A 253645-nucleotide genomic window follows, 5' to 3' on the forward strand; every position below is an offset into this window, starting at 1 on the left:
AACTAGAGGTCAATCCCTCTAGCACTGCAGCTGTGCAATGGGACCTGAATCAAATATTTTTCAGTTCTTTTCTGCTGGTCTTTGTTTAAAAACAACAACTCATTGGTCCTTTTGTGCCAGAGGTTGAGCGACTGTATCTTCCATGGAATTATATAAGTCCTCTGTAAGATGTTGGTGTAAAGATGCATTGGTGTTTCTTAGGCATGATAAAGAAGCTGAAGGAAGGCCCTTTTAACAAGGGAGATCTTCAGGCTTCTCAGAAGGCTGTCACACTAACAGAACTCAGCAATCAGTTTATGATCACAGTAGCCAGGCCAGGAGTTATTGGAATAAAATATCTATCACCTCTTCATCTTCATGTCAGCAGCACTGATTACTATAACAGCTTTCAATATACTTTCATTTTTGTAAACTCTCCTGCTACTTTATTAAACTAGGTATCCTTGTTCTGCTGAATGAGAAGCTGGCTGCAGAGATGCCAGGATTTAATCCACAGACTCCAATATTTAGTACAGATGGGATCACAGAGCTGAGTTACTGAAAGGAACAGGATGAGACTGCTTTGTTTTGGAATGAGCAGCAGCACAGCATTATCCAGTGGTGGAGGTGAAACACTCTTTCCAGCACTACTTGGCTGTGAGGTGGCAGCACTTGGTTTCCTCTAGTTTATTGCGTTGTCTGCAAGTCATAGAAGGCCCTTGGTGTACCTGTGCTATGCAATGGAAGCCTTCAGGCAGGTGCAACAGAAGACACAACAGAAAACTGCACCCTATAGCAAAGTGAAAATAATGTGATCCTGAGGCAATGAAGTTTTCCAGAAAATCTGCAATCCTCAGATTACACCATACCCCCACCCCTTTCTTTTCCCACTCCTTCAGTTGTCATTCTCAGACCATTAATTCCAGAGTTCCTAGAGAAAGCAGAGCCTGTTGCACTTCTACCTGCCTTCATATCGTTGTTAAGTGCAAAGGAGTCCTGAGGAGGGAGGGGGATTTCAGAGCTCTTATTCATCTATTGCATGCATAGCTTGCCTTTCTTTCATGGGACAACTGTGCAGCCCACAGAGGTCTCCCATCCAGGCACTGAGCAGACTTAGCCCGGCTTACTTACAGCCGGGCTCCTGCATCACGTGCTCTGCCCTGGGACCACCGGGCTTTCTCTCGAGTCTAGGGAACGACTCGCTACCGCAGCAACCGGCTGCCTCCGTAGAGAGTTGGTCAGGCTGGCACTTGATTCTTCAATGGCTGCAGCTGTGTGAAACAACGGGACCCGAAGCATGTTTACTTAGAAGTAACAGCCGCCCCCATTACGTTCAGGGGCCCTTGCATTGCTCCCAGTGCCTGGAAAGTGTGTGTTTAGGGCTGCAGCCTCCGACTGTGTTGGGGACACCCCCCTGACCCCAACATTCAACCCAACAACTGGCACGCGCAAACCCTCTGCGCCCCGCAACAGAGTCTCGTTACCACTCGTAGGCTACTCAAGAGTAAAGAAATGGAAGCTTAGATCTGTTCATGCCCACGTAGTGGTCAGCAAATGATGCTGAGCGGCTAGCCACCGATGGCGGAATCCTCTCCTTCCCCCGAGCGCGACTCAGTCAGCCCCCCCCCCCCTTTCCCCTTTCCCCTTTCCCATCCTGAGGCACTTGCGCGAGGGCGGGGGAAGAGGAGGAGGAGGAGGAAGCAGCGGCCGACAAAGCGCGCGCTTAGCTCCTCACAACAGGTGGGCACCGTACAGCGCGCTTATTTCCTCCCGTGGAGGGAGCGCGCGAGACTGAGGCAGATAAGATTGCTTCTCCCGGGCACCTGTTGGAGTTGCTGGGCAAAATAAATAAATAAATCCGAAAAGCAAAGCCTCGCGCTCATTCGCTCTCACCTGTTCGCCGTAGGAACTCGCTTTCTTTCCCAGACGCCAAGCTATAGCACCGCTGGCTGAAGCAAGAGGGCTAGGGGGAGAAGCGCCTTCCTCAGTCCATCTTGTAGTGCAGTTACCTGGGCTTTCTCTGGGAGAACTCCTTGCTACCGCAGCAACAGGCTGCCTCCGAGGAGAGCGAGCCGGGACTTGGCCTTCTTAACGCGCCCGCCCTCTCCAAATGGGAGAGCCAACTTTCGCAGGTGAAGACAGACCAGCAGTTTATGGAGCCCGCTTTGGGGAAAGCCTGTTTGTTATTAGCCGTTTCCAGGGGCTACTGCAAGCAGCTGAGTAGGAGGAGAGTGCCCTGAGGCATTGTAAGGAAGGAAGACACTCTTCTCTCCACCACCGACCCCTTATTTTTTTTTTAACCTGTGACATGGGATCTGACCCGCCCGACTCACTTTCTTCCAAAGTCTAAACTGTGCACTTGATGTTTGGAAAACAAGGAAGCAGGTGTAGGTGAGCTCTTGAGAGAACCCCACCCCCTTTTCTTTTTTCCAGATGTGATTGGCTCTTCTAGAATTAGCAGCTTGACAAGGACTGGCTTGTGAGCAGAAGTAGCAGCAGAACGGTATAACTCAATAGGAAAGGGATCTATAGACAGCAGGGAACTACTTTGTCCTCCACTGCACAACTTGGCTTTCTTCCTTATTTCTGAGCTTTTCCCGTGTAATGTTCTCATGCGGTCTCTCCATCTTTGGAAGTCCTGCTGTCCATGTGACTGTGACACTTACCAGGCAGAGTGGCTAAGGCTATACATTTGTTACTTATTTTGTAGAGTACTTTCAGTTTTGCACCCCCTTTGCCTGACCCTTTGCCCTATGCTGCATTCCTGATAGTAGGTATTCTGTGGTCGCCCAAGGCCCTGCTTCTGTTGTGGCTGTGGTTCTGGTACGCTGATTCAGTGCAGCTGGTTCCCACAAGCAGGGGCATAGCTAGGGGGTAGCCTGTGTTCACCTGTGAGGGAGATAATGTAGTAGAAAATAGGGAGGGATGGAGCTGGGGCCCCTGGGTTCTTTGAAACCATCCACTCAATTATAGCTACACCCCTGTCCACAAGCAACAAATGAAAACTGTGACAATCCTCACAGCAAACGTGGGCAGTTACGTAATCATTTCAAATGGATAGTCTATATTCATTATTACATTTATAAACCACCCCATCCAGAGGCTCTGGGCGATGAGGGGAGGAATTTTGTACACATCCTTAATTACATGGATTCAGGATTTATCTCTAAACTGGTACCCTCTTTCTATGGGTGTTAATGCTAATACTTTCCACCCTGAAATCAGCAAGTTCTGGGTATCTTCTAAATTACATACAGCAACCGTTTCACAATGTGTCGGTTAAGTGCCACTCCACATTTCTCATGTTGTGACATTGCGGTCGCTGTGCTGTCACCAGGGTGCCGTCCAATGCCTTGATTTGGGTTTTACTGATGCGTTTTGGCCCTATAACATTGTAAAAATATTGCAGGAAAGTGCTGTTTTTCTGTTGTACAGAGGCTTGCCCTGTGTTTGATGTGTTGCAGTACAGTGTGGTCTGGATGGTTCACTTGGATTTGCCGATTTGTATAGCCCTTTCCCACCCATTCCTGAAATAATGTTGCCGCTCGTAATTTTTTTTTTAAAAAATTTCAACATGAATTCTTGTGCAAAGGTGCATCTCGTTTCTCATCTGCTTTCGGGTTTTGATTTAAGTTGTTCATGTTTTTCATTAATATTTTTTTGGGGGACACATTCAAACTGTGACTTTGCTTGCTCATTTGGCAGATTGAGGATCTGTTATGTAAAACCACACAATATATTTTTCTTAATTTATTGTTGCCTCTCGGCTTTTCATCTCTACGTTTGGCCTAGGTTTCAGTCACATTTGTTTCTGGCATTTGATATGTGAAGCTGATTTTTCTTTTTCTTTTAAAAAATATATCTAATGTATTTCTGCTCTGTTTCATTTCTGCTTTCATCCTTGGCTTTTGATCCCATTGGTCTCACACCCCAAATGTTTTGCAAAGGAGAAAGTTGTTGCACCTTTACTCAAAAGCACCAAGAAATGTTAAAAAAAAAAAAAGTTTGTTGCATCAGTGGTTCCCCACCCCCTCTGTGACCTTCTTGGCTGGAAATGGAAGAGGGGCGGGAAGTGATTGCAATCCAGGTGGGAATATGGACGCTTGCCTGCTTGCAAAATCTGCTGCAGTGGTAGGAAATATAGATGGCCAAAACCATGCCACGTTGCATTAAAAAATGTATCAAAGCCGCTGTACTCACGGTTTCAAACCACTGCCTAATTCCACTGAACTTTGCAACAGTTTAACCATTGCAAATTTCATTGTCTGGAAAACGCCCTGGTGTAGATATGCTCTAGGACTTCACACGTACATGAAGTTGATGAGACATTTCAGCACAAACTTGCATAAGACTGGCTGTAGGAAACTAGTAGGAGCACTTAAGTGCTTAGAGAAATTCACTGTTAAGAGGAGATTTTAACCCAGGTTTCCCCAGTCCATGTTTGTCCAAGATCTTAAGATATTATTAAATACTAGCTGAACCCACACAGAGTGTCTGTGCGGTAGTACACTGAGCCTGTCGCAGCCCCTGCCTCTCCTCCCACAACTCACTCTACCCCCCCCAACTTGCTCTCTCTGTCTCCCCCCACAACTCTCTCCCCCACAACCCTCTCGCTCATGCTTTCTGCCCCCCACAACCCAGCCCTCATCCTTGGCCTGCTGGCGGCTGCTTTCCTTCAGCCCACCAGTGGCTGCTTCCCTCCCCCCACAACTCTGTCCTCCTCCTCAGCCCGCCGGCACCCACTCTCCCTTTGGCCCACTGGTGGCCACTCCCCCTTAGCCCACCAGCAGGCCTGGCAGCAGCTGCTTCTCCTCGGGCTGGCCTGGCAACAGCCGCCTCCTCAACATGGGCCCACTGCCACCTCCTCCCTCTTGAGGCCAGTGGGACTTCTCCCCCCTCTCTGCCAGGCTGCTTCTCCCCCTGCTGCCACCGTGCCTCTTCCTAAGCCCGCTGGCGGCCTCCTCCGGGGTGGTGGGGCTTTGTCCGCCACCTGGCTCCCTCCCTCCCTGCCAGCCCACCTGCCCATTTTTGGATGGCTGTGCCGCCGCTGCATCGCCTCCTAAGCCTGTTTTCTGTCCCAGTGCTGGGCAGAAGCTCCACCTCCACCTTTTCATTGGTCATGGATGCAGTGGGGGCGGGGCTTGCCAAACATCCACATGCATCCCCACATCTCCACGCAGTTCTCTCCTCAGTCAGCCATAAGAGAATATATAGATGCTATGGAGCAGAATTCCTACAAACTGGACCCCTGCTGTACTATATGTAGCTAAAATTCCATGCAACTCAGATATAGGATGGGGATATTGACCAACATGAGTAGTATGATGTCTGTACTTTTTCATAATGTGGCAGATATTTGGTGGGGGGTTGTTAGAGCAGGAAATGTGTTCCAATCTATATAGCTATCCATGGATGCAACTATAGAAACTTGCATAAAGTACTTTGCACTATAAGGATATAGCCTAAACTAATTTATTTGCATTGCTTCAAAGAAGCAGAGTTGTACAATTGGTACAGAATGCTGAATCTGGATGTAGGAATTTTGAGTCCAAATTCTCTGTTAATCAGGGCTATTGGGTAAGCTTTGGGTAAGTCACTATCTCTATCACATCTATAAAATGAGAATGTTATTAATCTATCCCACAGGAAACTTGTGGGGAATAATAAACATGGAAGCACTTTGAACATTAAGAAAAAGTTATAAGTTATTAGTAGTGGTAAATCATCAGTAGTATACATAATGGGGACATCTGAAAACTTAATAATCTTATAGTGAAAGAATCTCTCATTCAAGAGAAGTTATCATTTACCCCAGAGACTGTTGTATTGCACCAATAATAGTATACTATATTCCACCCCCCCCGCCATCAAACTCCATCCCTGTGGAATTTAAGAACTGTACCTATTTTTTTCTTTAAGCAAGTTCTTTGAAATTCTCTGATGTTTAGGGGGCAGGAAACTTTGCTATGTACTTGTTTGGAAAGAGGTGTCTCTGTGTGTGAGGCACGGAGGTTACATTATAGGTACAAAGAGCACTGGAGCTCTTTCCGAACAAGAATTATTGGTGCATATCAGTCACAAGATTTTACACAGAGTTCAAAAGACTTCTATGAACTTCACTGTTTATATAGTAACAGCTTACTTGGAGGTGAAGACACCATGTCCTATTACTGACCCTTTTCAAAGTCTTGATTCATTTACCTTTAGTCTACACTGCAGGATCATAATGTACTTAGAGTTTGATTGCTGATGCATCAAAGAAGCACAGGAGATGCAATGCTAGGGTCTGTGTCTCAGGATATCAAAGTCTACAACATACCTGGCATAGTCCTATTGCTGTTAAGTTTAAAGAAAGGGAGAAGGCAATGCACTGTTTGTCTCCTTTTGTATTTCATAAACAGAGACTGAATACAATTGTTGGAAGAACATCTACATGCTTGCATGCAGAAGGTTCCAGGTTACCTCCCTGACATTTCCAATATAGGGCTGAGAGATATTACTGCCTTCAACCTTGGAGAAGCTGCTGCCAGTCTGTGTAGACAATACTGACCTAGATGGACCAATGGTCTGACTCAGTATATGGCAGCTTCCTGTGCTATGTACAATGAATCTTGATCTAAAAAAGTTTCTATAAAACAGAACATAAACTCCTGTAATTTAGTTCACCAAAGTTGTATATTTTCTAATCCAGACACTCAAACCTTTGATCATCCAGTTTAACATACCCTGCATCATATAAAGGAGTATTTAAAAGAGAATAAATTTATTGGATGTTGAACTGCTAAAAGATAATAGGTGAATGTAGTATTTAATATCAGGTAACTGGCTACTAACCATGTATCCTCCATCTTGTAACATGAACTCTGTCTGGTTTAAAGTAGGCAGTGGTTACACGAATCCCTATCAGAACACCAGATAATAGTCACTTTGATTTGAACTTATATTGTAATTCATTTTAGTTGTAATGTATTGACATGCAAAGCTTTTTTCTGAGCAATGTTTTGTATATAACTATACAAAATTTGCAAATCTTTAGAAAAATAATAAAGAATTAGAGATGAAAGTGTATAGTTTTGGGTTTTTTGCAGTGAAAATCACAGGCAGGAACTCAACACATTTAATGGATTTTTCTTTCCATTTACACTATCATAAATTACAAAGCATATTTCACTTCACAAAATAAAACCATTTCCATACCATTTTATGACAGAATTTAGTACATAGCCTACAACAATTAAATCTGTACAATTTAGGAGAATCTCTCTAGTATTGTACCAACATATCAGATCTCACGGACATCTGGCCTGCAGCCTGAGTCTGTCTACCTAGCCCTTGGTGACCCATCTAAAGGATACCTCATATACATTATTCCCTGTGCCCCCTTTTGTCCTCCTCTTTTCCATTATCAAAGTTACACACACATTTCCCCCCAATTTGAATAGAAACCTATGCTCTCTGAAATAATTCAGAAAACAGCATAACTGAGTTTTGAAACTTGCGATTCATACAAATAAAGAAAAGAGCTTAATAGAGCTTTTCATATTGAAAATTCAGTTTTGTAATAAACTATACTACCATCCTGTGTCTGAAATAGTTGTACAAAAATCTTGTGACAAGAAAAAAAAAGTAGTATTGGGGAAAAAACTGCATTAGACTGAGGATCAGCCTCTGGAAAAAATAGGGGAAAACCATGAGATTTGGTAATATACCAATTCTCTTGCTCTCCTCTATTAACAGATTTGTAAGAAGACAATGAAGAAAAATGCTCTCATTTAAATAGTTTTATAAACACAGAAGCAAAGTAATGCAACTTGGCTTTAAAAATAATAAAAAAGTAACCCTAAATAAGTGCTAACTTTTCAGTAAGGCCAGAAAATATCCAGGATCCAGAATAACTTATTTCAGACATTACTGTATTCCAAGAACCTGTGTTATATGTAGTAGTTGATGCTAGTGTAAAGAGTGTTTAAAAAACCTTTAAATGCTCCTCTTTTTGGAGGGCAGGATTAAGATAATACTGTACTTGCTCTAATTCTTAGAATATAACACAAACCAAAGAATGTTAAGATACGCAAGAGCAATGAAGTTTCTTTAAAAGCATTTGCAATGAAAGAGGTATGTCACAATAATACTGCACTAGTGGTAAATGAGTTCAATGTACATAGCAATAATGCTGAAGAGGAATATATGGAAAATCATCAATGCACCGCATTGAATTATACTTTGCTAAAATAAAAAGACATTCCTGCAGCTAACTAAAGAAAAAAAATATATTTTTAAATACAGGTTTTGTTTCACTTTAGACATACATAATTATGTCTTACATAGGAAGAAATTGTATATCCCTATACAACTAACACTGACAAACACCCTAAGTTCAACAAGATCAAAAAATTATTTGTGCACAGTGCCTTCCTATACTGTTCTATGAATGGAAATACTCCCTATGCAAATGTAAATTTTAATTGTGCATGCAAGCATTCTCCTGTTCATAGAAGAGAACCAGGACACCCCTGCTTATGTGGAGCTCTACCTGGACACTGGAGGTTCTGGATCATGGCCATTAACTGCAGTCCAGCACTTCAAAATTTAACATTGTTTTCTGCAAGTCGGGAAATGCTCAGTGTGTGTACAGTGAATAACTGAAAAATACGAGAATGTCTAGAGCGCTACATTATGGCCATCATTGTACAAGTTAATACTACTGAGTTGAATGGCACTAGATTTCAGATAATGACCATGATCTAGAGATCCTTGCAAGCAGTAGTGGGTTGTGTGCCTGCAATTCTGTATGAGGAGGATTTCCACCAAACTGATAAGTGAAGCTGCTCAAAAAGTGCTGGTCCAGGAAGGAGGTGCGTGGACCTGGGCCTTGTCCTCCTAAAAACAGATGATCATCAATGTCAGAGGTAAAAACATTGGTAAAATGTATAGAGTGGTACACTCATGGGTACTGGGTACACCCTTCAGACATGACCCTTCTGTATGGGTGGTATCAGATCCAGAAGGATGATGATGATGGTGTGTGTGTGTGTGTGTGTGTGTGTAAGTCAGTTTCCAGACTGGGGTGAACAACTACTGTCCTACAAGTTCCAATGCTGACCCAGTTCTTTACAATAAGAGCTGTGCCAAAGCAGTGCTTTGAAGATCAGGTTGAAAAGTACCTTTTTGCTTCAGTTATCTAAATAAACATACAAGGTTTGTGTCCTTTAATAAGTTAACAGTAGAACAGTCTGTAACCTTTCTACACAGATACACAATGGAAGCAAGGCAAAATACAAGGCAAGAGGATTTTTTTCTGACCTTTGTTCTTTCTTAAATAATAATAATAATTAATAAAAAGAGGTGTATGTCTATGAGACATACCCTTTACTAAATGTTTTGGCATTCATCTGCAACACTGCAGAAAATGAAGTGCTACCCATGTTTTTTTTTCTCCTTCTGGGAACTTTTTTTTTAAACTTATACTTTCATAGCAGATGGCTATGAATTTACAGTGTCATTTGTCTAAAACAAAACATCTTCATTTTCTATTAATATTTGCACAATTAGCTTCTGGTACCGCATGTCATTGAGCGTAGCAAGGGTGCTGTCTTCTGGGGGTCTCATTAAAGTAGGTCCAAACACGATTCCCAAATTTTCAGCATTCATAAAATTATCTTTTTCATTCATGGTAATCCTAAAGTGGAAGAAAAAGGTGAATGAAATCTTCATTAGAATGTGGTTTTGCAATATTAATTTTATCTCTGCTAACTGGGCAAAGAGGCTCCTTTTAAAGTGGTAATTCTCTTATGTTTAAGAAGGAAAAAGCAACTGTTCCTGTCCAACCCCAGCACAGTGTCCCTCCAGTGGCTGTTGCTGGTGTCTACATTGTGTTTCTTTTTAGATTGTGAGTCCTTTGGGGACAGGGACTCATTTTCTTATAACTTGCTATGTAAACTGCTTTGAGAATTTCTTGCTGAAAAGTGGTATATAAATCTTAATAAATAATAATAATAATAATAATAAATAAGGCTATTTTTGCTTCACTGGCAAATGGTTTTATATTTTGTTTTACATTTTTTATATCCCGCTCTTCCTCTAAGGAGCCCAGAGTGCTTTACTACATACTTACGTTTCTCCTCACAACAACCCTGTGAAGTAGGTTAGGCTGAGAGAGAAGTGACTGGCCCAGAGTCACCCAGCAAGTATCATGACTGAATGGGGATCTGAACTTGAGTCTCCCCGGTCGTAGTCCAGCACTCTAACCACTACACCTTAAATTGTAGTAGCAAAGTCTCTGACAAATTTGTTACTGAATAAACCAGTGTATGGGTCACCTCCCAAAAATCATTGTAAAGATTTTCCAAATTGATGGACCTTGGTCTAGAACGCTGTGCTAACTTCAGTGTGAAGATGAGGGTCCTGTGCATGTAGGCTACCCTAATGCATTTCAATTGAAAGATTCAATGGAGATTTTGATTTAATTTCCTAATATGGAAGACGAAAGGAAGTACTTCTTTACACAATGTGTAGATAAACTATGGAATGTGCTGTTGCCAGATGTGATGATGGCAGTGGCAGCTGGTGCGGGTGCTGCCCGGGGGGCGGCAGGAGGTACCTTTAAGTCTAAATTAGTACAATATTACCTCCTGTACCGCTGCACCTGAAAGCTCCTACCAGCAGCAGCATGCCACCCAGCACCTGCTGTGGATTAGCTCTATCACTCTGCTGTAGGAGGCCATTTGTATGGCCAGCAAACGGCCTCCAAGCATGTGGAGGGCAGCTGAGTGGCAGACTGACACAGTGGGTGCTGGCCAGTGCATTGCTGCTGTAATAGTTTCCATCAGAATCAGAGAGGGCATACCCCTGAAAACCAGGTGCTAGGGAACACCAATGGGAGGGGATGGTTACTTCTTTTCCCTGCTTGAGAGTTTCCCAGATGCACTTGGCTGGCCACCATGTGAAGCAAGAAACTGGACTAGATGGGCCTTTGGCCTGATCCAGCAAGGCCTTTCTTATGTTCTTTCTTATGTGAAATGGCCTCAGTAAATTGCTAGATTTGGACAACTGACTATTGCTTTATCAGAATAGTTACAGTAATAAACTAATTCCAAAAATAGTGTGAAGAGCTCATTAGGACAAATCAAAATCTGTAATCTCTACCATGACTGATGTTCCCAACCATCTTTATACATATTTAACAATCAAGTCCATATATCCATGACTTATAGATATGTAGTTTTTTGTATAAAGCTATTCAATGTATGGACAAACTCATGGTGATTCATAAATAAAACATGGATTTAAGCAAAAGTTGCCTCTGCAATGAAAATTTAAACATGTTTTTAGAATGCTTCTGTAAAATATTCTAGAAAATATAAATATGCAAGATTATCAAGTATCATTTTATAAGCAAGTAACTTACTTTTTGAGATGAATCATCAGGTATCTAAGAGTCTCATAGTGTGCAGCAGGGAGTAACATCAACACTTCATGGACAGCTTCTAATCTTTCATCAGGATTGCAGAGCTCTACATAATACACAAGAGTTGTGTAAGCTTCATTGGATGAAAGTTCCAAAGTGTAATTAAAAAATACGTTAAACCCCAAATTCACACTGAAATTGTAGAGAGTTATAAACATGACAAAGAAAACCATTAAAAAGCTATATGTTTATATAAGAAATGGCATGCCTCAGTACTTACTTGCTGCTTCTATAAACTTGGAATAAGTATCATAGGTGATTACAGGAATTGGTAAGTCTCTGAAATACAGTTTCAGTGCACCAGCAATGATGTTTATGTCTGGGTACAAGTTGGCAGACACATCTACCTTGTCACCATCTAGAAAACAATGAGGATAGGTTTAAAGGCTTTCATTTTTTTATTTCAGCAAAATTAGACATAGTATTTATTTCTTAATTTAACATTTCAGACACATCTATACATTGGCTTAAAACCACAGGTGGGGATGTGCATGAACTGAGGTTCTTGCACTGGTTCAGTACTGCAGGGAGGGGTAGGGTAAGCAGGTAAGAAATAGGAGAACAGGTCCTTGCCTGCTCGCCACCGCTGCACGCAGCTTCCCACGGGCCGCTATGAAGATGCTTGCCCCAGGGGCAGAGACACCGTTGGGTGAACGGATTCAAAGAACCTGGACTGCCGCCCCTAGGGGCCATGCCTCATGGCCCCAGACATACACCCTGTGTTTGACATCAGACGTGGGGTGTGTGTGAGTTATTTTGCTCCCAGACGGGGCCAAAATTGGCCTGCGCTATGTTGGCAGTGCGGTTGGAGTGACTCTCCCTGTCCTTTAAAGGCAGGGAGAACTGCTCCTGACCTTGCTGCCAATGCAGTGGGGCCGATCTCCCTCCCAAATGGGGCTGCGCGGCCCCATTTGGGAGGAAGACCACACCCCCGCATCTGATGTCAGATGCGGGGCGGGGCAGGGCCAAGGGCTGCTGCCAGCCTCCCTCCGCCACTGGCTTGCCCCAAGTAACCCCGCACAGCCCCAACACACACCTCATCTGAACCGGTTCGGAGCCGAACCAGTGCACGAACCTCGCTTTGTGCACATTTCTAACCACTGGAAATTAGAGGGAGGGAAGAGTTACCACAACACACTGCTCTAGTAAATTTAGCCTACCATCAGCTTCCTTGTTTGGGACTGTGAAGGAATGACTCCTTCCCTTTTATGTTTTGGAAAAAAATTTCTTGTTCTGTGTCTAAGCTCTGCAAGGGTTAAAAGGTTACAACCTCTGATTGACAGCTGAGTCTGAGGTAAAAAGTTGAGTTGCTATGGATGGAGTTTTGTAGGTAATGTAACTAAGTGTTCTGATTGGTTGACTCCAGGCAGAGACAGAAGGTTCCGGCTGCCTGAGGGGAGAATCTCCCTGATTGGTGTGTGCATAACTCTTCAGGGGATGTGTGGTGTGTGTGTGTAGAATGCAATAAAAGGGCAGAGCTGGACAGCAGTGGAGGGAGAAATGCAGACTACTGTGTGGGCTGCAAGGTTGGAATTGGAAACCTAATTAAGTAGGGTTGGGCTGAAGCTGCTGGGAAGGTGGCAGTGAGGGAGCTGGGCCTACTGGAACCTGCTAGGCTTTAGTCTAGGAAGCTACCAAGCTTGTTTGTTTTATATTTTTAAGTTGTACTCTTGCCTATCTGAATTTATCCCTGTTTGTTCCCGTACTGTTCTTAAATTTTTTTTTGGAAGACTTTATTACAGGAAACTTATTCTTGTTTTTCCACTACTTTACCGGTGTCTCTGTCTGATGTTTTGTTCCTCATGTCTACTTGCCCTATTTATTTACCACACTACTGCATTTTTGATATTTTTTGAGACAGAAGGTGCAGTGACTGGGAGTAGAACAAGTGAAAAATGCTAAAAATCTTATACTGGTGGCATTGGATGTTTGGACTGAGGGCCAGCCGAGGAAAATCCTCACAGGGACCAAAACCCCTCTTTAGTTCTTTTAAGACACTGAAAGATCCCCAGCAGGCTGAATGTTCACTTGAAGCCACCTCCCCTTACTTCTCTTCTCAGTTGCAGTGTCAACATGATGTGGCACCCTCCATGTGTGAGATCCAGGGCAAAATATGCCCATTGCCATCTCTTTAACAAGACTCTTCCCATCCCCTTAACTGGGTTCTCTCTGTTGTTCAGTCCTTGAGATTATGTTGGTGCAGGAACTTAAGGTTTTGTGCAAGCTCTATACAAATCACAGCATTTTAGGACTAATCTGGCACAAAATAAATGAACAAACACTGCTTTGTTGCATTGTAGTGAATCAGAAGATTAGCTCTTTTTTTGTCTATCTGTGCTTTTCTCCAAGCTGGACCTTGTTTAAGACTTAGCCATTCCTCCTGTATATTTTGAAAAGTAGTGATAAACCTGCAGTCTCAGTTGCTATTTTAAAATGAGTCTTGTGAATAGTCACATTGGATTGTATCCAAAAGGTCTCTTCCTCTGGTGGAAGGACTCCTTGCTTTGGAGGAAGTGACCCTTTTGATACAACCCATTAAGTATAGCTACTCCTTACAAAATTGCATTGAAATCAGCTGGACTTATTTCCATTAAAAGAGATTCAGGACTGGGGAGCAAGTAAGCAGCTTAATATCTGATACAGCAAAGTGATCTCTGAACCTATACATTAGCATTTACTCTAATGCATGACCACTTCTCCAGTCACAATGTTTATTTTGTCCAAGCCAGACACATATTTATGCTCAAATACTTGGCATGGTAGCATTAGTATTATAAAACCTTATTTAAACAGTTCTATTTAATCACAGTACAATGAGCACTGAAGTGCTACAATGAAAGCAAATGCTTTGCAAAATACTGTATCTGCCTCCATATACAGTCAGCTTCGTAAAGCAGCATTATGCATCTCTTATCCAGGCTTTCATTGGATAGCAAAGTCACTAGTATACTAAGCGGAAATTACACTTATAGTGCATTTATTTATTATATTTTCTATACTACTCAACGGACTGTGCCCTCAATGTGGTTTACGCTCATAGTGTAGCATAGCACATGATATTACAGCAGAGCTTTAAATGAAATCAGTGAGCCCTTTCTCATGAGCAGAAAAAAAGGCTCTGATGGGACAAGGGGAGGAAGCCTCGGAAAGCTTACTCCCCCACAGATGATCAGGTCCTTGCCTCTGGGCAGGCGATCAAGGCTCAGATGATCAAGGCTCAGATAGTTGCTGCTGGTTGCTCCGAGGGTCGGGGTGTCGGCAGGCGTTGCCCCACCCCCCAGAGCTTCAGTGGGGATCCCTGATCCCTGAGTTTGCTAGCTGTGGCTGCTTGCAGCCATTGCTGACAGATGATCATAAAGGGAGGCTTCATAGGAGGATTTGATGCCGTGGTGCTGCCAGGATCGGCTCAATCCCGGTGGTTCATGCACGCACACACACAAAACCAGGCTTGGCTCCCTTAGCCTGGTTTTGCACGTATGTGTGAATAGCCTCAATATGTATCTCTTGGCCTAAAATTTGCTACAAGCAAAATAAATAAAAAGAAGATACAGAAAGCAGGAGCGTGCATGGTTCATCATTGCACATCAAGGCCAGATTCACACGGAACAGTGGCAACTAAGTACAGAAAAGCTGCTGGTTCCTGCTGGGCATGCACTCCTACTCCTACTGCTGTTTCCATGTTGTCAGAACCTGGAAATTGGTAGAAAGTATCAGGTACCTTCTGCCCAACTATCTCAAGCCAACTTCAAATGTTGGCTGCAAGTGGGTGAATATCGGGCAGAAGAGTGTACCTGACATTCTACATCTAATATTTCCGGATCCTAATGAGATGGAAATGGTGGCAGGATCTTACTAGTAACTGTTAGATATAAACCTGCTCAAATAAGTTTGATGCAAAGATTGCTTAATGTGAATTTAGATTGCTATAAGGATCTCTAGAATATATAGCACCTTTGGATTCTGTTCCTGTTTGTTTTCTTTTTAAAAAAATAAACAATCGAGAAAGCACTTCAGGGGGAAAAATAACATCTATACCCCAAACACAATAGCTTTGCTCTTCTCTCTTAATTGTTGGGTACATAATGTAATAACAAAATGTTGGGTACATAAACAAGAGATGACTTGTTTTGGAAAGTCATGTTCCTGGAGATCATTTTAAAATATTTTTGAAATATTTGAGCATGGGGTAGGCAACTTTGGTTCTCTAATTGCTGTTGAATTACAACTCCCATCATTCTCAGCTACAATAAACTGTGACTGGGAATGTGGGAGTTGTAGTTCAACAACAGCTGAAGAGCCAAGGTTGCCTACCCCTGTTTTGAAGAGTATTGGTAGTGATATAAGAAAGTGCAGAACTTTGGATTCTTTATTACCATTCATTCAGTACTATGTTTTCCCACATATTCCTGTCTTCATCTCCTCCCTGTGTTTGTTTGTTTTGTTTATTTATTTATTCAATTTCTATACCACCCTTCCAAAAATGGCTCAGGGTGGTTTGCCCATTTCAGTGTTGAACTGAAAACCTTGTATTAAATCCAATAACGTGATTTGTTTTTTTTAATCTTAGCATGGTGGTAGTGGGAACTGATGATGAGGAGCTGCTGGAACAAGCCAGCTGAAAGCATATCTTTGAATAGTAAATGCAGCTTATAAATAACATTTTAGAAGAGCTGGGCCTTTCAGGGTACCATTCTTGCAAATCTAGTAACTTTCTATTATCTAGTGACCATTTTAGATGGTGGCTGCTGTGTGCGATAAGCTGTTGATGTGTAAGAGCTCACCATGCAGAATTTTCAAAGTTCATTGTGCTTCACCATATATACCATTAAAAAGGCATGTTGAAAGCCAGGCAAACGTTAGTTTGTAGTAAGAACTCGTACACATCTCAGAGTTCACAGAAGCTGAAATTGTGACTCAAATTAAGTTTAGTGGTCTTATTTTTAACAGCTGACAAGAGAATTTGTATGTTGAGCCATTCACAGGACAAGGATGTACATGGATCTCTGCATAAGGAAATTGCTGGGGGTGGGGGACCCCAAACCCCAACTACCCTCAAAGCAGAAAATATTATTGTGGGAATGTTGTAATTATTATTGCTGTTACCTCCCTTGGTCACAGCATAATGTTTCATGTGAAATGTGGAGTGCCAAGCAAGACAAACAAAAGCTCAAAATGCATTTGTCACAATGAGGACTCTATGAGCAAGCTGTACAATGAATGATTTATATGCCACCAGGAACAGAGTTGGTCAACAATAACAGTACAGTGAGCAACTGTTGCTGTACAGCATCCATATTCATTCAGTGGAAGAATGAACAAACATTATTCCTGTCATTCTAACTAAAGATAGTGGAAATTGCTCACCAATCAACTTGTCTGATTTTCATGCTAAGGTTTATCCGTAAAACACATTTTATACCGTCTTTATTTTACGGATAATGGGGCAGAACCAATATTCAAGTTAGCATATAGTACAGCCATTTCTGGAATGTACCATTTCATATGGGTGGTGGTAGATGGCATGTATAAATACTTTCTCAAATAAATGTAACAAAGTAGTACATCAGGGACAAGGCTGTACCCATAAGTGAGGATACCAGGAGAATACTTCCTGTTTTAAAAATAAACTTCAGTTTCCCCTGGTAATTTATTATGCAACTACAGAAAGCTCATGGTGAAGTGCAGAACTCTTTAATACATTGCTTCCATTTCATATATTTTGAAATATTATGTATCTGTTTTATTCAAAATAGACAAGGTATAAGATACATGCTAAATGCTAACAGAAATCAGTACTAGGAAAGTATATAACCATTGTGGGAGGGAGACAGTCCTTTATTTTTCTATTTATATTATGAAAGAATTACACAAATAGTGTGTAAAAGCCAACAGGATAGTTGGGAGACTTCTAAAAGCTAAAATCTACTATACCTCGATCAAAGGCCATTTTGACATCTTCAATGTGTTCAGTAAACCCTGAGACTCTGTAAATTCCTTCTGACTTCAAACCTGCAAGGCAAAATTTCATTAGCTGCCATTTAAAATAGTTTACTCATTAAACAATTTTACTTATCTTCTTTCAGAAATGAGCTTCTGTTTTCCCAATGCCTACAACAAAAGTACTTATTCATTCAACATACCAACATCTTCTTATAGTACTCTGAAATGTTTCACATACATGCACCTCAGTATGCCAGTTTGACCCCATGATGGGAGGTGTTTTGGGAACCATGGCTTAAAGAATGCATTTTCACAGGTCACATGAGGAGATCAGATGATCAGTTTAGCTAACTATATGGGATGACGAAGTCAGTATGTTGAAAGAGAAGGGGCTTGTTCTCATGACCATATGGGGGGGCGGTGAATGAGTTGGAGGGAAGGCAGGATCCTACCTGCCTCCTCCCTGATGATCAGAGCCTGCTTTGGGCTCTGCTGGAGATCTCCAGTATAGAAATTGGGAGCTGGGTCCTCCAGCTATACTACAATGCATTGCTGAAACAGCAAAGAGGCAGCCGTCAGATTGCAGCAGCTCCGCTCTGTCTGGCCTCTCTTTCCACCCGACTTTATGATAAAGATCGCCACCAGCAGCCTGGAAGCAGTTTAAATCATGCTGGTGTTGTGGACAACCAAAATAAAAAGGTAGTGTAGGCTCACTTCATGTCCTACCTCACTTTTAGACTGGGTAGCAAGTCTGGGCCACCCAGGGACAGAGCTGCTAGGTCAGGAGGACTCTCACTGCTGCAGGCAACCAGATATTCCTGGGTTAACTCTTTTCTGCTTGAGAATCTCTGATTGTGAGAACAGCTCAGAGGTTTTGATATTTAAAGAAAAGAATGCAGCTTCTTTTATACTAATGGAGTGGAACAGGAACACAGGAAGATGCTTTATACCGAGTCAAACTATTGTTCCATCTGGGTTAGTACTGTCTACACTGACTGGCAGTGGCTCTCTAATGTTTCAGGTAGGAGTCTTTCCCAGCCCTAACTGAAGATGCTGGAGATTGAACCTGGGGTCTTCTACATGCAAAGCAGATGCTCTACCAGTGAGCTATGGCCCCATCCCCACAATGTTGTAGAATGAAAAATAGTGCCAGCTTCAAGTCACAAATGTGTCCATGGAAAGCTTTTATTTATTCTAACGAACACATGAAGTTTCCTTATACTGAATTGAAACACTGGTTCACTTAGTCCAGTCTATTTTAACTGGCAGTGACTTGCAAAGTTCCAAAGGTCTTTCCAAGCCCTGCTTTCTAAGGTTATTTAATTGGAGACGCAAAGCATAAGTTCTGTCACTGGACTGTGGCCCTTTTTACCCAATTATAATTTAATTTAACAATTGTGACTGGGGCGGATTAAGCCTTTTGCTGTCCGTAGGAGCCCAAGGATTTGCCACCCCCACCGCCACAATGAGGGTAGGGGTGGCAAGGGGGAAGTCCCCCCCCTTTCTTCCAAAAACTGCAGTGGTGGGATGGGGGCAGGAAAGGCCGCACAGTGGTGGCTGTGTGTGTGTGAGAGGAAAGTCCCCCCCTTTTACTTTAAAATGCTGCTGTGTGGCAGAATGGGGCAGCAGTGGCTACAGCCGGGACAGTGGTGGTGGGGCGAGGGGAAAGTCCCCCCTTTTGCCTTTAAGCAGCACCGCTGCACGGTGGGGTGGTAAGGGAGAGCTCCTTCCAGCTCCCCTCCTTCCTCCCAAATAAGTGCACCCAGTACTGAGAAAGATCCAAAACAGGCTGCAGATGGGGCTGTGCACTCATTTGGGAGGGAGGACAGGAGCTGGAAGGTGCTTTCCCTTGCTGCACTCCAATGCAGCAGCACTGCTTTAAGGAAAAGGGGGAAACTTTCCCCTCGCCCCACCACCACCCTCCCCACTGCCCCATCCCATTCTGCCACACAGTGGTGTTTTAAAGTAAAAGGGAGAAGTTTCTCCTTGCCCCCCACAACCACTGCTGTGCAGCCTTCACTGTCCCCATCCCACCACACAGTGACAGTTTTTAGAAAAAAAGGGGGGACTTTCCCTTCGCCCCTTCCCTCACTACAGCTGCCACCCTCAGACGGGGAAGCAAAATTTGAGGAGTGGCAAAATTTGCCACTCCTTAGTTTTCACCACCATAGGCAAGTGCCTACCACTGACTGTGACCCTCTGAGGTTATTGCCTTCTAACATTCTAATGTCTGTTCTTCAGCTACCAAGACCACAACACGAATAAAGAAATTGGGAGGAGTTTCAAACATACTTGCAAAAATTTAGAGTTCTGACAGTATAAGAGAGCCAGAGCTCTAATTTATTATGGAATGATTTATTCCTGGCCTTTTTATGGGAGTATTCAAAGTGGCTTACAGTTCTAAAAATGGTAAAATAATAACACAAGAATCATTAAGCAATATAGTAAAACCTTTAACCAGATCTTAACAAGGAAAAACACCATAAAATCAATGACAACGAAGATAAAAATACGACAAATATTTGTATAACGCTGTACAACAAAAGTTCTCAAAGCGGTTTACATAGATATAAATAAATTTTAAAAATGACTTCCTGTCTCTAAAGGTCTCACAATCTAAACAAGAAACATAAGATAGACCCCAGCAACCGCCACTGGAGGGATGCTGTGCTGGGGATGGATAGGGCCAGTTACTCTCCCCCTGCTAAATAAAGAGAATCACCACTTTTAAAAGGTGCCTCTTTGCTCGGTTAGCAGGGAACTCCTTGCGGTAGCAGGTAATATTCCAACTAACAACTCTTTGCTAACTTGGCAAAGAGGCACCTTTTAACTTAGTGATTCTCTTTATTTAGCAGGGAGAGAGTAACTGGCCCTATCCACCCCCAGCACAGTACCTCCAGTGACTGTTGCTGGTGTGCATCTCATGTTTCTTTTTAGATTGTGAGCCCTTTGGGGACAGGGATCCATCTTATTTATTTGTTGTTTCTCTGTGTAATCTGCCCTGAGCCATTTTTGAAGGGCGGTATAGAAATTAAATTAACAACAACAACAACAACATTCTTTTTTAAAAAAAAAAAGCCTGCTAGAATAGATTTGTATTTGTTTTTATCTCAGTGCAGACTGCATTGGAGTAAGGTATCCCATTCTTGGGAGTCTATTCCAAATCTTGGGAGCTACAATGCAAAAGCCCATCTTTCACACTCATTTGTTCATCAGGCTTACATCCAATGGTGGAGGGACCCAAAGGAGTGCCTCCAAAGATCACTAGAATTCTTAGGCAGTCTCATATGCAGGAAGGTAATTCTTGAAATATTGTGGTTTCCATCCGTACCTTGAATTGAGCCTGGAAGTAAACTAGTAACTGGTAACCAATGGTTTGCATGATGGGGGGGCTGTTTTTGCTAATCCTGACCTTTCCCTCTGCAGTGCCCCCGCCCCGGCTGCATGCTGTCCTATTCTGAAGAGTCTTGCAACCTTCGGGAACCAATTTACAAGGGGCACAGGCAGAGTGAAGGGGAAATTGTGAAAATCATATGTCTTGTGCAAACAGAAGTTGTCAGGATTTACTTACAATCTTTTTTTAAAAGAAAAAACTATAAGAACCACCAGCTTTGATATATTTATGCACCCTCAAATTTAAACATGTAATTTAAAATTATTCACTTGAGCGTATTGAACGATGTTTGAGAATAGATAATGTTCTGGTAACTAAGAAAGGCATTCTATTTTAACATTTTCAAAAGTCTTAAATACCTCTTGCTTCAATTTCACGAATGCATATGTCCACTACCATGGGTCTCTGTGCATTGTGAGCCTTCACTAGTGTAGTGAGGTCACAGCAGTAGACTCTCTTGATCCTCTTGAGATCTGGCTGGCAGTCATTGGGGACATATTTTGAACACTGTTTGTGTACATTCAATCCACAGTCTGTAAAGAAAGTATTATCATGAGTTTTGAGTTGAAAAGAACAAAAACTTCCATAAAGAAGCATCCCACATATCAACATCTCAGACTCAGTTACACATGCTTTCAAGTATTTTACTCTATGTACATAAATAAAAGAAATAAATAACCACTACCATCTAAATATGCTTAGGGCAGCAGGCAAAACATGTACACAGGAAGAGACTGCAGAGTTCTCTAGGAAGAAGATTCATAAATTAGATACATCTGAGCAACTATTAAGACTAAAGCAAATATTATGGCCAGCATTTAGAGGTTGCTAGAAAGACCATCCTTTTATGTGTTTAAGCTCCACAAAAATATTTGAAACTTACTATACTGTGGCTTACTATATTTTGGTTGTACCAACTGTGTGGACAGTTTGTGTGCTAAATTCCTTGAGTGATTAATGCAGATTCAGAGACCCTCCAAGAAATCTGAACTACTCCATGTGGTAAGCATAATGATCCTAGGTGTAGTTTCTGCCACACAGAAGCATTTTTCGATGACAGTCCAAACATCTCTTTTTCCTTGTGTTGTCAGTTCAACCTTGACAATTGGATTTAGTCTCCACACAGATGTTGGTAAACTAACAGGTTTATTTAGGAGGGTTATATACAGCTCCCCAGCAGGTTCAAACACAGGCTTGCAACGGGGTCTCTTTCAATTCATGGGAAGGGTGGGGAGGAGGCTGGCTAAACATCATTGTGCTTGAACAGAACACATGGCTTGCTTCCATTGTTTTGTTTGATCCAGGCTCAGTCTTGGAATTTGAGTTGAATGCCAATGATTGTGCCCAAGAACATATGGAAGTGATCCTCACGATAGCTGAAGGAGACTACCCCTTTCTGCAGGGAGGAAGCCCTAAAGCGCTTACATCCCCTCGGATGATCACTGTCTGGGTGGCCAGATTGGCCTCCCACACGTCACTGTGGTGTGGAGGCGCGCCACAGCGGCACAATCAACAAAACAGGGTTAACAGAGCACCCGTTAACCTTGTTTAAGGTGAGGGGTTGGTAGGCAGGCTAGTTGCCTGGGAACCACCGGTTTCACCTCGTGTTTCTCACGATGGGGGAAAACTGGGCTGCGCTCCCTTAGCTTGGTTTTTCCCCATCGTGAGAATAGCCTCATGGAGTAATAGTGGAAGAGTGCCTCTTAGTATGCGTAGGATGAAGGATCCTAACAGCAGCATAAATACAGCCTGCCTTATACATCCGGGAACTTCAAAATTTTTAATATAGGCTATAGCTTTCAGGAATATAGTGGGATATAACTTTCAGGAAGGCTTGAGCCCAGCACCTAAATTAAAAATTAACCACTTTTCACCTTTCAAGTACACAATTCAGCTAGATAAACCAATGTTTCTTTCATCCACCTGCAGAAGATGTAACTGATTCATCGCTAAAATTGGCACCAGAACATGGGTGGTTTTTGTCTTTAAAATAAACAAAATTTTCATGCAGTAACAATATAGTACAATTTGAGGATCATAGTAAAATATCAAGTTGGAAAGTGTTTATTATTCATAATACTATTTTGCTTGAAGCGAGATTCTTTCAAGCCAAAGTAATGGGCCCTATTAACCTAAAACAGGTATTGGCTATAACTGCAAATTAATGACTTCACATGTATTCCTTTAACTAAATCTATTTGGTTTATTGGGCTTGTTCAGACAGAAACAGCCGCATAATTCATTATTGTTCAGTGAAATCTAAACAAACCATGCCAGCTGTACTTAAGATACTCCCTTTATTGTTTTTTGAATTCTCACTAAACATTTCCTGTGTAGTTAAAAACTTGTTTGTCTGCTTAGAGTTAAATACTGATAACCTAATGAAGAAGAACCTTAAGCTTTAGACTAAATAAACATACTTTTTCAAAGATTAAATACCTAAAATAATGGGAACAAATCCAGTGATGTGTTAGGTGCATATCCACAGCTCTTACATAATTTGCTACATATCTATGTAGCACACATTTAGTCATTTTTTCCACTGGTTTCTCTCTGCTTTTTCCTTTTGTTGATATGTTGGTGGATGGAGCACAAAGCATTTAATATGGTATATACAGACCCCCCTAGGCACTTTTCAATCTTAATGTCGGTAACGGCTCACAGGGGCTTTGCCCCAGAATCTGTTTCTACAATGGGGTCAAACATTAAAAATTTGTGTTCTGTTTCTGTTCAGGTTCATTCATATTTTTAAACTCTGTGGTTCAATTCTAGTTCAGACACTAACTTTAAAAAGTGGTTCAGTAACTGGTTCAGACACATGTCAGGCAGAGTACTGTCAATGCCATACCATTTAAAGCTATACAAAAATAACTGAAATTAATGTTGCTGCTTTATGTCCCCTTCCCCTATACTGAGGGCCAGCATCAACATGTATCACTGGCAGGCAAAAGCTGAGGTCTCAGCACATCAGGAAGACCCACCTCTGCTGATGCTCCAGTACCACTGGGCACCCTAATTCCTTCCCAGCAATGCTATGCATTGTAGGGAAATTAAAATGGTGGCACCATCTGCACCGGCACTGAGAGGACCACCACCACTGTTTGCCATCAGCGCCAAGTAACTAAGCCCACCAGGTGAGCCTTCATGTGGGTGTGTCCTTTCAGTAGAGGTGCAACTTGAATGGCATTTCTCTCCAATGCCCTGACTTAGTGTAGCTTCAGACCAATACTATGTTGGGTCCTGAACAATTGTGGTAGAATTAAAATGGTACCTCCATCTGAGAGGAGTGCTGCTGCCACTCTTGTTACTGTTTCAGTTGCTCCACAGCAGCAGTCTCTGCCACCTGGAGGGTTTTCAGGCAGCAGATTTTACCGCAAGTTTACTGCAATGCTTTACTTTGAGTTTGAAGTTGCCCCCCCAAACCAACACAAAAAGTAGATTTTTTTAAAACTCTGGATATAAATCAGGCTACATTCTACTGGGCAATGAAAAGCCCAAGTTGTGTGTGAAGTGCTCTCCGATAGCTTGCAAGGACTTTGGGGTAAATCTGACCAATATGTGAATGCACACCCTCCATTCTGGAGGAGATGTGAGCTAAAAGCCCAATGTGAAAATTACCCTGGGAAGTCTACAGGGCCTACCCACATGAGGGGGTCAATGACACAGAAGAGGACCCTAGATCAGCACTTTCCCCAAGGAAACCTGGAGCTGGTCCTGCCTGCACTTAATAGCAGTGGGGCATAATGACAGTTCTGGGAAGGCAAAATTTTAAAACTGTGATTCTTCCCATGGCCTTTAATAACATTATTGAACAATATAGGCAAATAGCTTTTGCATCATGAAACTGAAAACCTAATAACTGAGAATGTAATATAATATTATTCTGTTCTGGGATAAAAGTCAGCAATCAGCCAGAGTGAGAGGATTTTAAGCTCAGCTGCCTACAAAGGACTCAGACTCAAAGGATTCAGCTTCCCCACACAACACACATTTAAACTGAGCTTCTTCTTCCCTTCTACTCAATCTCCCCTTCCCCTAGGTGCTCTATCTTTTCTTTCAAAAGGCCCTACAATTTAGCAAAAAAGAAAATAACTTCTGCTTTTAGGATGAATGCAGAGTGGAAGCAAGTAGGAATTCAGGGGCCAAGGAAGCATAAGATATTTCCAGCCTAAAAATCCTGTATATTTGTTGCTAGACTACTAGAGCAGAGAGAAGCCCTCACCAGCCCTCAAAAGATCCTCTTGAATGCCCAATTATTTTTATTAACGTGCTCATCTATTTTAGAAGATTTAAACAAGTACTTGGAGCCTGCTAACAGGGACCAATTGGATGAACAAGCCACCTCATGAGATAAAGAGACATATTGGGAGGATGTTGGGACATCTGCAGAGAATGTCCTGATGACCACGTTCTCAGTGGTCATCTATTTATAATCATGTGAACCTCCAAACCAGCCTGTGTTCTACTTCAAACTGGGTACTGTGATCACAATGTATTTTCAATTATTATTCTGCCGTTTTTTTGAAGTATACATACATTCTGTAGTCTAGATTAAGATAAAACTGTAGAAAGCTTTAACATTTGAGCAAATTTTGGAGGGCCTTTAACATGTATAATATCCTGCTAAATCACTCCACATGATCCTTTCAAATAATTTTGATTGATTAATTGATTAAGTGCCATCAGGTTGGTGTCAACTCTTAGTGACCACATAGATAGATTCTCTCCAGGATGATTTGTCTTCAACTTGGCCTTTAAGGTCTCTCAGTGGTGCATTCAAAGAATTTTACACATCTATTTTTCAGATAGAAGAGCAGGGCTAATAAGGTTTTTAAGTTTACCTGAACATCTTACTCCCTGAGCAATAAGCCCCCACATGAAGTTGGCACAGTATTCACACCAGTGTGGACCTCGAAATGTGTGGACCTGCAATGCAGAAAGAAAGAAAGAAAGAAAGAAAGAAAGAAAGAAAATCCAGGATCATTAAAAGGCAGATGGCCTGACAGATGGAATATGCAGAAGAAATAAACAACAAAGGGTCATGGTTAAAAGCAAATCTTCCTCATACACAGCCAGCCACATCCCAAATGCTTTGGGCATATAAGCCCCAAATAAATAAAATTGCATTGGGTCTCAGGGTTCTTCCATTTCTCAAGGGACAAAATGAACGGCAAATCACATGGCAGGATACTGAACTCAATCCATTTAACTTGACCTTTAATTAATGGGCTTACTGTTTCATGTATATTAGTGAAATGCAAAATGAAAGTGTCATGGGTTTAATCCTCATACTAAACACATAATGTGAAAGTAATTTTAATTTCCTTGGAACTCAGTGCTAATTTATATGTTTCAGCATGATGTGGATGCCATTTTACATACCTACATATCATTACTGCCTGGTGAAATGCTCACATACATCAGATCACATACGATTCAGGCAATTTTCACCATGCCACTGCAATTTTTCTTTTTCAGTGTTTGTGGTGGTGTGGTGTGAAATGACCTCATCTCTATTAGTAAAAGTTATCTACAGAGCCAGCAGAATGTAGATTGGACTGTACCACTTCATTTTATACATACCATTTTAAAATACGATTTTAAAAATACAATTTTAAAGCATTTCATTAATTTTTTTTGAAAAACCAAGCTAGGATACTAGGGAGGAAGGTTCTAAGCCAACCTATCCTTACCGTGATGTTTCTGAGGAGAGTTTTTCATGTTTTGAAGTTTCAGAGAATTCAAAGTGTGACCCCTCACATGCTGCCTGAGTGATACTGTCCATTCTACTGCCTCAGGAATCTACTGCATCATTACGACATCATTCTGCTGCATATGCAGATCCAGACTACTGGTCTCCACATAGTGGTGACTGTTAACATGCAAATTGGCCCTTACTTTTGTGTAATGGTTGCAACCCAGAGCATCTGTGGTGCTCCATATGAGCAGAGACTGTCCACCTCTTCTTGGAGACCAATTCTGCCCAAATATTTCTTTCTCATGAATGAGAACTGGAAGTCTCTGTGCATGGGACTCTGGACGGCAGCCATTGTGAGTTTCAGATTGTGGTACCAGGCTGCAGATTGGACTGAGAAGTCTTTTAGTACTAGAAACAAATAAACCATTGATTTGCAAGGAACCTTTTGAATGTACTACATTAAAGTCAAAACAAAGGGGCGAGATTCTGAAAGCTATGTACCCTTTCTCACACAAGAATCTGATAGTTTCTAACAGTGCCATCTCTTCATGCCAAACTCACCTCCCAATGACATCAATGGGATTTTTCCTACATTTATGAAAACAGTATTTTGAAAATAATTCAAAATGGTGCAAAGCAATAGTTATGAAATGTTCAAGATGTGTTTTGAACCTCTGAGCATCCTCAGGAAAAGAATGAAGACAGACCTGTTTTCTGGCAGGTCTCAACTCTTAAGAAGTATGGCCAGAGAGCAGATCCATCTTTGTATACACATTAATTATTCTCCTGAGGAACAGCTGAGGCATGAATCCCCAACGGATCCTTTCATAAATATAATCTTAAAACATTATGGATTTTTCTTCCATTTTTGTCATGTTTGTCTATTGGTGCCAGCCTCCTACATTACTTTGCAACAATATTTTGTCATTCATGGATATTTAATATAATTTTGAATATACAGTAGTCTCAGTGAAATGAGATTATGATGTGGCACTATTACATGATTCTTTATATAAACAAACCACGGTCACTCAACAAGAATCAAGGGGAACCTTGTAATCTTGACTCAGAAGGAATAACGAAAGGCTTGTGTAGACATTCCAGGCAATGATTGGGCAAATATCTGATTTTTGCATGTTTGAATCAACTACAGACACAGACAAACTATTTTTTGTCTCCTCCTCCTCCCCAAGTGAAATAAGTAAACTTGTTTTATACAGTCCAAAAAGTTTAAACAGATCCTTATTCAAGAAAAACACAGTAAGTACCATTTTGCTACAAATCTCCATACAAGAACTGATGAGGAACACAGTATGATGAGGACAGATGAAATGTCTATTTTCCAGAAAATACCAGCATGAAAACCTGAATTAACCTAATACTGCAGAGGTCTTTTGCAACTTAGAACATATGCATGATATTCAAAATTAAATATTTTATAATTTGCGTGATACAAAATAAAGTTAACTAACACCAAAAGTAAAAGTGCATAGTAATAAAAGTAAAGTGTAACCTTGCATTTAGACACAGATTTGACTAAGTTTTGGAAAACATAATGCAAACCTATGTAAATTTATTTGGGAGTAAATCCCACTGGGGGGGAGGGAGATTCGGAAACCTGAAGACTTCTGCCTGTCTGCAATAGCCACTGCAATTGACAGATGATTCTGGGTAATTTCCCAATATCACAAAGAAATGTGTGGAATATTGCTCTATTCCAGCAAAGTAGGAGTGGGGGAGAAATGGATTTGAACCATATCAAAATATAAATTAAAGTGGGATCAAACATTCATGAATGTTCAGCACACTATTAAGTGACTAATTAAATGCCTTCCATTAGATCTAATTTGATTTGTTGGGAATGAGGTTCTCTAGATATATCTTTACTGTGGTTTCTATTGGTTTAATGACAATTATTCCTAGAGATAATTGGTTTGGGTTGAGACTAATCTAAAAGGCAATATAATTTAAGGTCAAGCCCTCCAATAAGTGTCTAAAGACGGCTGTGTTTTGCTTGATGGCACAAACCAATGAAAAAACTGTCTTCTTCAGAAGCCTGCCTGAATCTTGTGTTCTTCATTAGAAGATCTCTTCCAGATACTGTGAAGTTAGGTGGTGGTGACTGGTGAGACAGTTGCATCTCAGTTGTGATGCCCTAGATATCCTCCTTAGAGAAGCTTGCCTGGCACCATCTTTGATGCTTTTTCAGCATCAGTGAAGACTTCTTTAAAAATCTGCTCAGCCATTCCAACATATTTTATAGTTTAAATGCTGGTTTGTGGCTTGTGCTAGATTTTAATGACTTTGGTCGTTTCTATTATTGTATTACTTTGTTTAATATAACTTTGTTGTATCTGTTTTTTAAACCAATTGTTTTAAACTGTATACTATTCTGAGAGTGTACACAGTTTAACACATTTACTACATGCATAGGTAAGTAGTTGTTCTAGTAATGCAAATTCAGAAAGAAGAAGTGAAAGGGAACATCCCTGACATATTCCTGTTTCTTAAACACTGCCTAGAGATTTCTATATTAGGTGGCATATAAATTAAATAAATAAATAAATAAAATAAGTGCAAAACTTACTTTAGGGTAATAAACAAGTGGTTTATATGTTTTAATGACAACATTGGGGGTCCTTAGCAGGTTTGGGTGAGAAAACAGCATGGAAGTAAAGAACTAAGTATCCTCTACTGCCATACAAAGGTCCTGATACAGCTAATGGATTGTGTGCCTAGGCACTTATTTTTACTTTAAGTAAACCCAAACTAGGGGGTGACACATTTCAGTGTTTAGTACAGTTTGGCCCAGAATGATGTTCTGTCTAATTTGAATTTTTTTACAACCATTAATTTGTACAACTTTTTATGTTTCTAGATCTACACATTAACCATTAATGTATGCACATTTGTTCTACTAATTTAATTTCTAATTAAGAAATTTCATGGCCAATTTCATGGCTCAGTGTGGATTCCTTTAGTAATAAACCTTATGCCTTGTTTTGCATCAAAGTATTCAAATTTAACATTTGGTATGAGAGTCATTACAAAACTTTATCAAGTGCAAAAGTTGATTACCAAAGTTTATCAAGTGCAAAAATCCAACTGTCCATGTGAATGCACCAAGCTCTGCCTCTGTGCTCTTATCAGGGGTATAGCAAAAGTAGAGTGAGATTGTGTTCAGAACACAAATGCACGCACTCCCCCACTCCCTCAATAACTCAAGCACGCATTTCCCCACTCCCTCCCTCCCTCGAGGAGTGGGCCATGGAGCTGCTCCTCCCACAGGCCAGGGCTACCACTGCTGACAGTGCTGGCCATCTGCAGCTGCCACCAGCCACCTCCATCGGCTACTCACTCCATCCATCCTCCTTCTCCCATCGGCCTGGTTGATGGAAGGAGGATGGGTGCAGTTGGGTGAGTGTGGCTGAAGAAGGCGGCTAGTGACGGCTGCTTGCCCGGCTGCATTCATCTTCCTTCCATCGGATGGGCACCAAGCCAATGGAAGGAGGATGGGTGCATCTGGGCATGTGGCTGATGGAGGCACCTGGCTGTGGCAGTGGCTACTCACCTGGCTGTGGTAGTGGCTACTCACCTGGCTGCGTCCATTGCTCCTTCCATTGGCTTGGTGCCCAGCCAATTTGCTGGTCAAAGACCGAAATAAAGACTATGCTATGCTATGCCAATAAAAGGAAGATGGGTGCAGCTGGGCAGCTGTGACCAAAGGTGGTGGATGGCAGTGGCTGAAGGTACACAGTTTTACCAGCAGTTTGAGTCCCGGCCTGGGGTAGCTCAGTGGATCATCCCAGAGGTTTGGTGGCTCCTGGATGCAGGGCATGATTGGTTATTTGAACCTGTCAGCACTATTACAACTCTGCTCCTGGCTCCTATAACATATACAAAGAGCCTTCCCTATCCACAATGGCTTCTGAGCTTACTAAAACTGAGAAAACATGTTTTCAATGGGCTCCTGAAATTGTCATGAATGGTCTACCTGTGTATGAAACAGACCTATATGTATATCTGAACACTTAAGTATCTCTAGCATCAAAAATTTAACTCCAGCATGTAGCATTAACAAAGCTGCTGATAATAATGACATGTTGCAGTATCAGTTCTAATGCCTAATATCCATGTTACAGTTTGTAGCAAAACTATAAAATGAACTCTAGAGCTTACTTGATAACAGAGCTGATTTCATACTGCATATCATGTGATGCCTCATTGCTCTATGATTTATCACTTGATGATTTTCAGCTGAATATGTGTTCTGTCTCTGCTGGTGTCTATAATGTCAGTATTCAAAAGCTGTATTGGGTGTTTGATCTGCAATATCTCTTTTATATATTCAAGCAAACATCTGATGTTTCAGTGATAAACATGTGTGCCTGAACAGGGGGTGTAGCTCTGTTCACCCCCCCCACCGGTGTTCACTCTCCTCCCTGGCAGCCCCTCGGAGAGAGGGAGATAATGAAGAAAATAGGGAGGGTTGGAGCTGGGGCGGGGCTGGGTTCTTTGAACCCATCCACTCAATTATAGCTGCACCGCTGTAGCCAAATGTTTATAGAAGTTAAATGCATTTGAGTTCATTATTAAGACTGCAGCTTCCTAATCTTCTTAAGCTGTTCTACACTAATCACCGGGGTATTTTGGATCTATTTCTGACATCATATAAAACCAGTAATTTTCTGAAAATCATTTAAACAACTGTGGTTGCTTATTTCCTGCTCCTTTCCTGCATTAAACAATAATTATTATTCTTCATTAAATGCTTAATAATTAGACCTGTAGTCTCAATTCTCACTGACTATGAAAATCTACAAGCTATAGCAGCCATGCAAAATGGTGGATGAATTCAAGAACCTCAGGTTCTGTTTTGTGGGCTGTAGTTTGACAAAATGTGTATTTTGCAACACATAAGCATTTGCAGTGTCAAGCGTTCAGAGTCATTTAAACTACTCAATGTCTAAGGTTTCATATCATTTTAGGACAGTCTTCCCCTTGTTCTCATCACATAATTGCAATGACACTGAATCTGCATGTGCTGAATAAAGGTGGGTTTACACTATTGCTCTATGTGAGTGTGCATGCCACAGGAATCTCTAGTTAATGTATATTAGTTACACCAGGGGCAGGCATTAGGTAGCTTGGGAACTACTGGTAGCTCCCAGGCTTTCTACAAATCTGATTGGTTAGCTGGGTGGGGGTATGGCCATGCCATTTTTAATCTCTCTCTCTCTTTGAGATATCAGGGATGCAATTACTTTCTGTCCTATTAATTTCTGTTCAATTTCTTCTCCCATGAAGGAGACTTTCCTGCTTTCTTGTCCTGTAGCAAATTGCCCCACAATTCAGGGGTTTGATGCTGAAATCTCTTATTCTGTTGACATAAATTTTTGTACAGGTTACCATTTTGTAATTGGCTCTGCCTCCAAGCTGCTATTTTGAGCAGATAGTTCCCAAGGCTCTGGCAAAAAAAAGGGACAGCTCCCAGAAGCCCACCCCTATCCTCACTTGATATTGTCATTTTTGCAGCCATATAGGGATTTATCAAGAATGTGTTATACAGAAATATCTGGCAGGCATATAAAACATAATCTAGGGCTGTGATAATATTCCAGAATAATTAGATGAAAATAAAAGGTCCTAATTAGATCGACATTGTGAGAAATCTCCCATAAACAAATACTGGAAATGGGAGGAATGTCAGGCTTAAACTATTTTGGTTATGAAATTGTGATTCTGCTATTAATCACCCTTAAGCAGAAATGGTATATGTTAAGTCATAACTTATTCACATATGTAGTCTTGAGAACCAACTAAAGTGATTATTTTAATTCATGTTGGCTGACATCCAGACTAACATTTCATGGACCAATAAATGTTCTGTGCGCACAATGGAGGAGTAAATGTACCTATCTCCCCTCCCTCTGCAGGTTTCTGTGCCTCCCAGAAACATGTCCCTGAAGGTTGTGGGATTCATGGGGACATATTCTCGGAGGCACGGCCACTTGCTGAAAGAAGAGGAGATCGGCAAAAGTCACCTCTCTCCATTACACCAACAGAAAGTTTGTCAGCATGTCCACCACTAGTCTGGCTTTTGGCCATTACTAACAATGTGAATCAAGGATTTATTGTTTGGGATGTATTCATTAATATATATATATAAGAGTTGTATTTTGTGGCTCAAACACATACAGGGATTATTAAGGGTAGATATGCATCAGCTGGGAAATCATCAGGCTCTCATGGTTAAAGATCCATTTCTTTTTGACACAAAGACTAAAAAAAAAAATCATTTTTAGGTACATGGAGCCATGCTCATGGTTTGTTTTTCTTTATGCTACAATTTTTATAAGATCCATCAACAAAAATGATTGATTCTCCTGGTATGATGGTAAAGTGCCTTATAGTCTTGTTCTCACAAACAGAAGGTGTGGTAGCAAGCCTATATCTGGACTGTAGCAGTGCAAATTGCAGTTAGTCTCTTCATACCAAAATATTCCCACACATAGGGGTTCTTTGCATTATCAATCTAATGTCAGCTCTGTGGGGATCTTAGAGTTCATGTCCAGAGAGTACCAAAGCTCTTTCTTTTATGACAATGGAAAATGTCTCCTCTGAAAGTAAAGATGAAATAATTCTGTAAAGAGGAATTTTAAAGGTTATATTGTTTAATAAAACTCTTTGCAATAAGTAGTAGGATATGTTGCTATAAATGATGTTCTTATTTATAGAACATTAGTAGGGCAGATTATTTTGCTTAGTCCCCAACTGAGCAATTTGCTACAGGTACAAGCAGGAACAACTGCATTTCTAATATTGCTCCTAAAGAAGAAAATTCAAAGAACAACAACAACAATTTATGTATGGAGCACTCTCTGTGGGTATGGCCTATTGTCAATTACAATTAGCAGTTGTGAAAACAGGAGCTGGAACTCACTATTTCTTCCTAATGTGAAAAAGAGGTTTTGATGTAAGAAATAGCTTCCCAGAAAACTGCAGCTCCCCTAGCTACAGCTTGGCAAGTATTTATTTTATTTTATAATTAAAAGTCCTTTCTGCAAGCAGATGTAGCATGTGAGACATAAAGACTATTTACTTCTAAATTTTCAAAGTTTAGCCTGCAGCAAAATGTTCTATTCAGATGGCTGTAATCATAGTTTGTGACCACAGTGGAATGATCATGAGTCAGAATGGAAGGGTGTTCCATTTGTTTTATTTTTTATTTTAATTTTATTAACACATTTTTATACCGCCCCAAACTTAAGTCTCTGGGCGGTTTACAACAAAATAAAAACAAAGTAAAACATTAGTTTAAACAAACATGAAAAGTTTAAAACATTACAACAATTTAAAACTTAAAAAAAATATTTTAAAACAGCATTAAAACCATTAAAACAAAATTAATTAAAAGCCTGAGTGAACCAGCGTGGTGTAGTGGTTAGAGTGCTGGACTAGGACCGGGGAGACCCGAGTTCAAATCCCCATTCAGCCATAAAACTAGCTGGGTGACTCTGGGCCAGTCACTTCTCTCTCGGCCTAACCTACTTCACAGTGTTGTTGTGAAAGAGAAACTCAAGTATGTAGTATACCGCTCTGGGCTCCTTGGAGGAAGAGCGGGATATAAATGTAAAATAATAATAATAATAAATAATAATAACAGATGCATCTTTAAAGATTTTTTTAAAGCTGTCAGAGATGGGGAGGCTCTTATTTCACTAGGGAGTGCATTCCAAAGCCTCGGGGCAGCAGCGGAGAAGGCCCGTCCCTGAGTGGCTACCAGACGAGCCGATTTACTCACTAGTATAGAGCAACCATATATTTTGTATACAATCTATTTAACATACATGATGGCCAGGATCCAAAGACCAACTTCAGGCATGCCTGAGGGCCTGGGATGCCCAATGGAGTTTTCAGTTTCCCCCTCTCCTTTTATCAGCAGATCCGCCATACCATACCAAACCAAAAGAGGAGAGCTGGTCTTGTGGTAGAAAGCACGACTTGTCCCCTTAACTAAGCAGGGTCCACCCTGGTTGCATATGAATGGGAGACTACATGTGAGCACTGTAAAATATTCCCCTCAGGGGATGGCGCCACTCTGGAAAGAGCAGAAAGTTCCCTGGCATCTCCAAGGTAGGGCTGAGCGAGACTGTCTGCAACCTTGGAGAAGCCGCTGCCAGTCTGGGTAGACAATACTGAGCTAGACGGATCAATGGCCTGACTCAGTATCTGGCTGCTTCCTATGTTCCTACGTTGCTGAAAGTAATTTTAAATTGAAAAGAGGGTTGCTGTGTGGTGTTGTGCTGCTCAATTCAAGAAAGACAAGCTGATGGGTGGTTGGTACTAGTTGTCTTTGGATCCCAAAACTGATTTAATTCTAGAAATGTATATTAAGTTCCAAAATAAAATTATTGCATAGCATTTTAAAGTATTTTGGTTTGATTGTTCAATTTTAAAAATTAAATTTGTCAAAATGGCAATGTTAGCAACCCCTCCCCCTGCCCCTACAACATCATAAATACACTGATAGGGTCTGAGCTGTCAGTGATTGTTCAGGAGAGGGATCTTGGGGTTGTGGTGGACAGCTCATTGAAAATGTTGACTCAATGTGAAGCAGCTGTGGAAAAGGCATGCTTGGAAACATAAGGAAGGGGATTGAAAATAAAACTGCTAATATTATAATGCCCTTATAAAAAACTGCAGTGGGGCCACATTTGGAGTACTGCATACAGTTCTGGACACCATATCTTAAGGAGGACTTGGAAAGGTACAGAAGAGGGCAACGAAGATCATCAGTGATTATGAGGCAAGGCTACAACACCTGGGGCCTTTTAGTTTAGAAAAAAGACGACTGAGGGGGAGACATGACAGAGGTCTATAAAATCATGCATGGCATGGAGAGAATTGATAGAGAGAAATTTTTCTCCCTCTCTCATTGCACTAGAACCATGGGTCATCCCATGAAACTGATTTCCAAAAAATTCAGGACCAACAAAAGGAAGTACTTTTTCATACAACACATAATTAACCTATAGAATTCTCTTCCACAAGATGTGGTGACAGACACATCTTAACGCATGGATGGCTTTAAGAGGGGTTTAGAGAAATTCATGGAGGACAGTTCTATCAATGGCTACTAGTCAGAGGGCTAGATCTGATATTTAGTTATTCCAAAAATTGTGACCTGTTCAGTCACTTCATCACAAGTTGAGATAAAGTTCCAAGCAAATGCTTTTTATTGTGTTTCTTGACACATTCCAACTAGTGTTTACGTTTCTTTTTGTATTTCATTTATTTGTATTCCACCTTTTCAACAATCTTAAGATGGCTGCTAAATGAGCAAAGAGGAAGTGGCTGGAAGTAGCGGGTGTACGTGTGCCCACTGGGCACACATTGCGCTCGCTCACATGCGTGCCCAGCGGGTGAATGCACACCAGCTACTTCCAGCCAAGGAAAAAACAGGGCAGCAGGGAAGTACGCTGCTGCTCTGTAGGTTAAAAATACCGAGCACCAACAAGTGAAAAGTGGAGGGAAGGGTAAGTACTCCCTCCCCCACCTTTAAAGTGGGAAACTCCCCCTTGCCTTCGAACCCCCTCGTGTTCTAACCTGTTCAGAGGCCTGTAAAAGGGCCTCCGAACAGGTTCGTGCACATCCCACTGCACAGTGGGCATGGTCATCTCCACATGGTGCCAGGGGGACTGTGCAGTGTGTATTCAGCTTCAGGTTTACACAGGTCCAAAACAATGGACCTTTAGTCAGAGGGCTAATCAACCTAGGGTTGATGAGGCCTGACACTAGCCCCTGGGCCTTACACATTTGTTCACCCAGGCTTTTAATTAGACTTTTATGTATGTATGTATGTATTTATAAAGTATTTATACCCCGCCAGTACATTACTGTTTGGGTTGGCTCACAACATAATAAAAAGATACAATATAAAATAAGACTAATAAAGTTAACCAAATTTAAGTTTAAAAAGTTAAAAGACCAAGCTAAAAACCACATTTAAAATTACATTTTTTTTAAAAAAATATCAAATTAAAAGTTATTTTAAAAGCTAAAAACAGAACTATAAAAACTAAAGACCTACCAGATGTAAACAGAGATGAAACATTAAAATGCCTCTTTTAAAAGATGTTTTTAATTGTTTTTTAAAAACAGTGAGGAAGGGAGCCTGGCAAAGGTCTTCAGGGAGGGCGTTCCAAAGCCAAGGGGCCACAACTGAAAAGGTGCTGTCTCTAGTCCCTGCCAACTAGATCTCTGTTAGCAGGGCCATGAGCAGGTCCTGAGTTGCTGAATGGAGGGCCCTGGCAGGTTCGAATGGGCAAATGTGGTTCGACAATTAGCCTGGCCCCAAGACGTGCAGAGCTTTAAAGGTCAAGACCCGCACCTGGGTGTGACACTTGTGAAGTGACTTGCGTCTACAAGCATCCTTGCAGCAGCATTCTGGACCATGAAGCTTCCGAACTGTCTTCAAGGGCACCCCCACATAGAGCCTATTTTAATTAGGCTTATAGATTTTAACATTGTTTTAAATTTAAATTATTTTAATGTTTTACTGTTTTAATTTTGTGCTGTCTTATTGTAAACCACACAGAGACAGAAGTTTTGGGTGGTATATAAATATAAACAAACGAACAAATGAATAAACAAACAAACAGAAGAACACTGGCTTAAAGATGCAATAAAAGATTATATAAGGATTTTCAAGGGAGGCATTTTTAAATACCAAACTGCACATAAAGGGCCAGAAAAGGGATTAAAAGAAGCCTTAAACAACAATGTTTTTAGACGACAATGGAAACAGAACACAGAGGAGGCAAGGTGGATCTCACAAGAAAGGGAGTTATAAACTGAGTGCTGCAAAATGTAAAAACTCTCTTCTGTGTGCTTACCAACCATCCCTCTGATAAGGGTGGGACACATAGCTGGGTCTCCCCAGATGAACATAGAGAATGTGCAGGTCCATACAGCGGGAGATGGCCATTCAGGCACTTTGGGCTCAAGCACCTTGAGCTGAGCCAAAACAAATTAAGAGCCACTGCAGTCATAGCAATCCCAGTGGGTCACCATGCAATCTGGCCGCCATATTCTGCAGGAGCTGAAGCTTCCAAATGCTCTACAAGGGCAGCCCATGAGCAATGCATTATGGTAATCCAGTCTGGAGATCACCAAAGCAGGTGTAGTTAGTGCACCAGTCTAAGATGGGTGAAGAGACCTTTTGCTATAGACAGCTGGGTATCCAGAGTCAAACCTAGGCCAAGAAGACACCCCCAAGACTGCAAACCGGAGTTTTCAGAAGGAGTGTCACCACATCCTATATCAACTGTAATCCTATACCCTGATTAGCATCCTTGTTGATCAGGCATATCTCTGCCTTGTTAAGATTAAGTTTCAGCCAGATTAAGTTTATTGGTCCACATCCAGACTGTTACCACCTCCAGGTAGGGCCAGCCCTAGGGTTTTTGGCATCCTTGGCAAAGTTTGATGTTGCCCCCCGCTAAGAGGTTCAGAGCCCTGGCTTTAACTTGCTGAGTCACACAGGCTGCTCATTTATGGGGTCAAATGACCTGTTCGCATGAATGACTAGCCCACGCTGGCTTGAGGATACAGTGGGAGAGAGTTCCCAGCCTATTATGGGGACAAAACTCTTAACATTTCAGAGATGAAAAAATGCTGTGGTTATGAGTCTGAGACCATTTCTTTTTGGAAATCCAGTCTGATACCATTTCTATTTTGAAACGGCACGCATGTGCATCAGCCATTTGCATGGCGACACTGATCCCAGCTGCAAGGAGTTACATTGCAGCCCTTCTGCACCCACTTATTGAAGGAGTGCTGGCAGGAGGAAAGTGGCCGGGTTGGGGGGGGTGGGCTTTCAGGTAGGCAGCGCCTTTCTGCCCCTTAAAGCGGCCTCCCCATCCCCTCTGAACTGGTTCGAATGCCAGTTGCCGGAACCGGCTCAGACCTCCTAGAATGGAGTGCCAAATGGTTCCATGCACATTCCCACTAGGTACCAGTTCAGCACATCTGTCGTATCGCTGGAATGACTAGGAAACCTAGTGATGACATTGAGCACCAAATATCTGGATGATCTGTTAAAGGCCATGGTGTTGAGAAGCCCCCTAGCACCACCTTCTGGGACCTGCCCTCCTGGAAAGTCTAGAACCACAGTGAAATAGTGCCTCCTATCTCCATCCCAGCAAGGGGACCCAAAATGAAACCATAGCTGATGGCACTGAATGACATTGAAAGGTTCAGCAGAACAACAGAAATATACTCCTTGAAAATATAGTAACTCAGGGGAATGGACACTGTTTCTGTGCTGAAACCAGATTGCAAAGAGTCTAGATAATAAGTCCCAGCCAGGAATCACAGGAGCTGGGTCACCAAAATATTCCATTGTTATATTTATTGACATATTACAAGTACATGTGTTTAGAATCTGTTTGTCATGATGGATGCCCTGGCTGAAAGGACTGCATGTGGAACAGCCCAGTGTGTGTGTGTGTGTGTCCAACTCTTTAGAAGAGCTACAGTTCCATCAGTGAGCTGTTTGGCAGCAAATGGAGGTATGAATTCAGCAACTTTGCCCTCTCACATGCAGCCCAACTGTTGAACTGGAGGACTGCATATGCAGGACCCAGTTGCACAGGTAACTCTTAATCCAAAATGCATGTAGAAGCTTTACTTCATGCAGATAGTGACCTTAGCTAGATTAGAGCAAATAGGTTTAAACATCCCACTCCATCTTCAATTTCCATTTTTGAGAAAATTCTCACTGCATGTTAGTATAAGACTGTGCTATTAGACTGTGCTTTTTTCATGACAAATCGGTAGCTCTTGCACAACAAACAACAAACTCTGATACAGTTTTCTTGATCAGTTCACATTTTCAATGTGCTTCTGAAAACCTGTACTGCACTCAGCGTTGGTTTTTTTAAACTTAGTTTTCAAGACATGCATTTGAAATTTGGAAAAAGAATCATATGATTTACCAGCTAAATTATAGCTCTTTTCAAACAGGAAACAAGAGGGTATGCAGAACAGCTAGAGTGAGCAAATAAAAGGTTCTGGGCACACTTCCAGTTTTAAATCAAAGACCAAACAAGGGGAATTTTGAAGAGGAAAGAAAGAATGTATAGGTCAACGTGGAAAATATGCTTCAAGTCATGAGAAAATATTTTTCTGGCTAAAGTGGAACTGCTTTTCATATAAAATGTTGATTATGGGGAACTCTGTATACATGAAAGATGCTTTAAGCAAGACAGAAAGGAGAATCCTTTTTCCCTTTGGGAAAACATTTGTTTTTATTAGGACAAAAAGGTATTTGGGACAATGTTTTAGCATTTATTTCTACATGTTTTTATGCAGCCCAAGAAAAACCCACACCACATTTTAATAAGAATTCAATCCAATAAGGTCAAACCACTGTAGATCAACAAAATGAAAACACATTTGCTCAGTAATTATAAAGAATTCTAATCCTCCCTCGCACATTAGGAGGTGCCAGACTAGTATTACAAAATACTCTCTTTTTTCTGACAATTCCCCGACACTTATGGCTTGTGAAGTCATTACTCTTGTGTGCTGTAGTTAACTCAGCAGTAGCTACCATCTGTCCCCTGCCAGAGGTGGCTAAACCCTAACCCTTCCCCATCTTGCAATGATCTCTGCTTCTCTTTAGCAAATTGAGTGCTAGATAGGTCATTTTAGAGAGTGATAGAAAACACAACCATGATTTCTTGGAAAAGCAAGCATGAGGAGAAAACAAAACATGTGCATGAGCAGGGGCATAGCAAGGGGAGAGGGGGCCCGTGTTCATCCCTCTTTCTGGTGGCCCCCCAGACTGAGGGAGATAATGAAGAAAATAGGGAGGGATGCAGCTGGAGGGCCCTCTGGAGCTGGGGGCCCGTGTTCTTTGAACCCTTTCGTTCAATTATAGCTACGCCCCTGTGCATGAGCCTTATAAATATGAGGGATGTTCATTCATACATTCCTGATAAGCATCAAACAGGAGTTTGGATAGTTTACACTGTGATTGCTGGAGAATGTCTCAGACTGGGACAAATGCATCAGCTGTTCCCGCAAAAGGCACCGAACAAGATGCCTGCAAGCGAAGTTTCTAAGGATGAGTCACTTCCTCTTTGCACACACACCATCCCAAACATTGCCCGAGGTGGAGAAAAGCCTCTTTCTAGATATTCAATAGCAAGGAAGTTTGTGTGTACTTGTGTTGCTAGTGGCTTTAGCTGTTGACGAAGGCAAAGGATTTCTCAAGAGCTCAGTGGAACTCCAAGAGTGTTTCCCTGGCACATGGAGCTCAGACAAAAGATTTTAGACAATGCCATTGCAGCACTGTCGCTCATTGTTAGTAGGTGCTGGGACTGTCACAGCTATTGGCACATACAAAGGACATGAATGATGAACACGGGAGCTACCTTCACAGGCAAGCTTAAGAATTGGACTCAGGCATTTTTTTAATTAATCTCAGCACGTACCTAAAGTTAAAGTAAGAAAGACATATGACTCAAAGAGTTGCACACAGCTGCTGTACTGAGACATGCTTTACAGCCCAGTCCTAGTTGTGGCTACTCAAAAATAAGATCCATTTATTTCAATGACTGTTACTTCTAAGTAAGTATGCTCAGGAGCAGCCCTTTGCATGTTTACTCAGAAGTAAGGCCTCTTGTGTTCAATGGCACTTCCCCCCTGGTGTGTTCAGGTTTGTAGCCTTATGTAGGCATTATGAGGAGCACAACCATAGACAATATCCCTATTTCAGCAAGATCAAGTGGGTTAATCTTTGCATTTGACCATTAGAGCCCTTACTAGCAGCAAAGGTTTATATAATCAATAGTTCTTGGTATAGTATGAAACCAGTTAATATTGTCCCAGAAATGAGATACAAACAAACACACACACACACACCCCGCTCTGACAGGGTAAGAAAAAGCACTGTTTTGTTTTTTTTTTTAAGGTAAAATAATAATATTTAAAGCTGGAAGAGTCCATAAACTTTCTTACCTTAAAATTGTGTGCTTTTTCATAGTTGAAATGGTTGTCATTTTGTGTTAGCGCTGCTCTCCGGACCAAAGAGGTGATCTGTGAATAGGCAAAGAGTTTCAGAGGTTGCCACAAGAGTGCCCCTTTGACTCCCATCTTAACCCCCAATGCCACGGCCAGCAGCTCTTGACGCTTCCTTCCTCGCTTAGATTTGTGAACCATGGCACAGGCTTTCTCATTCTCAAGCCACAGCTCCTCAGCAAACATAGTGCTTGGGTCCCAGATCTTTTCTCTGTCTTCTTCTGAGCCCGGGAGGCTTACTGCTGTCAGGTTTGTCCAACTGCTTCTAACGTTAGACAGCAGATTTGAAGCAGCTGCAGCCCATTCTGCTGAGACCTCTGGCATGTGACTTGAATGGGCCGTCTTGTCTGATAGAAGGAGCTTCTGCATCTGAATAAGGAACGGCCTGCTTTGTGGTACTTCTTTAAGGCAGACGTGTGTCTGAAACAATAGCCTGAATTCATGTACTGAACAGCTCCCCCTTCTCTGCCCTCCCCCCAGCAGTGGTATCCTGCCAGACACGGAAGAAATACAGGCAGCAGGACAGCTTTACAGCTTCACGCCACAACACATTTCAAAAGGATAGATCACTTCTACTTGGGAACATCCCACCCCCCACCCATAAATGACTCTGATGCTGCATCCAATTGCACTCAGAGCTGGAGACTTGTAAGCTATTCCAGTACCAACACCAACAGATTAAGCTTTTAAACCCCAATGATTGTTTAATCTTGCAGAGCTAAAAAATCTCTTCTTTTTTTCATATCCTGTGCAAGTGAAAATGTGGTAGCACTTGGGAGGATTAGTAGCAGTCCTTTGCAATGCATTAAATTAAGCATGTTTTTGGCAGGGCTTCACTTTAAAATGAAGTAATTTGATAATTTCAATTGACGTTACAGCCCCAGTTATCATTTACATAGGAACAGGGCCAACTCCAGGTTTCCGGGTGTCCTTGTCAAACTGCCCTGCATGTGACCCCCCCTCCTACATAGGTGGGCCCTGAGACTGTGGCTTATCCATTAGGGATGTGCACAAACTAGTTTGTGCACTCCCAGGAGGTGGGAGGTTTTTCCTTTAAGGGGCAGGAGGGTGCCCTTACCTGCCCCACCACTTTCCCCCAGCCGGTGCTCTCCCCAGAAATGTTGTTATGGGGCTGCAGTATACCTTCTTGCACCTGGTGAGCGTCATCATGCAAATGGCCGACGCACGTGCGCATGCCATGTATCAGCTATTTGCATGGTGATGTTTATCTGGGCTGCAAGAAGGTACGCTGCAGGCCTGCACCAAGGCTTTTGGGGAGAGCACTGGCGGGGAAAAGCGGTGGGGCAGGTAAGGGCACCCTTCCTGCCCCTTAAAGAAACCCCCCTGCCTCTGAACTGGCTCAAATGCCAGACTTTCAGACCAGTTCGGTGCTCCATAAAATGAGCACCGAACTGGTTCGTGCACATCCCTATTATCCACCAACACCGTATAAAAGCTATGGATGCAGATGTGGCCTCAGGATTCAGCATGGGCCCTTTCGAGGGGCCACAACCCTTGGCAGCTGGCCAATGATGCCAAACTCTGGAACCAGCCCTCCATAGGGAAACACATAGTGGTCTTGTTTTCACAACCAATGCTGGGTACAAGGAGTATCCAGCCAGGCTCCAAGCCACACTAACACATCCGAGAAATGGTTGTGTGTCAGTAAAAATTGAAGTGGGAAGAGAGGGAAGTGATTGTGTGCTGTCCATGGTCTTGGAGGAAAGGCCTCCATCCTTGACACAGTGCTGGGCACACGAGGTGGGTTGGCTGCCGCGCCCCACCCAGATCGCAGCTCGGCCATGATCCTTTCCCCTCATCCTATCTCAATTTTTGCACACACCCAACCCGACCATTTCTTGGGAGCACACACAGGAGCCTGACTGCATGCTTCTCCTACCTGTTGTTGGTCAAGAGAACCAGATTAGTAAGTATTTCATTTAAGATATCAGAGATTCACTAAGAGAGAAGCATTCATGTAGACCAATACAGATTATGAGGCACAATGGTGACTAACGCAGCAGCAATATTATTTCCCTATTTGTCTCCAGTCTCCAGTTTAAATCTTATGGCAACCATGTAGAGGACATTGAAAAAATAGTTCTTTATGATATGACTCCATTCAGAAGGATAATATCATAGGGTTGATGCATATGGAGAACTGCTTGCATACATCAACATTCTGAGCCACCCACTGTCAAGACTGGTAATCTGGAGGCGAGCCAGTAGTGGGAAGCAGGAAGGCAGTCAAGTGGGAAGGCGGAAGTGGGCAACCTAAGAGCTCTGTCTGCTAAGAAGCCTGTTGCTCAGACTTGGAAGGCAGGCGGCAGTCAGCATCTTTAGAAAATCCTTGTATCACCTGAATCCTTGTGAAGAGGTAGCTGTAATACCATCTCTGGCCATCTGCTGTGGCGGCATTATAGGGAACAGGTGAGCAGCTCCCTCCCTTAGCAAGCCACCTAAGTAGCACAGACTATAAATTACTTGAAGCCCTGTGCCAGAATATCTGGTTTGATATTTTTAGTGTCTTACCCAGTGTGAAATCACTGAAGTGCCTTGTGGGAACCTCTCTGTAAGGTTGCCTTTTACATGATAAAATACTACTAATGCACTGTGGTATATTTAAGCTGCTAGTCACATCAGGAGTTTCAAAATGGATATATTTTGCTACATAAGGCAATCCTAAATAGTTTGCAGATATAGAAAAATTACCATTTATTGCAGCGATAAAGCTCTGCTGATTACACACACATCCTTACCTGTGAAAAAACCTTCTTGTACATAACAATTATTACAAACAAAAAAAGCCTGATAGATTTTCCCAGGGAGGGCATTCTAAACTGTGATGCCACCGCAGAAAAGGCCCTGTCCTTGTCACTGGCAAATGAACTTTTGGCATTGGTGGAACAGAGAGGCTGATCTAAATGCCCTGGTAGGTTCATATGAGTACAGGTAATCCTATATTAATGTATCTTTTAGACTATGAGCACCACAGGACAAGGACGTGTCTTTTAATTCTGTATAAAGCACCTTGTGTATGTATGTCACTATATATAAAAAAAGTTAATAATACTGTAGATTCTTTCTTGCGAATCTTCCCACTGATCCCTCAAAAATCTTAGAGGAAAATTAAAGCAAAACAAAAGAAACAAGAAATGCTTCAAGTCTATTGTCTTGGGACAGATGAATGATTTTACCCTGATTTGAATCTTGCCAAGACAGATGGCCAAACTCAGTAAGATCAGGCAGTTCAATTTCCTATAGCAGCTTATGTAGTTGTAGCATTTCACAAGCTCAGTATGATACAAGATCAGGTTTTCCAACATGAGACATGTATATTATTGACTTTATTTATTCCTCCAGGCAAATCATAATGCCTCTCTCTTGCTTTTCCTTCCTCTTCTTTTAATAATTTCTACAAGTTTCATTGCTGGTATAGTCACTGGACCCTGCTGCTAAATAAACCCCCTTTTTCCAGCTGGTAAGACAGCTGACTGCTACTATTAAGCAGAAAGCCTTAAACTTGGTGCACATATACGGATCTCCCCAGGGGCTGATATGTGGTGCTATTCTGTGCATCATCAGCATGCCATTAGGATATCATCTTCTCTGGCAGCTCAGCAATCAGAACAGCAAGCCCCAAACAATCTTCTCTTCCTGCTCTTATGGATCAGCCTTTAATCAGACAGTAAGTGTTTTTGAACAGGCTGTACTATTTGATGGCTCAGCGCGTACACACACACACACACACACACGCACGCACGCACGCACGCACACACACACACACACACACACCCTGTCTTTCAGCATCATGTTGGCACAGAGGGATAGACAGATTCTGTTTTTGTTGACTTCCATAAAGAAAACCAAATCTGTGTTATGTACCCCAGAGGTCCTGAGTTGAATGGATTATCTTGCCCTACACATTTATCCTATTATATTTCATATGGATTTTCTGGATTTTTTTAAGTGCATCAGTCAGGCCAAAAAATACCCAATATAAAGTAAAAAGTGCAGATAGTTCACTAGACACCTGTTTCTTTATGGATTCCAGCCACATACATTTTGCTTTGTAACTGGCATTATTTAGCATTTGTCAGCAGCACTGAACCAAAGCACTGAGAGGTCAATTTCCTAGTAATACTCTGACATTTCTATTAATGTCACTTGAATGATTAAAAATCCTATTATATAAGGCACATCTTATGTAACAGAGCAGATATTATGTTCAAAAGGTTAGGATTATGATGATATGCTGCACATCTTTTTAGAATATTTACTTTGAATCCATTACAGCGTTATCTTACTATGCAGAAAAGAGAGAAAACAGCAGTCTCTTTAGTAGTATGGTTAAAACTGTTTCCCTAGAGAAGGAAAGGAAGACCTCAACTGTATGACTCTGATCTACAGAGGGCAGACTGGCATTTGCTATACAGTCTGAAATGGCACGGATTCTGCTGGATGACTTCCTCAGCCATATTGCATCATCATCAGGTGTTTCTTTTATACGGATTCTTATAAAGAAAGGATGTGCATAGAGGAATACAATAAACTCATTCCCTTAGTGTGCTTAATTATATGAAGGAACAGTAGAATCTTTGCCATGTAAATACTGTACTAATTGATACATACTGGGTCACAGGAATATGACATCTTTCCAGGTCACAAAGTAAAACTTAAGGCAATTAACCTTGTCCTTTATCATTATAAGAACATTTAAACATTTTACGTTCCACTTTTACATAAGCTCACAAAAGTTTACATATTTTCAATATGATTTGAATGAAGTTTGTCCACAACCCAGCAAAGGTGCCACAATGCTAAAGAGGTGGACCCACTTCCATATGCTGTATGTAGCAATGATTATTTCCAAACGGGGATATGTATCTATATCTGCATTAATATCCAGCCACTTCATTGGGGTGCAGATGAACTGGCAGGAGCTGTAAGAGTTAGAATTGGGAGCTGCCATTAGAGCCTCTCCCTGCACCATAATATGAGAATGTCTCTGCCTACTTGGATATGAGGATGTATTTGCCTACTCAGGCTTGCAGAATAGGCAATAAGGCTTCCTGCTGAGGCCACAGTGTTGTGTGGGCAGTGACATTCTCAAATAACAAAATGGAGCTAAAGAGTTCCAAATAATCCTAGTCTTATTGTCCTGGCCAGTTCCTTGAGTTGACTTCTGCCCTGAGAGCTCAGCTCAGCTCTGGCATGAACACTGTGATGCAGATCTATCTCCAGATATATATCTACATCCATGTTGCCTGTGCATATGGAAGCTGATTTTACTCTAGAACCATTTCCACTGACTTCAGGGTAATTTACTTTGAAGTCAGTGGCTGACATCCTGACTAATAAAGCACCAGTGCAATGGGAAGAATACCAGTGTAGCACCAATGTTTCTGAAGAGTTCCAGATGAATACTGTACTAGTGCTAGTATGCATGGGGGCAATTAGAGCAACATCCCCTTCCCCTGGAAGCCTTCTGTGTCACCCAAAAATATTTCCCTGAGTGCTGCACTACCCTCAGGCACATATTTTTGGGTGGCATAAAGTGCTTCCTGGGAAAGGGGAAGTTGTCAAAATTTGACCACACATCTTGAGCCAGCAGTGACACTGAGTTAGAAGTACCAGTGCTTCTCCCATTGTTCCATTCCTCTGTTAGTCAGGATGTCAATCATTGTGCTTAGAATTTCAGCTCACATCAAAGTATCTCAGTTCAGCCAGGTTGTGGATCCAGCTGTAGGTGTGCAAAAGCAATGTACATTGCCTCCTAAGCTTAACATGCCTTTTGCATGACAGTTCAGACTCCTAGCAGCTGAAACTGCTTTTTAAAGCTTGTAACAAATGTCCCAACTCCTAAAAACTGGAAGTCAAAGATAGAATGCTTCTATATTTAGAAAGTATCCACAAGCCTCTTGATTATTTCTTCCATCCATCAGACACACTTTACCATAAATTTCTAATTTGTCATAAAGTAATTGTCATTAAAGACAGGGTCGGATTAAGCTAGTGCGGGGCCTGTAGCATATGTTATAAAGGGGCCCTAAATTTTAAAAATGCACATAAATATTAAAACATAAATTATTTATTTGCAAAGTAAAATAATTCAATTTTTTCATTTGCTATAATAGTCTTTTTTCTTTTTTAAAGCCCACTCCTTGGCTTTTTCATGAGAACCAACCCGACCTAAAACAATTGACTTGAAGTAATGCCTATTTATTTCACTCCAACCTTTCCCAATTTGATGTTTTAGAGACAATAACCTTACCGACTCCAGCCTGGAATCCCCTCCAGACTACTGGTGTCAAGATGGTCATTTCCCCCTCACAAGATAGTATGAGAGTTAGAACCTCTCCCTTCGCCTTGTGGTTTTCTGCAAATCTCCATGAATCTCCTTGTTACGCCACAACCATGTTTGTCCTTATATAGAGAATTCTTGTTGTCCTTTTATAGAGAATTTGGACCAGGGAAGGAACTGCCTGAAAGGATACCTATTGCTAGCATCCCATCCATGACGGTACAAAACTCCCTCCCCACCCCCAGTCTGAGCCAGCCTGCAGAGGCCCCATCATTTATATGCAGCTCGAGCGTGGTGAGCAGCGCTGCTAGAGTTCCTGCGAGCTGCTGCTATTGTCCATACAGTAGCAGATTCAGAACACTGATCTGAATGTTACCAAAGCATGAGTGACTGAGGTCAGGTCTGACAACTCCAAGTAGATTTGCAGCTGGCATACCAGCTGTAGCTGGTAAAAAGCAGCTCTGCAAACCGCCACCACCTGTGCTTCCAAGGACAGCATTGAGTCCAGAAAGACCCGCCAAGCTGCAGACTTTGTCTTTCAGAGGGAGTGTGACCCCATCCAAGACCAGATTTACCTCACAACTTGGATGATCAGTTTTACCAACACAGAGCACCTCCGTCTTATCTGGATTAAATTTCACCTTGTTTGCCCCCATCCAGTCCAGAACAACCTCCAAGCCCCGGTTCAGAGTAGGGATGTGTGAACAGGTTCGAAGTAGAATGTGTTTGACGTCAAACTGGTTCAGTTCAACTGTTCAAGGTCAAACCAAACCACCCCATTTGGTCCTACCCTGGACTGAACCCCAGTGGGGGTTAGTGAATTTTTTAAAATTAGAATTTTAAAATTACACTTACTCCCTCCAGGGGAGTTGTGTGAGGTGGCGGGGGAAGGGGGGTACGCAGAAGTCCCCCCTCCCCTTTCTAGCCTTCTGTATGCCATTTGGCCACTCTTTGGCCTTTCCCCCTCGGTGTGGTGGCCATTTTGGAGGCTGCTGCACCTGCGCAATGGGCCTCTGCCCAGGCCATGCAGAGGCCCATTGCACAGGCACAGCAGCCTCCAAAATGGGCACTGCACCAAGGGGGAAAGGCATAATTATGGCATAAGGGAGGCTGGCAGGGGGAGGGGGAACATCTGCAGGACCACCCCCCCGCCTTGAATAACTCCCCTGGAGGGGATAAGTGAATAAAAAAAATTAATAAAAATCACAACCCCCCAGGACCAGACGGGGGGGGGTTGAGGAGGTGCCGAACCAAACTAGCCTGGTCCAGTTTAGGTCCAGTTTGGAGTAGAACGGAACCGGACCAGTCGGTTCAGTGAACAACCCTAGTTCAGAGCATCAACTGCCTCCTTGGTGTCTGTTGACTTAAAAGACAGATAGCGTTGTGTCATCAGCATCACCAAGAGCCCCTGGTGGTGCAGTGGTAAAACTGCCGCCCTGCAACCAGAAGGTTACAAGTTCGATCCTGACCAGGGGCTCAAGGTTGACTCAGCCTTCCATCCTTCCGAGGTCGGTAAAATGAGTACCCAGAATGTTGGGGGCAATATGCTAAATCATTGTAAACCGCTTAGAGAGCTTCGGCTATAGAGCGGTATATAAATGTAAGTGCTATTGCTATTGCTATATGTTAGCACCACACCTCACACACATGGATGATCTCTCCTAGAGGTTTTATGTAGATGTTAAACAGCATAGGACTGTTTAAATAGCATATTTAATTAATATTACAATATTAATATAATATTTATTGTTTACGAAGCTGGTGTTTGGCAGTGATGAGGGCAGAAGAAAATGAAGGCTGTTACTGGAGGTTTCCTGTTTTCCCACCCCAGTTCATAATTAGCAAGCATGTAGGAACAATGGGGATGTATACACTGGCAGCTGGTACAGGTGGGACTGGGTCAGGGTGGGAAATGAGCCACAGCTGTGGATCTTCTTGCCCCACCTGGGTGCTTTGCTCTCTCTCGCCTCACCCACCACAGCGTTAACCTCAGGTGTGCAGGCTGGTCATTTGCCAAGTTGGGGGTTGCACAGTACTCTACTGTGCAGAGTACTGTGAGCTCAACACAGTTGCCAAACATTCTCAAAGAGCCAACTCTGCATCCTTGCCAAAATACTCTGGGCCTGCTTTGAAAAATCCACAATTTTGATCCCACCCACACACTGGTGTTACTCATATGTGAACCTCTTCACATTTCATGCAGAAGCAGCTATCCCATGGCTGTATGTACATGTGACACCCATACTAATTTCAGTAATCTAATTTCCTAGATTACTTTCCCACAGACGAAATTACGTGTTTCTGAATGTGGCACTGAATGTTAATGTTTCTGTGCATGTTTTTACCAAATTTACATGGTAATTTGGGTCTAAACAGAAGCCACTGCAACCCTCCCCATTAAACGTTGATACTATTCCACTGGTTAGAACTTATGTTTGAGTAAATAAGACTAAACTTCCAAATTGCAATTGTTTTAGCAACTGTTACTAGTGTCTAGAGAGCTTAAGGAACAGATCTCATGAACTTGCATTCCAATCCTATTCATATTTACTTGAAAATCCAGCCCCTTGTGTTCAATGGTACTTACTAGCAAGTAAGTATGCATAGGATCACCACCAGATCCTTAGGCAAATAACTAACTAACTAAACTAACTAACTAAATAAATAAATAAAGATATAAGTAATTTAAACTCTCTTAATAATGCCTCTGAAACCAGATGACTGTACGAGCAAAATTACTAACAATATGAGCAGCAGCAGCAACATTTTGCTCTAACAGTGGGTAACAGACACTCTGTGGGTGTAATTCTGTCTTTGTCATACTAAGCCTTAACATAATATCTGCTGACTGTCTTTTTGATTCATGTTTCTTTGTTCCAAACTCAATACTGCCTTTTCATCAATTCCTGAAAACTATGTCTGGAACAGCTTGGAACCGGTTTACCTGAAAGAATGCCTTGTCCCATATGTCCCTACCCGGATTTTGAGATCCTCTTCAGAGGGCTCCTAGGGAGACAACCTTCTTGGTGGTGGCACCCCATTTCTGGAACAGCCTCTCCAGTGGGCCTCGCCTCATGTTGTAACTTTCTTGTTTTACCTACCAGTTGAAGACCTTTCTGTTCACTCAGATGTTTTAAAATTGGGTTTTTTTTTTTAAAAAAAATTGTATTATATTTTGTGTTTTCTATAATTGTAGCTATTTTCATAGAAGAAAATGTGGATGAATGTTCACAGATTTCAAACTGAACATTTATTTACAGAGCATCTCATTCCATATGTGATGTCTGAGGACAGCCAGACATTCAGATTAGCAGCAGTTTAGAGAAAGCATTATTTCAACAATATTATATTCTTCAGAAGGCATGTGGAGGGAGTGGGGGTTATACAATAAATCTAATTCACAAGGAATTCTACATACTAAATAAAGAGAATTTAAATACATATTTGTATTATAGGATGATCTTTCTTGTCAAAAGAGCCCAAGAAAAAGGCTTGTATGAAAAGTCTTTGGGCACAGAACCAGATCACAAACAAAAGTGTAGGGAAGCTAATGTCATTTCACAAAAGAAAGGGAAAAAAAGGGGGGGGGGAGTGCCATGATATGTACTAATTCAAAATACTAAGGCTGCAATGCAAAATACTGTATAAAGAAGTTGATCTACATCAAAGCTAGCAGGATTTACTTCTGAGTAATTATAACTATGTTATGCATTGACTGTAACTGGCCTGTGTTAGTTGTTATCCACAACACAGCTTAGCTGCCATGTGTAGCAGGCCACCAATGGCTTAATCAATTTATTTTGCAGCTTGCCTTGGGTGGAAAGCCGGCAGACTTCTTCCAGGAATGCCACACGGCATACAACTGACTTGGTGGACCTCAAATATAGTAGGCATGCCATAGTTTTACACTTAAGCCCTATAGAGTGATTTCAACAGAACACACTTCTCTGCTACAGGTGCTTAGGATAGCAGGGTGAGGGCCAAACTAGGGATGTGCACGAAACAGGTTCGGAGGCCCTTATGGGCCTTCGAACCAGTTGGTTCGATGGCGGGTTGTGTGCTGCGCAGGCGTGTCGGAGACTTCCGGTCATATCACGGGAGCAACAGGGAGGTATGCTGCCTCCCCGATGGGCTTGGAAGTAAACAGATGCCGGTGCAGGGGAAGCAGTGGGAGGGGTAAGTGCCCCCTCTCCCACTCTTAAAGCAGCACCCCCGCTGCCTTCAAGCCTCCCCACCATGGTTCTGTGGACATCCCTAGGCCAAGCTACATATTACACAGACTTCCACAACTGGAACTCTGTATGGGTTTTTGTCTTCAAAAAGCAGCCATGAAGGAGACCTTGTTTGGATTACGGCTGAGGCATGAGGGAGAAAAAGAGATTAATCCACCTTAACCCTCAAGCTGCCATCCCAACTTGAATTCTCCCCAGGCTGCTGTTTGGCTGTGATAGGGAAAACTTGTTAACCCCTGCCTTCCCCATGCTTCAGCTTTATCTATATTGAAACTTCCTGTAGATGCTTTTTGAAGAAAATAAAAGAAAATGTTGTGGAGTTCCACTCATAGAAGTCCACTGAATAAGTAGGGTGGTCTGCTACAAGTAAGTAGGAGGGAACTGGAGGCTCCTGGTTAGCATATTCTCTCAATGCAAGCTGCACATTTGGCTCATTTTGTGATATCCAAACTCTCCACGTTGAGTAGAGAATGCGGCATTCTCCCTGCTGCTTGACAATTGCCTGAAACCCATAATAACTGACCTTTGAAGTTGGTCTGAGAATGTCAAGCAAATGTCAGGCAGTGGTAGGAATCTGACATTCTCCATCCAACATGATGGGTTCAGATGGCACAAAATGAGCCCAACTTACAGCTCACATTGGGAGCACATGCTTCCCAGGAACTTCCTCCTACTTATATGTGTGCTGACTGGAAACCTCCCTCCTATTTACTTGCAGCAGGTTGTGTGAACTTGCCTGTAGTTTGGCCCTCAGGCTGAATCCTCTGCATGTTTACTTTGGAGCAAGTCCCACTGAATGTCTAAGTAAACATGCATAGGATTGTGAATGTCCTATTAATGTTGATCATGGGGCATTTTACAGATATAAACAATGAGATGATAAAACCACTATGGCTTTACACTAGATTTGCAGATGTCTTGGTTGTCTCAGTGGACTACATTCCATCACCACAACCATGCCATCTATTCGAACAATTCAAAACTTTTTTTTAATAGAACATTTCATGATGATATGAATAAATCTTCAACATATGAGTCTAGCTCCATACTAAACTTAGCTTTTTAATCTTTTGTTTGTTTGTTTGTTCCTTGTAATTTCAGGGATGTTCCTATAGATCAGGGCTGCTCAGCTTTGGCCCTCCTGCAGATGTTGGCCAACATAATCCCTATTAGCCACTGTGTTTGGGGATAATGGGAGTTGTAGTCCAAAAACAGCTGAAGGGCCTAAATTGAGCAGGCCTGCTATAGATGATCTCACATTGCTACAAACACCCTAATCTTGACCAAACCAGGAAGTTATGATGAAAGTGGTCCATCTTGGCTGGATATGGAAATGTTAAGGTTTGGCCACCTTAGCATTACAAACTTCTGGAATAGGTGTTTTGTGTTAGAATAAGCCAAAAATATTAAGGCCTAGTAGATGCTCAATAATAATCTATCTTAATGTTTTCACACAGCATCTTGAACATATAATTGGTGACTGACATACTGGAAAATGTGCAGAAGTGGGTGAGCAAGATTATCAGGGGCCTGAAGCGCCTTCCTTATAAAGCAAGGCTGCAGCATCTGGGGCTCTTTAGTTGAGAAAAGAGGCGATATGGGAAAAGATGAGAGAGGTGTATAAAATTATGCATGGAGTAGGAAGAGTGGACAGGGAGAAAAATTTCTCCCTCTCTTGCAACACTAGAACCACAGGTCATCCCATGAAATTGAAGGTCAGGAAGTTAAAGTCTGACAAAAGGAAATACTTTTTCATACAGCACATAGTTAATCTATGGAATTCTCTGCCACAAGATGTGGCAGCAATCCTGGATGGCTTTAAAAGGGATTTAGACACATTCATGGAGCACAGTCTATCAATGGCTACTAGTCTGGTGTCTATGGAACCTCTCCAACCTCAGAGGCATGATGTCTCTGAATACGAGTTGCAGGGGAGCAGCAGCAAAAAAGGAAGGCATGCCCTCGCCTCTAGCCTGTAGGCTTTGCAGCAGCTCATGATGGGTGACTGTGTGAAACAGGATGATGGACTAGAAAGGCTTTGGGCCTGATCCAGCTGGGCTGTTCTTATGTAACACATGTTATGTGTACAGTAGAATGTAATGTTTGTGCAGTCGTGCAAGAATACTATTGCACAAGCATAAAAATCGCACAAGTGAAATTGTGCAGCAATGAAGCTGCACAATTTTTGTGCTTATGCAACAGTACTCTTGCAGAATAGCACAGATGTTATTTTCCACCACGGGTGTAATGTTGCATTGTGTATTAGCCACTGTTTGTATTGCTCCTCACCTCACATGATCTCCGTTTAGCTAATTTGTTGAAGTTATCACAGCACAAGTGAGCTCTGAAGAGGGATTGAGATATAATTCTGCTTTCCACAATGAGCTGCTAGCAGTCAGCAGATTAGCATAGTAACAGCAGGTCTAGCCTATTTATTCCTCACATCTCATCTTCTTTCCTCCCACTCTCTGTTTGATCCCCTACAAGTCAACCCAGCAGCCCCACTGTGGTCGTCAGTGACCTTTGTCTGACCAAGGTGATGGAGCTATGTGTTTTCTGTGCATATTTATTGCAACCTGATTCTTTCTACATGGTGAGATACTCCTTCACCTGCATGGGCTTTGGTAATAATGGGTGTTCCTGGCTTTCTCACCCTCTGTTTGAAGTTCTTGAATTTTGCTACTCTGTTATCCTTAATCCATGGAATCCTGTCTTTAACCCTTCCTGCTCTCTTTTTTTCTATACCTTTAAAACTATATCTATGTTATTGCCATACAACCCATGCTTAATCTATCTTTATGACACCCTTGTGTTGCTATTATTACTAGTGTGATGGGTATCTGAAGCAGACACCCAAAACCTTCTGGGAATATCCTTGGAAAAGCAGAAGGTACAATCCAGTGGTGGCCTTCAACCTGAGAGATCTGGTTTCAAATATCTGCTTGATCAAGAGTGGTTTCAGATGTTATAAACCGGGGGAGAAGTGGGAGTGAATTGTGCTTTCTCTTCCCATGTTTGTTTGTAATGTCCATAGCTGAGTCTGCCCATCTCCTCTGCAAAAGGAGACGGTACACCTTGTTCTGTGGGAGTAATATTTCTAACACACAGTAGGGCAGTTCACATGATCAGAAACTGGGTAGGAGACAAGTCCTACCCAGTTTCGGGAGCTGGGCATGTTCCCATTTTGTGACCGTGTGTTAGAGAAGAACAAGGTAGAAAGTGGAGAGTGATCATTTGTCAAGCCTCAGCTGGGTAGGACACATGCGCCTACTCGGATACTGACCCCAGCTTCTGAATGAAGTAGGTGGAAAAATCATTCTATTCACTTGATCAGATGATCAAGCTCTCCACCTCCTACTGTGTTTTTATCTAACAAATAATCTCAAAACAGGAGTGTGCACAGCATCAAAACTGGGCAAGACTTCTCCCCTACCCAGTTTCTAGTCATGTGATCAGCCCTATAATCAGTTCTCAATGGAGGATTGTTGGTTTGTGCACACATAATGTGTAATCAATTCAAAATATAATAGGGTATCACACTCTGGTTGTAGGGGTAGATTTTTAATGTGGGTTCATTTCCTCTTAATATGCTTCAGCTGTATTTCTGTATTCATCATAAGGGTGATAAAGTGGTGGATTTCTTCCTTTGCTTTCACTGCTTGCTAATTGAATTATGTGAATTCTAATTCATATTGGTGATGGCAGGTGAAAAGGTTTGCATTTAAAAGTCACTTGAACTGGAAAGTCCTTGAACAACGTAGATCATTGCTTTTGATCACATCATTCTCACCTAGAATGATGATCAATGCATTAATTAAATCATGCCTACGCTGTACATTAAGTCCTTACAGATTAACTCTCATCATCCAGACTATATTGTTCCACAAAAAGAGAACAAGAATAATAGAATTCATCAGTGGTACCTACCTAATTTGGGAAATAATTAATAAAAGCAGCTGAGATTTATGAATCAAGCAAGCCAAACCACTCACTTCATGGGAAAATTTACAAACAGAAGAAAAACAGGATTCCAGTACAATCTTCCAGAACATGCCTTCCAGAACAAATGACAATCATTTAGGAGCATTTGTACATGATATTAATTATGTGACAATTGCAGTTTTCACTTCATGATCTGAATATATACAACTGTCATGTGGCAAATCTCCACAGATCATGGATATTTCTGGCAAATACCTTCCCACTATGGGAAACAATGATCTTTGACAAAATTGAGCAGAGACAAAACTGTAGCAATTACAATCAGAAACTTCAATGTGTAGACTCAGTCCTTAGATGACTTACCACTGCCAAAATACTCTTCCAACACTCAGCATTCCTCTGCTAGTACCGCAATTTCTGATACCCCAATAAATAGGAACAAAAATCCTAATATTCTTATGAAGATGAAATTAAATGTACATTTCAGAGATACATAGGTGCTGTCGAAAACCTCATTCTAAACCATATTATGATTTCATCAGTAATAAAAACCTGGAATGTAAGTTAATGCATCATTTTAATTGTTTCAAGGCCTGGCTGATCAAACCCATGATTCATGATTCACCCCCAGAGAGACTAAAAGGCACCAGAATAATTTGCCAATCCTCCCCAACTATTTTATAGGTCACAAGCTAATTCTTATTTCTCTTTCCCAAACATCATAATGCCCCAGAGGTTTGTACTTATCACACTGTTACACATGCTTTGAAAAACTGCAGACTACTTCAATTTTAGTTCAACTCAAAACATTTATTTTCTGCCCAGAGATCTAACTATTTGTCTTAGTATCTTCTCACTCTATGCTGACAAATTAGATCTCAGGCCCTGTCTGTGGCCCAACTATGGACAGAGTCAGTTGGCAAGAACTAGAGACAGAACCTTTTCTGTTGTGACCGCCTTGGGTTTGGAGTGCTCTCCCAGAAGAGCTTTGCCATGCTGCCTCTTTCAGGGTTTTTAAAAAACATCTAAAGACCCATCTTTTTATAGAGGCTTTTACATGCTTTTTCTTCAGTGCGTTTTTAACTAACTGGTTTCAACTTTTAAATTTGGTTTTGAGTCTTGTTTTTAGTTAATTCTATTAATTTTATATCTGTTTTATTAATTTTATGAGCTGCCCTGAGCAGTAGTACACTGGAGGGGTGGGCAATTTGGTTAAACAAACAAATATTGTATGGTAAGGGTTAAGCCTCCTTCATGATTAGTCCAAACCAGCCCTCTTTCTACATTCTCCAGACCCTTTTCCAACTCCATGCTGAAGATAATGCTGCTGTTCATGTTGTGAGCACATAAGATCCAGCCTTTGTGGGATTATGACCAAATGAGGAGGGTGTTCGTTTTCAGAGACATTTCCCAGAAATCACAGAGCCAGACATAAATAGCAGTTATGTTCTGAGCCACCAACCGCTCCTTGGCATCTGCTGACCTCTGAAAGTATTGTATAAGCAAATTTGGGCAGAGCTGCTGGAACGGAAAGCCTGTTGTGGCATTCTCTGCAACGAATAACAAATATTGCCAGGAGATTTGTAAGGTGAGTGAACTTTAAGATCATCTGCCAAAGCAAAAGATTAATGTAATATAAACTACTTGCTGAATATAAGTTTGCCATGCAATATAATAAATAAATGTTTGTTACAGAGAGGCTTGGGAAGGATATCATTTGATCCACAAGCCCATGAGATCTTATGTGGCCTGTGGGTACCAGTTTAAATCATGAGAATAAGGACTGTTAAAAAGTTCCTTGTCCCATGGTTTTAAAAAGACTGAGAAAAATAAAGCAGTACTGTAATGTTACCCCTAGGCTGAAAAGAGGGCAAATCTGATCCACAGCTCTACTTGACTATATTTTCAAATCCTGTGATTTCAGCTTTCACCACCATCAATGAATCTGAAATAAAGAGCGTTTTTGAAATGCATAGATAAATGGGAGTTCTTGTTTCCTCTCTGGTAACAAACAAATGAAATTAGCTCTGAATATTCCTTTGGCCTTCGTGCAGAAATCATAGAAATCAGTGTATATCCAAGGGAAGATGTCAGGTGGGCTCCAAGTAGATGAGTCGATACCTTCTTTCATATCATTTCAGGAATACATTTTCTAAGTTACACATGGTGGACTCACTGCAAGTATGGTGGTGCAAACCATTGATGACCATTACATGATGACCATTGGTTCACCACTAGAAGGGATCTCCTACCAAGTGTCCTTTCTCTGGGATCTCCTACCAATTGTCCCTTCCAATTGGTCCCATTGGGAGGGACCATTGCACAATAACCATTGGTTGACCACTGGAACCAAATCATTAGTTCCAGCAAATACAGGATGGATTCAGATGACCCACTACAAGTAAGGCTGGTGCAAACCGTTGGTTCCCACAAGTGCACACTTCAGGAGTGCGCTGTACATTTAGCTCATTTTGTGGCATGTGTACCTGCCAATGTCAGGTTCCTGAGCAGCACTAACCTCCCATCACCAGACATATGTAACCAAGATTACATGAAGTTGGGTGGCTGCTTGGGAACCCGATATTGGCGGTTTGTGCCAGCCATACATGCAGTGGGTTGTCTGAACCCATCCTATATGACATTTACATGCCATATAGATTGCACAGCTGTAAGACAGGAAGCATTCACTTGTTGGGCAAGAGTTGTTCATGTGTGAAAATCTTGAGTTGAAAGAAGATGACCTGGTCATCCAAGGTAATGTTAGTAGGAAGGGGAAAGTGCAAAAGTAGATCTAAGGGCTTGAATGCAGAGTATACGGTGGGAATAAAGTAAGGGAGGCTAAAGCAAAGGGGAAAGGGCATGAGAAACAGGGATCAGAATAAAGGTTGAAGAAAGGTGGAACCCAGAAAAAAAGGCATGGAAAAATCCTCGTGATAATTTCTATTTTTTAAAGTTTATCTTTTGTCTATTTCATCACTGATCCAAGGCAATGCACAGGAACAAGCATATGCATATTTTTATTGTATATGTTTGATGCACTAAGCTGCCTTAGATCAGTGATGAGGACATAAAATCAGCACTTCTGGATCAAGCCCAAAGCCTATCTAGTCCAACATCCTGTTTCACACAGTGGCCTATCCAGTCCAGCATCCTGTTTCACCAGATGCTTCTGAGAAGCCCACAGGCATCCTGGGCATGCCTTCTCTCCTGCTGTTGCTCCCCTGCAACTGGTATTTAGAGGCATCTTGCCTACGAGGCTGGAGGTAGCCTGTAGTCATCAGAGTAGCAGCCATTTATAAACTTGTCCTCTCAGAATTTGTCTAAGCCACTCAAAGCCATTCAGGCTGGTAGCTGTCGCCACATCCTGTGGCAGAGTTCTTGAAGTCATATTTTCAATTGATTCGTAATTACATCTATGTAACTCATTTTAAGCAAAATGTAATTATTAAACAGAAGTCTGACATGATTTATTTGTAATGGGGTACAGGCCACCCTTGTTCTCAGTCGTACCTTGTGGCCAAGATATAAAGCATTTAGAATGATCAAGCATGGTTATAGTTTTAATTTTTAATTGGATCTGTTTTAGTTGATTTATTAATTTTATACTGTCTAGTGTTTTATCTGTTTTACTATTTTGCTTATAATTTTATATTGTCTTGTTTTATCTGTCGGATCGCATTCGCCCAGATGACTCTTCCAGGGCCCTTTGATCATCACCTCAGGCCCTGCTCATGACCCCGCCACTAACAGAGATCTGGTTGGTGGGGACTAGAGACAGGGCCTTTTTGGTTGTGGCCCCTCAGCTTTGGAACACCCTCCCTGAAGAGCTTTGCCATGCTCCCTCCCTGTGTTTTTAAAAAACATCTTAAAACACACCTTTTTAGAGAGACTTTTTAATATCATTATTGTGTTATATCTGGTAGGTTGTTTAGCTTCTATAGCTTTTTATAATTTTCAGTTTTAATTTGAACCTAATAATTGTTTTAATCTGACTTTAAAAATAATAATAATTGTATTACTTGTATCTGTGTCTATGTTATTGTTGTAAGCCGCCCCAAGCAGTATTGCACTGGAGGGGTGGGGTATAAATCTCTCTCTCTCTATCCGTTCAGTCATGTCCGACTCTTGGTCACTCTATGGATCACTGCACTCCATGCTGTCCTATCTCGGACAGCTTCCTTTAAGTCCTCCATGGTCATTCCAGTGTCATTTTTTATAATATCCAGCCACCAAGCACAAGGTGGTGGCTGGATATTTTTAATCATCATCATCATCATCATCATCATCTAGTAAATTGAAAGATATGAAAGACAAGAAGCTGAAGAATGAGAACACCAAACAGTATCTGATCCAAAAATACCACCTAGATTCAAGGAAAATTAGAGAAGTCCTGGAAATAATAAGCAGCAAATAACAGCAGTGTCAAAGAAGATTAGCAGGTACAAAGCCAGAATTACACAACACAGGCAGAATCTCCAATTCCAGTCGAATCAGAGACGTTTCTACCAAAGCATAGAAGGAGAAACTGCAATAAACATAGAAACACCAAATAAAGAAGAATCAGTGCAATTCTGGGGAAAATTATGGGACAATCCAATAAATTATAATAAAAAAGCAGGCTGGGTGAAAGAGGTCGAAAAATGTAACCAACAAATGCAAGATCTAATAACAACACCAGAATTAATAAGTGAAAGAGCAAAGCAAATTAAAAATTGGACTGCAGCAGGCAACAATGAACTGCATGGCTTTTGGCTTAAACACCTAACAAGACTCCATAAACAACTATCAAAACAGTTAATCACATTTTGCAAGGAGGTGATATTGAACAATGGCTAACAACTGGAAAAACTCATCTCATCATGAAAGACCCAGCAAAAGGTGCAATTCCAAATAATTATAGACCGATAACTTGCCTGCCAAACATGTTCAAATTATTAACTGGAATAATAGCAGATGAAGTAATGCAGCACTTATTAACTAACAAACAGCTTCCAGTTGAACAGAAAAGAAATTGCCCGAACACCAGAAGCACAAAAGAACAGCTGCTGATTGACAAAATGATTTTAGAAAATTGCAACAGAAGAAAAACCAATCTAAGTGTTGCATGGATTGACTACAAGAAAGCCTTCGACTCATTGCCTCACACATGAATACTAAAATGTTTAGAAACAACTGGTGTCAGCAAAAACATTCACATATTTATAAAAAAAAGCAATGAGCATGTGGAGTACACAGTGGCGAGACACTTGGACAGGTTAACATTAGAAGAGGCATTTTCCAAGGGGACTCACTATCCCCTCTGTTGTTTATAATCACCATGACTCCACTTTCACAAATACCCTGTTTCCCCAAAAGTAAGACCTAGCAGTAATTTCTGATGTACCGCTAATTGCCCTAGTGCATTTTTTGGGGCTAAAATTAATATAAGACACTGTCTTATTTTCAGGGAAACACGGTTCTAAACAACACAGGCCTCGGATACCAAACATCTAAAACATCAAGTAAAATCAAACATCCGCTGTACATGGACGATCTGAAGTCGTATGGAAAGTCCCAGTCAGAAATTGAATCACTGCTAAACACAGTCTGTATATTCAGTAGCGATATAGCAATGGAGTCTGGACTAGACAAGTGTGCTGCATTAATAATGAACAGAGGGAAAATAACACAAACAGAAGGAATAGAACTACCCAATGGAAGCAAGAACCTGGAAGAGAAAGAACATTACAAATACTTGGGCATGCTCCAGGCTGATAACATTGCACACACTGAAATAAAAAGAAAAACTGGAAGTGAATACATCAGGAGGGTTAGAAAAATCCTAAAGTCCAAACTCAAATGGCGGAAACACCATACAAGCCGTAAACACCTGGGCTATACCAATTATCAGATATAGTGCAGGAATAATAGTCTGGACCCAGGCAATGCTAGAGACGCTAGATCGTAAGACCAGGAAAATCATGACCATCAATCATGCTCTGCACCCCCGCAGTGATGTAGATAGGCTATACCTCCCTTCCAGCTCAGGTGGAAGAGGAATGCTGCAAGTCCATCAAACAGTAGAGGAGGAGAAAAGAGGCCTTGAAGAATATATCAAGGACAGTGAAGAAGATGCACTTCAAATGGTCAAGAACGCAAAACTATTCAACACCAATGAAACAAAGCAGGCCTACAAGAAAGAACAAGTCAAGAACCGAGCAGAACAATGGAAAAATAAGCCACTGCATGGTCAATATTTGCAAAATATAAGTGGAAAATCAGACATCACCAAGACCTGGCAATGGCTTAAGAATGGCAACTTGAAGAAAGAAACAGAGGGTTTAATACTGGCTGCACAAGAACAGGCACTAAGAACAAATGCAATAAGAGCAAAAGTCGAAAAGTCAACAACAAACAGCAAGTGCCGCCTTTGTAAAGAAGCAGATGAAACCGTGGACCACCTAATCAGCTGTTGTAAAAAGATGCACAGACTGACGACAAACAAAGGCATGACAAGGTAGCAGGGATGAGACACTGGAACATCTGCAAAAAATACAAGCTAACTGTAGCCAAAAATTGGTGGGACCATAAAATTGAAAAAGTTGTAGAAAACAGAGATGAAAAAATATTATGGGACTTCCAACTACAAACAGACAAACATCTGCCACACAATACACCAGATATAATTGTAGTCGAGAAGAAAGAAAAACAAGTTAAAATAATCGACATAGCAATACCAGGGGATAGCAGAATAGAAGAAAAAGAAAAAGAAAAAATCACCAAATACAAAGATCTACAAATTGAAATTGAAAGGCTGTGGCAGAAAAAGACCAAAATAATCCCAGTGGTCATTGGCGCCCTGGGTGCAGTTCCAAAAGACCTTGAAGAGCACCTCAACACCATAGGGGCCACAGAAATCACCATCAGCCAATTACAAAAAGGAACTTTACTGGGAACAGCCTATATTCTGCGACTATATCTATAACAACAGCAACAACATTGATAATAAAATTCAGCCATCCCAGGTCCTTGGGAAGGTCTCGATGTCTGGATAAGACATACCAATCAATAACACCTGTTTGTGGGAAGGTCTCAATGTCTGGATAAGACATACCAATCAATAACACCTGTTTGACTGTGTAAACAACAACAACAACAACAACAACAACAACATGAATTGCTCAGAGGGAAGATGACAGCAATAGAAAGTTGACAATCTGTTCACTACTGTAAAGATGATAAAAGGCACAGCATAAACACTAGGTTAAAAAGCAGGATCCTAATGATGAATGGATGGAGCGAAAAGGGGAAAGGGGCATAGGAAGCAGAGAACTGAGGAATGTAAGGTTACGGAAAAAGTGGAACTATGGAAAAACAGCACCCATATCCTCAAGACGGGAAATAGTAGGGCTATTCACACAATTATCAAAATGAAGGTTAGAGGCATGAAGCCGAGGTTTGCAGGCTTGTGAGAACCCATAAAAATCAATCCTACTTAGCTTGCTTAAATATGGGTAGCCAAGCTTCTCTATCTGTTCTTTACTGAGGTAGGAAGGAGAGCTCCCATAGGGGCTGCTAGGAGTAATTGTGCTGTTCTGAATGGAACTCTCTATGGCCCTTTCCTCAAAATGGCTTGAATAGGGTGGTTGGGCCATTCTGTCCCCTCGTGGCAAGTCCAAGGGCAGCTGATGTTGTAATGGTGATCTCCAGTTTCCAGATAATGCAATGAATCCTGGGATAGCTCTTTCAAATTTCAGAGGGTCCAGGTCCTGGATTCTAAAACAGAGACCATATCTGTGCTACTCATTTGTGTGCTGGGTTTGCATAGCCAAGTGGAGGCGCTACTCAAGGATCCAGGCAGGAACACTTTACCCCCACAAACCACCCCCAGATGCTCATGTGAAAAGCCTCATTGTGTTCCATGTAAATAAATGAGTGGCCATGTGCAATGGAACTATGGAAAGCAGGGGACCCTAGGCCAAGGAACTATGAGGGTGTGCAACTCAATTTCACGTTGATTTTAACTAAGCAGCCAGCTCTTGGGCTGCGGGAGTCTAGCTATAATAGAACATTGCTTATATGCCTCATTTTCCTATACTTTATTTGGGGTATCATTGTAACAGAAACTCCACACACATTGTTTAGATAAGGTCCCCTGTTTGAAATTTTTCTGTGTTTATACATATCCAGAGTAACGTTCACCAATAAGTAAGCCTTGGATCTGGTTGCCTGTTAGGATTAACATAAATGGCTGCAGGATACCACAGAGTCTATACTAGTACCAGAATATGTTGCATTGTAAGTAGTGGGTTTCAACTGTACATTGTAAAATATTACATTTCCCCCCCATTTAAAACCCCCCATTATAGACTGATCCTTCATATCTGCTCTGGCATATCTGCTTTTGATAGCAGAATAAGAATGGTAGCAATGTGGAGATGGCTAGTGATGGAGTAATAGGATATTTTAGGAGCTGGGTGTTAGCCTTCCATGGTCCCTTTCTATACTTTCAAATTAAACACTACTTCTATTAAACACTTATGGCTTGTCTGTCGCCCCCCCCCCCCCCCCCCGCCGCCAAGGGTTGATCTTCCTGGCTGAAAAAAGAAATGTACAAAGAGCAACACAGATGCCATATAATCCTAGCTATGTTTCTATGCTGGATAGCATCAGGTGTCAGTTGACCCTGAGCATCCTTACAGCTCCCAGCAGCAACCTCCAGTCTGCTGCTCTCTGGTATGAAGTAGAGCCTTTTGTTACTGATGGCACAACACGCACAGCTGCTTCCACGATTGTTCAAAGAGGGACAGATGGCTGCTCTCAACACAAAAAAGGGATTTAAAGAAAAGGGTGGGGGAGAACTGTGTGAGTGACATCACTACTCTGCCTGGATTTCACTAGATTTATGGAACTATTACTAAAGTTAAAAGACAACATCAGTGCATCCAGAAAAGGTTTGGTTTACAAAGGCATATAAATTCCAAGCCTTTTCTGAACAATTTAACAACAGAACAGCCCTTTTCCAATATATGTTTGTTTTGATAAGGTATTTAATACATCTTCATTTTTAAGTAACTTAAAAATGAAGAGGCTTAACTGTTTCAAGTCCCTGAAATCAAAGGGGCTTAAACAATGTTTAGCTTTCATGGATCATGCCTACAATGAGTCCTACATGGTGAATTACCATATTGTATGGCAACATGTATAAAAGACAATACACGTCAAGTATCCCTTATCCAGATATGCGAAATCTGGAATGCTCCAAAATCCAGACACCATGCCATAATAAAAACACCACCACAAGAACCGCCTCAGCTCTTTTTAAACATGCAGTCAAGCTGCCTTCCTCAGGGCCAGGGCTGTCCCGCCGCTGCCTCCCTCAGGGCCAGGCCAGGCCGTCCCGCCACCACCTGCCCACTCCCACCACCCTGCCTCCTCCGCTCACCTCTTCAGCTCCCCACCTCCTTGCCGCTGCCATTATTTCTCTCCGGTAGAACTCTCTCGCTCTCTCACGAGTGTTCCGCTTTGCATCCCACCCACCCCCCCATCTACCAGAACTATATAAAAGATTCCCAAATCTGGAAAAGTCCAAAATATGGAACACTGCTGGTCCCAAGCAGTCCGGATAAGGGGTACTCGACCTGTATAGCCAAAACAGAGTGTGTGAGCCCTGAACATAGGCAATATTTTGTTGGTAGGATCTGTTCATAAGGTCCTTAAATTCACCAGGATTCACCTTTTAGTGGGTACCAGAGCCCTTACTAACTGGCTATCCTCATATGATATGATAAATCTGCATGACTTCATAACTTAGTTATCCAGGAAGCCCTTTCTCATGGGAACCCTTTCTCAGAAAGGACTCAAAAGGAACGAGGGGAGGAAGCCTTGAAATGCTTACCTTTCCCCGCAGGTGATCTCCCTGGCATTGCTAGGCGGCGGATCACCTGCCCAGATGACTGCCGGCTGCTCCCAGCAGCATGGAGATTTGAGGGTTGGGAGGCTCCCGGAGCTCCCATAATGCACCACACAAATGTACAATACATTATGGAGATCCTCCTAATGCTGACCGTGAGCCCCACAGTCTTCCAGCCCTGACTGCAAGCAGTGGGAGCTGGCAGACAATCAAACAAATGGGGTTAAGAGAGCACTTGCTACCAGGAACTGCACAGCTCCTGGCTGTTCTTATGATCAGCCAAGACTTGGCTTTCCTAGCCTGGTTTTGGCTGACTGTAAGAACAGCCTCAGGGTCTCACTGGTTCCTATATGCCTATCCAGTGAACCTTAACATTACACACCAAGTAGGTTAACTTCAGGATGGAATTAGCATCAGGATCGTGCTGTGGAAATTCAGATTTGAAGCCTAAATCCATAAATGCACATCAATAGGCACAACCAAATATTTATTTTATTTATCATATTTTTATACCGCATGATATGTGCATCTCTAGGCATGACTATACTGAAAATGAAACTACAAAGAAAAGTAAATGGTTTCAAGGACTTTTTGTGAATGTTTTGTTTAAAACTCTACTCTCTCTCTTTCACTTAAGAATGATCTAGTAAAGCAACATATCTGCTCGGATCCCAGGCAGAGGACAGTCAATTGCTGAGTCAGGAAATGGAATCTCCAGTTATCAATTTTTTCCTAAATGGTGTAGTGATTGCACGATTGAATCATCACTGAGAAAACTGTAAATTAATCTGCAGATGATGTCATAACAAATGAAAGGCAAAGTCTTTGAACTGATGGTTGTTGCTTACAAGGATCTGAACTACTGTATTTAACCTTGTGAAAAGGAAGCTTAGACTCTGACTAAGCCCAAATGGAAAAAATAACAATGTTCCATCAGGAGGCATAATTTTAAAATAGAATGGCTGGCAGGCTATGAAGTTTATTAAATTTTATTTGTGCAATTTGTAACCATTACAGTCTGATTCTGTGAGTTGTCACAGCAGTTCATAGAGTGGCTGATGTCAAGCAGATATGTGATGGAAGTGAGGCAAATCCATCTATGTAAACTATTTGTCATCTGAGATTCCATTAGAACAGGATAATAAGCAGGCAGTTTTCCACTAATGTAGTTGCTTCTTTGTGACTTGAAAGCCTTTAAAATGCAATATAGGTAATTAATTTAACTGATTTAATTAATTTATACTGCACTTTTCTATAAAGAGTTTATATTTAAAGTGACATGATTTTAAAAACCATATAAATGACTTCAATCATAAACTAACCAAAACACAGGTGAAAACATCTACAATTATAAATCACATCAGAAATAGATAAAACATGTGCAGAAAACAATAAGCAAACATTGCTTATTAAGCAATTATTATTTAAGGCTTCTTAAAAAGGTGGGCTTTCAAAACATGGAAAGAGAGTGAGTCTGGTGGATCTCTCCAGGAAGGGATTACCCTTGAAAAGATCTCGTTAGTTCTACCTGCCATCAAATGGGAAATGTGTTACTCATGCACAGAGGAGAGGGGTGATCTTCAGTAATTTCCTTTTTCCTCTCCGATCACCTGAAAATATATCCCTGAGGGTCTCACAATCTTCAGATATATATTTTAGGGAGACACAGGGGTCTGCAGAGGGAAGATGGGATCAGTGAAAATCATTCCTTCCTTCCATGCACGCACGAAAGCATTCTCTATATGTATCTCTTTCTCAGCATGTTGTACCATATCTAATAGTGATAGAGAGAACAGGACCTTTGATGATAATGATAGGATGCAGGCAGATGTCACAGGAGAAAAGACGTTTCTTATGTTATCCTGGTCTTAGGCCATTAAGGACTTTAAGGGTTATTATCAGCACCTTAAATGGAACCCAGAATCAAACAGCTAACCGATGAAGATGGTAAAGGAATAAAGTTATATGGTCCATTCACTGAATACCAATCAAAACTCCGGTAGCTGCATTTTGGACCAATTGCAGTTCCTGAACCATCTTTAAAGAAAGTCTCACATCAGAGTAATCCAACATAACATTGGTATGATATGAACTAGAGTATAAATGACTAGATGCATTTTCTCTGCCCTGGGTGCTCAGAGCCATTACATTCATCACAGGAACTGGTATCCATGTGGCTAGTGCCCTCTCATTCATCCCAGCTGCACCATTGAATAGAAATGTAACACATGAATTCTCCTCTTCATGTAATTTGTACCCCTCGCCCCAACAGCCACTGACACAGAGTAAGCATACAGAAGCACACTAAGTTGTGAGCAGAATTCACAAGGTAAGCTTTATAAACAATGTTATGGGATGGAAAATTCATAACTAGCTCAGTTCTCCAACATGAAGCACTTTGAACATTCAAAAAACACAATATAAATGTGTTGATACAATTACTACTACTGCCCAGTTCAGTGTTGGACAAAGGCTCACTACAATGCTGTGGAACAAAACTGGTGGCTGCTACCAGTGTGGCAGCATTGGCCCATACTGCTGCACTGGCATGGTGTCCTGGATTGGTGTGATATGACAGAACAATGCTACAGATGGTGCCATTTTCTGAGTATAGGGCAGCTGTATCCTATTCCAAATTCTTATTTGATGGTGCAATATCTCATATACTTTCCTGAAGGATTTGTTTTCAGATTCTTCTTTCTGCAGAAGAGCATACAAAGTCATATTTGTTGCAGATGCTTACTTAAATTCTGCTAAACTTCAAATGTTAAGAAACCTCAGTCTTGGCCAGATTTGTGCTGCCATTTAAAAAAAATGGCCGCAGCTCTGAAAGCAGGTTTTGGAACAGGATGAAATGCTTATTCTGACTTCCACGCACGATTAAGAACAGTCTCATGTCTTGTGAGGTCTTGTATGAATTACAGCCTTTTGTGGTTTCATTTTTGTTTTTCAATGACTTAGAAAAGACAGACTTAATCTAAACATTACTAGAAACGGGAATCATCAGAGCCATGCCCTGACTGCAGCCTGTGCAAGATATGGGTTCCAGCTGGAGTGTCTTAAACTCTCAGCTGTTGGGGACATCGCATATCACCCTCAGCAGGAGAGACAAAGTTACTGTAGACGGCATTAATGGAGGATTTACACAGCATGAAGCCAACAAAGCAACATTTTGAACTGTGTTTACACAATTGAACCAACAATCCAGAATGCTGATCCACTCACATCAAATGCATTTTAACAATAACCTTACTCTAGATATATTATTTATAAAAGAGCACATTTACTTCCTACAAATTTCACTCATCTACATTTTAAGTGCAATAATGTGAATGCATTTTTGATAATTTAGAGCCTCTATCTTATAAAGACCTTGAGCTGCATTTCCTGTGCAAAGTCTAAATTAGTTAACAACTGAGATTTTACAAGTATATTTACTTCAAACTCTTCAATTTAGAGGTATATTTTCTTCAAACTCCAAAATCTGATTTGCATTAAGAGGCTTGACATGTTGACCTACTGCAGCAGATAATTGATGGAAATCAATTAAGTGAATTGCTATCTATGATATATCATATTCCTGCATTAAATTTAATATAATTTATACAGTACAGCTTTTGAGCACACTTATCTGAGATCAGCAATTCTTTGATAAGAATTTAGAATTGTAAAAAGTATTGTGTCAGCAGCTTCTCTTTACCTGAAATGAGGAAAAGCACTCTCTCGATTTCCCCCCAAATTAGCTGTTATTGTGGTGTTTCCTTGGATTGTGCTAGTGAAATGGGTCTTACATAGCACCCCAGAGCTCAAAAGATCTCAATTGCTTTACACCCAAGAGGGCAGTAAATTTCATCATTCATAGAAAACCTTCCAGATGGAGTGGCATAGCTTCTCACAGCCCAGGTTTTGCAGTCAGACAAGTGCTTAAAAAGCAAATCAGCTCGAAAGAGCCTTAGAGATCAGTCAGGGACAAACAAAGTGATCTGCTCACTCACTTAATATAAAACAATGCCCTGCAAATTTATGTTCCAGGTTGAAAGAATTGCTGAAATTTCCATTGTCAGTGAAGCAGAAAAATATAAATCGATACTTTTTAGGGATCTGTGGCTAACATCCTGACTAAATTACTTGACAGAAGTCTCACTGGAATTAAGTAGTCTTTGAGAGTAATTCCTGAGTACTACTACTGAGTAATTTAGCCAGGATATCAGCCTGGGTTTTTAAAATAATATGTCTGTGACCAATTATATTTATACAAGATGGTTTTTTTAATTTAAAAAAATGTTCTTTGAAATAAAGAATGCAGGAGACATTATCCTGGCACTGTAGTAGAGTTCAGCATCACATTAATTTCTGTCCTATGGGTGTTCTTTCTGCTCAAGGGTTGCACCTGCAACTCATTTCCATGATTAAAAAAGGACCTTGTAACCTCACCACTGCTATTTAGTTAAGGGATTTACTATAATGTGTAGTTTGCCTCTGTAGCTCTCAGGCATACACAGTTTTATGCAAGATTTTACCATGTGTTAGGATGGGCGTCCATTTGCTACCACCTATACTATCTTACTACAGTCAGGTAAACACAGTGAGGACATAATCTGGTTTTTGTTACATCTCTCCTGACAGCTTGCAAGGTGTATGAGTATGCAGAGGATTCTCTCATCCATTCTGCTTTCCCATCTGCTTCATGTGAACAGACGCCAAAAAAGGAGGTTATCAGCTGAAGGCAAAACTCTGGCAATTAGCACAATTGCAAAGAAAGACTTGCATAAACAGGGCCAGCAGATCACTTTTAGTCAGTATAATCTTGAGAAATGTTGAATGATTAATTTTCTTAAGTAATCTCTTAAGAAAAGTTACATATGCAGCAATGCATGGTGGTAAAAAAGGGTTCAATTCAATATAAGTTTGAAATGGGCAACCTATTTTCCATTATCCCTTTGGAAAAATAGTCCATGATGTCATTTGGCTCCAGATAAAACTTTTATGCCTATAAAGGTACTGGGAATCATGCAGAAACATCATACACTGATTCTACTAGCTAACGTGGCCTAGTAGACACTCTGATGGTCCTTGGTTTCCTTGCTTCAGGACTGAGCAGTTATCAGCGTCATCTTTCAACTCCATCAAGATCAGAAGTCAAAGACTATAAAGCACTGAGCACATCATAAATGCCTGGTCAATGATTTCTAACAAAATGTGTATATCTCTAGCACTGAAGAGAACAGGAAGCTTCTGCTTGTATATAACTATGTGCACATATTTCATCCCATATACAGGCAGACCTTGATATCTGTGGATTCATTATCCACAGATTCATTTATCTGTGGTCAGGTAAAAGACACCTGAGCTCAGCATACGCAGGGGGGAATGGGGGGGGGGAACCACACCAACCTCATGTATTCATGGGTCAGGGTGGCCGGAAATAACCGTGGAGGTAATTTCCAGCTGCCATTTTGTGTTTCAGAGTCTCAAAATGGCTCCGTTAAAAAAAAAATCTAGTGTTTTTGGGGCATAGCACAACCCAGGAGAACAGCAAAACTTGGTAGGGGGGAAAGCTTCCTCCCACATCCCCCTCCTCCCCAAATCTGGCCAATTTTCAATCATTTTTGATTATTTTTCTAAGAACTGGGAACCTAACCCACACGATCCCATAGCCCTAATGACTCGATACTTGCAATTTCCATATCTGTGGTTGCAGCTGAAACCCCCCAGCAAATATCAAAGTCTTCTTGTATCTGTTGGATTTTAGAAACAGTGCATAGAGTCAAGTTGAAAAATCCTTGTTCACAGATCTATGCACACTGTTGCACATGAGGGCTACATCATGGATGATTGGCAGCCAGTTGGATCATGCTGATAATCAGTTTGAGTAAAGGAAAGGAGTCACTGGAATCAGTCTGTACCATTCCCCAAAAGAAGAAATGGCACTGTGAAAGCTTGTAGGATCAGCTTGACATGTGGCCCTTTTCTACAGAGAGAAGCCACATGTAGTCCTGGATGCTGGATAGGAGGTTTTTCCAAGGAGGATGATCCAAGCCAATCTACATTCCAAGGCCTCAGTGAACTAGGATAGAGATGAGATGTGGGGACAGACTTCAGGCTTGTATTTTTCATAGACTCTCACTTGGAGAGTAAGTGGTCAGACACTAAGAATCAAGGCACTGAGTGTCTCCAAGCACGTGTTCAGCCTAGCAATTTGCTTTCAGTGCCAGAAGTAAGCTCACACAAAAATCCTCTCCCAGACCGCCATCACCCGAATTTTCTTTATTTCAACAGTGTGTGTGTGCGTATGTGGCACTCCTTTGTTGCTGCTGTTAAACAATTGGAAATTTGAAGCTCTGCTCCACTGCAAATAATCTAGAGATACACCATTAAATCCCAATAAATTTTCTGTGCAACCCTATATTTCTTTTCTGATTTTCTATGCTGATTTCTTTTCGCTCGATAAATTAATCCCACTTCAAATGGAAGCAAAGTACATCTAATTTATAGTGTGCAGCCTTAGCAGTGTAGGTACCTTTTCTTAATATCATTGGTATAAGAAATTATTCATAAAATTAAAGTAAAAATACATAGTAAAGCAAGACATTTTATTTTTGAAAATTTAAAAGCAAGATTTACAAACACTGGAGTGAGAAAAGCATCCAAACTACACCAGAAATGTCTTGGGAATATACCAACAGTGTAAATTAAGGTGTAACATTTCCCAACAAACTTATTATCCCATTACTTTTACAACACTAGAATAAGATGAAGGGAATATAATAATAACTGCCATTATTATTCTGAATGAACATGTTAGCCAAATAATTATCATGTCATTTTAAAAATCTACAATCACTAGCAATGAAGTACAAAAGAAAAACAATGCTGCGATTGAAGATATTCCTTTAATAGTAACCTAAAACATTGATACTTTAAAATCAAAAACCATGGACACTAATCACTGCTAAATATCTAAGTGTTTGTAAACTGCTTCTTGTTTTATGGAAATAGAACTTGTAACTAAGAACGAATATAATATAAAATATAAACACAGCTGAATGCTTATTTTTCCTTTTTGGGAATTGGAGCCACAGTTAATGTTGCTTAGTTTGCTTCAAAGGCTGGTGTTTCCAATGATATTATTGCCATTTGCTTATAAATGGCTTTTAAAGGGCTCCCCTCCTAAAAGTTATGAAAAAAACAGCAAGATTGCTATTTCATGGACATAAATGAAATCTGGCTGTTGTAAAAACTTATTTTTATGTAAATATAGTACTGTATGTGTGGACATCTGTCTACAGAGCTGGTGTGCCTAGGATCCTAAGTGAGGAGAATAGTATTCAATATCAGAGAAGCTCCTTCATGCGCATCCTGCCATTGGCTCAGACTCTTATATTGGAATGGTCTGAGATAGTGCACCAGCAATTCAATTTCCCGTCTAGTATTTCAGCTGACTTGCATACTAAAGTCCTATGAGCTGGGATATTTCAAGTAATTCTCCTTCTCTAAAACAACTTTTTTAGCCTTTATTGCCATCTTCCCTATCTCCCAAAACATACACAAATGAAATAACAATGCAGTGAAGGTCCACTCCCTGCTGTAGCAGTCAGGACAATAGAAGGCTAACCAGTGAAAGAAGAGCTCTATAAAATGGTATGTAAATTCCCCTTCTTTCATGCTTCTAAACAGACATACACGAAAACCTCAATCTGTTGCACAGTCCCCAATCAAAAGGGCCGACCAATACCATTAGATAGCAGATAGCTAGCAAAGTGTCAGCTGAAACCTTCCATAATGGCATATTCTATTCAAACTGGATAGCCTAATGAAAATATCCATGTAACTGAAAGACCACTATTTCTCCCCTCATTTTGACAATGAGGCACCATGACCATGGGGGGTGGGGTGGGCATTATTCAACATTTCAGCACAGACTCTTACCTATGGCCGTGCATAATCTGTGCGCGTATACACACACACACACACACACTCTTGATTATGCTACTGGTAGTAAGACAAGCTGAATTAACAAGAGTCCCATATACTTGCCAATTTATTTCTCTGTATCAAATGGAAGCATGTTGACTAGCCATGCATGTAGCACTGATGCCCACTAGGGACGCAGCCCCCAGCATCATTTGGCTCAGAGTGTCAGAGGAGAGCAGCACTGAACTACACTTTCTTTTGTGCCGTTTAGAACCCGGGAAAGCCTAGGGCACAGCTGTATCATTTTTGAATGAGTGAAGAGGGCCAAGCTGTATAAAATGATAAACATTTGCATGCATTTTCTTGTTCTGTGAAACTTACTCTGCTTTTTCTAGGAACATGGATGGGTAACTGTAGGATGCTAATGTTCTGAACCCTGAACTCAGCTCCCACCCCTCTTCTGGGAATCTTACTTTGCAGCCACAGTTCAGTCAACGTTATACACTTTTAATCCTATTTAGTCCAATGGGAGAGATTTAAATACACACCTTTCCCTCTCATTAAAATCAAATAGGAGTTTAATTTATGTAACTAAGACTGAATTGTGGCCACAATCTGTTGTCTCCAAAGACAGTGATGACAAAGCACCACTGAAATCAATGAGACATTTAGACCTCCAAGGTCCCTTCCATCTGTAAATTTCTATAATTCTAGTTATGACTGCCTTTCGTTGGATACAACCCATATCTATCTAATCCTATCCATCCATCCACCCATCACTGATGAAGACTTAAGCTGAAACTGAAACCAGAATTCCCCCCCATCTAACTATATCTGTTGTCAGTCATCTCCGGCTTTGTTAATAAACAACAGCAATATTGTGAATCTGCCACTTATTGTATGTCAGATCATCCTTTGATGACTTCCTGCAATAAATGAATGATGTCATGATGCTCTATACACTCAACAGAGAAGGGAGAAACATCAAATCTGTCCTTAGTTCCCTTTCCAATTACATTATAGGTTTAGCTTGTATTATAGCCCAGTGATTTTTCATAAGTGAAGTATTGTGCACATATAATAGTTAATATTTCAACACTGTAATAGAATTGATCCCCTAATGCAACATAATGCTTTTCTAACATATCAGGGTTTTAAAACAAATAAATAGAAAATAAATCCAAAAGGTGAATAGACAAAAGGCCTATTTTTTTAAAGCCCTAATTCTACATGCCCAGCTCTGAGCATTTATGGTCCAGTCAGGTCCACTTCATGTTTGCTGTTCCAATTTCTAATTCTGACTACTAAAGACTTCACAGATAGGATATGGGGGGGCAAGGCTCTTGTTCTAGTTCCATTGGCTCCAGCTCTCCCCCTTTTCCTGCTTTTGGTATAATTGTTGGTCTAGTTCAGTGTACTTTGTTGTAAGGCCCAGGGGGCCAGTGGTGGCCCTCACCAACCCTAAGTGTGGCTCCCTAATTGTTTATTGGGCCTGTAGCAAGCTTTGACCAAAGTGGAATACTCTGCACAGTTTTTATGGCACCATGTGGACATGGTCATTCTCACAGTGCAGGGCTGCACTTTGTCCAGTGCTAGGGAGCTCCTTTAAGGGAAAGGAACCGTCTTTAGCCATCTTGGAAGCTGTACATAGAATGCTGGAAAATGCAGTCCTTCTTAGCACTGTCCTCCTAAAGTTTTTAAGAGAGGGTCCCCTCACTTAAAAGCCACCCCCCACCCGCCAGCACTGAGAAACAGCAGTACTGTGAGAAATGGCTCTTAGATTGAAGGGTTTTTTGTTTGTTTGTTTTGCCCAACTGGCCCCTGCTTGAAAAATAGTGAAGCTCACTGGTCTAGTCAGAGGCACTCTTATCCCTGGACTTCCAAGCCAAAGTCCAGGGCATCCACAGTCCCTGGGCCCCCCACAAATCCTCTTTAGTCTGTCCTGGGTGGTGTGGTTGCCTGGCCGAGCATGATGATGCTTAATTGGTGGGGGTGGGGTGGGGGGATGTCCAAAGGCCTTTAGGCCCAGGCTCCAAAATTAGCTAGGTGCACCTCTGGGTCTAGTTAGAACTGGATCCCAGCTACCCCATCCCCAATTTCCCCCAGTCTCTCCCTGTGCTGCTGTCTTTCTCAGCACTATAAAAAGGAACAAAAGCTTTTGAATGGTTCTTGTACCTACAATAGTTCCTTGTTACAGAGTGAGTTCTTTAAACACAGGCATCCAATATTTATTCCCCAGCTAGACAGAGAACAGAACGCCCTTTTAAACAAAAAAGTTCTCAATTTTTCACCGCAAGGTAAAAGGGGGGACTTTCTCCTTGCCTACTCCACCCTTGTTGCAGCCACTGCTATTCACAGAGAGGGGCAGCAAAATTTGAGGAGGGGCAAAATTTGCCACTGCTCAAATATTGCTGCCGTAGGCAAATGCCTACTCTGCCTCTTCATTAATCCACCACTGTTGATACATATGGAAAAAAGGGAAAGGAAGAAGGTTGGAGGAAGACCCCAGTCTAACCATGTCAGTTCTGTGCTGTATTGCCACTGCAACCTTCTCTTTCTCTTGCTGGGGAAAATAAACATTTAAGAGTTTGATGGCACCTAGAGCATACACTTGTCAAGATGGCACCATCCTAGGGAAAACAAACTAACTGCTTAAGGAACTGGCACCATCTCAAATGCTTCCCTGCAACAGGTTAGAGAGGAAGTAGCAGCTCTAGAAGTGATGGAAAAGGAATGCAATCAAGGAAGGTAAAAGGGATCCTCCAGTCCTTTCAAGCCACTACCGCTGGTGGTGGTGAGAAAGGCATGTGGACTGCCTCTTGCTCCCACACCAGTAACTAAAAGGTTTGCTACTTTCACACTTGGTCTTCCATGAAGAATGGAAGCCTTCAAAAGTGAATGAACTGCCTCTCTCTCGACATACGGGCAAGCATGCGCACACACACACACACACTCTCTCTCTCTCTCTCTCAATTCCTCAGCAGAAAATCATCCTGCCCTGAACATTAGAAGAGAGAACTTCTGAATATATAGACACTATCCTGGCTTGAACTTGCCCCTATTAACTTTGGTTTTAATTGTTTTTAATCGTTAGTCTTGCAGTGGATGAAATTTTTCTGAGTACTGTCTCCTTAGAATTCATAGTACTATTGCCTTACATGCTTTGCTATGTAAAAACAATCTCCCTGCAAGTCAAAATCTGGTACAGCAGACAAAAAGGCTTTAGCTTAGCTTGCTTTTTGTTGTGCTAATTTTCTTGCTGAAGGAAGTATGATACTAAGGGAAATATTTAAAAACTAGCTTGGCCGGGCGCAGACCACCTGCGCCTCAGCCAGCCCACTCCCCCCCACTGCAGTTTATGGCTGGCGGGCCAGCCAGAAAGCCAGCCCACCACCTCTTCCTGCCCACCTGCCTGCCAATTCCCGGCAGCCAGACCGGGCCAGCTCACCACCACCTGTTGTTCCCAGCAGCCGGGTGGGTCTGCCACTGCCTGCTCCCGCTGACCGGCATCCCTATTTTCTCCCCATCCCCATCGCTAATCTGCAGCAGCTTGTGAACTCTTGTGAGAGCTGCCATGGGATTAACAACGGGTACACCTAGGATAAATAAATATACAGATGTGATCCCTCACCTGCAGGCTGGTGGTACAATCCAGTGTTCTACCTTCGAATTCTACCAACTCATCCTACAGTGTTTGTGGAACAGGCCTCTGTTCTTGGATGTGCAACTGGTGATGCCACTGTCACAGTGGCAAAATCTGTTACCTCAATACGCTCACAGAAATGAATAAAATCCAGACTAAGTCAGTCATGACTAAATATCATTGAAATTTAATGGGAGTCATGGTTAACTTGTCTCATTGATTTTAATGGTGCTAACTAGTCTGGATGCTACCCAATATCTACACAGGTTTCCAAGGTTCAAGAAAGGTTTTGCATGGCATTCGTTCTAACTATACACTCTGGCTAGGACTCGGTTCAAATGATATATCCCTCCTCTCTCACTTCTCCAGCACACTTCCATGTGTAGGTGTAACATTCCAATTGGATTTATGCATGTAAAATCCAACTCATGTAGACCCAGTTCACTCAAAGAATTCCTAGATTTTATTGGGATATTGATTGTCTTGTGTATTGGATTTTATGTATGTACACATAAAACATGCCCAGAAATTGGCATTGTGGCCTTGGAGATGAGATAGATGAAAAACAGGAAGCATCCAGCCAAATAAAGCAAAATGAGACAAAATATCATGGTGCTATGAAGCATTTATTTGGGCCCTGCCAAATGTTCCATCACACCTTGTGATTTTGTCTCTCATTTTGCTTTCTTGGAAAAGAGAGAGGCAGGCAAGTGGTTGGGGAGAGAAACTGTATTCACTTACCAAGTATGTCTAAGAGGAGATCAGATACACTGAATGAACTGGGCATCAAACTATCTTACATTGATAAAAGGTGCAGAGGACTTTCATACAATCTCTCTGGAAGATCAGATCAGTTCCAGTTTCTGGAAATGATCTTATCTTCGACCCATGCAGTTTTGGTTACGTAAAGCTTATTAATATCCATAAAGGGAAAAAAAGATTATTTAAATTACCCCCAGTCCTACATACTTTCAAGATTATGCTAACAAATAATATATACCTGTTTGTTCCTGTGACGAACATGAACCCTCCCCATCCCGCACCTTAAATTTTGAAAGCATTGCAAATTTTAGCCCAGGGACCCTCATTAACCCCTTTGCTGCGGTTTCTTGTAGTATCTTCTGTGGTGAGGTGGAAAGCAGAGGTTTTCCTTTGAGGTGTTGATGTCTCGTTGGTATCGGATAGATTATCTGAAGTTGAATTTCTGAAGCTGCATAAATTGGGTACAAGCCAAAAGAAAGACCTTCTCTTGTCCTGGGAAGGGAAGAGGTGAAATAGTAAGGAAGCACAAAAGGGGACCAGAGTGGTTCAGTTCCTTTTCATTAGGATTTTGATCATAGCTATGATACCCATTTTATTTGAAGTTACCCACTCAGAAGTGTGAACAAATAGCTGCTTATCCAGACTTCTATACAGATCTAGTCCTCTTTAATCCTGTACAACAGGCATCCCCAAACTGCGGCCCTCCAGATGTTGCTGAACTACAACTCCCAGCATCCCTAGACACAATTTTTTGTGGCTGGGTATGCTGGAAGTTGTAGTTCAGCAACATCTGGAGGGCCGCAGTTTGGGGATGCCTGCTGTACAAGATGTAAATTTCCTCATAACTGCACATTTAATAGTGTTATGCCCTCTTATTAATACTGATCAAATTTCAGGGCATCTTGAAGATGACTGCATCAGATGGATCTGTACCTCTTTTGTTGAATTAAAAACTGAAATGTGTCTGCTTCCAATGGACAGGAGAATATGGTCCTATTTCTTTAATTATTGGTCCAAACTGATATATAGGCAGAAAATAGGATTTGTCTTCATAAACAGCTGCTATTTGATAAACTAAGGCTGCCCACTTCATCTCAAAGAATAGTTCAGCAGGTTCAAAAATAGGATTTTCCTCTGGATTATTTGCTAGGCTCTGATATTTCAGTTGCTAAACTGACACTGAAGATGAGGGTGAGAAAGATACCATTTTTCTTAGTGTGAGCTTCCTATATAGGGCAAATGTTAAAACTGCTTTCTAGTATATAAAATAAATTTCACCATGGGCTGGAAAATTATTAAAATACAGGAGATTTGCACTAAGGAACTCTCTCTCTCTTTTTTTTTTTTACATTGCTTCAGTTAACACACTATTCAATATTAGACGGGTGATATCCTAATGGCCCGTATACAAGGTTTGTGTATTTTGGCAGGGAAATAGCAGATGCTATTCCATATTATCCATTTTGGTGTTTTGATGGCCAGTACCACGCATGCGGTACTGAATTGTCCACATCACCCTGCACAGCATGTGAGCCATTGCTGAAATTTCTTCAAATGGACAGTTGCTGTTGAAAGGCTTGTGGGTGAACTTTTCATTTCCCAGAGTTGCTGTCATCTTTCAGACATGAAGATTGAGACAGAATGTTGTCTCCAGCTTATGTGATTAAAAGCAATAGCTGATATGCTCCACTGCCCTAAAGAGCAGGTAAGCTAGCTGCCCTGAAGGCTTGTGTCACAAGGCAGTGCAGGCATGGGAACAGGGATGCAGTTTTCTTTCCTTTCCTGTCTTACAGCCCTCTGGGACCTATTGCTATAAGCACAGGGCTTACGTAGGGAGGAGAAAGCAGAGAACAGGGGCGTATCTAGGGTATGGCAGGCAGGGCACATGCCCTGGGCGCCACTTGAAGGGGGGGTGCAATTCGTTAAAATTAATTAAATAAATAAATAATGGCCACCAAAACCAAAATGGACACCGCGCATGCTCAAATGGCCTCTGTGAGGCCCTAGGCCATGCCAGGCTTCGCAGAGGCCATTTGAGCATGTGCGGTGGCCATTTTGGTTTCAACAGCCATTTTTAAAAAATGATAATAATAATAATAATAATTTGATTTCTATACCGCCCTTCCAACCACTCAGGGTGGTTTACACAGAGAAATAACAAACAAATAAGATGGAACCCTGTCCCCAAAGGGCTCACATTCTAAAAAGAAACATAAGATAGACCCCAGCAACAGTCACTGGAATGCAAAAACAATTATTTTTTAAAATGGCCACTGCACATGCTCAAATGGTCCCTGTGAGGCCATAGAGTCCTGTGGAGGGAGGGGTAACCTTTGCAGACACCCCCCCCCCACGGCCTATAGGTAGCGCCCTGAAGGGGCTACAGGTAAAAAATATTTTTAAAATTTAATATAATATAAGTCACTGTACACATATTCTGTTTGGCACCATGTACAGAGAATCAGGGCTTGTGAAAACTGAGCTAAAGCTTATGATCTAGGATAGTATTCATTTGTTCTTACTTTGCTTCTTGTGATAAGTGTGTGTGTGTGTGTAAGTATGTATGTATGTGTTTATTTCAGCCCAAGGCCAGCATAAATACAAGAAAAAGAAGGGAAACAACAACAACAACAACAAGAAGTGATAAGTTAGTTAAATGTGATGTTTCAATAATATGGCTACTAATGGTGAGTTTCTCTTTGAATCAGTGTGAAATTCTTAGTATTAAGGCCCACTGGGAGTTTCTTGCTCTCTTTCTCTCATTTTAACTGTCTTTCTGAAATACTAGAATATATTCCAAGCAGTGACACCGTTTACTCTGCATATCCTTTAATTATTTTCAGAGTATCTGGGAAAAGCCAAATTCTCCATTTATTTTTAAAACTTATATAATAGTGATGCTACAATGCATAGAAGAGAATTAGACAGGCACTTCTGTTTAGTTTTCCAAGTACACCTCCACATAGTATTTGGGTATTTCATGAGCCCCAGCTTACTGAAAATTTGTAGTTTTCCAGCATTTTTTGGTCTGGCTATGTCCACTGCTAAATAGTTTTTGAAATTTTAAAAGATTAACGAGCTTGACTTGTATTTTTGAGCTGATATTATAGTAAAGTTATCTGAAAGATGGGTGTCAGATGTTTGGACAGGAGGCGCAATTTAAGTGCTTGCCCTAGGTGCTATTTTCCCTAGATACGCCTCTGGCAGAGAATCAAAAATTGTGTCCCGTGGAAGAGGGCTTTGGTGGACAAACTCTTGACTTATGGGTTTTCTTCAAGCTCCTAGCTATCCTTGGGCTGTGGTCAAGTCAAACTAACTCTTAGACAACATATTTTGGATGTGAAGCACCAAAATGACCTAAGTTTAGTTTTTAAAGGTGAGGAGATCTGGTCTTGTGGTAACAAGCATGACTTGTTCCTTTAGCTAAGCAGGGTCTGCACTGGTTGCATAAGAATGGGAGACTAGAAGTATGAGCACTGTAAAATATTCCCCTCAGGGGATGAAGCTGCTCTGGGAAGAGCAGAAGGTTTCAAGTACCCTCCCTGGCATCTCCAAGATAAGGCTAAGAGAGATTCCTCCTGCAACCTTGGAGAAGCCGCTGCCAGTCTGTGAAGACAATACTGAGCTAGATAGACCAATGGTCTGACTCAGTATATGACAGCTTCCTATGTTCCAATGTAAATGTATCAACCCAGGGAGGGCAACTAACTAATATGTCAGCTAATTATATTACTAAGCTTATCTTCCCAGAGGGTGTTCACTATGGCGTGGTTTGATGTCCTCCCCTCTATAGTGTTAGAGAGTAGATTCCAGAAAATTCCATTTACAAAACATCCATGCCCTTGCTGGCGTCTGTCTTATGTTTCTGTTTGAGAGCCCTTTGGAGACAGGGAGCCATCTTCTTTCTTTCTTTCTTTCTTTCTTCATGTAAACCACTTTGGAAACTTTTGTTGAAAAGCAATATATAAATTGTTGTGGTGGTGGCGGCGGCTCAGGAGCAGTTGACACAATGGGACATGACCTCTTGTACTGTATCTTTTATGGTGATTTTCATAACACTTTTATTTCTCCTTTTTTAATCAAACCTGCTGGGACGATCTGATGAATTTTATATCTCTTACCTTCCTTTTGACCAGAACTCTGTACAGGTGGCCCTCATTCACAGGAGTTCCATTCTTGTCTATAGGTGTGTCTCCATTGCTGCTTCTTTTTATACTGTATGGTTAATTTTATGTATGTATTTTAAAATTGTTTAATTAGATCTGTTTTTATATTTTAGAATAATATTTTAATTGTGTAATTTTTATAGTCCTGTTTTAATTTTTTCTATGTGAACCACCTTGTGATTGTTTTTAATGACAGGTGGTATATAAATTTAAGAATAAATAAATAAAATAAATACAGAAACCGTGAATAATGAAACCTTCAGTCAATGGGAATTGGGAGGTTAGGTTCCTAACCAAAAAAGGGACCCCCCCCCCAAAGCAAGGGGGCATTAAAAAAAGATAGAGAACATTCTCTAGTTCTCTAGCAATGTTCTTCCAGCCTTCTCTCCCAACAGTCAAACAGTCACCATTTTTTCCAAAACACAGAGCCACAAAATGGCTTTCTGCTGGAAAATGGCAGTTGGAAATGACATCGGAAGTTATTCCAGCCCAAACCACGAACAGGTGAATTTTATCTATTTTTCTACCCACGGATAATGAAACTGGGTTTTTAAGACCCAGTTGTGGATATGCGAAACTGTGGATACAGAGTCTGCGGATAACGGGGGACTGCTGTAATCACTTTAGTGTTGCTAAATTTTGTGCTGTGGCATGTGGAGTTCTAGATGAGTTAAACTTATATTTTAATTAATCTTTGATAGTACAGTTTTAGCATTTAGTTTAGCAACCCAATTGTGTTTCTGCTGTGTTATGATACTGCTTACTCTCCAGTTGTGTGTATTGTTTTATGTGCAGCTGGTCAAATTGAAAAATAAAAGTATTGATTGGTTGATTGAAAATTGAGTTCCCATCTTCTCCCCATGCACTGTCCTGTGAGACAAGACTGCAGGGCAGCTAGTTTATCTGTTCTGCTCTCCTAAGGCTGTGGAGCATGTCAGCTGATGACGTCAGTGGGACCTAATCCTTGGTTAGTATGCATAAGATTTCTTGTAAAGTTTTATGAAGCAAAGTGCTTCTTGTTTGGACTATGAAGTTTCAAGAGTCTGCTCAATAAGCAAGCAGCATTGTATTCACTCAAGTGTCTTCAAGAATGCACTTGTATATATTATTTCTTTCTTTATATTGCTGCTTACGACCCTGCAGTAAGTTGGCAGTAAAGGCATTCAAGACTAATGATAGATTAACTAGGCAAATGCCAAGTTCATTAGCTCTGTGCAAAGCAAAGCTCAAAGCAGACTTCCTTGTATACTGAGTAAATCATTTCATGCAGTTAGAAGAAAAGCTATTTGTAGGCAAGTCATCATGTAGCTTAGGTATCTAGAATATATTTAAAACAATTAGATACAAGAAAATGTTACTGGCAGTTAAATGAAGGGGATATTCAGGTTGAATAGCCTTGTTATCTGAATAGCAGGATAAAGTAACCCTTTCTTGCCAGCTTTCCTATAAGATGTACAGGAAGGTTATTTGCAATAAGTTCATCTTTCCTTTACACATATTCTTACAAGGGCCATTATTATAACACTTTATGGCTCAACTGAGATTTCATAGGTTTTTAAAGAAGTGGTGAACAGGAATCTTGTCAGTCTGACATTCATCAGCATTCAAATGAAATGCTAACACCAAGAAAAAAGATCATACAGTATATTACACCATTTCAGCTATTCATAGAGCCAAGAAGGTATCATGTGAAATATTTTCTTCCTTGTCAATAAGGAACCCAATTGGTTGGTGTTTCTTTATCTTCCCAGGATTAGACTTAGGCTAGTTTATATTCTCTCTCGCGTGCGCACACATGAGAAAGTAGGAGACACAAGCTTATTGCTATTTGTGCACACTTTACTAATTCTCCTTCTCTGCTGAGGAAAGTAAAAGGGAGATGTTGCCTAAACTTCTCACTGTTGATACTGTGAAGCAGAACAAAGTTGGAAGAAACCATAGCACAACAGGGATGGAGTATTTTTCTTTAAAAGAAATCAGATAGCACTGAATGCAGACAAATGTAAAATATATTGGGTCAACATAAAAGTGAATAGGATAAACGTCATCAGATGCTTAAGTCACTGGGATTGTTTTGAACTGGTTCCATGTATTCAATTTATATTGCAGAGTTGGAAATTATATATATATATATATATACATATATATATATAGTGATATAAATACACATACATACACACATATGTATGTATGTATGCTGTTTCATATAAACCACAAAGGATTCTCAACACAGGGAAACATTAATTTTCAAATGGCTGAATCTGAACAGCAGTTCTGATCCAGAGGCTATAATTTAAAAACTCTGATTATCCATGTTTGGAAAGCAATTTGGGGGGGGGGGGTTCAAACCTGTTTCCTGAATTCCCTCATTATGTCACCAGAATGTCTCAAGCTTGGCTTAAGGTGAAAAGGAAAAGCTATAAACAGTAAAGTTAAGCTGGAATGAAACAGCCTAAAATGCAGGCTTGAAGAAGGAAAATACAAGTGGAAAGATATACTTAACAGCAGCTTTATGAAGTCATAAGGAAAGTAAGCCAAAAATGAAGAGACGATGAGTACTCTCAAAACACAAGACAGATATCATCATCCACTTTATTACGGCCAACGGCCAAATAAAATAAAACAACTACAGAATAATACAATCAGGTTACAGAGTAAAAGCAGATAATAATACAATAAAACAAAAAGAAAGCAAATACTAATACAGTAAACCTTCACCAAATTTCTGCTACTCAAACCCTGCATCACTCCTTTCGACCCTCTTCTGCTGTAGTTTGCCTGCTATAAAGCAGAACTTTGCAACTCTCAAGGAAACAGAATCGTTCAAATCCGCCAATAAAAAATCTACTTTCACTTGCTCTGAAGCTAACCCAAACTGACTTAATTCAGGGGTAATTAACTCTTTTCTGAGATCCCTATAGAAACTACATTTCAATATATGCTCGGTAGATTCCACTTCTCCTGCCAAACATGGACATAATCTCTGGTTACAGGGAACCTTATGACATCGCCCTTCCATCACTGCCGACTGCAACACATTCAGTCTAGCCGCTGTTAAGGCCCTACGGTGCTCCACATAAGTTATCTTTTGTAAGTATCGTGCCAAACATTGTGTATTTATTTGGGTTCCCATCCATACTCCATACCCCACAAGACAGATATCAAACTGAACTACTTAAGCCTTTGCCAAATTCAAGATAATGTCATACTTGAGACTCTCTGATCTGACAAATTTTCTGTCTACTGTGATAATGTTATACAATGCGTAAGGTAGAGTGAGGTCAAAACACAAGTCATTACGACTTGAATAAATCAGTTTGTCAAAATGTTGCTATTCCTCAACAGAAGCATTACAATCTACTCATCTCACGGGTTAACTAAACTAGAAAAAAGTCTAGGAAGACAACGGTTGCCTATTATACAAGCATAAAAAGCTGCCTTATGTGAGCCCTGTTCAGATGTCATTTGCACGAACAATGAACATGTGTGTGGGAAGGCGTGGTATTGTGGTGGCGGACTCCAACGTACATTGAATTTGCAGACCTGTATCAGCAGAAGGTTCTCTGTGCATTTTGGAACCATGCTTTACCAGAGCCTGCCTCCCCCATGCATTCATTGTACACACGAATAATATGTGGGAAGGTCTAGAATCAGAATATGGGTCCATCTAATCCAGTACTGTGTATTCTGATTTACAGTAGCTCTCCAAGGATAAAGGCAGAAGTACTGCTAGCCCCGATTTCCAAGATTCTTTTAGTGGCATGAGAAATTCAGAGCTGGTCCTTTTATATAAAAAGCATGTGTTCTACCACTGAGCTATAGCTCCTCTCCATTGACAAGCTAAATGCCCATTATTATGATGAGTAAATGGGTGGGGAGTGTCAGAGAAATATCAACCATACTCCAAAGGATGCTGGGTAGGGTGGGGTGGGGGTGGGGAGAGTATTTCTGTGCCATTCATGCAATTTTTTAGAATTATATTTAAAGTCCAATACTACAAAATGTATACACAGAACTCTTCATGCAAGTCAACAAATGTTCTAGATGAACAATAATTAACACTTGCTGCACAGTGGTGGCTGCTTACTAGTCTTTGATGAAAACTTGGTCCATGGGAGTGAGGTGACTGTATACCATAAAATCTCACTAACAGAAAGGTGTTGAGTGGACCTAAGACAGAGGCTCCCAACAGAAACTTCCCAGCAGTTTCCACACCTTAGGTGAGTGGTCTCCAACCTTCAGTCCCCAGATATGTTGGAAGACAACTTTCAACACCTGAAGGACATTGTGGCATCCAACAACTCACATCCTCCCTAGCCACAATAGCTTTCAGATGATAGGAGCTTTCATCCAACAACATATGAGGACCCAAGGATGGAAACCACTGACCTAAGGTAGAGTTCTACTCTGTGAAGAAACTGCTCTCCACCTGAATTGACTCCAGAAAATCCCCTCATTACATTGGATTTATTGGAACCGTGCTTATGACACATTATGTTAGGTGCATACTTTAAATGTGCTGGCTGAAATGACGCTTCCAAAAGCTTCAGACTAATGATGCAGCTGCTAAGCAATAATATTTAACTGCATATAGGCTGAATTGTATGCATACTTCTCTGGAACTATTCAGCATAGTAGTACTTCCACAAAAAGATGCATAGCACTGCACTGTTCGTAATGTACGTTTCCATGAGGTTAGCAAACTCAGTGAATGTCTTCAAAACTCAAGAAGTTTTGTCTTGATCAGAGTGTATGCAGAACTAAAGACCTGACACAAAGCCCACTGAAATTAAAAGAAACCTCTCTCTTGACTTCAATGGACTTTGAACCAAGTTATATTGCTGTCTGGCTTTCAGCTGCTGTATTAAGAAGATAACTGACTTGAGTGACTGCTTTTTGTGAGAACAATTAAGGGAGAAAATCAGTGTGACATATCAATGTGATATAGAGCAACATTCACTAGCAGTAAAATGAACATGTTATATAAATGAACACTATAAGGGCCTTGTTCATTCAGTGGCTCATATTGTATTGCAAAAGAATAAAGTGGTCATGAGGATGAAAATAATAAAACAAAGATTCAGCCTATGGTTATTGTGTGAATTTCTAAACAAGTTTGGGATGCAAATCCTCTCAGACAGGTTCACCTCCCCCACTATTTTTTTTATGCATCAGGACCTAAAGACTTGTCAGCCATTTGGACAGATCCCTCTTCACTTGCCACTTCCACAAAAGCGTTTGTCACCCATTTCCAGCAACTAAATTAAGATGAAGCAAAAAATGAAATCAAAGCCATAGATTGCACCTGAAAGTGCAATGAACTGTGACCTTGCCACAAAAACAAAAGCTAAGCCTGGATTACCCATGATGCATTGCTAATCCAAAATGTTCCATGGTCTCACATAGACTACAATAAAAGTGGTTCAATATTACTTTGCATTTTCCAGTTCAAAATAGTCATTATCTTAACAATGGCTAGAGTAATGACATGTAAACAGCTCATGAAAAGAAAAGCTTTAAAAAAATAATTACTTTCATGACTTTGTTATTGATTTTTATTGCCTTTTATCTAATGATAGAAGACAATTGAGTTTTGGTAATTTAGTTCTTATACTATTATCTGGGGGGCGGGAAGCCCATTATAGGCTTCAGAAGAATAGTGGACCATGTTTTAACCACAGAAAATTTTACAGTCAAAACTCCTTTATAAACATCTTTATACATTCAATTAGCTCCTTGTAGCTGAATTTTCACAAAATGTGACAAGTACCTGGATGCATTGCTTATTCTGTTAGTACTATAACAAATCTGCTATGTTTTTTGTACAAATATGTATAAACATACATTTTAGAGCACTTTACAGCATTTGGTAAACAAACAACTGTTAGTGCTTTGCAGCCCAATCCTACACAACTGCTTTAGAAGTTCTGGTGCTAACAGTGAAGTATACCACTGCCAAAAAGTAGAATTCTTTGCAAAAGACACAGAGTAATGTACTCTGTCCTGCCAGAATACCCTTGTACAACACAATACCTGGAAAAAGGCACAGAGTGTCTCAGCTTTAGCTCAGCTGCCCAAATGGTCCTTTAAATGCTGAATAAGTGGATTGTTGGCAAGCTACCCAAATCCTCTCTACTTTTGTCAGTTATGTCGCTAATAGGTCCCTCTATGGCAACAACATAGTCTAATGTCTTCTCATGGTGGACATTATACCTTACCTTGACACTTGGCAATAGCACATCAGAGGCCTGGTTCTTTAGATACCAGAATGAAGAAACCGAGAATGAAGCCCTGCTTCATCAGTATTAAAACTCTCGTTGGTTTTAAAAGATCAGAAGAAAACATATTTCACTTGCATAACTTGGAATCTTGTTTAATCTTTATTCTCGTATTAGTTTTAAATACCTACTGAAGCTGGAAACCAGCACTGCAGCACATGTGCAAGTTGAATGTCCTGCAGTCCTAGGCTTCACATATATAAACCATTTTTTTACAGTAATTATATCCCACCACTGTTCATCCCCTTGTGGAATGCCTACATGACAAAATAGGACAGTAGCTATTAGTAGAAGTCATTAGCTACTATGCTGAATAGGGGAGAGTCTTGCCATGATCAGAGATGCTAGAATACCACTGACAATACATTCTATATTCTAGAGTAAACCCTGCTAACTTGGAAAAGAAGCACCTTTTAACATGGTGATTCTCTTTATTTAGCAGGGGGAGAGTAACTGGCTCTATCCACCTCCAGCACAGTACCTCCAGTGACTGTTGCTGGTGTCTATCTTGTGTTTCTTTTAGATTGTGAGCCCTTTGGGGACAGGGTTCCATCTTATTTGTTTATTTCTCTGTGTAAACCGCCCTGAGCCATTTTTGGAAGGGCGGTATAGAAACTGAATAAATAAATAAATAAAAATAATAGAGGGTTCTTTGATTGGGTCTAAATCAATCAGCCATTCTAACATTTTGGGTATTATTTAATTATATACTGTTTTAATTGTGTTTTAATTGTGTTTTGATAGTTTTAATTTTTAATTTTAATTGTTGAAATGTTTTAATCTTTTATTGGCTGTTTTTATTGTTTTGTGAACCGCTCAGAGAACTTGCATTTTGGGCAGTACAGAAATGTATTAAATAAATAATAAATAATAAATACTCATGCTCACTTGTTGTCACTACTTGCAATGAGGCTTAGAACAATAGAGCTTGCAGTTCCATTGATTTAACTATACTCACTGCTATCTGCAGTTAGTTTAGTAGTTCATTTCATTCATTTGATGTTATACTGAATTCAAAGCAATTCAAAGTGCTGGTGGGTGAGAGAATGAATCAGGATTGGCCCTGCCATGACCTCACTAAGTGGCCTTTGGAAAGCCACTTCCTGTTAGTCTCAGCTCTCCAGCAGCAATATGGGGATAATAATACTAAAAAGATAATTCATGTGCAGCACTGAATACTCAACACCACTATACAAATGCCAAGTATTGTTATTACTACCTCAAATACCCAAGAAACCTGATCATATACTAATATAAGTATTTCTAACTATTAAACGGCTATATATTAACCCCTCCCCCCGCCCGTGCTTCATTTTTTGTTTGTTCATGGTGGGAACCAAAGGCTTGCCATGAGAGCAGAATCAGTAGGAAGACTTTGCATTTAATGTCTGAGAAACTTGATGTCATATAGGGTTAAATACTCATATCCAGTAGGAACTTTACCAGTGGTAAACCCACCTGAGAAAGGAGACTCCTAACTTCTGAGTAAGCTATGTCCTGAAGGAACTCTCTTTAAGTCTACTGACTGGAAACAGTAGTGAATGAATGGGCTCAGGGTCCTCATCCATTCCAGTCAGTCACATGAGCAGGAGACCAAACCTCCAAGTTTGCCCCACCATTGGATATACCTTTGTTATTGTACATTTTTTATTGTACAACAAAACTGAATAAAGAAGAAGAAGATTGGTTTCACAGCCAATTCCAACTTGAATAACAGCATAGTAACAGACCATGACAGTTGACGTGTCTGAGCAAGTATGGTAACAATTATTAGACAAAGCAGAACCCAAGATACTGTCGTGTAAACACCTTTAAAAGTATTTCAAAGAAATACACTAAAGCAGTTCCTAATTTGTATGATAACATGGTTTCCTGTTTATACTAAACTGCATGAAGCAAACCACATTAGCATTCCACTTCACATGACATAATCTAACCTAGATTTCAGTGATATTCCACATCACAATCTTTATACTACAATTCTGTGCACTCTTATTGGGAGTAAGCCACACTGAACCCAACACAATTTACTTTTAAATAAACATGCATACAATCCTGTTGCATGTTTGATTCTTAAGGCATTCAAACTTGTTTCACAGTCATACAGTACATGAAAAAGGAATTAAGAGTTGATTAAACCAAAGTAATATGAAATCAAAGGGTGGTGACTGTTTTGCTTCCACCCCAAAGCTTTAAAAACTAACTTCATCGTTAACAGCTGGAGCAAATCTTGTTTCATACATCTCTATCTTTAAAGCACCAGGCTTGTGAATGCAAAGTAAGTATGCATTATGATCTCAAAGTGGAGAATACCATGAAGGAGAGCAGATGTTACCCCAGTCACAATTCAAACCTTTCCCTGTTGCAGTTCTCTTTTTGTTATAGCTTTCCAGGCCAGCTGGGGAAACAATTACTTAAAGGAGTACACAACACACGATGGAGTTGAAAACCTGGACTTGTGAAGAAGATCAGAAGAATGACTTAGTGTTGTTCTAATGTGATCCATTCAGGCATCTTATGTTAGAACAACAGTCGCAAAGTTTTTTCAGTGCCCAAAAGTGTATAGGAAAAAGTAAAGTCTTTATATACTATAATAATCAGTCAGAAAGGTATAGCTAGAGCATGCATTTCTGTGTATTAATTAATTAATTAAATATTTAATGCTGCACTTTAGAGAATTCAAATACCTTCCTATACAGCATTTTAGTAATCCATTTAAAAATGTTGTTAGGTAGGTCAATATTATTGTCCTCATTGAGACTGTGAGATGATGGCTTGTCTAATGCCAAATAATGAGCACATGACTGAGGCAAGATTTGAATATTTGCACTACTGCTGAAACACCATCCTATTGATCAATGCCAAATAGGACAGCTAAAAAATGCATGTTTGCTGACAGTAGGAGAAGAGTGTTTTGTCAATATTGTTCAACTGAGTCTATGAAAACTGTTTCAACCAAACCAAAACAGGACCCATATGCCATACACATACACACATTCTGACATTCAACACTCTTTGTTTTAGTATCTTGATTCACTGGGTGATCCTTAGTAAGTCATACTCTCTCAGATTTAATTATTTGTTCTGTAAGATGGGAATAATAATGTCTTATGTTGTGCAAATTGAATGAAATAAATGTCATTAAAAGTTTCACATGACAAAAGTGCCATATTTTATTTATTTATTTTATTAGTTTTTAATCTAACCACCTCACCCAGATGGCTCTAGGCAGTTCACAAATATAAAACCAGATAAAAAATAAATAACTCATTAAAACAAAATTAAAACCAGTTTAAAATCCTTTCAGTAGTCACTAAAGGCCATGCTATCACATCCCTCGAATCATGGCTCCTCAGCATTAGTACCTCCATCCTGTTTGGATTCAGCTTCAATTTATTATCCCTCATCTATCCTATTACTGTCTGAAGGCATCCCATGACATCCTGATGATGTCATGGAGAAATAGATTTGGGTGTCATCAGCATATTGTCTGTTCAATTCTTTTGTTCATATTGATAACACCCTTCTGCAAATCCCCTGATAATTTCACCCAGTGGTTTCATGTAGATGTTAAAAAGGATTGTGGATAGGATGGAGCCCTGTCGGGCACCATACAATGGCTCTCATTTTGCAGAGTGACATAACCTGAAATCTGCCTGAGAGATAGGAACCACTGCAAAGCAGTACTCCCTATTCCCAAATTCCCCAGACAATTCAGGAGGATTCCAGGGTTGATTGTATTGAAAGCCACACAGATCCAAAGAACCAGCAGAGTCACACTCCCTCTGTTGATTCCTTGGTAGATCATCCATTATTATTATTATTATTATTATTTTTAAAAAAGGCTGACCCCATAGCCCACTCTAAAGCCAGTGTGAAATGGGTCTAAATAATCAGTATCCTCCAAAACTACCCAGAGTTGATCTGCCACTGCTCTCTCAATCATCTTGCCCAACCAAGGGAAGTTGGAGACTGGCCTAAAATTATCCATCACTGAGGGCTCTAGGACAGGCTTCTTAAGTAAAGGTCTCAAACACAGAGGCTTCCTACCCTCCCCAGTGAGGCATTTATGGTGTCAACTAGGCCATCTCTAACAGCCTCCCTATTAGATGATATAAGCCATGTCAGGCAAGGATCCAGAGGATAGGTGATAGGCTGAACACCTCCAAGATGCTTGATAACATCCTCAGGAGTTACAAATTGAAACTGATACATTTTAATCAAACAAGAGGAGTTACCCGACACCTCTATTATTGACTCTGCAGTAATGGTAGAGTCCAAGTTGGCCTGAATCTGAGATATTTTATCTGCAAAAAAGTTATTAAAGGCATCACAGTGGGATGATGAAGACTCCAAATTCAAGCTCAATGTGAGTCAATCCCCTCACAATTTGGAACTCCTCCACTGGACGTGAACTTGCAGATGCAATCGTGCAGAATAGAATCGCTTCTTTGATGCATGTATTGCCATAGAATAAACCTTTAAATGGGCTTTTTGTCGTATCTTGTCAAATTTGAGTTGAGTTCTCCTGCACTTGCCACTCCCTTGCCATTCCCGTAGCTGTTCTGTATACAGTGGGGCCATATAATTTATCATCATAAATAGCCTCCACAATATATACATTTATAAAATGTAGATGTATAGATAATATAAAAACTTCACAGGCTAACTGGGCTTTGAATATTCTTTTAAAACCTAATACTTGAAGTAAATTAATAAAATGCATTCCCCTGTTTTTAAACAGATGGGGAAGTTTAAGAGAGTCTCATTGTTTGTCCTAAGATGATGGAATCAATGGAAGAACTAGCATAAAAATGTAAGTGTCATGACGTTTACAGAGCACAGACTGTAATGTACCTGCTGCTTCAGTATCTTCTGGCCACTCCAGCATAACTAGAGGGATAAAGCACAGATTCCTTTCAAAAGCCAAGGGCTCCTTAATTATCAACCTATCTGGAAAGGAAATGCAACTTGAAGTTTAAGAAATGACTCTGGAGAGAGCCAGAGGCTGTGTGTATAAACAGCCAACAGACTAGATACAGCAACCTGAGAGCTGGCAGCTGAGGGAAAAGCCTAGTAACAGACAGCTAAGTTGGCAGATGGGTCTGGAAGGCTGACAGCAACTTTCAGAGGCACATATTGTTGTTGATAGAAAAGCAGCAACAGCCAAAGAAGAGAAGGCAGAATAGCGGGTGTGGTGAGAGAATGCTGATTCTTATAAGGCCTTGCTTTTATTATTCAATTACTGACTGTTAGTAAATGCTGGATTAGGTAATTGTGAGCACCTCCAGTAAGTCCCAAAGATCAAGAAATTTAGCATAGTCAGGTTGGCTATTGGAATGATCTCTGAGTATTGACTGAGTAATTGAAAATGTTTTGTAGAAATATATCATCTAACTGACATGTTCAGACAGCAACTACCATACAGTGTAGCCCACCAGGAACCCAGCCTCTACTCACAGGATCATTTCTATCTATGAGCATTACAAAAAGTGTTCACATGCCTATACCCACAGGAATCATTCCTAAATCTATCCTGAGCTTGCTAAATGATGTGCTAGAAATGGTACTAAGGCTGCTAGCCTATGTACACTTAACAAAGCCCCACTGAACCCAGTTAGATCTGCTATTGAGCAAACATGCATAGAACTGGGTTCTACGTTTCTCTGTGCACAGATAAAATAACTGTGAGAATTCTAAAGCATGGCTCTTAGCACTGCAGTAACCTCTTCAGGCCATTAGAGGTATGAGGAGTTATGTTAATAGGTCTCTCTTGGTCAGTAGGGATGTGCGAATGGTTTGATGGTCCATTGCTGAATCAAACCCCACCAACCATTGTGGGGGGAATCTTTTTTTTTTTTTTAAATTGGTACTTACCCCCTCCGGGAGGCACACCCCTATTGGTCAGTTAAGAGTCAGGACTGTTCGGTTGTTGCTGAAGGCTAGTACCTGTTTGGGCATGTTCTATGTCTCCTTCTCAGTATGTGATGTTTAGTTTATTAATAAATATTTGTTTTTCAAACTCAACCTTCTGTCTTCAGATAATCTCTTGAGCTGAACATCTTTACCACTACCAGAGCATATTTGCTGTGTAAGGATTTTAATGTTTCTCTTCAAACCCTCAACAATAACACCAATAGCAAAACAATTGCAAAACAGCCCCAAAACAATATCCTACAGACAATTTAGACTGTGTAAATAGAGTTACAGTAACCTCTAGCAAAGCTGGTCACTTCTAGCTGCTAGACTAAAGTGATATCTTATACTATGTGGAAATTTCACCCAGATTTAACACTTATGTTGCCGTCTTTGAGTTGGAAAACAGGACTTAAAAAAAGTCTACATCAACATTATAGAACTTTAAAACACAGCCAACTATCAACTAATTGATATAACTATAAGTATGACAAAACTAAAAGTACCCATGTCGATCATTCCCAACAATGTCTCTTTTTTTCTTGCTTATGTATATTGCTGCTGGACTAGAGTCTTACCAAAAATGTTGAGTTATTCTCCTTAATCACATTAGATATGTTTACAAGTTGATAATCTTAACTGTAATCTTAAACAGGCTAAACCAGCCAGGTATGTGCAACTTTCTTCATGTTATTCCTTCTTAAACATTTGTCACGTTATTCCTTCTTTTAAAAGGTTATTAACATAAAATTTACGTTGCCATTGTATCATTTAAAAATGAATGAAAAGCAAAATCTATTAAAACGCTTAAGTAAAACTGCCACCTAGTGTTTGAAACAAGGTTATAACAATAGATCATTCCCACTGAATTTTGTGGAATTTGATGCTTAATCATTCCTTCTGCAGATTTCTTCCAAAGCACTCACCAATGAAACAGTTTAAGAATTAAAAAACAAATACCATTTTTATCCTTTTAGAAACCATCCTTTATTTCTTTTTTTAAAAAGATATATGATGCATAAATCAATAACATAACTATATATTGTCCTTCACATAATATATTTTTAAAAACCATTAGTCAGGATTGACATTCTAGAGAGCACCACCAACCATACAACCTTAAACGGCCATATTGACAATGCAGGATTAAAAGTGGGTTGGTTTTTAAACCAGCCATGAGTTTCTTCTCCATTTCTCTGCTCAAATTAAGCTCACAAATTAACTGATTGTGCCTTTAGCAGCAGCCTGGCCACAGAAATAGGTGAAACTTTAGCTCCAGCTTAATGTCACCTGCCTAATCCATGTATGGTCAGGCTATTGTAGGAATTGGGCTGTGTTTTTTGTGTGTGTTTTTTTTAAAAGGCAACCCTTGTTCAACTTTAGTGCTAACAGGTGTTTTAAGACTTGCTTATACAGTATATAAATAAACATGAACGTTGAGAACCGGACTTGTTTCCTCATTTCCTTGAGGAAGACAATAGTGTCATTACTCTTTCCCACTTCATTTTAGTTCGTTCTGCTTCATTTTTTGTTCCTACATTTATATTCAATCCTTTTCCAAGGAGCTCAAAGTAGAATACACTTGACTATCCGGTTTTATTCTAGTGGCATACCTGTGAGGTAGGTTAGGCTGAGAGTGTGTAATTTCCCCATAGTGACACAGAAAGCTTTACAGCTTACTAGCAACCTGAACCCAAAGCTCCCCAGTCTAAGTCCAATACACAATCTTACAAAGGGCACAATCCAGCCAAAGCCAAGTGCTTGAGTTTAATACCAGAGAGTTAATGGGAGAGATTTGAATGAGTCTAACTCTGACGACTGCATTCATTATCTCTCCTGTCTGCTTAAACTCCAGGTATGCTAAGACCTCTCTTTTCCTTATCTTGTTGTTCTTGCTCAATGTTTTATTACATATTATCTGTAACCAACTTTACTTCAGGTGCTCAGAGTGGGTGATGCCATTTTTAAAAGAAAGTAATGGAAGTATTCACTGAACAACAAAAAAAGCATTAAAAGCCAACCACCAAATGTCAGCCCACAAAGAAGGTTGCACAGTTACCAAAACTGTCTTTTCCTTTTTTTCTTCAGTCATTACCCTCCATTACCCATTAATTTTTAATAGAAGGAGCCAAGCTAGCTCAGTTCATGAGCTCCTACTCCAATTCCAACCTTATCCCCCTGCTGGGCACTATCCTACCAAATAAATCATGACTTTCAAGGCACTAATTTTTGATAGCAGGTCCTGGGCCTTTTTAGGCCTACCTGGATAATGCATCATGGTTCATTACAGGCAAAATGATATGGTTTCAATGGTAAAGAGGTATTCTGCTGTCAGCACCCTAACTCACTCATTAAAAGGGGAAGGGGGCAAGATGAAGGAATTAGTGAATTATACAGTGTTATTTATCTGGAGCACTTGCTCCATTGGGCATCCTAGACACCAAGCTTGTTCTCAGCTCAAACAATCCGCAAGGAGACAGGGACACTTAGCAAATATAAACTCTGTCCCCTATACCCATTCAGACAACACTATTACAAGACTAACAATGTCAGTCATATCCATATACTAATTCAGTTGCTCATTTCTCCAACCTGATATACATTATTACCTACCAAAAGCATTCTTCCATCTTCTGCACAGGACAACCAGGACAACTGCTACAGAAAAGGGTAAATGGACAGAAATCTGATACCAGGAATGGCAACATTCAGAAACCACTGGGGGGACATTTTAATTTTCCACAACTCTCTGCTACTAACTTGAAAATTACCATTTCTCAGCACAAGGATTTCTAAGGGAGACTTTAGCATGAGATAGCCTCTACTGAAAGTGATGGAGACACCTGTGTGTAGACACAACAGATCACTGAGGGAGATAAGGCATATTCAGACGTTATGAGCATCAACGACATTCATGCCTACAACTCAAAAAAGTGGAAAGGAAGCCCTACCCCACTGTTATAAGTCCTACCCCACTCACTATATCGAGCCAGCTGCTCAGTTACAGCTCTGTTTGCCTGAAGGGAGAATCACCATAACCATGATGACTGGAGTTTCTGTGAGTGCAACCTGGATCAGCTAAGCTGGCTCGAGGGGGTGAGGCAAGGACTTCCTCCTTGCTTTCTGAGTTGCAAGTGTGAGTGCCACTGGCACACATAACATCTGAAGAGGGCTATACTGTGTCTTCCGGGTACATGCATCCAGAATCTGATGGAAAGTTGCTGAGACTCATTACCTTTTCTGCTGATGATCCACATGGGAACCGATGACTAGAGATGTGCAAAACAATTTGATTCAACCTTGAAATGGGGTGAATCATGTTTTGAACCCAAAATGAAACACCCTTAAAAAAAAAGGACCTGTTTCATGCTCAAATTGAAATGACCTCGTTTCAAGCTCAAATTGATTTGAGTTTTGAGCGCCATTTGGGGGGGAGGCTCCCCCCTTGTTGATTAGTTTTCTAGCACTGGCTTCCCATTGGCTTGAGGTCTACTTGCTTTTTGGTTGGCTTGTTATAATACAGATAAAAGTTGTCATGAGCAACTGTGCCCCCATTGGCTGGGGAGGGAGGGGGGAGGGAGGGAGGGAGAACAAAAAAGGAGCGAATTTCAAAATGTTTTCAAATGGCCTGGGGAAGGAAGGCAGAGAGAGCTCTTAGTGTGCCCTTAAAGAGGATACATCAGGAGAGGAGTGAGGAAGGAAACAAGGAATTAATTTTGTGATTTTCTTTTCTCAACACTGAGTATAATATACTGCGCTATTGCCGCTATATTAACTATTTGGTTTTGCTGAATCTCAGGTTAACAAAGGCAGAACTTGAGTGCCTGCCACTGCCAGCCTTGCTTGAATTGTGGTTTGGTTTGTGTTGTGGCATTGGACAGTGGCAGCTGTGTGTGTGTGTGTGTGTGAGTGTGTGTGTGTGAGAGAGAGAGAGAGAGAGAGAGATATTTTCTTGGTGATTTCTGTGAGATGCGCTCCGTGTCTGGCCTGGAGTCTAACTTGTGCTTCACTCACTCTGGTCTGCTCTGCAATCTGCATTGTAAGGTGTGCTCACACAAAATGTGGCTGAAAATATTCTAGTTGAATTCATGGCTATGCTTGCTGGCTGCTAAGGGTGCTGCTGTGGCAGCTTTGCAATGCTGAATTAAGAAGTCATTGTATGTGAGAGAACAATTTTTGCCAATGATGTTACTGCAACACAGGCACTGTGGCTGGCAATGGAATCAGCCATTTTGGGACTGTGTTGTTCTGTATCAGGAGGTACAGATTCCCTTTTACTGTGTGCTTCTAATCTGCAAGGTTTTACAAAGCAGGGACACAACATGCATTGCATTTTTTCATACACTCTGTGAGTGCAGTTTGTTTTGGCCATAAGGAACAATGGGGAACTCAAAACACCCCATTGTTCCCTATGGATAGTTCCTAGGGACACCAAAGTGTCAGATCTAGTACTGTTAATATAATAAATATAATCTGCCAAAATACAGTGGAACTGTGATTCTACTCTCACAGCCTGCATTAATCTAATCTTATCAGTGATCTTTTCTAAGAGCGCAATTGACCACACCTTGTTATACCACTGCTCAATTGTTAATTGATCCGAATATTTCCATTGTTGAAAAATTATTGTTTTTGCTGCCGAGATTAAAAAAGTTACAAGTTCCTTGTTTTTTAACTTGGCATTATTTCCTACAAATATATGTAATAACCCTAATTCTGGAGAACACTCCACATTCTGTCTCATTATCTTTTTTATACATAATTCTCTTAAACGTACCTGTAGCTAATCCCATTCGTGGCAGCTCTTGTGAGTTCGCGAGCAGCTGCTGGATAGGATAGCAATGGGGACATGGAGAAAATAGCGATGCTGGTTGGAGGAGGAGGAGGAGGGCTGGCTTGGCCACCAGAATCAGGAGGTGGCGGCGGGCCAGCGAGTTGGCAGGCAGACGGGAGGAGGTGGTGGACCAGCTTTCTGGCTGGCCCGCCAGCCAGAAAGCACCGGGGGGGGGGGGGGGGACAGGCGGGCCAGCTGGAAATTAAAAAAAATCTAAACAGCAATTAAAATTTTTTAACTCAGAAATTACTAAAAGCCTGGCTTTAATAAAAAAGTGTCTTAAGGGCTCTTTTAAAGGCTGGTAAAGATGTCAAACCACAAATGTCTATAGGGAATGCATTCCACAGCCAAGTAGCGACTACAGATAAGGCCTGCTCCTGAGTCACTGACAGATGAGTGGTGGAGACAGACCTCTCTCAATGATCTTAATGTGTGGTGGAAATCATGCAGAACGAAGTGCTCTCCCAGGTAACCTGGTCCGAAGCCGTTTAGGGCTTTAAAGGTAACTAGCTGGGCCAAGCACAGAGCATCTGTGCCTCTAGCTGCCAGCCCGCCACCGCCGTTTGTGCACCTGCCGTTGTTTTTACTTCCCCTCCCCTGCCCTCTGGCTTCTTCCTTCCCCCCAACCGGCTGCCCAGTTCTTGCCCTCCCGCTGGCTGGCCAACTTCTCCTCCCTGGCTTCTTCCTCCCCACCCGCTGGCCTGCACACCTGTTGGCCAGGGCTTCTTCTTCCGCACCTGCCTGTCGGTTGGCTGGCTTCTTCCTTCCACTGTTGCCACCGTTAACTGCTGCCACCATCCCCCCCTCAGGCTGTCCTGTGGCTATACGACAGTTCCCCAAACTCTCGCAAGAGCTGCCACACATGGGATTAGCCACGGGTACATCTTAGAGAATTAAATATAAAGAAGACTACCAGCACTTTGTATTTTGCCCAGAAACCTTTCGGCAGCCAATGCAATTGCTTTAAAACAGGTGTAATATGGTCTCTCTGAGACACTCCAGAGACCATTCTAGCTGCTGCATTTTGAACCAACTGAAGTTTCTGAACTACATACAAAAGCAGTCACATGTAGAGCACATTACAGTAGTGAAGCCTACAGGTTACCAGAGAGTGCACCACAGTTCTGAGATCATTATCCTCAAGGAATGGACACAGCTGGCATATCAACCAAAGTGGATAGAAAGCACTCCTGGCCACAGCCTCAATCTGAGACACCAGAGTGAGGGCTGGGTCCAAAAGCACTCCAAAGCTGTTCCTTTGCTGGGCGTGCAACCCCATCCAGAACAGGAAGATCTATCACATGCCTCAAAGTATGACCTGTCACTATGAATACCTCAATTTTGCTTGGATTCAGCTTCAATTTATTATCCCTCATCCAGTCCATTACTGCCTGTAAGCAGGCATTTAGGGGGATATGCCATTTTCTGATGATGAAGACATGGAGAAATAGATTTAAGTATTATCAGCATATTGATGCTGCTCCAAATCTCCTGATGATCTTGACCAGCAGTTTCATGTAAATATTAAAAAGCATCGGAAACAGGATGGAGCCCTGAGGGACACTATATAACAGCTCTCATTTCAGAGAGCAACTATCTCTGAGCGACATGATCTGGAATCTACTAGAAAGAGAGGAACAGAACCACTGCAAAGCAGTACCTCCTATTCCCAAGTCCAAGTGATTCAGAAGGATACCATGGTCGATAGAGGTGTTCTAATTTTTTTAATCTGTGTGCGGAATGAGTTTTGTTTTGGGTGGCAGTATCAAGGCAGTGTGCGTGCACATGCATTCATAATGGAGCCTTCCTGATTCAACCTGAGTAGGATCTTAAATTAACTGAGCAGACATTAAAAAAAACTTCTGAGTGTGTGCATGGGCACACACCTTAGAGGGAACACTCTTCGATAGTATCTAAAGCTGCAGAAAGGTCCAAAAGAAGCAACAGGGTCACACGCCCTCTGTCCATTCCTTGTAGCGATCATCCATCAGGCCAACCAAGGCTCTCTCCACCCCATAGCCTACTCTAAAGCCAGTTTGAAATTGATCTAGATAATCCATATCATCCAAAACTGCCTGGAGTTGATCAGCCACCACCATCTATGAGAGATTTTATTCGCAAAAAAGTTTTTAAAAGCATCTCAGTGGGATAATGAAAAATCCAGATGTTTATTCAGAGAAGAGGGAACCTGAGTCAATCCCCTCACAAACGAACAACTCCGCTGGACATGAATTTGCAGACATAATATGTGCAGAATAGAATCACTTTTTGCTGTGCGTATTGCCACACAATAAGCCTTCACATGGGCTTTGTGCAGTGTCTAATCGGATTCAAGTCAAGTCTTCCTCCATTTATGCCTTCTCTAAGGCCCTAAGGCCTTCTCCCCTGCCGCTTTAGCTCCCGTAGCTGTTCAATATACCATGGAGCTCGTTTTGAAGCTAAACGGAGAAGGCGCTTAGGGGCGATAGTGTCTACTGCCCTGGTAAGCTCCCTATTCCAGGTCAACACCAGGGCATCAATAGAATCACTCACAGAACCAACCCTAAAACCCTCCAAGGCATCTTGGAATCCTATAGGATCCAACAGCCTTCTTGAGCGGACAATCCTAATAGGTCCTGCAACCCTGAAGAGGTGGGGTGTGGCCACGAGACCAAACATCAGATGGTGGTCCATCCATGACAATGGAGGCACTTAAGAGTCTCCACCCACATATCACCACCCTCACAACAGCTTAAGAGATGCTAAAGGCTACCTTAAAGGAGTTCAGGCCTAGGTGAATAATATCCGTGGGTATTGAAGGAACTTGCAGATGTGATCTCAGAACCACTGTCTAATCTCTGATATCTCCTGGAGAATGGGTAAGGCGCCAGAATACAGGAGATGAACAAATGTTGTCCCTATCTTTAAAAAAAAAAAAAGGGGGAGGGAAGGAGGGAGGGAGGGAGGGAGAAGGAGCTCTAGTTTGCAGTCGCCACTGCTTTCTAACTCAGTTCTTGTGAATTGGGGGCAATTTGCAGATTTTGTTTTAATTACATTAATTTTCTCAGATATGTAACTATACCTTGCGTTAAAATCATTTTTCACATTTTGCTTGGGGGCAAGGAAGCCTCACTCTGTAATTCGGGAAAAGCAGTTATTTGCAGAAAGATGCTTCTAACAAATCAAACTGAATGAAAATATCAGCCTTCTTTTAACTATTTAGCTCAAATACCCCACCTTGTATAAAAATACCCATTGATTTCAAGACACTTGCACTCATTTATTCACACAGAAGAGCCCAACATCTGCAAAGAAAACTGAACAACTAAGACACAGCTATACATGAAATTATTGCACGGACTCAAAGGATCTTGAGAGATAATCAAATATGGATTTTCACAAAAGAAGAAACCTGAGCTGGAAATGGATGTAAGATTGTATCTTCTTTACTGTGACAGGAAATTGTTTAAGAAGATTTCAATAGCTGTTACAAATGTAATTTGAATAGAGAGGAAAAAAGTTAATACATGAACTCAGGGTTGATAAAAATTGATTATTTAAAAATAAAATTTAAAAATTAGATTTGATTTTTAAATCAGATTTTTAAAATTGATTTGAAAATTTAAATTGGATTATAATCTTTTTTAATTCATAAAAAAGAACGTAGCTCAAAGATATCATCATGAATGTTAATCATAACTTCTAATTATATTCTATGAACATATTAAGAGCAGTATGTGGGGATAAGAGATAACAGACCTGATCAATCTTATTCTGCAGATGGTATACATGCAGCACACTCACACTCAGTCAAGCCCTTGCCCCACCCTAAAAGTGCAAAGACATCGGGCCCATTCACATGTTATGTTCAACAGTCATACAAGTGTATAGTGTTCACAGGTACAGATATGTTACCCCTGCTAACAGGGCAAAGAGGCAACTTTTCAATGTGGTGAATCTCTCTATTTAGCAGGGGGAGCGTAACCACCCCCAGCACAGTACCTCCAGTGACTGTTGCTGGTGCCTATCTTATGTTTCTTTTTAGATTATGAGCCCTTTGGGGACAGGGTTCCATCTTATTTATTTATTATTTCTCTATGTAAACTGCTTTGGATACTTTTGATGAAAAGTGGTATATAAATATTTCTTCTTGTTGTTGTTGTTGCAGTTATTCACATATTATGCATTAACATACACTTCCTATCTGTACCATGCATTTGAAGAGCCTGTATTTGGGATGTGCAGTTCGATTCATGTGTGAACTGGGGGCAATTTGCGGATTCAACCGCAAATCAAACCACTCCTTAAACGAAAGGGCTGATTCAAGGTCGAATTGAATCAGCTATGGTTCGGTGAAAGCCAGAGTGGTGTAGTGGTTAGAGTGCTGGACTAGGACTGGGGAGACCAAATCCCCATTCAGCCATGATACTTGCTGGGTGACTCTGGGCCAGTCACTTCTCTCTCAGCCTAACCTACTTCACAGAGTTGTTGTGAAAGAGAAACTTAAGTATGTAGTACACCACTCTGGGCTCCTTGGAGGAAAAGCAGGATATAAATGTAATAATAACAATAACAACAACAACAACAATAATAATAGATTGGCATGATTAGTGCAGCCATTTTGCGGGCTTTTTTTGCTTTGCTGATTGGTTTTCTGGCACTGGCTTCCAATTGGCTTGAGATTTCCTTCCTTCTTGGTTGGCTTGTTGTCATTCAAATCAAATGTTGGCATGGACAACTGTGCCCCCATTGGCTGGAGGGAGGGAGGGAACACGTTTGGAGGGAATTTCAAAATGTATTCAAAGGGATAGGGAGGGAGGGAGAGAGAGAGCATAAGATATATCAGAATAGGAGGGATGGAGGGAGGAAGGAAGGAAGGCTAGATATTGTGGTTTTCTTTTCTCGGCACTGACTATATTAACTTTTTTTGCTGGATCTCAGATTGACAAAGAGAGAACAAAAAAGGGGGTGATTTCAAAATGGATAAGATGGATCCATAAGATGGATAAAGTGAAATGACTGTGAGGCAGAAAGAGCCCTTACATCAGGAGATGAAGAAGGAATCAAGGAGGTTGATTCTATGGGTTTGGTTTTTTTGGTGTGTGTGTGCGGGGGGGGGGGGAGAGTTTGATTTTTTTAAAAAATTGTCTGCTTGCCTGTTTCTTTGGTGGGTTGAGTGATAGGTAGCACCCATCATGTCCTACCACTCAACCCACTTTGTTCCCCATAGGTAGGTCCTAGGGCCACCAATGGGGTGATTCGAGTTCCCCATTGAATTACGATTTTTTTGGGGGGTGAATTTTCAATTTGATTTGTTGAAGAATGGATGGCTGGTTCAACAAATAGATTCAAACTTCTATGATTCAATTAGATGTAGAATCGTATCACAAAAAACGATTCGTGCACACTTCTAACCTGTATACAGGTAACTTTTAAAATGAGCACAGGTACAGTAATTCACATAAATATGTGTACAGACATCTGTATACTCGTACAGCATAATGTCTGAATTGGGCTAAAGAAGGTCAATGAATGAACAGAGGATTTGGAGGATGGAATAGATCTAACCAGGAAGAGTAGTCTAGATATAAATGCTAGGGATAGGAGAGTGGAATAAAAAGTGAAAACAAAAGTGAACAGAACATATTAAGGCAGCCCTGAGAAAAGGTCTTCTGAATGTATCCGCTATTTTAGAAGGGAAACACCTATCATGGAAGCAGGCTCCATGTGGGAACATTTTAATGAAGTTTCTGTACCTGTGGATAAGGCAGGCATATGTGCAAAATGCAAACAGTGCAACAAAGAAATGCAAGGCCTGGTTGCCCAAATGAAACAGCATGATGAGAAGCATGTAGCTATTATAGTGTGTATTGACCTTATAAAAATGAAACCTACATCTATCCCTTAATATATATATTAAGGCTACATTAGACAATGTATTTTTGCTAGAAAATGCTGATCAAATAGAATCTTCCTGACTACTGATTTAAATTATTAAAATTGAGTCCATCTGTGAAGCAATTTAAATCGATTTGATTTAAACCAAATCAACCCTGCATGTACTTCTCATGCAATAATAGTCATGTGCAGCATGTTCAGTTCAAAGACTGAGGAATCATTTTTAGCAACTCAGAATTCAATAGACAGAATGTTTCACTCAATATCTGGATGTGCAACAGAGCATAGAAGGCTGAAATTGCATTTAGAAATAAACAAATATTTCTCAGAGCTTTAAAATACCCAACAGGATAGAGGTATTTTACTTGCAGGACTAATCTACCACTCTTACTTTTGGGAATAACACTTCACAGTTGCTTTTGTTTGTTTGGTAAGGTACATGTTTCCATTAAAATACTAAAACAAACTTAATGGGGGGAAAAGAAGACATTCAATGGCATGCACAGTCTTGTCCTTGGTCTAATGAAAGTGTTGCTGAACACCCTAGTCTATGAATTGCATCAGGCCTACTGTTGTGATTTGTTAATGCCAACTTTTGTAACCACTGTATGGACAGGGAATTATTTACATTCCTGGAACCTGCAGGGTAACTTCCTAGTACAAGTGACACACTGATTTAGCCCAAAGAAATACTCTTTTGATGTCTGTAGTATGCTAGCAATAGCAACTTGCTCTGCTCTGCTGTTTTATTGTAGCAAGTAGCAAGTTCTATGACAGGCATGTACACCAGCACATCAAACTCTGACTCTTCTCCAAAGTTAAGGTGGACTATCCATAGTTTTTCAAAAGTATCATGTGAATGTGCTTATCTCATTCAAGTGTTGCTTTGTTACCTCCTTTTTTTTTTAAAGGACACTTGTGTGCGTGTTTTATTTTAGTGGAAAGAAAGCGTATGTTTAGACTAAACATAGTGTGAGTATTTCAGGGATGGCCTTGCTGCTACAGAACTATTGCATGGGTTTTTGATAGAGTGAAATAAACAAAGTAGCCTCACTGAATTCTGGTCCTTGGCTGTAGTAAGAAGCTGACCAATTTGCGTGTCACACCTTATTCTCTTCCACTGGGATCTCTTGCTTGCTGATAGGTCCTTCCTTAATTCTCTGTCATATTATACCTTTTCTTTGACACCCATTATTCCTGAGCAGCACTTGATCAACATAGGTGACACACAGAGTAATTGACACCTGATAGTATTTTGCCCTGGCGGGGAGGGCACAGAGAATGGGAGAAGAAAAATATAGTAGTTCCTATATTAGAAGGACAATAGAAGAGGGAACTATTAGATAGTGACAGGGAAGTACTCCCTAAGCACTGGAAGACTTGTTCAGTTTTCTACTAGTTCCTGAGCCATCCTAGGAATAGGCTTCGCATTTTCAAGCTTGCTTTGATCTGCTATGTTTAAAATAACACAGCTTAAAAGCTGAGTTCTCAATATGCCAAATTCTACATTCCAAATACTAATGCAAGAAATTTGTAATATCATTAAATTCCAGAATTGTTTTTAAATTCATATACTTTAATCCCTTAATTACTAGAGCATAGGGAAAGCTAGCATTATTCACACAATTTCCTCTGGACAACAGAGACTCTGTAGTGTAAACCACTTAAAATTAACTAAAGGGATACAATAATAGCCACTGCTGTTATTGTTTAGCTGGAGGTATAACAGTATACAAAGAATTGTATATAAAGAACATAAAGGTGCAAAATATCACCAAAAAAAAGGAGGTAATTTTGTTGTATGCATTGCATTTTTGTTACTGGGTCTGGCACAATTCTGCTAATTACAACTTTCAAGAAAATATATTATGAGAATTGACAGATACCTCGGGCAGTTCCAAGTCAATCTATACCAACCAAGCATTTTCTACAGAGTTACTGCCTCTGTGACAACCTTCCATTGACCTACCCAAAGGGGGGAAGTCTTTGGAATGACTGAGCCATCCAATAATTTCTGTTGTCAACCTAGTGCAAGAGAGGATGGTTACATCTGACAAAAGATTTAAAAGATCTAGCAGGTGAATTAATACCTTTTGTAGTAGTTCCATAAACTTCTGAAGTGCTATCAATACGAGATGAAATTTCATTTTAAAAATGCTTTTTTCAACTATCATACCAGTGCTGAGAATTAAACTGTTCTTCAAGTTTGGAAGACCTTTTGAGGACAATAATTAAACTTTTCATTCTCTAAGTAGATTTCACCCCTTCATTCCCCCCCCCATAAATCTTCTAGTAGATGACCGAAATAAACCAACCCACTTATTAACAACATTCGGTTTACCTACACCAAAATAGCCATAAAATTTATTCAGATGTAAGTATGCAAGATATAGACATTTTTCTGAAATACATGAACAGTGATAACAATGCCCTTTGCTTCACTCTAGCTTTCTAACATTACTGAATACAAAGATTTAAGTCCCACTTATTTCAGCTGAAGACATAAACACACATCTAGCTCTCTTTCACTGACAAGTAAGAAGTATGAGTGCTAAACGTCAGTTGAATTGTGATCTGTGATCTGTAATTTTGCGATGGGACAAGTTTTGGTCTGTAGTTCAAACAGCAAAATGTTTACTTTGCATTTAAAATATCAAGCAACTGGCCCGAATTAGAAAACCAAACAGGTGGATCACGTGTAACTTTTGTTATCCAGTATCATGAACAATGTGGGCTTTGTGGTTGCACAATAGTCCCCATGGAAGGATTTCAGGCTCTTCATAGTGGTCTGAAGCTCTGCCCTTCATGCAATGGAGTGTGCTCAGTGTCTTTGGCAGCAGAGTGCTTTCTAGCCCAGTTCCTGAATGGCCACTATGTAGAAAGAACTTCACTAAACAAAACAGGTAAGTGTAGCGAGAACATCCAAAAAGCGGCAAGGCTGGGTAGGTGATGTGAATGATACCAGATCAAATGTTACAAGTGAGCAACCTGTTTATTGTAATAGTGATCCGGTATGGCTCAGCGGGGAAGTGCTTGACTAACAAGCAGAAGGTTGCAGGTTCGAATCCCCGCTGGTATGTTTCCCAGACTATGGGAAACGCCTATATCAGGCAGCAGCGATATAGGAAGATGCTGAAAGGCATCACCTCATACTGCACGGGAGGAGGCAATGGTAAATCCCTCCTGTATTCTACCAAAGAAAAACACAGGGCTCTGTGGGCACAAAGAGTTGAAACTGACTTGATGGCACACTTTATATTTTACTTTTATCCTTCACAATATGGGCGATTAGCAAGCTCACCCCAAAAGGAGGAGGGTTTGAGGATGTGAAGTTTTCAGAAAAATCAATGGGGCCATTCACATGACCTACTGGGCAGCTGGGGGGAAGGCTTCCCAAACCTTGCCTCTCCCTCCCCCACCAGAAAACAGTTGCTTTGTGGGTGGGAGCGTGCTCAATGCCCTCACACAATCAGCCCTGGTCCATGCAGAGTGGAGCAGGACAGATTGATATGAGGTTGGGACTCATTCTCCCAGCCTCCATGAAGCCCACAATGCAGCTTGTGACACAAAAGCTGAACTGGGGGATTCCCCCAACAGACTGGTGCTCTAAACACTCATCTCTGTGTGAGGCAGGGCTGAAAGCAGCCATGCTCACACACGAGCAAGTAGCCAGGGGTAAGGGAGTGCTTGCATCTCCTAGGTAATGAAGTCTATTGGACTTTCTAAAGTCTTTAGTTATGTTCAGGTAGAAGAGAAGTGCCCTCTGCACATCAAGTGACAGTGGTTGGACCAATAGTGGCACGGACGGTTGACAGAATTTCATGACTGGAGGAGTAGAACTTACTGTGGTGCTCAAACCCATGGCTGTCGATGTCAAAGATGAAGATGAGGTCTTTTGACATTTGGACATCAACGTCATATCCTCCTCCTGGTGTTTCCATTTCTTATTATGCCTGTGGTGGCCATCCTTGGAAACATCTTTGGGGTTTTTTTTTTAAGGTTGCTTGATTGGCAACACTTGGGGTGGCTTTCAAAGACGAGGCTGACTTTGATAGTGTCAACGTCAACGGTGCCAACAATAGAGGAGACCGTGGCATTGGAGTCAGCAGGCGTAGAGCTTGCTCATAAAGGGACATTCTCAAATGCAATTCCATGCTCTTCCAAGTTTGTTTGGAAAATGACAAACTTTGCAGGAGAATGAGCTGTCTTCCTCATGAGTTTATTCTTTAGAATGAGTTGTTTTACTCTCCCCCTAAGCAAAGGAGGCAGACGTAATGCCTATCTGAAGAGGAACAGGTACCATGGCAAGAGGAACAGTGTTTCAAAGTCTTTTTTGAGTTCATACAGACAAAGCCAGAGCGTGAGGCAAAGCACAGTCAGAAAAACAGTCCAAGGTCAGAAAATATAATAAGCAAACCATAAATTTTGTGTATTTCAGGAACCAAGGATGAGTTGCAAATCCTGAGCAAAGTGTTTATAACAGTGGTCAAGAAGGAACTGATCTGGAAAGTGCTCTGACACCAAAGATACTGATCATGCTCCACACATGAAGGGTGGAGCTTTAGAGTGCTGTGAGGAGCTTGAAATCTTTCCCCGAGGACTAATGCACAGGCGCAAAGTCCACGTTGTGAAGAATACCAGATCACATTAAGATATATTTGCTACAACTATAGTGCACAATTTCCCCCCAGATTTTCCCCCCTAGAATATTTTTTGAAATATTATATTTTTTAAATATAAAAATAAGCACATTACTTTGGCTGATTCTCCCCTTTTATCTGAATGATGTAAATACCTAAAACTAACAAATGAATACTATTTAGCAGAAGAGCTTTTATAATTTGCCCTGGGTTTTTTTGCGATTGCAGGCACATTCACAGGCACAATACTGTGATCACACACTGTGATCACACACTTCCCTAGCACCACTCATCAATCTGAATCCACAAGGAGAATGAATTGCTGTTAACTTAAAAACTGGGTTGCAAATTAGAGTAGCTTTCTTGATTTATATCTGCAAGGTGCATGGATAGCAGAAATCTATTTAATCTCAGCTAGGAGTAAATGTTTGCCCTGGATAAGCTATTTTCTCAAATACAAACTGGTGCTTCTGGTCCAGCCTGTAAATCTCAAGTTACCTGATGGTCCTCTGATTCAAACACAGCTTATGCCAGTGATGTGTGTGCCAAGAGACTGGCAGTTCTTTGTTTTAAAGCATGAACGTTTGTTGGTTACTGAAGAAATTATGTTGAGCAGATGCTGGGGACAGAGACTGAGTAGCAAAACAGCTTGTACACAGAATACTGTAGTTGATCCTTATCCTCACATATTCATACACAGCCTTTTACTTTTCCATGTTCTCAATATTTGGGGGCTGGGGCCTCAAGGACAGGGGCATAGCTATAATTGAGTGAAAGGGTTCAAAGAACACGGGCCCCCAGCTCCTGAGGGCCCTCCAGCTCCACCGCTCCATATTTTCTTCATTATTTCCCTCACTCTGGGGGGCCATCAGAGAGAGGGATGAACACCTCTCCTCTAGCTACGCCCCTGCTCAGGGACATATTTTAGGGAGACACAGAGTGAATGGAGAATTAGCAAATGTTCTTCTCCCACTATGTGTCAAAAATTATTCAGCACATGCAGTGTCTGATGTTGGTCATTATTTCTTAATACTGAAATAGTAGTTCCTGTATATACTATTAATTAAACATATCTCATCTGTTTGCTTCTGCTTATGTCTTCCTTGTCTAATTTTTGCTAGTTAGAAACCAAAGCCAGGCCAACAAAACAATTTTTGCCACCTTGAACAGAGAGCACTGTCTCCAGAAGAAGAAACATCATAAATTTAAAAACCATATCTTCCAGTAGCTAGGCACTGCTTTTCAAAGACAGGTAATCAAAACAATCTTGATTGTGATGCAAATACTGTGGATTATGTATTATATAACCTTCAAAAGCACTTTCACCAGAAGATGTCAACATATTTTTCAATCTATGGGATCAGAAAATGCTCATATAACGTCTTATAAGAGCATTTGTTTACTTTTTGTGCAATTTATGTTTCATTTCCCCCGATTTTAGAGATAGTTCTCAAAGAACTGCATTATGTGTCAACTTCTTGTTTTCCACCAACTATACCGTGAAAAGCAAAGACAAAGAGAAAGAAAAGGCCTCAGTTCATACCCACTCACCAAAGGCAAAATAGTAAAAGGAGAGATTGGCACTTTGCAGTAAAGGCTAACAAACTTGAGATCTGGTGAACCGTCAGCACATTTTGCACCACCAGGGACCCAACACTGTGGCAAGACATTCTGTTTTTGGTGGATATTGAAAACTAGGATATTGATAAGCTTCTTATCATTGTCTAAATAGCTGCATATACTCAGTTGTACACATGGTGCTTTTGTGCAAATGGATCGCCCCATTTATTTCAACACATATTCCATTATATGTGGAGAGAGAAGGTCTACACTGGAATCAGTACTCTTGTAGGCAAGGCATGTGATTATCTGGAGTTTATACACAGTGATGGCACAGAATAACACCCTCAATATCACTTTATCATTACTTAATGCAGAATGAATATTCTAATCATTTCAAATACCAGCATACAAACATTAGCCTGAATGAAAGGTCTTTTTAAAGAAGTGACCACAAAAATCAGTTGCTTAAAATGCTAGATTTCTAATTTTTAAAAAATGTGGATTGATTTCCTCATAAGTTTATTTAGTCTTACCTTTTCAACTGGTGCATTTTCTTCGTATGTTGTTACACTAGCTTTTCTTGATTCCGTTTTTGATCTACTCAGCCTCCGGGATACTTTTTCTCTAAGCAAAGAGGCATATCCAATGTGTTCATAGATAGGATTTGTTGTCATTTTGGAAATATACTCAGAAGCCTTTGTTTCTATATACAGTGTTATCAAGCCATCTGTTACCAAATCATGGATTGATTCAAACCTCTTCTCCCCTACAAAGTGCTTCCCATCATAAAAAAGCCTGTAGTTTAAGGTCTGATTACCAAATCTGCAATTTAAAAAAAGTTGCATTAGTGTCCAAATGCATTTATGATGATTTTTCAGATTATGCTCACTAAGAAATTACTGGTGAAGAATTGGTGTAGGAAAAACATTCCCAGGTGCTTAACCATGCTGACACACTCAACAGAGGATCTGGGAACAATTCAAACCCTTTCTTATGGAGCATGAGTTCCTTTCACTCTTTCCCTACCTGCTTAAATATAGGTAAGGATTAAAACAAAACACCAATGTTATTTACAGTTAAGATGAAGCAGGATTCCTTCTTAAGCAGGAGCTGAAATCAGCTTCTTCCGTTTAGCTGTGGGTAACATCAGTGCCAATGCAATGTAATTACATTTAAGACCAGACAGAGACAATTTGTTTTTCAGATGGGAGAAACTAAGAGTGTGGACCATGTGACCTATGGCCCACTCTTGTCTGCTTAAGTATGATTAAGAAATTTGCATCAGTATATACAGAGTGTGCTTAATGGGGACCTCAGGTAGGTTGGAGTCCTTGCAAACGCAGTCGTCATACCATCATTAAAAAGCCTAATTTAAAGAACTAGCACTTATTACAATTTACAGAGAGAAACAGTAGAGTTCACCTGAGCGCTAGAGTATAGCATCCAGGCTGTCGCTGGCTTTCTCTGAGAATATATGCTCCTTCAACACCTCCAAGTAATTCATCTGCTTGCTCACGAGAAATGATCCCGTGAAACCTGACAGAAAAGAAAGTCAGCAGTTTATATAATTAATGGTTAAAAAACAAGAAGGAAATGCACAGATAATAGCAAAATGATGAATATATTAAAAGCAAATCTGGTGGTATGTATACATGTACACAGTTTGAGTGGTGAGATCACTGTTGATCCACACTCTCCACTTTTGATTCAGATGTACAATCTTTCTCAGAGAATCAAGGTGGGAATCAATCAGTTCCTGTTTCCAGCAGAGTGGCCCTTATTGACAATCATGTAGTCACCACCCACCCTGGTTGGCTATTCAAAGCATTAATTGATTGGACTGCCCTTGTGACAGTTACAAAGCATCACCCTGTCCCCTTTCAGGAGCAGTGTTTCAAGTAACCAAAAGAAAAAAGAAAAAGAAAAAAAGGGGGAGGAACCTTTAAAAATAAAAGTGCTGAATAAATGTTTAACCTTAAAACATTTCAGATCAGTGTTCCCTTTAACAGGGATTCCCAGATGTTGTTGACTACAACTCCCATAATCACCAAGCAAAAGCCATTGCAGCTGGAGATTATGGGAGTTGTAGTCAAAAACATCTGGGAATCCCTGTTAGAGGGAACACTGTTTCAGATGTCTGAAAAATGTATTTTAAAAGCCAAAATCCTGTCAAGATCAGTGCTGGATTTTGAGACAGATGTGCTTTTTTTTTTTTTTTTACAAGAATGGAAGCAGTGTGGAGGCTCCGGGGGGGCGGGGCGGAGAGAAGCACCAGCTCCTGTTAGTAGATATGGATGGAAGCAAACTGGGAGACCATTCTTCATTTTCCAAGCTGATGGATGCAAACTATTACAAATCTGTTCAGAGTGAACTGAGAGAGTACACAAACACACATACACACACTATTGAAGTGTCAGATATGGCTACTTCTGCTGCTGTTATTTGCAACTAGCTGGCCTGGGCACAGAATATCTGTGCCTCCAGTTCTCCGTGGTTCTCGGCCCTCGTTCTCAGCCCTCTCCTTCCCTCTTCCCATGTTTTTTCTCTCTGACCAGCTGCCTGGCTAGCCACTTTTTCCAGCCGCCCACCACTTTCTTTCCCCGACTGATACCGCTCTCTTCTCCCCCACCGCCGCTTTCTATCTTCCCCCAGCTGCTGCCTTTCCCCCTGCTGTTGCTTTCACTTTCTCTCCCCCCGCCCGCTGCCGCTTTCTCTCTCCGCCTGCCCGCCCGTTCGCTAGTCTGTCCATTGGCCTTATGTTCCCCACAGCCATGACATTCCTCTCCCCCTCTCCTCGCTTGCAAACTCTCACAAGAACTGAGAATTAGATAGATAGATAGAAGATAGGGACCTCCGGGAATATGGCCTACACCATTTATTGTGGCTGGGGATGATGTAGTTCAGCAACATCTGGAGTACCACAGGTTGGGAACTCCTGGCCTACATGGACTCCTTGGAACTGCCACAACACTGTGTCCATCATTTACAGGCACGGCAGGCTGACTAACTCCACAACAGTGTTCCCTCTAAGGTGTGTGTTCATGCTCACGCAGTTTTTTATGACTGCTCAGTTAATTTTAGATCCTGCACAGCTTGAATCAGGAAGGCCTCACTCAGAATACACGTGCGCACACACTGCCTTGCTACTGCCACCCAAAACAAAACTCATTCCACACTCAGATGAAAAAATTTAAAGAGAAAACTGCTCCACAATCACCCATACAACAGAGCATGAGCATCTTGTATGCAGTGCAGTGCATGAGCATGCAACCTGATTTCCAGTTCCTTCAAATAATAAATTTGCCTCAGAGTATTAACTGGGTCCCTCATTTTTGCCTTTAGACTTGATTATCTATATATATAAATCATGAAGGTGGCACGTGACAAGTCCCTCCCTCACACAATGTTCCCTCTAAGGCGTGTGCATGTGCACACACTCACAAGTTTTTGAATGTCCACTTAGTTCCTTTTAGATCCCGCTCAGGTTAAATCAGGAAGGCCCCATTTTGAATGCATGTGCGCACACACTGTCTTGATACTGTCCAGAACAAAACTCATTCCGCACAGAGATGAAAAAAAATAGAGGAACCACTGCCCTCACAGTGCTGTCACTCCGTGCAGCCAGCAGGGAGTGACAGCAGAGGCCCAATATGGGCATTGTGGGTGGGGCTACCAAGGCCAGCAGGCTTCCCTGGTGGCAAGATCCCTTTGCCATGGCAACCATCTGCACCACAGCACCCTCCGGCTCGCCGAGAAGCGCTCCAGGAAGAACAGCGGCATTGCGGAGTTAGCAGCGTAGGCCGGTTCCAAATGCCGGCCTCCATCATGTCGGCCTGCCGAGTCTCCTCATGAGGACAGCAACGCCGGGACTTCCTGTCTGATATGTACGGATGGCCCTCAGCGCACTCTCGCGCCCAGGCTGCCTCCGGAGCCAAGAAGTGCCTCTCTTCCAGCCCGCCCAGGAGGAGAGGCAGTGAGACTCAGGTGAGGTCTCTGGGGTGAGGGGGCTGTGGGGTGGGGCGAGGGGAGCAATCAAGTACTATTGATTGATTGATTGTTTGTTAGATTTATATACCGCCTTTCATTAAAAACAATCTCAAGGCAGTTTACAAAAGTTAAAACACATAATAAAAATGAATTAAAAGTATTTAGCTAAAAATATAAAAAGTACTAGCATGCAGATGCTCTGCACAAGCCAAGCTAGTCAATTTTAATTCTGTTATGTAGTCTTGTTAGTTTCTGATGTTTATCCTGCTGATTGTGCAGAATTATTATAATTGGTATTAACATCTTTAAAAGAATTTATTCATCATTAGCTCCCTGTATAAGTGGAATGGTGGGGTTAAAATAAATAATAACGATGCATCCTAGTCTGCATCCCATTAAGCTCTTTTGTAAAGTGCTCAATATCTTATGGGAGGAAGTGAAAATTGAACAGCATCTAGCACTAAAAGTGTAATATGTTTAAGATACTTATTATCCTTTGTTCAAAAATGCCTTCATTTTACTTAAGAAATTCAATGACATGACTAAGTTTAAGAAGGTTTACACCTACACAAGGAACACACACTGCTTTTTTAGTTCACATTTTAGGTCTGCAACAGAGATTTATGATATGGAGGAAAATGAGGGAGAAGGATCAGGATTTAATTAATTAAAAGAAAGGTGAAAGAGCTCAGATTTGTCTAGACCTCATGTCTTTTGGCCTGACATTCCTGGACATTTGTCATAGATGCATGGGTGGTTGAAGAAACTCACTGGAGAGGGAGATGTCACTCTAAATATTCTGAAACATTTTCTTTTTTAAAATCAGGTTCATTTGTCTCTAGTCCCAGTGTTTAAAACTGGTTCTGGGCTAAGCCCTGGTGAACCTGGGCTGAAATGCAGCCAAGGGAAAGTGCTTGATAAAAGTAAAAGCTTTATAACAATTAAGAGAAGGAAAGTGACTTTGGAGGTAGTGTGTTTGTATTTTTTAAACTGAGGTCAATCTTCCTCTCTCCCTCCCCCGCTCCCCCACTCATTCCATTTAGAAGAAATCAACACTTCAGGGATCCTTTCCCACAGCAATATGACAAAGAAATAGGACCTTATCACTTTACTGTAAGGAATAATTCATCTGTGACCTTTGAACAAGGGCAAAATACAGTATGCAGAGTAAATTAACTATTAGGTTTCAGATGCATTTGACTAGCTGCTGAACTGCTAGCATTTCTTGAAGCTTTTCATAAGTAAGCAACATTTATTTTGTCTGAAACACAGTAAATACACAGAAAAATAAAAAAACACAAATAATCACACTATAAGTATCACCTCCTTTCTGCCACAACACATAGGGAAAACCTGTTCAAATGATGACTATTGCTTGGTAGCAACAAGAGGGGGTGTGTGGGAAAAGATACAAACGACTATAGAACTGCTATGAAAAAAAGAGTCCTAAATTATTATTATTTAATAAAAAGAGATTAATAGTTTTTATTCCTAATTGCAGAACTACAGGGGAGACAGTTAATCTGCAGGCAAGCTGAGATCTGGAGAAAATCTCAAGAAAAAATGAATAAGCATGTAAAAAGTAAATAAGATATTGTCTTGTGTCAAATGGTTGCTTCATTAACAATTCTGTATTAACATTTTTAAATTGTACTGTGGCACATTTCAAATGCTTGTTTATAACATTTTACAAATAATATAATACATACTCTCTTCCATAGTATTTTGGTCTGTTCTCCACCTAAATGCAAGAGAGGGGGGAGGGAGGAGTGAGGGGAGAGAGAAATTAGTGGAACTGACAATAAAATGCAAACATGTTTAATATTTGCCCAGTCCCAAAGCCCTATGAGATGCAGCTGCATGGGTGTCTCTTTCATGAACAAGTAGGACAATTATTTCAGATGGGATGGCTTTATGTATGCATTGGAGTTACCATAACCGCAACAAACTAGGGCAACTTACTATACCTAGAAGCTATTCCCACAACCAAAGATTTCTGGGAAGGAGGAGGTTAACCAAGGAATCTGTGGTCGTCCAGGGCACTGGGAGCCCTCCAGACCCAGCAGATCAGCTACCAAGGTTAAAAGTGAGATAGCAAAAAGAGCTGCCTTTTTCTTTGGGTCACCTGTGGCACCAGCACATTTAAAACTGTCCCCAGGCTGCTTTACCAAAGAGTTCTGTTGAAAGTAGGGTCACGGAGAGAAAATCTGCCTCTCCACTGCTCACACAATGCACTGTGGAATACTGGAGATCCCAGTTTTGCTTTTTCTTCTCTCTCACAGCACGTGGCAGCCTGATCGTGTAGGGGCTGGGTACGTAAACCCAACTGCGGGGGCCTGGGTTGTCTGTAAGGCATAGGAGTGAGCATGTCTCCCTTCCAACCCACCTCTATATGGTTGTGAGAACAGGCTCCTATTCTATGCAATGTGAGTAACCAAATGCAAATGTGAGTAACCAAAATTATTTAAAAGAAAGAAAACATATATATTTGCATCTCTTGCTATGACTCACTATGTATCCTTAGGCAAGCTAGGCCCTCTCTGGTTGAGGGAACAATAATACTGACATGCTTTATAGAATTGTTGTAAGACAGTAAGATAATGAATGCAAAATGATCTGAACACTCAATAGCAGAATATGAATGAGATCGTCATCATCATTATTCTATTCTATTATATGAGAATAATTATATTTGCTTGTCTACAAATTCAGAAAAAAGAACACTAACATATAGGTACAGCAAGGTTGATGCTTACACAGAATCAGGCATAAGGCAAAAGCCACTTGAACCTCACACTCTGCTCAGGTATTGGTGCTGACAGTGCTGACCATTCACATTAGTTCACACAAAGAAGATTAGGGTAGGAGACACCTTCTACCCTAGTTTGGGAGCTGTGCATGCTCTTGTTTGCTGATCATCAGTTAAAAACAAGATCGGAGGCACTGCGTGTGATCATGTACTCAGCAGCATCTGAACTGGAGGACTTTTTGTCCCACCTCATTCAACAACTGGGCACTGCTGCTGGGTAGGAGGAAGCTTCTGACTCAGCTGCTGCTGAGCACATGATCATGGGTGGCGCCTCCAGCCTTGTTTCTAACAGACAGATGATCAACAAATGGGAGCATACACAGGGTAGACACCTCCTAACCTATTAAGTTGAGTAGGGTAGACACCTCCTATCCTCTTTTTCAATGTGTTAATTGTCCTTAGTTGAGCAGAAGGAGCTGGACTGTAGCCAATATAGCCCCAAACAAAGGCTTTTGGTTATCTAAAGACATCTTGGTTTGCTTTTATTGCTTAATGACCTTTTAATGAGCTGACCCACTGCAGCACCTTGGTTTTACTAAATGGATCCTACTCTGTGCATTCCCAAATGCTCTCTTTTCAGCTTTAGCTTTCACAACTCATCCTAAACACAGAATTTTAATTTCACTGTATGGTGAGAACTTCTTGTTGTTGTTGTTGTTATTGCTGTTGTTGAAATTATTTATGTAAAGCTTTTCATCAAAAGTTTTTGAAATCATTTACATAGCAAAAGGTATGAGGAATTGGTTCTGTGTCCCCAAAGACTTCAGAGTCTAAATACAGACAGAAGCAGACAACACCCACAGGAGTGATACTGTGCTGGACTGCATAGGAACAGTTGCTCTCCCCTCATTAAATATAGGAAAAGGGTTCCTCTTTGCCCTGTTAGCACAACTAAGACTGCTGAATGCAGGTAATGAAATAACCAAAATGGAAAATACATACTCTAAGGAATATTTTTAAAAGCTCAAAAGAATGGTTCAAACAAAAGAATCAATTGACAAATTAGGTCCTTAAGAGGGAATATTTAATAGACTGGTGCCTCAGTTCTATACATCTCTGCTTATAATGAAATCCTATTCATTTCAAAGCAACCTACCTCCAAGTAAGTGTACTCCAGATTGCAGCCTAAGGGAGCAAGCATGTTCTATTAATTTCACTGAAATAAATGGTGCTTGCATAGCAACTATGCCTGGAGGATTACACCCTTTATCAGGAGAACACAGGAATTAATTGTAAATGCTATACATAATGCTGAACATTTCATTTGAAGTTTATAAGCTAGCAGTGGCAGGCCAGCAGGGGGCAGTTCCTTACAAATTTTGATGTACAATGCTTCCGTTTAATGTTGGTCTAATATTGGGAGAATAGGGTGCGAATATTAATAACATTAATTATTAATATGTTTTTAAGTGGGAGTCTCATTTTGACTGGCACTAAAATTATAACTGATCTACAGAGGCAGGCTTTAACCTTAAAAATTTCATAATGAACGGAAAGCTCTTTTTTAAAAAGATGAGTGACATGAAACCTTTTGCGCCGCTAGTGCAGTAAATAATGTTCAAAGCAGAGACCCAGGGTTGGTGCTCCAAGGCTGGAAAGTCTCAGGTGATGCTGGAAAGTCTCAACCCTACATTTTGGTTTGTTTCACTATTTATTTGCAATGCTGCTTTCACACTCTGCACACAGATGCAGAGAGAGCTCTTCTGTGGCTTGGTTTTCAGTTAGATATGGGCTATCTTTATTTTTTTCCCATGGCAGGGGTCTAGGATCCACACAACTCCCAGCATCTGAGGAATTGCCCCACCACTTTATTGATTTCCTCCCAAAAAACACATTTTCCTCCCCTTCAAGTGTATTTTCTCTCTCCGCTCTTCAAAGAATTTAAGTGAATAGTTGCTCCTCAAGCTTTTCTTCTGTCTGCAACCTTGGCCATGGTGATTTGGGCCATAAAATGAGAGTGCCAAAGGAAAACATGAACCAATTGGCTGTGCAATATCTTCAGTAGCATGCCCAAGTGAAAACAGGCAGGGATGTGCATGAAGTGTTTCGGCGGGAACCACTGCACTAGCAGACATGTCGACTTCAAGTCAACTCAGCATTTTTTGTGCTAAACTTGTCATGTGGACAAGCTTAAAGGTTGCAAGTTAGTTCAAAGCTTCAGTGGAAACCCTGTAAGCTGGTTGGCAGCAGCTGCCAAGAACAAATCTTTTAGGGCCCAAGGGCCCCCTAATAATCTTTCAATGAGGCTCACATAGCCTCAGGTGTGTGTGCATGTGTGTTTTAGGAGAGCTATCTGCAACCATAAATCAACAACAGTGGGATTCTTTTACACTGACTGGTGATTTGAATGTCTATTTTCTCTATTTGTTTTTCACCATTCCTCCATGGAGCTCAGAGCAACATTTGAGCATAACTCTAACCCAAGAGTAAAATGTCAAAACAGCTTCATGAAAATGCCTGTCTCAAAAATGTTGTTGTTTCTGGCATGGCCTAGCTCTCTGACTTCAAGATTATGGTTCATATAGATGTGACAGTTACTGGACACAGCTTATATTAGAGAAAGACCACATCTTGTGGTACATGTTAATATGAATTTTTAGAACATTTGCATTTTTTTACTTCAAGCAAATACATTCTCAGTAACAAACTATGGGAGAATTAATTTGCAGGACAGGAGGAACTGCTGAGTAATTTTTTTGTTATAAAATATGGTGGGCATACACATCCTGTAATAAATGTATTAGAGATTCATTTGATTGTGTCCTGAGGCTACAACTTAAGAAACAGAAGACTCTTCTACTGAAACTAATAGTGCTTGATTGCAAATAAACACATTTAGGATCAGGTTATGAGCTCTTGCTGAGTCATCACATACACTGGCTGATATCCAGACTAATGAAATACTGGTATTGTGAGAGAAGCACTGGTATAGCTTCTGAAGAGTTCCAGACTAATGCTACACCAGTGCTTGTGCCGGTAGGGATTTCAGTGACCTCCTCTTCCCTTGGAAGCATTCTGTTCTACCCAAAAATATGTCCCTGAGGGCTGCATAACCCTTATGAACATATTTTTGGCACAGAGCGCTTCTATAGAAAGAGGAAGTTATTGAAATTTTCCCCTCCCCCGATGGCTAGTGGAAATAAGTTAGCTGAACTCTTCCAAAGCACCATCAGCACTTCTTCCATAGCAGCCATGCTTTGATAATCTGGACTAGATTTAAGCTTTAAGTGACCTTGAGCCTCCGGAATTATTTTCAGCAACTCTGGGGACTGCGGTGATAAGAAGATTGGAGTGGGGGAGGCTTTTGCAACAGTGAGAGAGCCACTCTGGGTGCTGGTCTATGGCAACATATTTTGCCACTGTATCATAGACATTCCCAGAAATCTGTTGCAACTGATGAACATAAGAGGAAAACACGTCCTAAAGACATAATTTCCTGTCACAAGCAAATGATCTGGATCCAAACTGATATGAGAAATCAGTCACACCAAACTTATATGAGAAATCAGCCAAAGGACTTCCTTGTATTTTCAAGCTAAACTCATCTTTGTTTCATAAAAGTAATGCTGCTTCACAAATTGATGTATAAAATATTAATTTAGACACCCCAAACCTGACAGTTTTCTAAAATGGAGCAAGGTAAAAATTATTTCTGAATCAATTGTGGGCCAACGTTTACTATACTTATGAGACAACTTGTCCTTCCCAATTTAACATTAGTGGTTTGTTTGGAGTAAAGGATTACAGAGTACTATACCACCAGCAGCTGAACTCTGCTTGCTTTCAAAATTTGAAACCATTAAGATCAGGAATTCTGAGGGAGTTATCAAGAGGTTGTTATGGGACTTTCACCTGTTAGCCAAATCTAGGAAAATGTATCTATTGCAACCTGTCAATTTACCATCTAACATTTATGAAAATTTTTATGAATTTTCATAGGAACATTGGAAGCTGCCATATACTGAATTAGACCATAGGTCCATCTAGCTCAATATTGTCTACACAGACTGGCAGTGGCTTCTCTCTCAGCCCTATCTTGGAGAGGGAACTTGGAAACCTAAATGGAACTTGGAACCTTCTGCTCTTCCCAGAGAGGCTCCATCCCCTAAGGGGAATATCTTACAGTGCTTACAGATCAAGTCTCCCATTCATATGCAACCATGGCAGACCCTGCTTAGCTAAGGGGACATCATGCTTGCTACCTCAAGACCAACTCTCATAAATCGTAACATTTAGTTTATGAAACAAGCTATCCCTTTAAACCTGCACACATATCCCTTTTCACATACAAAGGCTCACTGAAATTTTTATTTATTTATTACATTTCTATAATAAAATATGAAATGCCATCATATTTTGCCACTGTCTTTTCATGTGCCTCATTCAGGCCTTTCCCCATGATGTTTGTCAGTTTTCCAGTCAACAGGTAGTTGCTGTATGTTGCAACTCAATAAAGGGTTCTGTGTAATCCTTAAGGTTCTGATATTACTTTTTTCTTTATTTCCCCAACTATGTACTGTCTTGGCTATTTATTGTTTAAATAAAGGTAAAGGTAGAGTGTGCTGTCAAGTCGATTTCAACTCCTGGTGCCCACAGAGCCCTGTGGTGTTCTTTGGTAGAATAGAGGAGGGGTTTACCATTGCCTCCTCCCGTGCAGTGTGAGATGATGCCTTTCAGCATCTTCCTATATCACTGCTGCCTGATATAGTACCAGCAGGGATTCGAACTGGCAACCTTCTGCTTGTTAGTCAAGCATTTCCCCGCTGTGCCACTTAAGGTGACTATTGTTTAAATAGGCTGCTGTTATGGCAATCGCTCTGTGACTGGAAGACAGGCAGTTGATAACAAAGATGATGTCTCCAGTACTGCTGAATCCAGTTTTCTGCATACAGCTGTTGACACCATGTTCAAGCAACAGCATTTAAACAACTACATGCAATTATTTGTACTTTTTTCCTGATTGTTACCCATAAATACATCTTATCTCATAAGATAAGCAACTGAAAAATAAGCAACTGTTTTCCTTTTGAAGTTGTGAAAACCAAGCCTACTAAAATGTAAAACCTCACAGGAATTCAAGTTGTAGAAAACAGGCATTTATTTTTAGTGCTAACTGACACAACAGGAAAATTGTAAATGTAAGCAAACACCCAAGCACATCTCAAAGTCAACCAAAGCTTTATAAAAGGTGAAAATGCTATTTTCAAAGAACAAAGTATCTCATAATATCTTAATAGTCACCTAATGTATGGTCAAACTCTAATAAAAATGTATTCTAACACCCATGACTCATAAGGTATGGAAGGCATTGAAGCGTCTCCTTTGTTCCTAGCTACTGATAGCTATGCCAATTTCATTTTTGTTTCTAAACATTTAGAAGAAATTTCTCAATGGTTCTCTGCTTAGTATTTCTTTGATACTTCAAATACTAGACTTTTTTTTTTTTAATTAGCCTCAGCACTTATCTGCCCTGAAGCAAAGAGAGGCTGAATTCTGGTCATGGGGAGAAACTTTGGGTAAGGCCTAAAAGGACAGGGCTTAAGGGAATGAAGCTGGACCTAGATCCACATCAAGGGGAGAAGTGTTGAGAGATGTCTGTGAAGGATACTGCTGAAGGAAGGATCCTAGTCCTGAACCCAGGAACAAGGTTTGCTAATCAGTGCTCAGATTAATTACAGGGAGGCACAACCACCTCAGCTACCATTTCTGGCAGGCTATAGGGAGCCATGGATTAATTTAAATTAGGAGCAGGGCCTTACTGAAATTAAGGCCACTCCTGCTTTTTTCCACAAGACCCAAGTACTGATTTGCCTGCTTCAACTACTCAGAAGCAGTCAAGGTCTGGTTAGGCTTCAGCGATTCACCTGTCTCTCCATCCACTCCTTACCCCATCCTTTGAGGGCAACTCCTTTCCTGATCATTGACCTGTTTGGCCAAGCCAAACATATTCACCTCTGACAGACTACTAGTTAGTTTGTTTTAGTGATGACTTTTTGTTGCCACAAAATATCCATCATCCCTATTTGCCACAGTCATTGCATGCTTTATATCCAGCAGATGCCACACTGCTTTGATGAGAATGGTTAGTTTTAAAAATATAAAGAGTATTTGTAGTTAACTATCAAAAGGAAAATACAAAAGGGAAATGATGAACAAGAATAAACATGCAATTTCTGTTGCATCAGTCCCAAATGGAAACCTTGATGTAAAGAAGCAATTTGAAGTATGACATGAAATGCATTTCAGCCTAGAAATGTTGTCGGATTATTGCTGCCACTTCTTCATTTGAAGAGGGAAACCATGACAAAAGCATTAAAAGAAAACACATACACCTTACATCAACCCCCAACACAAATATAAAGTTTTCCTCAAGGAAACAAAGAAATAGAAAAGATTTTGAGTACGTGTTGAAAAGGTAATATGGGATTTTAAACCATGTATTATTTTCCAGGATTGTTGCATTAAAGATGGAAGTCACAGGCAGCAGATTACACTAAATATTTTATATAGGATTTTGCAGCTAGGAAGAGGCAGTCACTTTTATCAACTGTAACCTGAAAATCAATCTACAACCACATTAAAGTCTTTTTTCTGCCTCCACAATTAACTTTGTGCATTGACATCTAGGCATGTAGTTTCACTGTTATATTTGTTAATGACAGGATAATCTGGGCAGTCGATTAGCAAAATATGCAAATCCTGAATACAAACATTTATATGCACAGGCTTATGGACAGAGCAGGGAGAGAAAGTGGAAAGAGTGCCAGTTTTACAAATATGATCCATGATCATATTGCTAAAAAGAATAAAATAATCTTGTGGTGAGAACACAGTTGTCTTCAGGAGCCACAAACTTTGGAATTGTTGCTAACATTACTGCAATACACAGACTGTTTCTAAACCTAGATATATTAGAAACGGATTATAAACTTGTTAGAAAATAAAATGAGGAGGACTTCAGAAATGGTCACACAAAAAGGAACTTGTACCTTAGCCTCTTCCTTTGTTAGCTCTCTATGTTTATTCAAAAGAAGCCTGCCAAACACTTTTAAAACCAATGACTAGCAGTCATGATAATCTTCTGCCCTCTATCCTTTGACATTTTCATGCACAGGTTATCATTTCCATGAGAGCCTGTGCACAACATTTCAAGGATGGTGAAGAAGTTGGTGCTCATGCACATTATTCCATTAATTAAACTTTGGTTTTAACGCAAATTACTCAGTGATTCTCCATTGCTCATTAGCATGACTGCGTGCTCAAACAATCATAAACTGAACCAAAAAAACAAACCTTAGAAATTAAAGAAGTAAGTTGCAGCAACAGAAAACTCTGCATGTGCAGGAAATACAGGAGAACCTCAATATTTGCAGGGGTTCCATTCTCCACTGCAACCATGGGTATGGAAACTGCAAATACGAAATCATTGGGGCTATGGGATCACGGGGGTTAGGTTCCTGGAGGTCAAGGAAATTATTGAATATTGGTCAAATTTTGGGGTGGGAGGAATGCAGGGGGAAATTGCCTACTGTGCTTCGCTCGTCTAGTTGAGCTCTGCACCCAAATGGCAGAAAATTGCCCCCAAATCATGAGTTTTAATTTAAAAAAACAGAACCATTTTGAGGCTCCCGAACACAAAATGGCAGCTGGAAATGACCTCCGAGGTCATTTCTGGCCATCTCTGACCCACGGATATGCGAAATTAGCCACTTATTTGCCAATCCACCCCACCACATGCCACATATACCCAAGGCAGAGTGTAAATTATCCGACCATGCACAAATCCGTGGATGTGGAGTCTGCAGAAATCAAGGTTCTCTTGAGAAAATGATGGATAAAAAACATAGAAAATAAATGTACTGTTCCACGACCCAAACTCTAAAGCAATTCAGATGGAGGGAATTTCAAAAGAATGTGGCACAGTTTGTACAAAACATAAGATAATTAAATAAAGACAATGTAGGAAAAATGTAGATAGGAAAAACTGGCAGTGAGTACCTGGGGAAATTATCTGTTTATCATAGATAGGTGGTAACTAAAATACAAGCATTTAAAATTGGGGATGTGTGAATCAATTCGAGTGCAAAATGATTTGTAATTAAATCTAGCTGATTCAGGCAATTTGTAGACAGAACAAATCGCCCCTGTGCTCAATTGCCCAGGGTCAGGTACAAAACAAATCACTGAAAATATTTGGAAATTTAGACCTCCATTTTGTGGCCAAAGTGGGTTGGGTGGTATTGCCCAATGGGTGGAAGCTACCACCCAAATTTCAAAGAAATTGGGCAAAGGGATGATTTTTAATTTTTTTTTTTTTTAGGTTTGTGTGTCTTTAAGCTTTTTCCCATAGGGAGTATTGGGGATTTCAGCAGCCCCATAACTCAGTGTGGGGAGGACCAGGGTGATCCAGATTGGGTTGTGGTGGGTGGTAGTTCTCAATAGATGGAAGGAAGCTGCCACCCAAATTTCAGAGAAATTGGGCATAGGGATGATTTTTTTAAAAAATTGAAATTTGCGCATCTTTAAGCTTTTCCCCATAGGGAATAATCGGGATTTCAGCAGCCCTATAACTCCATGTGGAGTCAGGGTGGCCCAGAGTGGGTTGTGATGTAGTGCCACAACCTGCTCTGGGTAGAACAAAGATAAACAAAGATGTACATTCATCATCTTTGGTGCAAAATGATGAATGACAAGAAAATCCAATCCACTATCAACAAAATAGTTGATTTTTAACAACAAAAATCAGTACCTCATGGGCTTGTGGTTTTGGGGGTGGTTGGCACCCTATGTGCACTACACCACAACCCGTTCTGGGCCACCCTGGTGTCCCCCACATGGAGTTATGGGGCTGCTGAAACCCCCATTATTCCCTACCACCCACCCCACACTTTCCCCCCCAGAACCCCTTTTTTGCCCTGAATCATTTCAGATTTGGATTTGGATTGATTTGTATCCAAATAGAATCTGGGGTGATTTGGGGGCAGATCAGGGATGATTCGATTCAGGCACAAATTGAATCAAAAAAGTCGATTTGTGCATATCTCTATTTAAAATATGTATTTTAAATACTTTTGTATTTTGTATCTAAAATACTTTCCAGACAAGTATTTTGTATTATGTATCTAAAATACATTTGCTCAGGTATTCTGTATTTTAAAAATACATTGCCAAAACCAAAATACATCTCAGCCAATCACTGCTTTGCTTTTTTATTTCAAGATCTGCCTTTTTATTGCAAGCAGGTAGCCCACTAGCTTCCAAGCATCCTTGTGTGTGTGCTCTGTTCCTCCCTCTCTGCCCCCTGAAGTTTGAATAGTTTTACTCTGCTGCAGACTGGTCAGCCAACCCAGTTTAAAAGTCAAAGGGAAATCAAAGGGAAGAAAGAGAGAGAGAGAGAGACTGTCCCTGTGAGTAAAATGGGAAATGACGGGTGAGGGTGGCATTCTGCCTTTTTATTGCAAGCAGGTAGCCCACTGGCTTCCAAGCATCCTTGTGTGTGTGCTCTGTTCCTCCCTCTCTGCCCCCTGAAGTTTGAATAGTTTTACTCTGCTGCAGACTGGTCAGCCAACCCAGTTTAAAAGTCAAAGGGAAATCAAAGGGAAGAAAGAGAGAGAGAGAGAGAGACTGTCCCTGTGAGTAAAATGGGAAATGACGGGTGAGGGTGGCATAGGAGTCCATGGGAGGGGGGGAGCGACTAGCCCTCCCCCATTTTGAATGCAGGAGAACTCCCTACCTCACAGCTTGCTTGCTTTAAAGTTTCTCTGTCCCTCTAGCTGCAAGACTGCAACTAGAAACCTGACCTTAAGAAGCTGGAGATCTTCTGGCCTAGTATCTGTAAATTTGCAACTTGTCTAAGGTTTAGGTATGTTGTTTTGCAGGGTAGTTTAAAAATATCTCCCTGTCTGTGTCTCCTATTATTTACTGTGACTAATGGTGGCATGCTTCCATTTCTTTCCTCTATGTGAAACCAAGCATCAGCATATGCTCTGTCTAAAGTTTACCTTTAGAGAGCTTTGTGTTCAGATTGCTGGAGGGCATGCAGAGTGGTGGGGTGGGACATACTGAGGCAATTATCACAATCGCCAAGAACAGGCATGGAGGGTGTGGGGCAGGGGAGGCTGCTTTTAACTCAACTTCCCCCCAGATGACCAAGCACCAGGTCTTTGGCATGCCTCCCATGCGCCCAGATGAGCAGCACTCTATGGGGGAGCGTGGAGTGATATGCTGCCGGAACTCATTGTTCCGGCCTCCACGTATTCACCCAGCAACCTCATCTCTGCTTCAACCTGGGTCTCCATCCTCATCCTGCAACCCAATCACTACCCACATTGGCTTATGGGGCAGTAAGAATCTTCTTTATTTTCTGATTTGTAGGAGGATATAAAAATACATCTTTTTGATTTGTATATGATTTGTACATTGTATATGATTTGTATATAACCTAGAAGCTTTCTTTAGCTTTCTTACTATTTAGAGGAATCCTTCTGAGTCACTCCTGTAAAGCACCCCAAGCCCCACCCAATTCCTCTCAGTACTTCAAGAATAGCAGAGAGAGAGAGAGGAAACGGGGGGAGTGGATTAATTAGGTAAAAGGAATTGTTCTCCTCCTCATATGATTTGACCATATGATTGCTTCACCGTAAATTCAACTTGCTGCTCATTTTGATTATGCCACAGCTATAGGAATGTAGCCTTTGTCGTGACTAACTTTCAATTATTTCACTGGGTCTACTCTAAGCAAGATTAATATTGGATACATCCTGTTGTGTTTTGATTTCTATTAACATAGTTTGTGTATATTTTGCTCCCACCCCCAGAAAAAAGCCTGCAGATGCCCATGGAAGGTGGTGAGAATGGAGAAACATAGCAAAAGAAACAAGGTATTACGGTGTTTTGGAGTTATTGATCTGATTAAGTGTTTTAAAAGCTGGAAATACTCCAGATTTTGCAGGCCAAATCCAAGCACACAAGTATGTTGGATGGGTATCCCATTGTCCAATGGCTAATTTTTTAGACATAATACAAGTCTAACATCAAGTGGTCCTGTAGAACAGTTATTTTCCTTTGCTGGGATGATTCACTGTGCCAGAAAGCACAACTTTAGTGATTTAATATTTGAAAAACTTGTATCGCTTAAAGATAATGGAAACAAATTCATATAAGTAACCAACATCTCAAAATTGTTTCCTTTTTTCAGGCATTGTATTTGTATTTTAAGACATATTTTAAAATATTATTTTGTATTTTTATTGGTTGTTTACCAAGTATTTTGTATCTAAAATACATTTGCTCAGGTATCTTGTATATAAAATATTTTTTAGAAGTATTTTGCCCATCTTTGCTGTTTATAGGCCTATGATCTAAAAAACTAATGAGTCTTCATATCTAGAAGATTCAGCCATGCTGGTTGACATTCAGATTAATGCTGCGCTAGTGCAATGAACAAAGGTGCATGCTCTCAGGAAGGTCACACAGCTCTCCGGATGCTCAATGATGTGTAATCCCTTGCCCTCTCAATCCACTTGCACAAGCATTGCCCTTGTGCAAAAAAGATAATGGAACAGGAACTGACATTCAGACAAGTGTTGTTCTAGAACACCAAGTGCACACTTACGTGCAACAGCTTTACATAACTGAAAGCAATAGCTCAAAGCAGTCCGAAATCTAAAGTTGATACCGGACATAAGAAGGAAAAGTAGCCCTTTTCCTCTATCGCAGAACCACAGTTGAAAACAAAAGGCAAGATTTCAAACATGTTTTTGACATGATTAATATATTCTTATTTCTGCCAGCCAGTCACACTTTTTCCTCCTTTCTTCCTATATCATCTGCATTTTCTGATAAGAAAAGTGATCTATGATGATGGTACAAACAAGAGAAATTGATTACAGCATCCTACAGTGTGACCTTTTGACTAACTATTATTGTCTCCTTACTTTCATTTCTCTTTGGTGTCAGCCCCTTTTAACAGGTGAGTATCATATTTACATTGTATTAGATCCTCATTCCTTCTCTTATAAACATTGTTGTGCTGGTCATAGACTGTAATAAACCTTGAACTATAAACATTTTTATATATTATTTGACAGATAAATTGGCAACATGGGGTATTACTTATGCTATGCCCTACCATATTTTTATTTTGCATACAGAAAAAGCACATTTTCCAGGGAATTAGTACATTTTAGCTGAAAACCTATGCAAAGTTACGTGCACTTAAATCCTTTTTATTTCACTGAGTATAGGATTACTGCATAAGGTTGTTAAATTAATATATTTCAGAGCTATTTTTTAAAAAAATTGTTCTTCATAAATGACTGGTTGATCTGATTGCCAGCTCAGAAATATTTATAAAATAGTAATTTGTGATCATTTCTTATGAGATCAATAACTTTTCACTAAGGGAAGTGATAGGAGAATACTCAGACGTGTGTCTTTCTTATTTTCAGTCAGGCATGTGATTCACAAGTCTGTTTGGGTAATCAGTTTCCAGGAAGCTCACTGAGTTTGTGCGGTAAAACACACATTTGACTTCAAATTACTCAGAGATGCATATGGGAACTGTCTAGATATTTCTTTACAAATATGGCCTTCAGTGAACATCCCCTCTTCAAATTATTGTTTTTAGAGATATATGGGTACTTGGGTAGATCAATGAGGAAAAGTAATGGGAGCTATTTGAATGCAAGTCATTCTGAATCTATGGGTGGCTTCACACATAACAGTAGCAAGTAAGTATGGAGAAGCACCAATTTCTGCCAAGCGTACTACTACCACTGCTGCTGCTTCCATTATGTCTGAATCCACCCATGTTGGGCGGAAGATGGCAATAACTCACCTCAGGCTGACTGTCAAGCTGACTTCAAACCAGCTTGGCTGGTGGCCACATGGGGGTGGGCCTTCTCGGCTGCTGCCCTGAGATTTTGGAATGCACTCCCTACTGAAATACAATCCTCCCCATCTCTGACAATTTTTAAAAAGCATTTGAAAACCCAGCACTTCACTCAAGCTTTTTCAGCTTTCTAAATTTTTAGGTTTTAATCTGTATTTGATTTTAAATTATCTAAATTGTTTTAAGTTTTTGTGTATGTTTTTAACTTGTTTTTATGTTAGTGTTAACTGCCCAGAGATGAAAATTTGGGGTGCTGTACAAATCTGATTAAACAAACCAACAAATAAATAAATAAATGTCTGCTTCCAAATGTCAGTCTGAGGTGGGTTACTGAAATCCTTTACCTGACATAGGCTGGTTCAGACGTGACAGAAGAGGCAACAGTAGTGGGAACATAGCAAGTTGCCTTATACTAGGTCAGACCAGTGGTCCATCTAACTCTATAATGTCTACACTGACTGGCAGTACCTCTCTAAGGTTTCGGGCAGGAGTCATTCCCAGCCCTACCTGGAGATGACAGGGACTGAACTTGTGACATTCTCCATGCAAAGCAGATGCTCCACCACTGAGCTACGGCCCAATCCAGGAATTGGCAGTTCTCCCATACTTATTTGCCTCCATTACATGTGCAGCTGTTTTATGAAATAAGGCTGATAAAGCATATATCTAGATATTTGCTTGTATCAGTCATATAACAGGTTTCCTACTACCTGCTATCTTCTTCTTTAGTCCCTCCATACAAGAATGCATATGGATGAATGTAAATGCCCCCACTCCTAATGGACAAAATTAGCATTAGCTTCCTTTTGTTTTATTTGATAAAGTTATTCTGTTGCCAGGCATACAAACAATCCCTAAAGAGCAGACCAGACCAGACCACACACATTTCTTTCCCTTGCATCTGTGCTTAAATCTGCATGCTTTAATTAAATCATTTTTTCTAGTGGGAAAGCATTTGATATGATAGAATCTAAGTTTGTGATGTCATTCTTTTCTAGTTTCTGAGATGCTTCCCATACAACCTAAAGGGCGGGCCATGGTAAACAGTATGCTTTGCATGCAGAAGGTCTCAGTTCCCAATTCTTGGCATCTCCAGGTAAGGCTGAGAAATATCCTTTTCTGAAACTCCAGAGTGCTCCTTACAGTGTAGACCATACTGACCAAAACAGACCAACGGTTTGACTCAGTATAAGGATAAATTCTAAGTTTTAAAGAACATGGAGCCTTAAATTGATTACTACTTTGCATATTAACTAGTGGGGAAATCTATCATTTATTTTTCTATTAAAAACACTTTGAGAACTTTGGTTGAAAAGCAGTACATAAATATCCTTAGTAGTAGTAGTAGTAGTAGTAGTTTGTAAAACTAGAGAAACAGCATGAAATTTGCTGAGGAAAAAATCCCATTTCATTTATGATAAAGATAAATAAAAAACCCTGCAATACCATACTGAAAATAAACAAAGAAATGCTTTCAACAGTTTTGAAAACAGTATCTTAATGACAGTAACAATTAAAGACTTATAATTCCATACTAATTTATAAAACATAACTCCTGGTACTGTATTTTTAAATGATTCACCTTATAATTCAAGAAAAGTCAGCACTTTTGAATATTTTATGGGTAGGAAGAGACATGGATAGAACTGAGCCCACAAGAAATGCGAAGCCCAACAGTATCAACATGCTGCTGACAATTCAATCATTTAACAAGCTGTAGAGAAAGTACAACTGACCTCCCGAGGACAAATTATTCTCTTGGGACGAGGAGCTTCCTGTTGTAACTGATACACTGTCAAATAAAAACACAATCAGGGTTAGGAGACTGCAATAAACACAGGCATTTATTTAGATGGAATTAAGGCAGATGTTTTTTAAAAAATGAAAATATGTTTCCCTTCATATGAACAGAAACCAGGGCTAGGTGGAGACTATATGATGACATATTTAGGAATCATATAGATGTACAAAAAACAAGGGTCAGTTCCTTTGTGCTTGTGGTAAGCTCAGTTTCCTTCTCTGTTCAATCTTCATATGACATACACACTTGCCTCCATTATGAATGCTGATTTCCTCATCAGGTTGCCTCATAAGAACAGCCCTGCTGGATCAGGCCCAAGGCCCATCTAGTCCAGCATCCTGTTTCGCACAGTGGCCCACCAGATGCCACTGGAAGCCACAGACAGGAGTTGAGGGTGTGCCCTCTCTCCTGCCATTACTCCCCTGCAACTGGAGCCTCCTTCTCCTCTTGCATACTTCTGGCTGTTTTGTCTGTTTAAGCACCATCTATAAAGTAAAGTCGTGCTGTCGAGTCAGTGTTGACTCCTGGTAACCACAGAGTCATGTGGTTTTCTTTGGTAGAATACAGAAGGGGGTTACCACTGCCATCTCCTGCACAGTATGAGATGATGCCTTTCATCATCTTCCTATATCGCTGCTGCCTGATATAGGTGTTTTCGACAGTCTGGGAATCATACAGGGATTCGAATCAGCAACATCTTGCTCCCTAGGCAAATTATTTCCCTGCTGCATCATTAGGTGGCTAAGCACCATCTATACCACATTTATATTTTAAAAATCATGCAGGATCTGACGTTTTTAATTATAAATGTCTCTGTTTTTAAGCTGAAAAAACTGCTCGAAGGAAAAAAGGGAGAAACATGTGTCATGATTTCACAGGCAAGCTAGCCATTCAATGCTCTGCACAGCCCCTTCTGCATCAGTTCTTGTACTCCTGAGCTTGATCATCAAAAGACGATTAGACGTGTGGCCACATGGCAAGTCAGCTTTCCAGAGTCGAGTAGTTCCAGAGTTGAGTGGTTCCTGGAAGATATTTCTATGCATATCTTCCCATACCTTTGGAATGCACATTAGTCAACCTATATGGAAATAGTAAGTGAATTGTAAACTCCTAACATTGATTTTCTCTCTCAAAAGTACTGTTTTGATTTGTAATTGTTACTAGCACCATTCATTGCAATAGTTCTTTTGAGGGAGTAGGGATTTGTCGACACAGACTTCAGCCAACTGCAGCACAAACTTCCATTTTCATGGTAGTTCCATGGCCACAAGGCTTCCACTGTGCTTAGCAGACTACATTATATTACCATGGCTTTAAAAGCTTACAGCTGCATTAATGTTGATAACTAGTTACCGTAGTTATGTACAGGCATATTATTTGGAGCAACACGATCAATGTTGCCCTAGCTTTTACCCCTTGCTATTACTGATGCACAACCCTGATCCAGCATGGATGGCTTGATGACTGTAGAAAAGACCATGGAAGCTGAGACTTACTGTGCGGTCAAGATTCATTTGCTTAGTTTTCCTTATTATAGTTGCTCCACCTGGTTCCAGAGAATGCAAAGGATATGTGGAATCAAGAGATCAGCTTGCAAGCAGCTTCTGATCTGCCTCATACCTGGAAACTATTGTATAGCTGCGTTCTCACAATCATGGCAATCCTGGTTAAAGAATTAATCAGGATTGCTGAGCCCCGGACAGCTGGTTCTGAGAATACAGATTTCCAGGGCAATCCTGGTTTAACTGAGATCTTATCCTGAGTTTCTATCTTGATTAAATGCAGTTTAACCACGTTAGTTAATGACTGCCAATTTTAAAATTTCTTGGTTTGTTTTAATGTTGTAAACTGCCTAGATACTTCGGTAGTGGGTGATATGAAAGTATGATAAACAAACAAACAAACAAACAAATATTGTGAGAATGAAATCTATATTAAGAAAAATGCAATTTTTTTTGTGGGAAAATATATGCTTTTTAAAAAAAGTTCTTCTTGATTACACATGTGAACATGTTCTTTTGTTTTCATATACTTTGATTTTTAAAAGGTCATAGCCACCATCCGGCGACACAGTATTATCAACACATATTTGTTGTATCAGTTCTGATAAGCTTGTGGCATGAGTAGAAGATACATTTTCAGGTGCTATGAGAGTATATAAAACCAGTTTGTTCAGAGGCTATGGTGAGATACAACTGAAAATAAAATGTATACCACTTACATACAAACTTAAAGCAACATACAGAATGTACTAAAAAACACAGAACGTACTAAAATTGTCTTACACCCTCAAATCCCTTTCATTCCAGCTTAGTTTCATCAGTGACAGATATCTCACTGGTGAAGGTAGATGAAGGAAAAAATTGCCCATGGTGGTAATGGAGACGTATTTTATAAACTGTTTACAAATCTTATTTTTAAAATACTGTATTTCTCTTCACCATTCCATTTTTCAGCCCTCTGCTGCTTGCTCTCCAAGAGCTATTTACATCTTTGGCTTCAACGATCTTATGTCAGTAAGTGAGATGGTCAGTAATAAGGCAAGTAAATGAAATACATTAGAAAATTACTTTAGTCAGCAGGGCTTTTTATGCATCATGGAGGAAGTGAGTCTTTAGGGAATATAGAAGTGAGAAAAGGGATAGCTATTTTGTAGTCCAAGATATCTTAGGATTTATTTCAAATGAGGCATTTTGAAGTCAGCTGTTAAATGTGCATGTTAGGCTAACATATTCATAGCCAAGACTGACTGAGTGCAAGCTGACTCAAACGTATAAATATAGGGGGAAACATAGTGACAGAAATAAATCAATACTTGGAATTTACACAGTACTTTTCTTAAATGCTTTTATTGTTTCATGTGTACTATACAGTATACAGTAAGACCTATAATACTATATTTTAAAGATGGAGGAGCAATAAGACTGAAATAAAGTGCAACTGTTCACACAAACAACCCTACCCAGACTGCTTGTGTGAACAGCTCTAGCCCAAGTAGGGTTGCTCATGTGGATCGCCTGGCAGGTAGCCCAGGTTTTTTACCTGGGCTAAAAGTCAGGCAAGAGGGCATGCACACACCCTTTTATCCTACTCCCTGTTTGTGTTGCAGCATGGACTGCCTGCAGCAATCCTGATTAACTCATTAACCAGGATTGCCATGGTGGTGAGAACGGAGCCATATAGTAGTTCCCAGGTATGAGGCAGATCAGAAGCTGCTTGCAAGCTGATCTCTTGATTTCACATATCCTTTGCATTCTCTCGAACTAGGTGGAGCAACTAAGGAAAACTAAGCAAACGAGTCTTGACTCCACAGTAAGTCTCAACTTTCATGGTCTTCCATTATGCTTTTCTACCATCATCAAGCCATTCATGCTGGATCAGGATGGTGCATCAGTAATAGCAAGGGGTAATAGCAAAGGCAACATTGATCATGTTGCTCCACATACTATGCCTGTATACAACTAAGTACGATAGAGGCCAGGGGAAGGAGCCTCCCAGCCTGTAAAATACCTTAAATGCACCACACAAGCAACTTACATTGTGGGCTTTCGGGAAGCTGGGTGCCCTTTCCCCGGACTCTCTCTCTCTCACCGTGTTGCTCATTGTTGCAGCAACTGTGTATCCACACAGCATGGCAAGAGGAAAACCAATGGTTGGTTGTACGGAGGAAGGTAAAAATGCTCTTGCCTTCCCCCTCACTTTCTCCTACCCTGGGATTAACAGGGAATGAACTTAGTGCCTTGCCAGAGTCCATTCTGTAAGTCATGAGCATAAATGATTTGAGCCAGAAAGACAAAACCTGCCCAAGGAGACAGTTGAACCATTAGATGATGAGGGAGTGAAAGGGATTATCAAGGAAGATTTGGAGATTGCAGAGAAGCTGAATGAGTTCTTTGCATCTGTCTTCATGACAGAGGATACTGAGTGTATACACACACCTGAACTGAACTTCTCAGGAACTAAGGATGAAGAACTGAGTCAAAGTGACAAGAGATGGTAGTCCAAGCTGTTTGAAAAATTAAAAATGAACAAATCACCAGGGCCAGATGGCATCCACCCAAGAGTTCTAAAAGAACTGAAAATGTGAAATAGCAATTTCACATTTGAGCAACTTGTCCCTACAATCTGGTTCTGTACCAGAGGACTGGAAAGTAGCTAATGTAACACCAATTTCCAAAAAGAGATCTGAGGGGACCCAGAAAATTACAGGCTGGTTAGCGTAACGTCTGTTCCAGACAAATTCATGGAAAGCATAGGAACATAGGAAACTGCCATATACTGAGTCAAACCATTGGTCTATCTAGCTCAGTATTGTCTTCACAGACTGGCAGCGGCTTCTCCAAGGTTGCAGGCAGGAATCTCTCTCAGCCCTATCTTTGCATATTATGCCAGGGAGGGAACTTGAAAGCTTCTGCTCTTCCCAGAGTGGCTTCATCCCCTGAGGGGAATATCTTGCAGTGCTCACACATCAAGTCTCCCATTCATATACAACCAGGGCAGACCCTGATTAGCTATGGGGACAAGTCATGCTTGCTACCACAAGACCAGCTCTCCTCTCAGCATACTTAAGAATAAAATTGTTAAATAAGTTGAAGAATGGGCCTTGCTTTGGGAGAAGCAGCATAGCTTCTGCAAAGCTAAGTCTTGTCTCACCAACATTTTAGAGTTCTTTGAAAGTGTCAACAGGCATGTGGAGAAAGGTGATCTAGTTGACATAGTATTCTTGGACTTTCAAAAAGCTTTTGATCAAGTTCCTCAACAAAGGTTCTTGAACAAACTTAGCAATCATGGGATAAGGGGACAGGTTCATGTGTGAATTGGTAACTGGTTAAAGGACAGGAAACAGAGGGTAGGAATAAATGGACAATTTTGACAATGAAGGGAAGTAAAAGATGAGGTCCCCAGTAGGGATGTGCAAAATGTTTAGACGTTGAACTGTTTTGACTCAAAAGCCCAGGCCCTTATAACTATGCTAAATTAAACCAATTTAATATGGTCTGTCTAATCCTTAAATTCCCCATGGACTAGCTGTTCAGGACATGATAGTGTAATAATGGGATAGTTCCTGTGCTAGCCATCCTACTCTGTCTAGGTATGCGCAAAAGCGGTCCGGTGGTCCGCAGTCCAACAGTTTGGTTCGGAGGTTCGTGATCGAACCAACACCCCCCCCCCCGCCGGTTCCATCCAGACGGGAACCGAACCGCCGGACAGGTCCGCAAATTTTTTTTAAAATGAATAAGAAATACCTGTCGCCCCTTTGGGGGGTTTGCTGTAGGCCGTGGGGGTGGGGTGGGGGTCTGCAAGGGTTCCCCCTCCCCCTGCCGGCGGCCTCGCAGAGGGCATTTGAGCATGCGCTGCAGCTCATCTTTACGGAGGCCTGAAAGGGCCAAATACACTACATTTACCCGGCCATGACGGTGATGAGGGAGGCCGGTGGGGGGAGGGGGAACCCTCATGGATCCCCCCACAGCCTACAGCAAGCACCCTTGAAGAGGCTACAGGTATTTATTATTTATTTAATTTTTCTTTGAAAAAATTCACGAACCTCCACCGGACAGGGGGGGGGGCGGTTTGATGGGGGCCGGACAGAACTGGCCTGGTTCCGTTCAAGGCCAGTCCTGGCCTCGAACTGAATCGGGCCAGATGGTTCCATGCACACCCCTAACTGTCAGGAGAGCCTTTACAGACAGGTCTATCAACGGCTCCAGGCTCAGAGGCAAGATGCCTCTGAATACCAGTTAAAGGGAGCAACAGCAGGAGAGAGGGCATGCCATCGTTTCTTGTCTGTGGCAGAGGCATCTGGTGGGCCACTGTGTGAAATAGGATGCTGGACTAGATGGGCCTTGGGTCTGATCCAGCAGGGCTGTTTTTATGTTCTTATAGGTTCTTAACAACAATGCTCCAGCTCAAATTTGATATGATGGAAATATTAATGAAGATAGTTATGGCACTGAGTTTCACAGTTAGGGAGGGCTTCAGAATGGCAAATCCAGGAGTTTATTCTCCTCAAACCTGTTAAAAGCTGACCTGGAACACCCACAGAAGTTCAGGTCTGGCTTAGAATAGGTTCAGTTCAGTACCATCTAAGCATCTTTGTGATGTTACCAGGGAAGAGCCGCAGGTGACATCTGGGCCAGCAAAAGAGGCTGGATTGGTGACAATGGATGGACTCAGTAAGAAATGGGGCAGCAGCAGCAGAACTGAGGTGGGGGCAGTGGCAGCAGACAGAGGAGGTGACACCCACAGCAAGGTGTGAGCAGGGTGCCCACATTCATCACTTGAGCTGTCACCCCATCTGGCTTCATGGGGTAGTTGCCCCTGGCCTTGTTCAAAGGAAGTTTTTAATTCCTTCTGACTAATGGATTGTGCCAGGAAAAATGGAAAATTCCACTGCCAAGGTTGCTTGCAACAATGGGTACTTCCTGCATGATCAGGAACCCCTGATCATGCAGGAACCTTCCTGCATGATCAGTACCCAGAAATGTTGGGGGCAATATGCTAAATCATTGTAAACCGCTTAGAGAGCTTCCAGCTATAGAGCGGTATATAAATGTAAGTGCTATTGCTATTGCTATTGCTACTGCTGCTGGGATGCCTGGAAAACAAAGCTAAAGCTTCTGCTGTAGCTAGCTCTTCCATCATTTTCCCTCCCTCCCTGTAATTTATGTTGGAGGGGGACAACAACAACGAGATGGTGGAAGCTCCCCTGTGCTTAGTTTTTTCAAGCGTTCTTCTAGAATCACAGCATCAAATAATTATAGATTTGGAAGGGACCTTGGAGGTCTTCTAACTCAGAGAAGGAAATGGCTGTTGCATCCTTGACAAATAACCATCTGTTTTCATCTGTTTAAAAACATCTAGCAAAGGAGAGCCTCCAGCATAAATCTCTAGCAATGGAAGTTGTGATTCTCTTTATATTAAGCAAGGGGAGGGCAAAGGTCCTACCCCAGCACAGCAACCCTTCACTGGCTGTTTCTGGTGTCTACCTTTTTGGCTTTTTTTTTTTTACTGTGAGCCCTTTGGGTTCAGGGAACTATCTTTCCCCCACTATGTAAACCATTTTGAGAACTTTTCACTGAAAATCGGTATATAAATAATAATATATTACCGCTCTAATTTCCCTCCTCCATAATCTTCTTCTTTTTTTAAAAATGCATTGGGGCTCTTGTATTGCATGAAATGTGTAGTCAGCTCCTAATAGGGTCAGTCCAGTTCATATTAAAAAGTGGCCCTTAGGCACACAATATGCTACTAATACAGACAAGCTTCAGCCATCCATGTGATAGACACAGCGGCAAAAAAGAAAGAAAGCCACAGTCACATTTAAAACCACAGTCAGTGTGGTTGAACTTGTGTAAATGTAAAGAAGTCTATACAAGAAGGAACACAGGAAACTGCCATGCTGAGTCAGACCATTGGTCCATTTAACCCGTATTGTCTGGAACAAATGGCAGCAGCTCTCCAAAGTTTCAGGCAGGAGTCTTTCCCAGCCCTACCTGGAGATGCCAGGGATTGAACTTGGGGCCTTCTGCAAGCAAAGCAGATGCTCTACACTGAGGTATGATTCTCAGTGTACATAACACAACACATAACATAACACATATCATGTGAATGGAATTTTAAGATGAATTATTTTCTGTTTTTTAATTTAATATCAGCAGTCTTAATTTGCATATACATAAGAAAGGAATCCCAGGCTGGGTTTATCCACATCTTTCCCCCCATTATTTGCAGATCATTGTGTTTTGCTCTGCATTAATCTGCAGGTTGGGAATTACACCAAACCTGAGGCAAGTCACCTGATCATTTAAAACAGATTAATTCTAGGGTGTTTTTAAAATAAAAAATAAAAATCAAGTGTTGAATTGAGGAACTGGTATCTCAGACAAAAGTGTGCAAGCAAGTCCTTAGATGTCAAGAACGACGATCAAAAGAGAAGAATTTTGTTTTCAGAAGTAAAATTAGCTTTTGTGTAAAAATACATGATTATAAAAATAGATTGAAGAATAAGAGGAGCAGGTAAAGAATTAAAACAAACTGAAGCATATTCTGAGCAACAAATTCTGAGAAATCTAAGTCCGGGGGCGGGGGGGGAGGCGGGTGAGTGAAGTCCAAGGGCAGAGTCACGTGAGATCCTCAACAGGAAGTGACAGAAACAGGTAAGTAAAATGTATAAATTTCCAAGTATAAATTTCCAAGAAAAATCACATTAATGGACAAACTATGTGCATTGTTAAATGTGTCACTGCTCTGATATGCCGATTGGTTAATTGATTGATGGACTGATTGATTTCTAATGGGACCACCTATGGATTGGGATCTTAATGGGGGATGAGGTACAGGGCAGCTTTAACCTTACCAGATGCCATGGTCCTGATCTGGATCAGGTCCCCAGTCAAGGGGGTAAAAAAGCTTCCACTGCAGCAGCCCCCCCCCCCCCCCCAGTAAATAGTATGTGTGGTGTCAATTTAGACTGCAGTCCGTATACTGCTGTTCCTATCTATAGTACTCAAACTGGCTACTATTCACCAAGGAATATTAAAGCACATCAATGATGTGCTTCGTGTCATGTGTAGTTTGACCCAAAGCCACAAGATCAGAGATCCCACATTGGGCAGTATTAAATCTTTGATTCTTTGGCCAGATACTTTTCTACTTCATTCTTGGTGTTTGAGAACAGGCACTCTTAAATTAGCATAAACTGAAATGAATATCCAGAAGGGAGAAGGAAAACATATGCAAAGAACTTGCACTTGCCTTGTAAATTGAAATATAATAGGAATACAGATTAAATAAGACTTTAACAAAAGGATGTTTACATCATTGCAGCCCTTCAAAAGAATGACTACACAGCACTTCCTTTCAAAACCTGTAATTATTATCTTTTTAATACAGGACACCTTCACATACATCAATTTTTTCAGACTCTGGAGCTACATCAGAGTAGTACAAATCTCTGAAAGAGCAAATTAATTCAAAATCTGTATGGGGGTGGACTGGTTTGAGCTTTATAGATCTCTATGTGGAGTGAGTTATTGACATTTCCCCCTGAATGAATGCAGTTAGGCTCCTTGCTTGTCCTTCTCTGATAAAAAAAGGTATTCCCTTTCCAACTACCAAGGCAGCTATCTTCCCTTCCGTCATGTAGCATGTCAAAGTGACTATTAATGCTATGTGTCTGTGTGAGTGATAGAAGGGGATTCAAACTCCCTTCTGTGGAAGTCCTGTTGGATCTCTTTGCCCAGCCTGTTACTGCCTGTGCCACAGTACCTCATGCACTACAAGGTAGGCACTGTGACATCCTTGTATCAGGCAAGTTGTGTGGTTTGTGAGTGTGGTGTAGTAATATAATAGATGTGTGCCCCTGTTGTTGTGCGTGGATTTGCTCCTTTTATGCCTGCAAATCTGTTACTAGACACAGCTCATGAAAGACGTGCTGCATTCCTTGCCCCTTTGGGGTGAAAACATGGGCAATTTCTTGATAGCAGGCATGGAATATAGGGCTTACCCACAAGGAAAGCTGGTCGACATTCAGAATTGTTTAGATGAGGAGTTTGCTATATATGTTTACTTTTACTTTTTACTTTACTTACTATATATGTTTACTTTGCTATATATGTTTACACAAGAATCTGCCAAAAGCCCTGAGTAGGCACAGAGCCTGGGCATCACAGCACAGCTCTACCTCCTTTCCCACATTACATCTATCACATTCTTGGCTGGTTCACGTTATAGTTCTCTGAAGCTACACTCATCTATTTCCACCTGAACAGGTAGGATGAAATGAGTATGAAACTGGAACATGTTTATGTATATGAATCACAAATTATGCCCTGTGACTCGTGCATGCTTAAGTTACGGCCATGGATGCTGAGAGAGTGGTTCGTGGTCTCTTTTTAATCCATTTTGTGCTGGACTGCTACAGAATTCAGCTAGCTCAGTTTCACCACACATGGAGATAGTGAGTGGCAGATTTTGACAAGCTTCCCTCCCCACACACAGCCCTCTGTGCCATCCAAATATATATCCCTGCAGGTTGCGCAGCCCTCAAAGACTTAGTTTTGGGTGGCACAGAAAGAATGCTTCTGGGGGAAGGAGATTTCATGAGAATTCCACCACCACCACTCGCACACAAGCAGCAGTGCAGCACTAGTCTAGAACTCTCAGAAACACTGCTGTTATACTAGTGCTCCTCCCATAGCACCAGCGATTCATTCGTCTGAATGCCAGCCAATGAAATACATTTTAAAAGGCTGCCTGAGAATCATACCAGGATCTGTCCTTGAATTAAATGTCTTTTCTCTGTCTGTAGTTCTGTTTCTCATATTTGGCTTCAATCAACACATTCATAGTGACAGCTGCTGATTCTCTTTCTGTGTTTCTCCTGACTTTTATATTCACTTTATAAAACTTCTTAATTAACTTATAAACCACAGAAGGGTTTTATAAGAGTTTCATTTTAGGAGTTTCTCCTAAGTTGCTGGTTCTCAAGGTTGCTTCAGTTTGAAAGGAGGTTAAGGAAAAGAGAATTAGAAGGGATCCTAGTAGCCACTGAGTCTAATTTCATGCCATAAGGCAGGAAATCCTTGAGAATACTGTTGAAGTTGTGCTACATATTAGATAAATAAATCCTATACTTTAACAAATCTCTTATAGATGACAAGACTCATAAATCTATGATTATTATTCCACATCTTTTCTAGCTAGAGATATCTAAATTCAAACATTGCCTAAGGTGGGATTTTTGAACATTTGATCTGTATCCTTGTTTGCTTTTCCCCCTCACTGGCTATGGTTCTTCTTGTTAATGCTCAGTTCATTTCCTCTAGGTCCTTCAAACCATGCTCAGTGCCTTTCTCATGGCTGGGGACATATCTCACAACTCGGGTCTCTCACCCTTTCCCCATCCCCCAATTTAAATCCCTGATACTCACAGTATGACTTCCATATGGGTGGCTGATACTCTTCAGCATCTAGAATAATAACAGAAAGGGGGGGGGGAATCAATCAATCATCATCATCAACACATATCTTTTATATAGATTTCAAAGTTTTCCAAGAAAAAAATGTTCTCGCCTTTTCAGGAGAATGCCAAGCTCATTCAAAATATAATATTACAAATGACAAAGGCCTGGTATTACAAGGTAGAAATGTTTTGGAGCATTTTTTGAAATGCTGTAATGGGATGACATATACTTACCTACATGGCTCTGTCACTGATTAAAGTAATGAATACTCAAATAATATTAATTTATGTATTGTTTCAGTACAGCCACCAGAATTTGAAAGGATATGATAGAGGACATGAAAACCATGGCAGCTCTGAATCAGTGTTCTCTCTAAGGCATGCACGTGCGCACGCACTCAAATGTTTTTTTTAAATTTCCACTCAATTTTAGACCCTACTCAGGTTGAATCAGGAATTTATACCCCACTCTAAATGCATGTGAGCGCGCACTGCCGTGATACTGCTGCCCAGAACAAAACTCATTCCACACACAGATGAAAAAAAATTAGAGAACACTGCTCTGAATCTATACAGAAAAGAATACTTGTGACTCAATCCAAACTGTAGAGTAACTCTAGAGCAGGCATCCCCAAACTGCGGCACTCCAGATGTTGCTGAACTACAACTCCCAGCATCCCTAGACACAATTTTTTGTGGCTGGGTATGCTGGGAGCTGTAGTTCAGCAACATCTGGAGGGCCGCAGTTTGGGGATGCCTGCTCTAGAGTAACAACAGCTAGATGCTGCCCTTGAATTTAATATTCATCTAATGAATGTAAAAATAATAAATAACTTTTAAATATATTTGAATAATGAGTATCTTTTAAATATATGATTTTCTATAGTTGGTACTGTATAATTTGCAAATGTTTGAGATCTGGATGGTCAATAAAGATATCTCAAAAGAAGACATTTGGAAGAAAACGGTTTGCCATCCCAAATTTACTTTCTCCATTGTACTACTACTACTACCACTACAAATATTTATATACTGCTCTTCAACCAAAGTTCTCAAAGTGGTTTACATAGAAAAATAAATAATAAATAAGATGGTCCTCTGTCCCCAAAGAGCTCACAAAGGGTTTCACAAAAGAAACACAAGGCAGATACCAGCAACAGCCACTGGAGGGATGCTGTGCTGGTGTTGCATAGGGCCAGTTGTTCTCCACCTGCTAAATATAAGAGAATCACCACTTTAAAATGGTGTTTCTTTGCTCAGTTAGCATTGTAGTTCTACTGAGTTCAGTTTAAGAAAGTGGATCCAACCCAGAGAAAATTAGTTGCATTGAAATTGTTGGGATAAGAGAACATCCACTCTACACCAACTAGTGATTCTGTTGCCATTGGCTAGACTTAGTATTCTTCCAACCCAATAAATAGGGCCCACTTAATTCAAGTGATCATAAGTAGTCCAGACTAATTAAATGGGACATATTCCCAGAGTTGTGTGCAGAACACTTGAACACCCCTTATTCATCCTCCCTTTCTTCACTCTCTCCCCACTGTGCAATATGGGGAAACTGTGTTCTGGATGAACAACCTTCCCTTACTAATCAGAATCCCCCACACAGGAAAGATTCTGCAATTTTCAGAAACAGACCCTCTGTTTGCCAAATAATCCTGAAATACAGGTAAGCTCAACGTCCTCACCCCCCACCCTTCCTTGTGTGATAATATATTTAGAAGTTGGGCTATATTTTCATTTATTTTATTTATTTGTTTACATTTATATTCTGCTCTTCCTCCAAGGAGCCCAGAGCGGTGTACATAGTTAAGTTTCTCCTCACAACAACCCTGTGCAGTAGGCTAGGCTGAGAGAGAAGTGACTGGCCTAGAGTCACCCAGAAAGTCTCAAGGCTGAATGGGGGATTAAATAACAGGCTGTTCTGTGAAGTAACGAGTGGATGGTATGAGGTGGACGGGACAAAATGAAAGGCATCAAGGAACATGAATGAGTCAAGTATGATGAGGCTATTGGTCCATGTGCTATTCACTCTAATTGGTTATCACTCTGCATTCTTGTGTGTATCTTCCTGTATCTTCCCAATCCTACTTCCTGGGAGACCATGGTCAGGGATTGAATCTAGCACCTCATCTAGGATCCAAGGCTGTGTCTTTCCACTGAGCTATGACTGTACATAGTGCCTTTTTTATACCTGCTGGATTCACAGGGATGAATCCATACAGACTGGAGATATAGGACAGATGTGTGAGGTCCCATGAGTTTCTACCCTGCTACCCTGTAGCTGTAACTGTGTGAATACTTATTTTTTCCCCGGGGGAAAAACCAGCTATGTTTTCTCAACTGCATGTCAACCTTTTCAATCTGAAATAATTGTTACCATCAAGTTGCCCAAACACTAGACTTTGCTTTGTGGTGGGTACATGTGCAGCTCCATAGATCTCCTGTTACGCTTTCCCACTGAGTTAACAGGCAGGTCACAGAGCTTTCTGCTGTGCATTTGCTGTTGGGGCTTATGTTCTCCCTTCAATATGTTGCCCCATCCCTTTCCTCTGAAAAATGCCGGTTTCCTTCACAAAGGCAGCAATACAAAAAAACGCACAGAGACGCAAGTTTTGGGAGGTATAGAAACATAATAAACAAACAAACAAAACAAACAAACCAACGAATCAAAACAAATGTTTTGCTATTGCATTATGGACATTATTTGTATGGAGGCATTACTCTTCCCCCACTGAGCTTCTGGGTTCTCCATGCACGCTTTCTACTTGTAGTGCCAGCGGTCTCTTTTTTCTGCCTGGTGCTGCAAGGTGTGTGTGTGGTTCTGCTGAATATTACCGTGGCTTCATTCAGCCATCACTGCACATTGCAGGTCTGCACACAACATAAGGCCCAGAGGGCCAGATCTGGCCCACAGGGACTTTTATGCTGACCCCCAGGTAGGAACATCCTGTAGCAACAGCAGAAGCCATGAAGCGCCCTTGGCTTGTCCTGCTGATGAGCAGCAGCAGTTTAATGCAGTTGGCCACTTGAGATCAGATGAGATGCATGTAGCACTGATTGGGCCAATGAGTGAGTAAATGAGCCAGTTGCTGCTGCTAGAACAGCACCAGCAGAGATGGATGGAGTGGAACAGTAGTGGAACAGCACTACAACTACTACTACTATGGAAATTGATATACCGCTTTTTAAGCAAAGTTCTCTAAGCAGTTTACATAGAACAACACATAAATAAGGTGGCCCCCTATCCCCAAAGGGCTCACAATCTAAAAAGAAACATAAGGTAGACACCAGCGACAGCCATTGGAGAGTAGTGGTGTGCCCGAACCGGTCCGGCGGCCATTCCAAAGAATGGCCGAACTGCCGGACCGGTCCGGCCCTGCCTGGTTCGGGTCCGGGTGGGGGGTATGCCCTTAAGGGCGGGAGGGCTTGCTTAGCCCTCCCGCCTCCTTGCCCCCGCCAGCGCCCGTATTTCCTAGTATAGGGGCGCTGGAAACCAGCCGCCCCCCCCCGCCGCCGCGGCGAAAGAACTCCCCAAGCCAGCCCTCCCTCCCTCCCAGCTAGCTGGCCGCCCGCCCGCCCTCCCGCCGGCTCGCTCACCGTTCACCGTATAGAAAACGAGAGGAGCTCCGGCACAGAGCTCCTCTCGTTTAGAAGGCCTCCCGCAGAATGGTGTTTTGCGCGCGCGCATGCGCACGCCGCAAAGCACACCGTTCGCCGGAGGCCCAGTCTACCCGCCGGGAAAGGCCCAGTCTACCCGCCCAGTCTATCGCCGGAGGCCCGGTCTACCCAGCGATCGGAGGCCCGGTCTACCCGGCCCTTTCCCGGCGGGTAGACCGGGCCTCCGATCGCCGGAGCCCCGGTCTACCCAGCGATCGGAGGCCCGGTCTACCCGCCGGGAAAGGGCCGGGTAGACCGGGCCTCCGATCGCTGGGTAGACCGGGCCTCCGGAGATCGGAGGCCCGGTCTACCCAGCGATCGGAGGCCCGGTCTACCCGGCCCTTTCCCGGCGGGTAGACCGGGCCTCCGGCGAACGGCGTGCTTTGCGGCGTGCGCATGCGCGCAAAACACCATTCTGCGGGAGGCCTTCTAAACGAGAGGAGCTCTGTGCCGGAGCTCCTCTCGTTTTCTATACGGTGAACGGTGAGCGAGCTGGCGGGAGGGCGGGCGGCCAGCTAGCTGGGAGGGAGGGAGGGCTGGCTTGGGGAGTTATTTCGCCGCGGCCGCGGCGGGGGAGGGCGGCTGGTTTCCAGCGCCCCTATACTAGGAAATACGGGCGCTGGCGGGGGCAAGGAGGCGGGAGGGCTAAGCAAGCCCTCCCCGCCCTAAAAACAAGGCCCCCCTTCGGTGCCGGTCCGGACTTCTCCGGACCGTGCACATCACTACTGGAGAGATGCTGTGCTGGGGTTGGATAGGGCCAGTTGTTCTTCCCTTGCTAAATATAAGAGAATTGCCACTTTTAAGAAGTGCCTCCAATGCTTTTTAATATCTACATGAAACCTCTGGGAAAGATCATCAGGAGGTCTGGTGCAGGGTGTTATCAGTATGCGGATGACACCTAAAACTATTTCTCCATGTCAACCTAATCAGGAGAAGGCATAACCTCCCTAAATACCTGCCTGGAGGCAGTGATGAGCTGGATGAGGGATAAACTGAGGCTGAATCCAGATAAGACAGAGGTTCTTATTATGTGGGATCAGAACTCAGGAGACGATTTTGATCTGCTGGTTCTGGGTGGGGTCATGCTCCCCTGGAATGAACAGGTATGCAGTCTGGGGGTGCTTCTGGATCTGAATCTCTCCCTGGTATCACAGGTTGAGGAGGTTGCCAGAGGTGCTTTTTATCGGCTTTGGCTGATACACCATCTGCGTCCATTTCTTGAGATGAACAACCTCAAAACGTTAGTGCATATACTGGTAACTTCTAGTCTGGATTACTGTAATGCGCTCTATGTGGGGCTGCCTTTGTATGTAGTCCGGAAAATCCAGTTGGTTCATAACACGGCAGCCAGGTTTGTCTCTGGGCCATCTAGGAGAGACCATATTACTCCTGTGTTGAAAGAACTAGAACTACACTGGCTGCCAATACGTTTCCAGGACAAATACAAGGTGCTGGTCTTTACCTATAAAGCCCTAAACAGCTTAGGCCCTGGGTATTTAAGAAAACATCTTCTTCACCATAAGCCCCTACACCTGTTAAGATCATCTGGAGAGTTTCATCTGCGGGTGCCACCAAGTCATCTGGCGGCTACTCGGGAATGGGCCCTCTTTGTTGCAGCCCCTGGACTTTGGAATGCACTCCCTGTTGAAATAAGAGCCTCCCCATCTCTGGCAACTTTTAAAAAGGCACCGAAGAATTCACCCTGGCTTTTTAATTAGATCTATGGTTCTAAATTTTTTTTAAAACAAAAAAAATACTGGCTTTTAAATGTTTTTAATTTTTTAAAATGTTTTAAATGATTTTAATTGTTAAGTGATTTGATGTTTTAAATTATTTTAATTGTAAACCGCCCAGAAACGCACGTTTTGGCTGGCATATAAATAAGTAAGTAAGTAAGTAAGTAAATAAATAAATAAATACACTAGTAGAATAAGAAAGTCAATTACACTGTATCATTAATCTACATAAAGTGTGTAGGTTAATTAAAATAATTTGATGTTTTCTATTCTCCTACCCTACTTACGGAAATGAAAATCAAGCACATTTCCTGAGCTCACACACATACATGAGTACTATATATCTTTACATACACAGTCCATTTTACTTGAAATGTTAGTGATTATTATTAACTACAGTATGTTGTTTAAAATGAGACTAGGTATTTGAAGAAATAAACTGTAGCAATATACAGATACATTTGTCATCCGCTCCACAGTCCTCTAACCACTTATCTATAAAAACCTATTGGTTCAACACTCGTTTGCTATAATATGCTCTGCTTAGGCTTTCTACTTCTCTTAAATCCAACATAACACTGCTTTACAATTTACAACGCAATACTGCTTTTCTAATACCAGGATGTATATTTAATTTGTCAAATGGATGTGCTTTAAACAAATGCAAAGTTAACCCTATTTCATTAATGATGACAAATGACACACCCAGCAAGTTTGACTGAATCTGATGTAGCAAGTCATCATTCATTGATTGTTCAATATCCAAATTCAATACGATTGCATAAACAGAGACCTGTGTTTGCACTGTGGCCTTTTCCTATTCAAATAATCCGTTTCACAGCAGCTAATCTCCTTTGCTCCATCTACCCTTCAAAGTAAGAAGGCCACAACTGACTCCCCCCCGCCCCCGCCAATGCCCAAGAGCATAGCATTGGATGCTTATGAAATTATCTTATTAACATCAGCCTTGATCACAATAATTAGATAATCCTTTGGTTAATAAGTACGTAAAGACCAACGCATTGACACATTAGAGGTAAAAGGCTTATTTTCCATTATGGTTTTACTGCCTGGTCCAGACTTTCATTTGTAAACTCATTTCAGGAAATGAGCCAAGCACAATGTTATTATGAGTCTGAAGAAGTAGCTTTTATGATCCAATGAGCATTAAATGTTAGATTAAATTTTATGAGGATTTCACATCTACATTGAAGTAAACTATTTTGACCTGGAAATGCTTAAAATAATTTTATCTTTCTATCTATATATCTGTTCTCCGTGTCTCAGATGAATGACTGCTGACCAGAAATGAAGCAGGCAACCCAGTGGCTGCCAGCTGCTTTCCAGTGGAGGGGTGGGCCTTAGAGCCATCAGCGCACAGGGGCACACCTGCAGAATGGGGGAGACCACTGAAGGGGAAAGTCTTGAGATGGGCAGATATAATGGGAACATGCGGGAGTACCACAAGATGTCTGAAGTAGGTGGGATGGGTGTGGGGAGTATACAGAGTTATTTAGGGCCAGAAGTACCAAGGATGAGGGCTGGGCTTCCGGTGAGGGGCCAGGTCAGTGCAGACATCCAGCTAAGAGCAGGACCACTAGGTGGTAATAATCCTTCTCCTTCACTCTGAGGCACACAGGGCAAAGTTCAAGAGCCCAGTCAACCAGCTTTAGTTGGAATGTGCATACATATTATTATATAGAAATGAAGGCAAAGCTTAACTCAGGCAATTGGAAAATTGCACTTGTGAAAGGATAGATTTGTAACTAAAGTGTAAAGTCTTTGACAAAAGCAGCAAAATTGTACATACCTCATGGGTATGGACAACTCCCTTCCCTTGTCTCTGTCATTTTGGGACTTCATCTCAAGGTGTGTTGACCAGTGCCAGACTGCTGTCTGTGCTGTTGGTTTAATTCACATTAAATGTTATGTATGCTTGGAGTGTTCATCCTAGGGATTGCTGATGCAAAATTTTAATATTGTTTAATATTAATATTGTCTGTGGCTCATTGTCACATACATACTGCACATTTCTGTTTGAAGATGCATGTTTTCCTTTCATGCATTATGATGTTAAGCAATGCAATGAGAAAGAGAGAGAGAGAGAGAGAGAGAGAGAGAGGGAGAGATTAGGGAAGATATGATACACAATTTTTTTTTCACAGATCTCCACTTATTATTATTATCCACTTTACAATGTTTTCCATGGGTAAACAATGCAGTACTTTGACAGGGAATATTTTCTCAGCAATTAATTCTTATTGAATTGTTTGCTTTACAGTATGTACTGAACCACTTACTAACTACTGATGTTTACTACCCCAATCTTATCAGGACTACTAACACAGTAAATTAAAAATGGTAAGATATAATAATGCTTTGTTTGCATTAGGCTCTCCCATGCCTGCATATACTTCAGTATCTCACACTGACAGTGAATGAGTTGCTATTAAGTTTGAAGCTTGTTCAAAGAGCTTGTCTGGCATATGTATCTGGTACTCTTAGTTTTATTTGTTTCTTAGTATTGGAGTATCTGTCCAATAATTATTCAAAGACTTATTTAAGATTTTCTGAAAGATACATAAGATCTTCTTCCTTAGAAAAGATCGAGCTGGATACAAAATTTAAGAATGCTGTAACTGATTAGCAGTACTGGAAAGTAAAAGCACTACTACTACCACTACAAATATTTATATATCGCTTTTCAACAAAAGTTTCCAAAGCAGTTTACATAGAGAAATAATAAATAAACAAACAGGCAGGCAGGCAGGCAAGCCTCACAATCACAAAATAATCATAAGATGGACACCAGCAACAGTCACAGGTGGGGTACTGTGCTTGGGGTGGATAGGGCCAGTTGCTCTGCCCCTGCTAAATAAAGAGAATCACCACTTTTAAAAGGTGCCTCTTGCCCAGTTAGCAGGGGCAACTGGGGCTACTACTTCAGCCATTCTATAGTTCCAAGGACTTCACTACTGCTGATGCTCATCCCCCCTTATCCTAGCTCTTTGGATCCCACAGGAGGCTGAGAGGGGGAAGGAGGAAAACACTCAGAGCCTCTTCTCATGATCGCTGAGAAGGGCTAGAGGGTGAGTTGTGGGGAAGGCTGGTTAGACGTACCTTTCCCGCAGACGAGCAGTCCTTCTTCCATGGCAGGTGGATTGCCCACCTAGATAAGCACCCATTCCTGCAGGTAGCTCCATGGGTCAGGGTGCCAGGAAGTGTTGCCCCACCCCCTGGAGCTCCAATAATGCACTACGCAATAATGCACTAGGCAATAATGCACTACTACGTGTGAGGTGTATTATTGGGATTCCTCCCCCCCCACCAAGTCTGCCAGCCGCGGTTGACACACAATCATTCAAATTGGGTTAGGAGAGCACTCGGTCTCCTAATCCCGTTTTGAGGGGAGGCTCTGTAGGCAGGTTTGTCGCTGTGGTGCTGCTGGGATCAGGCCTGATCCCAGGGGTTCACATGCACATGCAAAACTGGGCTGGGCTACCTTAGCTTGGTTTTGCATGTGTGTGTGAACAGCCTCTCAATATACTCTTAGCACTGTCACTTGCCCCATCCAAAGAAATAGTCCTTCTTTGCATAGTCCTGGTGCTCTATCCCCTGACACCAACCTTGCCTCCCACACCTGCATCAGCCATCTCCCCCACCACCAACTGCCAGGATGGCCTCACCTTCTAGGTGCTTCACTGCCACTGCTTGATGTCGTAGAGTGGCAGAGACAGCAGCGGGCATGGAGCTTGCATGCAGTGGTAGCTTCTCCTCCAGCATATCAGTCTCTCTCTCTCTCCTCCGAACTTCCATCCACAAAGCTGTTCTCTCCCTTTTGGGAGCAGACAACTCAGACAAGTATGTTGGTGGACATTTTTTGGGGGGGCGGGGCAGGGGAAGGAGAGTCATCAAAGTACTGGAGCTAGTACAGCAGTAGTGACAAGAAGCCACTACTGCATGCAGGCTCTGTCTTCACTGTTGCTGCCACTGACCTACAACAGAAAGCAGCAGCTGTGGCATGCTCAGAAGGTGAGACCAGTATGGCAAAAGGGATGCTCTGGTTGAGGAGCTGGGATGAGTGTCAGAATATGAGATAGCATCAGAGGGTGGGATAAGAGGTTCATTGCTATTGTCTCAAGCTGACCAATATTAACTTCATTGAATTATAACATCCTAGGGACTGTTGAAATTGACCAATGGCTAAACAGAAAATATTGTGAAAATCATTTCCATGATTAATTGACAAACACTTAATTAAAGCAATGCCTGGTTTTTCCCCACTGCTTAGAGCAACTATACATTAAGCCTAGAAGTATGTTGCTAAGGCTTTTTATATTGCATAGGCCAGAACAGGAATATTGTATCTTGTTTCATCAGTTATTTTATTTTAATATCTTAGAATTGAAATGTGTTACTTAATATATATATATATATATATATATAAATATTAATTTCACAAAAGCCAGGAACAAATTGTCTTTGCTGTATGATAATTCTGACATCAGAGGTAGATACCAAGATTTTTAAGACAACCATCTCATAAAATCTAATAAAATAAAATAAAATAAAATAAAAGTGAGGGAAACTATTTCATTTAGAAAATGGGATCAAAAGCAAACCTCTTCTTTAATGTAGGCCAAACTATGAAATGTGTTTTGGATAAGACAAAAATGATTGGAAAATGTTCCCTGCTGAACATAATCAAATGTTCATATGCAGATGCTGTACAGAATCATTCCCAAGCATTATGCACAGTTCTAGCTTTCCATACATGGTTTAAAGATTTTAAGTAATCATTACCCAATTTATATACAGTTCAACCTACCAAAAGTACTAATTAGCTAGATATTGGGGCCAAGTCAACAGATTGCAAAAGCAAATGTGAAACTAGTGATAATTATTTATTATTGTTGAGATACTTCCACATTTTCAGAGTATCACTCAAAAGCACAAGCATCAAGTGAATGGAACAACTAGAACTATGCTAACATAGTATTTGACCAGTGAAAATTAGAATGGTGAGATGGTAGGAACACTGTTACAGGGATGCTTCTGTTCAATATTGAATAAGATAATGCAATGCCCATTGACTTGGCTTACTAAATTTCCTGAAACTTAATAACCTTTAGCAAAATATAAACCACTGCTTTCACTCCCTCAATTGTGCCGACACGTCATTTTATCATCTCTGTCACTGAGGGCACTTTCTTCTCTCCCTAGTCAAGGATAATTGAGGTGATCTGACCCTATTCCTTTAACTGACTGGAAAAAGGAATTCATTCTCTTTCAGAAGGGGCAAATTTCCACTTTCTACTTCCAAAACCCTTACATTTGACTTTCTCTATATGTAAACATTAAAATAGTTTATTACCAATATAAATACAAATATATTTATTGCAATATATTGCAATAAATACATTCATGCTGGGTAACAGCAGCAACAGCAGCTGAGAAAGGCACTACACTGGGTTTATAGAACAGGCAACATTTGCTCTCCCACTGCTAAAATAAGACAACCACTACTTTGAAAAGGTGCCCCTTTTCCCAGTTAGAAGGGCTCACACACACAGAGTCAGAAATAAGGACAACATAGACTTGGTATCTGTGGACACAAGGGCATTTTGGAATACATAGTTACTGTAAACATACTGTACATCTATGCATTTACTTTTACCAGCATTTTACTTTTATGAGCATACCAGTGCAGCAAGAGTCATCCATAGGTTTTATTGCTTTCCTCCTCTATCCTGCCAGCATGGCATGACAGAAAGTTACAACAGTGTGCACAGTAATTGACATTTATTTAAGGGTGGAACACACATCTTTAAAAGAAATAAATCAACTAGTAAAATAACTTTGCAACTCTGCATTTTCTCTCACGTTTGAAAAGCAAAAACAAACCACTATGGAACTTAAGACTTGATAAATATAGTGCAGAGCCACAGAAGCTTTTAATCAAGCTTCTGAAACAAGTGGAGAATTCCCTCCCCAGACAACAGAGAGCAGCACAGTTTGTTTTGCTGTTGGGTATTTTCTTTGGCCCCTCCCTCCTCCATTCACCCAATCCATGGCTACTTCATGCCATGCTTCTTGCAACAAGCCAAGAATAAATCTAGGGGTTGGTTGGACACAATCACTGGTGTAGGCGAGGGGAGACGGGGGGGGGTCACTGACCCCAAGACACCTCTGGGATGGACCCAAGGTGTCCGGGATGGACACCTCCAGGATGGATCCCGGGATGGACTCTCTGGCATTCTCTCCCTGCCACTCCATTCTCTCCCCCCCGCACAATTGCAAGTTGTGCTGTTGCTTTGTTTTTGCAGAGGAGCTTATTTATGGTTGCAAATTTGTGCTACCAGCAGCATGCTAAAATCCTTCCTTTCCTTAGCTGGCGGCAGCACCTCCTCCCTGTCCCTGGAGAACTAAGAGTCTATTGGCTCTGCATCTGCAGTCCTGGCCATGTGATCTTTGTGATTTTAAAGGGGGAACTCTTTTAAAGCAGAGATTACCTATAAGATTATTGGATACAGGGGTGTAGCTAGGGGAGAGAGAGCCTGTGTTCATCCCTCTCCCCAGCTCTCCCCAGTGAGGAAGATAATGAACAAAATAGGGAGGGGTGGAGCTGGGGGTCCTGGGCTCAATTATAGCTATACCCCTACTTGGATAAATACCCCTGAAGAAAGCTTATAGTTGAAACACGTTGGGCACATTATTATCACATCAATAAAGAAGATTGCACCCAATTCCCAGCATCCTAAGACTTAGTCTTTCCTATTGCTTTTTCATTGGATGCTTCCTTTTTGTTGTTCCTGTTGTTTTCAATTTTGCTAGAGGAAAAAACTATGTGTGTGTGTTTCTTTCTGATTTTGAGGTGACTGATTGTGGGTGGGGGTGGCTTTTTCTGCTGTCTTTGTCTTGTTGAAAATATATTTATATACTGCTTTTCAACAACTGCAAAGTTGCATAGCAGCAAAATATTTTTAAGAAAATGGTTCACTGCCCCCCAAATAGCCCACAATTCTGTGGGGGGAAGGGGAAAGTGGAGAATCCTGGATTAAGGATTTTGATAGTAGTTCATATACAGAGTTGATAAGAGCATGTTTGTTTGGCCATGGTGATGTGTAGAACTTGTACCAGATGCTAGGAACAGTATATTTATGTTTAAACTCCATAGCAGACTTTATCCCACCAGCTAGAGTTCAAGAGACTAACAGTATATTATTCTGGTGCATCTTTACTCAAAAATATGTTCCATTATATTGCATTGTTTTGGTAAGGTATATTTCCCTTCTATTTCTCTGCTAATCTCTGGTAGTCAAAAGAAAGGGCAAGATCTAAATATAATGTTTTTAAAGTTATAAAGACTTTTGCAGTAAACCATTAAAAATAAACCAGTAGACTGATTTGCTTCAAACTAAACACACAGACTCTTGTTCTCATGTGTGAAATATTTGTAATAGTAGTAGTGATTTTGTATTTAATTGATTCAATAGAGCCAGCCAAGTTCATTGTTCCTCTGTGGAGGAGAGCTGAACTTTCTTAGCATGCATGAATTGTCTCCTTTGCTAAGCAAAGTCTGCCTTGGTTTGCATATGTATGGAAGACTACATGGGAGCACTGTAAGATATGGGGATGGGTCCATTAGGGATATGTGAATGTATCTGAATTCAAATTGATTTGAATCTCAGTGATTCGAGTTATTCAAATTACCACTTAAAAGGGTGATTTGATTCGAATTTGCAATGAATTTTCAAAATTTAATTCAAGAGCTATTTGGCACCTTTTAAAAGTCATTCAGGCCCCCTGAGTGGTTAAAAAGGTGCTGAAATATGGTCAAATTCAATTCAAATTGAATTTTTGGATCAAAAAATCCAATTTGAATCTGATTCAAATTCAAAATGAATTTTTGGAATTCAATTTGAATTTGAAATTAATTGAAAAATGTGTTTCATGCACATCTCTAGGGGCCATAGCTCAGTTAAAGAGCATCTGCATGCTTGCATGCACAGAGTCCCAGATTCCCTCCCTGAGAGACTCTTGCCTATAACCTTGAAGAAGCTGCTGTCAGTCACTGGTCACAAGCTACATTTGCCTTGGGCCCTGCACAAGCTAGAGACACCTCTGCTCCCTTCTCCCTCTCTGCTGCTTTTACTTCCTTTGCTTGTACCTGTCAACATTATGGTTTGTTTAAACCACAGTTCCTCAGCTTATACAAACCCAGAGCTCTGCTTTAAATATGCTTTACAAACCATGATTCAACCAGCACTGGAAACAAGTATTATGGTTTCAAATGTTCGTTTCTTCATGGTTTAACCTACAGTTAAAGCACAAGTCTAAGTCTGGATGAGTCACAGAGCTGTGTTTTAAACAAACACTATCAACATCACTGTTCAGTGATGGCGCCAGAAAGGTAAAGGGAGAAGAGCAGGCAGAAGCACATGGGCTCGAGTTGGTAAACAACCAAAAAGGCCACAGTTTATTTAGTTAGGAACATAGGAAGCCGCAATATACCAAGTCAGACCATTGGTCAATCTAGTTCAGTATTTTCTACACAGACTGGCAGTGGCTTCTCCAAGGTTGCAGGCAGGCATTTCTCTCAGCCCTCTCTTGGAGATGCCAGGGAAGAACTTGGAACCTTCTGCATGTAAGCATGCAGATGACCTTCCCAGAGCGATTCCATCTCCTAAGGGGAATATCTTACAGTGCTCACACATGTAGTCTATTCATATGTAACCAGGGCAGACCCTGCTTAGCAAAGGAGACAAGTCATGCTTGCCACCACAACACCAGCTCTGGGCTGCCTTGTTTTATGAAATGTTGGTTATTAAATATATCTGCACCATATTTAGACTGCATATATATTTGGCATATTATAATAACTAGATTGCTGGTTTGAGAGCATTTCAATCACTCTAAAAACCCACAGGTTAGATTAGTAGACAACTTGTAAGTTGAAGTTAAGATATACTTTTTCAGTAATTTGTTTTTTACTGAGTTGCAAAAGTTGTGCTTTTCTGCTTACCCTAGAGCCCAGCACATTTTTCTGTAGAGATACAATTATTTTACAGGATGTCTCCAAGGCATGTCCTAATTCTAGAGTTTTGCTAATGATCTCCCAAAGAATGCTCTACTTGCAGAATAATTAATATGATTCTAAATATTAAACAGCCTTCTATTTCAATTTCAAAACCCTTTCCATCATACAAAACACATACTTAAAAAGTGCCAACCAATCTACAGATTGTTAAGAGATGAAATTATGAGTAGTGGGAAAACTATTAGAAGAGCAAACAAATTGACTATTTCTTTATGAAAGAGTGTGGCATTATTATTATTATTTATTGAATTTATATACCGCCTAATATTGAAATCTCTAGGCGGTGTACAGAATTAACATAATATAAAATATAAAACATTTAAAATTCATAAAAAGATAGAAGTCATAACAGATAAAAACACATTAAAATTTAAAAATTTGGTCTCAGTTGAAGGCCTGGGAAAATAGATGTCTTCAGGGTACTACTACAAACAAAAGGAGATGCTCTTATATCAGCCAGGAGCGAGTTCCAAAGCCCTGGGGCAGCCACAGAGAAGGCCTAATCCTGAGTTGCCACCAAACAGGCTGGTGGCAACCATAACCAGACCATAGTTTTAAACTGTTATTGCTGGTCTATGGCCAAAATAAACTTCTGATATAAAGAATATGGAAAAGAAAGCTTTTGTACAACACAGAATTCTCAAAAGTAGATTTAATTATGCATCAGTTTACAAGTATTACTAAGCTCTACATATAAATTGCATGGGGAGGATAGGTAAAATATATTTTAGAATTGTTTAGAACTCAAACTAAAATGAAAATGCACATGTAATATCTAGCACATTCAGAGCTGGGAGGTCTAAACAGAAAACGTAAATATCCTTTTTGGAGCTGCACTTGAAGGGTATCAGGGTGGGGTGGGGGGCTGACAAGGACTAGAACTAAATGTGTAGTATTAAAACTTGCTAAAACGAAAGAGTAAAAGCTTCCCTGCATTCAGTATTGGAGACAAGCAAAATCCTGCATTACTGATTTTAGAGCCAGTTTAAACAAAATTACCACTAGATGGAGATCAATAGAATTTGTTTTCATTGTAGCCATAAGGGTTGGCAACTGTCATATACTTTTTTTACCACAGGTCTTTGGTGGATTACAGTGGCATGAAAAAAATGATGTGACAGCATGTAATGCACATGATAAGCCACTTGCAGCAACCAAGTGCTTCACGGGTATCAGGCCAAGCAGTAGCAGCTAACTGTAGATGGTGAAGGGCTCAAAGCTAGGGCTGGGAGAATCAAACACACCCCAGCATCTGGTGCTGTATCTGTGGTGACCTACATAGGAAGTTTCTTGATAAGCAGCCCTGACCCATAGAGGCCTCTCACTGTCACCATGCTAAGTGAATATGGAATTTAAGAAAGTATGGTATACTAAAGCAAGGATAACATGTTTTTCCTCTTCTATTACTCCAGGGCATAAAAGTGTCTGGAAAAGATAGAGAATCTTCTCTGTGTCAGCTGCCTCTGTAGGAATATCTTAAACTGCCCTTGAGAAAAAACTTCTTTATCATATCCTGATTGCTAACTGCACCATATTTATCTCACTTAGATGCATTAGTAGGAAATGGGTAAATTAAGAGACCCAATTCACTACTACATCATTCTAGATTCACTCTACTGTAACACAGACGGTTTGCATTAAAATGGATTAAAACTGGATAACAATGATTGTGCATCAGATAATTTCTTGACCTTTAGTTTTTAAGAGGTCACATGTTCCATTTTTTGTTATATTTTTGATTTTTAAAGCAAGAAGGTTAGTATTTAGTAATATTAATAGACATTATACAATCAAGTACATAATAGCTGATATATGATTAATTTGGCTACAAAAATAAAAGGGATTTCTTTTATTACCTTACTTGGAAAGCTATTGAAGAGTTTATATAACAAGGCTATTCACATGATGGATCCCCAGGGCATAAGAACATAAGAACAGCCCTGCTGGAGCAGGCACAAGGCCCATATAGTCCAGCATCCTGTTTTGCACAGTGGCCCACCAGATGCCGCTGGAAGCCACAGGCAGGAGTTGAGGGCATGCCCTCTCTCCTGCTGTTACTGTCCTGCAACTGGTACTCAGAGGCATCCTCTCAGGCAGGTTCCAGATGGCGTCCCTTGGAGACTGCTGTTCTTTCAAATCTGAACTTTTATATGGTGTTCCTCAGGGCTCCATATTGTCTCCAATGTTGTTTAATATCTACATGAAACTGCTGGGAGAGATCATCAGGAGATTTGGTGCAGGGTGCTATCAGTATGCTGATGACACCCAAATCTATTTCTCCATGTCAGCATCATCAGGAGAGGGCATAACCTCCCTAAATGCCTGCCTGGAGTTGGTGATGGGCTGGATGAGGGATAACAAACTGAGACTGAATCCAGCTAAGACGGAGGTACTCATTGTGCGGGGTCGGAACTTGAGAGATTATTTTGATCTGCCTGTTCTGGATGGGGTCACACTTTCCCAGAAGGAATAGGTACACAGTTTAGAGGTACTTCTGGATCCAAGCCTCTCCCTGGTGTCCTAGGTTGAGGCGATGGCCAGAAGTGCCTTCTATCAGCTTCGGCTGATATGCCAGCTGCGTCCGTTTCTTGAGGTGAATGACCTCAAAACAGTGGTACATCTGCTGGTAACCTCCAGACTGGATTACTATAATGCGCTCTATGTGAGGCTGCCCTTGTATGTAGTCCGGAAGTTGGTCCAGAAAGCGGCAGCCAGGCTGGTCTCTGGGTCATCTCAGAGAGACCATTTAACTCCTGTATTGAAGGAGCTACACTGGCTGCCGATATGTTTCCGGGCAATATACAAGGTGCTGGTTATAACCTATAAAGCCCTAAACAGTTTGGGCCCTGGGTATTTAAGGGAACGCCTTCTTCGGCATGAACCCCACTGCCCACTGAGATCTGCTGGAGAGGTCCAGCTGCAGCTGCCATCGGCTCGTCTGGTGGCCACTCAGGGACGGGCCTTCTCTGCTGCTGGCCCGAGGCTTTGGAATGCACTCCCTAATGAAATAAGAGCCTCCCCATCTCTGACAGCTTTTAAAAGTCATTAAAAACACATCTCTTCACCCAGGCTTTTAATTAATGTTGTTTTAATGCTGTTTTAAAATATTGTTTTAAAATTTCTAAATTGTTGTAATGTGTGTGTCCCCCCACCCATTTTTGTCTTAACAAATGTTTTACTTTGTTTTTATTCTGTTGTAAACCACCCAAGACGTAGGTTTTGGGTGGTATAAAAATGTTTTGATTAATAAATAAATAAATAAAAACCTGCCTTTGAGGCTGGAGGTGGCCCACAGCCCTCCAACTAGTAGCCGTTGATAGACCTCTCCTCCATGAAGTTATCCAAACCCTTCTTAAAACCATCCAGGTTGTTGGCTGTCACCACACCTTGTGGCAGAGAATTCCACAAGTGGATTATGCGTTGTGTGAAAGAGTACTTCCGTTTGTTGGTCCTAGATTTCCTGGCAATCAATTTCATGGGAAGACCCCTGGTTCTAGTGTTATGGGAGAGGGAGAAGAATTTCTCTCTATCCACTTTCTCCACACCATGCATGATTTTATAGACCTCTATCATGTCTCCTCACAGTCGTCTTTTTTCTAAACTAAAAAGCCCCAGGTGTTGTAGTCTTGCCTCATAAGAAAGGTGCTCTAGGCCCCTGGTCATCTTGGTTGCCCTCTTCTGTACCTTTTCCAGTTCTACAATGTCCTTTTTAAGATGTTGTGACCAGAACTGTATGCAGTACTCCAAGTGTGGTCGCACCATAGTTTTGTGTAAGGGCATTATAACATCAGCGGTTTTATTTTCAATCCCCTTCCTAATGATCCCTAGCATGGAATTAGCCTTTTTTTACAGCTGCCGTATATTGAGTCAACACTTTCAACGAGCTGTCCACAACAACCCCAAGATCCCTCTCCTGGTCAGTCACTGCCAGCTCAGATCCCATCAGCATATACTTGAAGCTGGGGGTTTTCGTCCCAATGTGCATCACTTTATACTTGCCAACACTGAACCACATTTGCCACTTTGTCGCCCACTCACCCAGTTTGGAGAGCTCCTTTTGTAGGGCGAGGAGGGAAGGCAAGGTATAACCAACCTTCAACCCAGACGATCAGTCGTCTTCTGTGTGGCATGTGGCTTGTGTGCACGCATGATCCGAGCAGCCGGGGAAACAAGTCCCAGCCTCCAGAAATCCCTTAATGCATCGTGCAAGCAATGCAGTGCATTGGGGGATTCATTGGGGGTGCTCGTGCTCCAGACTCTGTGTGCTCCAGACTCTGTGTGCTCCAGACTCTGTGTGCTCCAGACTCTGTGTGCTCCAGACTCTGTGTGCCGCACACAACCCCGCTCCCAGGGTTAAGGGCCCACTCACACCCTTAAACCCTGGCTAAAGGCCGGGGTTAAAAGTAGGGTTAGGCAGGAGGGCAGTGCCAGGATCGACCTCGATTCTGGCGTGGCACATGAGTAGCCTAACCCAGGCTGGGCTGCCCTAAAACACCTTCTTTAACTGACACAAAAAGAAATCACACAAAAATTAATTCATTGTTCACACAAAAATTCATTCATTCATTGGTGAAGAAATGGCTAAAAACTCTTTTTCTACACTAATTCCTACAGTACTGCAATACATGGGACAGTGACCTTTCAAAATAGTTCAGTGTACAGAGAATGTCACTGGTATGCAAGGTCTACTGCACAACCATATTTCAAAATTATGCCTGTCTCTCTCAAAGGTCATCAGATACACTTCTCAAAGGATTCTCAATGGCTACTTGTTTTGACAGAATTTCAAAGCTATAAAAATAATGGAGGGAAAGACAGAAATGTGCTACTGATGATGTCATTATTTGATCCAATCCATATCCTGGATGATGAGTTTAGAATGTGCAGTTGTGCCTGTTTATTCCAAATGATGTTCTTTCCTTTTCTATTATTGGGGTGATTGGGGTCATACATTTGTCCCCCACCCATTGATATTAGGTTGCAACCACTGCAATTCCAACTAAGTGCCAGAAGCTGATCTATGCGGAGTTCAGCACATGTCAGGAAGAATTTCACAGCTAGCTCAGCCCTCTGCAGCACAGCTGAAAGTAAGCATGGATGAGCTGACAAAAACAAGTATTATCCGGGCTCAAAATACCGAATGAATATGCCACTAAAGCGGCAAAATTATAACTCTGTTTTAGTCATTGGGAGCAGCCTTTGCAGTTAAATTAATTCCATCCTGGCAATAGTGTCCTACTTCAGAAACAATTTCAAATATGACCATCTACATTTATTAAAGTGGCTTTTTTGAATAAAGACTGTTGGTCATATTGAAGAATGTTAAAAACAAACAAACCCCAAAACACTTCTATCCAATTCATAAAGGGAGGATTTCCATTACCATACTGATGCAGATAGAGGTGGAAATGAATTATGAAGAGCTTGATAATAATGCTGCTCTGTATGGGACGGGAAAATTTATATGGAAGTTTCTCAAGCATATGATAGATTTTCTCATTTATGTAGATGATGCAGTGCTGCAGCAGAATTCAGCAAAATCCATCATCAGCCTGGTATAGAATATACAGTAGTATAGTTGGGCTGCATTGCAGGTTATTTAAATAATTACTTACAAAACACCTGATTCATATTTTTAATAGAGTGAGCCTGATGTAATAGCAAGCAGTCTTTGAGATGTGAATGGATAGATACAACCAGTGTTAGAACTCCTATTTAAAGCTTATTCAAGCATTTTTGACATATGTTCATAGAAACTGCATTTTACCCTCAATCTAAGGATTTTTGACTTTTTACCATGTCGGATTCCATTTTTAAATTATGTCAGTGAATTTAAAACAACACACACTAGACCAGACCACTTAATAAATGCATTTACCACTTAGTAAATTCATTTTCATATACTAAAATCTTAGCAAAAAATCTTATAAATATGCAAAATATAACATACATCACTTGACATGATCAATGATAACAATGACTGTTGTTCTTGTTTGTTTGACAACTCTGTTACTTTGTATTGTAAAATACAAAAATAAAAAGTTTTTTTTAAAGAAGATAACTTACTATCTTCTTTTTAATATATGCAACACAAAATCTGTTTCTTCTGGTTGAGGATTTAATTAATTACTTGTCATTTATGTGACACAGCTAAATATGCCACTCTTTTGCCTTTATGCAGTTTTTACATTTATAGAATCAAACAAGGAGGGTAATGAACTGACTTCACACTATTGTTATATTTTAGCTATATTCTTCTCTTCAGTACACATGTATGTTTAATGGAATGCCAACATTCTTATTGTTGTTCTTAAAAATTGTATTGAATGTTCAGAGAAAATGCAAACTTAACCCTGCATGTGTGAATGATCAACCAAAGGACATCCCGATGTGGTTGTCAAACTGAACTCTGAAGAGTTCCTCCTATTAATAAGTGACTCTCTGCTTATTAGCTAGGTCCATTAGTGTTCAGTATTTCCATTCTTCTACGGAAAGAGAGTAGACAAATGTCCAGCAAAACAATACAGAATGTTTGGCCACGAATACCATATTGTCATATTCATATTGACATCTTTCCAGTAGGAGGCAGTGAGTTGACAACTCTAAAAAGCATATTTAACAAAGCTACTTGCCTACTAGTCACCTTAGCTGGCGCAGTGGGAAAATGCTTGACTAACAAGCAGAAGGTTGCTGGTTCAAATCCCCACTGGTACTATATCGGGCAGCAGCCATATAGGAAGATTCTAAAAGGCATCATCTCATACTGTGCAGGAGGAGGCAGTGGTAAACCCCTCCTGTATTATACCAAGGAAAACCACAGGGCTCTGTGGGCACCAGGAGTCGAAATCGACTTGACGGCACACTTTACTTTACTTACTTGCCTACTAACACTCCAGTAATTACTGTTTGTTACTAATCCTAATCTCATGGATTTATTAGATGTCCAGTGAATCCAGTATCTAGCTTACTTGATTAGCTCAAGTCATAAATCTAGTGACCAGATTTTTGCATTCAGGGATTGGTGAAATTGCCCCATGGCTTCATTCTACCCTGCTCCTAGTAATTTAAGAATATAGCCACCACAAAAGCAGCAGTTGTGACGGGAATTCAATACAGTATGTTCAGTACTTGTTACCAAAAGAGCCTGTTACCAAAAGAGCCTGTTTGGGGGCTCCTCCGAGGTGCACCTCTCTATATTTGGAACTACAAGCCTATAGTTACCATTTGCACTTTGGATCTTACTGGACCATGAGATCTCCACTTTGTTTTGCCTGTAGCTATCTCAACGGGCATGCCACTTTGGCATGTAGTTTGTGAGAAAGAACTCTTAGGTCAAGTTCAAAGCACAGGACTACAAGAAGACCTCCCCACGCTGTCAGCCCACTGATTGCTTACAAGTGGGAAGCCTGAGTAGACATGATTTAATCAAAAGCTATTCTTTAATGAATTCATCAAGTATTTCCCCTATGTTGGCACATTGGATCCAGTCAGGATAGCACCTCCTCAGGAAGGAGTGATAATAAAGCAGCAAGTCATTTCCTTGGCTAATGAGCATGTTAATGGCTGACTCAGGGCCGTGGGAAGCTAGCTTGTTTACATTTTAGCCACCCCCAGATACTCTAAAAGACATGAGAGATAATCTTTGATGCATTCATTTTGCCCCATTCTACATGGTGTTACTAGCAATGCTTTTCTGCCAACTCCCAGGACCCTCCACCTTGTGTTTGAGTTTCCAGGCTTCAAGATCTCACTCTTGACATGCTCAGGTACCTCACAGCATTGTGAGTTCTGTTTGTGGCATACAGGGACAGGTCATTTAGTTGACAGTGGGCGAGTCGCATGCCCCCCCCTCAAAGTTGGGATACCCTAAGTAGACCCCAGAAGTTAACTAAAGCATGTTAACTTCCAGCCAAGGCCACTCTGCACTCAGAGTGAATTTTCTCGGCCCCTCCCCTCCTTTCACAAAGGATAGTAGCAAACTAACCTGCCAATCAACTCAGCAGGAAGAACGCAGATAAGGCTCATGGAGGTAACTCACAAAAGAGGTTGAGTCAACGATAAGGACCTCAAGATGCACCAATTAAAAGTACTGATTGGATTATTGGAACCTCCATCCATGCAGATTTCCCCTTCTCACGTCTATGCACTCTATTGTCAAGACAATCAGCCTTGGCATGCCTCGGCAATTCCCACATTGTCACACTCAGAAAGAGTGATCAGCAACAATGGAATCCTTGCAAGTTCCACCCAACACACCTATTCAACAAAGAAGGACAACAGGAATGTGGCCCCAGGATGTTTTTGGGTAGATAAAGCCCCAATTTCATGATCCAGTGTGCTTTCTGCATACTATCTACCTTGGAGTCACCAGCTGCTTGGGCAATTTACTATACACAGGCCATTACGCCAGCCTGTGTCCAGTTCTTCCTACCACTCTCCAGATCAGCTTTCTTGCCTAGCCTGATCTGACCAGTCTTCCTCACCAACATAGGAAGCTGGTTCCATGGAAGAAGCACTCTATCAACTAACTCCTTTGGACTTCTTGCCCCTGCCTCCAACCGAGTTTTCTCTGAGGAACAATATTACAATCAAAGATATTTTGCGCAAATTTAATCTGACATGGAGCTGTTCCTTTCTGAGCTAATTTCTCCACACAAGCCCAAACACAAGTTTGGGGGTGTTCACCAATCACCCCAGGGTAGTTTCATTAACAATGGGCCTTTCAGATCTTTCCTAGCCTTTGTCCTAGAAGTTCACTCTTAACTTCTGAATAGAACAATTTTGCATCTTGTCCTTTGTCCGTATTGTCCACCTTTGCAAGGTGTGATCAGCATAATGTCCTTGGGCAAGAATTTTCCTATAGCTGGTCAAGACACCATCAATCCGTGTGCTTTCTGTGTCTCTTGGATTCTGCGTTTCTCCTGTGCCTCCTGTAACTCGTGTCTCTACCTCAGATTCACCTGGTGGTTCTTCCTCAGCTCCACCATCTTTTTCCTTCATCTTGGCACAGGCAGCTCCATTTTATCCTGCCTTGACTCTCACTCCTACTTTACCTTTCACCTCCAGACTGGCCTGTTTCCCAACCCGGTCTGCGTAGCACTCCTGGCTATGAGATTTTGGTTCATTTTTGGATTTTGCCTGGCTGACACACCTCTGCCTGGTCCCTGGGTTCCCTCTCCCTGCTGCCTGCCTGCCTCAGAAGAGAGAAGCGTCTTAGCCATGACTGAACTGCAAGGATTCACAGCAATCCTTTGGTCATAACCCCGGCTCTCAAAACGCCACCTTCCCTTCTCCTCATTTCTGGCTAAAATCCAAAACTGTCAATTTCTCTCGTCAGCCTTGAGTGAACTTAATATGGAAACTCAAGCCAAATTGCCTCCTTGTGACTGTAACACAGTCTGTTGTAACTTGTTGGTTTTGCTAGTCCTGCTGGTTTAATAAAATTATTCTTTAATCATTATTTTCTCTCTAACCTCTCCATTCAGTTCTTTCCACAAACGAAGTGTTAAACAAATTTATTCTGAAGGTGGAACTGTTCCATTCCAAGCTAGCTAGTTCCTCCACACAAGCCTAAACCATAGCTTGGGGTTCTTGCCAATTCCGCAGGAGCAGTTCCATTAACAAAGTTCAATATTATTCATTACTGTCAGTCCTAGAAAGATACTGATTTCAGGAAATGTTTCTTCCACATGAATGAAGTTTTCCTTGGCATTTAATGTCCAGTGTGGAACATTTTTCCTTGGCATTTAATGTCCAGTGTGGAACCAAGTTTTCCTTGGCATTTAATGTTCGGTGTGGAACCATGTCATAAGTCTAATTCAGACAAATACTAAACCATGGTTTAGCACAAACTAAACTGGTTCACATGATCAAAAGTTCATTAACTGAGAATCTGGGCTCATTTTATTAACAATGTTCATTAACCGATAATCTGGGCTCATTGGTGGAAGCACGCTTCCACAAAGTGCGTTGTGTGGGAAGCAAAAGACTCTCAGTCCTGAGTTGGCAGCACACCAACTTACATTTAAGTGATATCAACAGCCTGAGTTCATATCCTAGTTTACTGAGGTCAGTTAAATGGCAGCTTGGAGTGAGCCAACCTGAGACTGGGAGTTGTTTTTGCTTCCAATACAACATGCTCCATGGGAGCATGTGCCTTAGGGATGTGTACAAATTGATTTGGCGCATCCAGTAGAGATGCACTGAATCAATTTGGCACAGCACGCCAAATCATTCCGGCGGGACAGGGACTGGTACCTTTAAGCATGAGTAAAGCAGGTGTTTATCTGCTGTTCTGCTGCGCCACTTTTCCAGGCGTGGTGCTGGAAAAAGACTCAGAAGTCTGCGTGCAGCCACGGGACTTCACCCAGCAGCCCCGCGTGCAGCGGCGGGATGCACATGGTCACTGCATATGCACGGCGGCTATGTGCGTGGTTAGCAACACCATGCTGACCATACACGTGGTCAGAAACACCATATTGACCATAAACATGGCTGGAGCACAAGAGAATGTGCATCCTGCCACCGCATGCAGACAGCTGGGTGAAGTCCTGTGCAGACTTCTGCACAGTGGTGCAGCACCACGGCGGAAAAAGCAGCAAGGTGGCGGAGGAGCAGATAAGGATCTGCTTTACTTATGCTTAAAGGTACCGCTTCCCGCCCTGCCAAAACATTCGTGCACATCCGTCTTGTGCCTCCAGTAATCCCAGATTCCCAGTTAACGGACATTGCTTTTGATCATGGGAACGAGTCCTATGGACGAGCCAAAGGGAAATGCTGACTTGTTTGCTGAATCTCCCTTCACCTCCTTCTCCCATCTAAGACTCCTTTCTGCTATCACTTTAATAACAAACCGCAATTCCATGTTATGTACAATCTTGAACAACTACATTGTTACATACTTAATGTTAGAACAAGTCAGGCTATAAACTAGGATTAGACAGTGGTTTGATATCCTAGACCAGGGCCCTCCAGCTGTTGTTGAACTACAACCAGGTGCATAGGGATAAAGAAGAAGGAGGGACTAATGTCTCTGGGCTTCAGGGAAAATGGGGCTGCCAAGGTGCCCCCTTAGCACCGCTCCATTATCCCTCCTTCTATTGCACACCAGTCCCTCCCGCCCCCTGTATCTGCACAAAGATGCATTGTCCGTACTGCAAAAACATGCACAGAAGCTCCGTGGTCCTCTCCAGCCCACTGAGTGTTGACTTCACCAGCTGGATGCTTCCTTTTTAAACCTGCAAGTGAGAAAGAAAAAACAAGCATCGAACCCAGAAAAGTTAGCACTTTGAGAACTGGAGAAGGTGACGTGACAGGGCTGCCATGCATTCCTTCCCAGTACGCACACCACCAGCTATGCCTTGTGTTGGCATGATGACACAGGGGACGGGTCTGGCTGGCAGCAGCTGCAGTAGTGGGGAAGCATTGCGATGGCCTGGACCACCAACCAGCTTGCTTGCTATACTCCTGAATGCAACTCCCTTCATCCCCAACCACAGTGGCCATTATCAGGCTTGATGGGAGTTGTAGTCCAACATTTCCAGGAGGGCCAGTTCTATACAGTTCTGTTCTAGATGTTTCTAATTCTAGTTAGTTAGCAAACTGCAGTTGCCTGAATTTGTACATGATATGAAACCAAGGTTTACTTTAAAGGAAAAGCAAAAGCTTTCACTCCTCTCCTCTCATGCATGAGATAGGAGGAGAGGGGAGGAAAGAGGATTATTGCATGAGCATGCAGCTCCCTTAAGCTTGTTCACGTAGTCCTAAACTGTTGATTAGCGTTACATTTGAACTGGGCTTTGCCCTCTTTAGATGTGGACACCTTTTTGAAAATATATGCAAATCACCACTTTAACATTCATGCCTACAGCCTCACATCTTACTCCCATAATCACCCTCTTAGACAGAACTGCAAAATTAATTTGTCCTTTCTCCAACCATATTCATCCTCAGGATGGAAAGAGCTGCACCATTTTGACTTTATTCTTTGAGATTCTAGGAAGAGGCTTATGAACACTGCATGTTAAGACATTTTAATGGATTAAACATTCCTCTCTCCTTCCAACAAAGCAATGCAACACAATAGACCTCCTACTTAAAAGACACTGCTTTACTATTAAATGCATCCTGGAAGACAAATGGGAAGGTGTGAAAGATGCCCCTCCTGACCAAGCAGCTAAAAAAAAGAATTAAATTGCTTAGGCAATCCTAACCAAACACAATTTTCATAAAGCTGATTGACACACAGATTGAAAAGAAGAATGTCCTGTGTGTGTGGCCATAGTGTGCAATCTAGAAACCAGTAGGAACGGGAAACAAATTGCCTCAAGCAGGTGCAGAGCCGGAAAAGGGAGTATACAAGATGGTGTAATACAAGAAGCTTCAGAACCGCAGAGGCAGGTCTGAGCTAGAACAAGCAGGTAAAGTTCAGGGCTATCACGCTTTACAGTCTCTCTTAAAACATTTATTTTGCAGCTGAAACCAGGCAGCCATCAATTTACTGGAGATAAAGCTTCCTTAATAAAAGAAAATCCTCATGCACAAAGAAATTAAGAAATACAGCCTGAATAATACTGAGCAATCTAATTATTACTCTATAGCATGTGCTGCATAAATTCTTTCACATTCCATTTGTACTCGGTCTGCATGTCTGATCTCACAATTAGTACAGTCATATTATGCTTCCCTAACACCGACATTAAAGAGCAAATAATAGACTCAAGTGTAAATGCTGGTTGCACAGGAAACTCACAGGGAGTTTAAGTCAGTTGATTGTAAGCCTTTTTCTCATAAAAATTAAAGACTGAAAATAAAAAAAAAACCCAAGACAACTATCTTAATCATATCATCCAAAAAAGGGCAGAAATGCACTGATTCTCTGACCCAGTTTTGTGAAGGTGGTGGGGAAAAGAAGAGCAGCAACCTTTATCAGTTCTTCCCTCTTACATGTGCAAACACAATGAATGCTATTAACTAGATGACTGAACATCAGATGAACCTGCCTCCCAGTCAATTATGCACCAACATGCCAATGAAACAGTACAGTCACTTGTGCCTACCAATGAGCCTATGCAGCATAAAATAAAATGGTTGTCTAACACAAGGCTGCTTACAAAATGAAGTGAAGTGGAGATATCATTTTATTTCAAGAGGACCATATGGGAAACTGTGACACCAGCTGCCCTCTGTCATGAATTGGTTAGCTGCATTAGACATTAATTGAAGGAATTGAAGGCTTGGGCACAATCACCAATGGACACAAAAAGACAATTTTGTGTAAAAGACACAGAATTAGAGCACTCTCATCTACTATTAAAAAGAGCTGTTCTCATATGATGGATTGAAATAACTGCAAATAATCCTTTCCCTGTTCCTTCATGAATAGCATAAGCTGCTTGTAAGTGGAGAGTGTGATAGCCCCACCCACACATTCATGATGTCATTACATTGTGCTCCTACCCACATATTCAGATCTTCATAGTGTATGTAAGATCTATTGAGAAGTCTAGTAGAGCCTTCACAAAGGTAGTTCCAGTTTAGGCTGGAGTCCTATAAAAACTTATAATTTTCACCAAAGGTTCAAGGCTGCTATATTTCAGAAAGGTTTCACAAGTCTTTCGTAAAGTTGTTTTAGTGTTTTACTATTGTTCAATAACTAGTTCTACCTTCTTTGGTGTAGGTTACAATGTGGGTGTAGCTTGTATAGTTTATATTGCATATTTATATTGCAAATTGTATGCCTTGCTTCAATCTAAATGAGTCACAGAATCTGAACCCAAGTCTCCTAAATCCAAGGCTGATTGATTGATTAAGTGCCATCAAATCAGTGTCGACTCTTAGCGACCACATAGATAGATACTCTCCAGGATGATCTGTCTTCAACTTGGCCTTTTAGGTCTCTCCTGGGTGCATTTATTGCTGTCATAATCAAGTCCACCTTCCTGCTGGTCGTCCTCTTCTTCTCTTTCCTTCAACTTTCCCCAGCATTATGGACTTCTCAAGGGAGCTGGGTTTTCACATAATGTGTCTGAAGTATGATAGTTTCAGCCTGGTCATTTGTGCCTTGAGTGAACATTCTGGATTGATTTGTTCTATGATCCATTTGTTTGTTTTCTTGACTGTCCATGGTATCCTCAAAAGCCTTCTCCAGCACCAAAGTTCCAAAGTGTCAATACTTTTTCTGTCTTGCTTCTTCAAAGTCCAGCTTTCACATCCATAGAGTGTCACGGGAAAAACCACTGTCTGAACAATTCTTATCTTTGTAGGTATAGACACGTCATGGCTTCTAAATATCCTTTCCAAGGCTGTCATTGCAACCCTACCAAGTGCTAGTCTGTGGCGTATTTCTTGACTGCTGGATCCTTTATGTTGATGGTCGATCCTAAAAGGAAGAAGATATCCACCACTTCAATGTCTTTATTATCCACTAGTATTTTTAAGCCCGTTATGATAACGGGCGCTAGCTTTCTCTCCCGCCTTTAAATGGTTTTTTAAAATTGATTTTTTTTCCTTTCTCTCTCTCTCTGGTGTTTTTTTTTTTTTTCATTATCCCCTCCTCCCTCTGTCCTCCTGCCGCCCGGTCACCCGCCCTCCCAGCTTTCCAAAATCCCCTTCCCCGCTCCTCCCCCCAATTGATTACGAGCCAAAAGGGCCCATGAGAAGGCCGTCGCCCCCGCCTATCGCCCACCCAGCTGCCCGAGCCCACCTTACCCGCTCCAGCCCGCGATAGTCGGGCGAAGAAATAAAAAATTATTTGCACAGTGGAAGTGAGGAGCTCAGGAACAGAGCTCCTCTCTGTGCTATGCTGCTGCCCAAACTGCCGCTATGGACGCAAAGGACGTTGCGTCCTTTCGTCCATAGCGTCAGTTTGGGCAGCAGCATAGCACAGAGAGGAGCTCTGTTCCTGAGCTCCTCACTTCCACTGTGCAAATAATTTTTTATTTCTTCGCCCGACTATCGCGGGCTGGAGCGGGTAAGGTGGGCTCGGGCAGCTGGGTGGGCGGGTGGGCGATAGGCGGGGGCGACGGCCTTCTCATGGGCCCTTTTGGCCCGTAATCAGTTGGGGGGAGGAGCGGGGAAGGGGATTTTGGAAAGCTGGGAGGGCGGGTGAGCGGGTGGCGGGAGGACAGGCTTCCCCTGCCGCCTCTTCCCCCCTCAATCACCGGCCGGGCGGTCTCTGGAGGCGCCGCTGCCATCCTCCGCGGCCGGCCCGGGCCCTTCACGGTCGGCTCTGTCCTGCCGGCCTCCGTTGGCCTCCATTCCGTCCCCCGTCTCCCCAGCTTGGTTGCTGTCTCTTCTGGGCGAGGCGGCGGCTCTGCCGCCGCCTCGGCCAGTTTCCCCCGCCGGCGCTTCTCCGGCTTCTTCGGGGCGGCCGCTTCTGGCCGCCCAAGATGTCCGCCAGGTACCGGCGAGCGTGTCTCCCTTGCCCTGTTCTGCGCCTGCGCTTCGCGCAGGCGCAAAACTGGGCAGGGAGGCACGGACACACGCTTGGTGTCCGTCCACGGACGGACACCAAGCGTTTTATTAGAGAGGATTCTGAGGCTAGTTGCTGTACCCGTTTAATCTTCTTTACATTTAGTCATAGTCCCATTTTTTTTACTGTGCTCCTTGACTTTCATTACTAGAGCTTGCAGTTCATCTGCATTCTCAGCTATCAGAGTGGTGTCGTCAGCGTAGTTCAGGTTATTGATGTTTCTTCCTCCAACTTTAAAACCGTTCTCATCTTTCCAATCCAGCTTCTCTCACTATTCTCTCACAGCTTCTCAAGTATACAGCTTTTCCTTACTCCTTTGCTGATCTGGAACCAGTCTGTTTCACCATGTTCTGTCTGGACAGTGGCTTCCTGTCCTGTGTATAGGTTTCTCATGTGAACAATGAGATGTTCTGAGACACCCATTTTCCTAAGGATATTCCATTACTTGACATGGTCGACACAAAGGCTTTTCTGTAGTCAATAAAGCACATATTGACTTCTTTTTGATATTCTTTGGCTTTCTCAATTATCCAGCATGCATCAGCAATGATTTCTCTTGTTCCTGGGCCTTTTCTGAAACCAGCTTAAACATCCCGCATCTCTCTTTCCACGTAGGGCTCCAATCTGCATTGGATCCAAGGCTGACCGCACTGTAAATGTCATTATCCTCCTCACTAAGTTGTGGAAGGTATCAACATATGAGATTTGGGAGAGAAGGTTAAAAAAAGGCACAAGCTCAATAAATTACAATTAGAGAGGATGTCAGGACTGGCAGTTGGCCAGTTATTAAGGGCTGATTGATACATTCAAGTTTATCATCTGATCACTTAAACAGTTTGTAATGATAGGAAAGGGAGGACTAGGCCTCCTAGGAACATAGGAAACTGCCATATACTGACTCAGGCCATTGGTCTATCTAGCTCAATATTGTCTTCACAGACTGGCAGCAGCTTCTCCAAGGTTGCAGGCAGGAATCTCTCTCAGCCCTATCTTGGAGAAGCCAGAGAGGGAACCTGAAACCTTCTGCTCTTCCCAGAGCGGCTCCATCCCCTGAGGGGAATATCTTGCAGTGCTCACACATCAAGTCTCCCATTCATATGCAACCAGGGCAGACCCTGCTTAGCTATGGGGACAAGTCATGCTTGCTACCACAAGACCAGCTCTCCTCTCCTCACTTAGAGCAACTGCTGGAAGAGTGGGCCTTTCCTAATAAAGAAAAAAGTCAGGGAAATTCAAAACAAAAAGGACCAGTCCAGAGGAGAACTGGTCTTGTGGTAGCAAGCATGACTTGTCCCTTTAGCTAAGCAGGGTCTGCACTGGTTGCATATGAATGGGAGACTAGAAGTGTGAGCATTATAAGATATCCCCCTCAGGGGATGAAGCTGCTCTGGGAAGAGTAGAAGGTTTCAAGTTCCCTCCCTGGCATCTCCAAGATAAGGCTAAGAGAGATTCCTCCTGCAACCTATTTTCCTTTACTGTATTGCTTGAAATCTGAGTTGCCTGGTTAATGGAAACTTTCTCTCTATTATAATCTGCTTTATGAAGGGACAATTATTGTTATTGCATACTGTTGATCTTTTAATCTAATAATAAACTCTTGTTGCTGAAGTGTGCTACTCTTCATTTTGGGTCTGCCTTAGTCACACACCTTTGAAAGCCTAGCCCTTCTAGGGAGGGTTCTGTCATTTTAACCTCTCCCAGGAACTTATATGGAGAGTGGGTTTCCCCCACATCAAATTAAAAGTGGGTGGTGACAGCCTACTGTGAATCCCTTACAGACAAGGATTCAATCCAGTGAACCCCCCTCCACCCACTCGTCTGGCTCTGGTAGAAGTCACAACACAGCTAGTGATGATTTGCATGTGCAAATTGGCCATCAGGGATCTAATAGGACAGACAGAGGTTCCCCGTAATCTCAGACACAAGGCTTTTAATACAATCAGTTCACACATTCAACTGTCAGTCATCAAGTGTAACAAAGTCAAGTGAAGTCTGTGTATGTGCAAACCACCTTAAATCTCTGCAAGAGAAGGATCCATGGATCCATCCACGGCAAAGCAGTACCAGACAATAGTAGAGAGGCACAGCCAATGGGATTAGGCCAAGAAAATAGGGACAAGGTGAGGCAAGAAAACATGAAAGGCAGTAGGGCACAATGTGGTCATTATTACAGGAAAAGTTGTTCAGAATCCTTATTTATTAGATTTTTATCTTGCCCTTCCAGAGAAGCATATATCATTTCCATCTTTTATCCTGAAAGTTGTTACTGTGCCAAACAGGTTCAAGTGACAGTGAGCTATTGGTCTAAAGTTCCATAGCTGATTGGGAGTTCCATAGCTGGCTGAAATTTGAACTTGGGTCAAATTCCCAGACCTAATCCAACACTCTAGCCACAACAATGGCTCGCAAGAAGAAATAGCAAGTTTTATAGTAGAGGATGAAGCATTATAAAAACCTGTCTGCTGAGTCAGGAGTCTTCAGTCCTGGTGGCAGGCTGATGGCTCATGTGCAGAAAAACATTTCAGGGGGGGAAACAAAAGAGCCAAGTATCCACACTTTTGTCCTATGAAAGCCATCAGGGTATTTTTGGAGGAAACAGGCCAAGCATATAAAAATCATAGATAGTTGTGTTGTTCCATTAGAAAAAACATAAATCCACGAAACTAGTAACCCAGGGTGGTGTAGTGGGTTAGAGTGTTGGACCAAGACTGAGCAGAAAAGAGTTCAAATCTGCATTTGGCCATAAAACTCACTGGGTGGCTTTGGGTGAGTCACTTATCTTTCAGCCCAAGCTACCTCACATGATTGTTGTGATTATAAACATAAGCCATGTACACCACTCTGGGATCCTTGGAGGACGAGCAGGATACAAATATAAAAACAAAGCAGAACACCAAAATGACATATTAAGGGTATTTACACATGCAGCTTAACCCAGACTAGGACAGCCCACCTTGGGTTAGACTGCGGGTGTGAAGCGCCGGGAGCGAGGTCACTCCCAGTGCTGCCCCTGCACCATGCACCATTTTTTAACACGGTGTTTAGCCAAGTTTAAGTGAAACTATGGTTCACTTAACCTTGCCCGGCAATTGTCTAGCCAATTGCTGCCAGGTTACACAGCTCCCTTCCGGGCTCACCACCAGAAATGGAGTGGCTACGCCAAGCACAGTGACTGTTTTAATGAGAACTGCAGCCGCACTTGCTTTCCAGGGCATCCTGGGATACAGGAGAGGGAGGTCCTCCTACTCCCAGTGTTTCCCTTGGCCGCACCGCTGCCATGTGGGCACACAGCGTGGTGCAGAGGAGGTTGGCGGCCACTCATCTGCCGGGATGGCAGGCAAGCTCCTGCACCTGCCCTCCCCAGCAAGGTCGCGTGAAATATCTTAAGCAAGCCTTTTTGTTCTGAAGAACTCTTCATCAGGCTAGATGTTAAGCAAAGAAAAAAAAAGGGTGAGGATAGCTGGATATAGTGTAATAGCCCTAGAAGTTTTAAAAAAGAGAAGCAGCAGCAGTAGTTTTCAAGTCTGAAGATGGAATACATGAGGAACTGAGGAGACTCATGCTGATTAGCCATTAGGTACTAGAGAATGATATTTGGCTGCACCCAGCCCAAGCATGAAATAGGAAATATACTTCCTGAAGTAGGAAATATACTTCCCTCTTTGTGTGTACAGAGCTCAGTGCAAGAGATTCCTGTTCCTAATCAGAGTCTTTGAGAATAACCATAAACAGCTACTTATGACTCAGGAAATTTTTAATAGGGAGGAAAATGAGACCAAAACATGATATCCTGAGAGAGCAACAAGAGTCCATGCAAATATTCTAAACACTCTGAAAATGTGTTTAATCATTACCTCTTTGTTTTAACAGAACAGGATGAAAACTTAATCTTGTGTAAGGGAACTTCAAGTGATGTGGGAGTGAACGCTGCTGTTTCCTGCCAATCCTTAGCCCAGAATCGTAAAAGAACAAAAGCACACACAGCTGAGTATGCCAACTGTTAAGAATTTCGAGGAGGCATTTGATAAAAATCAAACTATTGTATTCAGTTTCATTATAAGAGCTAAACAAGATGACCTTTTTATTGTTAAATACTTAATGTTTGGTGAATGCTATTCAGCTCTTTTTCTAGTTGAATCTACATTGTCAGATACATTTATGATGATTTTTAAGATTACTGATCTAGGTAAAGGTAAAGTGTGCTGTCAAGTCAGTGTCAACTCCTGGCGACCACAGAGCCCTATGGTTGTCTTTGGTAGAATACAGGAGGGGTTTACCATTGCCTCCTGCCTCACCAGTGGCAGAGCCAGTCCGCCAGGTACCCGTGTCTGGCAGCGGCGGCCCCGCTCACCCCGCATCTGATATTAGACGCGGGGGCATAGTCATAGGAACATAGGAAGCTGCCATATACTGAGTCAGACCATTGGTCCTACTACTAGCTCAGTATTGTCTTCACAGACTGGCAGCAGCTTCTCCAAGGTTGCAGGCAGGAATCTCTCTCAGCCCACATGGCTCTGTTCGGGAGTTGGAGCCAGGCCGGTGCTGCATTCGCAGCACAGCCAGGAGCGGCTCTTCCCTGCCTTAAAGGGTTAGGGTAAAACCCTAACCCTTAAAGGCAGGGAAGAGCCACTCCTGGCCATGCTGCGAATGCAGTGCCAGCCATTTAACTCCCAAACGGGGCTGCACGGTCCCGCTCAGGAGCTAAACCAGCACCCCCCACGTCTGACATCAGATGGGGGAAGTGTGTCTGGGGCCGTGCTTACGGCCCCTGATTGGTGGTGGCTCGGGTTCTTTGAACCCATTTGCCCAATGGTGGCTCCGTCCCTGTCCCGCACAGTATGAGATGATGCCTTTCAGCATCTTCCTATATCATTGCTGGAACATCTCTCTTTTCTGGCAGTCAAAAACTGAAATTATGTAATCAAATTGCCATAAAAATGTCAACACAGAGGAGTCTTCCACTGAGGTTTAGGTGTAGTTGCATATAAATATACTTGTAAAAATTACTAGTCTGGTAAGAAACGACACAAAGTTGTGCTACTCAATGGTAAACCCCTCCTGTATTCTACCAAAGAAAACCACATGGCTCTGTGGTCACCAGGAGTCTACAACAACTCGACAGGAAAACTTTACTTTACTTTACTCAACCTGAGCAAACAAGAGAGAAACAAAGGTAAAGGGGGGGGGGAGATTCATTTACTAAAGTTTTATTATATCCATCCTGGGTTATAAGGCAAATTTTAAAATTATTACATCCATCTTACAAAAGACTATATGGATATTAGCTGTCATTCTGTCACTAGCTGCCATTACGTTGTGAATAACACTTTTCAAATATGCTCTAAAGTTGCCATCAGTTCCTTCTCCAGACTCTTGGAAGTACACCTCTTGCCAATTGTTAACACACTGCACCAGATCCTACATTCAGACCCCAGAGTGAATTTTCAAATGTGCATCTAGCACACACCATCAGCAAGCACTAGAGTCTCCATCCTGATGGGAAAAAATGCTTTTCAATTTCAAATGTTACATCACACTTGGCTCCTGCATTATTGAGGATGCAGCAAAGAAAGAGAAAAGCGGAGAAGACTGAAGACAAAGGCAGTCTACATATAAGAGCAGGTTATTCAGACCTCCAAACAAGTCACAACTGAAAGTATCACTTGATCTGCTGAGGGACATTGGTACAAGAATGGGTACAGTGCAGTGTCCCATGGGTGATTTCCACACTGCCAACACGGGTATAGACATTTAAAAATCAGCATAGTTGTACTGGAGTGCTGTTGTGCAAATACCTTAAATTGTGCAACACCACGGCCAAATGCCATTTTAGGCATATGCACAACAGTGCTCTAGCACAACTATGCTGACTGGACTGGTAGCACAACTACTACCGTTTGATTTCTCCACACTCCCTGATCCAGGAGATTTCTTGCCTACATTAGTTGACAACAAGAGACACTGACTCTGGTTCTCCCCATACAATGGCTGCTCCAGAAAGAATCTCTGGCTAACAGTGCTACTGAAAATCTTTGCAGCTCACTAGCCTTATTATAAAACCTTCTGTGCTGAATACTCTTTTACTTTGTTGTCTCTCCCCACCCCCTTCCCTCTCTCCTTTCAGCTTTTGGTTATTTGCACCTTCAGAGGAGCTTCTGATGCTGCCAGTCTGGTACCAAAACATAAGCACAGAAATAAATATCCCCCAAAGTGGTATCATGTTCCATAGAATTTTGTGCAGTATTTCTTCACATAGGCTATGCCATCCGTGCTAATTTTGTGTTTGCCCTGGCTTGTTCAGTACATCAGTTACTGGCCAGCATACCTGCCATGTAGTTAGTGGAAAATACATGGACCAAATCAGTGTTCTTCACTGTAAAGCCTGGGGGTGAGTGGCAGACCCCATCAACCTGAAGTGCGGTTCCCGGACTCATTATATATTGGGTTTGTGTGAAACTTTGGCCAAAGCGGAATGCTCTGGTCAGCCCCCCTGGTACAACACAGAGATGACCATTCTCACTGTTCTGTGCCCAGTGCCAGTGGTGGTGGGGCTTTTAAGAAGACTGCACCCCTTTGAGTCCTTGCACCCTCTTGGAAAGTGTGCACAAAGTCCTGAGAAGTGTGGCCCTTCTCAGTACTTTCCTCCTAGAGCTCTTAACAGAGGGCTCCGTCTTTCTTAAAGGGCCCTCCCAGCACTGAGAAAAGCACAGTATTGTGCAGAGTTAAGCACAGTTGGAAATGGCTCTCATATTAAAGGGTGGGTTTGGGGGTGGAGGGTTTTTTTGCCAAAGTGACCCCTGCTTGACAAATAGTGAAGATCGCTGCACTAAATCACCAGATCCAAGGCTAGAGTTAAACACACATCTTCAGAATGCTCTCATTCTCCCCAATTTTTCATTTTCTTTCATGTCCCTACTTTTATTACCAATTTTTAAAAATTCCTCCTCTTCCCCCCCTCCCCACTCCTTTCTTCAATCCAGTATGAATCTCAGTACTGCTGGAGAGGAGGAGCTGATACATGATAACAAGAAAAATGGGAAGCAGAGCTGCTCCCTTGCCAGCTGTACTTGCTAAGATCTAAGACCTGCAAACCATGTATCTAGAGCTAGTCAGGGGAAGGATTTCCTCCTTTAAATCCATTCCAAAGCTTTAAAAACTTCAGCTCTTCTTTAGATATATACAAATGATTTAGAATGTACTGGAAAGCTGTCCAATTTTTCAAATAATGAAATATTTAAAATGATTCGCTTCTCACTTCCAATTACTACATTCACCATCAAGAAAACGGGATTTGTACAAAACACTTCTCTTCTCACTACTTCTCTTGTTTAATTAAATTCAAGTCCATTTGCATTTCTCACATTTGCATGAACTTTGTACTTCAAAGGCTGATTTTCTGATTAGCACAGCCTAGTTCCCATTAGTTATATAAACAACTCAGAACTGAAATCAGAGCTATCTGCCCTGACTTAATTTTTGGTCTCAGTATAGGGAATTCTTCATATTTTCTTCCCTTTGGCAGTTTTTCTTTGGTTTTGTATAATTAATCTTTGATGATTTGCTCATATACTATGTTTTTTACAGAAGAAAAGGGTGGGGTGTAGTTTTTCTTCCAGTAAGAATAGATGCTTACTCTTTTGCTTTGAAGTTTCATCATTGTGTGAATGCTGGGGAAAGAAACTTTGAATCAGTGGGCTGAAATAAATGTAACAAATATAAAAGTTACAGAATTGTAATTACTCTGATCCAAATAATTTCCCCCACATAATTAAATATAAGAGATACTTTGTTGGTCTTTAACACAAATTAATCTTGCCCATCTACAGTACATCTAAATCTAATCCAAACCAATTATAACTTCTTTGAACAAAAAAGAACAAAGAAATAGGCTAAGAAGGTCATGCAATTTCTGGTTTCACTCTTGGGGAGGCAGTGGCACAGGGGAATTTGGATGAAAGCAGTCTCGGTCGATTACTCCATTAATTTCTTCTTTCAAATCATTGCTCTGTTTAGAATGAATCTAATAAAGCAGGCAAGTGTTCATTTATACTTAATAGTACTATACAAGGCGCACAGAAGTTTTCTATGCAGAGGATAAAAAAAGTCATTACTTCCAAGTCATCATGTGATATCAGTGGGCACTTGATAAGCTGGCCTATGCAATTCCCTCACTTGAGCTCTGATTAAAGAAGCTAGAGGAACTCCACCCAACATCCTGCTTCCTGCTATCCAGCTAGAGCAGAGAAGTGCAAAATTAGATGTTAAATTAAAGATAGCTTCAATGTAGCATTTTCACCCATGTGTCTGAAATTACCCAGATGCAGTTTTCAACATGTTGAAAACAGGAGTTTCAGGAACGATGCATGGGAAGCAAATTATGAAAAGTATCTATACAAAATGGACATGGAGTCATAGTTCAGTGGAAGGGCACAAGCTTTGCATGCAGAATGTCACATGTTCAATCCTGGGTATCATCAGGCAGGGCTGGAAAATATCCATCTGCCAGTCAGCATAGCAACACTGAGCTAGATGAATCATGGTCTGATTCGGTAAATTTTTTTTATTGAAAATTGAAAATTTTTATGCACGATACTCTTACTGTATGGTTTCTATTGCAGTTTTTTGAGATGCTTTTGATGTGATGTATAGTTTTGTGTGTGGTTTTGTTGTATTGAGAGGCCATTGGCTGTAATAATAAGTAAAAGGCAGCTGCCTATTTAACCTATGAAATTAGTCAGGATAGTAGCTGTCATCCCAACAAAGCATGCGCGTCAATGAGGAACAGTGACTTGTTTCTGCTCCTACAAAGTGCTTCCAGAGAACCGGCAGCACTCAGAGGTATTAGCTCTCTTGAGCAACAGTGGGAGTGCAAGATTGCTGGGGGAGTTGTGCGTCACCACAGACCCTTCTGACGTATATGCTTCTTTAGTCAGGATCTGAGACACTGAATTTGGAGTAGCCAATCAATCTGATGTTGGAGGGAGGGAGGCACAACGTGCAGAGATTCTGACTGACAGCTACACCTAGAAGAGCTGGTGCTGTTATGTGCATGCACACTTCAAGAAAGAAGCAATTTTTGCTGCTTTCTCCTTAACTCTGAAGCAGACTGGAATCCCTGAAAATGTGTCCCTGAAGGTTGCACAACACTCAGGGACATATTTTTGAGTTCACATAGCTTCACAGTGAAGGGGAAATAGACTAAAACCACGCCTCCTCCAAAGCACATTCTACATATTCACTGCATCAGCACTTCCGGATTTCAGTCTCTGTTATTACTGTAAACTATTATGAACTGAATGCCAACCTCAGGGACCCAGTGGTATGGCAGGCAAACCTGTATACTAAACCAGTAAAGGAGCCAGGAATTCAATTATTTATTTCAGTACTATACTCCCCAGGGCCATGGATTTATAGTGATTTAACAGCTAAGAAGATGTAGCAAGAGAAAGCAATAATAAGCATCAATAATTTTGAAATGAGTGTGCTTATTGCTCAAACACTAGAACACTCACAGGTTCTAGAATGAAAACAGGCCTGATCTTTAAAAAAAAAACAATCTATCCACAATAAGAGATAAATGGATTGCTTCCTAAAATATTATACAAAATATCATCACTCTTCTTGCATGCTGCACAATCTCTGGAATTTGATTACTTTAGAGCCTTTTTCAAATGTTTCTGCTTTGGCACCATGAATTTTATGTCAACTGTTGTCTCATGCTTGTTTACTCTTGACCTTCTTTGCAGTGAAATTAAATGCTGATGGAGGAGAGTTCAGATGCTCTGCTCTCAAAAAACAGAATGAACATTAGTCAGATAAGAAGCTTGCAGACAGGGCCGGACCTTCTATGAGCCCTGGTCAGGCAGTCACTTCAGGCAGTGCATCAGAGGTATGGATACCCCAGGAATACCCCACTGCCTCTGCTTCCAGATCACTAACCTACTCAGGAATCTCCTTGTCCCCTTGCTGACTTCTATTTTCCTCACTCTCCCTGCCTGCAGGGGGCAAGGAATGGAGCAACAGGAAGTTGCTGCTGTTGCTGCACCAGATAAGAAATGGGGTGAAGGACTAAGTTTGGGGTTTGGATTGGATTTGGTTGCTCCCTGGTGCATGAAGTGCCAAGAAGGGAAAAGTCAAAAGGACTAATGGTGGGGCGGATGAACCTTGTCCCTGGTGTGCAAAGCATTGAGAAAGAAAAGCTAGATGAGATTTGGGTGGGTGGGCAGGATGCTGGGGGGGAAGGGAAAGGAAAACGATCAGGTTTCTGCTGGCAATGGAAGGAAAAGTTGCTCCTTGGCAGGTTTCACGCACTGAGAAGAAAAGTAAGGTCAGCAAGGTGGAGATGGGAATTGCTATTGTGGAGATGGAAGGGCAGTGACTTGGCCCACTGCCTCAGAAGCCGATCAGGTTTGGCCAAGAAGCACGGAGGCCTAACTTAATTTTATGTTTCTCCAGGTGAATTATGGCATCCCATTGGCTCCATATGTATTAGGGCTAGAAGTAAACATGGAAGGCTTGTTTACTTCTAGTCTTCCATGTTTACTTCTAGACCTAATACATCTGGAAACCAATGGAATGCCATAATTTGTATGGAAAAATGGAAAATTATGTTAGACCTCCACGCCTACAAAAAAAAAAAAAGATTATTGTTGAGCCAAACGTATCCCTACAGGCTTGGGCCAGACCTGTTTGCCAATTTAGTCAATGCTTTAGATGAAATAACAGAATAGAATCAGAGACTGAAAAAGAACCTCACTACTTATAGAACAAGTAGAAATTTGGGGATTAGAAGCTCTCTCATCCTTTTCCACTTTCAGAAGCAAACACAACAGCTGGCATGGACAAGAACATAATATGCTTGGCAGGGACAAGAACTCCAATGCCTTTTAATATCTACATGAAACCTCTGAGAAAAATCATCAGGAGATTTGGTGCAGGGTGTTATCAGTATGCCGATAACACCTAAATCTATTTCTCCATGTCAACATAATCAGGAGAAGGCACAACCTCCCTAAATGCTTGCCTGGAGGCAGTGATGGGCTGGATGAGGAATAAACGAAGATTGAATCCAAATAAGATGCAAGTACTTATTGTGTGGGGTCAGAATTCAGTGGGAAAAAAATTTGATCTGCTGGTTCTGGATCGGATCACACTTCCCTAGAGGAAACAAGTACACAGTCTGGGAGTCCTTCTGGATCCAAACCTCTCCCTGGTATCTCAGATTGAGACAGGGGCCAGAGGTGCTTTGAATTAGCTTTGGCTGATATGCCAGCTGTGTCAGTTTCTTGAGACAAATGACCTCAGGACAGTGCTACATATTCTAGTAACCTCTAGACTTGACTACTGCAGTGCGCTCTATGTGGGGATACCTTTGTACATAGTCCGGAACCTGCAGTTGGTACAAAATGTGGCAGCCAGGTTGGTCTCTGGGTCATATTACTCCTATATTAAAAGAACTACACTGGCTATCAATAAGTTTCCAGGCGAGACACAAGATGCTGGTTGTAACCTATAAAACTACTACTACTACTACAATGACAATGACAAATATTTATATACCGCTCTTCAACCAAAGTTCTCAAAGCAGTTTACATAGAAAAATGCATAAATAAGATGGTCCCCTGTCCCCAAGGGGCTCACAATCTAAAAAGAAACATAAGGCTGACCTTATAAGCAACAGCCACTGGAAGGCTGCTGTCCTGGGGCTGGATAGGGCGGGCCAGTTGCTCTACCCCTGCTAAATAAAGAGAATCACCACTTTAAAAAGATGCCTCTTTGCTCAGTTAGCAGTTAACCCTTATGTCCATTGTATTTAAGAGAACTTCTTCACTATGAGCCCCATTGCCCATTGAGATCATCCAGAGAGGTTTGTTTGCAGTTGCCAACAGCTACACAGGGACGGGCTTCTCTGTTGCTGCCCCAAGACTCTGGAATGCACTCCCTGCTGAAATAAGAGCCTCCCCATCTCTATAACTTAAGAAGTCTTTAAAGACACATTTATTCACCCAAGCTTTTTCACTAGACCTGTGGTTTTAAGGTTTTAATTTCTGTTTTAATTTGATTATGTTGCTGTAAACTGCCCAGAGACAGACGTTTGGGGAGGTATATGAATATAATAAATAAAATAAATATAATGTGTCACAATGACAGATTAGTATATTTTCTCTGTGGAAATGGCATTGCCATTCTTTGGTGGTGCTGCATTCTCCTCCTACCCTACCAGATATACTGTAAAAGTCATGAGTCTTTCAGGATAGGTACATTCTAGTCTGTGCTGCTTTATATGACTGCAATATAGGAGAAATAATGCATGGAAAGAAGATGTTCAGGATGAGGGATTATTGCTCTTTAGCAAAGGGATGCAACTGATTGCTTTGCCTGCTCACGTAAGCTGACAAGGAATTGCACCCATACTAGCAGATGAATGGAGATCCCTACCACTGCTTCCTCCCTTCACTTTTATCACCCCTCAGCTGCCACAGCAATGCTTTCTTCAGCTGGAAATAGTGTAGTGACACTAACTAGCTATGCTTCTTGGACCTTAAAAAGCTTAAGATAAGCAGCAAGGTTGGTCCTGCAATGGTCCGTTCAAGCCAGAGAAAGAGCAACGCAGCACTGCTAAGCACTACTACAAAAGCCATAAGTGTAGACTAGGGCTGCTCAACTTTGGCCCTCCTGCAGATGTTGGCCTACAACTCCCATAATCCCTGGCTATTGGCCACTGTGACTGGGAATTATGGAAGTTGCAGTCCAAAAACAGCTGGGGGGCCTAAGTTGATCATGCCTGGTGTAGACAGTATTCAACTAAAGCATTCTTTCCCATGGCTGGGAAGGCCACTGCAGGATTATCATGGCTTCCACCCCATAAGTGATCCAGAGATCTAACAAGGATGATACTGTGGTATTCTTTTCAACTAGGAAAATGGCCAAGGAAATTAATGATGGGGGAAAGACAGGAAGAGGACTAGGCAAGCAGTGAGACAACAAGGCAAGGCGATCTTTGTAAAAGAAAGAAAGAAAGAAAGAAAGAAAGAAAGAAAGAAAGAAAGAAAGAAAGAAAGAGAGAGAAAAGGAGAAAAAATCCACCTATTTGAAAGGCTGCATTTAGTATGAGACGAGTCCAAATGCACTGAATATCTTTTTGCACATGTTCTTGGAAAGTGAATCTTGGCACTGAAAATAGCTTCTGGGGCTGATCTGTGACTAAAATTAAGCTGTGTTTTTAATTATATCACTGTACAACCCAGTTTTGATTTATCTAAACCTAAAAAAACTAAACAAGTTATATAGACAAACACTACCACCACCAACATAGACAAACTGACTGTAGCATTCTGAGAATATGGTTCTTCTGGAGAGAAAAAGAAGTATGAAGTTAGCACTCTGTCATCATGTCAGGTATTTCTGAAGCACCCCTCAAAAATGCAGAAGAATGCAGAAGAATGAATTGTATATATAATTAAAAGATGCTGGATAGCATGATTCATTGCTTTCCATTGCACAATGTGGAGGTTGGCAGGATTAGGGCTTATTGGCAAATGGGCATCTGGTTCACATTACAACAAACACCTGATTATTCTACTGCTCAGCAAACTTTTTTTAATTAAAAGAAGAAGCTCCACTGCTTAACGGGAAAGTGTTATGCACAACTGCTGCCTATCAGCATAACAGAAGCAGAATTTGGCTTTGGTTCTGGATACTAATCACTAGTCACAACCAGGTACAACACCATGCAAAATACAAAGAAAAGCAACCCCTGCACCAGTCTATGCTCTCAGCAAAATGTCAGAAAGTAAAGCAAGATACTAGTACTGTATCTAAGAATAACCTTTCCCAAAGTCAACACATTTATTTGCACAATGTGATTGTTATGAAATGAGACAGTCAGCAGAACCTCACATTTTCAACATGATTATGCAAAGATAAAAAGTCAACAAAGCTCTGAATGTGTATGCAAAAAATGAATTAGGTACAGCACATCAATTTCTTTTATCTTGAATTACAATTGAAGGCAGACAAGTTATCCCAGGAATTTCTGTAAGAAGTAAAGCTCAGGCAAATATTGAAAGAAATTCCAATATTAATCATATGTGGTAATTCACTTGGCAAATGGAAATTTGCATACACATGGTTGATCTGCAAATTTTTATAAATTAACATCTAGAGGCCAAGACTTGTAATCCCAGCAGATAAATGTTTAAAACAGGGCATACAGAACACAGCTGCAGAGCAATGTCATATTACAGGCAGTATCTATCAAAGACTCTTGCACAAGTGATTAGGGTGTGTTGGGATCAACTGAGAATTTCATGGTCTATATGCTCATGCTCCATGTGGCAAAGTACTCAAGGTGACGGAGTGGAAGCAGAAGAAAATGTATCACTTCCAAAGTCCCCACACATATCCACTGTGAAGGCAGCCTATTGATCTCTCATTACCTGATCTAGCCTGGCCAATACAAGCTGGGCATGGCAACAGTCCATATTCCTGGAGCTGAATCTCCCATTCCATCCATCCTAGCCTGTTCCCTGCTTCCTAGTTTTCATGGCCTATAATGCATTGCAGATTAATTACTTGGTTCATGACCTCAGCATGCTCTGCCTGATTCTGTTTCCAGTTCTTCCTAGTACTGGCTGCCTACTTATAGGCTGTTGTTCCTAGGATTATGACTGCTGTGTTCACCCAATTCCAGATTTTGGATTCCAATGGACTTTGCCTATACATCTTTCCCAGAACTGCATTCAATTCCTGTCTCCACAGGAGACGCTCACTTAAACTCCTGTGTATTTGGCCATCTTCAACCCAGATCTGACAGTGTATAAGTTTGCAGAGTCTTCAGACAGATCATTTCCTCCATATTGTAACATAAAAATCTGTTGAGTAGACATTTCAGTAATTCATAGAAGTTAACATTACTTGATTTCATGAATTTTAATACAGTAAAATTAATATTTAAAAAAACACCTAATGAATTATTTCTAAGAAAATTCAATTATAAAACATGTAAAATTATATCCTTAAAAATAAACTAAAATCTACTGGCTGGAGTGTTTTATCAAGCTGAACGTTTTCTGTTTTCTTGGTGGACAGTCCAGCTCATTGATCATTAATTAGGTATAACATGTCTCATAACCCCTAAAGAAGCAGGATTTCATGAACTAATATAAACAATTACTTGAAAGTTTTGTTTATGGGAATGCATACAGTGTATTCTATAAAGAGGACCCCTGGCAATTCACTCTTAACAATATAAGAGAGGAATTGAATAGATGAGAGCTCCAGCCATGAAAAGGGTCTTCTAGAGGAAGGCGATCACGAAGACGGGAATTGAAAATATGAAAAATGCTAATATTGTTGTGCCCTTATACAAATCTATGATGCGGCCACATTTGGAGTACTGCGTACAGTTCTGGTCATTGAATCTTAAGAACAATATTTTAGAACTGGGAATGGTGCAGAAGAAGGCAACCAAGATTATCAGGGGCCTGGAGCACCTTTCTTATGAGGCAAGGCTACAGCATCTGGGACTCTTTAGTTTAGAAAAGAGGTGACTACGGGGAGACATGATAGATGTGTATAAAATTATGCATGGAGTAAAGAGAGTGGCCAGAGAGAACTTTTTCTCCCTCTCTCACAACACTAGAACCAGGGGGTCATTCCAGGAAACCAAAGGTTGGGAAATTTAGGACCGACAAGAGTACTTTTTCACATAGCACATAGTTAATCTATTGAATTCTCTGCCACAGGATGTAGTGACAGCCACCAGCCTGGATGGCCTTTTAGAAGGGGCTTAGAAAAATTCATGGAGGACAGGTCTATCAATGACTACTGGTCTGGTGTCTATGGGTGACCTCCAGCCTCAGAGGCACGATGCCTCTGAATACCAGTTGTAGGGGAACAGCAGCAAGAGATCGGCCATGCCCTTGCCTCTTGCCTGTAGTTTTCCCAGAGGCATCTGATGAGCTACTGTGTGAAACAGGATGCTGGACTAGATAAGCCTTGGGCCTGATCCATCTGGGCTGTACTTACGTTCTTATGCAGAGAGACAAAAATCATGCTATAACACACTTCACTCTAATTTACAAATCACAAAGCCTGATTTGGCTCAGCCCAAAAGGAAATGTTACATGATCACAATAAAAAGCAGTTATACCTGTTCTCAATGTACATGCATGCTGCTACAAGCCAGGTTCTCAGATTTATATGCACAATTTTAAAAGCACAGAGAAAATGACACACCTTTTCCCTAAACATCCTATACAAAGATATGGGTCACACTCAACAGTAAAACTATGACAAAACTGTTTTTTGGAGGGAAGTGGAGTTCCTCCCTATCTGCATCATCAAAAGCTGCTAGAATTACATGATCTGCTACCTGAATTTGTTTAGGAGACATTTCATAAATCACAAGCTTTTCAGGGAACAACATCAACAGTGGTAACTGTAGTATGTTGTGTATGTTTGTGTTATTATGTTGCTCTATGTGTGTGTTTTGCCATCATGTATGAATGCAGCATGAGCATTTTTTGAAGCAGGTGATATAGGTATCAGCTATCCAATCCATGCACCCATGTCAAATAAATACTAAGCTTGATGTATTAGATAGCTGTCAAAATATTAACCTCCTCAGTGTAGGAAAGAGCAACCAGTGAAGAAGTCCTTAACTACGGCCACAAGCTGTAAACCTAAGCACTTACTTGGACCCAAGTCCCTCTGCTGTCAAAAGAACTTAACTTCCAGATAGATGCATTTAGGAATGAGATGATAATATATTAATACACTTGCAAAGAGCAGCTGGGGCTTTGGAATGGTACTTTTAACTCAATTGACCCCATTCTACATGCCACCAAGCTGAAGCAGCAGCTCCTAGGAGCAAATAGTAGCCCCCCGGTACTAGCCTATGGAGCGAAAACCAGCACAAATTCTGGTGCAGTAGCAGGCATTATATAAGTAGTGCTGATAAACCAGGAAAGCTTCCCCACCCCTGCAGCATCTGTGTGCACACAATTGCACCATGCAAGGAATTAATTTGAATCTGGAGAAGGAAGGATGGCAACAGATGGAATGTGGAAGCACTTCCAGGTCACAGGCTTAAGATCTGAAATAGCAAGGGCAGGAGTGGCCCAAGGTATTGCAGTGCCTGAGGCGAAGAGCCCAATGCTGCTTTGCCCCACACCACTGGCAGCATGAGCCAGCCTCCTTTCAAAACCAACTCTAGTCTTGGAAGCCTGGAAAGTAGTGTGAGAGGTAGGGAGAAGGAAAGGCTGTTAGGAGCCTCCTCTTGGTACCTCTTGTAAGCTCTGTAAGGACAATCACTCCATTCAAAGCTTGCCAGGGTCAGGTCAGTCTTGAGGAGATGCTCCAGTGGTGGTCGGGGACATCTTGCCTCCCTCATGGTGCCCCAATAATCTGTCTAAGGCAACCACCTCACCTTGCCCAATAAAAGGGTGGCCCCTGAGTAAGGGATTTCTAACGTTTTTATATCTATAACAAGCAGAACAGGCCGCAGCACTCTATTCTACCTGCAGAGTTTTTCCCCAGGCTTTTAATTAGATCTATGGTTTTACATTTTTAATGTTGGTTTTAAATTATTTTAATGATAATGATTTTAATGTTTTAAATTATTTTAATTGATTGAGTTTTGATTTTAATTGATTTTAATTGTTTTTATTTTGATGAAAACAGCCCTGAGCCATTTTTGGAGAGGCGGTATATAAATCAAATAAACAAATTAATTAAATAAAGATAAGAAGTTACTTTTAAGCGTAGTCAAATCACGAAACTTAAATCGTTTTTAAAGCAAGCTTACTTAATTTATGGAAACGAATTCTTATAATATATTCAGAATTAGTGTTTGCTATATTAGTCATTATTGCATTTCCCCTGAAAGTATTTATACTAATAAAAGTAATATAGGTGGATCAATGACACTGGAAGCTTCTATCAGAAAAAGGTAACATAGTTAAATGGATTATTCAAAAATTTCCAATTCAACTTTCACATATTTTCCCCAGAAATATCAAGGGAAAGAAGACTGCATTTATATGGACTGTAAGAAAACTAAACTACATATCCTATTAGGGAAAATTCAAATGTTTATATTGCTTGTAATAGAGTTAAATCACATTTCTTCCAAATAATAGGTATATATTTGGAACATATTTTTAGAAACGACATTTGTAAAGAGAGCTATTTTCCTGAGTATAACATCTGTGAACATCTGAAAGACAAGAAGCATTATTTGCATAATGTGATCTGAAGAATTTTCTCACAAAAATTGTAATTACAGCTTTATTTTCTACTTGGTTCAACTGAGTAAACAACTTTTAAAATTAGAGAGAAACCCTGTTTCCCCTCACAGGATCTAATTACTGAAATCCTGTACCAATTAGTAAACTGCAAAATCTCATGAAGTGAAAACCAGTGGAAGGACAAAGTCAGTGATTGAATCTGGGAGACCAGGGTTAAAATCTCAATTCAGTCATAATATGAATGCAATGTTTCTGAGTGTCTATTCTTTTCCATTAATAATAATAAGCCTCAAAAATGTTTTCAGTGATGAAATGACTGTTAAAAGGCACTTTGTATCCTTCAAGGTGCCATATAATTGTGAGTGAAACAACCCATTTTAGGTTGCCATGCAAATACAGACTGAAAAGATATACTAGAATCTCTAGTATTCTCATTAATAGTCCTGGCTTTCTTCCTTTATGCATGAAATGTATAAACCCATTCAAAACATGCCTGCAAACAAACATAATATTTTCCTCCTTTCATTTCATCTCATGGATCAGCCTAAACTGCAACAGCACATACAAGCCCTCTCCTGACACTTTAAAAAAAAAAAAGGCATCAGGGGCACTGTATTCTACTTATGTCCTGAGAGCATGTCCTGAAGCCATAGCCATGCACTGGTCCTCTCAGAAGGCAGAAGCCCCACCCACCCTCTGCCTGAGGAGACAAATGCTGTAACTTCCCAAGACAATTTACAAAAACATTTTAAAAACAAACAATAAAGTTCATAAAAATAAAGTAAAACAAGAAATATCAGCAAAACCACCATAAGCAGCATTCCTAAGAATCAGCATCTCCTAAGAATTAAAGGCCTGAATATACAGCCGTGTTATTATTTGCCTCCTAAAGTCAGAAAGAGAAACCATGAAATGGACATCAGTTGGTCAGAGCATTTCAGAGCCCTTGGGGCAATGTCCAAAAAAAGGGCCTGTGCCACATGTACAACAGGTGTTCCTCTATAAGTGTTGGCAAAATCCCTTCCACAACCAGGTAGAAAGATTCTGAAGCAGGCAGTAACCAGTCCATATGTACGTACTTAAATTATATGGAAATCCTTATACTACCTGTCAGCCAAGTATCCCACTCATCCCTATATTATGCATTATCTTTGAATACTTGGAGTATCAACAGTTAACATTTTCAATATTTCAGGAAATATAATGCATAACATTTAATTCTAAGTTAGCATTTTCTTTATAATTTTTCAGGAGATGAGATGCATAACACTTAATTCTATTACAGATTTATTCAAGAAAGTACTTCATTCAAGGATCAGGGGGGAAAACACTTCTAATCCAATGAGTCTTCCCTCTAATTTTAGTAATGGATATATAATTTGATTTCTGTAAAGTAGATAAAAGGGCACTCAAATAAAAATGGTACCACTATATTGGTGTCTTTATAAATACTGTGAACAGCTGCCTCTTTTTCCTTTATTCTTGAATAAGCTTACAGAGACTTTCCAGATTATTCTACAAACTGATATCTCCTGTAGCAGTCAAATAATAAAAAATACAGTACATCCCAAATGGCAAGATACACTGAATATTACTTAGTGTTCACAGAATGTGTCAGACACAATAAGCTTGTGTACTACAGCTTTCAAAACTCCTAGTTGCTTTTGTTGCACCATCATTACACAACAGTCACTTTGAAGAGGGAAACACTTTGAAAGTTTTATACCGAAAAGTAGAGTTGAAATGTTCCAAATAAAATGAAATAAAAACTTCAGTTTAGGGTGTGTCTGAATTGCACGTTCCTGTGATCTCAGTAAAGCATTTATGCAATAAATCGGAAGTGCAATACGAGGACAAACTAGGTGCTTTGAAAAACAGACCAGAAACCATTTTTCTGTAGTATCTCTGCTCTTTTTTGTATGAGTTAAATATGCACTATGAAATGAAGTATTTCCTTTTGTCTGGTCTAAATCCCCAGTGCTAACATTATAAGAAAAGTTTTTCTTTAGTAATTTTCCCTACATTATTCATCACTTTATAAGCCTCTGTTATGTTTATAGCCAACTTTCTATAAACCTAAAAAAGCTCTAAACAGTTCTTTCCGCCAAGACCTCTTTATTGTGCAAAGATAAAATATCCACCAGATGTTACAGGTTAAAAGCAAAACAGTTTCAGTATTAATACACCATCTTCAGTTGCTAATACAGACTGAATGTCTCAGCAATTCTTAAATTCCTTCCTGTGAGATAAGTAGTAGGTTTGGGGGGTGGGGGAGCAGAAAGAGGGAGAGAAACATCACAGCTTATGGGGAAGAATAATTAACACAGCCTTCATCATTCAAAGACTAATGAATTTCACAGCTACAACCATCTCCTCCTTGACATTAATATCTGGTTTTAACCTCTATATACATTGCCTCCTTTCTTTTACACTTCTGCAGATTTATTTCCACTGTCAATACAGAGATTTTCATTCCAACCACTCATCCAGCATGCCCCTGGAGGAGTGATTTATAAGACAGAGTGTTTGGAATCCTTCTCCTTTTATATAGGTGAAATGGGAAGACCTTTAAGAGATAGATATAGTGAGTATTTTTCTGTTGCTAGTGTCTATCTAATGTTTCTTTTTAGATTGTGAGCCCTTTGGGGACAGGGTTTCATCTTATTTATTTGTTTGTTATTACTCTGTGTAAACTGCCCTGAGCCATTTTTGGAAGGGCAGTATAGAAATAGAATAGAATAGAATAAAATAATATCATCCTTGAAGAGGATGACCTCAAAACAGTGGTGCATCAGCTGGTAACCTCCTGACTATTGCAATGCGCTCTACATGGGGCTGCCTTTGTATGTAATTTGGAAACTTCAGTTAGTTCAAAATGCAGCAGCCAGATTGGTTTCTGGGGCAACCCAGAGAGACCATATTATGCCTGTCTTGAAACCGTTACACTGGCTGCCAATAGTTTCCGGGCAAAATACAAAGTGCTGGTTATTACCTTAAAAGCCCTGAATGGCTTAGGTCAGAATTATCTTAGAAACCACCTTCTTCTGCATGATCCCCACTGCACATTAAGGTCGTTTGAGGAGGTCTGTCTCCAGTTACCACCAGTTTGACTGGTGGCGACTCAGAGGTGGGCCTTCTTTGTAGCTGCCAGTGTGGGTTGTTTTTTTTGCTGTTGGTTGGTTATTTTGTGTGCCCCCCGACATGAAGCGATACACCCTCCATTATACCTTATGGGGAAAAACCTTAAAGATGCGCAGACTTCAACAATTCACCAAAAACCAGCCTTTTGCCCAATTCCTCTGCAATTTGGGTGGTAGCCTCCACCCATTAGGCACTACCACCCCACCCCACTCTTATGGCCCTGGGACCCTTTTTAAAATCCAAATCTATTCGGATTCGGATTAATTCAGATCCAAATCAAATCTGGGGTGATTCAAATGGGTCAGATTCAGACCCAAAAATGAAATGGGGGTATTTTGATTCGGATCTGAATCGAAACACCAAAAATCCAAATTGCACACCCCTACATTCCAGTTAACCAGCATTTAACCTGAGTACATACCTAGGATTGAATCCTATCTATCCACAGGGCTCACTGATCTTTATTAACTTTTAAACCAGGATCCTTGTGATTGTGAAAACACAGCCTCTATAAATAATAATTACAGCTTTAATACTGAAATCAGAACATGGCCAATGGCTGAAAAACAGATTTGGAATGAATAACGTAAGTTTCAGGGACAAGGATTCTGATAGCCAAACGCCTTAGCAACAAGTGACAGGAAGAATATAATTGCATCTGTTATATGTACAGTAGTGACAGCATAGAGCAGATTGTGTGTTACAGGCCAATTCACTATGATGAGTGGATTAAAAAAAATGTATCCTCTTATGGTCATAAAAGAAAGACTATATATCTGACTACTGTAAATTAAGGGAGTCAAAGAAATCGTAGACCCAGGCCAATAAGGAGTTACGGTTTATACCCAACTGAAATCAGTGGCAATTTGGTGTAATAATACAAATTCAGTCTCAAAACACACATTTTTTTTCCAAAAAAGGATTAGGCACAGTTGCTATCTCCTATATGTAATTTCTTCTCAGAAATTTAAAAGAAGAAGGAAAGACTTTACAGGGATAACAGAAGTCAAACCATGTTTCTACATCCCTAGGGACAGAGAATTTGCCCAAGAATAACTCAATACAAGTGTAGATGACAATGCACTTATAATTTAAGAACATCAGAAGACAGATTTCTGCAATAAGCAATGTAATTCATAACAGTATATCTGCCAACATATCCCTATTTTCCCATTCAGGTGAATGGGAAAACAGCAACATGTAACAGCATTATACAGAAACAAATTACATTTTATAAGATTATAAACCCAGTTTAAGACCTCTTCAGAAAACTATTTGAAAAGCCTGCACTTAGTCCTTCCAGACCATTATGAGGTGTTGTGCCCCTATTGCTAAGCACAAGATTCAGTTTGGTTAGCCTGACAGAAAAGTTAAGAACAAATATTTGGAAGTGAATTATATATTTTACAGTAAATAACAGAAAGTCTAGGTTGCATCATATGATGATAATGCATCATAGTCCATCATATTTTTAATCAAGTTGAAGTTAGATGGCATGAATGTTCAAACGACATGAGCAATATATCTCCTTCACGTATCACTGCCCTTTTGGTCTTTTATGGATAGAGGATTTTTTATTTTCTTGGAAGAAACACTTGCCAAAGCTATTACCTTAGCAGGTGTCACTCCACAGGGTACGTCAATGTGTCAAAAATTAACAATTAACAGAATCAGCATCTTAAAAATGCCTAGCAAGCAACTAACATAGTAGAATGCCCGTCAGAAAGAGAGCAGGAGATGGGACATTAGATGTTGTTCCACCATCAAGTGCTGAAGAATCTGCTCTTCAGTGAAAATGAGCCTATGTAACATTAGAGGGTTGAACCAAGGGCAGCATACATTATCATGTGTCAACTTATTCCAGATTTATACAGTATTATGAAGACTAAAACTCCAAAAACATCAGAATTGGTGTTCCTCAGACTTAAATAATACACAAAAAATCCAGAAAGTTTTCTAAATATTACGTGTTACAAATGTTCTAATTAAATAGACAAGCAAAGTAACTGTGCAAGTGCAACTGATACTAGTGGTCTTAACTTGGGCAACAAATGTCATTTAAATCAAGGGAAGAAACTTAAGTTCAAATCCTGATCACAAAGCTGGAAGTCAGCAATACCTGATCATATGAATTTGGAGCAACACATAAATAGACAAATCTATCAAGATTTATGTTGCTTAAATTCACCAACAGCAAAATAGAGAGAGGTATGGATTGTTTTAGATTTTCGAAAAGGTAATGAGAAGTATGAGGAAGTCTGTAAATAATATAGTTTCAAGTCCTAAAAACTGGTATCAATTCCATGGTTCAGTCCTGGTCAATGTGAATAACCAAGAGTTCATCTGGGCATCTGTAAAGGCTCTTTCTCTCACCACACACAGTCTCTATACTTCTGGTATTAAGATGTCAATAGAAGAAAACGTGATTTGAGCAAAACAGATCTATGAGCTCTGACATGTCTCATCTGAGAGATCAAGCACCATATGAAATCCATGTGTGTGTGTGTGTGTGTGTATACACACACACACACACACACACACACACACTTTAATCAATGTTTATATAGATACTTCCCATAAGTGAAGTGTTTCTTAAGCCAGTTACATGTTTGGTCTATTTGCAGGATCTATCTGCAAAAGGATCTCAGCATGCACAACTTAAAAGTAATTACTGCACATAAAACGCCAGCTTTTAGACCATTTCAAAATCAGGTCAAATTAGGTAGTCCTTTGCTGAACACAAGAGCTGCATGATATCAATAAATGCTTGGTACTTCATAAACAAAACAAAAAAGAACTACTATTCAACCAGCCCTGGGTAACCTTTTCAGGAATGATTGCCTAGTGCCAATTGTGTACCATTTCTACATTAAGAGGCAAGAGTGTTAAAAAATAATAGTAATTCTGCATAAAGCACAGAGTGTCTTAGGAGATTTTAAAATTTGTGAAAAAGTGGACTCAAAACAGCACTAAAGAACAGCAAATGTGTGAAAAACCTTTATGAACCAGGCTCCTTGCTTCTTCTTGGAACACAATCTGCTTGTTCCTCTGGCACAAGCACAATAAAGCTAAAGCACACTCAGTACCTGGTTTTTCCACGGACCATTTAATACATTTTGCACTTCGATTCTTTCCATCTTTTAAACAACACACTTCGGTTTCCATAATGTATGTTGTACCATGAAGCCCAATACTGTACTGTATATCCATTGTGAAATTCAAATGGTCATGTTTCAGTGAATGCAGCCTCTACCAGCCCCCTATATGCATGAATGCTGGGGATGCGCCTTTAAACGTTGGGAATGCGCCTGGGTATTTAAGAAAACTTCTTCTTCACCATGAGCTCCACCGACTGTTAAGATCACCCAGAGAGGTTTGGCGGCTACTCAGGACCGGGCCTTTTCCGTTGCTGCCCTGGACACTGTAATGCGCTCCCTGTTGAAATAAAAGCCTCCCCATCTCTGGCAACTTTTTAAAAGGCACTGAAGACACATCTACTCACCCAGGCTTTTAATTAGATGAACGGTTTTAAATTTTAATGTTGGTTTTAAATGATTTTAATTGTTCAATTGATTTAGCTTGGATTTTAACTGTTAATTGGTTTTAATTGGTTTTATTTTGTTGTAAACTGCCCTGAGCCATTTTCAGAAGGGCGGTATATAAATTCACTAAACAAACAAAACAAACAGGATTTTTCAGTGTGTGTAGAGAGGTGATTCAGGTGATTACCCCTTCCATGTGAGTAAAGGATGTGCCAAGAACACATCAGCATGTCCTTAAGGGACTTTGGGGCAGGGATGTTCTCGGCGCAGCCTGACATTAACGTAGGGGGCCAGTGGGGGCTACATTGAACTGAACTGGTCCAGTACTGACTATGACAAGAGGAACGGACATCTTTATTATGAGCTGCAAGAGTAAATAATGACATATACAATTATATTGAAGAATTTCTGTATCGACACCAGTGAAGAAGGCTGAGCAACAGCTGAATCACATCTGGTGTATTGTGAATGACTTGGTGCATCTCTTTGAAACAGCTGATATTTTCATATGGATTCTGACACACTTAGCATGATAGGATACGTTTCTCTGAAACAACCAACATTTTCATATGGAGTGTCGAGACCAATTTAAGGCGCTCTATTAAGGACAGTATACTGACCTTCATTGCACTGATTGGAAACCACAGAAGATATATCCTCTGGACTTTTTTTTAGAAACCATGTTTTTATATTTTTTTCATGATAGGAGTATATATTTCTTTATGTGTGTTTTTAATACTTGGAAGGACTTTAATATGTGGGATCAATGCATTCAAATTAAGGAAATGCTATTATGTACTACATAAATTTGTGGTATTTTGTGGTTTAAGTTGTTTATATATTAAGACAGATCTCTATCTGGGGTTCTCTTGTGTACCACTTAACAGAATTTATAGAATAGCAGAGTATGCAAATGCAGAATACTCTACCAAATAATTTTAAATTTCATTCAAGAGTTATTTTATAAAAACTAAGAGCAATGCACTGCTCAAGTACCAACATTATTTTACTACAGCCCATAACATTTTCTGTGTATTTAAAGTCAAGTGTTTTTTCACCAAGGACTGACAGCATCTGGTCAAAAGGTCTCAGAATACAAACAACTTCCTGTAAAAAAACTGACAATATGCATTTTGAACATACGACCTTTCTTCCTCTCACATCACACACATTCAACTGCTTATTGAAACCTAACTCCATTTGATGTGGTTGCCTGACAAGACAATTTACTCCAGAAAGAAAATTTAGCATTTTATGGTATTATGCACTCATTGTTATGGTGTTAAATAAAATCTTGCTTTCTTTTAAACATTATTTATTTTGTTAAACATTTATTAATGTGCGTTGTATTTCCCAGGCTGTTTCTCAAAGGTTTGATTTCTAGAATTAAAAATACATCATGACTAAAGGCAAGAGATCTAGTTGAATCAGTTTATGGATTCCAGCCACACTCATTTTTGTCACATATTACAGGACAACAATATTAATTGTTAACTAACTATTCCAGCAAATAAGTACTTAGGATGACATATCACAAAGTATGATACTAATAGTGATTATGTGATCTATCTATTATAGATGCGAAAATGCCAATTAAAATATTTAAGATCAAGAATAATTATTGGAAGCAAGCAAGATAAATAAAGCTACAGAATATATATAGAAGTCAAATCGTATATATGATTAAAAAGCACTAGATTACTTTGCAATATCAGGCCTGTTTTCAAATGAATAATAAGTTGCAGTGATTTATAGGGAAATATTTGAATGAATAATGATGAGTAAATGCCTGAACATTTTTATAGAGAGACAAGATATTGAGAGCCCTGCTAAAATGGTATAAAGAGAATTTGGCAGACATGCAACATAATAAAAACTGGGTGAAATCCTGGGCAAAACATGAAGGAAAAACATGAAGGAGGAGTTCTGCAAACAAAGATGTTTATTTTGGCTATAGAAGGTAATACAGTTAAGCATAAGATTAAAGAAGCCGTGTACATTGAACAGCTGCAGCCAACTATTAGTGTTAAGGAAGAAATGAAAAAGCAATGAAATTCATAGGTCTATAAAAGGGTAAAAAAAAAAAATTCTGTAGTGTCATTAGCTCTCCCCCATAGCAGTGTGCCCGAACCGGTCCGGTGGCCATTCCAAAGAATGGCCGAACTGCCGGACCGGTCCGGCCCTGCCTGGTTCGGGTCCGGGTGGGGGGGTATGCCTTTAAGGGCGGGAGGGCTTGCTTAGCCCTCCCGCCTCCTTGCCCCCGCCAGCACCCATATTTTCTAGTATAGGGGCGCTGGAAACCAGCCGCCCCCCCGCCGCCGCCGCCGCGGCGAAAGAACTCCCAATGCCAGCCCTCCCTCCCTCCCAGCTAGCTGCCCGCCCGCCCGCTCACCCGCTCACCGCATAGGAAACGAGAGGAGCTCTGGCACAGAGCTCCTCTTGTTTGGAAGGCCTCCGGCATAATGGTGTTTTGCGCGCGCGCATGCGCGCGCCGCAAAACACACCGTTCGCCGGAGGCCCGGTCTACCCGCCGGGAAAGGGCCGGGTAGACCGGGCCTCCGATCGCCGGAGGCCCGGTCTACCCAGCGATCGGAGGCCCGGTCTACCCGCTGGGAAAGGGTAGACCGGGCCTCCGGCGAACGGCGTGTTTTGCGGCGCGCGCAAAACACCATTATGCCAGAGGCCTTCCAAACAAGAGGAGCTCTGTGCCGGAGCTCCTCTCGTTTCCTATGCGGTGAGCGGGTGAGCGAGCGGGCGGGCGGGCAGGCGGGCAGCTAGCTGGGAGGGAGGGAGGGCTGGCATTGGGAATTCTTTTGCCGCCGCCGCGGCAGGGGGGCGGCTGGTTTCCAGCGCCCCTATACTAGAAAATACGGGCGCTGGCGGGGGCAAGGAGGCGGGAGGGCTAAGCAAGCCCTCCCCGCCCTAAAAACAAGGCCCCCCTTCGGTGCCGGTCCGGACTTCTCCGGACCGTGCACATCACTACTCCCCCATCATGTTTTTGGGACTGGTTATTTAGTTTCATTTGCTGCATTTAAGCTCAAGAGTTTCCAGCTGTTTGATATAAAGCATTGAGAATGATGTTTTAACATTGAAACACGCTTGCTCATTTGGTAAGATCTTTGTTTTTAAGTTATTTTAAGCAGGAAAATAACTTGCCTAGCGAGCAAGAGGTTTAATCCCTGCTGGTATGAACACCTATATTGGGCAGCAGCGATATAGGAAGGTGCTGAATGGCATCATCTCATACTGCACGAGGAGGCGGCAATGGTAAACCCCTACTGTATTCTACCAAAGAAAACCACATGGCTCTGTAGTCTCCAGAAGTCAACACCAGGGGCATAGCTAGGGGAGAGGGGGCCTGTGTTCACCCATCGCCCTGGCGGGCCGTTGGAGTGAGAGAGATAATAAAGAAAATAGGGAGTAGAGCTGCAGGGGCTCTCAGGAGTTGGAGGCCTGGGTTCTTTGAACCCATCCGCTCTATTATAGCTACACCCCTGGTCAACACCATCTCGATGGCACTACTTTACTTTACTTACACATTAAAACGGTCTTAATATCTTAATATCTAGAGTAAGGGAGAATACATATATCATCATCACTATGCCACCTTATTTGGAGTTTTACAGAGCGGTGTAAGCTTAACTCCGAGTGGTCACAGTGGGCTGGGCTCTAGAACTTCCGTGAAGTGATAGAGAAGAGCATGTTTAATTCTCTGTCCATACTGTAACAGTTTACTTGTTTCATTTAAGTATTTCAAAGTGCACTGCTAAAAGACTGCATCCAGAGCAGCATACAAAAAAGCAACCAACCACAGTTCATAAAAACTTCAACCATTATTAAAATAATCAATAACACAAATGAAGAGTAGGTGATAAGTTATCATATTGAAATAAAAGTTGTCACTGGTGTTTCATTTACTAACAGATGCAATACTTGTCATATCACAAAATCAACTAAGCCAATTGTTTGCTACCTTCGACTTTTTGAAGAGGCAGGATATCAATCCTTAAAATAAATATGCTGCAGTAGCTTAACCCTGAGTTCTGTGGATTGATTTTTCCCTGCTCCTCACGCTACACGTGAGCTAGTTAGGAGGATGAACTGTTAGCATCTTTTAGTTCCTTCTGGTTCCTGCTGCTAGTTAGAAGGAACGGGTTTCAAGTTGCCACATTTACACAAACAGGCTATAATCCTTCTGACCTGCAAAACAGGTGATAATGGAGGGTGAGTTCTGTGCCATTGTCAGACATAAAATTCCCACTCCTGCACTCAGGGCAACTTGCCATTTAGGGAAGATACCAAAATCTTTCTCTGCATATTGCCTATCCCAAAGTATTCATTCACCATTGGAACTTAGTTCCCGAGTATTATTACAGACCTTTATTAATACTGTCCATTGGGAAGCCTATTCATTTATTGTAACAATTTGAATCTGGTTGTTTGAGAAGTTCTGCTCAGACCAAGGATTCATTAAATTATCTGCATATTGTTTTTTAACAGATAGTTTGTACAACATAAAATTGGAAGGTATCGATAAAAAACAAACTCCACAGCCTTGCCAGTTAGAATAAAGTAGAAGGAAATAAGATGGGCACCATAAAGATATATTCCAAGGTGAAAGATCTTCAATGTCTTGTTAATGTTGTTGAGAAGGTTTCTCAGACCTCTCATTAGGAAGACTGGCTACAGTTGTTTATCCATTTTACTCAATGACTCAGGGCTAGCCTTAGGGAAGGGTGAACGAGGCAGTCACCCAGGGTGCCCTTCTGAAAGAGGTGCTGAGTCGAGCTTGGTGGCTTGCTTTTTGTTGAGTGTATTGTCTGTAAGTGAACTAGGGGGAAAGAGGACTGAAGAAAAAGCTGCATAAAGCCTCCGTGTAGGGGTGTGCTTGAACCACGCTTGAACTTGTAGGGGTGTGCTTGAACCACGGTTCAAGTCCCGGTTGGGAGTGGGAGCTTTAAGAAAGAGAAGAACAGGTCCTTACCTCTGCTCACTACCGCTCCATGCAGCTTCCTGCTGGGGCAACGCTCAGTCCAAGTACCCCTGCGCAGCACAAGCATGCACATGACGTCCATGCATGCACACTGAACTGCAGTTCGAGCAGACCCCTACCTCTATGTAGGTTTCAAGAAACGGAGCAGAAGACCAAGAAAGCAAAGCAGCAAATTATTAAGCAGCACCTCTGGGCCTTTTTCATGTACATTGCAAGTAAAAACCTGGTAACAGCTGGGTCTGTTACACTACTAGGTTTTGCAGTCCTGCACAAGACACACCTCTTGCCCCGAACAGTTCGGGGCAGGGGAAGTCACTCCTCACACAGGGTGCTATCTATCTTTGGGTTGAGGAAAAAGTGACATAACATCAACAAGTCAAATCTGAAGGAAAGGGGGCGAGATTCCCAAAGATGCTAATAAATAAATAAATAAATAAACTCAGTGTTGCTTGATGCGTTTCGAGCATGTGATGCTTTTCTTCAAAGGCAATTTAAGTAATTAACATTAATCAAATAATATATGTCTGTGGATAACACCCCACACCAACTGGAATATCTTACTTACTTATTATCTTACAGTTACTTAAGAAGAAACCCAGTGGGTTTAGTCCCAAGTAAACATGCATAGGATCAGGCTGTAAGAAACCTAAGAATGTTGTTCTTATCAAGATTTGTAGCACTTCTACAACATAAGGAAGTCACAACTGAAAATACTTCCAGAAGATCTTGAAAATTACAGAATGAAACATTTGAGTTGAGCCATAATAGAGTGTATTAATTTGATTTCAATCACATTTCCTATGTAAGCCAATTTTGGTTTAAATAGCTCATCGTGTAATTCTATGTTTACTCAGATCTAACTCCCACTGTGTTCAATGGGGTTCCCTTCCTACTAAGTGTGTTTAGGCTAAGTCCTGCTGCCTTCCTTCTTTCATTACATTTCAAAATCAATAGGACAAAAGGTCTGTAATCAATAAACTAGTACCTGAATTATAAATATCTGTGATGACCAGCAGTAATACCCTTGAAACAGTATCACAGGGTCACAATTTTGTGTGTCACTCTGATGTGTCAGCACTCATTCACTGACACTGCATGTTTAAGCCTGAATCCAAGTACTCTGGAATAATTGGCCGTGGATTACGTTGTAAGGTTGTTCTCATCACCATAACAGGGGCGGAGAGGGTGGTGGTGGAGAAGGGAGGGTTGAACCTACCTTCCCCCAAGATAAACGGTACTCTGCTCTTTGGTGCGCAATTGTGCACCTACATGATCAGCATTGCTCCAAGCAGCATGAATCTCTAGAAGTCAGGGAAATGAGTCCCAGCCTCCAGGAATCCCAAGATGCACCATGTAAGCAGTGTGGTGCACTGAGGGATTTTCCCTCAAGCCAGGCAGTCTAGGCTCTGTGTATGCTAAGTGTATGTATGCTTGTGCCCTTTAACCCAGGCAAAAGCCCAGGTCAAAAACTCAGGCTAGTGGGGTAAGCAGCGCCAAGATTGGCCTCGATCCCAGTGCTTCACAAAAGCAGCCCTTCATAGGGCTGCCCAAGCCTGGGTAATGTCAGCAGCCTGTCTGCCCGGCGTTGGAGTCTAGGTGGTAGGTCACGGTAGTTGGACGCTTCCTCCGACCAGATTCCATAGAGCCAGTGCAAAGCAAGAAAGTAAGGCGCTTCCAGGAGGGACGATGCAGAGGAGTCTAGCTGTTCAGCGTTCAGAGCAGGGAACAGAGCAGGGCATGGCAGGAGTCAGGATTCAAGTAGGAAACCAGTCTGGGTCGCAGAGGGCAGCACATGGTTGGGAATCTCCTTTGCTGAGGCTGGGGGCTGGTGTACGCTCCACAATAGACGTGTGTTGTTTTCCAGCATCTGGCTGCAGCCTGCAGACATGATTTATAGCCTGGCTTGATTGCTCTCAGCTGGCATGGATTCAGGGTTTATCTGCCTTTTTTAAGGAGGCGTTTACTTCTGAGAACTTCCAGCCGTTGTGGGAGTTTTGACATTCTCCTCTGTTGTGGAGTCAGAGGGGGCTCCCCATTTAACTCAGGGTCCTGCTCTCCACTCCCCGTCGCTGCTGCCTCTGACTGCTCTGCTTGTTCTGGGACTGCAACTGGTCCTGCATCAGCTATTTCCTATGGACTGACAGCCAGGCTCTGCCCTTCAGGTATCACTGTGTCAGCTGGAGGGCTGTCAGCGTCCTCTTCCCCTTCGCTATCTGAGGACAGGGGCATTACAGGTAAGGCTGCTTGTGTGGCTAGCCTTATGTAGTGATAGACAGGCTTGAGGGAGGATTAGGGCTCAATTAGAGTAACTGCTTGGAGGGTGGGCTAATTCAAATAAGAAAGACCCGAGTTCAAATCCCCATTCAGCCATGAAACTAGCTGGATGACTCTGGGCCAGTCACTTCTCTCTCAGCCTAACCTACAGGTGAAACTCAGAAAATTAGAATATAGTGCAAAAGTCCATTAATTTCAGTAATGCAAATTAAAAGATGAAAATGATATATGAGACAGACGCATTACATGCAAAGCGAGATAAGTCAAGCCTTAATTTGTTATAATTGTGATGATCATGGCGTACAGCTCATGAAAACCCCAAATCCACAATCCCAGAAAATTAGAATATTACATGGAACCAATAAGACAAGGATTGTAGAATAGAACAATATCGGACCTCTGAAAAGTATACAGTGTACTGTGCTTGATTGGCCAGCAAACTCGCCTGACCTGACCCCATAGAGAATCTATGGGGCATTGCCAAGAGAAGGATGAGAGACATGAGACCAAACAATGCAGAAGAGCTGAAGGCCGCTAATGAAGCATCCTGGTCTTCCATAACATCTCATCAGTGCCACAGGCTGATAGCATCCATGCCACGCCGCATTGAGGCAGTAATTGCTCCAAAAGGGGCCCAAACCAAGTACTGAATACATATGCATGCTTATACTTTTCAGAGGTCCGATATTGTTCTATTCTACAATCCTTGTCTTATTGGTTCCATGTAATATTCTAATTTTCTGGGATTGTGGATTTGGGGTTTTCATGAGCTGTACGCCATGATCATCACAATTATAACAAATTAAGGCTTGACTTATCTCACTTTGCATGTAATGCGTCTGTCTCATATATCAGTTTCACCTTTTAATTTGCATTACTGAAATTAATGGACTTTTGCACAATATTCTAATTTTCCAAGTTTCACCTGTACTTCACAGGGTTGTTGTGAAAGTGAAACTCAAGTATGTAGTTTCTGGGCTCCTTGGAGGAAGAGCGGGATATAAATGTAAAAAAAAAAAAAAAAAAGCTCAGAATAATCAAATCCCAGTAGACCAATCCAGAGTGAGGGACATGGTTTACTGGACAACAGCCTATAGAGGAGTAGCGGAGGGTGTGTGTTCTTCCCTGGAGGGTTCAGTTCTTCCCTGTAGGCTTCGGAGTGAGGTCTGAACAGCAACTGCTGTAAAGAAAGAAGAGACTAACAACCTTGGGCTGGGAAACAACTGGAAATTCCTTACCTGTAGGAAGTAGGGAGATAGGGACCAGTTTAGTGAGGGACATCAGGGAACCTTTTTTTAAAAAAAAAATGTTTAAATGCTTGGATCAGACTGCATGGTTCTTGTAGTTCCTAGGGAAGGGTTTTACTTGAATGGAAGCAGCGATTGTTGATACCTCTACTGTTTTCCTTATCATTCATTTATTAATAAATCCTTGTTGTTATATAATGGCACTCCTTATTGGGTCCTGCCCTTGTCACATGCTCTTGAAGGTCTAAGATTCTCAAGCCTTTATTGTAGGGAGGGGTTTTCCACTTTACGCTCCCAGAATATTCCCTTGGAAGGGTAAATCTGCTCATATTAAGAAGTGGATCGTGGCAGCCTACCCGGGACTCTTCACAACTAGAGGAGAAATTTTGTATTCTTCTCCCTTCGTTTGATCGTTACACCCTTATATGTCTTGTCCCTAGTGCATATATTAGAAATACTAGGTCAAGTTAAATTCTAGAGCAAGAAGCCTTTATCTTCAGCATTTTGGACCAGACTATCAAAGTTTGGACATCTTCTGTATTAATCATAAGACTCCACACACCCCGAGGTCAATATACTGAGTTGCATCTTTTGCAGTCTGCTCAAATGCAGATTTATGAGCACTGAAACAATGACTAAATCCTATGTGCATGAGGGGAATGATTACATGCTAATCTTTTTCCAATCAATGACTTCCTGAATCTATATATATAATATACGTTTACTTCACACCATTGGCACCATCTTAATTAAAATAATCTTTTATTTGTTTATATTAGCATGTAGATTCTGTGTTTATAACACATCCAAAAATCTGTTTAACATCAGTTTTAAAACCTGGTTTGAGCGATGGGGCCATAGCTCAGTGCAGAGCATCTGCTATGCACACAGAAGGTCCCAGTTTCACTCCATGGCATCTCTAGTGAGGGCTGAGAAAGACACATCTGAAGCTCTGCTGCCAGTCAAAACAGCCAATACTGAGCTTGATGGACTAATGGTTTGACTCAGTAAAAGGCAGCTTCCTATGTAATCTGTTAAGTTTCTTGTATGGCTATTTAATATAAAGCTTACTTCACCAATCAGATCTATGATTTCTATGGCATTATTCAAGAAGTACATTATATAGATGAGTCTAGACCGCCAATAAAAACATAATTTATGACTCATTACAGACTCAAGACTGGCTCATCGAGATCAAGATTTTTACAATGATTGGCAGCTTCTCTCCAGGGATTCAGGCAGGGGTCTTTCCCTAACCCTTCCAAGACATGCTAGGAGCTGAACACGGGACTGTCTTCATGCAAAGTCACAGATTTAATAATATTTATTTATTTGCAGTATTTATATCCCTTATTTTCAAGAACAAAAAAAGGTGGCTTTCAACAATATAAAACCCATACAAACCAATAAAATCAGAAATTAAAATATATTAGATACCTACATATATTGCAATGTTATCACAAATATTACTTTGAACATTGCAAAAGCAGTTTAAGCAAAACTGCCCAGAAATTCTGGGATTCTCAAAATCAGCTCCACAGGGCCCAGTAATCCTAGTTAACTCTTTAATCAGGATTGTTGTGATTATGTGAACACAGGCTATGTAAAAGTTATTCCAAAGTCATAATACAAAACTCATCAGACTCTTTCACAGAAGTCAGATTTTGTTCTCAACTCCTGCTGCTAAAAACACAAATACTTCCATGTTTTACTCTTTACTTTCCATTGGTCTGATAGGGAAACTATTCCAATTTAAAATCTAGGAACAGTTGGCTACAAAGACAGAATGTAGCAGTTCATCCCACCCATATATCTTGACCATGAACCAATGCCAGGACAGTGGGTAAGCACCTGTAAGCTGTAGGATGCTGAAAGCATATTGCTTCTTCATTTGAAATGTCTATGGAGAGACAGAACTAACTCCATAGTTTTGCTGATAATGTGAGAACAAGCAGAAACAGAAAATAAGAGTGACATCTGGCCAACAAGAAAAGTGTATATATACATATGCGTGTGTGTGTGTGTGTGTGTGTGTGTGTGTGTGTGTGTGTATACACACACACACACACACACACACACACACCACCCATCCAAAAATAGCTCAGGGCCATTTAAATAATAAATAAATAAGATGGATGCCTGTCCCCAAAGGGCTCACAATCTAAAAAGAAACACACAGGCAACAGACACTGGAGGTACTGTGCTGGAGGTGGATAGGGCCAGTTACTCTCCCTCTGCTAAATAAAAGAGAATCACCACATTAAAAAGTGCCTCTTTGCCAAGTTAGCAGGGGTATAAAATAATTCTCTAAGGCATACCTGTGGCTAATCCCGTGTGTGACAGCTCTCGCAAGAGTTCACCAGCAGCTGCTGGGAGTTGCAAGAGCTGGCAAGGAGGAAGTGGAGGTGCCATTGCAAGCTGCCAAGGATGGCCGAGTAGGCGGCGAAAATGGGGCTACTGGCCTCCTCGCAAGGAGGACGAGAGCTGGCGGGGAGAGGTCGAAGAGAAGGCAGCAGAACCACTACAAGCGGCCAAACAGCTAACAAAAATGGGCTTCCAGGGTCCTCACAAGGAGGACAAGAACTAGCGGGGTGAGGGAGGTCAAGGAGGAGGCGGCGCCAGCAGCGCCACCACTGCAAGCAGCCAGTAAAAACTGGGCCACCAGCCTCCTCATGAGGAGAATGAGTGCTGCCGGCATAAATGGTGGTGAAGGAGACTGGCTGAAAGAATCGGAGGAGAACTGGCTGAGCCCTGAAATAGTGGGGGAGGAAGGGAGAACTAGGGCGCAGATGTTCTGCACCTGGTTCAGCTAGTAACCAACAACACCCAATTATTATGCACTGCAAAATGCTTATAAATAAGGAACAGAAAGGTCTTATGTGAAGGGTCTTGTGTCCTATAGGATTCTTTGATGAAGTTCTCACATGTATGGCAGGATTTAAGATCTCACCCAGTGCAAAAATCTTGCATAGAATCAAAGTCCAGTTTCACAGTATGCCTGTTCCACCAACCAACAAAGCAATGGAGAAGTTGCTCCAAGATTATATATACAATGTAAATATATATATTATTTAATTTACATAGATACATATACATCTGCATGCGGGCATGCACACAAACACACACATGTGACTTTTTGTAGCAAAAGAATGCTCTATAGTTAAATAGAGCCCTACAGGATTTTACTTTACGAAAACAGATATCCACCTCTGGTCTAATATTTAAGTAGTCTTTGGGAAACAACGACAATCTATTACAATTCAAAACATTGAATATCACATTGCACTTATGTAGCTAAAGAGTCTTGAGCATCAAGATGCAATGTCCTCAGCATTACTTGCACTCTCTAAACAAAAGTGTGAACGTCAATAGTATGGCAGTCAGGAGCAGCCAGATGTTTGGTAGTAGTGACTGTGGTTGGAGCTGTTCCAAAGAGGAAAATAGGTCTATGTCCTCCTGTGGGATTTGGATGACTAGTATCTGAATTCTTCCTACTTTGTGCCAGTTGTTGTTCTGGTAGTGTTCAATTAGTTATCAATCTTCATTTTGGAAGGGATTTTAGAAAGCATATTTAATGACTAGGACTGAAGAAGCTTGAGTTCAAATCTAACTCAGCCACAATAATCACTGGGTGACACTGGTTTTATCATGTCTGAGTTAAAACCAAAGTCAGAGGCGGGGAACTTGATCATCCACTAGGCAGCAGCTGAGTTGGAGGGCTCCTTTCTACCTAGCAGCTATGCCCTGTAGGGATGCGCACAGAAACAGTGGGGGCCGGTTCAAAGGCGGGGGGATAATTTTAAGGACAGGAGAGCATGCATTTACCACCCCCCCCACACACACCACATTTCCCTCGCTGGAGCTTGCCTAAAAACCAATCCAGTGGGGCGGCAGCGTACCTCCCTGCCGCCCTGCCTGTTCCTCAGACCGGAAGTGACCAGAAGTACCATGTGCGGACGTTGTGCGAGGTCCTGGCGTGCGTGTGAGCGCAAGGTGTGCACGCACCAACGTGCACACAAGCTACTTCCAGTCACTTCCGGTCCTAAGAGCAGATGGGGTGGCAGGGTAGTACGCTGCCACCCTGCTTGACCAGTTTTTAAGCGAGTGCCGGTGAGGGAAATGCGGTGCCATGGCGGGGGGGGGGGGAATAAGTGCACCTTCCCCTAAAGTTATCCCTGAGAACCCTGAGAACCACCCAGTGTTCGAACCTGTTCGGAGTCCTGTAAAAGGGCCTCCGAACAGGTTTGTGCACAACCCCTAACACCCAGCTGTTGAATGAGATAGGAGGAAAAGTCCTCCATTTCAGCTGCTGCTTAGTAGATGAGCACACTCTCTGCCTCTGACCTTGGTTTGGGGCAGGACGCTTCGCCTGCCCTAATGATGATTTTGCGAACTGCTCTATGGATTTCTGAGGATGGTTTTTAGGACATGATGTAACATCATTTCACCATTGTTATGTTCTCGCATTTTGCACTCTTCTTCAGACTGTACACTTGGTTCGACTGATACAGGATACATAAAATTCCTTCGAAGCCTTAACATTTGGTGCATATTTCCTACTGACATAATACCCAGTGCTCTATATTAACTTTGGTTAGTAGATTTCAGTCTAGGTTCCTTTTCACTCATTTACCTCCCAATATAGCTGCAAGAAAGCAAACTCCTTAATGCTGTCAAAGCTGCTTAGAAAACAAGATTATGTAAATGCTATGTGTTTATATTATTAAATTAATCCAAAATTAAATTAATTTCACTTAAGCCCCATTGTTTGCTTAGTAGGCAAATGAACCTAGCTGTTTAAACTGAGGTACCAATTTTTCTCACAGCTACACACAGCTCCTGCTAAAGTCAACAGAAGCCAAGTGTATACTTCTAAAATATAAGTACTCTCTGAAAATTCTAATGCTTAAGTGGTAAAAATCCTCTGGGGTTTGTTAATGCACAAAATACATGAATAATTACTTTAAAAGTCTCATCTTTCACAAAAACCACAGGCTTAAGGAAAGAAAAATTCTGCACTGCAGAAGGCAGTATACAAGTTAAAGCACATACAGTAAATCATTTGCTAAGAGCTGTGCATTTATTAAGCTGTTGCAACATTTAACCTGTGTTTCAACTGGCTTCACTTTATAAAATATGGAAGTTTTCTGAAAACCTACATAACCACTAGAGTTTGGCAGTCAATCGAAGAGAAGGCAACACGATTTGGCAGGGAGTGGGGGGACTATCCAATGAATTTTCTGCTGGGCAAGCAAGTTTAGCTTCCAGAAACTCTCAACTGCTACTTATTATGTAAACAGAATTGCCTGTTGTGGCCTGTTGTTTCCATTGCCACTGACTGGATGAATTCTTGATGAGGACCAAAGGACCCATTTCCTTATTCAAAAGCTCTGCACAAGTTCCCCATCTGTTTTCTCAGTCCCACATCTAGGCAAGCACTTCAAAGCAGGAACACAAGAAGCTGTTTTATACTGAGTCAGACCATTGGTCCATCTAGCTCAGTACTGTCTACACAGACTGGCATTGGCTTCTCCAAAGATGCAGGCAAGAGTCTCTCTCAGCCCCATATCATGTACAAACAACCACTTTGTATATAATTGTGCTTTGGCAACGTACTGTATGCTTTGGTAGTTTGTTGGTTCAATAAAAAAATCTTGTCCTATTTAAAAAAAATATCTTGTCCTATCTTGGAGAATGCCACAGGCAGAACATGGAACTTTCTGCTCTTCCCAGAGCGGTCCCATCTCAGAAGAGGAATATCTTACAGCACTCACACATGTAGTCTTCCATTCAAATGCAAACCAGGGTGGATCCTGCTTAGCAAAGGGGACAATTCATGCTTACTACCGCAATACCAGCTCTCAGTTCTGCTATCCTGGACATCTGTCCACCGCAAATGTGTTGTCACCAGAGTAGCATGGGTTTCAGATGTATGCAAAGTAGAAAAGTACATCATTCTTGTTTTTGTTTTTCTGTTAATCTATGTAACTTTACAGAATTTCTTAATTATATGTGCCATAGAATTAGCCAGAAACATCTTAGTATGTAAGCAGAAATCTTCTAGTTAAGTCTGACAACTCACATGCCAGTGATTGTTTTGAACAGCCTTTCTCTTCAGCCAGCCAATCCAGCGAAAGCAGCTCTGCTTTGTCTTAGTTTAGTGTCCCCACCATGGGATGGAAGCTCACTAAGATGAGCCTTTGTAGTTAGTCTAAAACCACAAATCTTCTCACCTAACAACAATCCTTCCAGTATTCATCACCTTCAAGAATGCATCTTCTGTGACTTTGATCTCTATTCTGAACCACAAACCTGCTAAGTTCCTGTCTCTGAGTGTAAGTGATTGCGTAAGTCACCCTCCCAGAATCTCATTCCCTGAAAACTTCAACAGACAGGCTTAAACCACTATTCCAAATCATATTTCACCACCACCACTCATATCAGTCATGCCAGGGAAAGTAACATTTAGACTTGTTTACCAGGTACAGTAATGGCTGCAAAACTTTCTTTTCATATGCTTACATACTGCACAATTTGATTCATTAACAAATATATCTGCCATGAGATAGACAAATTTAACCTCCTTCTATATCTGAGGAAGATGTCCCTGACTTCCTAGAGTTTCTGAAAGAATGGGGGCTTCGGAGAAGCCCTAAAGGTACCACGGGGCATCAATAAGTATGCAGTGCTCTACTAGAACATACTGTCCAACTAAATCCCAAAAAGACAAGTCTAGTAAGGCTACATTTACAGTCTGATCCTTTACTCTAGGGGCCATCAAGCAAAATTGTATTATATGTTAAGGTAGCTAAAACATCATTCTATGCCAAACAGGACAGAAATCCCTCAACCTTGCAAAATGCAAATGTGTCACAAAGGTTATTGCACCAAAGAAATACCTAGTCTTAAAAAAAAATTAACTTTTGTTATCTTTTTGTCCATCTAAAGGGCAAAAATGTATTTTGTAAAGTGTCTCTGAATTGAGTTGCTTCTTAGCAGCCAGGCAAATGGTTATTTATGAATATTCAGTAAAATAAAACACTAGGCTGGTTATCACAATGGTAAATTGGATAGGACAAGTGTTGTGTGCACTATATTTGGTTATCTCTCAGCATAGGTAGGAGTTGGGGAGAAGTGATCATGTGAGAGAAGGCTACAGGATTCCAATGGCATTTCTTCCATTCTCGATAATATGCTGAGTAAAATTGGTGGTAGAACAGTGCCACTGGAGCCTGCACCCACTTCCCACATGATCACTTCCCCCTCATACTAACTAGGTTTTTGCAGACAGATGACCAAAAACTGGGAGCGTGCATAACTTCCAAAGCTGTGTTGGACACTTTGTCGGTAACCAGTTTACCATCATGAAAACTGACTTGCTATGGAGCACTGAACTAATGTCCCCTGGTTCAGAGCTTTTTACTAGCTCTAACAGACTGACAAACCTTGCATTCCACAGAACTACATAAGGAGGGCTTTGACAACTTTTCTGTGGTTCTAGAAGCCAGCTCAAAAATTTAGGAGCCAAACTGCCCTCTGCTCCATGAGGCGCAGAATGCACCACTCAACCCAAACAGTGTCCTCTGCTCCAAGAGGGGGCAGACTTGTGAGAAGCAGGGTTTGCCCTTGCACTGAAGCTAAAAACCTTATATCCCCATTGCATAAACTACTGTCTTAGCACAGCAGCTTGTAGGATCAAGCAACAAAAATCTCGTACCGTTAACTACCAGAAGAAAAATCCCAAACTTCATCAGGTAGCACACAGGTTTTATTTTTCACCTGACTGCTTCATGCCATTCATGGTAGCTATAAATACATCAAGTGGAAGACAGAATAATTTCATGCCTTTTGGATTTACAATAGAAAAATCAAAATGATAACTGATATATGGGTGACAACACTGATGCTTCCTTCCATGAACAGTTTACGCTCTCTCAGCAGTGCTTATTTATGACCAAAAGCTTCAAATTACACTTCTCTTGGAAAATACTTGAACTATTAAATAGACAATTGTATAAGAGTATCAAATTTTATGTATTTATGTATTTAATTTATATAACACCCTTCCTAAAGTGGCTCAGGGCAATTTACATTGAAATCAAACACACATAATAAAAAAATTAAAATTAAACGAACATTTAAACAGATTAAAATTAAAACTAAAAACTAATCATCATTAAAAGCCATGGTTAAAAGATGGGTCTTTAAGGCTCTCCTCAAGGCCTCCAAGGAAGATAATCCTCTCATATCCATGGGGAGCGCGTTCCACAAGCTAGGGACAACAAATGGGAAGGCCCAATCCCAGGTCGCCACCAGATGAACCAGTGGCACACGAAGATGGACCCCTCCTGATGATTTCAGTGAGTGGTGGGGATTTTGTAGAGAAAGGCGTTCCCTTAGGTAACCTGGATCTAAGCTTTCAGGGCTTTAAAAAGGTAATAACCAGTAGATAAAGATCACCTTTAAAAGGTAATAATCAGCAGATAAAGATCATCTTTTAAACTATTATATTGCACTTTCTAAACAAGCCTTTAATTAAACATTACAGAATCACTCAGTCTAATAATTTGCCATAGCCTACTTTCCCAGGACAAGTTGTAACTGACTCCAGGCAAGAACCCGAACTGCAAACTATCTGGCCTGTCAGGACTCAAGCCCACAACAGGCATTTGTACTGGCAACCTGGATGATGTAAGGTGGGTGATCAGTCTGTACACCATCCCCCAGCTTGGGCAAAAGAAGGAAACTGCAGAGAGACTAGTTACATCAGCTGGTCTCTTGACACTATTAGGCTATATCACAGGGGTAGGCAACCTTGGCTTTCCACATGTTGATGAACTACAACTCTCATCACCCCCAACCACAATAAACTGCAGGCGTGGGGATGAAGGTAGTTGTAATTTTGCCACAGCTGGAGAGTCAGGGTTGCCTACCCTTGCTATAACTGGCCAGCACTCTTCAGCTCTTATATAAAAGCTTCCAGGCCAGACTTGCTTGCTGTCTAAGCAAGGAAGAGACTCTGCATTCACAGCTGGCCTTTGCCGTGCTCCCACTCTCCCTCAACCCACCCTCAACTAACTCTGACACGAGTTAGTATGCAATGTTCTCTACTGTTATCTATGGAACATCGTTGTCAGGCTTCACAGTGCTGCACTAGGGCTGACAGCAGCTGAAATTCCAAGTTCTTCTCAGACTGCTCGGGCTGCTGGCTGCTTTATAATATGCTATGGTAAAAAAGAAAGAAAAAGAAAACAAAAACCTGGTGGCTGCTGTTGCCAAATCAGCAATGACTGACCAGAATCACAGCTTTCCCATTCCACCCCCGCCCCCTTTCCCCAGCTGTATGCAATGTGCTCTACTGTGTTTGGTTGCAGGCAGAGCACCAAAGACGAGCGCCATTCTGTCTGGTCTGTCTGTGCCCATCTGGAACACTGTGCTCCCCTGCCTAGACTGCACATGAGACAGGTGGTCCAATACCTCACTCTAGTTCTACTGATTCTTACCATAGTATTTTCTAAGGACTCCATAAAGTCAAACAGTAATAAGAATATCAAGAGTGCTGTATATTGATTTTGTGCTATTATTCTCAGGCCATGCTTCCCAGTTCCTTTCGCAAGCAGGAGAAGTACTAATGATGGAAAGTCAAGTGAGTAGAAATAATTATATATCATTTGCAAAACTTCTTCTTGGCAATTTGAATCCCAATATGCTATGGCTGTACACTTAAAAAGCTGGACTGAGTGGTTAGATGTTATTAGAAAATGCTCAAAAACTTGCTGAGTTCTGAGAAATAAAACCACAGGCGGCCCAAATGCAGCTGCATTAAGTCAGATAAGTGGACACACAGACTGGAAACTTTGCTGCAGGGGCAAAATACTAGCATTTAACTGAAAAAAAATATGAAATAGATAAGAAGGTTATATCTTTTATTGGGCCAATTTCTGACCAAGTAAGAAAACATCACTTTTGACTCCTAAACAAGGCACTGCAACCTCCCCAAACACAGAAAAATGATTTTTTTTCCCCTGGTTCAGGACCTTGACATGCAGAACACAATAAGTGAGGAATCAAATATTTCCCAATTAAGAGACTTTTAAAATGTAATTCCAAGACAAACAATATTTAGAAATGGGCCGTAAAGGCATCTAGAGACCTTATGCAACTAATTCTTCACACAGCACCTTCTTAATTCTTGTTATTCCAGACTATTATAAATTTCACAAGTCTGTGAGCCCTACAGTGCAATGCCACCCACAGGAGGCATTTTTGTGTATATGCCAAATAGAGTCCAAGGTATGTGTGTTTTTTCTATAAAGATACCTCAAACATTTGATTTCTTACTACTTATCTCATCCCACACTGCTTCACAGTGACTAGCAGCTCTCAAGTACACCATAAGGTTTTATGTTCCCCAGCTTTTTCAACTCCCATGCCTAATCTTTAGTACAGGCCAAACTTCATGTTACATCAGGCCCATTAGTAGGGCTGACCTGCTTGTTTTTTACCTTAGTAAACAGCATATGCTGAGCTGTTGAGAGGCATGCTTTAAACATTTACTCTTGCTCAATACAGTTTGGACCCCCAGTGGCTGCTATTGATCCGGGAAGGAAAGTTCCCACTGGTACCTATAGGAGCTTCCCTCTCTGTGCAAAGAGCAACCACAGAGGGTCCAATATGGATTAGGACCAAAGGAGGCTCCTCATTTGGGGCTGAGGGAACATTGCTCCCCTTTTTACCTGCCTCACATTCTTCCCAGCCCCACATTCTCTCACCAGACATACCACCATCTCTTCTTGTCTTTTTCTCTGTGTCTTTCTCTTGCATTTTGTTACTCTTGTGGAAATGTTGCTCTTGCATTTTCACTGCTTGCCAGTAAATGGCCCTGACTGTTCATCTTTTTTCAAAATGCCATTTCCTCCATCTTAGGGTGTTCAGTGGGACCCAAATGAAGTAGTTATCATACTTAGTCACTACCCAAATTGCATCTTTAGTGCCCCAGCACTAATCAAGATCTGCCTTTCTTTTCTTCCCCCTGCATAAGGGTGGGCAGTGGATAGTCCTGCCCCCAACCAATCAGAAGTCAGAATAGTTTACAGGCAGCTATTCTGACCAATAGCCAGCAAACAAGGCCAACTCAGTCATCTGATTTCCCAGGGTCCTTCTAGGCAGGCTGAGCAGACTCTGGAGATCAGTGTACAATATGGGAGCGCTCAGTCTGCAAACAAATGTTGTTCAGAAGGCAGGAGCCCTGACTACCTTTCTTCACCTTTCCCTCTCCAATGGAAAGCCAGCTCTTTTGTCCTGACTCAGCCCAACAAAGCCCTCAGAAAGTATTGGATTTCTCCAGCATTTGCTTGGAGATCTTTTCTTTTTTTTTAAAATGCCACTAGCAAATCTTGGCAACATTCAGAGATCTAGAGAATGAGGGGACAAGTGGGGGATAATAGTGGACTGGCACTTCCTCTGGGTAGTTCTTTTACTAACAAACAAGCAAGCAGCCACACACACACACACACACCCCGCCTTCCCTCTTGTTCTGGGACTTTAGCAAAGCCTCTTGCTAGCTCCCTTATCTTTCTGTTAGTCTCTCACCTCCCTTGAGGGTGAGAGAGAGGGAGGGGGTTATGGCTTTTTAATAAAACAAGGCATTTTAACTGAAATTGATAATTGGACAATTCCAGACTTATCCTGTTTGAAAATGTGTGTGTCTTTAATGCAGAAATCCTTGTTTTTATTTTTTAAGAATGCTGAGATTATTGCCTTCTCTTCATGGGCAACCTAACAGGCACAGCTTGGAAACCAGACCAGCCCAAAATAGTCAAGTAGCTCCACCACTTTATAGTCCTTATGCCAGTGTTTGTTTGCTGTTGCAGAGGAGTAACTATAATAGGGCAAGGGGAGACAGTTGTCTGGGGGTCACAATAGAACATCATCCTAAATTATTTTTTTAAAGATTTTGTAAATTGTGGACGATGCAAGTCATTTAATGGTACTAGAGAAAGACATGCTGTTCTGGTAGCTCCAGGTCTTAACACTCACATCAGTTTCGAAAGATGAATACAACTGAAGGAAGCCCGGGAGGGTGCTCAGTAAATATATATTTTTGTTACCACAAAATGTGGTAACAAAAAGCACCACATTTTGTTTGCCTCATTTAAGATTTCTTTACTTCATGAGCTGAGCTTCAGTGAGGTGGGGGCATTTTAAAAATCTTGTCTCTGGGCCCACTACAACCTTGCTACACCCCTGTGTTGTTGGTTGGTTATTTTGTGTGCCGCCCCCCCCCCCTTTTTTTTGGTGAGTGGTAGTAGTATTGAAAGGAGGTCCTCAGTGTAAGTTCTTTGGAAAGGTTTGTGATTTATATGGTTTAATTTCAAATCTGATAAAGGATTATCCCAAGTAGATGTTGTATAGACCTGCTGACAATTATAAACTGTATATAAACTGTATTCCAGTTAAAGCCTTAATAAACTCATTGGGGCTTACTCCCAAGTAACTGCTGTGTGCATAGGACTGCAGCCCAAGGACATATCCCAGATATGTTTATATTGTAAGAATTTGAGAAATAAGGCTTGCTTAAAAAAAAATTAGCATATACTATGTGTCCATATTTGTGAAAGGAAAGGAAATGAGTGGGCTTTGTGTGTGAAGAAATACATTATGGTATTTTCAGGTGGTGTGAACCATGTGTATGCAGGTACTACCTGCAAATAGGCACTTAGGACTCCACCCCACCCCACCACCTTTAGTTGATCTTATTAGCCAAATCCTGCATGGAGTGAGGAGGAGAGGGTTGAGACTGCAAGGAGCGGGCAAATGGAGGCAATGCTGATAGAAGACAGGATGGAGCTACTGAAAAGAAGAAGAGGAATGGGGTCTTTAGGGAGGGGGATGGAGAGCATTGCTACATTCCATACCGATACCTACAATTAACCATTCTAAGACCACGATTTCTTTCCTCACAGCCAACCAAGGAGCAAGTTTAGCACTAAATTAGTACTACTAAATAGCCAGCTGCCAAGTGCTGGCGTGAATGATGCAGATTTTGGTTGAGACAAGTAAACAACTTTACAGATGGAGAAAACCATGGGCTGGTTCTTTATAACTTAGGGCTGGACCTGCCTACTATTATCCACGCCTGTGTTTACCCCTGGCTCTCTTCCCTTCCCTACATTCCGCCACCCCAGCCTCAAGAGGCAGCAGCCGAAACTGGTGGGGGGCAAAGATTAAAGTTACCCTCTACCCACACAACCATTCTGATCCAGATCAGGATGTTTACATCTGCTAATCATGGGCTCAATGCAGGTCTCAACAACAGATCTCCATGCCCCCCCTGCTCCGTGGGGGAGCAGACACCTTTCCTTCATTGCCCACTTCTACTCCTGGTCGTATCTGAGTGACTCAGGCAGGCAACAGACCAATGCAACTAGGAAGTGGAAGAAGCAACTTGCCCCTCTCCCTTGCTTGATCCCTCCGCCTCCTTGTAGTGTTGGTCCATTGCCTGGTTCATGTAGCATGCTTACTTTTTAACACACCAAGGTGAGCTGGAGCCTGGGAATTGTCAAGACTTGGCTTAATGTAATATGGAATTTGTCCTTTTGTAATGGTATTCAGTGCCTCCTCCCATTGGGGAGGAGAGCTGGTCTTATGGTAGGGAGCATGAAGTCCCCTTTGCCAAGTAGAACCACTCTTACTTCTACACCCCAGGGGGTGTGGAGGCCCAAAATCCAGGGCCTCCACACCCCCTGGGACCCCCAAATCCTTTTTAGACTGTCCCGGGTGGTGTGGACACATTAAAAATGTGTTTAAAATGCTGTGTTTATGTGGATGGAGGGTGTCAGTGTTCCCTCTAAGGTGTGCACATATGCGTGCATGCACATGTTTTTGATGTCCGCTCAGTTGATTCCCCCCCCCCAGGTTGAATCAGGAAGGCCCTACCCTGAATGCACTGTGCACACACTGCCTTGATACTGCCCCTCAGAACAAAACTCATTCTACACTCAGATGAAAGAGAGAGAGAGAACACTGGAGGGGCCCCTCCAAAAGCCTTTAGCTCCAAGATCCAAAATTACCTATGTGCACCTCTGTTGCCAAGCACGATCTGCTCTGGATTGCATTTGGATGGGTGACTGCATTTGAATACTGTCCGCTGTATGATATTTCCTTAGTGGATGGGACCGTAAGCTCCGTGGCTGAGGATCTGCTTGTATACAGAAGGTCCCAGGTTCACTCCTAGCACCTTCAGTCTATAGGCATAAACACTGGCATAGAACCGGTTGCTACAGTTGGGTTCGAGTATGAACCAGACCCGAACCAGACTGGGCCAGTTTGGTCTGGCTCCCCCTCAAAACCCCACCCCCAGTCCGGTTGGGGGTGGGTGGGTTCGCAAGCTTTTTAAAAAACTTACCCCCTCCAAGGGGGTTCTTGCAGGCGGTGTGTGTGTGTCCCCATGCAGGTTCCCCCTCCTCCTGCCAGCCTCCCCTCCATCCAAAACTGGCCTGCTCAGCCATTCTTTGGCCCATTCAGGCCGCCCCCCCGCTGGCACAGTGGCCATTTTTGAGGCCTCCGTGCCTGTGCAATGGGCCTCTGCGTGGCCTGTATCATGCCAGGCCACGCAGAGGGGGGATCTCCATGCCCCCCCGGCCTCCGAGAACCCCCCCCAGGGGTTAAGTTTTAAATTTTTTTTTTAAGGCTCATGAACCACCACCCCAACTGGACCAGGCGGGGTTTGAGGGGGTGCCGGATGTGAACTGAACTGGACCAGTGGGTTGTGTGCACACCCCTATAGACTGAAGATGCTAGGAGTGAACCTGGGACTTTCTGTATACAAGCAGATGTTCCACCACGATGCTTACAGCCCCATCCACTAAGGGAAATATCTTACAAAAGACAGTACTCAGATGCAATTACCCATCCAAATCCCACTGCCTCTGAGAAACCCCCCCAACAAGGAGGTAAGTTTTAAAAATATTTAAAAATAAAACAAAAAATCGTGAACCCCCTGAACAGGCCGGGTCGCAGGAGTTCCGGACGAGGTCTGACTGAACAGCATGTCGTTTGGTTTGACCCTGAACCATCAAACTGAACCTTTTCAACGTCATACACATTCAGTGCCAAACCTGTTTGCACATCCTGATCTCCAGATAGGGCTGAGAGAGACTCCTGCCTGAAATCCTGGAGAACTGTTGCCAGTCAGTGTAGACAATACTGAGCTAGATGGACCAGTGTGTGAATCAGTTTATGGCAACTTCTTATGTTCCAGTTCTACATCACCCACATTTTACTGTGAATTATTTCTCTCTGCAACCATATAAACAGGCAGCAGGCTTCTCAGCATACCAGATTAGTAGTAGAAGGGCTGTAGATTAGTAGTGGAGCATATATTTTGCATTTACTTGTTGCCAGGTTGAGTCACCAAGCTCTATAGTAGCAAAGTTGGGAAATGCCCAAGAACTTGATGAGTATCTATTGCATAACTCTGTGTAAGGTAACTATTTGTTACTGAACAAAATCTATTTGGAAAAACACTGGAATTGCACACAGGGCAATGATTTAAGAACTGTGCTCATAACTACTAAAGGTCTGTGAACCATGTGCTTAATTTTGATTCAGAAATGTAAGTGATGTATCAAGATCAATGAAAGAAAACATGTATCTATTATTATTTAAATTTTAGCAATTGTCTTAATCTTCAGCACAAGATAAAGATTCTGGCTTTTAGTCTCATGAAGTGAAATGCAAACTCCATCATCACAAAAACTGCTTTGTAGAAACTGTAGAAACCCGAGTTTCTCTTGATTCAAATTTGCCACCTACAATTTTGATTGCAAAAGATCCTTCAGACTGACGGCTTTTTAAATTTCATCATATGAGCATACAGAATTAAGCTGCCCAATATATATGTTAAACAGGCTGTGCTCAGGAATGACTACTAAAATGTTATCTTATAGATGGAAGATTCCTCTCGTTCTAAATCTCATTTTAAAAGTAAGGCACTAATACGCATACATACTGGTGTTCTCTAAACACCAGCACTAAATTTTACACTTTTAAATAAGAAGCTTGAGTCTAATTCTACAAACTAAAAAAAGGTTACAAAAGCATTCAGCAGATGATAGGATTCTCTATTCAGTGAGAATGCAATAATAATTTTTAAAAAACTTTATCAAGCAGTGCAAGCCTTTGGATGTTTACTCACAACTAATTCTCACTTACAGTGTTAACTCCCAGAAAATGTGCACAGGACTGGAACCTAAGGCTGTGCTCTTATGCACACTTATTACAGTGTAAGTTCCACTGAAAGGAATAGGACTTACTTCCAAGAAAATTCCAAGTAAGTATTCCATCAAATAAAATTAACAAGCTGTCCACCTTCTTCATCTCTGAGGACAGGTTTACATGCCCTCTCCAGTCAAGCAGAATTTGATTACTCCTCTCTCAAATCTCTTTGTAATATCCAGAAATTAGAGTAAGGCAGGGAATCATACAGCAATTAGCAATTATCTTCCTCTGCATTTGAGAAGCACTGTTTCTCACATTGACCTAGTGACCACACAAACAAAATAGACAAGGAATTGCCACAAATCAGCTATGTGATTGACTCAGCCCTGCATAGAAAGTACCATCTCTCTCTCTCTCTCTCTCTCTCTCTCTCTCTCTCTCACACACACACACACACACACACCCCCACATTAATGTTATAAAGAAAATGAAGAAAAAGTGAAATTTGGTCTCTCAGATGTTGCACTGCTTGCTCTACAGGGCATGGCAACTGAACAAGTGTAATCACACTTGGAACGAACTGCTCTGGCAAATACAGGTATTTTTAGAGATGCCCCAACGTTAGAAGCTCATTCCCCAGATATAAAGAATAGAGATACATTCATTTTTATGCAATGCACACCTGGGTGCAAGGTTTTTAATCCTGTCATGTTGCTATATTTCCTGATGACAAAAGTCTGTGGAGTAAATGCTACTGTCAGGGTTTTGGTTTAGCAACCTCTTACAAGAGCTCAATCATCAATCACGGCAGAGGAATTAAGAATGCTGGACTTTTGCATACTAAGACATTTGCTCTGCTACCAAGGTCAGATGCCCAAGGAAAACATGCAGCCAACCTGTTCGATTGCTGCTCCTCTTTTGCATGCAAAGTGGAATAAAAGCATTCTGCATAAAAAATTAAAATTTCCACCTGTGTGTGTTTGAGAGATAGCGATTAAAATTTCTACGTGTGTGCGTGTGTTAGAGAGAGAGAGAGAGAGAATAACTTCTCTGCGAAGAGGTAATAATCCCAGACACGTCCTCCACTCCCCAAAAAACGCAAGCTGAAAATGCCACAAACAAACTGTTCCTGGGACTGCTGGGATGTGAGACGACATGCAAGATCCTGCCATAAAGAAAGGGAGAGAAAGCCATAGGGGCTAACATGCAAACTTACCAGAGGACACCGAGGAGCCAGACAAACTGGAGTTGCTCGAGGTGGCCATCCTCCTTCCTTCTGGTTCCTTAGTGACTAGCCCAGGTGCTCCTGCAGCTGTCCGGCTGCCGCCGCTGCCTCCAAGCCATTGCAAAGCGCTGGAGCCGCTCGGAGCAAAGCAGCAGCAGCAGCAGCAGCCGCCGCCGCCGCCACCCGGGCTTTCCTTGCAGCTCACCCAAATAACGCGCTGCTGCTGCTGTTGCTGTTGCTGCCTGTTCGTTTGCGCCCCTTTCAGCTTTCGCAAAGGGGAGACGCTGTTCTGGCTGCCCAGCGAAGGGCCTCGCGCTGCTTCCAGTTCCTTTCTCTCCGCCTGAGGAGAGGAGGCTTCCCAGGGACTCCTAGGGCCGCCCCACCAGCCCCTTCCTTCGCCTTCCCCCCCTCCCTTCACCGCCTTCGCGTGAGCGGCTCAGTCTTGACAAGCGAGGCGGCTGGCGGCGACTCCTCCTCTTCTTCCTCTTCCAGCGCCACCGCCTCAGCTCTCCTCACACACACAAAGGAAGCCGAGGAGAGGCGTGCGGGCTGCAGCCCCCGGCTACTGAAGGGGCAGAGTGGCGCTAGGGCGCAGCGCCCAAGGTGGAAAAGGAGGGAAGCAGGGGCAGGGAAGCCACCGGCCAGCGTCTGTCCCTGTGGCCACTACTCCCTCCGCTTGCTGGCATCGAGGAGCTGGCAAAGCGAGCGCCGCTCCTTCCATGTGCCAATGCTGGTCCAGCATTGGAAAGCGGAGGCTGGTCGCACCGCCTCCTACTGGGGTGGGGAAGGAGAGGGGAGGGGAGAGTACAGAGTGAAGGGGAGGCAAGCCTGAGGCAACGTGTCCCCAGCGGCTGCCTGAGGGTGCCTGTTGAACTTTTCAGCTTTCCTACGGAGACTGAAAAGCACACCTACCCCGCTAGGGAAAGACTGCGCTTTTGTATGTACGAATGTATTTCCTGTGTGATATCTGGGTGTCCGCCGCCTTCCATGTCCATAATGTCATCCGACTATACTTACTGACAACTTCAATCAGTGGCAAAACACGTGCAATAGCCTTATCAGCAATGCGGGGTGGGTGGGGGAGATGGGATCGACTCCTCCAGCCACGCAGCTGAGAGCCTCCAGCATACTATTATCTACTATTTGGGAGAGGGTGGGTGCAGGAGGAGGGTCCCAGGCTCTTGTCCTCCTGGGCCTCAGGTTATCTCTCTGTTTGTCACTAGAGGGATTCAAAATTAGTGATGGTGACAACTTCAGAATACAAATGTTCCGTTTGCTTATGAACTGAGCACCAGTTCTCTTCCCACTAAAAGCTTTTCTTCATCTCGGAATATAAAATGAAATATTGAGATTCCATTCATACACGTCTATTGACCAGCTGCACAGAGCTAACCACTTCATAAGTGCATGTGCATAAGTTTATTAATATCAAACCTCTTACCCTTGCTGAAATTCTCATCAGCTGCTGTGAAACTACAGTACAGTCCCTTTCAAGGCTATGGTGTGTGCAATTCCATCTGTTCAGTGAGCATGTGTAGGGTGGGGCCACAGTGGCAGGCTCTGCCCCCTGCTCTGTAGGCATTCTGTTACTTGGCTGCTCTGCACTCCATGCATTCTGTCACAGGCCACCTGCACCATGCCTGCACATATAGGTACTGTACATCTCTTTGTGACTGGGAAGCCTTCCTTTGCAGGGCCTGCATGTGGACACATGTAATACAGGCACATTGTTGATGTGTGACAAAATGCATGACGGGTGGGGGATGCAAACATCTGAAAAGGACTTGTTTATTAATTATTTATGGGAACATGTGTAGACAGGCAGATCTGGTGGATATTATCTGCAATTATTCCAGTAAAATTATATATTACATAGTAAACAAATTTAAAAATGGCCCAATAACAAGCGAGCAAATAAGAATAGACAGAGAAATAGGTTAAACTGCAGAAAAACCTGTTATAGCCACACTATATGTATTCTTAATAAATTTTGAAAAAAGCAACCAGTTACTATAAAATCTTTCTGTTTTCTGTCATCTATCAAATCTATGCATTTGTCATTCTATCAGTTTAGTATAATCTCCACTGCTTTCCAGGCCCTAATTAACCATTCCTTAAGGGAGGCTGTTGGTTTGAATCCCCTATATCGGTGCTATATCAGGCAGCAGAGAAGGCAATGGTAAACCACTCCTGGATTCTACCAAAGAAAACCAGAGGGCTCTGTGGTCACAAGCAGTCGACACCAACTCAAAGGCACAACCTTTCATTTCCTTTAAGGGATGGTGTGGAAGTTTCTCTTCATTTCTTTACAACCAAAATCTTTGCAGCAGTTAATAAGTTCCAAACTGGCTCTCTTATTCTCGCAAACAGCTTATGGAGTTCTATCCCCAATAAACATCTAAAGTCCTGCCTTGTCCTTGGAGAAGATAAGAGAGCCTGGGGAGCTGCCAGCTCCCCATGTTCCCTCTGTCCACCAGCTACCACTACAGAGCTCCCTAAGAGCAATATTTTTGAGACAAAAAAACCAGACATAGCCTATCAGATGCATGCAACGTGAAAGTTCTAGCTCCTGAAAAGTCTTTTTGTGGCTCTTCTTTGTTGCTTTGCTGTATAGGTTTTTAAGAATGCTTTTGGTTTTAATGCTTATATACACCCATTTAGGAAGTTGCCTGAGAAGGGGTTAATAAATGCCAAAAATTTTTTTTAAAAAAGTAAATGTTGCCCACAGACATTGTAGGAGGGAGAAAGCTGAATTCTGAGTGACTCTCCACATGGCTGGTGCTGGGAACTACATTTCTTAGGAGCAATACAATAACATGCATGCATCCAGCACCAGTCATGTATGTGCACCAGCTTTGCAAGCCAGCAGAACACTCTTGCGTAAGAGATGTTTCTCTCTCTCAATGGTCACCAAGAAAATAATGCATGCACAAATGTACACATGTAGGCACTTTGTGGTGAAAATTACCAAGTCTATTCTGAATGGAGGTGAGCCCTGCTACCTGAGCAAAGACACCTTTTTAAGTAGCTATTCTCTTCGATTTAGCAGGGGGAGAGCAACTGGCCCCATCCAATCCCAGCACAGCATCCCTCCAGTGACTGTTGCTGGAATATGCCTTATGTTTCTTTTTAGATTGTGAGCCCTCTCTGTGAGCCCACTCTGGGGACAGGAGACCATCTTATTTATATGTTATTTATTTTTCTATGTAAACCGCTTTGAGAACTTTGGTAGAAGAGTGGTATATAAATTAGGGATGTGCATGAATGGTCTTCAGCACCGGCGGGGGTAGTACTTTAAGGGCGGGGGAGGGTGTACTCACCCCCCCCCGCTGTGTTTCCCCCGCCGGCGCTCTGTAAATTTCAAGCCCCTCGGGGCGGCAGCGTTCCTCCCTGCCGCCCCGTTCCCCCTGTCGGCCGGAAGTGGCCGGAAGTTGCGAGCGTGCATGCGCCCGTCATGCGTGCTTGCACATGCACGACGTGCACACATGCGCTCACAACTTCCGGAGTACACGGTGGAGTACACCCTCCCCCACCCTTAAAGTACTACCCCCACCGGTGCCGAAACACTGAATACCGCCCCAGCACCGAAACGTTTCTAAGGCCTTTACAATGGCCTCCAAAACATTTTGGGCACATGCCTAATATAAATATCCGTAGTGGTAGTAGTAGTAGTAGTAACATACAAGATAGAATATGGGTGCAAGGGTTTATATTTTGCATCCTTCATAGGTTCTGCAAAAATTGTTTTCTGAGGGACATTTTCTTAGAAGCTTCCTACAACTCTTGATTCAGAGCTATTTAGATTTTGCTGCATGGAGATGTAGTAATGAAAAAGCTCATCAATTTCTGCTTATCATGAGGTCCTAAAAGGTACAGAAGCCCTACCCCTACCAAGGCTGCTCAGCTTCGTCCCTCCAGCTGTTTTTGGACTGGACTTCCCATAATTCCCAGCCACAGTGGCCAATAGCCAGGGATTATGGGAGTTGTAGGCCAACATCTGTAGGAGGGCCGAAGTTGAGCAGCCCTGCATCCCCCACCCCAAAGTTGCAACACTATCTGAAACCTAATGAAGTAGATTTCAAAAACTGTGGGTACAAGGTGACCAGGAGGAATCCCACAAGAGTGTTATAGACTGAGGTCTCAATTGTTCCCATCAGCAGACCTTTGGTCAGGCTGGTGGCCCACGTGGCTCCATTTTTGAGCAACTTCAGGCAGCACTGGGATCTCAGCCTGGCCAGGAACACAAGCAGGGAAAGGTGCTCCAGCTGCCGCGGCACTGGCTATAATTTAGTATTTACTTTCAAATGGGGCCACACAGCCCTGTTCTCGACCATGCCCTCTGTGCACCTGATGTCAGATGCAGGGGTGTGGCTGGGGAGTCAGGCGCAACCCTTACATAACAGCCCAGGTTCTTTGTGGGGAGGAACCCCAAGTAATGCTGGCTCCGTCCCTCTCCTGGGTCTTGGTTCAATTCCTCGGTTTTGGCTTCAATAATGATTTGATTTTTTGGTCCTGACTCCTTGCTTGATTCCTTGATCCTGAGCTATCTTTTGGTTCTGACTCCTGACACTGCTGATGTTCCATTCCTGCCACTATTCTAAGATCTGTCATAACTCGAATAGGAAGATTAGTTCTGTGCTTCATTCTAGGCCCTATTCAGACATTATGCTGTGCCAATGTACATATGTCTATACACTTGTACATGTTTTTGTGTGAATGACTGTATCTGCATTCATGCATTTCAAGTGAACCTGGGTATGGGCCCCTCAAATGCACAGTACAAATAGGAAGTGTACAGCTGTACCTGTGTTCTACGTAACATGTAAATAACCTGTTTTTTAAAAAAACTTATTTATCAAATTTGTAGACCACCCCAAACTTCCATCTCTGGGCAGTTTACAACATAAAGCAAATTAAAACAAAAATGGAAACCGTAAAAAAATTTAAAACCACAGTCAAGTTAAGAAGTTTGGGTGAAAAAATGAGTCTTTAGGGGCTTAAAAAAAAAGTGTTTTGGAGATGGGGAGGCTCAGCAGAGAGCGTATTCTAGAGTCTAGGGGCAGCAACGGAGAAGGCCTGTCCCTATGTAGCCACCAGATGAGCTGGTGGCAACTGCAGACAAACATCTCCAGGCGATCTCAATGGGCGATGGGGTTCATGATGAAGAAGACATTCTCAGAAATACCTGTGTATAGAACTGTAGCTGGGCTGATTCAAATAAACAGCAGTCACTAACAAGATACTATTGGGGCCGTGGTGAGAATGTGCCCACCCCAATGACACTAAGGAATCTCAGCATGTTCTTTAATTGCACTCCTTACAAATGATTAAAGGACATGCCAAGCACGTCCTTTAGTGACATTGGAGCAGATGCATTCTTGCTACAGCCATGATATTATGTATCTCATGTTTGAACTGGCCCATTGTGTACCCTATACATTGTATGAGTGTTGAACGTAATATGTACAGATAGGAAGCATACAGATGTACCTACCATATGTTCAGCATACCTACCTACATACAGGTCTCTACTTTTGTACACTGAACACTTGTATCAGTATTCAATATAACATGTGAATAGGACTTCTAAGTTAATACTAACTGGTATCAGATTTTGAATCTTTGCAAAATAAATTAACCTGGGTCTTCTACTTCATGTATTAAACTTGAGCATTTTCCTCTGCACATACAGTGTTAGATGATAAAGAGACTTTAATGACAAGCACAGTGCCTGTTCTTTTTCATTGAATATTTAGAAAAACCACCATGCACCATGAGGCACGGCTTCAAAGCAAGGCCAAGACCTGGCTGGAAGAGAAGTTTTATTTCCTGTTCATGGTTTCCACACCAGCTAAAGACCCATGGGTAAACTGTAGCATGTTTTACTTCTATTAACAAAACACTGTCAAGCAGACAGTTGTATTACTCACTGGCAAAGTGCATGTCAAGAACCCCTCTAGTGGCAGTTCTATAGATCATACAATAGTTAATTGTAATGTTCAGACTGGGCCAAATGTGCCTATCAGTCAGCTGATGGTCTGTGAGCCAATCTGATTTCTGGCCATGAGTGATTGATTTAAAGTACTTACATATTTTCCTTTCTTCTAGCTGGCTAACACAAGAGGCTAACACAGTCAGTATTAAATTATATAGGCTAAAATGCCTATATAAGGAGCCAGTGTGGTGTAGTGGATACACTGGTTAGAGTGCTGGACTAGGACCAGGGAGACCCGAGTTCAAATCCCATGAACCTCATTTCATGACATCAAATTCAGCCACGAAACTAGCTGGGTGACTCTGGGCCAGTCACTTCTCTCTCAGCCTAACCTACTTCACAGGGTTGTTGTGAGGACAAACTCAAGTATGTTGTACACCGCTCTGGGCTCCTTGGAGGAAGAGTGGGATATAAATGTAATAAATAAATAAATAAATAATAAAATCTAAACATTTATTCAGGAATACTTAACACTGAACTTAAAGAAAAATTATTTATCAGTAATCATGCTTAGGCTTGTACTGACAGGACTCAGATTCAAATAACCAAAATAAAAATAAAAATAAAAATAAAATCACATTGATTGGGATCCAAAGAATTACTTGAGAGGTGTGTTCAAAAACTTGGTTGTGCCTTGTAGGATCTTTTTCTTTCATTCATTTAAACAGAAACCACCATTCACTCTCTGACATGCCATATTGAAACTCTCTCCATTTATCAAAGATATTTGTGATGTGGCACAGGGGATGGACTACTGATCAAAAGGTACAAGTTGAAAGCTCCCTTAAATGGACAGAATCAGTCACATGGTTCTTAGGATCCAGGCCATAACACAATTAATTTTCTTCAATTGGTTTTTTTTTAAAAAAAAAAACCCATTTAGAATTCTAAAATAGTAAGCTGGGTAGGCTTACTAAATAAAAAGAAAAGGCAGAAGTGGAAATGGGTCCTAGCAAGCTCCATGGAAGCAGCCTCATTCTGCCACTTGGATAATCACTAGAAAAGAGAAAAAGAGTAATATTAGGTTCCAAGAGGACACTGAAAAGGCCTCACTGCCTCTCCTCATGAGGAGAGCTGGTCTTGTGGTAGCAAGCATAACTTGTCCCCTTAGCTAAACAGGGCCCACCCTGGTTGCATATGAATGGGAGACCACATGTGAATATAGTAAGATAGTTCCCTCAGGGAATGGAGCCACTCTGGGAAGAGCAGAAGGTTCAAGTTCCCTCTCTGGCATCTCCAAGATAGGGCTGAGAGAGATTCCTGCCTGCAACCCTGGAGAAGCCGCTGCCAGTCCATGAAGACAACACTGAGCTAGATAGACCCAATGGTCTGACTAAGTATATGGCAGCTTCCTATGTTCCTAATGAAAAATAACTCTTAAAATAAGTTTAAGGTGTTAATAATGAGGATTCAGAATCTAACAAGCCAAAGGAGAATCCTGCCAATTATTTTATTTTATTTTAGTGTTTTTGGAGGGATCCTAGACTACTAGTCTAATTTGGTCACCCTTTTAAACTGAAGGATAAGCCTGGTGGTGCAAAAGCCACATGAAATCACATGTACAGCTTTTGTGGTGCAACTTTAAAGCTTGTGAAATAGTTTTACACTCTACATGTGCAGTTCATTGATATTTCTGCCAGCAGTATCTAAAATTAAATGAATACAATTTCCAGGAATCATCCAGTAGATTAAAAGGCTGCCCCATATACATAACAGAAACAACATCTATATTCATTGGAAAATGTTAAAGTGAAATTGATAGATCAAAGGCACAGTAAACTTAAAAGAAACAAAGGTAGTCTTTCTTTGCATTAAAATGCAAAACTGTTGTGTAGTATAGCCAGCAGTCCTTTGCAGTTAACACTTTATTGCACAGACAATTAAGGGTAACTGCCAACATGACATTTTGCTACTAACATTTTAAAAATGCCTATAGGGCTTTCCCACATGTCCAGTCAATACATACTACAACATTTTAAAAGTTCTTTTAAATGTCAATAGCATGATACATCATCTGCACATAATATGCAGAACAATAGCCATGCTTATGTCTACCCCATATTATAAAAATAAAATCTGTCTGGACTAGTCTTTTCTTTTGGATGAGAAGAGTCAGAGCACCAGTGTGAAGATGAAGGCTGTACATAATGGAGGAAGTGAGCCTCTTTTTCTTAATTTGTGTCCAGATGAATGCTTCTGAGCTAGAGATAAATATCAAGAGTGTGCAGTTTACAAACAATTTACAATTTTAAAAAACAAACAAACCCCTAGAAAGTTCAGAAAATGCTGCAGGCTTATGGGAGAGAATTTGTGTTCATCACATAAAACATCCAATAGGTACCACCATCATGTGTAATTCCATTCCACACAGCAATAGCAATAGCAATGAATTTGCTGTTTTATTGGATGTAAGACACTGCATTTCCCTCTGATACAAAATACTATGCTCTGAGTGCAAAGGAAATGTGATAGCCTTACAACAGAACCACAGCCTTGGAGGACAAGTGGAATACACAACTAGGAACAAAAATGCATTTATTCCACACACACACAAATGATTCTGCAGAAAGACCTATATAACAAAGCAATATTGGAAGGGTCAGATATGGAATATGTATCTTGTAAAGCTTTTAAGTCCTTTCCCTCAGCATCACATATCTACCATGTGAGTCAGATTGCTCTAAAATTTAAAGTCTGTGGTAATTATCTGGCTACTTCCTTACTTGCATTTGCAAAACATGACTAGGGATGAGCATGAACCTGTTCGGAAGCCCTTTTATGGGACCTTTTATGGGGCTCCAAAAAGGTTCGAACACTGGTTCAGACATTCGCGGTGGGGTGGGGGAGGACTTTAAGGCTGGAAGTACCTGGACGTACCAACCGAAGAGGGGAAGGGGAGGCAGGAATGTACATTGCTGTCCTGAAATATTTTACAGGAGTCCAACACCGGTGGGGGGGAAAGCAGGGGGAGAGGTAAGTGCACCCTCCCCTGCCCTTAAAGTCCCACCCCCCACCCCTTCGAGCCGCCCAGTGCTGTGCACATCCCTACTGAGTGCATCTCATGGACTGCATCAGCAGCTATGCCACACAACAGGAAATTATGCCCCCAAAATCCTGCAGCACAGCCTGACTAGTAGTCCAAAATTATGGATCAACTTGCCTATGCTCTGGATAAAACTCCAAGAACAGTGGCAGAGCTGTAATTGTACCCATGGCAGCATTGGCTAGTATGGACGCCACCAAGGGGCAGCATGGTCAGCAAATGGCCTCCACACATGTGCCATGTCCACACCAGCTGTCACTGGCCCAGAGGTTCCAAGAACCCATGCGCAGCTGCTGTTGGGGCAACTGTGCTCACTGCACAGACACCTGGTGGTGGCCCCTCAATCCCCCTTTTATTTATTTATATTTATACCACCTGATATGTGTATCTCTAGGTGGTGTACAGAGTTAAAACACAACAAATGTAAAACAGAGTAAAAACAATTAAAATTTCAGAGATAAATACAATCTCATAAGGTAGAAAACAAATTAAATAGTTTAAAATTAATTTCAATAAAAAGCCTGACAAAACAGGTGTGTCTTGAGGGTCTTCCTAAAAGCAAACAGAGAAGGAATTCTTATTTCAACAGGGAGCATATTCCAAAGCCCTGGGGTAGCCACAGAGAAGGCCCGGTCCTGAGTCACCACCAAATGAGCTGGTGGCAACTCCCCAGGTGATCTTAATCGGCAATGGTTCATGACAAAGAAGGCACTCTCTTAAGTACCCTGGACCCAAGCCATTGAGGGATTTATAGGTAATAACCAGCACTTTGATTTTGCTTGGAAATATATTAGCAGCCAGTGTAGTTATTTTAAATTGGTGTTATATGGTCCCTTCTGGTTGTTCCAGAGACCAGTTTGGTTGCCGCATTCTGTACCCATTGTAGTTTCCAGACTACGTACAAAAGCAGCCCCACATAGAATGCATTACAGTTGTCAAGCCTAGAGGTTACAAGCATGTGTACCACCGTTTTAAGGCCATTTACCTCCAGAAATGGGCATAGCTGACGTTATCAGCCGAACCCAATAAAAAGCCCTCCTGGCTAATGTCTCAACCTGAGAAGCCTGAGGGAGTTTGGGATCAAGGAGCACTCCCGAGCTATGTATCTGATCTTTCAGCAGGAGTGTAACCCATCCAGAACAGGCAGATCTAAACCACATCTTGGGTCCCTACCCCTCACAGTCAGTAAGGTAAAATACCTCTGTCTTATTTGGATTCAGCTTCAGTTTCTTATTCCTCATCCCAGGCAGGCATTTAGGGAAGTTGTGCCATTTCCTGATGAAGATGATATGGAGAAATAGATCTGGGTGTCATAAGCATATTGATAGCATCCTGTGCCAAACCTCCTGATGATTTCTCCCAGCGGTTTCATGTAGATGTTAAAAAGCATTGGAGACAATATGGAGCATTTCTTTGCAGAGCAACAGTCTCCATGTGACATCATCTGGAATATACCAGAGGATAGGAATGGAACCACTGTAAAACAGTGTCACCCAATCCCACCCTCCTCAGGCAACCCAGAAGGATACCATGGTATCAAAAGCTGCTGAGAAAGCCAAAAGGATCAGCATGACAAAGTATCAGCAGCATTTGTTATACCTAGTCTGAAGATAGAAAAGGGTTTTAGACTGTCCAGTGAAATTAGCATAATGTCTGCTGAATTAACAGCGATTCTTTTGGCCTTGGAATGGATTCAAGATATGCGTCCTGGGGTTTTTGTAATTTTATCCGATTCCCTTTCCGGTTTACAGGCCATTCAGGCAGGTGGCTTTATTAATAAAGCCCCAGTGGTTTCGGAATTTGGAATCTGAATAATATTTTACTTACCAGGGGCTTTACTATCAGATTCTGTTGGGTTCGGTCTCATATTGGAATTTTGTGGAAGGAGCTCGCTGATTCAGTAGCAAAGCAATAGCCGGATCGTTTGTTTGTGGATTGTGAGGTTCCCTTGAATAATATGGAAGTTAGAAACTGGGTTTTATGGGAGATGAGGAATTTGTGGCAAGGGGAATGGGATAAAGATCTTACGGGTTGAAAAGTGTATTCCTTTTGTCGAAAGTTGAGTGATTTTCAACTTTTTAGTTTTCCGGGAAGAACTAGTCAAGTTTCTCTGTTTAGAACATTGACAGGCCATTGTTCTACCAAGGATAAGTTGTATCTCCTTGGTAAATCTAAAGACAGCCTATGCCCTCTGTGTGGAGTGACTGAAATGACTGATCATCTTTTATGGGACTGTGTTCAATTTTGTGATGAGCGTGAAGCTCTTCTTTCATCTCTATGTGCTGTTAATCTCCCTATTCGATCGCTTCAGGAACTTTTCTCAGACTGTCAGAATTGGATGGCAGCTAAGAACCTTTTGTGGAACATTCTCAAATTATTGCATCTCTTCGAGTGCGATAATTTGTTTTCCTGTAGATTTCCAGTAGGTGGTGTTTGTGGGACCTTATGGTCCTGGTACGCCATTAACTCTTACAAGGAGAAGGAGAAGGAGAAGGAGAAGGAGAAGGAGAAGAGGATCAGCAGAGTCACACTTCCTCTGTCAATAGCCAATTGAAGATTATCCATCAGGCCGACCAAGACAGAAAAAAGCCAAAAAGCTGAAAGCTGGTTTGAAATGGGTCTAGATAATGTCTATCATCCAAAACAGCCTGGAGCTGAGAGGCCACCACCCACTCAATCACCTTGCCCAACTGTAGAAGATTAGAAACAGGTCTGTAATTAGCCAGCTCTGAGGGATCCAATGCAGGTTTCTTCAAATAAGGTCTAATAATAGCCTCCTTAAGGCATGGAGGCATCTTGCCCTCAGTCAGAGAAGCATTTATAATATTTACCAGACTCTCCCTGATAATACAATTATCAGAGAAGATAAGTCAATTTGGGCAAGGGTCAAGAGTACAAGTAATAGGATGCACAGTCCGAAGCAGTTTGGCCACATTCTCAGGAGTCACAAACTAAAAGTGATGCAATCTAATCCTATAAGAGGAGTTGCTGGACACCTCTACAATAGATTCTGCAGTAACTGTGGAATCCAGCCCAGCCGAATACAATAGATTCTATCCGCAAAAAAGTCATTGAAGGCGTCACAGCGTTTCTCTCTGCTGCGTGTGTGGCAGTAGCAGCCTCCCTAAGTGAGCAGCCCGCTGCTCAGCCATCAATATGCGCAGTGGAGACAGAAGGGGCACCCCATATGTGTGATGTAAAGAGAAGGGGTGCGGCTTGGGGTGGGAGATGCCATTGGGGGAGGCGGGTGGCCCAAACACGGCCTATGCCCTTCCTAAGCTACTGACCATGAGATGGAACATGTGTTTCTATATAACAACTGATATAGTATCTGTACTACAATTTATATTCTTTTCCTTTTCTGGATGGTGAGTTTACTGGAAGATTGTAAAATAATCAAATATAGCCCCCAGTCCAAAATTTCTCCTTTAGCCTGGTTGCATGTTATTTCCAAGACAGTGTAATCTTTCCCCTAATTCTCAGTATATGTCAAGATCTATCTTTATCTTACTGCAGTTAACTGAATTCAAATATCAGTGAGAACTTATAAGTAGGGGTGTGCACGGAACCGCAGAGCTGCGGTCCGGCACTGTGGGGTGGGTTTCTTTAAAGGCGGGGGAGGGTTTACTTACCCCTCCTGCCGCTTTCCCCCCTCCAGGGCTCGTATATATTGTAATAATTGGGGTGGCAGGATACCTCCCTGCCGCCCCTTGTCCCTCTGAATGCCGCCTCCAGGACAGGGTGGGCGCGCGGGCGGCTCTGCGAAGGAAAGATCCTGAGGACTCACGTTTTAAAAGTTAACTACTGATGGCAATGGTAAACCCCAACGAGAAGCCGGCACAGCACCAAGCCGGCCTCCGGTGCCGCTCTGCTCGGTGGCTCCCCCATCCTGAGCTGCCGCCAGCAGCCACTGCGAGGAGCTCCGCCAGGGAGGATGCGCCGACGCGCCCAGCCCACCCTAACTTCCAGCTCCCAGGCGACTTCCCCCCACATACAGCGTGGCCCGATGGGAGGAGGAGAAGCAGGCAGCCACGCTGTATGTGGGGGGAAGTTGCCTTGGAGCCAGAAGTGAGGGTGGGCTGGGCGCGTCGGCGCGTCCTCCCTGGCGGAGCTCCTCGCAGTGGCTGCTGGCGGCGGCTCAGGATGGGGGAGCCGCTGAGCGGAGAGGTGCCGGAGGCCGGCTCGGTGCTGTGCCGGCTTCTCGTTGGGGTTTACCATTGCCATCAGTAGTTAACTTTTAAAACGTGAGTCCTCAGGATCTTTCCTTCGCAGAGCCGCCCGCGCGCCCACCCTGTCCTGGAGGCGGCATTCAGAGGGACAAGGGGCGGCAGGGAGGTATCCTGCCGCCCCAATTATTACAATATATACGAGCCCTGGAGGGGGAAAAGCAGCGGGAGGGGTAAGTAAACCCTCCCCGCCCTTAAAGAAACCCCCTCCACCTGAACCGAACCGGCCAGGTCTGGACCGGTCCGGACAATCCGGAGGCCTTTACAATGGCCTCCGGACCGGTCTGGACCCATCCCTACTTATAAGATAGTTATTTCAGTCAGTCATTCAGTTTCTTGAAAATAACTCTGTGTCTGCCTTGGTGAATCAGAATCCATTTTGTTGACTCCAGTTTCTGGCTCCTTTTACAGCCATCAGTCCCAGGCATCTTACTCCCTGTACCACAGAGGCAGATTTCAAGCAGAGTGAGCTATTGGCCTGGTCTTTGCTGTGTTGCAGAGCTACTCTTATAATAGTCATCAAAGATGCTACAGCAGCACAACACGACTAGGAGATCTGTGGAGCCAATAGACGCCTGGATGGCTCTATATAACTGTTGCTTCAAACCTGGTTTCTTAATACGAACAAATTATTAGAACAGCTATCTTGCCCTCGTATCTGCCTATGATCTATTTTCACTGCTCTGGACCTTTTCCCCCTCCTAGCTTGGAATATGGACACACATCAGGATTAATCATGACATGCTTATGATGTATTAAGTCAGAACTTTTTATAGTGTATTGAAATCTAGTATTTGTTCTAGCAGTTTGCCCATCAACAATGAAGTGCAGGATGCAGCCACAAAAAATGCAGGCCTTTGTTTGTAAACACCAACTAGCCCAGGGAGGATGATAGAAATGGCTTCAGTGAGCAGAGATGTGAGGAAACAGGCCCCCCCACCTCAACACCTTGTAGCCCTTCATCAAGGCACCTCCATTACTATGGTTACTATTACAGTTCAAGTGAGGGGCATGGCCTTAGTGGGCCTACCCCATCACCACTCAAATTGGAACAGCAAGTGTGGTGACAGCCAGGGGCGTAGGGATCTTTCCTGCAGCCAGAGGATGAAGTCCTGCCAGAGGCTCCCCTGCCCCTTATGATTTTTAATTGCACATGCGTCTGACGTCAGGAGAGACTCTGTTTGGACTCTCTCCCATCCTCCCCAGTCAGCATTTCATTGAACTCAATGCCTCTGAGTACTAGTTGCAAGGGAGTAACAGCAGGAGGGAGGGCATGCCCTCAACTCCTGCCTGTCGGCTTCCAGCGGCATCTGGTGGGCCACTGTGTGAAACAAGATGCTGGACTAGATGGGCCTTGGGGCTGATCCAGCAGGGATGTTCTTATGTGCGTAAGACTGGCTAGGCTTTATTCTGAGGCCAGCCAGCATTTCAATGAAACACTGGCTGGGGAGGAGGGGGGGGGGTGTGCCTCGCGCTCCCAGCTGGTGGACACTTTGTTTGCTGGCTGGGTGCAGGAGGTTGCCACCCTGGCCGAGGGTGAGGGGGAGCTTTGGTGGCCCCATCTATACCCTGGCAGCTGAGGGATGGTCATCTCCCCTTGCTCCATTGTCCCCATGCCCCCGGTGGCAGTGGCTAAGATAACTGACTCCTCTTAGGGATACTGAGGAACAAGGGTGGTCCAAGCCATTTTGCTGTCTGAGGGAAAGGATGATATGACACACAACCCCATCTGCAGCTCAACATCCTCAGGCCATGCTGCCAAAGCAGCATGTTGCCAAAGCACACGAGCACTCTCAAATTATGCCACTAAGCCAAGCAGTGGTGTTCCCCGCTCAAGTTGGAGGAGAAAGGAGAGATAAGCCCCAATGGAGGTGAGAATAGCATAGGAATCTAGGAAACTGCCATATACCAATTGAGACCATTGGTCCATCTAGCTCAGTATTGTCTACACAGACTGGCAGTGGCTTCTCCAAGGTTGCAGGCAGGAGTCTTTCTCAGCCCTATCTTGGAGATGCCAGGGAGAGAACTTTGAACGTTCTGCATGCAAATATGCAGATGCTCTTCCCAGAGTAGCCCCCATGCCCTAATTGGAATATCTTACATTGCTCACATGTAGTCTCCCATTCAAATGCAAAACAGGGCAGACCCTACTTAGCAAAGGAGACAATTCATGCTTGCTTCCAGCTCTCCTCCCCGAAATGCGAAATGCCCCAGTGGAGTCAGGAAGGGTGGCCCCTGTGGTGGTGAAGGCCCAGCAGCTGCCTCGCATTCTGCACTCTTCCAGACACCTGAGCCTGAGGCAACTGCCTCACCCTGCCTCATGGAAGGACCACCCCTGCTGGGAACATAGGAAGTTGCCCTATATTTAATCAGATCATTGGTTCATCCAGCTCATGACCAGCAGCAGCTCTCCAAGGCAGAAGCCATTCCCAGACCTACTTGGAGATGCCAGGGATTGAACCTGGGACCTTCTGCACACAAAGCAAATGCTCTATCCCTGAGCTATGGCCACTCCACCCCACTCCCACATCTCTACCTGCAGATCTCTGTCCAAGCTGCCTGTTTTTTTAACACTGTGCTGAGTGGCCACGAGGCAGAGCTTTAAAAAAATATTTGTTCTGTTAATGTAAATGCCTCCCACCCGCACCCCCAAAGAACACCCAAATAAAAATAGACATCAACACAGTTCTATTATTCTTGAACAAGTAGATGGGGATGCATAACCATAAGTAGTACACTACTCTGAACTGGTCTCTAATTCTAATATGCCATGTTAATCTCACTATAGCAGCCTACTACATAGTCATACTGACATAATCTTATTCCTCTGGATGTGGTATTAACCAAACAGTGAAGCACTAAGAACTCAAACCAACCTATCACAATCAATATCACCCAAGGCAATATATGTGCATTATGCAAACTTGCATACAAAATATTTCAGGAATCTCCTATGTATAGTAGGAAAAACTATAAGCAATATTAAACAAACTTAGATTTCCGTCCCACAGCCCTTAATTCGAGCCATTTAATAACACTTCCTGGGCTCTAGTTGGTGTTTGCCACAAATGAGCATCTCAGTGCCTGAATCCTGCCCTCAATTTTGAGGGCAGGATGCATAGTAATACTTGCTTATAGTCAAGTACTTCTATTGAAATACTTCATTTTAGCTTTCTCAGTGTCTGGGTAAACCTTGGCCCATGACATTCATGCTTAGGGCTGCTAGCCTGTTCACCATTGTAACTCAAATTAGTGACATCAAACAGTGTGGGAACAAAGCTTATATGCAATTAAATGAGCAATACAGAGAAATCCCCAGGAAAACAAGTTTATTCACAAGATATTAGAGACACACACCTAGATGATGTACTGAGACTATGCACTGAAAGGAAGACTGAAAGGGTCAGTTCAAGGGAACCCAAGGGAATTGTGGGAAAGATTCATAAAGGAGAAGGCTAGACTGTGGGCAAAGAACTAGTTGTTCATAAGAGATTTACAGCTGTCAGTAAACTGTAATAAAGAATATAGGAGGAAAGCAAGAAAGGTCAATGCAAGTCAGATAACATGACTATATTAAGCTTGTCAAGCAGCCTTCACCCCTGCCTCCCAATTTCTTCCAAGTTTACTTAACTGGTTTTTCTCCTGTTGTAGTGTTGTGAAACAGGCCAGAATTGTAATTGTAATCAGCCAATGTTGATTAAGACAACCACTTCAAACTGCAATTAATGAACAATAAACATGTCATATCTCATCTTGCTACCCCTTGATAGGAATTTTGTTCATGTGGCAAGGTGGTTAAAATCCATGATGGCTGATCGATGACAGCAGTTTCATATAATCTGAGTCCGCCATGAAATTAAGAGGGTCAATCAATCCTTTATTACAGTCACAGACCAGTACAGTAAATTAAGAGGATAAAACATGACAGAGGGTGTGCATAATAGGGGAAAGGGTGGGGAGGGGGGAAGCAAAATGACTAGAAAGAAGCATATTTCACAAGGAAGGCAAAATGCTAGGAACATACAGAATGAGGATTTTATGTAAAGCCAAAAAATTCCAAACACAGTTAAGAAACCGTCTTTGTCCTCTAGGTGATCAGCAGGAAAAAAAATAGGAGCTGCAGCAAAGGAAAGCCAGTGAGGTTCAGAATATCAAAAGGAAGCATGCAGTTTTCCCCCATAAGCTCTTTTGAGGTTTGGATAGAAAAACAAGTTGTTCTAATAAAAATCCAGCCCACTTTCCTTTCACTGTCTCTACAACTGGACAAAATTTGGTGCAAATCAAGGTCCAAAAGTTAGATCTCTTGCACTTCAAATGTTCATGTGTCTGCCATCTTGGATCGAGGTGGATGTCATCATTACAAACTGCACCATTGCGGTGTCCCTGTGTGTCACTCACTACAGTTGTTCCAAATTTGGTTCAAAGTGGTTAGACCATTTGAGCATGTGCGGCAGCTATTTCTTTAAAATAAAAAAATGGCCACCACATATGCTCAAATAGCCTCTGCAAGGCCCGAGTCTAGTTTTTTCCCTGATCTAGGGAGTCAGAAGAATGCAAGTGGCAATGGACCCGAGCATTTAAAAAACAGATATAAATGGCACAAAAGTAAGTGGACAAAACATCCCTTAAAAAGACAATGTTGGCTTAATACCTTGTAAGCTGGCAAAACTGAAGGGTGGCGGGGAGAGGCAAGGAATAAAATGGAAATATTCGCTCGCATGCTGTTTTATTCTCTATACGGAGCTCTATCTTTATCTGCATATTTGTCAAGCAATCTGATTATAAGGTTTGTGGGATTTCAAACTTGGAAAGTGCCTGCCTGTCCAGTCTGCCTGTTGCCTGCCTCCGTATTGAACAACCAAACCCTGTACTTAATGGGTTGGCAACCCACGTGGGTGGTTGGCATCCTATGTGCTCTACACCACCACTTGCACCACCCAGTGCCCTTCAAGTGGAGTTATGGGACTTCAGGAACCTCCATTATACCCTATGAGGAAAATCTGAAAGACGCACAACTTCATTAATTCTTTAAAAATCAGCCCTTTGCCAAATTCCTCTGAAAAAATTGTGGTAGCTTCCTTGCACCAACTGGGCACTACCACCAACCACACTCCACTCTGGGCCACCCCTTTCCCCCCACGTGAAGCTATACTTTTCCTGAAACCTTCATTACACCCTATGGGGGAAATCTGAAAGACGTGCAAACTTAAAAAATTCACCAAAAATCAGCTGTTTGCACAATTCCTTTGAAATTTTTGTAGTAGCTTCCATTCATTGGGCACTATAACCCCCACCCACTCCTTTGGCCATGTGACTCATTTTTAAATCCGAATTAATTCAGATTCAGATTCAGATTAATTTGGATACAAAACAAAACTGGGGTGATTCGGAAGGCTTAATTTTGGACAAAATACAAAATGGAGTTGATTCGGATTTGGTACACATTGAAACAGAAAAAATACAAAATGTGCAACCCTACAAGCTATGCCATTGAGGTGTCTGTGTGTGTCACTCCCTGCAACTGTACCCAATTTGGTTCAAATAGGTCAGGCAGTCAACAAATTAGCCCGCTTGCACCTCAGATGCTCATGCGGCCTGCATCTTGAATGGGAGTGGATGACATCATCACACATCACAACATTTTGGCATCCCTATGTGTCTCTACAGCTGTTGAAAATTTGGTTTAAATTGGTTAGGCGGTTCACAAGTTAGCCCACTTGCGCCTCAAACGTTTATGCAGCCACCATCTTGGTTTGGGGTGGATGATATCATCACAAACTATGTCACTGAGGTGTCCCTATGTGCCACCTAATTTGGTTTAAATTGTTTAGACAGTCCACAAAATAGCTTGCTTGAGCCTCAAATGTTCATATGGCCAACATCTTGAATTAGAGTGGATGACATCATCACACACTATGCCATTTGGGCATCCCTATGAGTCTCTACAGCTGTAGCAAATTTGGTTCAAATCGGTTTGGCAGTTCACAAGTTAGTCCACTTGCACCTCTAAAGTGTATATGTCTGCCATCTTGGATCGGGGTGGATGACATCATCACAAACTACGCCGTTGAGGTGCCCCTAAGTGTCCCTACAACTGTACCCAATTTGGTTCATATTGGCCCAGACGTTGCAGAGTTGATAGAGGGGGACACACGGACGGACACACACTCGGATGGACACATGGGCACACAGAGACATGCTGGGTGATCTCATAAGCCTACTGGAAGGTAGGCTAATAAAGTAGATAGTTCCCTGCCCGCAAATGGCTCACAATCCTTCCGGCTGTCCTGCCAGCTCTTTGACCTTGGGGAGCAGTGCTGATCATCCTTGGAACCTTACCTTGCTCCTCTGTAATGCCAGGTCGGTCCAGAACAAATCAGAAACCATCCATGAGTTGATTCTGGATGAAGGTGCTGACCTGGTATGTATTAGAGAGACCTGGCTGGGGGAGGCTGGGGGCCCAGTGTGGTCCCAGCTTCTTCCTCCAGGCTACTCTGTTGAGAAACTGGTGAGGGACTGTGGGCGGGGAGGTGAAGTGGCTGTGGTCTATAAGAATAACCCTTCCCTTACCAGGATCCCTGTTAGAGTGTCGGACCATATCGAATGTGTGTACTTAAGTCTGGGGACCAGGGATAGACTGGGACTTCTGTTGGTGTACCGATCATCCAGCTGCTCAATGGAGTCCCTAACCGAGCTGATGGACGGTCTCGGACTTGGTGTTGGAGTCCCCCAGGCTTGTGGTGCTGGGGGATTTCAATGTTCACTTTGGGACCAGTTTGTCTGGGGAGGCTCAGGAGTTCATAGCGGCCATGACGACTATGGGCCTATCCCAAGTGGTCCCAGGGCCGACACACATTGCTGGTCACACGCTTGATTTGGTCTTTCACTCTGATCAGGGTGGTGTTCTGTGGGTGGGGAAACCTATGATTTCCCCATTGTCATGGATGGACCACCATCTGGTTAAGGTCGGACCAATCACTTCCCACCTTCACAGGGGCGAGGGTCCTATTAGGATCCGCCCGAGAAGGTTATTGGATCCAATAGGATTTCGAAGCCTTGGAGGGATTTAGTGTTGGCTCTGCTGGTGATCCTGTTGATGACCTGGTGGAGAACTGGAACAGCAAACTCACTGGGGCAGTAGACATGATTGCTCCTAAGCGTCCACTCCGACCTCCTTCAAAATTGGCCCCTTGGTATACGGAGGAACTATGGGGGCTGAAGCAGCAAGGTAGACGACTAGAGCAAAAGTGGAGAAAGACTCGGCTTGAATCCGACAGACTGCAACATAGAGCTCATTTGAAGACCTATGCTCAGGCCATACGTGTGGCAAAGAAGCAATTCTTTTCTGCCCGTATTGCATCCACAAGTTCACATCCAGCGGAGTTGTTCGGGGTTGTGAGAGGGCTAGTGAGTGCCCCTCCTCCCTTGAATCAGAATCTGGAACCATTGATTACCCGCTGTGATGTGTTTAATGAATTCTTTGTGGAAAAAATCTCTCGTATTCGGGCCGACTTAGACTCCGTCTCCACAATTACCTCAGTGTCTGATGTGGAGGTGTTCAGCGACTCCTCTTGTGTGATTAGGATGGATCAGTTCCAGTCTATGACTCCTGAGGATGTGGACAAGCTGATTGGAATGGTGCGGCCTACCACCTGTTCTCTTGACCCTTGTCCGACATGGCTTATATTATCTGGCAGCGGGGTTGTTATAGAAGGCCTGGTAGAGATTATAAATGCGTCTCTGAGGGAAGGTAGGATGCCTCCTTGTCTTAAGGAGGCAATTATTAGACCACTTCTGAAGAAGCCTACCCTGGATCCCTCAGACTTGAACAACTACAGGCCTGTCTCTAACCTTCCATGGCTGGGCAAGGTAATTGAGAGGGTGGTGGGCTCCCAGCTCCAGACAGTCTTGGATGAAACTGATTATCTTGACCCATTTCAAACTGGCTTTCGGGCTGGCTATGGGGTGGAGACTGCCTTGGTCGGCCTGATGGATGATCTCCAATTGGCAATTGACAGAGGAAGTGTGACGCTGTTGGCCCTTCTCGACCTCTCGGTGGCTTTCGATACTATCGATATCCTTCTGGAGCATCTGAGGGGGTTGGGAGTTCGAGGCACTGCTTTGCAGTGGTTCTGCTCCTACCTCTCGGGCTGGTTCCAGATGGTGTCCCTTGGAGAGTGCTGTTCTTCAAAATTTGAACTTTTGTATGGTGTTCCCCAGGGCTCCCTATTGTCTCCAATGTTGTTTAATATCTACATGAAACCGCTGGGAGAGATCATCAGGAGATTTGGTGCAGGGTGCTATCAGTATGCTGATGACACCCAAATCTATTTCTCCATGTCAGCATCATTGGGAGAGGGCATAACCTCCCTAAATGCCTTCCTGGAGTCGGTGATGGGCTGGATGAGGGATAACAAACTGAGACTGAATCCAGCTAAGATGGAGGTACTCATTGTGCGGGGTCAGAACTCGAGGGATGATTTTGATCTGCTTGTTCTGGATGGGGTCACATTTCCCCAGAAGGAACAGGTACGCAGTCTAGGGGTGCTTCTGGATCCGAGCCTCTCCCTGGTGTCCCAGGTTGAGGCGGTGGCCAGAAGTGCCTTCTATCAGCTTCAGCTGATATGCAGCTGAGTCCGTTTCTTGAGGTGAATGACCTCAAAACAGTGGTACATCTGCTGGTAAGCTCCAAACTGGATTACTATAATGCGCTCTATGTGGGGCTGCCCTTGTACGTAGTCCGGAAACTACAGCTGGTCTAGAATGCGGCAGCCAGGCTGGTAAGCTCCAAACTGGATTACTATAATGCGCTCTATGTGGGGCTGCCCTTGTACGTAGTCCGGAAACTACAGCTGGTCTAGAATGCGGCAGCCAGGCTGGTCTCTGGGTCATCTTGGAGAGACCATATAACTCCTGTATTGAAGGAGCTACACTGGCTGCCGATATGTTTCCGGGCAATATACAAGGTGCTGGTTATAACTTATAAAGCCCTAAACAGTTTGGGCCCTGGGTATTTAAGGGAACGCCTTCTTCGGCATGAACTCCACCGCCCACTGAGATCTGCTGGAGAGGTCCATCTGCAGCTGCCACCGGCTCGTCTGGTGGCCACTCAGGGACGGGCCTTCTCCACTGCTGCCCCGAGGCTTTGGAATGCACTCCCTAGTGAAATAAGAGCCTCCCCATCTCTGACAGCTTTTAAAAAGTCTTTAAAAACACATTTCTTCACCCAGGCTTTTAATTAATGTTGTCTTAATGGTTTTAATGCTGTTTTAAAATATTATTTTAAAATTGTTGTAATGTCTGTGTTCCTCTCCCTCATTTTTGTCTTAACAAATGTTTTACTTTGTTTTTATTCTGTTGTAAACCACCCAGAGACATAAGTTTTGCACAGTATAAAAATGTTTAAATAAATAAATAATAAATAAAATAAATCTAAAAACAAACATAAGATAGACGCCGCAACTAGGGATGTGCACCAAACGGATTTTTGCATTCCATTTTGAGCTCGAAACAAAATACAGATGGCCAAAACATTCCATCAAAACAACCAGTCTGACCAGCTGTTTTGATGGGACAAAACCAAAACGTCTCTCTCATCATGGAGAGTCCATCTCATCATGGGCCATGGCAGTGGTGTGCATGCGTGTCAGTAGCACTGACGGGAAGACTGTGACACCTCTGTGTTTGGGGTTGGTCAGGGTGGGGTGAGCTGCTAGGGGTGCTGCAATGGGTGAGGGTGACCATGAGTAACTCATCCTCCATGGCCAACTCTGGATAACATTGTCCAGAACTGGGTTGGCTCCATCTCCTGGCCTGCACTGGCTCCTACAGGTACTGCGGAACACACTACTCAGTACTGCCACAGGGCTTCATAGACTCCTCCTGGCAATGCACCAATAAAGCCCTCTGTGAACCACCAAGTGGAAAGCTAAAGCAGAATTACCGACTCTCTTGGCCCTGCCAGGGACACCACACTGCCGGTCTGGGAATCAGGGATGCTGCTGCTACTGGGGTGGACTGCACTCTAGCAGTATATGCTCCGGCACCCTCTTCGTGGTTGCGCCCCAGCCTCCTTCCCTGAGTTTGCCTAACTGCTTCAACCAAGAGGTCCCTCCACCTAGGCAGCTGGTCATTGGTGACAGCTTTGCCCTTCATCCTTAGGTCACATAGACAGGACAAAACATACTCTGCTGATGCATCCAAAGGTGCCCAGAATTGATCCACCACTTCAGTCCTCAGCTGACCTGCTAAGGTGATTGCTTCCTCGGTGTTCAGCATGGACTGGATCTAACCCATCATCTTCTCGAGAAGAGTGGAGGGTAAAGCCTGGCTCAGCGTTACTGCCTCAGAACACAAGTTATTCATGGCAACAAGGAGTGGCTCGAGTATCAAGCACCTCAGAAATGAGCACCCAGCCCTAGGTGGATAGGTCACACACTTCCAAGCCGTGCCTCTCTGCCAGGCCATAGACAGCCAGCTCTTGTTTCTGCAGGCACCAGAGCAAGATAAAGTGGAGGTCCATCAGGTCAGAGCATCCTGAGGGATCAGGTGTTCAGGTAGGCTGAGCTCAAGCTGCCACTCTTTGAGCATCCACCTACCCTTTTCACCCCAGTGGAAGTAATCAGTGATCCTGTGGCACCTGTCCTCAAAAGCAGCCATGGCAGCAGCAGACTGGCACTCAGTGCCTTCAGCGGGGGTACCTTGCCTGGCTACAGCCCCAGAAAGGACAAGTGTATCCCACACGGCTAGGTTCAGAGAGCGCACCACACAACAGATGGACACAAAATGAAGTTGACCGCTGCCTTCACTATGTTCAGACCATTGTCAGTCACCATGAAGCCTCAGTGCAGCACTGGCTGCACGGGCAGCCATCTTTCTACCTGGTGATCCATGGCCACCAGCAGCTCATCTGCCATGTGGTTAGTGTCCACTACCTCCACATGCAGCAGAGCCCACCTGTGCTTTGCTGCATGGGAGGGTCTGGCCACTCCATCAGCAGCAGATGTCCCCTCACTCTCCTGCCCAAACCAGTGTGCTGTGAGGGACAGGATAGAAGCATGAAGCCCAAGGCTACTGGTCCACAGATCCATAGTAAATTGCATGCTTGAGTCAGGTGCTGCAGTGCAGTGCGCAGCAGCCCCAACACAGCCTCCATGCATGCCTGGAGCAGTTGGCAGAAGATGACATTCTCCACCACCTGGAATGGCTGGTCATCCAAAGCAATCATCTTGGCAATGGCCAGGTGATGAGATTAGGTTTGGGGCACTCAGACCACTTGCCCACCAACTCCACCCACCACACAGGCAACATCCTCTGCTTGGGAGCAGGAGCAGCTGCGTTGCTGCTTATATAGGGCATAGCAGGCCTATTGATGCCAGCAGGTGCAGGGACCCCCCCCGGGTGATGCTGTTGCAGGTGCTTCAGCATCCCTGACATCCCAAGATGCTTAGGGTCCTCCCCCTGCTGATCAGTGCCCTACAGTACGTGCATACAGCATGGGTTGAGTCACCAGGGCATAGATCAAAGTGGTCACATGCCATGCTGCCTTCAGAGCTGATCTGGCCCCATTTAGTAGTGGCAGTGGTACTGGGGCTGCTGGTTCCTTCTGGGGGCCATCACCACCACTGCTTTCAGCCTGGAGATGAAAAGGTCCATAAAGCAGAATGTCTGCCTCCTGCTCCTCCTCAGTCTCAGACTGGGGGGGGGGGACACTGCCAAGTGGGGTTGGGGAGGATGGCTAGCTCAGACTATATGGCTGGACTAGTAGCCAACACAATCTCCTCTGCTGCCATAGGAAGAGCTTCTTCCCTGACAGGGGAGGACCTCCCCTCTAATTCTAACTCAGTTGCCACTGGCAGCTGCACTGCAGGACCACCCTCTTCCCAAAAGGTGAGTGTGCATGTGGACAGAGCAGTGCAGATGACTTAGGATGTAGGCACCTTCTGCCATCATCCACCAAGACCGGCATCACCCTCCCTCTGCTTGCCACACTGCTCCTGCCTCTGCCTTGCACACTCCTGGACATCTTGGGTCGGTTCTTTTTAATTCAAGCCCTCTGATTTGTGGAGTGGGATGGGGGTGGGGGGAGAAGACATGCCTTTAAGGTGGGTATTTTAAAAACAGGTGTGGGGTCAAAGGCGGTCTATTTATGCTGTGTGTTCCATCACAGTGCTATCTATAGCACTGTAGTGCACACACAGAAGATAGAAAAATTAAATAAAGAATCTGGTTTTATTGGGGGTTGGGGGGTTGGGGGGGAGAGATCAACAATTGGGTAAGTTGAAGGGAAGGGAAGGGAAGGGAAGGGAAGGGAAGGGGGATTTTTGTGGCCTCTCCTAACCCACCCCTCCTGTTCTACAGTTCTACCTAGCACCTAATCCCTTCCATAAACTATTTAAAGAACTTTAACCTGACCTTGGGTGGGGGTTTACCTTCTGGCATCTTCTGCTGGAGTCTTGCCAGGTGCTGCTCTCAAAGGCAGTCAGGCTGAAAAGACACTGGGACTGAACAACTGGGGGTAGGGCAGGTGAGTGCCAGGCAGGCCCCCCCCCCCAAAAGACAAGGCTGGGGACAGGAGAGGACAACCACCAAAAAACACCAGGGAAATAGAGATAGTCTGGTAGGCTGGGCACCAGACAGATGTCGCAAAACACACCAGCCTACAAAAACAAAAAATTAAATCCAATCCAGGCACACAGCAGCAGCAAAGATGCAGCTTGGGGCTGCAAAAGAAAAGGGGGGGGGCGGCGGTCAGCATAGTGCCCCAGTTATTAAAGCCACTGGGGGCTGGTTACAAGAAGCAGAGGAAATCCACAGAAGAAGAAGAAAATCCACAGCAGCATCCATGTAAAGCCACTGAGGCTGCTGGTACAATTTAAAAAACCACACACACTCACAGGGGGGGGAAAGCAGTTGGTTGGCACTGGGGGGGAGTGGGTGGAGGGAGAGACAGATAAGCCAGCAGGCACTCTCTTTTTCTCTCTCCACTGGGGGCCAGGCAGACCAGTCCACCACTACCAGTCTGCTCTGCTGTAGTCTCTCTCTCTCTGATCCTTCCTCTGATGTATCTTTTGTTCTTATGTATCCTTCCTCTTAAAGAGAGGCACACTAGAGGGCTCTCTCTGCCTTCCAGTCCCCTTAAATACATTTTGAAACGACCTCCTTTTGTGTTCCCCTCCCTCCTCTCTTACCCCAGCCAATGGGGTACAGCTGCCTATAACAACACTATCTGTATGAAAACAAGCCAACCAAGAAGCAAGGAGATCGCAAGTCATCCAGAAGCCAGTGTCAGAAAACCAATCAGCAAGGGGGGAAACAGGCACTCAAAATGGCACTAGGAACATCCGAATGTTCCAGTTGAAATGGGGGTGTTCTGCTCGGAGCTTGAAACAGGCCCTTTATTTAAAGGGTGTTCTGTTTTAAGCGCAAAATACTCAAAACGTCCCATTTCAAGTTGAAATGTCCCATTTCAAGTTGAAACGTTTAACCAATGAAATGTTCTGCACATCCCTACCCACAACAATCACTAGAAGGTTTGTAGTGTTTGAATTGAAAAGGGACAGTCTTCCCTGTTCAAAGAGATTCACCAACTCTTTGTTTATGCATGTAAAACCTGCACTGGCAATTACTTTCCTTTGAAAGAAATTGCATTTGAGTTTACATGATACAGTATAAATAGGTGGAGAATATCAAAGGTGTTTTTGATTCATCCTTCCATCCACAATTGCTTGAGAAGCCTATAAGTAATACAAAAATAATTAATGTAGTATGTGCAAATAAACTCAGACTATTCTACAATCAAGCTTTGTAACTGCATTTCTAGGGGACTTTCTCATCTTAACATATCGTCTTTCACTTTCACATTTGTAACATTTTAAGCATTGTTTCCACAGTCTGCAAGAGCGGCTCTTATTTTTATTATTATTTTTTTATTACTCTATCTTATTCACGTAAGATATGAATAACATGCCTCCTTTGGACTCAGCAGTAAAATGTCTTCTTGACAGGCAATTGTGTTTGAGTGAAAGCAAAGCAAATGTAAAGTTATGTGAGGAACACTTTTGACAAAAAGAGAGGAAAATCTTCCAGATGGCTGGGGAATAAGTAATTATTCATGTTCACTCATGTCTGAAATGTGTTCTTTCTATATATTTTCTTTTAATTTTTTACAGTTGAGAACCAGTTGTAGTCTAACATATTGTGTTTTGTCTTGAAAATCACAGAAGCCACATGTAATATGTAACAAACAATGGCTCTGAGCATTCAGTATGTCTACCTAATTTGGGGAGGGAGGCAGGGAGTGGCATTTCTCATTATTCTAACTACATGAAATGTTGTTTAACTGATCTAAGTAATTTTGGTTATTTTGTTCAATGCAGTTCTTTGTACATCAATGATGTATTTGTTCTTTTTCTTTTGAGTAAACTGTTTTTATAACACACCTCCATTATTTATGTTTGTCTGGAGTCACACCCAAAACATAATTCATTGGCAAAGGAATTCCTGATCTCTACTACTACTCAGAGCTGCACCTAGGTAATTTTGGAGCCTCGACCTAATGGCTTTTGAAGCTGCTCATCCTCCCCCGCTCCTGCACGTTAAGCATTATTCCCCTACAAACACATACACTATGACAAAGACAGTATTTTTAACATGTGAATTCTTGAGAGCACGCACAGCAACTGAACTCACAAGAACGCAAGAATATAAAACAGGTATATTGATGCAAATATGCACTAGCAGAAGCATTTCAACATGCAATTTAACATATTTCCATCACACATATTTCCTTCCCCACTCTGTCTCTAAAGCAGAGGTCACGCCCAGTCACCTGGTGCAGCACGGGCCAGTGGCATGGTGACCACACCACCTGGGACAGAATAAAGAGAATTTGGGGGGGCCCCAGGTGGTCCAGAGGTAAGAGTGCTGCTGCTGCTGCTGCTGCTGCTGCTACTACTACTATTTAGATATAAATATTTTAGATCAGAAATAGCTTTTTGATATAAAATTTTCAAAGTGGTTTACACAGACAAATAATAAGATGGTTCCCTGTCCCCAAAGGGCTCACAATCTAAAAAAACAAACAAACCACAAGGCAGAAACCACTGGAGGGATGCTGTGAATTCTTGAGAGCACGCACAGCAACTGAACTCACAAGAACGCAAGAATATAAAACAGGTATATTGATGCAAATATGCACTAGCAGAAGCATTTCAACATGCAATTTAACATATTTCCATCACACATATTTCCTTCCCCACTCTGTCTCTAAAGCAGAGGTCACGCCCAGTCACCTGGTGCAGCACGGGCCAGTGGCATGGTGACCACACCACCTGGGACAGAATAAAGAGAATTTGGGGGGGCCCCAGGTGGTCCAGAGATAAGAGTGCTGCTGCTGCTGCTGCTGCTGCTACTACTACTATTTAGATATAAATATTTTAGATCAGAAATAGCTTTTTGATATAAAATTTTCAAAGTGGTTTACACAGACAAATAATAAGATGGTTCCCTGTCCCCAAAGGGCTCACAAT

At 41.9% G+C, this 253645-nt stretch overlaps 2 protein-coding genes and 1 long non-coding RNA gene across 12 annotated transcripts in view; 1 reads left to right on the forward strand and 2 right to left on the reverse strand.

The window, feature by feature from the left end:
- PRR15 (proline rich 15) overlaps window positions 1-2355 on the reverse strand; it is a 5994-nt gene extending 3639 nt beyond the window's left edge. Inside the window, exon 1 of one of the 2 annotated variants that reach the window (XM_053263720.1) lies at window positions 1873-2355. The gene's annotated coding sequence lies outside the window, so the exon portion shown is untranslated. Of the gene's footprint in view, window positions 1-1031; window positions 1102-1872 lie in introns of those variants that run through there. The other variant, XM_053263721.1, reaches the window with a different exon arrangement.
- Window positions 2356-7082: 4727 nt separating this feature from the next.
- On the reverse strand, window positions 7083-225587 carry CHN2 (chimerin 2). Of its 3 annotated transcripts, none has more exons than XM_053262420.1 (13): window positions 224843-225587; window positions 143955-143993; window positions 132956-133011; window positions 117228-117259; window positions 112954-113067; window positions 112065-112353; window positions 41509-41586; window positions 25622-25706; window positions 21140-21313; window positions 17378-17455; window positions 11667-11804; window positions 11387-11492; window positions 7083-9658 (listed from the first exon to the last, which is right to left on the reverse strand). In XM_053262420.1, the coding sequence occupies exons 1-13, from the start codon at window positions 224889-224891 to the stop codon at window positions 9487-9489; spliced, it is 1410 nt and encodes a 469-aa protein (XP_053118395.1). In that variant the 5' UTR covers window positions 224892-225587; the 3' UTR covers window positions 7083-9486. The 3 variants fall into 3 exon arrangements, with proteins under 3 accessions (XP_053118395.1, XP_053118394.1, XP_053118396.1); XM_053262419.1 differs by having other exon boundaries at window positions 41509-41988; XM_053262421.1 differs by lacking the exons at window positions 117228-117259; window positions 132956-133011; window positions 143955-143993; window positions 224843-225587 and adding an exon at window positions 114973-115172 and having other exon boundaries at window positions 41509-41988.
- Window positions 115140-160129, forward strand: LOC128330107 (uncharacterized). Of its 7 annotated transcripts, none has more exons than XR_008309955.1 (7): window positions 115140-115515; window positions 117020-117100; window positions 117801-117964; window positions 129145-129207; window positions 130173-130298; window positions 132218-132315; window positions 159898-160129. It is a non-coding gene; the product is annotated as an uncharacterized LOC128330107 (long non-coding RNA). The 7 variants fall into 7 exon arrangements; XR_008309958.1 differs by having other exon boundaries at window positions 117801-117944; XR_008309959.1 differs by lacking the exon at window positions 132218-132315.
- Window positions 225588-253645: the final 28058 nt, after the last annotated feature.

Source organism: Hemicordylus capensis, chromosome 6 (assembly GCF_027244095.1).
Source record: "Hemicordylus capensis ecotype Gifberg chromosome 6, rHemCap1.1.pri, whole genome shotgun sequence".
Taxonomy (NCBI): domain Eukaryota; kingdom Metazoa; phylum Chordata; class Lepidosauria; order Squamata; family Cordylidae; genus Hemicordylus; species Hemicordylus capensis.

Excerpts from the sequence above, each read along its gene's own strand:
- CHN2 (XM_053262419.1), bottom strand. The coding sequence starts at position 224,891 with ATGGCCACCTCGAGCAACTCCAGTTTGTCTGGCTCCTCGGTGTCCTCT. Across the intron at positions 112,354-112,953 it reads TGCTATACTCTAGCGCTCAG|ATTTGGTAATCAGACCTTAA; the intron begins GTGAACTCTACT and ends TTTAAATTGCAG. Across the intron at positions 11,805-17,377 it reads CAAAATGGCCTTTGATCGAG|ATGGTGACAAGGTAGATGTG; the intron begins GTATAGTAGATT and ends ATTGTTTTCTAG.